The sequence below is a fragment of the Tachysurus fulvidraco genome, chromosome 2 (assembly GCF_022655615.1).
Source record: "Tachysurus fulvidraco isolate hzauxx_2018 chromosome 2, HZAU_PFXX_2.0, whole genome shotgun sequence".
NCBI classification, from domain to species: domain Eukaryota; kingdom Metazoa; phylum Chordata; class Actinopteri; order Siluriformes; family Bagridae; genus Tachysurus; species Tachysurus fulvidraco.
In genome coordinates this window covers 31511618-31780679 of record NC_062519.1, presented here as the reverse complement: position 1 = coordinate 31780679, position 269062 = coordinate 31511618, and the positions used below count along the sequence as shown (strand labels likewise).

Genomic DNA, 269062 nt, shown 5'->3' with positions numbered 1-269062 from the left:
GTAATTCCGGTGCGTCTCAAAGTCATTGAGAAAACGTTCACATGTGTGAAGTCCGTAAAGCTCCGGGCAAAGTGTAGCAGTAGCTTAATTTATTATACGTTATTTATTAGAACAAAAAATATATTTAAATAACAAACAAAGATGGATAGTTTTGGATCAGATTTTTCCGGATCAGGAACTGGGAAGATGGACACAGGCGCCATTATGGAACAAGTGAAGGTGCAGATAGCGGTGGCTAATGCTCAAGAGCTGCTACAGGTCGGTATACCGCCTATCTTAGCTTAGCTTAGCTTAGCTTAGCTGTGCCTAATATGATAGCCTAACGTCCAATGGGGTAACATTAGCTTAGTTTAGCTTAGCTGTGCCTAATATGATAGCCTAACGTCCAATGGGGTAACATTAGCTTAGCTTAGCTTAGCTGTGCCTAATATGATAGCCTAACGTCCAATGGGGTAACATTAGCTTAGCTTAGCTTAGCTGTGCCTAATATGATAGCCTAACGTCCAATGGGGTAATATTAGCTTAGCTTAGCTTAGCTGTGCTAATAAGCTAGCTAAACGTTCTATGGGGTAATATTTACATAAAGAAAATGTTAATCTTGCTCCAAACGTTTTAGCACATGAGTAATGAATAAACTTATATGTTTAACATCCTGAAATAATTTGTCAGGATCATACCGTTAGTACACAAATTATATCTTAATAAAATCATTTTTATCAGATAATTGAAAGTTCTTTTTAAGTGATTCATCCACATTTTGAAGTGTTATTAATGTGTATTAGGCACGTTTCTTTTAACTACATGTAAAAGAAAAAAGTACTTTATAGAAGCTTGTTATATTTGCTACATAATTACATTTGTAATATTACCCCATAATTCCTTCCAGAAAAAATACTGTGTAATTAATCACTGTGATTGTGTTTGTGTTTTTTAAAATATATTTCAGAGAATGACAGATAAATGCTTTAAGAAGTGCATCGGCAAACCAGGCAACACGCTGGACAATTCAGAACTGGTACAGTTTAGTTTAACTTTACATATGAAGCGTAAAACATCTACATTCCCACTTTTACACATGAATGAATGAATGTGGATACATATGTTTAACAACTTATTACATGGTCCAAAATAATTTGAACATCTTCATCTTGGAACTGGAGCAGACATGCTGATCTTTATTGATGTAACGTGTAAGGTAGAAGTATATGAATAGAAAAGCATAAGATGAATGCAACGGTTAATGTCGCATACATGGGATATACAACCAGATATGAATTATTTATATTCATTTATTGGCCTAAATGTGTTCCATATATGGCATTAAGAAAATAATTGGCCTTGCCACTATTTTTGGAGGGCACTGTACAAACAAACACACATACGTATGTTAGAATGTACACCATACATGGGAGAGAGTAGTGATTTGAGCAGACTTTAACGGGCATGTTGGTGAGGGGAACAGAACAAAGCATGTTTTGCCCAACACATTCATGTGATTCTTCCTTCACACTGTGTGTGTGTGTGTGTGTGTGTGTGTGTGTGTGTGTGTGTGTGTGTGTGTTAGTATGGAATTAAAATAATCCATGGTTGTACCTAGACACAAACTAACACATAAGGTGTACATACTAATCATACTGACTTACATTTGCTAAGACAGACTTGTTTGTATGTAGTGATATTAATTTTAGTCTGTATGTATGCATGCTAATAATGACTTCAATTATTCATTTATTTGTTTATTGCAGAAATGCATTGCCATGTGCATGGACCGGTATATGGATGCCTGGAACACGGTTTCTCGTACCTACAACTCGAGACTTCAGAAGGAAAGAGCGCGAATGTGATGCATGAGTTCCAGCTTGTTCTGCCTAACTGTGACTTGGATCCCTGGATAAAGAGGCTTTGGCCTTAAAACACAATGAGCTAAAAGCCATCTGATGATCCAGGAGGTCAAGTTTTACACTCAGAATAATCTTCAGGACATTTTTCTTCATTCTATCAATGATTGGTGGATATTTTGCTTAATTGTATATCATCACTGTTATAAGCTTCAAACCTTAACATGTTGTAGGTTTAGAAATAGAATGAAATGAGTTTGATCAGTGTTTAAAATCCTGTAGTAAGTGTGCGAGCAAGTTTAGATAACACCAGGTTTTGATCAGTCCTGACTGAGCAGATTGTTAGTCAGATCAAGCTTGTGTGCACAGTGGCGCTTCTTTAGTTGGACTTGTCCTCGTGTGGACGTTGCAACCTCCCGCCGGGATCGCCGAGTCGTCTCGTCTTCCCGTCCTCCGCTCCACAAACCTACTTCCTTTCACCGTGGACAATTCAGGACCGTATCTCTTTTCATAACTGTAGCCTCTTTGCGAGGAAGCACCACGCAGCCCTACTTTCTTACCTGCACTGAAACAAAATGCAATTGTCAGGCAGATTCTGGTTTGTCACACAATCTCCTTACTACAAAAGTGGGTTTGTTTAAACACTGATCACTTCACCATGGATCCTGCAATAAAAGCAGCTTACATTGTGTACAAAGCATGTCAGATTTCTGGGAACAGTTTTGTTTTGCCTCATTTAACCTTTCAAATGACAGACATCCTTTGGTAAATTATTAGTCCTTCAACCTTTCAGTGGTTTATACATGTGATTATTGAAGTCATATTTGTTTAACATTATTAGCCCTTTTGTCTTTCATATGGTTTTCATATGCAACAATTCCTGAATAGCAATTTTTTTATTCATTTTTACAGTAGCAGTTCTGCTGCAAAAGTTACAGCAATTTGTAATAGAAACATTAGAACATAAAATTCCCTGTTCATGACTGATTCCTACAGTACATTTATTTTTAAAGTAGACCAAATTTAGTGGTACAGCTGATCGCAAAATTATTGTTTAAAAAAAAGTAAAACATTTGGAGTTGATGTATACTTTTATTTTTTAGATCACAGGTTTTCAACAGGGATGTCACAAAACTGATTTTGTGTCCTGATTACATTGTATTTTAGGGTCATTGTATAGAAGAAAGTTTTGTCCTGGCAGAGGTAAGCAGGATTTGGGCTGAACAGAATTCCAGTTGTGATCCCATTGATTATTGGTGACGTTAAGATGAGAGCTACAGAAAGCACCAAATTAAAGTACCAAGTTAAAATTCAACTCGCCATATGAGGTCAATTGAAAGTTTTCATTTTGGAATAAGAAATAATAAATACACAAAATAAATATGCAACTTTTCAAGTAAGTATGCACAAATAATAGTTCATATGATGACAAGCATTTTTAAAATGGGAGGTATGTTGATATCCATTCCCTGATGGAAGTGACGCGTGTGTAAACACCGGGGAATCTGTTACGAGCGCAGCCTCGACCCCAACTGGTCACACCGGCTATGAACCACCGGCCCCGGGATTCACGGCATGCTAATGGGCCTCCAGAATCTCCCTGCAGAGAAAAGAGCAGACCTGCAGTCATCCATGTGTTTATAAGTATATAATATGCAATTACATCAAAATCCAAACGTTGAGTCTCATAAGTTGAGAATGAGTCTCACCAGACATGTATCAATGCCACCTTCCATGGATCCAGCACACATCATGTTGGCAGTCAGTTTCCTGCCGTAAGACTGCTGACACTCTGATTGGTCTATTATACCAACCTGAGCTTTCTGTAACTGATTAGTTAGCTTTCCTGTGTAAAAAAAAAGTCACATAATGAAGCAACCAGTAGGTTTGTTGAAGGTGCACCTACATCCAAAACTGATTCTCTTGTATTTGACGTTAAATTGTTGCATTACTGAACAGATGATACCGAACTGGATGTATGTCACAATTAATGATGCATATCACAGAAAGCAAACTGCAAACAACTCTGAATATATCAAAAGACCTTGAACATAAAACTCTGCTAGCAGCAAACACTAGCTCGGCAAGAAAAATGTCTAATAGCGATGCTAGGTGAATAAAAGCTGAAAATTGAAACAGTATATTGTTCTTGACAATCAGTCTCTATCCATAACTGAGAACTAGGGATAACACAATTAAGACAATAAAACATGCTTCACTTACCACTGTACAGAAGCACCTTCCTAAATTAATGAGCTAGCAATTAATATTAAATCAGCTTGATAATATTTTATATATTTTATATAAGACTTGAAAATTCTCTGCAGGTATTTTAGTTAGAAGTCGAATAAACATATAAGGCAAGTAGTTAGAAGAGAAAGAGAGATTCTAGAGTGAGTTAGATGAGGTGATAGAGAGTATTCCCAGATGGGAGAGAGTAGTGATTTGAGCAGACTTTAACGGACATGTTGGTGAGGGGAACAGAAGTGATGAGGAGGTGATGGGCAGGTTTGGTGTTAAGGAAAGGAACCTAGAAGGACAGACGGTGGTGGACTTTGCTAAGCGGATGGAAATGGCTGTAGTTAACGCTTATCTCCAGAAGTGAGAGGAACATAGAGTTACATATAAGAGTGGACGTAGGAGTACGCAGATTCTATGTAGGAAAGGCGATCTGAGAGAGATTAGTGACTACAAAGTGGTGGTAGGAGAGAGTGTAGCCAGGCAGGATGATGATGTGAAAAATGTGGAAGATGACCAGATCAAGTGATCAGAGAGACAGGTAGGAGGGTGCTAGGTGTGTCATCAAAAGAAGATAAGGAAACATGGTGATAAAATGCTATGGGAAAGATTAGTGGAAGCTAGGCTACAAAAGAATATGTGGATATTTGTGAGCAGCAGTATGGCTTCATGCCCAGAAAGAGCACTACTGATGCAATTTTTGGTTTGAGAATGTTAATTGAGAAGTACAGAGATGGTCAGAAGGAGCTACACTGTGTTAGAGAAAAGGTATGACAGGGTGCCGAGAGAGGAGCTATGGTACTGTATGATGATGTCAGGAGTCACAGAGAAGTACGTCAGAGTAGTTCAGGATATGTATAAGAGCAGTGATCTGTAGTGTGAATACAGAGCAGGTGGAGGAACACCTGGAAAGGTGGAGGTCTGCTCTGAAAAGAGGAGGAATGAAAGTCGGTCGTAGTTAGACAGCATACGTGTGTATGAACGAGAGGGAGGGAAGTGGAACAGTGATGTTACAGGGGGCAGAGGTCAAGACGGTACAGGCGGATTGGCCTGGGTGCAGAAAAGTGTCAGGAGTGTTGTGTGACAGAAGAGTGTCAGCCAATATAAAAGGAAAGGTGTACAAGACAGTAGTGAAACCAGCTACGCAGTGAGGAAAAGACATGAGGCAGAGATGGAGCTAGCAGAGATGAGGATGTTGAGGTTAAGGAATGATGAGGATGGACAGGATTAGGAACGAGAACATCAGTGGGTCAGCTCAGGTTGGCTGCTTTGGGCACAAGGTCAGAGAGGCTAGATTGAGATGGTTTGAACATATACAGAGGAGGGAGGTGGTAATATTGGTAGAAGGATGTTGGCCAGGTAAGAGGTCAAGAGGAAGGCCAAAGTGGATATGGATGTGTTAAAAGAGGGCATGAAGTTAATTGGTGTGAGAGTAGAGGATGCAGAAGATTCGCTGTGGTGACCCCTAACGGGAAAAGCCAACAGTAGAAGAAGTTGTTGTGAGTTAAGGTAACTGGATACAGTTACCTCAGTAGAATAGATGAAGAACCTAAGATGAGAGGGGTTAATCTTCCTGATTATAATACAAGTCTACTAAAATGACTTAGATGATATTTTTTGTAAAGTAAAAAGTCTGGTTCTGAGTTACATTTGCTGAATTATGAAGCTGATTGCCCTGTAACAGCAGCACTGGCTTTAGTAAAGTTACAAATCACAGGCTTATATTAAGGTAATCAGTTTAATACATCCTCATTTTTGTGGTAACAGATCATTCACAGGGACTTCTAAGGTGGTCACTGCATATAATCTAAAGCCAATAATAGACAAATTTGAACCTTTAAGAAGACGTTTATTTCTAGAAGGACTCTCAGGTGTTCTAGAAGGACTCTCAGGCACAGATAAGGCATCAGGACTTCGCAGCTTCTGGGTAATATGCATTTTTGACTAAATTTTTTAGTCTTATGAATTAGAACCTGATAACAGGAGCTAACTTGTTATAAACTGTTAAAAGTTTGTCTAATACATTAATTAAAATAATATTTTGATGAGTTGCATGACACGTGTTTTGTTCTAGAAACAAATGATGTATTATCTTAGATTCTTCATCGGTTTTACAAAGTAGTACATTTACATTTACATTTACAGCATTTGGCAGACGCCCTTATCCAGAGCGACGTACATAAGTGCTTAAATCTCTAACATTGAATACATTAATGCTGGTTCACTAGGTTACATACTTAAGATACCATGAGTTTAAAACATTTGTTCAAAGTTACAATGAAAGGGTTTTTTTTGTTTTGTTTTTTTTTTTAAATGCAAAAGATAAGGAAAGAAGTGCTAGTTGAAGTGTTTCCTGAATAAGTAGGTCTTCAACCGCCGCTTGAAAATAGCCAGTGACTCAGCTGTCCGGACCTCTAGGGGAAGTTCATTCCACCACCTTGGTGCAAGAACAGAGAAGAGTCTACCCTGAGAGATGGTGGAAAGAGTCGAGCAGTGCTGGTAGATCGGAGGTTGCGGGGTGCAGTGCGAGGAATAATGAGGGCTTTGAGGTAAGAGGGATCTGGTCCATTCTTGGCTTTGTAGGCCAGCATCAGTGTTTTGAATCAGATGCGTGCAGCTACCGGAAGCCAGTGGAGGGATCGCAGCAACGGGGTGGTATGCGAGAACTTTGGCAGGTTGAAAACAAGCCGGGCAGCTGCATTTTGGATCATTTGCAGAGGACGGATTGCGTTCATAGGTAGACCTGCCAGCAGTGCATTGCAGTAATCCAGTCTAGAAATGACAAGAGACTGAACAATTACCCGAGCAGTCTGTGTGGACAAAAATGGCCGAATTCTTCTAATGTTGTAGAGAAGAAACCGACATGAGCGAGTCACATTAGCAACATGAGAGGAAAAAGACAGTTGATTGTCCATGGTTACCCCTAGGTTGTGAGCTGTGGCTGAAGGGGAGATCAGATCTTTGTGCAAGGATATAGCAAGATCGTGAACTGGGGATGAATCACCTGGGATGAACAGCAGTTCAGTTTTGCTAGGATTAAGCTTTAACTGATGAGCAGTCATCCATGATGAAATTTCTGCCAGACATGCTGAGATCCGGTCAGAAGCTGTGGCATCTTAGGGTGGGAAAGAGAAGATAAGTTGTGTATCATCAGCATAGCAGTGGTAAGAGAACCCATGTGATGAAATAACTTCACCAAGAGAGTGAGTATACAGGGAGAAAAGAAGAGGACCAAGTACTGAGCCCTGTGGGACGCCAGTGGAGAGTCTGCGTGGAGCAGATGTCAGTCCCCTCCATGTTACCTGATATGAGCGTCCTTCCAGGTAGGAAGCAAACCATTCCCAAGCTGATCCGCAAATCCCAAGACTTTTGAGGGTGGATAAGAGAGTCTTGTGGTTGACCATATCAAACGCTGCTGAAAGTCAAGGAGGATAAGGACGGATGACAGTTTGGCTGATCTAGCAGCATGTAGTTTCTCAGAGACATCCAAAAGGGCTGTCTCTGTAGAGTGAGCTGCTTTAAAGCCAGACTGGTTGGGATCTTGGAGGTTGTTCTGTGAGAGATAGACAGACAGTTGTTTATAGACAATGCGTTCAAGAATTTTTGAAAGAAATGAGAGAAGTGATACCGGTCTGTAGTTACTGATGTCTGATGGATCCAGAGCAGGTTTCTTTAGGATGGGAATAACCCTTGCTCTCTTGAAAGTAGTTGGTACCTGACCAGATGCTATGGATCTATTGACGATAGTGGAAATGAAGGGCAAAAGGTCTTGCAAGATGGTCTGGAGCATAGTGGTAGGGAGCGGATCTAATGGGCAGGTGGTAGGATTGCAGGACTGGATGAGTTGTAAAATCTCTTCTGCGGCCACAGTTGAGAAATGTGACAATGAAGGTGTAGGGGAATCCATACTTTGAGAAGTAAGTGCAGTCAGGGCTGAAGTGAAGGTCCGGCAGATTTCCTCAATCTTCTCCTGCTAGAAAGAAGCAAAGTCTTCTGCAGTCAGGGAGGATGAAGGAGGAGGAGCCGGGGGGTTGAGCAGAGAAGAGATGATGTTGTGGAATTTCCGAGGGTCATGTGAGGAAGCTTCAAGCTTTTCCTTGTAGAAGGAAGTCTTGGCAGAAGTCACATCTGAGGAGAACTTGACAAGAAGTGTTCGGTAAAAATCAAGATCTGCATCAAGTTGTGATTTCTTCCACTTTCTCTCTGATGATCTTAGCTCTCTTCGATTGTTGCGCAGCACATCTGAAAGCCAAGGAGCAGAACAAGAAGTTTTCTTGGGTTTAGTGAACATAAGGCAGAGGAAGTCCATAGTTGAGGAAAGAGATGAGAGGAAGGTATCTGTGGCTGAGTCCAAGGGTAGTGAGGAAAAAGATTCAGTATCAGGAAGGGAAGAAAGAGTGCCAGAAGCTACAGATGAAGGGGAGACAGAGTGAAGGTTGCGGCGGGTAAGAGCAAGGGGGTGAGAGGTAGTTCTAGGTAAGATAGGTAGAGTGATGGTGAAGGATACCAGGTGATGATCAGAGACGTGTAGAGGGGTAGCAGTCACGTCTGTAGCTGGAGAAGGACGGGTGAAAACCAGGTCCAGGACATTTCCTCCTTTATGTGGGGATGTAGCTGTTGAGTGTGAGGGTAAATGAGTCAAGAAGAGACAGGAGGGAAGAAGAATGTAGCTTGTCAGAGGGGAGGTTGAAGTCACCAAGCACTGTCAGGGGGAAGTTATCGGAAGGGAAAGCACTAAGCAGTGAGTCCATTTCTTCCAGGAAGTCTCCTAGGGGACCAGGAGGGCGGTAGACAACAATGATAACAAGGTTGATAGGAGAGGTAACTGAAATGGCATGGAATTCAAAAGAAGAGATGGTTAAATGAGAGAAGAGGAGAGGTGTAAAGCACCATTTCTTTGACAACAATAAACCTGTACCACCACCCCTGCCTGTACAGTGTTCATAAATATAAATTCATTAAGCCACTGAGGACACCTGAAAGCCATTTCAATATGGTGCAGAGCTGATGATAACAGTCCAGTCATATTCAGTAAAACTGCAGAAAATACTTTCTCACCATCCTCCCTCATTGAGCCCCACCCAGTGATGTAACACTCAGTGCCCTTGAAGAAGCTGTGTGTCGGAGAGGGCAAACACAGCGTCTGGATGGTGTAGGAGCTCGGGGCAGGAATCGAGAGCTGCACTAGCGCCACATCAAAGTCCATATTGCTGCTGTTGAAGGCAGGATGCTGGATTATCCTCTGCACTGGGATGACCAAAGCTCCTAGTCCAGACCTGAGCACCGAGCCTAAACTCACCGTCCAGCCATGTGGGTTTGATTCCTTTCTGGTAAACAATACAGTGTGTTTAAAAAACAGCAAGAATAATATAGAGAAAACAAAAATCAACCAACAATGTAACCCTGAGAAACACTGAATTAAGCACATGGATCAACTTAAACCCGACAAGCTGTTTTGGTATTTAGACTCCACATGAACCATAATGTATTTTAGTATCTGAAGCATGACTGACAATGGAATGAATGGGAATGAACAATTATGACAATGTATATAAATTTAGAATTTAATAAATTAAAGACAAATCTAAACAAAACAAACTTTGGACTAAGATCTGATTCCTGAAGACACCACAGTTCCTAATTATATATATATAATTATTCTGACCCTGGGATTTCCAACCTGGGTCTAATGAACCTTTTTCTTTCATGGTGGGGTTGGAGATGATCATAAAAATGCAAAATTACAAATGAAATTATATATATTTAAAAAATACAAACAGTAACCTAAGTTGAGGATCAGTCCAGGGACCCTGGAGCTTTCAGTTCTCAAACAAACAAACAAACAAATAAACAACTAAATAAACAAATAGACCTTTGTTCCCTTTCAGGCTTTCTTTATTCTCTAACTCTTAAAATTAATAAGATGAAAAATGTAGCTTCTCGTGTTAAAAAGATTCTGAGAGACTGTTACAAAGTGCTGAAACCAAAGACTCTAGAATCCAAAATTCACCAGCGATGTGGTGTCTTTTAAGCTTATGGTTTCAAAACCCAAGAAATAATTTTTATCTCTGCTGAGCCTATTAATACAAAACACATATATGAGAAATGACAGCTTTTTAATGGAAAAATAAAGCAATTCATTTTCTAAAAAAAAAAAAAATTGACCATCTGTTACAAATATAACCTTAAACTTTAAGCTTTTTTTTGGTATCTATTATATGTAATTCATATGAAATGAGTGTTGTATAAAGTATTTATTTCTTTTTAAAATGCTTGATGCATACCTGCTGAAGCAGTGAGCAGCTGTAATGAGCCATTTACAGTGTATAAGCGTGGCACCACAGCGATGTAAACGCTGGAACTGCAGACTTGCCACCCACGGCCACTCCCCTCGACGAGCGCTCACACCTCCTACAATCCTCTGGTGGCTGAATTCAGGTCGCTGGCCACAGTCTGGAGAGAGGAATCTCTTGGTTATGCATTGTTTATTCTCCAGTTTTGAACAACTGATTTTAATAGGAAAAATACATACAGTTGACTACTTTCTTATATAAATTAAATAAAAAGAAGTGCTTTTCTAATCTATATTCTAAAACTTACCGCAGTTTTTCTCGTCAGCTTCATTAGAGCAGTCAGCAACCCGGTCACACTCAGGGTTTATTTTGCTGATACACACTCCTGCGCCACAGTTAAAGTTTCCGCTACAGTTTACAGCTCCTAAAAATATTTATTTAAATTTACTTATTCACTTTCAGTTTATCTGTTTCAGATAACCATAATTCCATACACACACAAAGGATTAAGGTTATCTAGGTTATCTTAGTCAATACACCAATTGGCATGTTTTTAGTGGTGGAAGGAAAATTGAGAACATTGTCTGCACAGACAGTAACCCAGGATGGAGCCAGTTGTACAACCTCACAACCATCGCCACTGCCACACCAAACTACAGTTACCTCTGAATGTTAAAAAGCGCTGACACTGGAGACTCCTTCAATTCATGTTAACTAATTGTCTTTTCACACTTAAATAAATGTCTCCAAAAGACTTCACTCGATACCAATGATAATACACAAGTCCCTTGATACTATAAGGTGCGACTGTAGAAACTATAGATAATGTTTCATATAACAATGCAAAAAAAAGAATCGACACTTTCTGACCAATCAGAATACAGAATTTAACAGCGCTGTGTTGTGTTGTCAATGCTATATATAGTATAGTATAATGATGTAACTAGTTTAATATCACGTCTAAGAGTATTTGTTTTCCTACCAGTCACCACTGGAGTTGATGTGGCGGCCTTAGCGCGAACGATTACAGTATTTGTTGAGCTGTAATCCGTGGGTGTGTCCTGAGTGCCACTGGGCTCGGCATGGCTCATGATCCAGTTACGGAGCACAGTGACCTGGGAGTACACTCCAGGCTTATTGATTTGTGCACAGCCCATTCCCCAGCTCACTATACCGGCCAGAAAGAAGTGATCAGGGCTGCTTTCACACACCAGAGGACCTCCTGAATCTCCCTATGGGGACAATTTGATGCTGTTTCAAACAAAACAGTGCTAACATGACTTCAGAAGGGCAGAAAACTTGTAGTGTTAAATTGTTAAATTTAGAAAAATGAACAAATAAATTTAAATAGTCAATAGCAGAGGTCATTAACAAGTGGACCAAATCAAGAACTTGCAAAAAAAATTAATAAACAAATAAATAATAATAATGTTCCAAAGTAGCTGCTAAACATAGGGGAGAGATACATACATTTTTACATGAACCAACATAAGTTTTGTAGCACATCCTCTATTAAAACCAATCACATACATTTCTGTTAATTATTTAGCTGAATAGCTGTAAGGTTAGAGATACTGCAGAAAGTGCACAGATTTCACAGACAAAAAAATGATGATACGAGAAAGAGCATCAGGCAGCGGTATGTGTTTATACACCAAACTGACGTGTCTCATCTTTTCAGAGATTATGCCACTATAGTCAAACATGCTAGCCATAACCTGATCACTAATTACAGTCAATGAAGCTGCTTACCTAGACATTTTTAATCCAAAAATATGGAGCTTTACAAATTTTCTATTCCTGACAGAGCTAAATATGGACATTAATGAACAGAAACCTGGCAGGAGTCGACTTTTCCCTGCAGAAAGCCTGCGCACATCATGTTATTGGTGATGGCTCCTTTGTATGCAGTTGAACTGTTACACACTTTCGAATCAATGATCTTCACCGAGGCTTTTTGGAGTGTAGGAGGCGCCTTGCCAGCTCACAAACACACAGAGCCACAATGAAGGTTAAAAATACAGATGACTATGACAGAACTTAAAAACAAATTTCAGTGCAATGTTATCTATTAGCTAACATCAATTTTACATCACAAGTAATATGATTAAAGAGCTACCTAGTTGAGCTGAGAGAAGAGTTTGAGTTATGTTTAAGCTGAGAAGAAATTTTATTCATCACTAGAAATGTCCAAAATGCTGCAGAGTTAAAGTTTACGGATTAGTGCCAGCTAAAGGTGGAGCTTTGGTTAAATTGAATTAGCCAGCAGCTAACCTGAATCTGTGGCTTCACCACAATTGTTTAGGTAACACAAGCTAGCTTGTAAAATTGATGACACAAATGGCATAATTAATGTATTGTTAGTTAAAGATTACAGATCTTTCTAGCAAACTCTGGGCTGTGTATGCTCATAGTTAGCCTAACATTAAATTATTTGCTACTGAACAGCTAACGTGGGTAGGTCTTTACCTAGTTATCTGTAAGGCAAAATTGATGTCAGCTAAACTAATTAGTTTGCTAGCTATATCAGTTATGTTCCTATGCAGTACACTGAATTTAAAGAAAGGCTACATATTGATCATTAAATTTGGCAGAGTATTCTTTCGTTATGTTTGGGGTCTTTAGAAGGAAGCCCACTGTTTGCAGGTTTATACCATAAGATTTATACCAAAAGACAGCCTGTAGAATAATCGGAAATAATAATTAAATTAATTTATATATGATATATATGATACATTTTGCACATGGTTGCATCCAGGATTATATATTACCCCTCAGCTCCACTCACTGCTGTCCTGTTTTGTGGCTCCCCAGCCAGAGATGATGCAGTCTTGTCCAGGACTGAAGATGTGAGATGAAGATGGGATGCAGACTGGCTGGATGTATGGAGTAAAAGTCAGTGGCTTCTCCAGCTCCAGCACAGTCACATCGCTGTCTGAGTTTACAGGGTTATAATATGGAGAGACGATCAGAGACTTGATGTTCACTGTGACTGCTCCTTTCTCTACACCACTCAGTAAACTCGCACCGACCAGCGCTGTCCAGTCCTTTGGGTTTTTACTGCTGCATAGAATAGGAGAGACTCATTTAATATTTCTTTATTAGAATACAAAAAAAAGAAAAAGAAATGTGTAGTGTAGTGGTTAAGAGTTTCAGGTTGATTAACTGGATTATCAAAACATCAAACGCCTACAACAAACCTAGAACAAGTCTATTAGATTTTACTGATTAAATGTGGTTTGTTGTGTTTACATAGTTACAATAAATAATGTATGTATATTCATCTCATTCCAGGCTTTTGTAATTGAGAGGCTCAGTGCTTTAGTGCTTAAGGAGTTAAAGTTTAGTGTCATAGTAGTTAATGTTTCAATAGTTTAACAGTTCACTTGTTGACAGATTTAATTGTTGAGGGAAAAGTGTGGTTTAGTAGTTCGCTGATTTAGGTTGAGGGGTAAGACATTTAATGGCACATTGTCTTAGTGGACAAGTGGTTTAGTGGGTTTATGGTTTATTGGTTGAGGTGGGTTAGTAGTTTGGTGGTTTAATAAGGCTGCATGGTTGAAGGGTTTAGTAGTTGAGTGGTTTATAGTTTAGTTCTTCACTGGTTTAGCCTTTGAGTGTAGGGTATTGTAGAGTAGTTGATATGTTCAGTGTTGTTTGAGTAGTTTAGTGGTTTAGTGTTTCAGTCATTTAGTAGTTTAGTGGTTGAATAGTTAATTGGTTAAGGGTTTAAATGCTTAAGGGTTTCTTTAGTTGATGGAACAAATAATTTACCTGTTAAGAAGTTTAGCTTTTGATAAGTTAAATACTCACCTCTCAAAGCAGTGTGCAGCACTGACAAGCCAGCGGCGGTTGATGATGGAGCCACCGCATGTGTGACGGCTGTAGAGTCTCAGACTCACCTGCCAGGGCAAATCACCAAGATGGGCATTTTCACCCCCAACAATGCGACTGTCCACCACCAACTTCCTGCCACATGCTATTCATAATAGATGACATGGATTTGGAAAAAATAATATTTAGGACTGATTAAATATTTCAGATACAGTCACGAATAAAAACATTTTTCTTTGATAACGTTTTTGAATAACCTGGATTTATTTATATTTGTAAAAATGAAATGTTAGTAAATTCTGCAACAAGATAACACAAAAATCATGCAAAATCTAAATAAATATACAGTAATTTTTGCTATCATCCTCTCTGTCCTTAGACCTACAGTAATTTGTACATTTTACACCTGAGCGGATCGTGAAACCGTTCAGATGATATGAAGGCAAATGATGGGTCTACAATTTATAAGAAATAACTATTATGCTATACAAACTATAACAATACTATGATATTGAGTTCATAACACACAAATCTGAGTTAAACATCAGTAAAACTTAAACGTCTCTGAAATGGGGCATAGTAAAAGTCTGTTGCAATAAATCAAAGCTCCTGACAACCTTCATTCTGTACATTTGGTATGAAGACATTTGTTCACTGTGACAATTGTTGACTGTAAAAATCCTAATTGTTGAATTATAATTAATCTAATAGGATTTTCTGTCACTAACAGAAGCCTTTTTTTATTTTTCTTTGTACTGATGTGGAAATGCACTTCACATGAAGCAGTAATTGATGACCTGACCTAACCTGACCTGATAACGGGATATGTCAGTGTTATATAAGCAGAAAACACTCACAGCAGTATGCCTCATCTGATCCATCAGCACAATCTGACACAGAGTCACACTCAGGATTAGGTTTAGTCACACACTCCCCGCTGGCACAGGTGAACTGTCCATCAGGACATCTACCTAGTATTAAGAAAATAGGCATGCTGTACATATCAGTCTTATAAAACATGGTATAACATTACGACTTTACAGTGACACCTTCGTGATTAACCTTAAAGGAGAAGTTTGCAATTCTTAGCACCCTCTGCTGTATGCGAGATGAATTCCAGTTTAAACACTGACTAGACTTTAAAAACAAGCTCCACCTTCTCTGTTTAAAGTATGAATGATGTAAGATTAGCTTTTAGGGTCGCTCAGTTATAGCTGGGGTGGAGCTAATAAGAAGAAATTATCCAGAGAGCAAATAATTGGTATTAAGGTATGACCTTAAAAATCAAGCAAATAAGAACCATTATTTATTTATTTATTTATTATTATTTTTTTTACGAGTTATTGTATTACAGTTATGAGGTGACAAGACATTAAGGAATGTGAAGGAAGTGGAGCAGCTGATATATGAATACTTTGAGCAGAGTTTAATGTAATGCAAATTAGAAGGAAAGTAATTTGGCTAAAAGGTGTAAGAAAAAGGGAAAGACTTCGATTTGTGTTCCTCATGTGAAACAATATATAAAGTTCCAGATAGTTCTTACATGCAGTTAATGACCCTAAAGTTTAACACATAAAAAATGTACAAACTGCACCTTTAATAGAATGCTGAGGAAGAGTATAATGAAATCCATTCTTACTTGTATTAGAGTTGATTACATGGAATGACTTTTCGCTAGTACCTGAGAATAAAAAACACAATATAATAAAATAAAAGAAATAAAGACCGTATATATGGTCTCATCTTCTGTATGCATACAGTATGAGTCTCCAGTAAAAGAGGTGGCTGAGTCCTTATTTATACCACTGTTCAATTCTCAAATCTGCTAGGAAAATGTTGATTAATTGATTAGATTTTTTGTAATAGCAGTAATAGTAATAGTGTAATAGATTTCACTATGACAAGATTCAGGATAATATTAATGTTCTCATCTTAATGGTTTGTTTGGTGAATGCTCCACATAAAAATCTCCATTCTCTGTGTTTTATAATTGTCAGAAGTTAAGCCGTAACTTAATTTTCTAACCTAGGCGTTTTCTTTTAAAAGAGAATTAAAGAGAGGCTGGTGAGGAAACAGAGCTGTGTATAGCTGCTATAACATAAGTGTAAAAAAGAGCTATCTTGTTTACAAGAAATGTAACTATGAATGCATAAAATGTAGTTTCTTTTTAATAAATAGCCCTAATGGACATTTGCAAATTGTAGTGGTACAGTATGAGAGAACCGAAACACTTCAGAAATAAATGTATAAAATGAATTGCCCCAGATGTTGCTTTTACCCAGAAAGATGATGCTCTGAATTTCCCCAAACTCAGGAATGGTTAGTGGCTTTGGACTGACTAAATCCCTAAAGCCGTACTGAATCTGCTCCTGGAGGAAGCGGTCTGTGTACTTTGTAAATTGTATTTGAAATTTGGTCACTCTGAAGACCAAACGAAGTGTCGCCATCACATTATTACTGATGTTCCTGAAACACACAGCAGCGTGCAGGCTGAAATAAAAGACGCTTTCCATACGTCAGTTATAGTAATTTCAGGATATATTTATGTATCACACTTACCCGTATGCAATAATATGGCATGAGACAAAACGGGGTGCAATTGATGATGCAAGGAAAATATTACGTATCTGTAGGAAAAGGGGTAAAGGATTCAGGTAGAAATTTGAACATGCATATTGAATAATAAAACTAGGTTACGCTTTGAGGTTTCTCAGTATTGTGACAAGCTGCATTTTACATTGTCTCATTACTGTATATTCAACAGAAAGAAAAGAGAGACTGGTTATATTGTGAACTTGTTTGTTTCACTGATGTTCCTCAACATTAAATGCAATATAGATGTAAACAGATAAAAAGTATTATCTTTCAATCTTTAATAAATTAAAAAGTGCTTAGTGTCTGTATTTTGCTGTGGCATAAAATGAATAAAACACTCCCAGAGATTTTGCAGAACAACTTTAAGATTAAGTCAAGATGACCAGACATTCTGCTATAAGCCGTTAAAAATAACAAGATTAAATAAGATCCTTTACATTCTCAGCCTTTGTCCTGCTCCTACCTTTGTTTCCAAAGTGGCTGTCAGGATTAAAAAAAATGCAGAGGTTTTATCCTTGAGGTCAGCTTTGTACTGCAGGCCTCTTAACTCCACAGTGTCCATGAAGTAATGCTCTTCCTGCACTGTATACGCTTAATGGGATAAACAGAAAATGAATCTACATCTACATTACTCATAACTTAAAGGAATAAACCAGCCAAAAATGAAATGTGTTCTCCTTGTTAAAACCAAATATTTTGCATTGGGGCTAAAAGGGTAATAGTGCTAATGATCTAATGATTAATAGAAGATTATAACAATGAATGTAGCACTGTGCACTAACTGTGTGTATAAATCTTCCCACAGTTATGTGAAAAAAAAATGAAGAAAAGGAGGTCAAAGAAATATAAACAATAGCATAAGGCTAATTTACATATTTACTGAATCGTTGTGAGATTTGTGATCAGTCATTGCTTGTAAATGGTTGATGGAAAATCAACTTACACATCTCAGTTGTTCTATCACTGTATATAAAACACATCTGTAATGTGAGATGGAGCACCATGCCATTGTGCATGACAATAGCTAGCATCTGCTCAAAAAAATTGCTGGATTTGTGACTAGGACTTTCTTTATTTTTGAGTCAATAAGGAGGTATAAAAAGTTACCAAATGCAGTGCAATATGTTAGGATAGCTAGACTTAAGGTTGAGCAGTAAATGTAATTTAGATAATGTTGAGGTTCTGATTTCAATATGGAATTTTTCAATATGGAATTTTCATATTTAAGTTAATGTACATTCTGTACATTTCATTGTGAGCTAAACTGTTCATTGGAGATACCTAAAAAAAACAGTGAAATTATTTCCGGATCATCTACCAACTGGTCCATAGTAATCTTTTATGCATGGCATCACTCACCTATCACAATGCCCGCTAAAGCGCAGGTGATGAGGATTGCCAAGATGGTGCAGAGTGTAATGTATCTGCACACAGAGGACGATGGAGCGGGTGGAGGATCAGCCTCAGGCCACTTACTCTGTTGCTGCTTCATTTCTTTTTTACTCTATAGAAATCTCAAGACTGAGACCTGCAACACAAATAAGTTTCAGGGGGCTACAGTTTCATTCTAATCTTTACTCCATTGTTATGCTGCCTGCTCACACACCCTATAAATTACTGACACTCTTTCAGCTCCATTTCTCTGTTCTTTAGTCAGTTAGGGAAGACCTTGCTTAGTAAAGAATGAAACACAACAACAAGGCTTGATGAAGCTGAAATTATTGTTAATTTTTTAGTTATTTAAGAGTGAAACATCTGTCATTCTCTCACCAGCCTCCTTTTTTAATCTCTTATGAAGTTCAGGAGACAAAAATATGTGCAGCTTGCCATATTACAGAGAAACCACAAAGTGTAAACTTCTCTCTGGTGAAAATATCAAGATTCAGCTGGAGATCTGTTCCAAAAATGTTAAACACACATATTTCGCATCACAGAAAACTTCACTATATCAATGTTGAAACAGATTTTTTTTTAGGTTTGTGCTCATTTATGTGGAGCAACTGCTGTACAAGTCCCTGTGAATGAGCTGTTACTGTAGAAACAATAAAGTATTAGGCCTGTTATATATAAAAAATAATAATTAATAATTAATCAGCCTCTTATTTTCCAAAATCTTTTCCATAATTACATAACCCAACATTTTATATAAAAAGTTCTTCAAAATAAAAATATCATGAAATGAAAATTAAAAATAATTATTAGTGATGAACATTTTTGATGTTTCATCTGCATCATTTCTAACTTTAAGCTACAGTTGCACTTTCAGTCTTGTTCAGCTAACACATCTCCTTTCACTAACATTTGATGAAGCAGAGAAACATACAAGTCTGAAGGATCTGGGGGATCATGTCTTACATAATCTAACACAGGACTGTAAATATTTTATTTTAGATTCACATTTTTGGAATAAACTGGAATTTTGGGCAAGTTTTTCTATAAATGCCATATGTATAATGACCTATGAATACATTCATAACTCCCTTTAATGTATTATATATTATTTGATTTCATGATATCATGTTTACATCCAGTAATGCAGAGTAAAGATAAATGCATGACTTATGACTGCACTATAACTTGATATGAATGTGTTTGTTACTCATTATAACTATGAGCTTCACAGTAAGTGTGAAAAAATATTGTGTATTTTTTGTCTTCATTGTTAGATGTTAAAGGTTATCTCACCACACATAATTGAAATGTATTGACTCGAGGCATTAAAAACAGCTTATTAAAAATAGCTTATTATTCAGGTATTCCTCTTAAAGCATACTATTTCTTAACTACAGTGAGACATGAAACAGTGTCCCTTGTCCTAAGGCGATACGAGATATCTGTGTCATCAAATGAGCAGGATAAAGCATTTTGAAGAAATGAGTACACTGTAACAATGCCATCTGAGCAAGTGAAAAGATATTTCTACTTGTCACGTAATGATATTGACTAGACGAATACCAGATAAATGAATTGCATATTCGCTTTAATATTCTACAGTGTGAAAAAAACGATGGCATGAGCAGAGAAATGTTTCGAAAAGATAAACAGCAATAGATTCAATTTCAATAGATTGAACATGACAAAATATGTTTACAAAGGTCTAAAAGGAAACACTTGAAGTTTAGGTTAGGTTTAGGTTAAAGTTACAAGTGAAGATTTGTAAATACTTCAAATAGACTCATGAAGGTGAAATTTGTTTTTCTTTCTTTTTTTTTTAATTTGAGAGCTTTGAGAGAAATTTGGGAGAAATTGTCACTACTCACCATTGGTTCCTGCTCGACAGTGAAGTCGACACCTCTTGTTAACGAAGTGGTGAAACTCTAAAACCACTTCTTTAAGTTCAGTCCCTCTTTTGGGTGTGTAACTGAGTGGGACAATCAAAACTATCAGATATCTGGCATCCTCCTCCCTACAGCCCAAGCTTTTACAGCCACCTGTTCAGCTCAGCCAAAGCTCAACTAAACCACTAAACTAGACACACCCAGTATCTTTGTGAGGACCTTCTATTAACATCATGATAGCTGCAGCTCAATAATGCTTCCCCTGACCCTTAATTACTGTCACCAAAAGAATTATTTCAGCTTGTTTTCTTTTTCAAATAACTATTTCCATTCATTTTGTGGGGCCAAGAGAGAGTTTTTGGGAGGTGAGTGGAAACTCAACGAAAACTGACAAATCCTATACAGTCTCAGGCAAAAACTGTTAAACTCTACACTGTAAAACAGGACATTGATGTGAACTTGTTTCTTCTCTTTAACTCCTTTTCTAACGACAAAAATGAAACTTAAGCTAATCCATTGTATTAATCACTTGGGAAATGAGACAAAGGTTATCTTCAAGTTGAGGTAATCGTTTTTGTTTTCATTTTTAACCGTTTTGAGTAAGCTGAGCTCAAGTCCAGCTAAACTATCTATCAGCATCTAATTATTGCTTCACAAATCTATACTCAGATTTACACTGTATATCATTGTCCTCAGAAGTTGGAAAATCCACATGGAAGAAAAAGCAGAACAATCTGTTCAGCTTGGAATTACAAGTCAGGAGCTTTTGTAACTGCCAGTGTGTGGGGATTTTCTGGCAAAAACACCTCGTGTTACAGCAAGATGGCAGTTCACATTTTACAGCAAAGAGAATTCCCTTTTTGACTTCCTGACTTTTCATATTCAGTGTTTGGGTTTTAAAAAACAAGTTTTGAAAACTTTTCTAAATTCAGATTTGTAATGTAATTCCACTGATTTCAGTGGTATGTAATAAATCCAAAGATGAACAAAATTCCTTAAACTGTCTTTAAATGTTTTTTTTTCTGATCACCAGCAATGCAGAAACAAATCATGTAAATCTTGTAAATAAATTTAAAATATGTGGTGATGGAATGCACTTAGATCAGAACCAGGAAAAATAGACTTGAAACATTGAGTAAAATAAGTCTCAGTATTAATCCCATTAAAATGGGCATGGTTTACAACTTGCTGTTTTTTTACAACTGTTTTTTTCATTTACATGATTGACTATCCAGTGTCATCTAAATGAGGATGAGCTTTCTTCCGAGTCTGGTTTCTCTCAAGGTTTCTTCCTCATACCATCTCAGGAGGTTCTACCCTTGTCACCATCGCCTCAGGCTGATCGTTAGGGATAGATGTTATGAGCAAATATTAATTTAATTTTAAACTTTATCATTTCTGTTTCTATATTTGTATAAAGCTATTTTAAGACAATTTCCATTGTTAAAAGTGCTATACAAATACATTGACTGAATTGAAAGAAAGAGTCCATTAAACAAACAGACTTATTTTAACATTATTCCAATATAATATACTGACATTCTGTTACATCCGTAATGAGGACCAAGTGATTGTGAGGACATTTATAAGGAATTTTATGAAACGATAAATAAGCACATAAACACACAAAGGTGGAGTGGATTTAAACACATGATTAAAAAGCTTACTTTATTAATACCTCAGTTCTTTTAATGCCTCTATTTGTTTTAAAGCTTTTAAGAGCTTAACACTGTCTTAACGCATCTAATTATCAGGCTGCATCCACATTACTTATCCACTCAAGTGCTGCCATCCTGACCATCATAAAAGCAGTAGGATTTTATTCTCCAAATATCTGCCACACATTTCCTCTTTATTCGTCACATCCTGTCTACCCCTTATGGAAAATCACACATATTTCATGTTGGAGATTGTGGCAGTGTGTCATGATTCCACCGTGTTATGTCCTGTTAAAGCACTTTATAGTGGTTTTCTATAAACTGCCAAAAAAAATGGTGACCAAAATAAGAAAGCAGTAAACCCAGAAATCTTATGAATGTCCGATTTAATTATAATATTAAAATAAGTAAAAATAAAGTTAGCACTAAAGTGCCATCATACATAATGAGATCACTCGACTTACAGCTTAATTCAAAACCATATTTAGAAAACAAACGAAAAGATCTCCTGAGTGAAGTTACAACCAGGAAAAAAACAAAAAAACAAAACACTTACACATGATGACAAACGACATCCACAAATTTGGATGCAACACAAATGTTTGCCCAACTGAATCTCCTTGTAGAAAACAGACACAATCCCTGTGTGTGCATGCTAGCCATCCTGCTGCTGTATGAAGGGGTTGGGGATGGCCTCCATGCCGTCTTGAGGACAGATGAGGACAACAGCCGTCCCTCGACACACGACGAGGCCAAGCTGCCTGGTGTCCTCCGTCAGTTTATACTGATCGTCTGGGTCTACACACACACAAAATATTGAGCCCTAATAATGCTCAGATTTTTTTTAAATAATATTTTTAAAACACTCCTTAAATTCTTCTTAATTATTTTATAAATGCAGCACAAATGTCACACCTAAACACCCTACAACTACTACTATGTTTTTTCTGTGCCAGAAATGAGCATGTGCTGTTTAATAAGGAGCACTCTGTCTGTTAAAAGCATTCTTACAGGTCACAGTATTTTTCAATTTAGAAAAATAAAATAAACAAAAAGCATTTCTGGTTTTGTTTAACGTGAGGTATCTGTTTTTATTCATCTGAAAACCAGGATGTTTGTAAGTACTCACCACGCATGTACTCAATTGTGCCGTCTAACACCAGGTTCAGCAGAGGATCAAACCCTTTCAGGACGCCGCTCGCTGTGCAACAAATACATTTGTTATAAAGCAGCAAATAAACTGTAAATAAACACTTGTCACAATGTTGTGGTCCCTTTAAGACAATTAAGTTTTAGAAAGAGTAAATGTAACAAAAGAAATGCTGATGATAAATAAATAAAAAATTGGATTTGTCATCCACATAAGAAATTCCAATCCGTGAAAAAAAAAAAAGAAAAAAAAGAAATGCCTGTTATATGCTAACATTCATCACATACCTTCACGTCCACCCTGGAATTTTACTCTAATGGTTTTGTCGATGTACTTTGTCAAGTCAAATATACTCTCCTTCTTCTTCTTCTCTTTATCCTGTAACAGCACCAGAGCAGAATTCTCAGTGATACAACAGTTCTACCTCAGTCCCTCTTACATCCTCACACATTTAAAGCATGGACACTGACATACAAGACTACATATTAGGGTTCCCTTCACACTACTGAACTGACAAAACAAAATGACTCTCCTATGGAAATTAGTGACTGCAGTGTGCAAACTGAACTGAACTGAACTGAGAGAATATCAGCAGACTATCACTCAGTTTAAATGGCTTCATGGGCACAGAAAATGAAATTGCCGCTGTGTGACACATGACAGCTGTTATTGATGAACTGCATGAATTTACAGTCTGTGTTAGAAAGAAATCATCGCCAAACAGGCTTTATATAAATGTAAAAAAATAAAAAATAAAAAAAGTCCTTTATACATTTATACCACGAGCCCATGTTCATCTAAAACATCTGAAATAAAAAAAAATAAATAAAATTATAATAAAAATCCACACTCGTGAATCATCCGTGTTTTTTTAGACACTGTTTAAAAAATAGAAGCGTTTAAAGATCAAAACAATTAGATAATTTAGGATCGTTCAGGTTAAAAAGTATAAAAATAAAAGATAAATAACGGCCGTTTACACACAACACACTGTTAGCTTGCTTGCTAACACATAATCCTTTAACGTCGTAAAATAACGAAACGGTCGGCATACTGCTAGCTTTAAAAGTTGTTACAAGCAAAAATATATATATTTAACAACAATCTTTAACATACACATATTTCACAGGTTGAAACGGAACAGAAAAAGAACATGTTACTCACCGCCATGTTCAAACTTCTTCCTGTACCGCGTCTATGTGCTTCACCTTTGACCCCTGACGTTCCACCAATGCAAATTTGGTTTGCTTAACTCTCTATTTCTAAAATTTTCTATTTTTCTTTTAGAATTTTTTATGATATAATTAAAAAACTATAAAACTTTTAGCACCCATATGTGTAGATAAACAGATAAAGATATTTAAATATATATATAATTCTCTAGCTCTTATAGACTCGTACACAAAGCTGCAGTGTTCCAATAACACTGGACTTCTGTTCACCTTTAACTTGTTAGTTACTAGTCACAATGACCTGGTTAATAAAGCTCATTTAAAAAGATTACTTTTCCACCACGTAACAATATTCATCCGACACGTTTCCCCACAAATAACCAGCGTTTCTCATCACTAGTCCGAATATGTGGAACAAATCGCGAATGTGTTATTGTACGCGTTAAGAGCGAAGTGCCCTAGGTAGGAGACACAGCAGATTGGAACAGCGCCACGTTTTGGTGACGTCATCGTCACTTCCGGCTTTAGCGGCCATTAGCGGGATGCGAAGCGCCAAACTCGAAATCTGCCGTTGACACGTAAAATCGGTTGCCTTAAAGTTGACCCAGAAATACTACCGTATATAAATTATTGTTTGGGTTAGTTTGATGCAAAGCAGAAATGACAGAATTGCTTTTTAACGAGACGCTGCAGGTGCACGTGAAGTGTAAAGACTGCGATGACAGGTAAACAAATCGTTTATCTACCGTGTTGATGCTAATGCTAACGCTAATGCTAATGCTAACTGTCGCTAAACAACCAACTGAACAATTAGCGCGGCTGCTCGAGGAGTTTAGTTGGTTAAATTAGTCAAGATACCAAGGGGATAAAATAAATACTTTTTGTTGTATTTTTTTAATTCCCCGTTTAAAACTATGATTTTTTGTAACATAATTGTTAAAAAAATTTTAAAATGTTACATATGCAAATAAAGCATTTAACTACATAAATATTTATTTAAAATGTTTAGTGTTTAGTTAAAATTTGATGCTTGTTATATTTAATAGTTTTATTTCACACAAAGTCTATTACATTAGTTTTATACTTTCACATTTCACAGTACACACACACACACACACACACACACACACACACACACATATATCTCTGGGTTGTTGACTGGAGGATCGGGGTTCAAGCCCCAGCACAGCCAAGCTGCCACTGCTGGGCCCTTGAGCAAGGCCCTCAACCCTCTCTGCTCCAGGGGCGCTGTATCATAGCTGCTCCTGCACTCTGACCCCAATCTCCTCAGTTGGGGTATGTGAAGAAAAGAATTCCACTGTGCTGTAATGTATATGTGGTGATAATAAAGGCTTTTATCCCCCTTTCATCATCATATAAATGTATGTCATGGATATGTTAAACCATATGGTTTCAGAAATAAGATTAAAAGTTGCTATATTATTTTGTATAGAGAAATATTGTATTTAATGCATTAAAGTAAATTAGTTGCATACATGTATATTAAAAAAAACAAGTAAGAAATTACTGATGCAATGGATTTTAAATGTATGTATGTTGTAAAAATGTGTGAAGGTCTGAATGGACAGTGTCTGAAAAAAAAATCTGAATTTCGACAGTTTATTTATAATTTTCAGCTAATTGTAGTGTTCGTGTTTTTGTTTCTTGTAGGCGAGCAGTTATCAGAGTCAGTATTGAACTGCAGCTTATTTCAAACCCCATCCACAGACGGGTAAGTGTTTCTAAAAGAAATGACAAGTTTTATGCAAGGAATGAACGGCTCACTGTTCTGTTAAAGCACAGCGGTGTGATGGAGTTAATGTTATCACATTTAAGTTGATGATTTTCTTGTAGCATTACAAGTGAAGTAGTTTAATCTTCTGATGCTATTACAAAGAATGTATTTTAATCTGTTCTTTGTTGCATTTAATAATGTAGAACATCCATGAAACTGAGTTAGTTCCTGTTTTCACTTATAACAGCTACAAACAGTTGTTCCCTCACTAGCCTCTTATTTCCTTCATCTCTCTCTCTCTCTCTCTCTCTCTCTCTCTCTCTCTCTCTCTCTCTCTCTCTCTCTTTTAAAATTGTTGTAAAGGATTTGGTTGTGAGACTAACTGACGATGCTGACCTCTACTTCCTGTATAACCTTCTCATATCAGAGGAAGATTTTCAAAGGTACAGTAATATGTCCAGTAAATGTTTTCATATGGTTTTGGCTTCAACTCTGAGCAAATTAAATTCATTTATAGTTGAATTAGTAGTTAAATAATAATGAGTTAATTGGTTAAAAATGCAGTTTGCTTGTGTATTGTCTCAGTGTGATGAGAATTTCACAAATAAACCTCTCTTTTCTATATTCAACAGCCTAAAAGTCCAACAGGGTCTCCTGATAGATTTCACCGCTTTCCCTCAGAAGTTCATAGACCTGTTAGAAAAGTGCATCTCTGAGCAGAGCAAAGAATATCCAAGGTAAACAGTTTCTCAAAATGATCTGTCAGTGTAAGTGGCGTTAATGCAGCATGCAGGCCTGTCGACCCTTGTGTGTTTTTTGTATAGTACCTCTATATTTTACTATGCTGTGACCTATTTAACATGGATTTGTACTCGAAGTGCCTGGTTGTTTACTAAAAAACCCTGTATATACACAAAATACAAAATAGACAAAAGATTTGTAATAACTGTCTTTTTCTGTAGGTTCTTGCTGCAGCTTTCCTCTCCATCATCTGCTTTAAACCAAGGCTCTGCTAATCTGAACATTGTGGAGACCAACGCCTTCAAGCACCTCACACATCTGTCTCTCAAACTGCTCCCTGGCTCAGATGTGGAAATAAAGAAATATCTGGCTACATGCTTGGCCAGCATGAAGGTACAGGAGATGCTGATGTGATGCTATAAAGTTAATATCTTTTTTTTTTGTCCTGAACTGTTTTCCTAATGTTTTCCAAATATTCATTTATAATTCTTTTAACAGTGTGTGTAAAATGTATAACCATACATCATAAAAAACAAGGGAACATCAGAAGTGTGTTGGCAGTTTGAAGTGAGAGTCTAAGTTGTGGTTCAAGTGTAATAATGTTATTAAACTAGTGATATGTAAAAGTTGGTAAATATGTTTGTAAATATGTAAAAACATTGCCCTATATTGTCATTTGATATGGTGATGGATATATATTGTATCTTTCTTCATAGTCGTAAATTCCATAATCTTGGCATCTGCAGATCAGTGTTGAGCTAGGTTACTGCATACTCTGTGGAACTGAAAGATTAACAAGTAAATGTTGTTCTCAGGAGGAAAAGGAGCAACTCCAGCAAAAACTACAGAAGACCGAAGAGGATCTGTCTAGGCAATTAAACTATGCACAGCAGGTACAGCTAGCTATATATAGCTAGTAATTAAAAAAAAAAAAGGAAGAAATATCATTAATCTTGAACTTTCTAAACAAAAGGTTTTTTTTTTGGGTTTTTTTTAAGACGTTGTCTGAGAAGAGCCGGGAGCTGGAGAAACTGCGCTCTGAATGGACTTCACAAACAACAACTTTGTCGAGCAGACATACACAAGACCTCACAACAGAACGTGAAAAAGCTATGGAGGTACAAATCCTAAAACCAAGCTTTAATGTTACACTGTGATTGAGGAAGTGTTTATAGTATCATGGTATTATTCGATTAAACTGTTTAAACAAATTAAACTCGGACAAAGGGTTTAGTGCACTCGTGTCACTGCACAGAAATATAGAGGTCATCTGTTTTCAGATCATTAGTGAGACAAAATCGCTAATATATGGATTAGGGGGAAAAACACCTATAACCTCCATGTATTTGTACATGTTCAGATCCAGACGAGGCTGCAGCAGCAGAATGACCAGCTGAGACGTGAGCTAGAGGCGACTCATCAGCGCAGCACACAACAGCTTCAAACGCGACTCTCTGAACTGGAGACTTCCAACAGAGAGCTCACAGAGAAAAAGTACAAAAGCGACTCCACCATCCGAGACCTGAAAGCCAAACTGCTCGGCCTAGAGGAGGTGAGATTCACTGAATCAACACAAAGTGCTGTTTTCTGGAACAAGACCTTTTGGATCTTTTGTGTAGCTGAAAATGTATCCTAATGCTCCATTTCTCATTCTTTATTGTGTCTCTAGTAACAGCTCATTCATACAATTATTGATTGAATGGTTCACTCATTCATTGATTTGGTGAAGATTTATGTAAGGAGAAATGTGCTTATTTAACATATATGGAAGGAGTCTCCAGGAATGAGCTGGACGGTCGTTGGTAAATCTTGTCTGAGACAGAAAGGAGTTTACACTTCGTGGTTTCTCAGTAAAATTAAAATAAACCTTTTTGTATTACCTCGTGATAGGTTGTGCTAACTGCTATACTGTATATGAGAACAGGTTTTAATTTGTTTGTGCATGATCCACAATATTAATTAAATTATTAAAGGTATGTTGTTGTTTTTTTTTAAAATACAAATGATTGTAGTAACTGGCAAATTGCTTTGGTACAATTTAAAAAAAACAAAACACTTCAGAATGTAATGTTCTAGGAAATCGATCAACTGCAGGGTGATAACATTCAGCCCACTTTATCACACATCCCTGCTAGTCCTTTATCCCTTGCTGGAGTGCTGCAGCCGCTCTGCTCTGTACTGTCTAAATGATTTATGTAACATTTTCTCTCTAGGAGTCTCAAAGGATGAAGCAGCAGGTGACGTCTCTCCGGAGAGAAAACAGCACCCTCGATACAGAATGTCATGAAAAAGAGCGACTAATGAATCAGCTGCAGACTCGAGTAGCCGTGCTTGAGCAGGAGATGAAAGACAAAGATCAGCTCATACTCCGAACCAAAGAGGTGCTTGAAGCCACACAGCAGCAAAAGGTAACATCTAATAATGTTATTTCATTTATTTCATTAGATTTTTTTTTTTTTTTAATAGATGGATATCAAACCCTCAAATATTTTGCCACCTTTTTATATTAATGACCAATAATGATTGTGCATGAAGGAATATGTTGATTATTTCATGGTCACTTGTACTTCCTTCACGTAATCTTGGGATTTTATTCTGCATAAAGTGCTATATAAAAGATTAAATACATCATAATGTTTTAGCAAAATGATCATTTTTCAGTAATTGTTATATTAAAATGATAAACAGTGCACTCTTGATGAAGCAGGATGAGTTGTTACAACCGTGAAGCTTTAGAAAGTCTCTAAAATAAGATCTCGCTTAAATTGTAAAGCTGTAAACCTCTTTCCTGACTGTATATAGAAACACATTTTCCATACAAAAAATATATAGTGTTGCACTATAATATTCATTTATTACTTTTTTTTTTAAATCCTGGCTCAGACCTCTGCTGAAGAAACTGCTGAGAGTAAACAGCTGCAAGTCGGCAAGTTGGAGTCAACAGTGAAGTCCTTATCTGAGGAGCTCATCAAGGTTTGTCAGAGATTTCATACAGTGATATGATGTCTTATTTTCAGCAGGATTTTACTGAACAGTAGGTGATTGTGTCGCAGTTTGCTAAAGGTAGTTACATATAACTTTAGTAGCATGGTCATCTGGGGACACAACTACAGAGAAATTGTATATTTGTGTGTTTATTCTTTGACATTCTAATACATACATTTTATGGGTCTGAGCAATGATATACATTTTGATGATATACAATGATGTACATTTTGTGTATCAGGTTTAGACTGACTGATAAATACGTGTTATTCCAGCTACTTTAAAAACCTTCTATGAAACCCACCTAGATCAGCAGTTAGTAGCTGTCTTTTTTTTTTTTTAAGAAAACTCTTTGCACCCTCTCCAGGTTTCTAGAGTTAGACTATTTGGAGTGATCTGTATGATAATAAATTTGCTTTGTCATTTTATCTCAGAATTCTGTGACGGATTATGTGGATTGCTCAATAAGATGTTCAATCTGCTGTTAATATTAACAGAAATACTCAAATGCTGGAACTATTGACTTGAGCCTCTGTGTCCATCAGGCAAACGGCATCATTAAAAAGCTGCAAGGTGATCTGAAGGCTCTGGTGGGGAAGATTAAGGTGAAGAACACGGTGACTGTCTCTCAGGAAAAAGTGCTACAGGAGACAACAGAAAGACTGCAAAAGGAGCAGAGGGAGCTGCAGGACACACAGCACAGATTGAGGCTCAAAGAGGAGGAGGTACACAAATTTGGTTAACCATCTGAATTTGTTCTCTAGGGAAAACTTTGCATTTTGTGCAGGAGGCCTGCATTTGGAACTTGCCTGTGTTGACTGACCCTGTGGAAGCCCCTCCACGTCTTCATCATATAAATAAAGTTTAATTCTTTTGTCTTTGTTTCCGAGGCTGTGACACTTACTGTTTTATTTCAGTAATCAGTCATTCACATTCGCTAGAAACTTTGAGCTTCAAATGTTTTCCTAGTGGTGTCAGGTTTAAATAATTCTAGATCATTTCTTCTGAGTAAGAATCATAGCGTTTTGTGCTATAATAACATTAAGTTTTATAGTAATGATAACTCTAGAGACGATTTGGCAATACGTTGTAGTGCATTATGGGATTTCATTAGTGCATTTGATTTCGCAGATTATTTCTGTGTTATTTTTATGTGATAACTGATTATTTTTATGTGTCTCTGGTCTCATAGGTATTGAAGTTACAGGAGCGGTTGGAGGCCACTGTTAAAAATTTGGACGAGAGCAAAGAAGTGATGAAAACTAACGAAAACGGTGTGTGTGTGTGTGTTTGACTCTTAACTTCATTAACAAAACTCTGTTAGCTTAATTACTCTTAATACTTTATTGCAAACTGGTCACGACAACAACACCACATCAAATGCTTAAATCCCCAACTGACACAAGGTCATGGTATTCTACACCTCTAATTCATTCTAGTCATGTTCAAAATAAGGGGCAGCATGTTGATAAATGAAACACTCGGATTCTAAATTCGTTGCAGCGTCTGTACGATGTAAATAGGATTCGGCATGTATTTGTCAACAAATTTTAGTCTTTTGTGCCTAATGGTCTTTTTGGGATTGACTCCCAGCATGAGAAGTGTTAGTGTTTATTGTCCTTTATTTTTATACAAAAATGGAATGAAACAAATCAGTTACTTAAGATGCAAATATGTTCATAACATTAGACCTGTTAAACTGAATAAAAAACGTCATGTAATTTTCTGTTGACATTCAGTGATCACGTGGCTCAATAAGCAGCTGAATGAAAACCAGCTGTCCAGGAAGCAGGACACTGTTGGTGTATTTGAGACACCACAGCCTGGGGCTGGACTGAGACATGCACCTGCTTCTCACAACATGGTAACACCCACACAATCTCTCTCTCTCTCACACACTGATTTCTGATCTCCTTAATCAGTTTACAATGAATCACATGTGACTGTCTGTGACTTATTAGATTTGTACGTGTGTGGCTGCTATCTGATTATAACCTTTTCTTCTTTCTGTAGCTTGATAGTAAGACTTTCTCCTCCCTGGGCCAGCCATATCCTGTCACCTCCACTTTAAACTCCAAGCACTCGTTCCCTCTGTCGTGTGTGAGTGCCGGGCCACGTTCTATCCTCACTTTACACAATCCCAACTCGGGACCAAAGGCAGGCTCCTTTTTACTTTTCTAGGCTTCTTGTATACTTTTCCCAAACTTTCTTTCATCTGCCAATGATTGGCATTCACTTACTTTGCAGTTTGTATGCACCAGAGTCCGTAGTAAACATCGTCACGGGCTGCATTGACAACATACTGAAGTGTTTATCCCACTTAGACCACATTATTATATAAATGATTCCAGTGTTCATACTCTTTTGCTGTGGAGCATCTGTGAGCCATATTAGATCCTGTCTAGAGTAAAACAAGAGGCTGGAGAAGGAATATCTAATTATACCTGCTATAAAGTTATGTTCCAGAGAATCCACAAAGTCTCCTTCACACTTCACCAAATCAATGATTACACTTTTTTTTTTACTCCCTTTGTGCTGCATCTGCTTCACAAGTCCCTATAAAGTGAGCTGTATAGAAAAGAAAATGAGAACAAACAAAAATTTGGAAAAAATGCATTAATGTAAACCTGTAATTTAGTAGCTGCTCTACTGTCAGAGCGCTGAGGTATAAACTGATTTATTTTTGTGTTGGGGTCTCTGACAGGTCCAGTTTAACCCCATGAGTGCCAAAGCCATCACGTCTCCAGTGGAAGGGAGTGGAAACCCAACAGCACTACAGTCATCCTCTAATAAGGAGAAGTATGTCCCTGTATTTTGTTCATCGCTTGTGTAGTTGAACACAATTAATTGATTCAAAATAATCCTGTTTTTGGTCCGTATGGCATAGCTGCTGTCGGAAATTTAAACCTGCACTTTATCGGTTATAACAAACATAAACCTGATTCCATTTATTCTGTAAATATCTTGATTGATCTATTGATCTACCAATGTCAACACCAAATAATCCTCCTAATGTTCTGACCAAAAAACTAGCATTTGTGTTCGATGAAACCTGAGCAGACTTTAGTGTAAGCAGACTGCACATGCATTAACGCTGTTTTTCCCTGTCTGATAGCGGGGAGCCACTCGGGTTGGACTCAAAATACTTTGAGAGGCGAGATGAGAGCATCCCTCTGCGTGGCCTGGTACCCAGCATGCACTTGAACAAAGGTGAGGAAAATATCAGACATATACTTAACACAGCTTTTTAAGTGAATAAGCAAACTAACACTTAACCTATTGTTATCTGTTTACAGAAATCTCTAAGCCCTCCTTGAACATGGTCACTGCAAAACCTGTAGCTCCGTCAGCATATTTCCCTGGATGACAAACTTTATTCTTTTTCCAGCTGTGAAAGGAGCATCAACATTCAGGACCTTCTACACACCTCCATGTCATGTTACGTCTATTATGCTTGTCATATAATTTATTAAACACTGTTTTAACCGCTTATTTGTTTGCAGTTGAGTGGTTGTGTACAGTTTTAAATGAAACATTTTTATAGGTGTTAAATTATCTATGGTGCTAAATCTGTGTGATTACATAAAGATAACTGACATTCTGTGAGTGCATGAAGACATGAAACTTCTCAGAATGTGGGTGCTATAATGCATTTGCAGTAGGCATGTGCCGTTCATCTTTAGTTAGTGTTATTGTCAACACTTCAGATTTTTACTCATCTACTCAGGCTGTCTAGAATTCTTTTTTATCTTTTAAAGGAACATCTTATGTCATATAGTGCTACTGATTTGAGGAAACATGGTAAAAAAAAAACAGCATTATTAAAAATTTATTAGCACGTTTGTAATTTCCACTATAAGGTTTACCATCAGCGTGAGTATGCTGTTGTGATTGTATATAAATTGTATATAAAGCCTCATCAGTTTGTATATACACAATATGACCGTGTTGTACTGTACTTGGATAACTGATTTAATAAATAATTTTAAACCACCTTAACAACTGCCTGAGGAATCTGTTATTTATAGGAAGCAATTTAAAGTGGCCGGTAATTTAACACTGTCTCAGATAGAACTGTACTGCCACACCTCTTACTGATGTCATGCCTTCTTTACTGAGGTTAAAGCAAAGGCCACACCTCCTTCAAGTGCAGTCTTTTAACTCAGTGTTGTCTTCACCAGTTTGAGTAAAAGACCTTTCTTCAGTAGGCGTGTCCGTAAGAAGTCAGGCCTCCTTTACTGGAGTTGACTTGGGCCATAATTTCTTCACATGCAGTGACACACACAGGGCCACATGCTCACTGGGGACTGGCTTGAACACAGGCCACACATCCTTCAGTGTGACCGACACATAGGCTACCTTCATTAGGAGCCGGTAATCACACCATGTTCATTAGGCGTCTCGGTCAGATGCTTATCCTGATTTTCAGGGACTGATGCACAGACAACACCTCTCACTGGTACTGACATAGGCCACACCTCCTTCACTAGTACTGATACACAGACCTTGCCTCCTTCACTCTAGCTAACAGACACCTCATTTACTGTGACTCAAACAGATGACACACCATTACAAGTGAAAGCCAGAAGCCATGATTCCATCACTGTGACTGACTGAGACCACCCCTTTTTCACTAGACCTGACAGAGACCACATCTCCTTCTCTGGACCTGACAGAGACCACATCTCCTTCGCTGGACCTGACAGAGACCACACCTTTTTCACTAGACCTGACAGAGACCACACCTTTTTCACTAGACCTGACAGAGACCACATTTCCTTCGCTGGACCTGACAGAGGCCACACCTCTTTTATTAGGGTTGAAAGCCAGAAACCATGATTTGATCACTGGGACACACCTGCTTCATTAGGACTAACCGCCAGAAGCAATGTCTCTTTTACTTGGAAATTACACATAGGCCACACTTCCTTCACTGGGATTGGGAGGCAAAAATAAACAGAAAAAAACCATACGCGATCCTGCTTTGAATGTCAAAAATACTTTTATTTAAATGTTTTAAGATACGTCATGTCATATTTACACGCTTAGCTGATTACAGTTTTACTGTATGTTAAAATCAATAATGAAATAAAAGGCAGCAAAACATGACGAGAAAACATAGAAAAGCAAGCAAAAATTATAAATAACCAGAAAACAGCTAATTCACACCTGCCATCATTCAATAAAAACTTCTATTTTATTTGGTCAAAATGTTTTTGTCTAAAAAAACAACTGAAAATTATACAAGGCCACTGAAATTCCTCTCCACATTGAGTTCCCGCACCTCCTAAATGTGAACACTTCCTACATACAGACTCCAGTCCATTCCACAACATACCTAAAGCTCTGCATGTTAGTGTTTCTTTCTCAAATACTCTGAATTGTTATAATCATCAAATATGGCCAATCAAGCGTATTACAGGAGGAGAAGAAACACAAAACACGTAGTGCCTAGAACCGAAGAACAAAAAAAAAAGAAAGAAAAAAAGAATAGTGAGTGAAGGCACCAAAAACTCTGAAGTGGTACAAATAATACACAGATCAATTGGATAAAGGAGCTATAAAATGAAACTGTGAGCATGTAGAAGCTTTTCTTTAGCGCTGAAGCTGTGATGAAAAAGCTGTACAAGGAAGTGTTTAGGCATCAAAACGGCTGATCTGTTTACAAATCTTTAAAAGAAAGATTTGTCAAAAAAAAACAACAAACAAACAGAAATCAAATGTACACAATGTCTCTAACACCTAATGTAGTCGATCAGATAAGACATGTTTGTTGCTGGATTTTTAAAAGGCAATGATGGATTTTTGATGGATTTTATCATTTGTAAGTGAGATAGACGTCCATTACATTAGCCTTCACACGTCTCACACTGATCGCCAACATCACAGGTTTAACATGCTTTCACATATGCAGTGTTTATGCTGTTTTTCAATGGAACCCTGGTGTATTTTGCCCACCATCTTTACTCTGTCAGTGTCTGAGCCCTGGTGTCTCAGTCTGCTTCCACCTGAACTCTAGTGAGAGAGATAGAAAGAGTATCAATTCTTAATGGACTTGACTACAGGAGTTAAACTAAACGTGCTGCATGTTTGGGTTGCAGATATGTTTTTTCTTTTTTTATATATAACTGTGAACAGCTAAACTGAGTCAAGGGTTAAGGACAGAGCTGTAAGAATTAAAAAGAGAAATATATTAATCTGATTATTTATACCCTGTACTTATCTAATAATTTATTCTGAACTGGCTCCATATTCTCCATGCTTAATTTCTGCATGGATTTTTGGGATTTTAATGAAAGTTTCCTGAAATTAGATGTTTTCAGCCATACTTTCACTTTGCTGTTTAGTTCGTTTTTATTATGTGCAAACACAAACCAAATAGCAAATAAATAAAATGAATGAATTATACTCTGATTCCAACTAAGTAAACAGACTAATAGTTGTGAAAGCACACTGAGAGAAACACTGGGTACATGTGACTATTTTTCACTGAACTATTCAATTAATGTGAGATGTATCTGGGTTAGCATGCTGTGTTCAGAAACGCTTCTGACTGAGCTTCATGTCCCTGAGAGAGCCCTGTCCAAAATGGGAATGCAACTTTAAAATGGAAAAAAAAATAAAAAGACCAGCAAATGATAAAGAACTATAAAACGAATAAATACAAGCCAATGCAATGGTGCCACTGGACAGAACCGTCATTAAATATATGTTCCTCTATATACATGGGCTTTTCTGTATTTTTTTTTTTAAAGCTCTGGGTTTGATATAGATTGGCATTTCTCATGTCTCTGGTTCAGTTTTCTTTCACACGTTTGTGTCCTGCAGCAGGGGCTCCTTGGCTTCTGGAGGCTGAGCGCTGTGCTGATGCCCGTGGCCGGAGGTGTGTTTCTTCCAGCTTCCTGATCGGCTACCCAGTGGTGTGTGTTCAGGGATGAACAGAGCCACGAGTAGCGCCAGCAGCACTGAGCATGCTCCAAAAAGAAATGGAGGCCCAGGAATTATAGCACTCTGGAAGGAGACAGGAGTGAGAAATTCAGTATACTGATATAGAGTATACTGGTGTAGGTTTCCTGACATGGAATTTATTTGCTTATTTCTTGGCTCAGTTAGTATTTTTAAGTTCTTAAAATGACTCCAGATTCGGAATAGTTGCTTTGTGGTAAATGGGATGGTTCTAGTCATTTGTTTGCAGTTTCAATAGTAATTTAGTAAACGTGAAGGACGGTGTAACGTGTGTGCTGTAGCTGACCTGCTGATGGAGCTGAGTTTGATGCTGGACATCTTCACCTCCATCAGGAACCTCATCCAGCTCCACGTGAAAGATGTAAAAGATGAAGCCGTAGAGAGCTGGGCCCAGTCCGTTACACAGACCACGGATCCCTGTTATCATTCCCTGACCCACTCCTGAACGAACGAACGCGCGCGCACACACACAGGATTCTTATTAGGGATTGATTAATTTTCTTTAACAGTACATGTGACATCATGTTGATTATATATATATATATATATATATATATATATATATATATATATATATATATATATATATATATATATATATATATATATACACACACACACACACACACACACACACACACACACACACACACACACACACACACACACACAAAAAGGAGATAATGGAAGTCGCTCTAGATAAAGGCGTCTGCCAAATGCTGAAAATATAAATATATCCTACATAACTGTGTTGTCATTTTGACATACTAATAAATCTAAGGGCAAGAGTCTCACCTTGCTGGTCTGGGTCTGCAGTACGGGACACTAGTGCACTAACAGCGGGGAAAGTGATGCTGGACATGGCCGCCACAGCGCCTGCAGCCCACATCATCCTAACGACAAGAACAACATCGTTAAAAAGCTCAAAATCAGGTCTGTAAAGTTACATGACAATGACCTCTGTCCTCACACTCACCATGGCTCCGAACCGAACCCGTACCATGCTAGCTGAAGGATCTGAAAGCCCAAACCCAGCAAGATTGTGTTCTTGTTCCCAATGGAACGCATGAGTAAACTTAACACTACAGTCTGAAGGGGAGAAAATACAAAACACACACAAAAAGCCTTAATAAATAGGAATCTTCCAAAATGGTGCAGAGTAAAAAATTTGAATAATTAAAACATAAGCAAACCTGTGCGACAATTGAAAGTAATCCTAGTACAGCTATGAAAGCAGCAACACTTTCTGATGAAAAGCCCATTATCTGTACAAAAATACAAACAATTGATTCATCATTCACACATGAACATTTAGAAGACATTAGGACTATTTTAGGTGTGTATTACAAGAGGTATAATAAAAACACAATGATAATCAACCTCATAGTTTTAACACTAACTCAGTTACTGTCTGTCATTAATTATCATCCTGTAACAGCATGGCATGAAGTGTTTTATTCCTTACTTATATAACATGCCTACAGCAATAATAATTCTATAATCAGACCTGTCGAAGGTAGAGGAAGAAGCTGGAGTACTGGCCAGCCTCTGGGAGGTATGACAGGAATACTGTAATACAGATGAGGAGCACCGTTGAGTCCTGACCCACCTTCTTAAGGGACTGGAGAGTTGAGAGAGAGAGAGAGAGAGAGAGAGAGAGAGAGAGAGAGAGAGAGAGAGAGAGAGAGAGAGAGGGTGATGTACTCAACAATCTGGTGGTTTCTTTTGCACTGAACCAGTGTGCAGTACCTCTGTCTTGTCTATACCTTACTGAACACTTTTCAATCTTCTTCGCTCAATGTTTTTGAGATTCTAAAAGTTCTCATGCAGGATAGAGAGTGTTACAGACATATTTCTAAAACATCAGCTCGCAGCTACAAAGCACAGGTATATATTAGTAAATATGTTAGCGTTTCTATCATATCAGTAACATTAGTGTGGTAAAAGTTACTCCGCTTTACTAAATCTCTACAGAAACACATTCATACTTACATATTACATTTTACTAGGTTTTGTAAATCTCTAGTCCACACAGGAGTGGTAGCTTTACTAAAATCCTGTGGGAGATCAGTGTGTGAGTTGAGTCCTGACCAACTCCTGTTCACATGACGCTCTGTGCTGATCTGTCTTTATAAAGCAAACAATAATAGTACAACAGCCACTGTGCTGAACATGCTCTGCTCTCACAGAGAGGTGAAACCTGCTGATTGTGACTCACTGAGAACAGATGGATGTTCAGTGTGCATGTGGTATTTTAGGATCTAGAATACTGAATACTTCACTGTTCCCGTTATCCAGCATTAGAGACATTTCAGAACGTGTGTAGTTCAACACTGTCAACACTACTACACACTCAATTTATCACTTATGTTAGCAGACTATATATATATATATATATATATATATATATATACCCATACATACATACATACATACATACATACATACACATATACATACACACACACACACACACACACATACATACACACACACACACACACACACACACACACACATATATCCACCATTTTGTTCGTCTCTCTGACCAAAGACAGACACAATCTACCCAGAATTCTTTCATTCTTATTCTTCATTCTTACATCTGCCTATTTGACCGACGTTCTATCCATCATCGGTCCACCAGTAAATCAAATTTTTCCTAATTTTTCTTACACCACAAGTCACCTAAACTACAACACAACAAGCACACTCACGGCAAAAGGGTCAGCCTGTTCCCAGGAGATCGGCGCTCCCCACGACGCCGGCCTCATTTTCTCTGGTAGTGATTCAGGAACAGCCACCAGTATGAAGCAGATGTCCAGCATGGCGATCGCTGATGCTAAAACCACTACTAGACTGTCTCCATATGCTCGGCTGAGGTAGGCACCGATGGCGGGGCTGGTCACTAGGCTTGCTGCAAACGTAGCTGAAACCTAACAAGAGCCATTAAAATAACAACATGTGAAAATACATATACTGTATATAACTATATAACATAAGAACACAAACAAACTGATTAGTATGTTACATTATAGGCAGATATATGGGTTATATACACTTAATATGGCATAGACTGGAAGTGGAATACTAATGAAATGCTAATAAAAAAGTAAAACATTCCTGTATACACGGCTCATTAAAGACAGTTTTTTAAAGATGAACATAGCATGAGTATTCAGTCTCACACAACAAACAAAAATAACGACATTCAGAACAAACTTCTATCATTGCCATTGAATATATAACGAGAAAATTTGTAATAACGGTACACACCAGGCCGTATGCCATGCTGCGTTCATGCTCCTGCGTGATGTCGGCCACATAGGCAAAAACCACAGAGAATGTCACAGCGAACACTCCAGATACAGAAATGACCGCAAAATACCACCTGAAACCGAAGCAGTGCTCAGAATCACAGTATAGCCAACCATGTCTAATTAAATGCAAAAGTTTCCAATAAAATGACTTAGTCGCAAAGAAATTATTTCCAGTACTGTTTGAGTGTGCTGCTCACTGATATCAAATATATCTCATGATACAATACATAAAGTAATCTTTATAATAGAAAAATACATCATGAGACATTAAAAAACACTGACTTTGTGTTCAGTTAAGAAAAAGAGGGAAAATGAAATAAGTGATACAAAAAATGTTAACATCTCATCAGTTACAGTGATAAGAACACCTTAGATCTCATTAGATGACCAACAGAAGTGTAGCAGATATTGGAAAATAATCAAATGTTATTTAAAACGAAACCCGGCAACTAAAAATATAGTTGCAACTTGCACACAAATGTTGATCTCTTGTGTTTTTTTCCCTGTTTTCTATGAACACAACTATTCTTGATCTTTGCTATACAGATCCAGTTCCCGTATCCTCCACATATAAAGTCTGTTGACTTGTTTGAACTTAAAGACACAAGACATCTTGTAAACATCTCGGATATAACATACCTGGGTGGTGCCTGATCATAATATTCACTCTGTGCTGAGTCAGACATTATTAACAGCTCTGGCTAGGTAGCTAATAATTTGCAAATATTATGCCTGAATAACAATAATTATAAACTTGTACAAGCTAAAATTATTACAATAATTACCAGTTGGAGACAGCTAAATATTTTTTGGAAGCTCAAACCACAAGTGTGAGATGTCATGATGTAAACAAAGGATGTTAGGACAGTAACAACATGGTTAAGCCACTCAAAGAACTTTAGCTAATTGCTACTTATCTTAAGAGACAACTGATTTTCCAGTTTGAAGAGCTAAACAGCACTGAGGTGAATGTCCAATCAGTCATCTGATAATTACTGTAATTCATGACTACAATCTAATTCGTTGAACATGTTTGCATTTATAATCCTCTTCATCAGCGTCTTTTTCAACTAAACGAAGTCTTGATGTTTATGCTGTTGTTGAGTAAATGGAAAGGGTCACTGGACCAGTGCTAGAACGTGTGTGTAAATAGTAGTGAACGCCGGTGACATACCATGGGCTAATCTTCATCAGAGGGATGGGAGCACACGTGAAGAAAACAGTGAGGAGGAGAAACGACTTCCTGCCCCAGACATCAGACAAAGCGCCAATCAGTGGGGCGCTCAGGAACGACAGCAAACCCTGTGACCAACAAGAACTACGTGTTTACTACTCCTGCCATGTTTTACTGGAAATCAACCAATCACACAACAGATTCAATACTGCACCTTTACTCCCTGTATGAGGCCATTCATTAAAAACGTGTGCTTCGGAAATGTTTCATGAAGGACCTGGATAAGCAAGAACAATAATAAAGATAATTAGTGTATTAGAATTCAGCACAGTATCGGGTTTAATAAGAAAAGAGTTAGGTAGAATAACCAAATCTAAAACCAAGAAGTGATTGTATTTCAAAAGAGAAGTTCAACATCTGTTAGGCCTGAATCACAACTGAAACAAAATCTTTTCATTTGTTTGCTGTTTAGTTCTTTTTACTTATTAGTGGCATCAGCTTCATTTTCTGGAATCAAACTTTAGAACTGTGAATCATGGGTGAAATGACCAATTATCTTTCATTTATTATTTTAAAAAAATTACTCTGTAGAAGTTTCTGATGTTAATCTTCAAAAATGGAATACACAAATACGCAATAAAAACGATTTTTGTATAAATTATAGAAATCAAACTGTTTAAAATTAAAGAAATAATTATTTTTTAATTATTATTCTCTTAATTAGCAGGTTTTGGCTGATTAAGGCACTTCCAGAAGACATTATATACATTTTACAAAACCTTAATATCTAAAAAGATTTTTGCCAAATACTCATTAAATAAATCTGAACACCGAATTCACTGAAATGTTTGAATAGTTAAGACAATTCTGCAGAATATTTATTTTCTCAGATTATGGAATTTCAGGATTTTTTGCCATCACTACGATAAAAAGCATAAGTAACATATCCTTGACCTACCACCAGTGTTGGTGCAGTCAACAATCCCCAAGCAAAGAACTCCAAAAATATGACGATGACAGCATGGTAAACACTGGGGGACCCGAAACCCTGCGGCTGTGAGGAGACACATATACAACTGTTAAAAACCTGCTAGTAAAAAATAAAATATTGCAGGTTGTGATGTAGAAAAAGTGACAACAACTGGGTTACCACCACACATTTGCTTCATTTCAGATATCAGCAGGATCTGATGTGCTTTATTCCTCTTATGAGAGAACAATTTGTCAATGATTACATTTTTATTGATTAGAGAATGTCATATTATTTATCCATATATAGTTGCATGTCAATGTTGTGAAACGTCCCAGAAACAAGTTCCAGTTCTCAGTTATAGCTAATAAAGTCACTCCCTCACCAGCCTCTTTTACTTTTACTTAAACTCCTTTGTCCTGAAGATAGCCGACAAAGTTACCGTTTTTCTTCTTACACTTGAAACATATTCTATAAATGTTACATGAACATCTTACAAAATGAAGTCGCTATATCAATGATTACACACAGTTTTAAATCCATGTTTTGTGTTCTTCATACAAGTCTGTCACTGAATCGTTAACATACAAACAATAACATATTAACGTGAGCACTTTAATATTAAACTGTATTTTAAACAGTAATTAAACACCTTCCAACCAATCAGAATCAAAAATTCAGCACTGCTTGTGATGGTGTACAAACATTCAACATAGAAATTTATATTTCTAGGTTGAAAATTAGCCATTGAACTCAATGTGAAGAGCCACTCAAATTTTATGGTTTGTGTGTGTGTGTGTGTGTGTGTGTGTGTGTGTGTGTGTGTGTGTGTGTGTGTGTGTGTGTGTGCACGCGCGCACGCGTGTGCGTGTGCGTGCGCACATATCAGATCTGAGCTTCATCACACACAATCAGCTGTATTGTTTGGATTGTAAAAACCCTGACAGTTTTAACAGAAATGAACATAATCACCACAGAATCTATGTAAAATGAAACAAATTCAAGTTTTGTAACAAGTCTGCTGTGTCTTCATTTCTGTCAGGCTGTAAACTAATGGTCTAACAGCTGTAATGGCAATGTGCACTTACTACAGTCATACACAGTTTCTCAGCACCCAAACCAGTGTGTCTAGGTTTAATCTGTTTCTGCTGTAAAGATGTGACACTATTTCCTTTGCCTTCACTCCTACCTAACTACAATCTGTCATGTCCCCAAATTTATCTTATATGATATCTTATATCAAACACACTCAAGAACACAAAGTTGCTGACCACAACTAAAACAAACACCGGTCTAGTTCTGGCTAAGCAGCTCTGCACACTGCTACACTACTGACACTTAATAATAAACGGTTCCTTTTAATTAAATCAGTGGCTTGTACGTTTTTAAATAGTCAATTAATACCATTCCAAACACTAAACCCTCTAATCATCAGTCCTAACTGCAGTAAGTAAATGTAAATATATAAGGGTGTGCAATATTATATTATTATAGCTAAAAAGACATTTCTGTGAAGAAATCTGTAGCTAAATAATTTTAAAAAAAGTTTAAAAAGAGACTCAGTTGTAAAGTCGCAAAACTACATATATCAGCTCTTTGACACAATTTTTATGCTCTGACAAAAAGAAGGAAGGATAACTAATTTAAAAACTCAGGGGGAAATTCAAGGCTAGTGAATTAATATTGCTACAAGAATCAGTATGTTTCTATGAAAGAACAAACCAGAAGCTGAGTTACATCATGTACACTGAGAAATGTACATATATATCTGACACAAAACAACTATTTCATAAGACGTCAAAATCCTCCGGTCATGACACAGTCATAAAAAAAACAGGTGTGAAAGAAGAGTGGATATTTTTTACTCTTCTACTCTAAGAAAATACTTTATTTTCTGTTATGGGACGCAGGGGCATGTTTAATCACTGAGCATAGGATAACTGGTTGTCTTTCTGTAATATTAAACAAAGTGTGAACACAGTAACAGCTGGAGTTCTTAAGGAACACAACACCAAATATGGTCAAAGATGGATATGGATCCACAGATATATCCTAAAACCAGGAACCAAAATGCTACACCAGAGCGTGTAAGTGTGTAAATATGTATGCCTGAAATAAATCATCTCTGACACAAACTACCGCTGACATGCCATTGTGAAACATTCCCCAGGCCGTATAACACTGCATGGATTAACCAGTGGCTGATCCCACAATTCAGTAACTGATGTCCCTTGGGTGCAAAATGTGTTTAGCATTGAATAACAATGTTATAGTGACTAAGAATTACGTTTTCAAAAGATTCTAAACAGTCATGCATAAAAACTTAAACTAGAGTGATCCACATTTGATAACCATTAAAGTCAATTAAGCAATACTGGAGTTTTTCCCCGAAAATGTTTGTGAATGTGAGAGAGAAAGAGAAAGACAGAGAGAGAGAGAGAGAGAGAGAGAGAGAGAGAGAGAGAGAGAGAGAGAGAGAGAGAGAGAGAGAATGAATGAAGGAAAGAGAATGAGAGAGAGATAAAGAAAGACAGAAAGAAAGAAAGAGAGACAAAGAGAGAGTGACAGAGAGAGAAAGAGAGAGAGAGAGAGAGGGAGTGTGCAAGAGAGAGAGAGAGAGAGAGAGAGAGAGAGAGAGAGAGAGAGAGAGAGAGAGAGAGAGAGAAAGCGAGAGAGGTTGAAGCATATAGCTGCTATAACGTAGGAGCTAACAGTAACTGGCAAGTTTGTTATGGTATAAGAGAAACCATGATGTGAATGCAGGAGATAAATCAACGTACTGTGGTAACAGGAACACCACTTCATCACTCAACCTGCTTTTACATCATTTTTGCTGTATGATTTTGTGATCAAATCTATGCCTTACTTTGACAGTTAGCCTAGTATGCAATCACTTTGTTTATTTCATGAGCACACCATCTTTATCATTTTCATTTCCCTTACAATACTCAAGTGAAAAGTAGTTCTTTCCATTTCTTTAAATGTGCCTATACCAAATATAATAATAATAATAATAATAATAATAATAATAATAATAATAATAATAATATATATTATTAGTAGTAGTAGTAGTTGTAGTAGTATTTATTTGTGCTTGTTAAAATGGGCAATATGACTATAGAATGATGGTAAGTCATATTATATTACATTATATTACATTATATTATGTTACATTATAATATATTACATTATTTTATATTACTTCTACATATGTGATAATGACACACAGTATTATTATATTATGATATTATGATGACACCTACAGTATTACTATTATATTATATTACATTATATTATGTTACATTACATTATATTACTTCTACCTGTGTGATAATGACACATACAGTATTACTCATGTTACCCAGTGCCTGTGATGACACTAACGATGACACTAATAATGAGTGTTTACACAGTAAAAACTGGTCGGTTTTAGAGAGGATCGTTAATAAATTTCAGTACAGGTGAAAGCTGATGTTTGTCAGAGGAAAACAGAGGAAGTTGTCATGCTGCACTTCTCTATGGGACTGTATGTAGTGTTTATCTGATGTTTAAGCACAGAATGAATAAGTAACCGACAGGACAGAGTGCTGTAGGAGGTGAATGTTGTGTTATTTAGTGAACTCACCGTGCCGCCATCCTTGATGATGATCTTTTTGGCCAGCAGGAGACTGCGATTCACCCGCTTCTTCTTTTTGCTCTGTGTCATGATATAACCATCCTAGTTGATTTCAATGTTTTTAGCGAGTCTCGAATTGTGAATTTATCGTAAAGCGGGATCCCGTAAAAGTACTGGAAACATTTTTTTTTACAGTTCTACACTTCGCGTCGCCCATTCACTTCTATACTCCGCCGCCATCTTAACTAAAAAACTCAAACACATGAGCGGTACGACGTGACGTCATTACGTCACGCCAGACCGTTCGTGGAGGATGTACGTGATGACGCGGACATCATTCGATTTACAGGGGGCGCGTCTGCGTTTGTTATGTTTCTGGACGTTACTTGTACGTTTCTCTGGTAAACGTGGTATAGCAAGCCAGATGAAAGGCAAAAACAAAACTGACATCCAACAGTCATGTCGTCCTTTTGTATGATCTGTACAGAGATGAACAAATGAAGCAGAGCTTCGACCTCACAGTGTGTTTGAGGCTTTAGTTACTGATGTGGATGAGTTCACTGACTCGGTGACATCAGGTTCTGTGAGGACGTGTGTGTTCCCTAAGGGACTTACTTAACATTCAACAACGATAAACCATTGGTTCAGCACAAAACTCAAACAGCTTCGCTAGGCCGAAGTGGACGCCTGCAGAAGGGGACAAAGCCATGTACAAACAGGTCAAATACACACAAAATAAAGCGATAAGAGTGGCAAAGCAAAACTACTCAGAAAAGCTAAAATAATAATAATAATAATAATAATAATAATAATAATAATAATAATAATAATTTTAACAAAAACTTTCAATAATGACTCAATAAAGGCCTGAAAGCCATCACAAGTTACAAGTCCCCATCCCCGGCACTGAGGCCAATCAACAAATGGCTGAAGAACTGAACAGTTATACTGCAGGGTTGAAAAACAAAAGCCTGGTCTGACACCTCACACCTTTTGTGAAGATGATGTCAGAATCAGAATCAGAATCCGGTTTATTGGCCAAGTTTGTTGACACACAAGGAATTTGGTTCCAGCTGTTTGTGACACTCAAAAGTACAGACATAACTTTGACATAACCGGATTATTTTGCTCCATTCCAGATATTTGGTTTGCCAGGTTTTGCAGTGCATCACTCATGTTGGGATGTAAACTCCAGTCAGAATGAATGAGGAGAATTCCCGCGGTGAATAAAAGGGTTTACAGTTTATGAACAGTGATTCCAGATGTACGCAGATGAAGTCTTCAGAAAAAAAGACAAGAAAAAGCCAAAGGCCCAGACGGTGTCTCTCCAGCATGCCTCAAAGCCTACGCTGTCCAGCTATCACCCATCTTCACATTGATCTTCAACAGATCAATGAAGCTGTGTGAAGTCCCTTCCTGCTTCAAACTTTCCATTATCATCCCTGTACCAAGAAACCAAAAATCACAGGACTAAACGACTACAGACCTGTTGCTTTAACGTCTGTGGTCATTTGAGAGGCTGGTGTTGGCCTACTTGAAGGACATCAATGAACCCTTGCTGGACCCTCTGCAGTTTGCTTACCAAGCAAACAGGTATGTGGATAATGCAGTCAACATGGAACTACCCTACATCCTCCAACATCTGGACAAACCAGGGACTTATGCAAGGATCCTGTTTGTGGACTTCAACTCCGCCTTCAACACCATCATTCCAAGTACCATCCTGAATAAACTGACACAGCTCTCTGTACCCACCTCCATCTGCCAGCTTCCTGACAGACGGGCAGCTGCGAATGAGGCTGGGAAAACTCACATCCAACACCCACACCATCAGCAATGGAGCTCCTCATGGCTGCGTTCTTTCTCCACTGCTTTTCTCTCTCTACACAAATGACTGCACCTCTAAACACCCTTGACATTTGCATATGACACTACAATCATCTGTCTCATCCAGGACGGAGACGGGTCTACATAGAGACAAGAGATTTAGCAGCTAGTTGGCTGTCTGGTGCAGTTGCCAGTTGGCTGTCTGGAGCTGAACATTCTCAAAACTGTGGAGATGCTAGTAAACTTCAGGAGATACGGCTGCAGTGGAGTCATTAAATGTATGTATGTATATACAGGGCTCTCAAGTTTTGAAGACAGGCAAGCCTAAGCAAACATTACAAATGAAAAAGGACAACAAACACTTACAACAAACAACACCAGTCTCTCTCTCTCTCTCTCTCTCTCTCTCTCTCTCTCTCTCTCACACACACACACACACACACACACACACACACACAAAATTAATACATGGAAATTAAACAAATACTTTGTATTTGGTTAAATTGCGGTCAGTGATCCTTACCAAACTACAACTCCCCCATTATTTTTATTATTTTTTTGGTGGAGATGTCACGCTTGCCTGTCTTCAAAACTTGAGAGCCCTGTGTATGTATGTACGAAGAGTACCTTTCAAAGTATGTGTAAGTAATGTTTCGTGTCTTTCAGATATTACAATTAAATTCCAATGAAATTTTCTTTCCTTACCATGCTAAAGACAAAACAATGTTACAGATGACAGATGCACTTTATGTGGCTAAGACTTACTTACTATTTATATGGCACCAGGGTCCTGGAGGAATGGTATCTCGTGAGCGTTGGTGGTATAGTGGTTAGCATAGCTGCCTTCCAAGCAGTTGACCCGGGTTCGATTCCCGGCCAACGCATATTTAATCTTTTCCTGAGTATTTATTTAAAAAAGGTTATTTTCTAGCAGTAAATCGGAGTATCAGCATGGGAAATCACTTCACGTGGCCGCATTTTTTATTTATTTTTTTTCTTTTTACCATTTTCTATTATGTAGTTCCTTAAGTTTTTAGCACTTTAAGGAAAGAGAGAAAACTTGACTTTAATATCTGAAAGTCTGATAAAAAATTTTTATCAGATCACTAAAAACAAAGCATTTCAATATAAAAATAATGCATTTCAATGGTTTGTTTCTTTATCTGTCTGTTTATACACTGGACATGAGGCAGGAACATATCTTAGTTGGCACATCTAATACTGTAACACACACTGTTACACTCTCATTCCCACCTAAATACACTGAAATACACACAATTAATTAATGTGCAGGACAGCCTCAAACTTAACATTAGCTATTAGTTAACTAGATAGCATTATCTACTTTATCTAAAAATTAAAACCCAGATAACTGACAATAAGAAATGTGCAGTGTATTATTGCAATTCTAGATAGAAGTTTTGTAATCCACAGCATTTTCCTGGAAGTACAGATCAGTGTATTGAAGGATGTGGTCAACGGCATTGAGCAATAAGATATCCATGTTGTCATTGAGCTCCAGCTGGGAGGAGTAGTTTCTCACAGGTAAGATGTAGGACGTGGCCATTCCGAGTAGTGCTCCAGCCTTCACAATCTGCACATTACAGCAAAGAACAGGGAAAATGAAACACACAATGTGAAATACACACACACACACACACACACACACACACACACACACACACACACACACACACACACACACACACACACACACACACACACACACTATAGCACTATTCGGACGGGACTAGTTTTCCAAACAACGTTTGAGTTAGATTTTTTTTTTTCAGCCGAAGTCTGTCATTTCATGTATGGATTCGGACGGGACTAACATCTCTGTGTTTATTACGGAGGTAGGAGTGTCTGTGTTTTACATGTGGGCGTTGCACAAAACCACATGTCCAGGATGCGTGCATTGCGTATGGTCATATTTGATAAAATATGATAAAATGTATTTTGAAATGAAGTAAATTTTTAAGCACTTTAAAATGTAAACATCCTAACTTGTTAAGTGTTTAAAAGTGTTATACACGTTATAATAATATTAAAAATAATTAAAAAAAAAAACAAATGTAAAAAATGTTTAACATCATATGGTTTTATATAGAACTTCTTATAAACCCACTGGAATAAATACGTTTTTATATAACTTTCACGTTATGTAATTGACTATAGAAATGAAAAACTGATACCTAAAACTGATATTACAGTAGCCAGTCTTGACCATTTACGTGATTTGGCTCTTCTTGTTAATTTCATTTTTTTTAATTTATCGCAGGGTAACAAACACATTTACATCCATTATTGGTGAGCAGAAAGCAGAAACTTGAATACCGGTTAATACGGGTTAATACGCTAGTTCACGTTGACCAAAACAGACATGAAAACGCGTTTTGGAAAAAAAAAAACATTAAAAAACACCCTGCAGTATAACTGTTCAGTTCTTCAGGAGCGCCGATTTTGCTGAAAAACAATAGGTAATTTGCTCTGGAATTTTTACACAGGTCGTGTGAGAAAATACAGACATGGCAGATTCGGACGGGATTAAAATCATAAAGTACGTCTGTGAAACTGAAATTTCTCTAACGACCCCCAGTAAAACTAGTCCCGTCCGAATAGGACTTATGATTGTACACATACCAGCTGCTGAACTTGGCGGCTTCTGTACACCTGGCTGGTGTCTTGAGATGTGACTGTGCACACTTCATCCACGTGAGTCAGCAGTGCCACCTGGTGCACACCTGTAATATAGACAGAGTTATAGTTTCATTTTTACAGTATGTACTCATGGTGGTTTATGTTTTTAGCAATGGTTTAAATACTTTATTACAGAAGGAGCTGGTAACTATTATGGAGTGTCTGGGCTAGGCACCTGCTTATCAAAACAAAAGATAAAGCATGTCTATGCCAAAATAAAGGATATCACAGTCACAGAAGTGTTATTATTAGATATAAATAGTTCACAATCTGTATGTATTTATCCCCCTATGAGCAAGTCTGAGTTGACTCAGGCAGCAGTGGCAAGGAAAAACTCCCTTAAATTGGTAAAGGAAGAAACCTTGAGAGGAACCAGACTCAAGGGGGACCCATCCTCATATGGGTGACACTGGGGGTGTGATTGTAATATACAGTCAGATAAATGTTGTATTGGTGTAAGGATCAGTCTCAGGACTCTAACAAAGTGCTAAATCTTGGGACTTAATTGTAATTGCTACATCTCCTAAACTTTCATAAATATCTCTTTTCAGATGATATCACCACATCCATATCAACTGTTACATTCATTCATTCATTTTCTACCGCTTATCCGAACTACCTCGGGTCACGGGGAGCCTGTGCCTATCTCAGGCGTCATCGGGCATCAAGGCAGGATACACCCTGGACGGAGTGCCAACCCATCACAGGGCACACACACACTCTCATTCACTCACACACACACACACTACGGACAATTTTCCAGAGATGCCGATCAACCTACCATGCATGTCTTTGGACCGGGGGAGGAAACCGGAGTACACGGAGGAAACCCCGGGGCACGGGGAGAACATGCAAACTCCAAACACACAAGGCAGAGGCGGGAGGTGTGAGGCGAACGTGCTACCCACTAAGAAACCGTGCCCCTGTTACATAATTTTTTTAATCCATTCATTGGTAGTGTCTGCCACACATTCCTCTGTGAATGATATACATACCATATAATAATGGATCGACTAATGTCCAGATTATTCCAACATGCCTGTCTATTTGAAATTTATGAAAAACATTGTAGTGCTTTCATCTGCTTTCTGATGTAGGTGATAAAAGCCTCACCCAGGCTGCTGATGTTTTCTCTGAGCTGATGGAATGTGGTGCTGAGTCCTTTGGTGTAGGTGTTGATTTTTGACGCATCCACCACAAATACCACGCAGTGAATCTTGTCTTTGAGGGTCAGTTTCTTTATGGAATCATATTTGACCGGATTTTCTGTACTGAACTGTGAGGAAAGAAAAAAACTATAAAGACTAGTACTGGATTTACCTTGAAGGTGGAATTGGTTCAGGAATATAGGTTTTCTGTAATAACACAGTTACTGTGCAGTTACTGAACCGTCAATATGTATATAAAAGCAAGATATTAGGAAATACAGAGTTGGTAGTCCACAAAGTTCATTTATTAATAGACATTTACTTTAGTTATTTTTTGTTAAACAGCAGTTGTTGATTCATTAGCAAGCACCACAGCCTTCACTGAAAATGACAGGCATAAAATCCACACCTCTTTAACAGGGACTAAGAAAAACAGAAAACTCTCCATTAATGAAACTGAAAGACACACTTTTTTTTTTTACCAGAAATGAAAACTACGGAGGCTATGACTTCTTCAGTGGAACTGACACTCAGAGGTTATGCTTCCTTCTCTAGGACTGATACACACAAAGGCCACAACACCTTCAGTAGAACACATACAGTCTTTTATGTATTGTCTTTTGTGTAATGTCTTGTAATGTTTATCTTTTGTCCTACACTGTCTTTTTGTCTTGTAAGAAAGCTTCTTCTTGATTTCTTCTTGACCATCAAGTATTGTATACCAGTGTGCAGTTATTCTACACAGGATAAAATATCATACCTGATGTCCGTCATTCACATGTCCTTTAATCACACACAGTGCATCATACAGGCTCAATCCCGTCCAGTCTCCATCTCCAAGGCCCATAATATCACACAGGACCAGAGAAGTGGAAGCAGAGCCTGATATCTCTCTACTCCGTCTGATGGGGAATGACTGGAGCTGTGAGAGAGGGCATTTTATTTTATCACATTATCTCAACAAACAAACAAATAAACCAATAAATAAATATGCATAATTCTGAATTCTGATCGGTCAGGAGGTGTTAATTAATTTTCTACAACAGCAGGTCTGACAGTAGTGTAGCTGTACATCACAGCTTTATATTAATTCAGTCATTCTAAACCATTGTTGTTTGTGCAGCTCATTCATAAACTTTAAGAGAAAAAAGAGGATAATGAGGCAAAGACTGTTTATAGCTGATATAATGTAAATTGTTGTAGTAAATTTCTTCAGTAAAGTTCTTAAGTTATCTCTTTTAAATGCACTTCCATGAAACAGTTTCTTTTTTTGTCATCTTTACCCTTTTTGTGAAGCTTGCAGAAGCAGATGAGCCCACCATGGCCCGGTTAAGGACACGTCCAGAAAAAACTGACTGCACAGAGCTAATGAAACTGGATTTTCCGGCACCAACAGGACCCAGAAGTAGGACTTTGGCCTCAGAAACAGCACCGCAGGCCGGTTTGTATGACTCGACTTTCTCCATCAGTTCCTCCCTGGATCTTTGTGCACAATGTACAACACGACTTAAACACTGTGTACATACACATTGTACATACTGTACGTATGTAGAAAACCTGCTGGAATACTAACTCTGAGGTCCAGTTCACTGATCTCCATGGAGTGTCGAGTAGCTGTATAACTGGACACAAATTTCCACAGTGCATTAGTAGTGCAACATGGAAGGTACAACAACTACAGGACATAGGTATATAGGCGATATAGGAAAATAATCAACCACAGTGTAATTTGATAAAGTAAAAGTACTGTTATGTTGAAGAGTTTTCTGTAACAGTAAGTGTTTTATTTTTCTTATACCACCAGTAATATGCCACCAATTACAATGATTTATTAAAAAACAACTTTTTATCTTCTACATTACATGTAAATATATGAACATAGGCAGAACTGGCTAAGTGATTAAGGCTCTGGGCTGATGATAATAAGGTACATTTGCAAGTTCCTTACAACAAGTTAATTTATGTTTTCCCTTATAGTAGCTATAAACAGTTGTTCCATCACTAGCCTTTCTTTTCTTAAAGTTAATACGACTACAAGATGTCTATAGTCATAGAAATTTATAGAGAATGTCCACATAACATCACCAAAGTCTGTTAATAAACACATTTTATTATTATTTATTTATTTTTTAATACTTATGGAAGGAGTCTACAGTGTGAATACGTTATAACAGACATAGATAAAGTTGTAATTTAAGTTAAATTTATGGACGAGGTCAGGGTCAGCACAGGTATTCAAATTCAAGAGAGAGGAAAAAGAAAGGCCAGTAAGGGAAATGATCCATTATAACTACAAAAACCTAAGTGAGAACAGAACTAACAGGAACTTGTTTCATGTACGTTCCAGAACAATAAATTTAATTATAACTGATAAAACAAAGTATGATGTACCACTGTAATCTTTGTCACTGTAATCTTTGTCACTGTAAACTTTGCTGTGGTATAAGAGGAACAACACACTATGGGAAGTGCAGTTATAGGAAAATAATTAACTCTGGGATGGTATCAATAACTCTGTTTCATTTATTTATAAATAATAATAATAATAATAATAATAATAATAATAATAATAATAATAATAATAATAATAATAATAATAAATGTTTAAACGTCTAGATTTTGTAAAAATAAATAAATAAATAAATGAAATGAAGATAGTCATGTGTAAATTCCCCTTTTTCCTTTTCATCTTTACTGACAAACTTTCAGTAGTTTCAGAAGTTATATTCATGAAACATCCACTCAGAATGTTGTTTACTGTGGTACTGTGTTTCAGATTGTAAGCTAAATTTATAGTTTAAAATGGCTGTTAGGTAACAACAGGAACCAACTATTTTCTTTGACATTCCAGAAAATGAAATGTAAATATAAATAAAATAAAGTTTCGGTTTTTGCAGTTATAATGTATCATTTGTCTTCAACAGATGTCAACTATGCTTCTTTTCATCGTTTTGGAAAAAGTTTAAATGTTGACAATTTCCTGTGGTAAAAAATTAATAAATCACTTCCAGATGTGTTGTTTGTAGTAAAATAGTCAGCTTGGGTTGGTTAAAATGTATGTTTCTGACCTATACCTTTGGAGGAGTCGAAAACGACGGTCATCTTGTTGTCCTTCTTACTTGTTGAAACTACCACATTGTTGATAAGAAAGAGCATACACACAAAACAGGTCAAAAGATTAACATGGCATCAAAGATTTCACACTGGGGTGGATAAACAAATTCAAATATAAATCAGAATTCTAAAATTAAATCTAAATATTTAGACACAAAGAAAGTGGAGGCTGCCTACAAATGTTCCAAGTGCAATGCATTTAAACATTTTAAATAATTTAAAATCATTCACGGGTACAGCAGACACTTCACATAAATGGGTTAAACAAAGACAACTGTAAGAAGAGTTTATTTAAAATTTATGGACGAGGTCAGGGTCTGCACAGGTATTCAAATTCAAGAGAGAGGAAAAAGAAAGGCCAGTAAGGGAAATGATCCATTATAACTGCAAAAACCTAAGTGAGAACAGAACTAACAGGAACTTGTTTCGTGAACGTTCCAGAATAATAAATTTAATTATAACTGATAAAACAAAGTATGATGTACCACTGTAATCTTTGTCACTGTAATCTTTGTCACTGTAATCTTTGCTGTGGTATAAGAGGAACAACACACTATGGGAAGTGCGGTTATAGGAAAATAATTAACTCTGGGATGGTATCAATAACTCTGTTTCATTGATTTATAAATAATAATAACAACAACAACAACAATAATAATAATAATAATAATGTACATGTTTAAACTTTTAAATTTTGTAAAAATGAATAAATTAAAAAAATTAAGATAGTCATGTGTATGTGTAAATTTGGTTACATTCCCTTTTTCCTTTTCATCTTTACTGACAAACTTTCAGTAGTTTCAGAAGTTATATTCATGAAACATCCACCCAGGATGTTGTTTACTGTGGTACTGTGTTTCAGATTGTAAGCTAAATTTATAGTTTAACAAAACATCCTATATGAGAAAATGTTCAATATAATTGTAGGTGGCGATTATGTCCGGATCTATAATATATTCTCTTTAAATCACAAATACAATCAAAAAACATAAAAAGTTGAATATATAAAAATAATGTACAACAAATAAAAACCTTACGTCCAAAATTGAAGGTAGGGGTTGGCATCTCGTTTGCTTCTTTTGCTTTATTTATTAATCCTGCTATATTGAGTGAATCCTTTTCCATGATGCACAGATATTTACACCAACCCTTGCAGTAATAGTGAGTAAATCTAAAAATAAGTAATGTATAATATCCAGTGACACACGTCAGCTTCAGAAAAATGAAACTTAGACCCAAAACTGAAGTCTCAAAGCCCGAGTAAAGAAACGAAACTGAAACTTTCTGTTTGATATTCAGGGCAGTGTCCCCACTTTAAGAGACTAAACCACGCCCACATTCAGGTAAATGCGTGTGATTGGCCACAGATCCTCTCTGTCTTTTAAGTAAAATACAGATTACTGTAAGGATGAAATGGTGAAACGCCTCCAATACTAGCGCTCTCTCTCTCTCTCTCTCTCTCTCTCTCTCTCTCTCTCTCTCTCTCTCTCTCTCTCTCTCTTTCTCTTTGTCCCCCCTTTCTCTCACTCACTCTCTCTTTCTCTCTCACTCGCCCCCCCCCCAATGTATAGAGAAAAGCAAAAGCAACCAGCAGAGGACGCTTAATGAACTTCATTGAAAATTACTCAATCACCCAAATAAAACCATTTTGTATCACACAGCATTGTCAAATTATGATCTGAAACATAAATCACAGGAGTTAATTAAACGCACTCCTTTTATCATGATTTCTCTAGTACTAAATATTTTACAGGAACTTGTACAGCAAATGCTACAATCCAAGGATATAAAAGAGAAAGAATGACGAAAGGAACAAATTAAAAGACATACGAGCATTCATATGATCATTCTTTTTTATTTTTACATACTTTTTATTATTGTGATATTGACTGATGACATCACTTTGAATATGTCATCATGCTAAAAAGCCTCTTAGCAAGCTTACATAATCTATTTATCTATCTATCTATCTATCTATCTATCTATCTATCTATCTATCTATCTATCTATCTATCTATCTATCCGTCTGTCTGTCTATCTATCTATCTATCTATCTATCTATCTATCTATCTATCTATCTATCTATCTATCTATCTATCTATCAATCAATCAATCATATCTCTCTCCCTATATAAGGGGGGGGGGCACGGTGGCTAGCACGTTTGCCTCACACCTCCAGGGTTGGGGGTTCGATTCCCACCTCCGCCTGTGTATGTGGAGTTTGTATGTTCTCCCCGTGCCTCGGGGGTTTCCTCCCCCGGTCCAAAGACATACATGGTAGGTTGATTGGAATCTCTGGAAAATTGTCCGTAGCGTATGAGAGTATGTGTGTGCCCTGCATGGGTTGGCACTCCGTCCAGGTTGTATCCTGCCTTGATGCCCGATGACGCCTGAGATAGGCACAGGCTCCCCGTAACCCGAGTAGTTCGGATAAGCGGTAGGAAATGAATGAACACACACGCTCATTCACTCACACACTATGGACAATTTTCTGCATTAATGTAATCAACATGCATTTTATTACACACCTCCTACCATATCGTTCACCTTATGAGTGTTCAATTAGCATCATTTACCATGTGTTTAACATCTAACCTTCATCATAGTGAGTTTCAAGAAAAAACATTTTGGGATTGTTACTGTGCTTTTACAGCTGTAGGACACATGTCTGGTCTTCTGACATCTGAAATGCCTTTGTACTTGGATGTGTCTTGATCTTGGCCACTGCTCTCGATAAATATGGTCTTTGGTCTCAGCTTCCCCTAAAACTCACTCTGACTTGATCTTGGCTAGTCCTGGTTTTGGACTGGTCATGGACATTTGGCATTTGAACTGTATGTGTAGTGAAATGCATTGACCACATGCCAACTGGATGAAGCCAACTAGTCGACATAAAAAGGATTTGATGGTTTTTGGCCTAATTCTGACTCACTGACTGATTCCCAGTTAATCCTGGCTTTGGAGTTGACAATAAGTCTGGAGAACAACCCATACATATACCTCTATATTGTAACACATGTAAAGTTTAATTCTCTTGATTTAAAAAAAATTGGCTTTAATAGTCAGATACAAATGATTAAATCTAATATCTAGATTATAATGAAGAAATGACAAATAAAGAAACAAGAAAAGGTTTAAATAGTGCAGACTGCTTTTAATGCAAATGGATTTTCACTCACACATGGCCCAGTTTGCAAATATGCAAATCATGAATTTGAAGCATTTGATTTGTCCAGCCAACTTAAATGTGATAGTGTTTAAGGCTTGTGGACTTGATTTAGCGGCTTGTAAATTAACATCAGACAAACTTAAAAAAACAAAAAAACAAGCTGTCGTATTTGAAAACGTCTCCTAAAGAAGTGCACTATGTTGGCTGCTCAATGTACCCACATTGGCACTCTATAGTCCTACAGTACATTAGCCATCACAAAAAAACAAACACTTAAAAATAATTAATCCCAGATTTTTAACACTACAAAATCTCAGTATTGTAACTATTACATGGCATTTGATGATGTTTAATTCTTACTGAATTAAAGATCAGTCTACCCTGAATGACATTAAAATAAATCTTTATAATTAACACCAAATAAATCTTGATGATACAAATGATTTATTTTTTATATAAATTATGTTTGGGTCTAAGCGTCACTCAATGAAATGTTGGTATTTTCCCCCTGTATTTCAGCTGCTGATTAGACCTCTCATTATCTTTACCTGGAAAAATGTATGCAATAGCAACAGCACTTTAGTCTCTCTAGTTCTCTTAACTCTTTATCTGTAAACTCTGCTCCACCATCAATGTCATCACTCTCATCAAGTCTTAGACCACTAACTAACCAAGCAGAGTCTTTACCATAAATCAGCAACATTATCTGCATTGGAAATTTGTCTTTCACCATTAGCTTTGAATGTCCAATGCAACAGTAAATCACATCTCAGGTGGCTGAATATAAATGGGGTAAAACCGGTCACTTTGTATGTTTTATTTTTGTAATAAAGAAATCTTTTAAAATGCTGAAAAAGCTCCAAGGAACTTCATTATACTATATCCTGAAGTAAAATATGAAATTTTTAATCCAGGAAACAGTATTTCACAGATTATTTGAGTTAGTGTCTCCTTACCATGCATTAAACTGCAACATTTCTGAATAGTTACAAAACAAATAAACAACAACAACAACAAAAAGAATATACAAAGCATTGGCTCACAGTGTACCGTCACTGCATAAACTTAGTCCTAGACTACACTTATGCTGCATTCAACTTTGAAATGCGTACCTCGGAATTGCGTAATGTTTAAACTTGGTTTGTTCAACCTACACAGTGGGGAAAAAACCATGGGTACGTGTTTTTTGTTAGCAACAATCTACCCAGCTAACAGAAATTAATTATGCATTTATGATTGTGCATTTAGTTCCTCAAAACAGCAAACAGTATAGTCTGTCTTACAGATTTGATTGTCTCTTTTGATAAGTTTATAGTAGTATACAATTTTTTTAAAGAAGTATTATGCTAATTTCTGTAGAAATAACGCTATAAGGCAGGCTGACACCTTCCGAATAGGAATTCCAAGTAATTAGGTGTTTTCTTTGGTTTTTCCTGGTTTGATGCTGCAAATTCCAAGTTACAAGCTTTAGTTGAACGCAGTATAAATAAACAATTGCAGTAAACAATAAGTTACTAAACACTGGTGCTTGTGTGTTGTGCATAATTACTATCAACAACAGATGTGAAAATTAAACAAAAACTGACATCAAACTGTTCAAACATGCAATTGTGATATCATCTTTACAGAGGAAACATGAAGAAAATATGGACTGGATTATAACAAATGTCCAAAAAAAAAAACCCTGTGGGACCAGCATGATGACCTAGTCATCTACTCTACTCCTGTCAATCACAAAGTCCACTGGTGTTTTGTGTTTCCCCGTTTGTGCTGAAAATCCAAACTGTGCAACCATGCTAAACAACAGACTGTAGTAATGAGGCAAATAAGAAACATGATCTTACCATGATCTATAAAGTATATACAGCTTGAGACTGTAAAAACAATCAATATTTCACAAGAAAACAAACAACCCCCAAAAACAACAAAAAAAAAAATCTTTTGCTTATTCCTTTTGTTCAAACAAAATCTATAGCATACTAACAATATGATCTGTAAATCTTCAATAATGGAGATTCTGCTTTTTTTTTTAACATATGCTAATGAATGCACATCTGAGCTGTTACATATATGCCATTAAGCCTTAAACAAAAAATGCTATCAATGTTACATCTGAATTGGCCTAAATGTTTTACATAGGAGTGATTTCCTTGCAGGTTTTTTCCCCCCACTTCCTATTTAAAACTCCACTTTACAGGCAGGAAATGTTTCATCCTGCATGGCCACAGTACTGTTGCTTCCCAACATGGTTATCCCTAGCTCTTTTTGTCTTTCATGTGTCTCTTGGTACCAGTCGTGCATCGTCAATGAATCAAATGTGGGGATCAGAGTGACCTGAAAGAGAAGAGTAGATACAATGAAATTCAATAAATTGTCCAAAATTTGTTTCAATAATTCACTTTTATACATAATGCAAAAGAACACCTTTATTTCTTTGTTACTGGATACAATAACTCAAGATTACAGAAGGAAAAATAGTATTAAGCTCTATGCACAACATGCTAATGGGTTGAACCATAACAGACCTGTGTTTCTGGCCAAGCCACCTTTCCTTCCAACAGAGATTCAAGGATGGGTCTCATGACCGAGTCCTTGTACGATTCTTCCCCACTTATTATATAGCAGGAGGAGCGCAAGCGACGGAAAAATTCCACGTCAACTGTAGACGCTGCAAAGCCAGAGGGCAGGTATGCAAAGTCTAGATAAACTGATGCAGCATTTGACTTGTTACCCACTGGACCTGTAAAGACAGAAGATGCTAATGATGGTTTGAGATTGACAAGGTCTTTTTTTTATTTTTTTTTATTTACTATTTATTTATTTATTTATTTTCTTACTTTACTGTACATCTACTTCCTTACAGAGTTTTTCAAGTATTCAAACAAGGAGTTTCACCCCTTGTTTGAATAATATATTGGTTAATATTTCATCCAAATATGATTCAAATTACATTTGGGACAAGATACACCTTGAGGTTAAGGGATTTACTCAAGGACCCAACATTGGCAGCTTAGTAGTGCTGAGATTTGAACTCACAATCCTATGATCATTAAATTGAAGTGTCTAGAGCCAACAATGCATAAAGAATCAGAAGTAGGGAATGATTAAAACTCTGCAGGGAAGATGGAGAACATCAAGAACTGCTCTGTTTGATCAGAATTCCAAAACCTGACCCATACTATAAAACAGTAGTGGTACACACCTGATTGTGGTTTTGCACTTCCTGACATTGGTCTCGCGTTTCCCATGATACTACGTGATGCTGACTTTGTATCCAAGCTTGATGAAGACCGACCTGAACTGCTGGCTGTTGCCTGAGAACCCGCTTTTGTCCTGCTACTTTGTGCTGAAGGATTTGCAGCTGCCATCTTTTGTGTGCCAGAAGTTGCTGTTTTTTTAGCCTTCAGAACTACATTCTTTAAAGGCTTGGCATGGGAATCAGCTTCAGGGTCTAACATGCAGGCACCAGGCTGAGGTGGGAGGGGGGGCAAGTCCTTCATTGGTGCTGGTGGGGGATCTGGAGAGGAATGTGCAGTGTCCATGTGAAATGAGTGACTGCTGGGATGATCATGTGGGTGATGGGGTGGAAAAAAGTCAGCAAACTCCTCCTCAGAATCCAAGTCTTCTGTAATTGAAGGACACTCTCCTGTAGCGGGCGGGACATCAGAGTCTGAGACTGTAGGAAGGGAGTCGCTGACAGAGGTTGGCGTTGTCTCTTGACCTTGTGAAGAGTAACAAACACTGTTGTTACACTGTGAAGGTGATTTAGCAAGCTCTTGAGACTCAGGAGAGTAGTTGTGAGCATTTGGGCTAGATAACCCCGTTTGGCTGTCTGGAGATTTGTGATGCTCAAATTCACAAGGAGACACCAAGCAAAGGTCAACATCATGAGGTGGAAGATCAGGGCAAATAGCCTGTGGGCCAGAGAGATGCTTCTCAGACCCATTAAAGTTCTGGTCACCATTACACAATGTCCTTAAAGGTATTGACATATGTGCTTTTGATTCGTGTCCACTGGTGTACTCACTGTCTTCTGTATGACTAACAGGGGGGATGACTTGCTCAAACGATACTGATAAAGAATTATCAACTTCAGTTGAGTGCGGAGAGCCTTCCTCAGCAGGCAGGGACGTGAATGTGGACGATGCGTCTGGGAGTATATCCTTTAAAGATGTGGAACTGGCAGTCACATGACTTTTTAAGCTAACCGCCTCTTGAATATCTTCATGGCCACTGCCTAGATGATCATTTTCAAGAGAAAGACAGAAAGATGCCCGTCCTGCACTGTTTTCAGGAGAGACCGTTTCAAGGACTACATCCATTAACCCACGGTCCAATGGTGTGAGATCAAAATTGACACTCTTCTCACTTTTTGGAGTCTTTGCTAATGGTGAAGGAGACCCTAGAGTAGTATGTGGGACAGATAGTGTCTCTGTACAACGAAATCTCTCCGGGGTTTTAGACAAGTCTGTTCCACTTTGTGCTCCATTCAACTGATGTTGATCTTTCTCAGCTTGCTCAGTGCATTTAGCGGCAGAATCTAAACAATTCCCTTCTTCATCCAATACTCTATTTTCCAATGTTAATTTCTCAAAGTCTGCAGCAATTTCCTCGGACAACTTGTGATCAGAATTTAGTTTCAGACTGGGCTCTTCATTATTCTCTAGTTTAGACTTTATTCCTTTATTTAAACTGTCCTTTTTAATAATAGTTGAGTCTTTCTTTAATGACCCATTTTTGCCTGTTGATTTCCTTGCTTCAGAAGAAGCACTTCCAGATGCTTTCTTTGGGTCCTTAACAACTGGCTTAGTTGTCGTTTTTTTCTCTTCTTGTTTAACTTCCTTCTTAATCTCCTTCTTTATGTCAAGTTTCAAATCTTTCTTAGGTTTCGTTCCGAAGTCTTTTTTCATCGGTTCCTTCTTTTTCTCAACATTGTCATCTTTCTTAGAAAGACTTGTTGAGGGTCGTTCCTCTTTCTTTCTCACTTCTTTTTTCTCCTCTTTAACAGGCTCTTTTTTAACCAATTGCTTTTCAGGCTTAGAGAGTCTCTGTTTCAAGTCATCTTTTTGCTTTGTCTTTTCTTCCCCTTCTTTACCCTCTTTTTGGCTGGTTTCACTTATAGATTTGGCTTTCACTTTAGTGTCTTGCTTCTTTATGTCAACTTTACTTACCTTGTCTTTGACAAGCAAGGCACTCCCAGGTCTTGAGTCTTTGGTGAGAGACTTAAGGCTCTCTTTGCTCTCTGTACGCTTTGGTTGCTTATCAGGTTTAGCTGATTCAAGATCTTGTAAACTCACCACTGGATGCTTGAGAAAGTCTAGATGTTTCAACCTCTCCAACCCATCAAATATCTTTGCCTGTGGTGTGCAACCAGGAAAGAGAGCACGAACAATTTTTTCCTGAGAGCTAGCAGGATGCCAAACCAACAGTGCACATATTGAAATCAGGCAGGTTAAAGGAATCTCTGAAGCCTTCAGACCAGAGGTACTACCGGGCCACTTCTGCATAAAGGTTTCGAGTTCTTTACTACCTTTGATTGGATTAAGAACATACAGTTCCAAACAGCCGACGCCCATCTTCTGAAAGAGGACTAATGGTTCAATGATTGGACTGTTAGAACGACTGAGGGGTTCTGGAGAGATAGATAACTTTTCTAGATGCTGTAGTGTAAGTGAAACCTGATCACAGCCACGCAAGACCTTAGGATCACCGTGAAGTGTCTTAAGTCTTTCAGGAGCATTAAGGAACACAACCCCGATTTCTGGAGATATTAAGTTCCTTTGCCAATCTTCATTGCTCTGGGAGCCAGATGAATCCTCTTCTTCCTGCTCTGCTGTTTTTCTCCAGAGGAAGCTGTTCATACCTGGCAAGTTATCCGCACCAATGTGTGTCATCAAAATGGAGTCCACTCTGTCCAAATGTCTCACCAGTTTCCAAAAACAAGAGCGTGGATTTGACCCACCGTTGACCAAGACATTAAATCCATTCACAGCAAAGAAGGCAGAGTCCCCTCTACCACCAGGAAAGACGTAGCAGCAAGGACGGGACAGTTTTAAAAAGCCAACTGTGCTAGGAGGCTCAAGGAGCTCAAAAGCCAACCGAGGTTCGAGAGACTCAGAAAGATACTCTGTAAACTCCTGCAAACCTTCCATCTCCGGCAACACTGACGGGGGGTTGATTTTGATTTCAATAAAGTCTTGCAAATTGTGCTTCTCCAACATAGAGCTCTTCCATGCTCCAGATATTGGGCAACTCAGCGTGAGGCTTGCTTTGTGTGAAGGGTCTGCTGAGCTCAACATCTCACCAATCTACATTGTAAATATTAAAGTAAAGTTATACTGTGTGGCAATTTTCAAACTGAAAGAAGTGAGGTATTATGATATGAACATCATTCACAGTTCCTCACCTCTTCATGAGCAAATATCTGGATGAAGTCATTAAGTGAAAAGTAACCAGTTTGTAATACAAGGTCACCAGAGTCTTCCACACACTGTCCAGCCAGAATCAGCAGCTTGTGACGAGACACGTCGGTAATAAGCCGTCGGACCTTTGAAATGAAAAATTAAAAGAGGAAACACAAACTGAGGATAACGTACCATACAAACAATTAAATGATTATTTTTTTATGAAAAACGTTAGGTTTTCTAATATATACGGCCCTGGAAAAAAAATCATGTTTGTTTAAACTCAACCAGAAAATGTTCTGTCTTAAAAATGATGTTAACATGCGGAATCAGATTAAAACAGAGTTTCATCACAGAATGTGATCTCAGCTGGCAGATGCCAAGGCAAAGTATAAAAGTAAATAAAATGTTTTGGTGAAACCGTTGGAAGAAGATGGATCAGTAAAGTTCATTCACAGCAAAACAATTTATTTAAACAATTAATTAAAAATTTATTTTTGTATTTTTTTTTTCAGAAGTCACTCACAGCAACATCTGTTTTCCTAGACCTACAGAAAATGTGTAAACTGACAGCAGGATGTGGAAAAATTATGTTTACACTTCAATTAGCTGAACTCTATGCAAGCAAACAGAATTCTCAGATAGTTAAAGCAGATAATAAAAAATTATTACCATTATTACATACATTTCCATATGGCATTAATATAGTGATCAATCTTAACCATTTCACACAAAGCAGCTTGTTAATGAAGAAATGCTCTTAATATTCCAACACAACACACACAAAGGTTTGCTGATGTCTGACCTCTAAGCACACCAAACTGTGGGATGGGTTTACGACCACCTGCGTCTCCAGAACATCTCCATTGTGCTGCAGTGTCCTCTGGCCTGAAAGGAGATAGCAGGGAGAGAATGGGGAGATTCAGTGAGCAATATATTATCAAACCAATTGTAAGTTGAAGCCTTAATTAAATCTAACAACCATCCCTGAAATTAGTACAAAGAAAAAAACCTTCAGTGAGAGCGAATATGCGTTCACAATAGAACACAAGTAATACACTGATTTCATTACTAACTGGAAAAACTATCCCAGTATAGAGAAGGAACATCACTGATAGATAGATCGATAGATAGATAGGGAAGCATTTCCCTCATTTGCGATCATTCCTCATGATAGAGAATGTTTTTTTCCATTATTTAATCATCCTCTCTCTTAATGATGTCTTTGCAACTGAAAGGCAAAATTTATGAAAAGGAGAATAAAAATAGCAGCCATGTTCTGCCTTAAAACATCAGAAAAAACTTAAATACTCTCCTCTATTGCATAACATTTTATACCACAGCTCTATCGAATTTTTTAGAACAGCAGCTCTGACTGTAATGTGACTACAAATAACAGGTCTATATATAAAGGCACTGGTTTTAATGTTATAGTTTCTATTGTAACAGCTCATTCACAGCCCTCTGTACATCAGACACTCGACATTTTATTATAGACGTATATACATTTAAGAGTTTCATATTTTAACCCAGGTGTCTAGGGAACTAAAACTAAATTTCTTTATGCCTGTGATCTTTCCTCCCACATAACTACGTACTGTAATACGTTTATTCTGAATTTTCAATTCGCCTGTAGCCAAAGTCCCGTCCTTGAAAATAAATAGTCACTTATCACATTGTTGTTTGCCAGTGTGAACAAGAAGCGACCTTGAACTGCTGAACTGTTAAACGTAAATATGAACATGACAGCACAAGACTGGATGGAAATTCTTCCTTCCTGTACATGTACACATTGCTGTTCCAATATCTGTGTGAATCAGAAATGTGTCGGCTATTTAAGCCTGGAATGAGATTTCTAACAAACCAGTTTATTTTTCAGAAGTTTGGATTAAAACTGTGACTGAGATTTGATCTCGATTTTTGTACTAAACCTTTAAAACGTAACTATTGCTGCTAATGCTGTGAGCAACCATGTTAATGTCACTAGTCACCTTGTCATATGCGGCTTTATTTTATTAAAATGAACTAAAAAAATAGATATGATCTTGAATAGAATGTTTAAAATGGTAAAATGTAAAAAAAAAAAACATTACAATTTTGCATTGAAATTTCAAAAATGTTTTACGATAGTTATCCTTTTTTAATTTATTTAACATGTTTAATTATTTATTTTGCACACAGTGAATAAAAGAATGAGCAAACTTGGAAACTGGTAAAACTGTCTTTTGTAAATGTGATGGTACACATTCTGTAGAAATGTTCACTAATTGCAATAAGACAGTGAAGCGTAAACAATCTGCTACTAAGGATAAGTCTGTGTGCACGCATGCATGCGAGTGTGGCATTAATATTCTGACATTCAGTTTTTTCCTTTGTAATACAGTACAACCTGAGTCAGCTTTATTACGGTGTCGGATCAAATGAACCCACATTTGTAGGACTTTATATGCAGGCCTAGCAAATTCTCACACTGTTTTGCTGCACAATGCAACTTCTGCCTGCTGATGCTCCAGCAAACATCACAGAGTTTACCGACTGTCTGTGAAAACAAAGGCAGCATTATTTTTTATTACTATTCTGTTCGTTATTTCTGTTATAATATTCCAGCTTACAGATTTTAATACCAAACAAACATCATAGATAAAATCTTTGTTTATTTGTTAAGTACAAAATTAGGATTATGACTAAAAGGCTTTTTATATTAAACAGAAATATTGTATTGTATATATTGTAATTCTGGATTCTGATTGGTCAGAAGGTTTTAATTCATTTTATAAATTGGTGAAATTTTCTATTTCAGTATCCAATAATTTTTCTTTAACTACAAGAGTGACATTCCCAGGTCATGACCTTGCTATATCCCTAGATCTGATCTCCCCTTCAGCCACAGCTCACAACTTTGGGGTAGCCATGGACAATCAACTGTCCTTTCCCTCTCATATTGCTAATGTGACTCGCTCATGTCGGTTTCTTCTCTACAACATTAAACGGAAAGAAAAAAAAAAAAAAACTCTCTCATTGTAACTTTGAACAATGTTTTAAACTCATGGTATCATATATGTAACCTAGTAACCCAGCATTAATGTATCCAATGCTAGAGATTTAAGCACTTATGTACATCGCTCTGGATAAGGGCGTCTGCCAAATGCTGTAAATGTAAATGTAAATGTAAGAGAGATCCTGTTTTGCAGATGTTCCACATCAGTAAATGCAACTCTTAATGAACAAAAATAATAAAGTGCTATACTTTAATTATGTTGTATATATATTTTTTTTATATAAATCTGCTTCATAACACCGGCCGGTCAATTTTTCTAGGACAGCCAGATACAGCACGATGCACACACAAACGTGCACGCACACACACACACACACACACACCACGTGCACGCACACACACACACGCACACAAAGAGAAACATATCTAAGTACTGCCAAAAATAGTGTTCAACATCAGGAGTGAGTTAAGTGCAAAATAATAAACTGAACAAACAAGTGAATGAATGAATGAATAAACAATTAAATGCCCATATTATGGCCTTGTGATTAGCTGTATGTAATGCATTAGAGTGTACAGGCTACTTACTGACACACAGACTCCGGACTAAGCTCTGAATGAGCAATTACTCTGCTTAAAATTTCAGTCAATGTTTAGTTTCCTAATGTTTGATGGGTTTTAACAGTACACTGCAAAATGGGGTCTGTAAAAGAATGAAAACCTCTGAGACAAGTTCACTTCATAAAACAAAGATTTGGGAGAGGGAAATAGAAGGGGGAGACTCGTTCTTCTGTTTGTATACCGATGTCTGTCCTTTCACTACAGTCATCCGTACACACGTCCCTAACCGCAAAAAACTTTGTATTCTTTGCCATCATCTTAAAACAGAAAGAGTACTGTATGTCATAGATGTGTTTGCACTTACTCATTGCTTGACATAGCCTGTTTGCTTTAATACTGATTATTTGCTTAAAAAAAAGAAACAATTCTCCATTGTTTGAAATTGGCCAATTCATACAACGGCTCACATGCAGGGCAGGGGAAGGTTAACATGTGCTTCCTCTGAGAACCGTGGACACAGCCACACGCATGTTTATGTGGCCGATGCTGCATGACAGGACAGCAGAACACACTTAGCATTAAAGCATTAAAATGATGACTAAGTAAATCAGATGTATATAAGCTTTGATGTACTTGTACTTGGTTTAATAAGACCAGACAATTAAATATAGAACAAAGATAACGCAGGTTCATGAAAGAGAGTGTAAAGGAAAGACAAAGACAGATGGTGTGTGTGTGTGTGCTGAGAGAGAGAGAGAGAGAGAGAGAGACTCTGACGTTATGCATTCCTTAGCAGTTGCCTGTCTGTTACTTAGCCTCCTGCCTGGAAATAACAAGGAGACACACACACACACACACACACACACACACACACACACACACACACACACACACACACACACACACACACACACACACACACAGACACACACAGACACACACAGACACACAGACACACACAGACACACAGACACACAGACACACAGACACACAGACACACAGACACACAGACACACACACACACACAGGCTGTCTGTTTGAGAAGTTACAGTCTAAAGCTCTAGTGAGACTGGTCTACTAGTTTGGTGCCACTTTTGGTAACAGACATTTAATAATGTCAAAAAAAAGAGAAATCTGCAATCTTTAATTTTATGTACATAATTGAAGCTAAACTCTACAGTTTCTCGTGGTGCTCCATTGGTGCAGATTATAGTATAAAGAAGTTTGTCTTTGAATTAAATAATTGTACTATTCTACTACCTACTTATTTTACCCTAATGCTTTTTTTATTTTTATACAAAAACTGTACAGAACATAAGGCCATTGAATTACTGAGTAAGAATTAACAGTGCTAGATTAAACAGCTAACAAAGTTAAACTAGACAACTAGCTCAATAGCAGAGAAACCATGCACACTTCTACCATTTGATCTAGCTTGTGATGTAACCAGCAAAATAGTTAGTGTGCTAGCTAGAAACTGGACAACTAACTTTGTTTCTGCCCAGAAATCTAACTACATATGAGAAATATGCTATAATCTAACTGCAACCAATTTAAAGCGGACACTCAGTTTTAAAATGTAGATTACACGGTTAAATCTAGGTTACATATGTTAGCTCTAACTTTTCAGCCTGACCAGTAAAGTATTAGCTGTTATTAATTGAATGAATTTATCCTTTGTCCACTCCTGATGATGCCAAATGTGAGACACAGATGGGAATCTTATCAGCTGATCTTATTATTAATAAAAAGGCCAACAGCATTTAGCTAAAACAACAATGTTCTTGGTTTGAAATGTGAAATCATATGACTCATATCCCTAAAAGACAGAGAGAGAGAAAGAGAGAGAGAGAATTAAATTTCCTCACAGTATCTGTGTAGTTATCTGTGTGATAAAGCATTGCTATATTTCACAATAAAGTGAGAGCAGCATTTGCCTGCAGCTTGGTAAATTATGCAAATTTTACAATTTCTTCATTTCTCCAGCAATGGTGATAAACCAGTTAGCTCACATGATTTATGGCATGTCATCTTTTTAGGACTGTGAGCTATTCCTTCAAATTTGCTCTGTTTTTTTTCTTCCCTTTTTTTTTTATACCACAGTGCTTTTGAATCCTGCTGTTTGTTTGTTCAGGAAGTGTTGGTTGATTTTAAAGCAAGTATTCTAATGTGTTTTTATACTAACTGCTTGTTCACATGGACTTGAGTGTATGGGAAAAGATCCACATAAAGTGAATAAAACAATGTGTGTAAATGTTAATATGGTGAGATTTATGGAAGGAGCCTGAGCCCTTTGTAACAGCCAGAGTTAAAGGAAAATTTCTAAGACTTTGTGAAAGCTGTCTTTATTCTTTCTCCGTCTCTATCTCCATTTTTGGGGGCAACATGAGTATGCAAACTTACTCCTTGTGGACATCATAGGTATGTCAGGCTGTTCTTCAACATGTACACACATTCACTTTTGTTTTCTTCAAGTGACTGTGATAAATAATTTCAATGAATTATTATCCCCAGAGTATTCCTAAAAAGGAAATGTGATGTGTACAACTCTATTAGATCTAACATCCATTTCACACCTGACAGAAGGTGACGTAAAGGATGTGAGCAGTTCGTCCTCTATGAAAGAAGGACGTGAAGTCATTCCATGAAGTGATAGTTTTTATGGTGGGGGATTTTTTGTACATATACGTTATTCCTGGCTGATCTGATCTTAAGTGAAAAGCACTAAGTTCAGGTGTGAACGAGATGCAACATTTCTCATAAATGTGTAGTGGTCCGGTCACTCAAACCACCTTCTGGGGTGTATGGGATGCATTCGACCACACAGAGTGAACACAAAAGCGCCTCAGTGCGTCCTGGAAGAGAAGGAAGGAGGACCTAATCAAGTAAATCATTACTGTAATGTATCTGAAATCATTGTGCAACTATTTGAAAATCCCACTGAATGATGGATAAAGATGATACTATAGCAGCTTATTTATAAGCTTATAAAATAATTTATAAGGAAATGTTTGAAATGGCCAGTAAAGGTACGTGAGTTAGGACTGACAGACCATTTCTGTCTGAAAACAAAAGAAAGCAAAAAAGACTCCCACAGGAACGATGTATGCATTTTGCTCGTGCACTTATGATCAGATCAGATCGAATGTTTCGCCCTTTCTTGCATTTCATGTAGCATTAAGAATCTAATTGCATTTATTCTTAGCATCCTTTGTCCTTTAGAAGCTGTAGTAGCCGATAATCTCTGTCATCACGGTGGAGAATCTGAGTCGTGTGCCACGTGTTCACAATCCAGCATTAGATAGTGATTTAAAGGTGGGGAAGGACAGCTGCTCCATCAGCTGCTCATATCTTCACTTCCGTTCTCTTCTCCAATTCCATCCCAGGCTTCCAAAACATGTCTCATAGTTCTCAACCATACCGTTCAACTACACTTCAGTAGGACAATAAATATATACAATATAAATACTGCAAAAGAGGGTGTTACAGTATACATTTAAGATATCAGAGTAAAAAATAAAAAATGAAGAAAAATATATTATGTAATACTTTTCTGATTTGAAGCAGTTGGTTGCTGTTAGAATTTTGTAATAATTGCAAAACTAACAGTTTGTACAAATTTTCCTTTCTTTCTGTAATTCTATTTTTGGAGCATTTTTTTTAATTGTTTAAAACAGACTTTACAATCATTTAATAATAATTATTATTATTTAGCCAACATTCTTGTTTTGCTCTTAGAAAACTATATATCATGATATACTGTGCATCAACTATCCTTATTGTGATATACTGTATATTTAATGCATCAACCCTCCCCATTTCACACAAAATGGGCAAAACAGGAATAAACCATGATAAATCCTTATATTCTGAAATGTTCTGGTCGTCGTCGTCTTCACAGTTTTCAGTTGCATTAATGAACCAGCAAAATTTTAAGAAGCAGCTCACATTTCCTGCTGCCTAAAAATCTAACCATTACATCAGCAGCAGCGAGTGACTAAAGCACAGTGTAAAAATAACACCCCATGGAAGGCTGTGCAAATGTTCCTTCTGGCTTTGAGAACATTCAACATCGAATGTCAAATTTTCTCAAAACAAAAATCCAGTTGTGAAATCAAGATATTCACAAGATATTCAAAATTTCATGTTGATTTTTGAAGTTCATTTGCACACACACACACACACACAGATTGTGTTCATCACTATCACACCTGCCAAAAGACTACTGTATAGTCTCCTCAAACAAGAGTCGAACCTATTTTTTTTTTGGTGGATTCCTTTCCCAAAGCACTTGTCAAGTTAGAAACTGGAGTGTTAATGTTAACTACCTGGCTTTTCAGGTAGAAGCTGCCACTGGTCTGTTTTAGTTATGATGCGAGTTAGTTTAGTTACACACATCAGAAAGGCTTACATGCACATTTTCATCCTCCTACTCCACAATAAAAATGCTGCATATGGAAGTCATTAAGAAAGCGTGAATGCAAACTTTTCTAGAATTTACACCATAAATAAAACAGTCAAGCAGCTGCTTTTCCCCCCACAAATGCTTTGTGGTTACTGTAAACCCCCTGCATGTATAAAGAAACACTCTGCTTCTTCTGTGCTATCTACACTATCTGGAGCAGGAAATCAAGATCATTAGCGTTAAAATATTTTTTTTTTAAGTGTTAGAATTGGCATATCTGCCCCTTCTGCTTTTTTCTCTCATGTGACATGTTTGACAATTTTTTCCAGCAGAATTTCTAAAAATAAATAAATAAATCTATCTAAGTGACGTTAACCACATTCTGGTCTAACGTACATTGAAAGATTTGATATTACATCAAAGTGAAACCCAAGACATTTTACATGTACTGCAACAGAAAGCAAAGGAAGCTGCGCCAATACATCCTGCAAGAAAATTGAGTCGTGACAGGACAAGATCACCAGGCAAAAAAAACCTTACTAATGTAAAATTGATAGAAGTTGGCAGGACTTCCAGGATGCCAGAGAATAATATAGAAGAATTCAAAACACACACACGATGGTCACTTCTTTCAATTTTATATTATGATTGGATCATATGATTCTTGATTGCGACTTTTTGCGTATTTTTAAGTGAGAACTCATAGCAGTGTAGATGGAAATAACTAGGCTGTCACACACACGCTTCGTACCTTTGAGCTCCTCAGAGAAGAAAGCCGAGTGTCTGGAGACGAAGAGTTTGAGCTGCTCGTCCAAATTACAGGAGGAAAGGTTCACATCCCAGGAGCGAATACCTACAGCAAGAACAGAGAAACAGAGACAGGTCTGTTAGGGCACATTAAGCATGCGGGGGTCAATTATTCATGCTCAGAGTTCACTTTCCCACAGACACAGCAGCCTTTACATGAAGAAGCAGCAAGTATAGAGCTGAATGTGTCCCACACAGAGCAGAAGAACTGCTACAAACGTCATCTATCTTATATAAAGGAATTGCAGTGGGGAACAGATCTTCCCAGCTACTAATATATAATGTTATTTTCATCCAGGTCTGCAGTGTTTTTGTGAACAAATTCCCAAAATACCTCAGGTGCTCATTATTTATTTTTTTTTAGACAAACTCGAGGGCGGGATGATTATTTCAGTCCTGTCCAAGCAAACATCTCTAATTTTCAGCAAATGTTTGGCTCTTGCGTTGGCTAAGGCAGTCTCCCAGCACTGATTTTTACCTGGACATCTAGAGACATGGTGTGCAGGTGACACTTACTGTAATAGCAACTAAAAAATGAGTTATAATTTTGAAAAGCTTCACTAGAATGCACAACAAGGAAAACGAACTTTAGTTTAACATGGAATTTGTGTGTTGTGGTTCCCAGTAACATTGAAAAAGAAAGAAAAAGACACAAGACATCAATTGCTTTTAGCTGCTGTAACAAGTGAGAACACAAATGAGTTTGTATGTCATTTGTAAGTTATTTTTTTTTTTTTTTTTTATAAAAGCAATAAATCACTTCATGCTGTTATGGGAAAAGATCTCTGGAATGGTAACAATAAATTTGCCAATCACTGATGGGTTTTCTAGAACAAGAAACCGGGTGTTTTATTCTTTATTTAGTACATCATCACTCAGATACACGATATACTTAGGTTATTTAAGGAACATTTTGTCAGTGATTCAGTGGACCTCTTAGAGCACACGATTCAAGGAAGAAACCCGAAAGAAAATCAGAGAGAATAAAAGTCTGTCGATTCCATTGAAGAACGTGCTGAGATTAAAAAAAGATATAAAAAATAATCTATCAATATTAAAGATCTTCTACTCATTGTTGGTGGGGTTTTTTTCCATCTCAGAAGAGGAAAGGTACAATTTGCTCATCTCTAGTCTGTGTAAATTTAGCTCCAGAATGCTGTGGACATTTCTATATCCTGCCAGACCGTGGCCTTTGGCACTCAGCATGCAGTAATGAAATGTAATTGTCAAAGTGACCTCAGAGCACAAAGTAATTACACTGACAGCACTGCGGGTGGAGCACACGGCCGTATCACGGAGCTTTTACCCTCCACAGCAAACATCTCTCCTCTGAACAAAGCAGAAGCTGTATAAATGAGTTAACCAGAGCTCTCAAAGCACAAAGACTGCCATTATAAGCACTGATTTGCTCTTTAAACACTGTGCATGGCTGGGAAACTATGATGACTGCGAGGGGAAAAAGACTAATATTTAACCCCAAATATTTATTTTTAAACATGTTTACCTCAGAAAAACAAATCACACATTTAATCACAGTAGAGCATAGAAAAGCTAACTGAACCAACGATATCCTCAAAGAAAACCTTATCAGCATTATATGGTATATATTATAGCAACGCATCCGTAAAATCTCAGTTTATAATTCACTTATTAACTCTCAGACATTATTAAATAAACATCAGCTGATAAGCCTGAATAAAAAAATACTATATGAGTCAAATATCAGTTATTTTAAACTGCAAAGCAAAAAAATATTCATTTACTAGTAAAAAACACATTGCAACACATGTGATATCTCAGGAGGAATGTATCATGATTTCAGTATTAATACTGTCATATTGACCAGCACTAGTTTGTCTAGACCTAATCAAAAGTCCTGGAAGTTTAAGGGGTAAAGAATTTAATCACATTTAAAGGTCCAAAAAAATTATTGTACAAATTTTGATTCTAGTATTTTTTTATTGTAATAGTTTATTTTTATTACATCAGACTGATAGAAAGGTAGATAAAAGGAAGAATAAAACACTCTGCTATAAGAAAATAATTAAATGACGAGGAGGTGTGATGAAGCTCTACAAAGATGCATTTCCTAAGACACAAAATCTCAAGTGTGTTGTTCGACCCTGGAGACTCCTTTCATAAAGGTTTCATAAGCATCTCCTAACAAGAAACTTCACCAAATAAGTGAGAATGCACATTTTTTAATAGATGTAGGTGGGAGGTTCACCCTACAAGTCCCTGCCAATGAGCTGCTACTATAGAAATGTTATCATGTTGCTACAAGTACATTAGCAGCTGCTTAGTCATCACAGCGTTTTACAAAATTAGTCAAGACGTCCAAAACTGATTTGCTATAAAAATATACTACACTAAGTTACCAGGAGTGTGTTAAATCCCCAGATACAGAAAGCATACGCACACACACACTATCTGACATTTAAATCCATTTCCAGTACTGTTTGTATAAAATCTTTGAACAACAAATTTCCAAATATGTGAACATGGAAGCAAAAAAATGGCCTCCTGTTTTAAAAAAAATAAATAAATAAAAAAGCCACATACGAAAAAAAAAGGACATGAATGACGGTGTAAGAGTCACCCATGGTCGACTGAAAGTATTCAGCAAGGACGTGTTTGGCAAACACTCTCTGAGACAGTGACACTTTTTTCTATTTATTCACTTCCTGATGAGGTCACATGCTGAATCAGAGGTGAAACGCAACAGCAAAGTTCTCGGTTGATTTCCACCTACAGCAATGCACAGTTATGTTAGCCTTAAAAATGTACCAGTCTGTCTGCCTCCTGGACAAGCAGCAATTCAGAGCGACTCTGAATAAAAGCAAACCTGCAGAATACTGAGATCATGTAGAATACATCTAGATGTAATTTTCTCTAGTAATTAATCTAATATTTAGCTGTTTAGAGCTTTTTTTATTAATTCTCTGAATGTACGACGGTTTCATTTTATTATAGTGCAGTCAGTTAAGACTCCTCCATCACTGGGTCTGACAGCTACAGAGAACATTGATCCTTCATGAAGACTGATATTCACAGAGGCCACACATTCTTTTATAAATATTAACAAGCAGAGAGGCTATACAGTGTTATTAAGGGACTGAAGCATTCAGACCACTCCTCCTTTACTGAGAAGGAAAGAAGATACACGCCTCTTTCAATTAGAGGATAACAAGGTCTCCTTCATTACGACTGCCAGGAACAAATGCCAGGCATCTTTCACTCTGGCAAGCACAACTGCCATACCTTCTTACATTACAATGTGTCTCCTTCATTAGAAAGCCCAGCTGTACAGGACGTCTTCTCACCCAGAGTTGAACATCACACTGCCTACTTCACTAGAAATTACACAGTGGCCATGCCACCATCTCTAAGCATGAGAAAAAAATTAAGAAACCACACCGACCTCACAGAAGCCGAAGCACAAAGCCCACAACCACCTCACAGAAGCCGAAGCACAGAGCCCACAACCACCTCACAGGAACTAAAGCACAGAGGCCACACCCACCTCACAGAAGCCAAAGCACAGAGGCCACACCCACCTCACAGAAGCCAAAGCACAGAGGCCACACCCACCTCACAGAAGCCAAAGCACAGAGGCCACACCCACCTCACAGGAACTAAAGCACAGAGGCCACACCCACCTCACAGGAACTAAAGCACAGAGCCCACACCCACCTCACAGGAACTAAAGCACAGAGCCCACACCCACCTCACAGGAACTAAAGCACAGTGGCCACACCCACCTCACAGGAACTAAAGCACAGAGCCCACACCCACCTCACAGGAACTAAAGCACAGTGGCCACACCCACCTCACAGAAACCGAAAGAGAGGCCACACCCACCTCACAGAAACCGAAAGAGAGGCCACACCCACCTCACAGGAACTAAAGCACAGTGGACACACCCACCTCACAGGAACTAAAGCACAGAGGCCACACCCACCTCACCGAAGCGGAAACACAGAGGCCACACCCACCTCACAGAAGCCGAAACACAGAGGCCACACCCAACTCACCGAAGCCGAAACAGAGGCCACACCCAACTCACCGAAGCCGAAACAGAGGCCACACCCACGTCACAGAAGCAAAACACAGAGGCCACACCCACCTCACAGGAACTGAAGCTCAGAGGCCACACCCACCTCACAGGAGCCGAAGCAGCTGAAGCCATGCCTCCTTTACTTTTGTGCTCAAAAGAACATAAAGCAAATAGAAACTCAAACCCAACCCAAACAGAAAACAAGAAAAAAGGAGAAAAATTAACACGATCATTAAAAAGGAAAAAACCCCAGAACATTCCGAAACGGATGAAGACAGAAAAGCAAAAAGGATAAAATTAAACACAAACTGCAACCAGAAACCAGAGAAAGAATTTTAACTTGGGTGCAGACATTCATGCACAAATGAGATGCCACTGCACATTAGCATCCGTTTTCACAATGCAAACGCACAGCTGAGCAAACCGAGCAAGCAGGCCAGCCCTCTGTTCTGTTCACTTTCATCATTATTTCTCAAGCACACTGCTGAAAACCTCAGACATGCTTTTAAAAAGGCAGCCATGCTGAAAGCAGTCTTCCTATAATTTTCTTTCAGGAAAGTATTTTTAAAAATCTTGTAGTCCTGCTCTGCACTTGCTGTCACATGCGAGCGATGTGATCCGTGCAGCATAGTCATCTGGCTAGGAAAAGGAGGAAATGGTGGTCAAGTGTGTTAGAAAAAACAAACAAACAAAGAGGATATGTCTCTTCTGTCAGTCACACAAATCTTAGTTAGGAGATAAAGACTGAGAATCAAAGGATGGAGGTAGGAATCAAAACCACAGAGACGACGTAAAGAAATCTTCAGACGTGACAGAGCTTCAATACACACCATTACTAACACACTCTTGCCTCTTCCTCTTTACATACTGCTGGACTTTGTGCTGATATAAAAAAAAGAACAATGAGGAAGTTGAATCCCCTGCTTGCTAAATCCTTCTGATCTCAGCATGCTTCATACAGAGATGACGTTTGCTTGGTTTCCACCAAAACACAAGGCAATTACAGAAAAAAAAGTGATATTACGATGTAAACAATAAGATGTAATAGTGATGGCTACATGACAACTGCATAAAAACGTGATAGAATTGTAAAAACTTGTGATGCAACTGGGTAAACTCTTACTTAAAATAAATTATTGTGTGAAAATATGATGTTTGTAAGCAATACTATGGAACATGTGGAAAATGCGATGTAACGGTTCCTTTTCATGTACATACATTATGTGGAGATTTGTGAATGAACACACTATACAGCTAAGCCTGTGACGGGCCGGTACAAACGAGGCATGGTCCAGCATTTCAAACATTTCAACAGTGCACTCTGCAGTATCGGAGTCCACTTCTCCTAATGAAAAAATCAGTAGCAAACCAGCTCCTCATCGCTAGCTAAGAGAGGAGTCTCAGTTTAGAATTCAACACGCCTGAATGTGCTACTGGCCTTTGGTGCAGGGTGTAGTCGAGCAGGCGGAGCTTCACTAAAAATGGAGGACAAAGTTGTGTTGTCTCACTCGCATCAGCCAGAATGACGTAAAGCTCAGCACTATTTATAGCAACAGCTTTAATCTCACATCTCTCTCCTCCAAACATCTCTCTCCCTCTCCTTACCTGTCACTTCTTCTCTTCCATTTCTCTCCACTCTGTCTTTCTTGTTCCTTTTCTTCAGCATCTTTTCCTCCATCCCTCTCTATCACTTTCCACCCATATATTTGCTTAACACCATCTCTTTTACTCCATCTCTGCTCCTCACTCCATCTTCTTTCACTCCTCCCTGATCCTCTCTTTATTCTCACCTATTTTTCCATTCATCTTTTCATCTCACCTTTATTTCTCCTTTATATCTCCTATTCTGTCCACCTTTCCTCCGTAGTAGACATCTCTTCTTCCCTTCCATCCCCAGGTCTCTCATCATCATTTTTTCCTTTACCCCTCTCTGTCTCCCTCTCTTCCTCCATCCCCCTCTCTCTTCATAAATATAACATGAGAGTAGAATAATCACTCCTGCTTATGTGCTAAAAATCCTATTTTTGTTTAACCGCTGTAAATTACACTATTCCACGTCTTTTTGCTAGTTTCATGTGTCATGTCATATGTATTCTTTATTCTGTTAACTAGCTAACTACCTCACCATATGCTATTATATTAAATACTATGTAAGTATGTGCTTTCAGCAACAGTGACGGTAATAAATAGCAGCATTCCGAAGCTAGATGATGTTTAAAGCAATAAATATAATCAATCAGCTCGAATGATTCCTCAAGTCAATCCTATGGAGCATGGGATCTGACGTTTCTTCACTTCCCCAGTCATGTATGCAATAATTTCTTCACAAATAATGACATTAAACATTTGCACGTGAAAAATTCCCTAGTAAAAGCAGTACACGTTAATAAACGAAACAATCAACATTATGTTTGCAGAAACAACCAGAAAGACTTCATTAGGTGGTGTGTGCTGTATTATGCAATTAGCTGCATAGTTTACAGCCATGCAAACATGTTCCTATAGCATTTCATTTTTTTCTTAGAAAAGTAGGGACTAGATCTGAAATGTGCATTCCATAACGCAGAAGTCATAAAAAAAACATTTAAGACAAAATCTGTATTTAAAAAAACTTGAGGATGCCTAAGACTTGTGTTTCACTAGAGCTAAAAAAAACCCATTTTCATCATCTTCATCCTGATCAAAGTGGCTGTAGTTTAAATGATTGCTTTTCAACCAATTTCATTAGAAACTAACAAAAACAACAGAAATCCTACAACTACATTTGAAAATTGTTCTATAATTATTTTCGAGGGGCCAGCTTCAGCGTTTCTGCTGTTCATTATAAGAACCGTTCTGTCATGGGGAAGACATGTCGACACAGCAGTTTCCTGTCAGGACCAAGAGTGTAAATTGATTCACTGCATTTATAACCAATGTACATGTACGAGCTAATATATACATTTTCCGGCATCCACAAAATGAAAGGTGACTGAAGACAAATTTTCAGTCATGAGGTTTACATCATGCTTGATAGAACAAGACTGGAAGGCAAAAGAGTCCTGAAACTTTATCAATACTTATAAATAGAAAGTGGTTTGAGAGCCGTGGTTTGATGAGTTTCCCGTCGACACAGAAAACCAGAGTGAACAGCCAGTAGCATCCATATCCCACTAAATTTACCCAAAGCTTAGTGAACTTGCTAAACATGTAGAACTGCAACGGGTTTACAAAATCTTGTTTTCAGCTGTGAAGGATCTCTCACTGTTACCTTCACCCAGCCTGTCCACATGAACCAGGATGATATACCAAACCAAAAGATGTGCTTTTGGCAATATGCTAAACGTTTTTGAGTTAATGTCAAGCTTCAGCAGTGGCAACAGAGTGACCAAGACCCATGAGGTCATCACCAAATGACAAGGTGGCATGTCTAATTGGTAGATAAAGAGATATTACCTATTCGTACTGATAGAAAAGTTCTGTCAGCAGGTAACGACAGAACTATCCACCAGTCTGACGTGACATCATTACAGCACTCAAATTCCCAACGTTAGTAAAACACACCTCTGAAGAAAAGTAACATAAACTCCACCCTCTTTCAAACAAATAGACTCCAACTGATTATTCTCCGCTAAGTGACGGCTGGAAACAAGAACAGCGTGAAAGAAGACACAGCCAGAAAAACAACAACAAACCATGTTTATTGGTGGGAGAAGCTGTAGAGGAAGATACGGCTTTCCAATCTATTTTTTGAATTTAATTGGATCAGCACAATACTAGTACCAAATAACGATAAAAAATAATAATAATAAAAAAATTAAAAAGTGTTTAATTGCCTTCCAGATTAAACAAGAACAAAAAAGTTGAGAATAGCCAAAAACTTTCTAAATAATCTTCTTGGTGCCGTAACATGAAGGAACCTGCAACACCAACTTTGATTTCAAGGACAATATAAAACCTTTACAGCCTTTTCCTAATATTGAATCTATTATGCATTTACAAATATTACTTCATTCATCTTATGTCATTTTTCATTCATTTTCATTTCTGAAATGGTGAAATCCAGCCACTGCATTTTATTGCTTATCTTGGGCTGAATCCCAAAATCTCAGACACCAAGTGAACCATCATGTAAAAAGCAGTGTTTTCTGTAGTAGACTAAAGACATCATGTCTACAGCTCCACACTTGCTAGGGCTCAGGGAATGTGCAGTAAGTGCACTTCATAGTGTGCCATAAAACTGCTCTAGTCTTCAATTAAGGGGCATGAAAGATTCAGACATCAATCTCAGAACTCTTGTTATTGTTAAATGTTTGTGGACAGCTACAAAGTGAAAAACGAAGCCGATTTGGTTTTAAAGTCAGCTTAAAATCCTCACTACACATCACCTGTAAATCGGATAAGCCCCAAAAGACGAAGGAAGCTCTTCTTGCCTCCTGATTTACTGCAACGACTTATCAGGGGGAAAAAACACAACATTTACCTCGCTCAATCTCCGAAACTAGATACTCCACAGACCCGGCAGCGGTGTGTTCCCCGATTACGACCAGTAAAGAATATTTATCGCTGCTAAAACATAAATGGGATGAAGCTGGACTCGTGTTTTCCATCGTTTTCACTCCGTCGATGCGCTGCGACGCCATGTTGAGAAGTTTCAGCAGAATGAAGCACCGCAACCACACCCCTTATTTAAATAGGAGGCGTGTACAAAATGATTGGCAGTCCACTTCAGCCAATTGAATCTCACAGATGCGACGCCCGGATTCTACAGAGAAATTGTCGATAATTTCGACTTTTACACGATCAAATGTGGCATCAAAGTAGAACTATATTATCTTTATATATATAATACAAAAATATAAAATTGTAAAAATTATAAAAATATAAAAATGTATATATATATATATATATATATTTGAGCTAATACGCATAATTAATTTGTCTCACTGAGCATTTAATTTGTCTCACAGAGCATTTAATGTAATATCAAAGATTTATTTAAAATAGTTTAAAAAATTAGGCATAAAACAATACAGTGATACTGTTTCAACACATTACCTTGTTCGATATTTTCCTATAAAAGCAGGAGACTGAGTTTTTTATTCCTTGCAAAATTAGAGGTTATTTATTTATAGTGGTAGACTAGTCAGTGGTTGTCTACAGTCATGTTATATTATGAGAAGCTGTGGCCTTTGGAATTGAGACATTTGGAATTTATCTACATATTTTTTAAGAAATTGTAAAAACTATAGTGCAATATAAAGGGCTTAATAATAATAATAATAATAATAATAATAATAATAATAATAATTCTATAGTCTACGTAGTATACTATATGTCTAATAAGTCTAATATGTCTAATAAGAATTCAACTGTACTCTCAGTTACTTAAACGAGAGTGCTACACAGGATTTGTAATAATGGTATACAATCAGCACACTACTGTATATATTCTATATATTGCCAGTAGCCATCTGGTATTTAGCTCCATTAGTAGATATACAGTAATGAGGGAGAGTACACCTATATAGTGTGACAAATAAGTTTTGGGCCATCACAAATGACTATGATAGTCTCTAAACTGTAGTAAAATTGTAAAAAGCATTCTTTCAAAAGATAATCCCTCAGTTGGTGTATTGATGAAGGTGATTTATAGCACTTTTCAACTAGAATGAGAAGTTTGAGGTGACTGTGAAAGCCATTGCATCATTGATCATGGTTTGCATAATTTTCATCTTCTTCAGACCTTCCTGTGAACCCCCATGGATGAGGTGATGCCCTGTGGATGAGGTGGGGTCATCTAAGAAGAGACCACACCCATCAAGAAACAGAAGTGTTTCATCATAGGTGATCAATCAAGCACTTTGTATGGATGTGCAGTGATTCTACACTCTAAAGTAGATATGCCAAACTCAGTTCAGGAAACAAACCACATTACTTACACTGCTAAAGGACTTACTTAGACTTTCTGAAACCTATTCATCAACTTTTATGTGGAACACGTGAGAGGGTCAAATTAGCCCTAAAAACATAGACAGACAGACATAGATGCACTTTATGGCTAAATGTACAGTATGTAGACAACTAACCCTCACACAAATGCATAGACCTTCCACAAACCATTGCCACAAAGGTGGATCCCAACAATTGTCTACAATGTCTTTACATGCTGTATCATTATTTACCTTCACTGGAACTAAGAGACCCAAACCGGTTTCATTATGACAATGTCACTGTGCAGAGATTCATGAACACCTGGTTTGCCAATGCTGGAGCTAAAGAACTCGAGTGTCTTGTACAGAGTCCTGACCTTTACCCCAATGACCACCCTTGGCATGAACTGGAATACTGATTATGCCCCAGACCTCTTCACCTAACATCACTGCTTGATCTCACTAATACTCTTGTTACTGAATGGGCAATTACCTATAGCCACACTCCAGAGACTAGCAGATTGCTTTCCCAGAAGATTGAAAGCTGTTATAACAGCAAAGAGGGGAATAAATCTGCTATGAAATGTTCAACATGCACATGGGTGTGATGGTCAGTTATCTGTAGCTTTAAGGGATGAAGAACTAAACTATTCAAAAACTCAAAAACTATTCATTTTGCACCATCTAGTGGTCTCTGAGTACAGAATCCGAAACACTACATTACATTTCAGGACTTCAGCATCAGTGTTCCTGGAATATACCTCTTTGAGGTCTAAACACATTCATAATGTAGGATCTAGTAGGATCTTTAATTCACTAAATTGTCAAATTATGGTGGAACAAACACGTACGTCGCTCTGGTCATTAGCACAGTTTGACTGGTAGTCAGTTTAACTCCCAAGCCTAATAGAGAGCTAAAACAAGGTACTAAAACAAGGTCCTTTACATTCAGATTTATGCAATTTGATTGCTTCCTGCTTCACAAATAAGAAATTGCAACACAAATGAATAAATCATATTAACGGGTTTACTCCAATATTCAGATCTCTTGACACACCATCGGAACACCATTAAAAAGGTGATATTTATAAAATGCATTTATTAGATTTATGCATGTCACTATTTACAGTTGAGAGATGTAGTGAAGAAAAAAAAAACACATCATCTCACAAACATTTAAGGATGGAGAAGCTGCACATGGTTCCACCAGGACAGGTACACACCTTCCCAAAACGAGCACCTTTACGGATGGCACACTGCTCACCTGCATCACACTGAAACATCAATCACAGTGAGGGTTAAACAGTTAATATTCATAAATTACACATGTTTAAAAATATGCTCAGTGTGCCTGTGTAATATAGAAACAGCTCTAAATCTGTGTATATTAAAATAGCTGGCTGCTTGAAATGTTTAATACATCATAGGAGCAGTAAAAACTTAACGTGTAAAAATGCATTAAAATATAAACAAAATATACTGTGATAGTGTGCATGAGTATGTACAGAGATATACAGTATAGGATGAACAAACTAGCATGTGCAGCAACATTTGTTTATATCGGAATGTAAAGCTATGTGTATATATGTGTATATGTGTATATATGTGTACTCATTTACAATGAGTAATTGTACTTAAGTATTATTTTGTAGTATTTGTGCTTTAATTGAGTATTACTGAATTTATACTTCTAAGAAAGCCTATATATTTTTGTTTTTAAGTAGCCTAGATCTTCAAAATACTCATTAAACATCTCAAAGCTCTCTTCTTTTCTGATCCAGTAAACAAGTGAACACTATATATCAGTAGAACAGGCTCAGTTTAGCATCCAATTATTTCAATGTAGCCTCTATTGATTTTATTACTAGATAAAAAGATCAAGAGTCATGACAGTTTGTCAAATTTGGCCTTACAGAGAATTAGCACTACAGAGAACTTTGTGTGTTTGAACATAACGATAATTCACTGGTCTGCAGTGTGGAACATGATGAGTATAGCTCAGTCAAATGTCTCAATATGTTAGTATAAAATAAGGTGTTGCATTTGTCTCACTTGATGGAAAAAACTCCATCTAATCTGGAAAAGGTGAGAAAATTAGACACATTTAGTAACAAAACTAATTTAGCCTGTACTAATTAATGTTACAGCTAATGGTAAATATTGTTGTAATATTTGTGATATTTTGCTTAATTAATTTAATAACAATCAATGTAGTTGCTTTTAAAGGAAAATGATCTTTTTTGATTGGCTCACACACACACAGACACACAAACACACACACACACACACACACACACACACACACACACACACACACACACACACACACACACACACACACACGCACACACACACACACGTATACAGTACTTTGTCTAAAATGTGCGCTCAGGTGAAGCTCCGAGTAATCAGTTCACTCACCGCAGGAACCCAGCCTAACCTCTTCTCAGCGGATGGACTTTGTTTATTCCTCAGTTTTTCAAGGACCTCCTGAAGAGCTTCAATCTATAAGAACACAGAATCCTTCTTTATAAAGCCGACACTTTCTGAAACACCTCAGCCTTGTTGTGAAAAGGATTAGATATGATCGTAGTCTTTAATCAAACCTTAAAAACTTACTAGCTCTTTTTCCTCCTGTGCCTTAATGTCATCTTCAATCGAACGGATCTCAACTAAATCATCACAGTTTCCGATCCAGACAAAGACATAGCAGGTGAGTGTGAGAATCAGGAGACGAGCGTTGATCATGATGTCGTTGATCACTGTGTCTGGATTTAGTCTGAGAATAACTGAAGCTTTGTGACGACTCAAATTCTCGTTTCTTACTTTTATATCTCCGCAATCACATCAGGTCAATTAAAAATTAATAATAGGGAACAGAAAGGGGTCAGACACAAAAAGGTGAGGTCATGAACTTATCTACACACCTCTGACACATCCTAATGGAGCAAACACCAAACCGGGGTTATTTTAAGTCCTTTGTGTAATTTAGTTTGGGATATGAGGACGACTCTGGACGTCACACACTCCTCTCTGACCTCAAGTGTCAAATACGACAGTTCAATTACAAAATCCACTTCTGCACATCTCTGCTCCATGACCCTGCCAATTTCTGAATGAAACATACATATGACAAATAAATGCTGAATTAAGTATTTTAAAACCACTGAATTTAGGCAATAATTAATTACTTCAAATAAAAACAGCACCTTAGTTTAAAAAATAGGTTAATTAAATAATTTAAGGCTTTAGTGTTTATTTTTTGCTGAATAGAACAGGCTTCTTATACATTAATACTTAATGGCAATATTCTTAAAACATGCAACAGTGATGAATGTCCATTGCCTTATGGTCCTTTTATGTTCCTATGGTTTTTCGGTGTGATATTGCAGTGAGATTTATTTTGATGATTTAATTTGCTAAATATTTGGTAAATTTGGTAAATATTTTGATAGCTTTATTTGAATGCATTTTAGCAGTGTTCCCAGGATAGACTCCGGTTTCCGAAGATGAATGAATGAATGAAGTTTTTTCATATGATATTTTTAATTTTTATTTTTCACTTCTGTGACCTTAGTAACATATCTGCTTGGGTCTGTTCAGAGTTTTATTCAGCAGATGAGCAAAATCCAGCTATACAAATTTATGATGTACACAAAGCAACAGCAAATGATAATATACAGAATTCTAGAATCAAATAAACAGGAGTAGGTTATATTAAACTTTAAACTGTCTGTGTGTTGATGAAATGCAGTAAGCACCTCAAATTGTCCACCACAAGCTCACCAACCTTAAACTAACTAAGCTAACATAAACATAATCTGCTTATGGTGAGGTAATGTTTCACATTATTAGGTTTTCATGAGTCGGATTCTCTCTCTCTCTCTCTCTCTCTCTCTCTCTCTCTCTCTCTCTCTCTCTCTCTCTCTCACACACACACACACACACACACACAGCGTAAATCACTACAAATCACTACAAATCACTACAAGACAATTTAAACAGTTACTTCCTTGTCGTTACTGAGAACAAACATTCCAATCTGAAGAAGAATGTAAATCTCCGTTAAATATTATTTTAAAATACTCAGTACATTAGTGAAAAAGTAAAGCATAAAAAAAGATTTAAAATAAATAATGTTTAGTACATAATTAAAAACTAGTAGTGTTCCTGTGTTCTGATTCGTTAGAAAAGGGGATGATAGTCATACAAATGCATTTAATTAAAAAAAGGTCACCTCTGTTAACCACTGATAATTTCAATCCTCAATCCTCATAAATATTCACATGATTGACTTTACATTACTGAATGACTCCACCTTTATAATTTGATATGCATGAAGAATTAAATAGGAACGGTTTCCTTTAAAAAAAACTTTTTAAGTTTATCCCACAAATATCCCCACATGGACCAGTTAGCTTGAAGATCTTATTCAGTAAATATCAGGCACTTGGGAATAATCTCGGTTCCAGTAAGCCGTGGAGAAGAGCCAGTCTTGAGAGTTGGTATGAGGGTTTGGACCCTGATGAAACCACCTACTCGAAAAAACAAGAGAGAACAGACAAGTGTCACAATTTGTACACACACTCCATAGTTTATAAATCTTTAGAATAAAGTAAATGGAGTGTAAATGGTTTTGTAAACCTGAACAAAAAATCCAACAAGATTTAACACATGCATGTAAGTAAATGTTAATCACATATACAGTGCAAAGACTTAATCAGCAAAGAAGTAATCAGTGATATAAGTGGAATAACACACTGCCATGGATAATTTTTATATAACATCGGTTATAAAGTGTGTTTATTCAGAAATGCTGTGATGTGGTAATCCATCAACAAGCAAAAGCTAAAGAAAAATAAGCATGCAGTACGCAGGGCAAACCTGGGGCCAGAGATTCTAATCAGCACAGTCGAGCCACAGAACAGATAGAGGCAGGTAAAAATAAAAGCAGACAAGTGTTATACAGTACAGTTAATGCGGAAATAAAGAAGCATCTAGTTAATAAGACGAAGCTGTATAACACAAAGAACTCATATAAATGTTTTGCTTAATTAAAGTGCTTTTTTTTTTCAAAATTTTTCTATATAATAAATACAATGATCAAACTGCAGCTTCAGATTTCAACTCGAAAAGTATAGTCGAATTCTGTAATCTGATTGGTCAGAAGGTGCGCTGACTGTTGTGCACCTGAAAATCAATGATAATATGTTCTCATTTCTATAATAACAGCTCATTCATACAATGTAAATAAACTAAGACTGATAATAAGCAGATGTTTTAAAAAATGCATTGATTTTAAAAAGATAAGTTTCTCTCAGGATTACAATAAATTAACATTTATTAGTTTCATACAAAATTAGTGAAAATTTTGCAATATATGAAAAAATAAACAATTACAAATTCTGACTTCTCAGTTTTCTTATGTTAGTTACAGGACTGTAGTGACTAAAGTGTGTGATACTGCACTGGGCTAATATTTAGTGCATAGTGCATCAGTGTGACACGTGTTGTCTGTGTATTCACAGTTGTACTGGAAGAAAGCAAGTGAAGGAAAATCTCACACACCTTGTCTTCCAGTCCTCATCTGACTTGGACCGGTTCTTGCGTGCTGCTCTCTGTTTTTCCTCCAGCCTCTTTTTCTCTTCACTAGCCAAGTCTAAGAGCATGAGACAGAAGGTCAATGGTAAAAATTAAGCTCCTGAACAAAAGTATAGGATCTATTTTTAGATTTATTTTTTTTTTAAATCAGGTGACATGAACTGCTAATTACAGAATAATATAAAATATAATGTACTATAAAATATAATCAAAGTTTATATATATATATATATATAAAATACATTGTATAAATATAATACTAATAGTAATGATTATTCTATGAATAATCTAATATATAATAAAAATGGTTATGATCATGTCATTGTTTTCTAGATGATAAACTATATAACAAACATTATTCAATTATATTTTATTAGCATTATATGATATATTATAAAATTATACCATATTATAATAATGAAATAGAGTAAAGGCAAAAGAAAAGAAATAAAAAGAAAGGGTTAATGATGGCATTCTGAATTTCAAGCAAACATACACGGGAAGCCAAACATTACCAATGTCTCCATTTTCCATGGCGCGGATGTCGGGTCTCAGTCTGCAGTCAGTTTTGGGAATTACAGCTTCAATCTCTTCATGTAGCTCATTTAGCTGCATGGCAAAGGACGTGAAGTTGTACATCTACAGCAGAAGTAAGAAAGAAACACACATGTTTTTGTCAGATTAAGTGAGTATCCAGACTGTAAGAACCCGATGAAGTATGGAAGTGTTTGTGTATGTGTACTGTATGTGTGTGCGTGTGTGAGAGTGAGTGAGTGAGTGAGTGAGAGAGAGACCTGGGCAGAGTTTGCTGGTCGTGGTGTGATTTTCCAGAGTAACTGGCTGCCTGGAATCTCCTCCAGAGAGTCGCTGCCTGGTTGCTGTCTTTCTTCAGATTCAGCACTGGACCCCTGAGTAACACAGCAAGACAGAGACATTAATTTGGCCATTTGGACCTATTTTCCTGAATATCAACTCTAATTCAGCTCACTCCATTTCAATTCAGAAGGCAGCTTTCTGAGGCTTCAGGTCTATGGTCTATGGTTTTTAATAAAGTGAGTAGTCTTGGAGAAGGCACGGCTAATTTAATGAATGACTGTGCACCTGTTTGTGATTAATGCTTTGTATATGCTGGTTTCAGTGAGATGATAAAAAGCTGAATTCCAGAAAGAAAGCTGTGCAGAGAGTGTAATCATTTAAACTTTTGCTCCTTTTGTTTTCTGGGTTTGAAAGACCCATGCTGAAACGCATGACAGGAAAGACAAAGCTTTCAAGTCAGTGTTATTTGAGGAATACTGACACTACATGTAGGGAAACGGTGGCTTAGTGGTTAGCACGTTCACCTCACACCTCCAGGGTTGGGGGTTCGATAACCGCCTCCGCCTTGTGTGTGTGGAGTTTGCATGTTCTCCCTCGGGGGTTTCCTCCAGGTACTCCAGTTTCCTCCCCCGGTCCAAAGACATGCATGGTAGGTTGATTGGCATCTCAGGAAAATTGTCCATAGTGTGTGATTGCATGAGTGAATGAGAGTGTGTGTGCCCTGCGATGGGTTGGCACTCCGTCCAGCGTGTATCCTGCATTGATGCCCTATGACGCCTGAGATAGGCACAGGCTCTTCGTGACCCGAGGTAGTTCGGATAAACGGTAGAAAATGAATGAATGAATGAATGAATGAATGAATGAATGAATGAATGAATGACACTCCATGTACCTCCTGAAGTGTTTTATACATCTTAAATCACAATTTGACAACAACAGAAAGTTCCATTTTATTAATGAGCAACACATTGTGCTTTTTTGCAATATATATAAGTAAAGTTTTTGAACGTCCTTGAAACAAGTTACGTCTTGTCTCTCTTACATTATAGCAGCTATAAAAAAAAATCATTCCTTTAACAGCTTCTCTTTTTTTCCTCCCTCAATTTGAACACTGTGAAAGTTGTTACTATATAAAATAATGCTAAGGAAAAAACACAGAACACAAGACACATTTGTCTTGACTACTTGAGAAAAACAGCCAAGTAAGAAGAAGAAAAGAAGAGCACACCTCTTTACTGCTTTTCTTCTCTGTGACCTTATCGCTCTTCTTGTGAGCCTCAAACTTTGCTGGATCCACTGCGTACATGCACTCCGTCCACTTCCCATATAAAACGCACACTTTCTTTTTGCTGCAAATGAATAACATTCCATAACACGTGGTCCATATCATGTTCATAACATATGGCATGTTATGAAATTAGTAAAGTCTTTAAGGAAAATTCTAAAAAACCTTTTGTCAAGAATGTAGCCCTCGACTTTGTGCAGCTCTTTTCCAAAAAGACCACAAGGTTTGAAGCTTAGACAGCACTTCTCTCCAGTTCTGGTAGAAAAACAGAGCAGAGGATTTGGAGCATGCACTTTACTGTTCTGTCAGTATCACTGTAATAAATATATCCTGTGAATGACACCACAGGCATCTTAAACCCTAAATATGGCAAGAAAGATTATGTCATAATTTAAGTCATAATTTAGGAGCTATTTGGCATAGAAACGTATTTTCTATTGTTAATCACAAAATAAATCACAATAAATAACAGGACTTTGTTATTATTCTGTGCAGATTATATATTTGGTATTTTTACTAATTCACTATTAAGTTCTCAGGCAGTTAATTTGGATGATCAACATCAGAACTTGTTTTGCATTGTTAATAATTGAACTCAATACTGCACTAGTCACATTACCAACTTATTAGTGTGAAAATCAGCGATTGAGAAGGATATATGAAAAGAGCTTACAATTAAACCTAGAGTATCAAACTATTCTACAAAAGGCTTTTAAGACTTCTAAAGGCTACAGCTGTCTTTACTTGTTATGTAGCCTTCTTTATTTTTAAAAAAGAACTATGAAGGGGATTTGACACTCTAATCTATCATCTCATTTAATTACACAGGCAATGACAATTTCACATTATTACAAAAAAAATGAAGGTTAGGTTTGGATAAAGAACCTGGTAAAAGTTGTAGAACAGAGTACACCACTTTGAAAAAACGGTCACGTGCAGTAATCCATAACGAATCAAGTAAATACGCTCTTAGCACTTAGAGAGCCAGGCAAGGCCATGCTTTGCATAAACTGTTTTTATAAAAATGTATGTGACTTCCAGGCAGCTAATAAACAATGCTAACACTGCTCTGGAAGACACAGAGCTCACAATGAACTCTACAAATCACTGTACATCTTCAAGGTAGAGCTATGTGTACTTGGAGAATAATTACACTACACCTACTTAACTGCTAAAGACCTAATCTTGACTAATTTTGGGCTTCTCTTGCCTAATGAACCCATAAAGGTTCCTTTGTGTGAATAAATGAATAATGTCCTCAAGTGATTGGCCGGGTGATTCCATGGTCACTTACCTGTGGTTGATCACCTCCACATTACCGTACTGTTCAATCCACAGCTGCCCCACAATGATGTTGTGAACGCAGCATGTCGGGTTTGTCCACGTGTACGCCTCATTATATCTGAAAACAGTAAATTCATCATCAGGCTTACTTTAACACATTTTTACAGAACTCAAATAAACATGTTTTTTTTTTTTTTTTAATCTCTGTCACGTTTCACATTTGTTCAACATCTATATGTTCCAAATCTTTGAATGCTCTTGTTTCTCGATACGTTATTTTCTTATTTCCCAAGTGTAATCTTTGTTCTATGGTAACTCACACAATTCATTCATTCACTAAATCCTTTGCCCATTTCTATCATGTGTTTATGGCAGGAACCGATGTCTCCTACGGAGCAGAATCAGACCCAAATGCAGGGATAACAAAAGGGAGTTTATTAAAAAAAATAACAAAAACTACCAATACAAGCCAAAAGAAATAACAGAACACGAAACAGAAACCAGGAGACAGGACAACACACAAAAACAAGGACTCGGCAAACAACACACACAAGACAACCAGAATAAGTAGGGGGAACACTCAGTGAGACACAACAAAGATTTGTGCAGAGATGGGAATGGATTAAGGATTGTGCGGGGCAAACACATGTGTGCACAAAACAAAAACACAGACACATGATTCAAGACATAAACAAAGCCTGCCTGAAGTCCACAACGTTCATGATGGTTTGTTACAGTCATCAAATTTGGTTTGTATTCACACTGTTTTTGAGGGGTGTCAGTCATTTTGCCTCATAGGTTTCTGAGAGAAACAATTATTTTAAAAAAAATTCCTCTAGAAAAATTCCTTACTCTGGAAAGTAAGTCAAGGTATGTCATTTGTAATAATGTGAAACAACTATATGATAATTTCATGTGGTTTTTATACATTCTGTTGATGAGTGCTAACATTTTTAGCATTGGCCATACAAACAGAACCATATGTTTTAAACATTTACAGAAGCAGCCTGCAGTGTTTTTGTCACAGTCAGAGTAAAGCTGTAACTTCTTAGTTTTCAACAACTTCAGGACAGAAGAGTTACACTTTGCGGTCTCACAATAACATGAGAAGAAGCTGCATTTGTTTTTGTCTATGAATGAAAAAGAAATAGAATTATAAAACTAACTACAAATAGATAAAAAGTATGGGGTGTTGTTGCTTCATAAATTAAAAAAACATGTAATCATCAGAAATTGCTGGAAGACAGTAATCAGCTAGGGTCAAGAGGGACGCCTTACGATATTGTAGTGTATTATTCTCTTATTAAAGGGCAGCTCATTATGTTTTTACAGCAGTAACTGTGTATGTAAGATGTACAACGTATGATGCTGACGACGTGTGTGTAGTCTTACTTGGGTAGCTCCAGAGTCATGATGCCTTTTGGTTCAGCCTCTACACTTTTACCCCAGAACTTCAGCTTGGGGTAGATGGACCCATGGAAAACAAAATCCGTCTGCAGGCCCTCAGCATGGAAAGCACTTACTGGAGGATGGTGACTCACCTGCTCCGAGATCACCCGGAAACCCAGATCCTCTCTGAGGAAAAAAAAGTGGGACTTTCTAATTGGCAATTGTTCCTGAGGCTAGTAACCGTTAATTATAAACGACAATGGCTTTGGAAAATATTCAGACCCCTTTAGTATGTGCACACTGATCCATATTATAGATTTTATTATAAAATTAATTAAATTAACCAGAAACAATGAAACAATACTGTGTTTAATGATGTCATGGCTTGAATATGGCCATTGCTGGTGTCTTTTCCATATACCTGACGAGCTCATAGGTTTCCCCGAGCAGGGGGTTAAAGGGTTTCCCTGTCCTCTCCCACTGAGATGCCACTGCAGACACTGTGAATGCTGCTACACACTGACACACACATACACACACCTTCCTGTATAAAGCACAATGCATGTTATTTTACTGTATAGTTAGTACATTAACCATTATTTAGTCAATAAGTATAGAAATTAAACATTCATACTTTTCATGATGGATGAAAATACATAATAAAACTAAAATGAAAGAAACTCACATCACATTTGTGTTAGTCATTCATTTAAAAAAATTATTTTGTACAATTTTGTATATCTCTAACTATGGCTACTGCTTTTGTGTGCAATTATATAAAATGTTCATGCTGTTTTAGTGATTTCTACGGTGGCCGAGAAGTGCAAAACACATTAACAAATCTGAAAACACAACAACAATTCAGACAACCCGAAAGAGGTTGGTATAGTTTGTGATTGGAACACGTACCGATCATTGGACAAGACACCTGTCACTCAAGGTATACATGAAGTTCAACAGTCTGCCACAGGGAAAAGTTGGAATGGATGAATGGAATGGATTACTGTGGATTAATTCTGTTATTTTCTTATATTTAAACGGAGAACTTTACACATTACACATAAGATTCCATACATGTATATCTTGAGTGACAGGTGTCTCGTCCGATGATCGGTAAATTTCCATTCACAAACGATACCTACCGTTTCCTGGTTGTCTGAATTGTCGTTGTGTTTTCAGACTTGTTAATGTGTTTTCAGATTTGTTAATGTGATTTGTACTTCTCGGCCACCGTAGATTTCCCTATCATGTACTTGCATAAGAATTCATGAACAGAAATTGTCAATGGACAACAATGATCTACCTCTAATAAAAAACACCCATTACACTATAATAACTGGATTTTACCGTTTATACTTGTGTGTTTACCTTCATTCTCTCGATGGAGTCAGTGGAGTCGTTAGCCTGCTGAATGAGATAAGTGTGCTCCATGTACTCTGTGAGTCTCTGTAAGAAGCTGAGCGGCTCGTTGAAAATGACTGGCATGGTTATTTTAGACAGCTCCTAAAGAGGCAGAGACAATGTTAAGGTTTGTGTTGAGATTATGGCATGATTACCAAACAAGACTTAAATCCCTTTAACATCTTTGAACAAGTCCTTTAGAAATTACTTTGCTGGAAACCATTACAGGTTTTATTAATGGGAGCATTTTGTTCTTCTTCTTCTTGTTGTTGTTGTTAGCAAGGCAAAAAGAAAAAAATTTCAACCTGAACTTAGTGCTTAATAAGGACCTGAAATGTGCAAAAAAAGAGAAGGAAAAAACTGGAACAGTGGTGAAAACTAAAACCAAAAAAAGTCCAACTGTTAATGAAAATATGGTAAACAACAATATTTAGAAAATGGTCTGAAATCGAAAGGATTCCTATTTGTTTCTTCAGTTGTCTGGACTATAATAAATGAATCTGATGTGACTGGAAAGGGACAAAATTTTCGGCGAAAATGTGTCAAAAGTCATTCGAAACACTTCAAATACATCTAATAACCAAACTCGCCCTGTAACTGTCCTGCCAGGGTTTGTTGTATTTAAAATTATGGATGATAAAACGAGATTTTTACCATTCCAATGCATTTTCTCAGTATGCTCCAAATGCTGCAGTTGTTTCTGGAAAACATGGGAGCTGGCAAACTTGTCCTAAAAAAACATACATGTAATTGGATGTTATTATCGATATTTGACTCTGTGCTAATAAAATTCATTAAAAGGGACGTGTCTGGATATATATTTGGTTTTAGAAAATAATATAAAATAATATAAAAGGTAACTGATCACTGGCGTGAAAAACAAGTATGTATAAAAAATAACTATTAATAACAAAATGGCTATTAGAATGATATACTGTATATTTCTAAATGAATTTAGGTAGAAGAAATATTCTTTTCATATAACACAGCCAAAGACATCTTGTCCTTGTATCAAGTAGTCTGTTCATGTCTAAATCTGTTTTCACAGAATAACTGAGAAGTTCAAATTACTAGCCGTTACGTTTGGCCACTTCATCAATCTTTAACAGTTTCAATGTGAGCTCCTCCTCCGACGCACACCATTTAAATTATTTATTTCAACACATGACCAAAACAAACACAGTACAGGGGACATGATGATAAAAAGTTCCAGTTAAACAAAATTTTATTTTAAATATTCCATTAGCATAGGAATGGTAATAGTATAATAGTTATTAGTGAGGAATTTGGGGCTCATACCTGGAGTTTTCTTTTTCTGCCATTTTTCCTCATTGCTCACCTGTGTTTTCTGCCTTTATTGGATTTGGCTTCTTCATCCTCCTCCTCTTCATCTCCATGCCAATCCTCTTGGGACATCCTCCCTCCAGTAAGACAACCGGCCACACTAGAATAGAGCTCTGACCTTTCCTCGTCCCCTTCCACGAACGAGCAACTCAACTCTAGACAGCTATGCGAATGCTCCGAGTCAGACTCTACAGAACACACACACACACACACACACACACACACACACACACACACACACACACACACACACACACACACACACACACACACACACACACACACACACACACACACACACACACACACACACAGGACATGCTAAGAAGCTACAGTACCTGATGAAACCAGAGTAGGGGATCGGGTGGCTTTTAAAGGAGCAGAAACGTTTAGAAGAACTAAACTGCATGCAAAACACATACAACTACAGATAATATTTATTCATTCACTGAAAAAAGTTGTTTCAAACATATTGCTTTAAGTGCTTATTGGTTTAGTGAAGCCACACATGTACTTCCGAAAATCTGAAAAAGCAGTCGAGTGTCCTACTGCACTGCATCATTAATGAAAGCAGAAACAGGAAATGGTTGCTGTTCCCAAAGTTCTGGTGCAGTATTCAGAGCATGCAGTGAACTCTAATTATTGGGGCCCCCTCAAAAAAAAAAGAGCACAATTACATGTATAACATGTACCTGTGTTGCTGATATTATGACCTTAAACATACAGTCAAATCTCCTAGAAATGTGTGAAACACAGCGATGCAATGTCACTAACAAGCGGTACTTTACACCAATACAACATTTGTTTGACTGTATATTTGTAATCACACCCCCAGTGTCACCCATATGAGGATGGGTTCCCCTTTGAGTCCGGTTCCTCTCAAGGTTTTTCCTTTACCAATTTATGGGAGTTTTTCCTTGCCACTGCTGCCTGAGTCACCTCAGACTTGCTCATAGGGGATGGATGGATGGATGGATGGATGGATGGATGGATGGATGGATACATACATACATACATACATACATACATAAATACATACATACTGAACTATAAACTGTATATCTTGAATTTTTACATATTAATTCTCTATATTTCTCTTTATGTTTACCTTCTGTTCTATGTTTATGTTCTGTAAAGCTGCTTTGAGACAAAGCCCATTGTAAAAAGCGCTGTACAAATAAACTTGAATTGAATTGAATAGAATATTTAAAAATTTTCTTAATTCTCTGCAAATCTATGACACTAAAGCCACAAATACAAATGATAGGCATAAGTGATAACCGGGACCAATCCTGTGGCATGTGTGAGCTCAGCTTTCTTAAGTTTCATACTCACAGCTTTATCTCCTACTAGTCCGATTAGCTCCCATAAAATTGAGAAATCCTGTCATATAAAACATAAACTGGCAGAAGCAAAATAAATAATTTATGCTAATTATCCAGGGACTTAGAGGATTTACAAGAGCTACCTTTTCTCTCCATACTACGCCTAACTTAACAAGTTTAAAGTTGTAAAATTAAAAAATAAAAGTATGTTTCCTTATGATGATGAATGCTAAAGGGATTGTACATGTATGCAACCCTATATTTGTATTCCACAGACTTTGTTGAAGAATATCAAACAAGCCTCTGGACTCATGCCTCTGTATAAGCCTCGTCTCCACCTCTTCCCTGCACTGGCTGAAGATGGATTTTTTTAATTATTCTCTTGAAGGATGCAAGTACTTTTGGATATAACACTATAAAACTTATAAGAAAATGACAGCTTTAAAAATAATGAAGGAGCACTAACGGGAAAGCGCATCATAGAAGTCGTCCTCGCTGAGAACGGCACTGCGGGGAGACGAGCCTCCAACCACAGACTGCTCTAGCTCATGATGCTCTGTAGCCAAAGTCTGCAGAGCCTCCGAGAGGATCTTGTTCTTCTCCACTTCCTGCTCCAGTTTCAAGCTGCGTGCCTACACACACAAGCACACACACATATGTATATTAGGGAGGGAGGGAGGGAGGGAGAGAGAGAGAGCTCTTAAAATTCTATTATATAATGTTTTTGTTTTTTGGACTTTTTTGAGAAGTGTGTTGATTTCCCTGTTCATAGTAATCACACCTGCTATAAAATAATGAAATTTAGAAATTTTTTACTCCCTATAATACTTTCTGCATTCCTGAACTGAAATGTATTTTATGCAGGTTTCACCCCTAAGGTCTAGATTTCTCAAATTTAAAGCATTTGAAGATTTTCCACTAACGTATAACACGTCAAGCTATCTAAATCTATAGCTTAGCCTGCAAGTGAAAATAGTTTATAACATGGAATGCTGTTCTCACTATTTACCAGCATCATCTACAAACACTCCTAAATAAAAAAACATTTGTTGCTTTTAAACGTGAACTACATCGCCATCACTTCTCTGATCTCACTGATCGGTGTTCACACTAACAACTGCACTGAAATAATCACTGATTTATTCACAAACTTCTTCTTTCTTAAACTTTTGTGCGTTGTCTGTACAGAGTGTGTAAGCAAGGTTCTCTAGTTTTTTTGTGATGACTTGATGGAGTGAAAACATCCCTGATATAATGGATGGATCACAAATTCTAAACTGAACTGATTAAGCCTGATTACTACAGATTATTCCCTCACAGTTGTAGGTTTTCTACAACTTTTTGCAGACTGACTCTTTCTATCACCGTGTTTGTTAGTCATGACCTTCGCCCATAGACACCAATGGAGTTTAGCAAGGAACCAACATAAAAATATATATAGTTATGTTTGTCATTTTGGCTTTCCAGGATTTAGCCTCAGCAAAATCGGACGTTTTTCCGGCTGAATGACACTAGAGTAAAAATCTAAGCATTCTAAGTCTAATAAAACTGGCTCTATGACTATAATAATATTTTGGGTAAATATTAAGAGAACATTTTTAATACAGTCTAGAAATAAGACAAGCAATGATTAAGTTCCTGAATGATCTGATAGAACAAAAGCGGATTCTCACGTTCAAGTATGCTCAATTGGAAACACGATCCTTTGGGTATCATGTAACTGGTGGCCCTTTGCAAAACATGCACTGACAGACCTGATAGACTTCTGGTGTCTCTTACACACAGGGTAATACAAGGACAAGGTCGCAAACATCAGTCACCTCCAGCACACATGTAAGATAATTGTTTTCCTTTAAGAGCCATATCTCACCGAACAACCTTATATTTAATGAGATACTGTTTGAGTTGCCACTTTTTCTAATACACCTGCAACATGTCCAAAAAAACAATAGCTCACAATTTAATATTTACATTAAATAATTTGTAATAAATGCTACATTTTAATTTCATTTTATTTATTTAACTATTTTTTTATTTTTTTATTTATTTATTTATTTATCTATCATTAGATTATACTATTAGATTATATTTAAAATATATGCATGTATATTATGAACAAAATATTTAACATTTAAATGCTGAAAATTACAATAACATCTAAACAATATATTGTAAATGAAATAATTAAGGTAATAAAATATATAAATATATAATAATATTATAGAAATGTTTGATTAACAATTAGTCATCTCTTCAGGGATGATCCTACTGCAGTTCCCAGGAGACAAGCCAAAAAGTGTAAAAAGAATAAAGAAATAAATGAATGGAAAGGTATGTTATTGGTATCAATAAAAAGACACATTTATAATGATGGGTGAGGCACCATTCTCACTGCTATATCATATTTTGCAGAAAGGGTATGAAGCATAAGCTCACACCTACACTCTCCTTCTGATTTGCTATTATTTTTATGTCGTTTTGACCTGAAGCTGTATCATGAAACCTGGAGCCAATTAACACCCAGAACAAAATTTTCCTTTGTTAGTGACCCAATTGTGGTCAAATTGAGCTACATTCATTTCCGAGCCTTTCTTCTTGTGGATGAGTGTGATTGATAGATAGATAGATAGATAGATAGATAGATAGATAGATAGATAGATAGATAGATAGATAGATAGATAGATAGATAGATAGATAGATAGATAGATAGATAGATAGATAGATAGATAGATAGATAGATAGATAGATAGATAGATAGATAGATAGATAGATAGATAGATAGATAGATAGATAGATAGATAATGATTTCCCCCCACTTAAGATTTGTGACTTCCCAGTTAAATCCCTTTCACTTTCAGTATGTATAAAAATTCAAGGCAAATGAATATTTATGCAAAGCATTTTTTACTTTCAACAGTGGAAAGAACCTTGGGAGCAAAGTGTCCATCAATTGTTCCTTTCAAACTCAACTGCCTTGAAGTTTTGATCACTTCTATTTGGAGCAGCCCTGATAATGGGATCTTTGCCATTGCTGAAGTTTGTTATACTAAATTCCTTAGGTGCGCAGTTAAAACAGGTATGATTATTACTGATTCATTTTCATCACTTAAATACATTATGTTGCTCCATACCCCCTCCTGTTTGGAGAACAAGTCCAGACACTGACGGAGACTCGAACAGGTCTCACTAGACGCCTCACACACCTCTCTGAGCTTCTGTAGCATTGCCACTGGGAAGCCTGCACAAATACAACACACACAATAATAATCAAAAACTTTACGCTGTCGTAAGAATATTTATTATAACCCGAAAGGAAATACCTTTGTGGTAGGAGATATAATAAGTATAATAATGATTATTATTAGGATCTGTCTTATTAAGAGCTGTCTCTACAACCTTTTAGTTAATATTTAAAAGATATATGAATGCAGCTGTTCTTACCTTCACTGAGTGCATCCTCTTTCACCATAGAGAGGAGGGACAACACCTCAGACTCCAACTTCCCATGACACGCCTCAGCCAACTGTAAACAGCAGTGACAGAAAATGAAACCAGAGATTTTGGTAAAGAATTTGAAGACAGTGTCAGATACAATAACAACCATGTTACCATAACAAAATGAGGCAGGTCCAAGGTTTTGGACTACTCTGAACTATCTACTGATTATGTTCTGATAGATATTCTTTATTTATGATATGTGATGAGTTTATGAGATTAGTGATCACTACTCGTGGGAACGTGGATAAAAGCAGTGAATATTTATCAGTATAGCTTTCAGCAGTGTTTTTTTTTATATATATTTCAAGCCAAGACATAAACTTCTGTCAGACACTTGGCACTTAACAATAATTCCTGAAAATTATTAATGGATTAATTAATTTCATTTCCAAATTTTTTGTAACTGAGATTAAAATTTGTTTGCTGAAAAAGAAAAAATCTGTGCTAATATGATGTTTATGTCCTATAATATGTTCATAATATTTACATCAATTAATGCTGCATGGATTGTGTTTTTTTTATGCATTAGTTTTATGTGGTTAATGCTGTTTTGTGGATTTTTTCCCCCTCCTGTCTATATAAAACAATAAACAGCTCCTTTCTCACCTGGAGAGACTCGGTCAACTCGCCCATTAATATCACCTCATCCTCATCTTCATCACTGCCTTGATCCTGTGAGCAGTAATGAGTACTGAACGCCGAGTGTGCCTCAATAGCCTCCAACCATTTCTGTAAAACACACCTCAGTATTTAGACCGTGGTCTTTCTGGGTCTCTAATTAATAAATCTGTTCTTACTTTTCTGCATTCTTCTGGGTTGTCTTTTGGTGAGACTTTAAAATAATGGACACTGTCATCAAAGCACTTGAGTGTAAAGTAGCAGCTGTCCTTAGTCTGTTAGAATAAAGCAACATATTACGCAGTGAATATATTAAAAATAAGAATATATGAATCAAATAATACACACTTTTTTATTACTAATAATTGATCTTACACTACATTGGGCTTGGGTCAGTGTTTTGCAGCCTTTACTCTGACTGTTGGATGTAGCATCAGACCTCAAATGAGAAAAAAATATGAATTAGAATTTAAAATTATTAATAATAATATATTAAACACTGAAGTCTGGTTAAAGTGTATTTGACTGGTATATATGAGCTTTAATGAAATATACTCTCTAGCTGTTATTCATCTCATTGCTTAGTATCTAATATTGGAGACATGCTCACTTTCCTGTTTATGGTAGTCATTAGTGTCCCACTAAAACATGCACTCAAGGGCATCATTAAAATAACAGTTTCTGCCTTATAGCTGGATATATATTTAGCTCTAAACTAAGACAATGTATTTTTATTCAGCATTTGTGACTGTAAAGAGACAAACATTTAAAAGCACTCACTGTTTTGAGTACCATGACAAAACTCCATCTTGCAGAACAACCCAGCAGGAACGCCAGCCAAAAAACCTGGTGCTCTGGAGCAATAAATAACATTCACAACATTGTTTACAGAGCAACATCTGTGAATTCCTGTTCTACTGTCCACAGCCCCAGGTTCAGCATATAATGTTATAACAACTGCTCAAGTCAGTAATAAATAAAGCATTAACTTTCTACTTTTAAATAAGATTATAGTGGGAATGTATTAGATCAGTTAATATACAGACATATTAAGTGGTTAAATGGGTAAATACTCAAACACACACACACACACACACACACACACACACACACACACACACACACACACACACTATACAGTGGTGTGAAAAAGTGTTTGCTGCTTCCTGATTTTTTTTATTGTTTTGCACGTTTTTCACACGTTTCAGATCATCAAACAAATGTAAATAACTTGGGTTCTGCAGAAGGACAATAATCCAATACACACTAGCAAGTCCACCTCTGAATGGCTAAAGAAAAACAAAATGAAGACTATGGAGTGGCCTAGTCAAAGTTCTGACCTGAATCCTATTGAGATGATGTGGCATGACCTTAAAAGACCCAACCAGTTATTAGGTTTAGGGGCAAACGCTTTTTCACACAGGGCCATGTGGGTTGGGATTTTATTTCCCCTTAATAATAAAAACCTTCATTTAAAAACTGCATGTTGTGTTTGTGTTATGTTTGACTAATATTTAAATTTGTTTGATTAGAAACATTAAAGAGTGACAAACATGAAAAAAACATAAAAACATCAGGAAGGAGGCCAACACTTTTCACACACACCACTGTGTGTACAGTATATACATATATGTGGGTGTTGTATTCTTCTTATACATAATGAATCATTATATACAATGCTCTGAGAACCAAGATTTAACAAAATATTGACATTTTAAAAGACAAAGAGAAGCAACTTAGTCCAATTAGGACTTAACTCTCAATATGAAACACACAGAAATACCTTCCAAAGAGGACCTTCAAACATCTGAACGTAACGCCTCCGTCCCTGAAAAGGAAAAAGCATTGCTAGGTCTCACTGTAACAATCACAGCTGTTATGGGAAGATAATTCATGATGGAGTGTTGTGTTGAAAACATAGTAACTGTTACCACCCTGAAGCGAGACATGTTTCATTCTTCTTATAGCACAGCAAGATTTCAACATTTCCAATTTTTAGTTATTACATACAACACATATTGTCCATTTATAGATACATTTATTTATTGTTATTGTTATGGAAGTCAGTTCTTGGCTCTCTCAAATTACAGCCGCTATAAAAAAAAATTATTGCCTCACTTATAAACTGTCACCTGAAATAAATGATATATATATATAAATACAGAACTTCTCTGTCCCGAATCTTTAGCATGCAAAAGCTTTACTTCTGGCTGTTTTAAAAGACAGAGAACTGCTCCATATGGAAAACCTTTCCATACCAACAATTGTCTTTAATCTGTTTATATGGACTGTACAAGTCCATGTTGGATATAAATGCTAACAATTTAGTGTAGTGTGTCTGTGTGCACTAACTTTCATCAGACTGCCCTCCAGTATCTGCCTCATGTCTGTGTCCTTCGCAAGATCAAACACAGTCTGACCTGAAAACACACCATGGAGAAAACTTAACAATGCATTAAATCATAACTAAAATCTCTATATTTATTTCAGAATCATTTTCCCAGTAAGAGAGTTAAACCAGTTAACTCGACAATAGTCTGTAGAATAGCTCATTTGTACTTCCAGCTCTGTTTATCCTAAAATGTACTGAGTCAATATTTATTTTTAAATAAAATCTGATGAAAAAAATGATTAATTTCATAATTCAGTGATTCGTTTCCTAATTTAGCATTAAGCAAAAATAAAGCTAAAATAAAATAAAATGCTGCCTTGTCCGCATTTTCATGTAGAATTGAAAAATTTATACAAGTGCCATTTTCAGGTTTTTTTTTTTTTTTTGTGAGATGATCTCTTTCTGTACCGTTCTTGTTCTTGATGTTGGGGCTTGCTCCTTTCTGCAACAGTTTGACTGCACACTGTTTCTGGCCTCTGTATGCAGCACAGTGTAGTGGTGTGTTACCCAGCAGGTCTGTGCAGTCGATGTTTGGAGGTTTCTCCATGGCCAGCTATGTCAAAATGTTAGAGAAACAACATATAAAGCACTTCTGGACATGCTGTTATAGGTCAATAAATACATTTGGAGTGAGCATATAGACTTTTGTGGCTTAAAAACTACAAGTAAAATGTAGATGTTTTACTAACAGGAAACAAGGGCACACAAAATGTGAGAAAGCATTGTAAACTTATCAAGCGAGAATATACGATGAAGAAGGGGAAGGAGATTAACCCCTTGGGTTAAGAACAAAGAAGCCATAAACAGTTTATAGTGAAGCTGGGAACATAACCCTTTCTCTGAATTTCTAAACCTCTTTAAGCAGATGCTAAATTGGGCAAAATGTTGCTCAACATGTTTATAATGCTGGCTGTTTCACATGATCATGTTGCACATGATAAGCTGTGGTGTTAGTACCAGTTTTAACAGGGTAGTTGTGGCTCCTTCTCGAGCTGCTTCTAACACCTGCTCTTCCAACTTCCTCTCCTCAGTTCGCTCAGCCGCTGGTAAAGAAAAAAATCATCATATAAGAAAAGCCAGGATGCAAAACCATGTTGCTTACAGTGGAAAATACAATTCATACGTTTCCTGTCATGCAATAAATCTATGTGAGGAAAAATTAAAGCAGTTGTGTTAGTTATGAACAAACAAACAACCAAAAAAATACAGTTTACTCTAATAATATAAGGCTGCTTTCACATAACGCATTTTCCCCAATCACCAGCAAATGATTTACCACTTTATGTATGTATGTATGTATGTATGTATGTATGTACGTATGTATGTATGTATGTTTTACCAAGTCTCAACAACATTTCAATCAAAAACCTCACAAAAAGACCTAGCACCCTAATTAAGGTTATGTGTAGAATTCTATGAGTACGCATACCCTCCAGCATGCTCCTGATCTCCTCATCGTGTGTGATGTCTTTGGGAATCTGAGCTGAGCCATTGATGACAGAAGGACAGGCATTGTACTGAAGCAACAACTTCACCACCTCCTACACAGAGACACAGAACCAATACAAGTAAAATCCACATAAATTAATCACCCAGATCATTTTCAATCCTCAACTGTGAAGACAGGACAAACCTTTACCCAGAATGTGGTGCAGATGTAATGCACCTATACCCACAGCATGGATTGTGACAAAGTGGTTTGATGAACAGGAAAGTGAAAGAAGATCATCTAACATGATAAAATCGTGGTGTTATGGACTTTCGAGTCCAAACACTTTCCTCCACCAGTATCATACAGTGACCTGGCCATTGGTCTGCAAGAGGAATGGCTCAAAATCTTTTAGTTGTCATTTCCAAGATGAACTACTATTGCAATGGCCACAAAAAAAGACCCTACACCATACAAATAAACTAATGTGGTCCAAAACCAGGTGTTTCGGTTTTGTTGTCCAACCCCTGTATTTAGCCCTTTTGACTTGTATGGACTTTATGTATCTTATGGAGGACAATTTAAGGCTGTTAAAAACTAATAACAATATGAAACCCATAAAAAGTTTCGGTCCAAATATGATGAAAATAATGTTACATTAATTTAATGTACCTGTCGTCCTGTGAATGCTGCTTTATGAAGAGGTGTGTCTCCTACATTGTTTGTCAGATCAGCATCTGCTCCAGCCTGAACAAGGGATTCAGTGACATTTTCAGCCACTTTATTGTTTAATTATTCATCAATGAAAAAAGTTTATTTAAAGAACATTCACCTTTAGCAATTCCTCTACAACATCCTTGTGTCCAAAGTAACAGGACAGATGAAGAGGAGTCCATCCAAAATTTGACCTACTCTTGCCTGAAAGCAAGAAACAATGTTACAGTCAGCATTAAATACATAAGAAATAAAAACAACAATAGAAATTCGCCGTCCCTAGTGCCTCCGTGATCAAAATAATGCTGTGAATTTGCCCACGCAGGCACCCGTATGGTAAGTAAGTGATCTCTAGGGGGTCTCTATGGTAGATAAAATGTGATTAATTGCTCTGCAAATGCAAAAAAAACAAAAAACAAGATGAAATGCCCTCTACAGTATATATATATATATATATATATATATATATATATATATATATATATATATATATATATATATATATATATATTCCATTAGAACTCTATAAAACCAAGTCTAATGCTATAAATCATATACACATGCTATAAATGCAGACAAAGCTATAAATATGTGATGAACAAACACCATACCTTTACAGTTGATGTCAAATTTTGCTTCCTCTTTTATTTTAGACATCAAAAGCCTTTGAATTCCTGGCAGGTTCCCATTTCTGGCATCCTGAAGAAACTGCTCCTCTGGATCCAGCTCCTCCATGACTTAGGGAAAAAAATAAATAAAAATGAGCAGCCCGAGTGCTAAACCCTGAAGAACACCACAAATACTTTTTATTCAGAACTGCAGGCCATCCATGTTTTACCAAATGTGGTGTTAAACTAACTCCACTTCTAACTGGATTCTAACTCTGACTAACATATTTATTGAGCATAAAGCGCAGAGTACAAACTGAGATAATTAACATCGCAGTGTCAACTTTCCTTACAAGTCATACAATATAATACAGGATTATTATTGAGATTAAGATTTAGATTATTTAACATAATTTACACTAACCTAGATTATAAACAATATAACGTTCCCGAAAGCAAATGAAGCTCCATGAAGACAGAGATTCAATGGAAGAACTTGAGTGATTTAAGCTCTGACCTCAACCCCACTCAACAACTTTGGGATGAACTGAAACTGACTGCACATCTGATATCAGCCTGATCTCTTTTTTTCTTTGCAGTTGCTGTTATTTGATTTACAATGTAATTATATCCTGTAATGTTTCTTACAGAAACACTTTCTGAAAAAGATGACATGATGCCACACTTCCTTTTATGATGTCTTCAATTCAATTCAATTCAATTCAATTCAATTCAATTCAAGTTTATTTGTATAGCGCTTTTTACAATAGACATTGTCTCAAAGCAGCTTTACAGAACATAAACATAGAGCAGAAGGTAGACATAATTAATGATAAAGGAAATAACGAATAATAAAAGAAATCAGAATTTACAGAATAAAAATTCTAGGTTGAGTATCAGCTGATCCTGATCTCCACATGATAACCATAATCCATGGAAACCATGGTTCTCTTGAAAAATAACTAAGATCATTATTACTATTATTATTATCATTATTACTATTATTATTATTATTATTATTATTATTATTATATGAAGCATTTCACAGTTGTATGTATGTGTGCGCGTGTCTGTGTGTTTATTTCCTCATACATTTCCTTTACAGATAGTGATGATACACTCACAAAAAATGTGGAGAAACCACAGTCTTGTGACTTCCTCACCCTGACCAGGAAATAAAAAAAGCTGCCATGAGGCAGTCAGCACATGACGCATGTTTGCTTTACATGCGTTTTCACAACAATGAGTTATTTTATTAAGAATTAGCTTTGTACTGAGACATAACTTTGCATGTAATTATTATTCATTGCAAATAGCAGTGGAATCAGCATTCACATTTGGGTTACACAAATAAAACAAACACTCAGTACAGAGCATCATGGTGTGATATATTATTATTACAACTATTAATAACATTATGTCCTAAAGTGTTTTACACTGCTGATACATTTACAATGTGTAATGTATTTATGACCATCATACCTTCTTTTTCTGAACCTCCCTGTATCACATCTGACTATTACACAAATTAAAAAAAGAAAAAAAAAAAAAAAGAAAGAAAAAAACATTTGCAATGAATTTCATAAATTCTCCAAGCAGGCTTTTTTTTTTTTTTAATTTGAGAGATGATGGTGAAGGACAATATATCTGTTTGTACCTGAATCTCACCTTTGCATAATGACTATTTATTAAAAAAAGAGAGACTATTTATAGAAAAGAAATAAAGAAGATTTTTAAATAAAGAATATATAAAGAAACAAGTTAACATTTACGATATAGCAGCTACAAACAAACTCTTATTCACTCTCTTGAAGTTAATAAACTAAAAATTTGCAGCATATGTTACTGAGACACCGCAAATTGCATAATTCTGTATCTTTATAATGAATGAATGAATGAATGAATGAGCATTAATGACTATTACTCACAAAGCATTTTAAACCTCAACAGATCTTTTGAGAGCTTATAAATCTCAACAGACCCATCTCTGATGTGGACATGGCTCAGTTTCTAATATGCTGTCATGTGTGAAAATTCACAGAGATCAGCAATTTCTGAAATACTCAAATCTGTCATCTCTCAGCAACAACTATACCATGATCAATGTCACAGTGATCACAGTTTCTCTACAAGCAAATTTTTGATGTGAGAATTAACTGTATCTCAGGATGATTTACGCATTGTGCTGCTAAAGAAAAATAAGATAAAGAAAAATAATTAAATCCAAAGTTCTACTTGTCTTCTGTGAATGTGGGTTATTTAATAACAAGCAGATTTCCATTAGAAGTAAAAGTGTTCTGGAGAATTAAAATATCACTTTCATGCTTTGATCCAAATATCTACTAGATCTTTATTTATTAGAACTAAAAACACACAAAAAAATTAAGTAAAATAATTTAATTATTTTTTACATTTAATTTCCTCTTAATTTATACAATTTCTACTGCAAGCAATAAAGCATAGGGAATAAACCCTTGATACTGTTCTATATACAATAATATAAGTAAAAATATTCATCCTTAATATCTATTAAATGTGATCAACTTATATTAAGAAAAAAATACGGTTAGGGTTAGAAAAAAAAATAGATTAGAAAAAAATTCTGTTTTGAAAATTTCTGCTAGAGACTTTTATTGTGATATCTATTTATTTATTTATTTATCTATTTATTTGTTTATTTATTTTTACTTTGATATTATTGCTAGGGATGAATCCCACTAAACATTTATTATATATACTTGAACTTTACTTACCAGATTCTGTGGTTTAACACATGGTTTTGTTTCTGACCCAAGTAATGTATAATGCAAAAAATAATAAAAAAATAAAATAAGAAAACCTAGTAAAATAAGTTTCTATATTTCCACACACAGATAAGCTACTCATAGATAAGAACTCCGTTTTACATCCCTTTTTTATAGTCACTGCATTTCTAATGAACAATTTCCCCCAACAGCCTGCAAACAGAATCAAAACACAGAATTCACAAGCACTCTTACTGCTGACCACGGGATAAATACCAAATCACGTTATACTGTATACAAAGTGTGCTAGATAGGGTGCATACAATATTATCTTCTTCCCTAGTTAGTGCATATAAATAGAAAGTAAAAGTGTCATTTTGTACGCGGCTTGTCAGAAACTTAATAAGCACTTCCGAGTATTAAAAAAAAAAAAAAGAAATTCTAGTCAAAATAAAAGTAAGACTTAATGAAATGTCACAAGTTCATTTTATCCCTCTTTTATAAAACGAAGAAAAACACAAAACACAAAAACAAAATAATAATAAATAAAATATAAAATAATAATGATGATGATGATGATGATAATGATAATAATAATATTATTAAGAAGAAGAAGAAGAATTTAAAACAAAAAATAATAATAAAAAAAATGTCAAAATAAACTTATTTTACGTGTTATTTTTAAGATCTAATCAACAGACTCATAAGCCCCAAATTAAGCTTTATAATTAAAATAATTGTAGAAACACTACAAAAAAAATCATTAATTAACTGATATCTCAATGTTTTCCAATCAGTTTCTCGTTAAAAGCTAAGCTTATTTTTATTTCGTAATATTTTATAATCATGTATTTGTTTTCATGTTTTAGTTTATTTTGACAATGTTCGTCTGCCTGTACTGAAGCGGTTCAGCCCAATTCACCCGATACAAAACATTTAATCCACTATGTAGTGTGTAAACTCTTTCTAGGGCGCTTCAATATGGTGTTGAGCTGCATTTGGGATTGGGCCAAAATGGCGGCTGCCACTTCAGACGGAGTTTCAGCTCCTTTACCTGGAAGATGCGGTTTTTACGTGGTGAAAAAGAAACGTTATTGCAAAATGGTAGTTGGAAAAGGGAAAACGTTTTGCGGTGAACACGGAAATGCGGTGTGTTTATTCAACACTTACCTTGTAACGTGTTTTCTGTCCAAATTTCCATGTTTCTGGTTAGCATGTAAGCTAAATGCGCGTGATACCTGACACAATCTTGTCACGTGCGACTTGTTTGTTTGTTTTTATTATTATTTAGGATTCAGAGAGCGAGAGAAAACGGATCCCCTGCCCTCTGGACCCAAAGCAGTAAGTTAAGTTAAAGCACTTGTTAGGAAAACAAAAAGCTGATGTTGTCACCCTGCACACATTCCTCACTAATCTACAGCTCAATAAAGGTTACAATCAGTGCTGAGATTTTGTAAAACTGATATATATTTCTACTGACAGCACTGTGTTTGAGGACAGTTTGGCAAAACACCTAAAAAAGTGTAATTCGAAGGAAAAGCCCAAACCTGTGAGTATTTTATTTTATTTTATTTTGATATATATTGATACCTACATACACTGAATGTGTTGCTTTTATGTGAATGTGCTTTTATGCTGAATGTGTTAACTTTTTAATTCCGTTCATTGATATGGTTCTCTATTAGTTCTACTGTGATTAATAAAAATCCGTCATTACCCACGATACTGTTTGCCCTGCTGCTGATAGGCCAGTGGGACTAAACCTCCACCCCATGTGGCAAGAGAGAGATGCAGCAGCGCTTTATTCTTTTAGTCTGTCCAGCTCTCTAACCTACTTATCTTTACAATTTGCTTCAACAGATTTTGCATTAGAAGTTTCAGCTTTCACGCTCCTGTATAACTGTTAAAGACAACACACTTGTCATCACTTGGAAATTAATTGTCTGCATTGTATTTTGTGACCTTAAGGGTAGTTCGCGCACCATGTCTCCACTACTAATCTGGATAACTCACAAATTAGTGGAAAATGGTGAGAGGAAGTTGTTGCTCTTTTGTTTTCAGGAGCTGACAGCAAAACGTGTCCCTTAAATTTGTGATCAGTGAAATGTAACCACACTAGCTATGACATCAGCACACAACCGCTCACTTCTCACTGGAATAATGAAATGATGGCACCAACCAACAGATCATCACCAGACTCATTGAACAAATGTTTTAATACAAACATACTTAATGTGTTTCGAGATTCAGATTTACCTTCATTTCAGAGTAATCAGAATCAAAATCAGAATCAGGTTTATTGGCCATGTGTGATGACACACACAAGGAATTTGGTTCCAGCTGTTTGTGACTTTCAAAAGTACAGACATAAATAACACTACTATACAAGACAAGACAAAAAAAGACAATGTGAGACAATTTAGACAGTATGAGTATTAAATATGAATACAGGATATATGACAGATCAGTAATGTACATAACGTGAAACTGCATGGTAGTGCAAATAACAGTATTGTGCAAAATTATGCTTTTGTACAAAATACAGCAGCAGTAGTGTGTGTAATATATACAGATCATGTGAATACTGACGGTTCTGTATTCTGTATGGTCATCTTGTCTGATTTGCTTTTAAGGTCTATTATGTGAAAGACATCAATGCTGGGTCTGTAACCGAAGAGGAAATTGCCATAGATGAGGTAAAAAACAGTTTGTACTCATTTATTAGCAAAAATCAGATGGTAGTATGAGACATACTTATGTTGTGCCTCGTGTTTTGAATTATTTTCTTGATGAATAGATTTAGAATAAGTTATTGTAATAAAAACAAGTTTAGAATTATATAATAGTTACACATTTTTTAATCACCCCTAAACTATGCAGCGGTACACAAACTTTTGCATTCAATTGTGTGAGATTTAAAATGTATTTTATTCCTTCTAAAATGCTTGTATTTGTTTAAGGTGTCCATTGCTGAGCGATCTAAAGAGGAGCTTTATCATCTTATACAGAAATTGAAGACTGCAGTGAAAGGTATGTGTAAGTTTAGAAAGCCTGTTTAAAAAAAAAAAGCTCAATTAGGACCCCCCCCCCCCCCGATTACACCTACAGTGGGTGTAAAGATGTGTATTTACATTTGATATTTCACTGGTGTGAGGAATAGAGTTAAAAGCAGGGCATTGTGAAGCTTTCTTTCACCCTTTACTGCTTTAGCATCCCATTTCTTCTCTTTCTCAGGATTAAACACGGAGCCTGACACTAGCCTTCTCTCTCATCCGGCTTTAAACGAAGCTCTTAATGATCCCAAGAATGGGAACTTTGCTTTTAAACACCTTAAGCAGCAGGTAATTTTCAACAAAAACTTTGCTAAAAAATATGTAAATCTGAAATGTACACGAACGCGTGTTGTGTGTTTAACAGGCCTCGATCTTGGGGAATATGGAGGCCCTGGAGCTGCTTGGGCCAGAGAGGTGTTATGTGGAGTTTGGTGCTGGAAAAGGTAAACTTTCCCACTGGATTCATGTTGCCCTTCAGGAAGCAGAAAATGTCCACTTCCTGTTAGTGGAGAGATCCAGTACTCGCTTTAAGGTATGCATTTTCATAATAAAAAAGTCCAGTCTCAGAGGTTACATCTCCTTCACTACAACACAATTACAGAAACCACACCTTCTCTAGTAAACCTGCTCAGAAGCTACATGTTTACTAAAAAACAGTCACTGAGATTTTGTTTTCTTCTCTGAAACCCAGTGTACACTTTTGTACACTGTTGTACAAAAATAATACAGCACATTGTGGGGTTATGTTATAGGAAGATAATCAGCTTTGTAGTGGTAACAGTATCTGTTATATCACATCAACCTGTTGTTCAGGACTTTCCTAAAATAGCACAAAATGTGGAGTTAAAAGAATTTCACACCATGTAAAAAATCACTTGTATTGCTGTTTTTACTTTTAGGTTGCCATTTTTTGTCTGTTCTACTTTCCTAAAATGCATTTTTCTCATTTGTTAAGGTAGATGGCAAACACAAAAGCACAGACTCAACCTTCGACAGGCTGCAGGTTGACATTCAGCACCTTGACTTAAGTGAGTGAGTGATTTTCACCTAAAATAGGAAATTGAGATATACAGTAAACATGGTGTGATCTTTTCGCTTGCTTCGATGTTCTATAGGCAGAGTTCCGTTTTTACAAGAAAAGCAACTTCCTGTAATTGCAGTGGGCAAACACCTATGTGGCGCAGCAACAGGTGGGTTCATTCTGCTAACTTTTTCTATTATGTGTACCTGCTGTCTGTTTTCTTATAGAGTATAACCAGGCGTTTTTGGCTTTACAGATTTGGCTCTGCGGTGTTTATTTGAGCGCAGTACAAAAGACAAAGACATTGAACCTCCCACTAAACGTATAAAACTTCAGGAAGGAGGTGAGGACGTGATGCAGGGTTCTGAAGGCAGTGAGGAGGTTGTAGTATCGGGGCTCACTATTGCACTCTGCTGCCATCATCGCTGTGAATGGAGGCATTATGTTGGAAAGGACTTTTTCAGAGAACGAGGTCTTGGAGCCACAGAGTTTTCTGCTTTCCAGCGCATGTCCAGCTGGGCTACATGTGGCATGAGCAGAGTCAAATCCTCCTTAAATCCTGAGAAATCCTCACAAGAGATCAAGGATGAAGAAGAAGAAGGAGAAGAGGTTGAACATGAAGGGAGTTCTGAAAGCTTTCCTGATCATCTCAACAAGTAAGGGTTTAGAGATTAGTTAAAGAGATAAAGCTGTGAGAAAGAGAGGGACAGACATGTGGAGATTTGAAGATGGAGAGAGCGAGAAGGAGAGAGAAAAATGCACAGGGGGAGACAGGAAGATGGCAAGACCGAGAGACACAGAGTGTAAGAAGGACAGGGATAGTAAAAACTGGGAAGAAAAAATGGAAGAAACAAGTAGAAGAGGTAGGAGAGAGGAAGACTGAAAGATAGAGAGCGAGACGCACACAAAGAGCAGAGGCTGATCATGAGATTGTCAGAGAAATCAACACATATTTTTGGGCCAAAAGCTCTAGAGGGTTTAATTCCTTTTCTCGTAATTAATCTTGTAATGTTTTATGTAGGCTGGTCCAGCACCTTTGTGCCGTTAAAAATGGGAAACATTTTAAAACATTTTATACAACTGACGATAGGTTTGAGGATGGTCTCTGATGAATTTACACAGCACTTATTAGTTGATGAAAGCCCTGGGTTCATTGTGTTCTTAGTATAAACCATGTGTGTTCTCTCTGTTGCCTGTAGTGCCATTTCAGCAGAGGAGCGTGAACGTATCGGACGCCTGTGCAAGATGCTGATCGACCACGGCAGGCTGCATTACCTCCAGCAGCGAGGCTTCAAACCCAGCCTCAGGTTTTACACCAGTTTGGACGTGTCTTTAGAGAATGTGCTTCTGACTGCACTTCCCAGCTAAACACACAAACTGCTCAGACAGAGACACACAACAAAATATAGTAAAGGGCTCTCTTTTAGTTTTCTCTTTTTGGTTCCTTGATCTTTTGGACACAGTGGCAGCAACAGATAGCAAAACAGTCCTCAGTCCTTAACTAAAGAAACGTGACATATCTTTACATGACGTGCAGGACAGATTGGACAGGACAGGACAGATTTGTCAGGACAGGAGGCAACAGGACCAGAAGAAGCCAGCATGCAGGACTGCATCATGCCACTTCCTCTATCAAACCCTCCAGCTTCACATTTAGCACTGATGTATAAGTCTGGGATCCTGAAACATAAAATGCAGGATTTTCTTTGACTTATTTTATTAAAAAAAAAAAAACCCACTATACTAGCATTTGTGAGCACAGTGTATATTGAGTATGGTGTAACCTCTTCTGCGGGCTTCATGGATGTAATGGTGCATGAATTCTTTGCCGAACATCTCTCGGTCATTCTCCTCCTCTGCTACCTCCTCTTTTACGTCAGGTAGAGTCACGTCATACGTCAGAGGGTTGTCTCTGAAATTTACAAACCTGCCAGAAACAATATATTATTTTCCAGATTCCAAATCAAGTCAAGAAATCAATCAGTAAAACAAGACAATCTCTCAAGAAAAAAAAAGCAAGTGAAAGTAACTACGAAATAAAGCAGAAATAAATGTTCGGCTTTTAAAAAAAGCTTTGTTTCCAGATGTTCATCATCAATTATCAATGCAATGAGTATACCTTACAAGTTAGCACCTCAGCAGTTGTATATTTACAATTGACTTTTTCTGTTTTCTACCATCATTAAATAACTTTGTGTACCTAAGGTTTGTCATGCCCTCCATCAGTGAAGGAATGTCTCTCAGCTTGTTCTTGCTGAGCACCAGCGTGTCCAGATTGTGCATACGGCTGATGTTGTCCGGCAGATACTCCAGATAATTTCTCTGGAGCCACAGTGTGTGCAACTTCTCCATTCTGATTCAAACAGTAAATAGAATTATTATTTTGTAATTCAATTCAGCAATGGTAAGAATACTAGCCAGATCAAGTCAAGACTGTGTTGTTTAGAGACCTCAGTTCTCTGATGATGGGTTAATTGATTGATAGTGTGTATACCTGTGGATGTTATCTGGTAGGCTCTCCAAACTGTTCCCACCCATGTCCAACCACTCGAGAGCAGGAAGATTCACTACACACTCAGGGATTGTGCTGAATTGATTCATTGAGAGGTCCAAGTGGTGGAGTTTCTTCAGATTGCTGAGCTGAGGAATTTACACAATTAACAGAATTGTGAAGATGTCCATGTTCAAGAAAACAAAACAGTCCAAGAGGACCTGAGTGAGGCCACATTTCAAGACAATTCTAAGTACTGTAATATGAAATTGTAAACGTTCTAAAGATTTGGTTAAACAAGGAGAGAAAATAAGTGCATGATGTAACGCATAAAATGCTTTAAACCAGTTATTTATATATAGTTAGTTATAGAATTCTCATGATTTATTCCAGCTCTGGGTTGTCTGTGTGTGTTTTTTATTATTTTTTGTTTGTTAGATCGTTTGTGATTTCTATGCCTAATACCATCGTAAGAGAATGTGTTCCTGCTATAACGGCACCTCACTGTATATCACCTAGATTATAGATGATGAAACTAAGGCCAGCTTCATGCTGTATGATTTTTGTCCCAATTTTGTTGTTGCAGACACAAGTATATAATTCTCTAGACGTGTGTTGAGTAAGTCTCATTAACAGAATACAAAACCGTGACCGCTCATACTTTAGACCTTTTGGGACCAAAGACAATCAACGATGTTTTCTGTTAGTAAGCTATTTTAGTTTTTCTTACAATTGTAAGCTGCATCAATGCTTGTATAAAAGATCTACTACCTGTTGTGGAAGCTCATCCAGATCCCGGTTCATTGCCAGTTCTAGTCGCTCCAAACATTCACAGCTGCATAACTCCTCGGGTATACAGTTCAGTCTGTTGTAACTCACAAGCAGCTCTCGTAACCGTGTTAACTTACCTGGTGAGAAGATCATTACGCATGTTATGGAAGCATTTAAAGACACAATGCTATCCTATCCTAGAATTGCTCAATGTTAGCTTAAAGGAAAAGTAACAAAACAATCAGAGCAGGTTACTCCAGAACCAGTAGCCTGTACTGACCAATTTCTTTAGGAATTTCTGCGATTGCGTTGCGGGACAGGTCGAGAACGATAAGGCTCTGAAAGCTAGAGATGAAGCGTGGGATCTTCTGAAGCCCTGTTCGGTGAAGCTGCCATTCCTGAATCTGAGAGAGCTGGACCAGCGCTGCAGGAAGAGTCTGCAAATTCACATCTGTGAAAAACTTTTACTGCAGTAAAAGAGAACAAATGAAATTCAGAGGTTCTGGAGGTACCTTCCACTCTTCATTTTCAATGCGTAGAATGATCCTCCCATCCTCAGTCACAGTTTTTTCCTTTAATTTGGCCAAGGTGATCCGATCCTCCCATGTCCCTGTCAACCTGAGTAACGGAAAGTAAAAAACACAAACATCTCTTTGGATTTCTTTGAATTTTTTAAATATTTTTTATGTTTCCAAATCCATCGTTGTGTTGTAATTTGAAAGACACTTTTATCCAAACTCAGCACAAATTTTATAAGACTGTCTCACTGGTGCTAGGTTTCCATGTAACCATCATACAAACTTCACTTACTGCAAAGGCACCACTGATTTATATTGATTCTGAAATTATACAAGGCATCAGTAGCAACCATGCAGTGATTTTTTTTTTGTCATCAGATACCAATAGTTGCCAAAAGTCCAAATTCTTTATCACCATCATATTCTAATACAGGAGAGTAAAATTGACAACATTTTACAAGATGTTATGAGTAACTTTTGAGTTATCTGAGTTACTCTTAAAGCATTGGCTACAAGAACTGTTGTACTACAATAAAGCAGTATTTTTCACATTCATAACCAGTGTTTTCTAAAAAATAAAGTACAGATTATTAACAGATTATTTAATAATCATACTAGAAACCCGCTACCAAAATTCTTGCCCCAGAGATGATTTTCATTCACCTTCCGACAGCCACTCTCTCCCTCTGCTCTTTATCTTTCTTCAGCTCCTCCTTGTTCTTCTTTATCCTGGTTTCCCATAAAGCTTTGATCGAGTTCACCGCCCCAAAACACACAGTCACGCCTGTCATGATGACCCTCCGCACGCTCGGCCTCTCTTTTAACCTGTATGTCCCAGTGACTTTGGTGGAGGAAAAAACACTGTGCTTCGGGTCAACAAATGAAAAAGGACAAAAAATAAAATATAGGACAGGAATTTATAACCAATTCTAAACAAATGTATTCTATTCACTGAAAAAGAAATACTGAGCTACAACTACTATATAACTCTCCGTAAGTGGAATATCACAATATATTTAGAAACCCATGAAAATAGACTGCACTTACCGCTCTCATCCATTCAAATGGTTACCTTCTACTGTGACCCTTGACATATTTTTAAATTTCTTCTCACTTGTGTATTTAGATGCTCACCAATTCCAATATGTGCACAACGTTGAAAGAATTCCCATTTGCTTAAAGACTCATTATCCTTATTATATTTGTCACTGGCTTTCCGTCATGAAGTGTATGTCTGGGAAAGATCTAATATTAGACATGGAGCTGAGAACCAGAATGTCACATGGCAGAGCTAGTACAAGAGCAGCTGCCATCTGACACTCACACCTGACACGTAGACTCTGCTATCTACAAAGAATAGCACAAATATCCACATCAACAATGAGCTTTTAAAGCAAACGTTATTTCATGAATACACTCTGTAGTTTAATTAGTCTGTAAACCTTTAAATAGCTAATTTAATGATGTCTTTCATATGATGCATCTTTATTTGAACCCAAGGACATAAAACTGAAGAGAGACTGTATTTTTGAGGTTTCTACTAGTGCTGCAAATCCCCTCTGGAGTTGGAAGCTGCAAAAAAAAAAGAAATCTTAATAACTTTACATTTAGTGAATAAAGTCATTACTGCATAAACGACCATACAGCTGAACATATGCTTGTTACAGCAGTAGATATTTTTCAATATTTTTTTCAAGAAGCCTTTTCATAAACTTTGTGCTATCACATCTCCAAATACTTGAGGACTTGCTTTGTTAATATAGCCTGTCACCTTAGACCTTCGTTTCTCCCATTAACAAGTCTCATTTACTGCTGCTCTCTGGTTGCTAGGGCTGAAACGATTCCTCGAGTAACACGAGTAGCTCGAATACAAAAAATCATCAAGGTCAATAATTTGCCTTGAAGCTTTGTTTAGTCCATTTACTGTAACTACACATGGAGCACTGTGTTTCCCTGCTTACCATTACTTTGGAAAAACAGAGGAATGGGGGGAAAGCAGCGAGGGGTAAGGAGAAGATTCAGGCAAAAGAAAATCGCAGAAAGTTTCCAACATTTGTGATCATTTCAAACTAAAACTCTATACAGTATATTTTCTGTAAGATTGTACTGTTGTAACACAACAGTACAAGTTCCATACTTCAACATTCATTCATTCATTTTCTACCGCTTATCCGGACTTCTCGGGTCACGAGGAGCCTGTGCCTATCTCAGGCGTCTTTGGGCATCAAGACAGGATACACCCTGGACGGAGTGCCAACCCATCGCAGGGCACAGCCTGACCATGACGCACCTTGAAGAGAGACAGACAGCTTCAGTTAATGCTCATCCGATTAAAAGAAACCCTTTGTCTTACTTTAAAAATTCCATGTGACTACCATGTGATGAACATTAAAACATTTTCATTTGAGAACTAAATAGGAACCGATCACTTTGTTTTGCAGTGTGAATGCAGTACTTAACCTCTATGTACTGACTCAACTCGAGGAATATTTATGCCCCTGTTGTGTGGTGTCTGAGGAACATAAATAATGGCCCCCCGTGTTAGGAGGTGGACTTTACAACACTGCTTAATAACACAGCTTTCACCTCCGAGAAGAACATGATGGTAGGATTCTCTTATTTATTATATATATATATCTGTGTGTGTGTGTGTGTTTTATGTAAAAGGAAATATGATGCATGTATATTATACACTGTCTTATAATGTTGTGTGGGAATGCAGTCTAATGGTTTCTAATGGAGAGACCTTTAAGCCTGCTGCATCTAAAAAAAAAGGGGGGGGATCTCCAAACAAACAGCGAAGAAAGAGACACCAAGCCTCAGCACAAGACCTCAACAGGCAGAGGTATTAGAAGAGGCTACAAATATATGTATACAATATATAAAATGCATGTGTATTGAAAAAGAATGTGGTATTATGTCTGGAAGAGATGATTACATATAATAATAATATTGATAATGTAATCTAACAATCATGATAAATTATGTTCTCAATCAATTAAAAAAGATTATTGTTGGAAAATTGCTGTGGTATCAGAGGATTAACACAGTTCAGGAAGATGTTCTATAGGGAATGAAACCACTTCAGGCTGGGAAAAGTAACTCATAACAGCACAGCCTGAAGTGTCTCATACCTTACTTATTATACCTATAGTTTAATTTACTGTCATTTTGAAGGCCTTTTTTTGCAGTAAATATTTAAATCCTTTGAGGTTTGTTTTGCAATGGCTGTTTATGTGTGTTTTTATAGCTCTTTAATGCTGTAACTTGTTAGTTAAAATAAAACTGAATTGAAATAAGTAGATGTTAAATGCAAAGAGTTGCTTGGTGAAAAGTGTGATAATTTTTTAGGATGTTGTGAAGGAGCACCTCATGCTCCACCAGCCTGTCTTAGATCAACGCTTCCCCAGCAGTCTGGTGCACTTGCTGATGAAGCACCTGGTGGATGAAAGGCTCACTGCCATGGAGTACAGCCCGGCATGCTCAGCTGTAGCCACCAAGCTGTCCACTTCCATTAAGGATGCGGCTAAAAGCCTTTCCAGTGGACGCTATAAACTCATTTCCCATGTGGCCATTGGGCAGCTGTGTAACTCTGCCATTTCCTGCTCAAGCCACAGCATCTGGAGTGCAGACACAGACACCTTCACAGAGTACCTGTTCAAAAACCAGCATCTATTCGCACTGTGTGTTCTCTTTGTCGTGTACCAAGAGTAGGCAATGTCTTTTTCTGAATTATTGGTACCTTTCAAGATAACATAGGCATAATATGCAAATTATGCTTTTAGGACAGTAATTAATAAATTAAAAAACATTAGAGATTGTATTTCTCTCAAAAACTAGATTAAAATATTTATCTCCAGACCTCTTTTCCTCTACCAAAACCTCAGAAGAGGAGTGTGTCCCAAAGAGTGTGTCCCAATTCACCTACTTATACTAAGGACTAAAAACATGCACTCTTTTTTGCAAAAAAAAAAAACTGAATAAAAGACCTGTAAGTACTGTAAACACATAATGCATTTCATCATACATAATTCCTTATATAATTTAAATTATATTTAATTTCATTTACCACTTTCTTTATTTACATGTGACTAAAATGCAATGAAACAAATAGTCCTTAGTTATGGGCAATGTTAGATGAAAAAGTGTGCATGGATCCAGAGTTTGAAAATCTACCTGAGCAAATGGACCATTCAGTTAGTCAATAACACATATAACTATTAACACATATAACTCATCAAATCTATGCAATTTGCCACAAGTAGGCTCCAGACAGGTTCTAGAGACATCTTAAAAGAAATAACAGCAAATAGGTCGCATCTGAACTTTTTATCTGAATGATTTATATCATTCACTTTGTCATAGTATAATAGTTAAAAAAAAAAAAAAGGCCATAAAACTAAACATGAAGCATGCAAAAACTGAAGAGGTCTGAATAGTCTCTGAACCTACTATATTGTGTTATTGTATTAATCTACAGTATTATAATAGTAATAAGAAGTAGAAGAAATATCACTACATATTTTTTATATTAAATATTCTGTCTGCTATCTCATGATGACATCATTTATTACAATTTTTCTCTCCTCAAAATCCACACAAAACAACAACAAAAATAATGGACAAACTGTGCATGTAACAATCTACCCCTTGGAAGCAGTTCTAAAACTACATATACCATTCAGAAACCGAGTTATCCTTAAATACAGTAAAATCCCACACAGTAGCGATTACATGATTTTCTTCACCGCCAAACGTCCCATAATCACAGCCAGGATGTGTATATACTGTCAAAAGCTATTTGTGCAATAATGCATTTATAGGGAGGTAAAAATTATCTGCATTTACAAGTTCAAGGAAATGTTCGTAGTGTTCATGACGATCAAAATAGAATCAAACAATCCCATTTCTATTTTTTACCCAGGTAGCAAGAGGAGGACACACACGAACCGAAACAGCACATAACATAACAGTCTGTAGGTTGTGCCTTGGTTGTGTGTATTTACAGAAAAAAAGGCAGGTGACCTACACAAGACTAGTAACTGTACATTCAAGTCACATTCAAGAAATGTGTTAATGTTCTTAATATGTACACACTGTCCATGGCATGTGAGAAGAGAAGAATCATGGAAATGGGAAGGAAAAAGGAACACACAGAAAAAAAGTATCTTAATTCTGTAACTTAATCACAACAATAATGTTCCATCACTAATCCTTGTCCAGATGTTTTCTAAAGGCAGGATGATCTACTTCAGGTCCAGCACCATAGAGGCTGGGTTCTCCAGATAAGACCTCCACAGGTTGGAGAAACGACACATTGTGGCTCCGTCAATGATTCTGTGATCTGCAGACCAGCTCACATACATGATGTGTGCTTTCACAACCTCGTCCTTGGAGTTAAAGCGGGGTAAAATCTGCATGGAGCAGAGAGAGAAAAATAACTATATATAATGTATATATATATATATATATATATATATATATATATATATATATATATATATATATATATATATAAAACTATATAACTGTATATATATAAATAACAGTAGTTTTCCATCTATATATGAAGCTAAAAAAAACTGATCTCAAATAAGAAAAACGGCAAAAACCTGAATTTTCCCAAGAGCACCGATCGCAACCTCAGGTGGCAGAATCACTGGCTTTGCATAAGTACCCCCAATCTGCAACATGAACAGAGGGTTTAAGCATTACAGTGTGTACAGTTCAGGTAGTAGTTATAGTGAGCACATATAGACTGAAAAATAATAAAGAGCTGCAGTTTAATAGTCAGAAATGAGAATTTATCAGCACTATGGTATATTATTGTTAATTTATCAGCACACTTTATCAGTATTACACTTACTGAGCCAATGTTGGAGAGAGTAAATGTTCCCCCGGTGAGGTCAGTTGTGCCAAGCTGCCCGGTTACACCTAAAGCCTGCAGTCGATTGAGCTCTGTGGCAATTTCAAACAGACTAAGCATCTGTACATTCTTTATGTTGGGCACCAGCAGACCCTGTGGTGTATCCATGGCCAGACCAATGTTGTGTGCAGCCTGAGCAAGAATTCAAGGCAACATAAACAAATGCTATTTTTTCCTGTCACATCATGATCAATGAGCAACCGATTTAAAATAAATAAATGAATAAAATCTGACCTTGTAAGTGATATTCTGGCATGCTTCATCCACAGAGGCATTCAGGATTGGGAAATGGTGAAGAGCAAGTGATGCTGCCTAGAAATAAAGGATATTAAAACAATTCTCACTCAATAAGCATTTCACCTGCTCATATTATTGCTGCTCAGGGAAATGTTGGTGTTACCTTGATGAAGAATGGCATGTAGCTAAGCTTCACCCCGCGGGGCTCCACCACGTCCTTCAGCTCAGAGCGAAGACGCACCAGCCGGCTGATGTCCACTTCATCCTTATAGCCGAAGTGCGGGATCTTAAGAGCTGCCGTCATTGTCTTCACCATGGCCTTGTGAAAACCTAATTTAAAAAGTCAGGACAGGCATAAACAGGCTTCCCAACAGCAATAATAATGATGACTATTATTATTAATAATAATAACAATGAGAAGAAATATAGTTATGTACTTGTCATTAAGATTTCGATTATATTTTGTAAGAAGACAGGGATTATTTTCTATAACAGCACAGTTCGGACCATAGTGACAGCTGCGGAGTAAAAACAGGCCCAAATTGGTGAAAAACATCCTACCTTTAAGTGGTTCAGTGCGGTCTTTGCCTGTAAACACCGGCCTCGGGATGACAGGTGTAGGGATGCTCAGCGGTTTCTTCTCTTTGAGCTTGGCAGATGGAGGAGGTGTGGGAGGAGGAGGCTGGATCTCCTGGAAGGGGCTAGGGGGTAGGATGGCTCCGGTCTGCTTGGATATGAAGTTCAAAATGTCTTCTTTGAGAATCCGTCCGTCCTTTCCGGTCCCAACAACTTCACTCAGCTTGATCTAAGAGAAACACGAGATTGAATAAAAAACAAGACATATAATTATATATAATTTAGTCTGATCCTTATATGATTTATTTATCAGATGCCTCAGTTCCCTCACCCACCACAGCTACAACCACTGGTAACCACGGATACAACCCCACTCCAGTGAATTATGCAAGGCTGTCAGGTTGTAAGGGACTTTTTTTTTATTCTCATTTGGCTCAAGAATGACAGAAACCCCCCACAAAGCAAGCACTGTGGCTAACAGTCATCAATCATGCTCTTGTTTTACTGTCGTTTATTGCAGCTGTTCAGTCCACCAGCTTCTGGACTGGGAGCACAGACAGCATGTATGTTTACACAATTCTCTCTATGCTACACTACTGAGTTTTGCTGAAGCTGGCATTACTTTTGCTGGAATAAAAGAGATCATTTTAATACCTTAAAAAACAAAGGATTCATTTTGAATCCTTTTTCTAAATAGAGGAGTGTTAAACTAAGGCACACTAACTATGAGCTATAGAGAGATCTGGTCACTGTGAGGGTTTTACAATAACCAATCTAATCTGAGTGGGAGAAAAAAAGGAAAAAACTCCACAGCTCCCCGTTTAAATGACAGTATCCAAAAAAAATAGTATCCAGATTCAGTATATCTGGCCTGAAGAGTGAACAGCTAAGTTCATTGGACAAAGCTGGTAAGGAAAGGAGGAGAAAAAATAAAAAATAAAAACAAACAAACAAATAAATAAAAGGGCCGATCAGAAAATTTGCCATGATATTAATCAAAAGGCGTCATCCACTACCACTTCTAACAGGATGATGAGAACTCAAAAGCATTCTGCATGTTACTAACCGGACTATCAAACACACCACAGTGAGAAGCACTGCACTTCAAAACTACACATTACACAAATCACTTTACACTTTATACTACTTGTCACTTTAACATGACCTCCTCTACAGCTGTTTCTAATTGCTACTGTGTTTTGTTTCTTATTACCCTTTCTGTGTATTGTCTTAGTGTGTAACCTTCATATTTATTGTTGTTGTATTCCGCTGTATCATATTGGATCTTATCTTCTACTACTTTGTTGTTGTATTATGTTTACTGTGCCCTACTACCTCATACAGACAACAGAAAGATCACGAATTAACACACACACGTTATGAAACAGAGCCTATATCTGACTCGTTCAAGCTTGGCCACTAAACCCATCTCATTAACACTCTAGAAAAGAGTGAAATAATGTAGATTGTTATGCATCTTATCTTTATTTTCAATTCATTAGACTTTTTATATGACTTTACTGATTATTCCCTTGTATAACCATTATATAACTATATTATTCATTCCATAGGTATGTGTATAGGTATTAGCTATAATTACCATGCTCTTTAAAAATTGTTTAATAATTCACCATGCATATGTGGTGCAGGGGGAAAAAAAGCAATCTTGATCAATATAATTTCTCACCTTGATCCCAAGTGTCACTAATATGTATGCCAGGTTTTTGTATGTCAAGCTTTCATTTCACGTTGATTTATTAATAGAGAATATAGATAGATAGAACTTCAGAGATACAAGTGTCTTTTTCACTTTTGCAAAAACAAATACCGAAAATCAATAATGCATATTATACTTATGCATACTGCATAATTTGGTTCTGCAGTAGGGTTCTGCAGTAGGGTTCAAATACCTTTTTTTTTTTTTTTGCTCTAAATAGAAATAATATCACACAATACTACATTGAAAATATACTTATATTCACAACTTACATTGTTTTCCATGGCTATGCGTCGCACTGCAGGTGTGGCCTGTGTCTTGTGGCCTTTAATTTCCTGGTGAGTGTGTTCTTCCTGCGATAGAGCTGGTGTTTCCATTACATCCTCCTCTGGGGCAACAGCTACATGAGAGAAATATATGAAATTGACAAGAAATGAGGTGAAATCTCAACACACTTAAATTATTATAATCAGATTTAATCTTTCTGTGAGTTTTGAATCAGTTTCACAATATCTATCTATCTATCTATCTATCTATCTATCTATCTATCTATCTATCTATAATTTTCTGTTGTAATCTTACCGTGTCCTCCATTAGTTTCGATATCAATTAAAGGCTTGCCCACTAACGCAATAGAATCAACATCGTAATAGAGTTTGCGGATGACTCCATCGTAGCGACTGGTGATTGTAACAGATGCTTTGTCACTTTGTACTTCACAAATGCTGTCAAACTGGGACACACGGTCACCTTCCTTTACATACCTGGTAAAAGAAAGAAAAAAAATGCACACTTTTAACTAAGAAAATTACATTTTCCCATGAGAAAAATGGGAAAAAAATAAAATAAAATAAAACATGCAAACCTTACCATTCTTTTACAGTCACCTCCATAATTCCCTCCCCAATATCTGACAGCTTGAACTGCAATATTTGTCCTGCTGCAGCTAAATGTGACACATGAAAGAATACAAAAATTTAATAATATAAGAATTTGTAAATTATATCCTGAACTTGTAATGATTTCCCTGCTTGAGGTAGTGAATCTTGCACCCATTCCAACAGGAATTTTAGGTACAAGGCTTTGGGAGTAATTACGCTTCATAATCAAATGGTCAAACATACCATAGCCAGTGCGAAACAACCTTCTGTGCTGAAACAAAGCGTTTCTAGAGTAAACATGGTGTGTGTGTGGTACAGAAAGTGTCTGAAGTTTGGAGTAACAACACTTGTGCAGTTGCTGAACAGAAACCTGAAACAGAAGAACAAGAGAAATAAACAATACCACCTCTGTAGTGTTTCTGTGTATATATTTTACACACGTCTCGCACTATGTGCATTTGCAATGTCTGTAATCCTGTATCTTGCATTCTGCTGCTGTATTGTTATAAGCTCCAATGAACACAAGTTACACAGAGGAATGACAATTGTATATAGCATCTAATTACTCACCGTTCAAACGTTATTTAATTAACTTTATCAACTCACTTCAGATTCGACGTACGAATAAAACGCATATCAATTGTTAGCATTAACTGTCACAACATATTATTTTAGATATCTTCCCAGCCAGCTAAGCTAAGCTAAGCTAGGCTAACTGAGCCTCTTGCAAACCCACTTCCATAGTAACCGGCTAGTCAGTACTCGACTTGCCCATTAGCTTAGCTAGCATTTGGTCCTTGACTTTTTTTTTGAGTATGTGTTTAACTTCCTGTCCCATCACAACTCGCCTTAGCAATTCATATTCGTGTTTTGCTTTTGTTTTTTGATAAGTGTGCACGTATTGCAAAATGATTTGTATAAATCACCCACCAAGCGTCTCATAAAAGCGAATGAACCCCTCACAGTAATGAGCGCCGCCATTTCTCTCAAACATAGAAAAGTGCATCTCCGGATGTGACGTATGCAAACGCCCAATTACTGACCAGTCAGAACGGTTTTGAGGAGGCTATTGATATTGTGTAATTTGATGTATGTAAGGTGAAATATGAAATATTCAGGGCTCTCAGGTTTTGAAGGCAGGCAAGAGTAACATCTCCACCCCCCCATTAATTTGTGTGTGTGTGTGTGTGTGTGTGTGTGTGTGTGTGTGTGTGTGTGTGTGTGTGTGTGTGTGTGTGTGTGTGTGTGTGTGTGAGAGAGAGAGTTAGTTTATGACTGGTGTTGTTTATAGTAAGTGTTTGTTGCCTTTTTGGACTCCTTTATCATTTGTAATGTTGGCTCCCATTTAACAGTTCGGCTCAATCCCAGCCATTTATATGGTCATGATTGAGGACAATGTCCCGTCCAGAGACAAGCTGTTTCGTGTTGAGGTTTTGTTCAAACCGACCATTGAAAATACCCTCTGGGCATCAGTATTAGAATGTGGAAGCACTAAAACCAAGGCTACTTGGTCCGAGCAGGTGTTGTCAGTGAACCAGGGCCCCTGGCACCATCTCAGGGCCCCCAGTTTGAGAACCACTGGCCTAGACTACTTGTTCTGAGAAGGTGTTGTCAGTGAACCGGGGCCCCCGACACCAGGGAACTCCAGGGGAGACACGCTTGATTCCTGCCTGGTTCTATAGAGACAGCCGTGTGGACAGATACATTTTACTTATTAAATATATGAAAAAGTTTTTCTGCGTGAGAAATACAATGTGTGTCGGGAGAGTGTGACAAATATACATGCCTTACTTTAACTTTAAATGTATTTATATTACAAATACAATAACTTTTAACAACCAAAGATTATTATTGTTATGTGCAGAGAAAATACGCTGAACACAACATAATGTGGACACAGTCACAGCCCAAACATAACACGTTTAACGTCATCACATTTTTCTGACTCTACATCTGATATATATTGTAAAACTGGTCTTTTAACTGTTCCCTCAACTTGTTTACGATTGATGGGAGATAGGGCTTCCTCTTCACTAGCTCCAAAACTTTGGAATCCTTTACCAACGGAGATAAGGCAAACAAAATCTCGGCATTTTTAAATCTCAGCTTAAAACTCATTTGTTAGGGTAGCTTTTAATTGACTAATTGTAATTTTACATTGTGTTCATGTTATAGTCTATTTTAGTTGCTTTAACTTTAATCTTTATTTTATGTGTTGTATTTTTGTTGTTTTATTTGCTTTTTTTTTGTAAAAAAAAAAAAAAAAAAAAAAAAAAGATAGCATGGGAATGTGCAGTGGATTTAAAAGCACATTGTACAATATTTAAATGTCCAGTAGTGTATTACAGAATAGAATAGCAATATAAGCAATGTTTTTACATGTTGAGCCCCCTGAAGGCTTGGGGATAGACATTTTCGGACTCTCTCCACACCAGTGTTTGTTTACACCTTATTTTTGTTTACGCGCAATAGCTTTCCAACTGTTTGCGTGAACCTGGCAGTTATACGCATGCGTACTAGCGTTCTCGCGGTTTGAGCTTGCCAGTTACGCGCATGCGTAGTTGCTTCCTAGCAGTTTGTGGCTGGAGATACTAGTTGCAGGCGGTTAGCTGGTCATCTTGTCTACATCCGTATAAGTAAAAATTTAGGAACGTTTTTATTCCAGTTAAGATTATTTTCGTTTACTTTAAAGTAGGAGTTAGCAGAGTTTTACTCACTGCTGCTTTGTTGTGGGTGCTGTTTTGCTTGGCGCAGTGAATGTCGGGAAGTTTGGCGGTTTTATCCTCCGCATTGTTTGGGAACCGGTATAATATTAGCTTGTGGCTAAGCTAACTTTAGCCGTTGACTGAGTTGAGCGAAGCTCGGTTTCTAGCGCATCCTCTGTGTTATCAGGGATTGTTGAATGTTACACACTCAAGTCGGAGAAAGAAAATATTCGTAGTATTCGGTGGATTTCTTCAAAAATGGCCGCAACGGCGTTCGAGATGGACGGAAGTGTAATGGAAGGGGTGAGCAACCGTGACACCGTCTTTTTATTTTTATCCTTATTCAGACACATTCGACGCGGATCAAACGTTTACTACATATTATTTTAAACACGTAATGTTATTAAATTTTGTAGCGTCTGGAAAGTAAAATAGTGTAATTTTGTTTTTGTCTTTTTTCCCCCAGGGAGGACAAATCCTGAGGATTTCAGCTGCACTGAGTTGTATCCAGGGAACCTCTCTGAAACTGAACAAAATCCGAGCAGGACGAAGCACCCCAGGGTTAAGGTGATATATCCTAATGAAGATGATTACTGTTCTGATTTTGATTATCGTACTTAATCGCTACGGTATGTATTATCAGACATTAGGCTGTGAAGCCTTCACCCCCCCCCCCTTAAACTCCTGAAACAAAGCCAAGTTTGCTTGTTGGAGTCTGACCTCCATCCAGAAGCCTAAGTATCTTCTCAGTGATATATTTAGGTGACCTTTTTATAAATTGACCAGTGTATACGTTCTCTGAACACTTTGTGATGCAGTAATATGTCCGTAATAAGCTCTGGGTTGTAGTGCTGAATGGAGGCCTTTGTTAGTTCCACACACTAGCACATGGCCACATGAGCTCAACGTCTCTGGACTTCTCACATCATCAGAATTAAAATACCACTAAGGACTTAGACAGATGCTGCTTTAAAAACTGTTTGCGTATCAGCAGAGTGTACTATGATCATTTTAGATTATGACACATTGCTTTGTTTTGTTTGCACGTACTTGTAATTATTGTGCAAAACTGATCATCTTCCAAAAAGCTTTGTAATGTTTAGATCTTTAAGGTGCAAGTATGTTGTGTTTTTTAAATAAAAATCATTAGACTAAGTATTTTATCTTACTGGATCACTTATGTTTAATTATTGTACTGATTTTCACTTGTCCACTGATCGTATATACTAGTGTTGACACTTCCTAACTTTTATTTCTTTAGCATCTCAGACAATGCTATTTACTGCTATTACTTTAATAGTACATGTACATAGTGTATATTTAGACTGACACTAAAACTCAGAACTAGGGTTCTACATAGAGATGGGTAATATGATCAAAATGCTGTATGCAATGTATAAACATATGCAGTGTATATCACATGTAAACAACTGTGAATAATACTGCAACCTTTTAAGTTGTACAGAGTTTGTACAACTAATCAGCTGATTATTGTTATTCTACATGCTTCCTTTGAAGGTATCCATCAAAATCCTTGCAGGCCACCTGCCTGTGATTTCTCCTTTACAGAAAAACATCATTATTCGCAATGTTATATGTTTGTCATTTTAAAAAACAAATGACCAATTTGCACCATTTTGGTTTAATGACTTGAAATATTCCTTATTTTATTTTGGAAAACTACTACAGAATTGTAGCAATACTTACAAATAGTCTGTTATTGTAATAAAAAGTCTCAGAAATATATCTACATAATTAATCACAATTTCAGTGTTTCAACATCATTACAGAAGGCTCATTTCTCATCACTAGCAGAACTCAATACTTATTACACAAATATTTACTGTAGGTTTTGTATATACTTAAATGATTACAATTAAAGACAGACAGCAGCAGGGAATTTGAGAAGGCGTTGCTATTGTTCACCGTGTGTCTCCCCCGCGCCCCTCACTAGGCCTCAGCATCTGTCAGGCTTGGAGCTGCTGAGGGACATGTGTGATGGGAACCTGGAGGGTGCCACTGTGGGATCCTCAGAGATCGCACTGACTCCCAGGAAGATCAAGTGTGGGAATTACATTGCTGATACACAGACAGCTGGGTAAGAACAGCTTTTTCCACAGCATCTAAAATAAATTGTGATTGTAATCTATGTTTACTGGATTAACTGATCCTAGTGAACTTGGATGCTTGAAGGTTTTCTGTCAGTGTGTCTTCCCTGAATTACAGCCAAGAGTTCCACAATTTTCTGACCACTGTAAATTTAAGATATTGTATCTATAAATACAAAATACCAAGTAAGTTTTATAAAAATTGAGTTCTATTTGTGGAAAGTTGCTGAAAAATAGGAGGTTTTGGTTGTGATTATGCATAAATAAATAAAAAAAATTAAAATAGTTTTGATTGTTTTGTCTTTCTTATAATTTCAATAAATAAAAATGTATAAGAACTCAAAACATTTTTTTCTATGCATTTTGTTTATTTTAAATTTTAATCAGTAACATTCTTCTGTGTCAATTTCTTTATTGTACTTTCCCTTGTTGGCCTTAAATCCTTTTTTCCCCTTTCTTCAGCTTTCTCCTCTCTTGCACACGCACACAGTCTTGTCAGAGAATGTGCTGATTAATCTATGGCTGTAGCTGAAGTTATAAACTGTTGGCATAAAGTCGGGTGCTATGTATTTGTAGGAGTGTGGGGCTTCTGCTGCAGATCTCGCTGCCCTGTGCATTGTTTGCTGAGGGACCTTCAGAGCTCTGTTTGAAAGGAGGAACCAATGCTGAGATGGCTCCACAGATTGATTACACACTTAAGGTATTAGATTTTACAAATTTTGTCACCTTGTTTCCTACATCTACAACCATGTCTAATTAACTACATTATTATTATTTATTGTACCTCTTTTTTGTCTGCTAACACTTGTACTTTTTCTACTTATTTTTTTTTGTCTAGTACTTCATCATCTTCATCTACTACTTTGCCTTCATCAGCTTCTTTATCTTCTGCTTTGTCTAACACATAACCTTGTTGTTTTTTGTCTTCATTTATTTGTCATCCTTGTCATCTTTTCCACAACTTTTTTCCTTAGCCTTTCTTTCAGATTTTTTTTCTATAAGAATTTATTTTATTTAGTGGGTTATTTAGCTTTCTTCAAAATGTTTTTTTGCAAAGCTGTATTTCCTGATAAAATATTTGTTCTTTCATCCAGCCTTGTTTGTGTGGTAGAAAAGTGTTTATAGATAACATGCTACAAATATCATGTATTCATTATTGGCATTTCTGTGAAAAAAAATTGCACAGGTGTTCAAACCCATCGTCGAAAGATTTGGCGTGCAATTTGACTGTGATTTAAGGATGAGGTAAGGGTTTTTTGTTTTTTTTTGTCTTTTCTTATTAATATGATTGCTTTTCAATATATTATGCCAGACTGTGGCTTATTGAATATAATTAAACACCTTTGAATATAATCATCAGCTAAATGCATTTTCCCATAGTTTATTGGTTATGGCATTGTAACAGTTTACCATTTATATTTCTATATGTACCTTCCATCCCATTTCTATGTATTTCTATTAATATTTTGTTGTTTACTCAATTTTGGACCACATATATGCTTTAATATATATTTGCAGAGGCTATTACCCTAAGGGTGGTGGAGAAGTGGTGGTAAAGGTGAACCCTGTAAAAGAGCTGAGTCCAATCAGCATGACAGAGAGAGGAACCATCACAAAGATCTATGGCCGTGCCTTTGTGGCTGGTGTGTTGCCTTTTAAGGTTTGTATTTATTGTCTCTTATCACATGTTAAATAATCTTTGTCAGTTATTGTTGATGTTCTTAGAGTTTTTAATTTATAATTGATGCTGAAAGTACATTTGCACATGCAAATGAGGCTCTGTGTAATTAAATATACATAGATTTGAAAAACAAATTTGCTCTTTGTGTTGTTGGAATTTGAAATACTTATTCGCTAGGAAAGCTTTGTCGGAAAATCATGATTTAATTTCTTTCTCTTTTTTTTTAAGCTATTTTTGACTTTTAGTTTGTTTGACCGTGTAACGTTTTATCTGTTCAGCACTATCGAGTTTTAACTTCGTGGTTTATGCCGATAGCGACACCTGGTGTTCAAACAGTGCAATTGCATTAGATGCGTCATTTATAGAACGCTGATTTCCAGTATGTGAGTCTGTGTGTGTGTGTGTGTGCCTTTCCATTTTGTTTAATTACATACAGTCATACATTTTTTTGATTGGTAGGTTTTCATTTTATACATGAAATTTATCCAAATAATCTAATAAATGAGATTATTTCTACCCGTAGTGTCTTGCCTTTGTTGTGTGAGGTATCTTAGTTCATGTCTTGGCATGGTTTTGATGTTTAAATGGTTGTTCTTTTTAGTTGGCGAAGGACATGTCTGCTGCAGCCGTGCGGACTATCCGAAAAGAGATAAAAGACCTTTACGTCAACATACAGTCTCTGCAAGAGAAGGACAAGGCCTGTGGAAATGGGAATGGCATCATGTAAGTTTAACGAAAATGTCTAATAATTACGGCTGACAGTTTTTAAGGTTATGGATTATGATTGAGTCTCTTCTCTGCAGAATCATTGCAGAGTCATCTACAGGCTGTATTTTTGCTGGGTCATCTCTTGGAAAAAAAGGTAAGTACTTTTTGTGATTTAGCTCAATTCCTCTGTTACTTCGTTTTTGCCACCGCAAGACTTTTACTTTGGGGAAAAAAAGAATGCAAAATTAGTATTAATTTTTTAAACCGTAGGTGAATCTGTGATGTTTGTTTTTGTTGTCTGTCATCCCTCAGGTATTTATGCAGATAAAGTTGGCATTGAGGCAGCTGAGATGCTCCTGAGGAACATCAGGCACAACGGCTGTGTGGACGAGTTCTTGCAAGACCAGGTCTGAAATATTCACACCCCATCAATACAAAACAGAAAAATATTGATATAAATGTATCATTCTTATCTTTCCTACTTTTGCTAGGTAAATTACTGTTCCTTTTCTGTGCTATTTTTAAATAATGCGATTAGAGATGCATCAACACTGATGCTGTTCTCATTTACTTGTACTCATTACTGTGTGTGAGAGAAGCCTAATGGCACAGACAATACAAACGGCCCACAATCACGTGCTTCATGATTCCAATCTAAATAATGTATTAGTACTCCTACAAAAATATGGTATTGAAACTACAATGATGCAAATTACAGTTTCATATATTCACCTCTTTTCTTGACTGTTTTTTAGCTGATTATCTTCATGGCCTTGGCTAAGGGCACGTCCCGGATGCGCATTGGACCAATCACTCTACACACACAGACGGCCATCCATGTGGCCGAGCAGCTCACTAAGGTAACACACTTAAAATAAAATTCACACTTCAAAGGAAAAGTTTCTGCTCATCTGTTCGAATAAAGAAATGTTTACGCACACCTTCATGTAATAGGAAAATCAGTATGAACGTGTGCATTCTAAAAAGAATGCACAAACACCTGGTTCACACAGAGAAATACACGCTGGTATTTGCTTTAAAATTGGGAAAGGTCAACAGTGGATCTGCACATTGTTCCTCTTCTTGGTTAGGATGGTTAACAGGATTTATAACTTCAGAATGCAGATTTCAGCTTCTGCTTTCTTTCCAGGCCAAGTTTGCAATACACAAAGCTGATGACGAACATGCCAACACTGACACCTACATCATCGAGTGCCAGGGTGTGGGTGCCACCAACTCCCACCTGTGAGCTTGCTTTCAGAGTGCTGACAGGGGCAGCTGGAGGTCATGTAGCAGAAACACACTACTGTAACCAACAAGACAGTGTGAAGACGTTGTCGTTTCTGCGTTTCTCTTCACGCTTCCACATGGAACATTCGCTTCATTAGTCTTTGAGCTGACCCTGAGTTGGCCAGCTTTGTCCACGCTTTTTATAATAATCCCATTTCTCAAATGACTTTTGTTACTCAGGGTATTGCCTTACACTGTTACCGATCGTCGTCTGTCCTAGGAGCTGTTTTTTTTTTTATTATTATTTTGCCTTAATGATTAGTTGATTTAGAATTTTCAGTAGTTAACCAGATGATTTTTCTTTCTTTAATCCGCTTTACACTTTTGTGTGCTGAACACAAGCCTTAAAGAAAACAGTTTCACAATCAGAACACGGTTTAAATCCGGATCATGTGCATGGAACTAGGAATATGTATGTCACCAGTAATTATAGTGCACTGTGTGTACATGGAGCTAAACAAAATGGTCTGCTGTCCCTGAGCAAAAAACCGAGTATGTAGCTTCTTTGTCTTTTTTTTTTTTTTTTTTTTTTTTTTTTAAATTATTTAAGTTGATTAATGGATGATATCCATGTATTTTTGTTGTTGTTTGTTTCTCTCCTTTTCCTTGACATTTTTATCTGAAGCTCAATGTTTAGCTTTAGGTTTGTGAGGTGGTGGGTTTGTGGAATAATGGTCAGCGTTTTCACTTGTAGTGGTTACATCATTATTTATGAGAAGGGATATGTGGTGATCATGATTTTTTTTTCTTTGTCTCCTTTTTTTATTTTATTATTTTTACTTTTTTGCTTCACTGTAGCTGACAATATGACCTCTGTTTACTTTAAGATATTTTTGAAAGAGAGAAAATCACAATAAAATTGTTAAGAATATAGTTGTTTAAATCCAAGGTTGTTTTGTGTGTATTTTTAGAAGTCTTTTTTTTTTTTCTTTTCTTTTCAGGAAAAGCAACGATGGGTTGGTGTGATTAAATTAATTTACTGTTACTATAAACAAAACGTTGTAACATCTATGACCGTTTTTATTTAGAGTGACATTTTACTTTTTCCATCCATTTGTAGTATGGTTGTTATGGAAGTCTCAAACAAATTAGTTCCTGTTCTCACTTGTTATAGCTATAAATGCTTATTCCTGGCCAGCCGCTCTCCTAGTCCCCTCTCTGTTGAAGTTAATCTGACCAAAAAAAAAACAAAACAGTTTTTATATTGCTAATAAACTGCAAAGTATATGCTCTGATCTGTACTAAAGGCAGTCTCCTATAAATGCCGAGTAAACATTTGTTTATGGAAAATACCCACTGTACAAGTTTCTGTGAATTTGCTGTTACAGTAATGGTGATGTTTTAAGGCAAGAGCATGAACTTAAACCTGATTTCCTGTTGCACTACCGTCAGAGCTGCTCTCCTAGAAATCTGACCAATCAGAATCCAGGGATTGATAGTGCTGTTCTAACTAGTTTTATGCATCAAGTAATGAAAGCTGTTGCTCAAACCACAGGCTTCTTTGTTTTGGAGGGCTTGACGGTTCAGTTACCCCCAGCAGATGGGAGGACAATAGTGTGAACAGAAAAAGGAATGAATTTGCATGGAGCCTTCGGGTCTGGGAAGGTCGCATCAGTGATTGTCTGGGTGAGAGGATGTTCAGTGGGGGTGGGCAAAAGAGAGAGGGTGGCCTCTACACCATATTCACCCTCCTGTTGCAGCAAATCTGTAGTCTGTCTGAAGAAAGGTCACAGCATTGGGTTCAAAATAATAAAACGTCAGATTATAGCACAATTTAAAAATGTCTGAATGCAATCCTGGGAAAGAATCTGAACACCATTTTAAACACTTTCACTCATGATTTTGTGTGTAAAATGTACTTCTTTTTACACATGTAATGATGTTTCACCCATTTTTTTTTTATTTGATTCATCTAGTTTTTATGGGATTGTTACACATAAATGTTTGACAGTTGATTTTAAATTTTATGACTTTTTTTTTGCATGATTAATTTACTGTGTTAATTTTACACAATTTATAAGATTTGTATAATTTTAAACTTATGTTTCATGATTCATTTTATTGTACACATTTTTTCAAATGTGTGATCATGTATTTAGATGATGTCATACAGGTTTACTTAGCATGTGCAATTTATTCAAAGGCAAAGGCATATTGCATGGTGAAATGTACCTTCAGATGTTTTGCATGTGATCACATCTTAGTCACATGAGTGCCCAAGAAACGTATGTGATCGCTCTGTAAAGTTGACCACAAAAACTGGCTAAACTATCCAGGGCCTTGCCTTGATCTGCAGTTGTAGGGTTCCACATGAAACTAGAGAGACAACTGAAGGACAGCTGGGGTCTTAAATTCTTTAACAATAAATTTTGAAAAAGCAGCGGTTTCCTATCTTTTGATAAAACTTCTTGCATGTTGTAACCATTATCCATGGTTATCCATATATATGAGATTCATATTAATTTGTTTGATGATCAATAAATAACCTAATCATGAATTAAAGCACAATTATTTCTAAATTGATTTGATTTGAAAATTTGATTAATTATGATTGGGGGGGAATCATATACTTTATAAATAAGTGAGAAAAGTGAGTGTTTACGTTTTACTTGAGAGCAAATGTATTTATTTATTTTCTTAACATTTTAGTTCTGTAGGTTATACATATTGTACACTTTTCACACTGTGGGTAACCCTTGGTTATTGTTCTAAACCCTATTTTAACCCTGTTAGAGGAAAGGGTTAAGCAAAATATATACGAAAGGCCTTAATGTGTACATGAATGGTGAGATAAAAGAAAGGTTCCGGTATATTTCTGACAGTCTAGTTGACTGATAGTATAATTGTTCACTAGATGAAGTGAATGTCTCCCACTAAGCAGCACACACTTTGGCTTGTCTGTGGGTTTTCCGTGATGTCAGAGCTGTACAGTATCAAATCATCTCAGAACCACACAAGCAAGCATTGACAAAAAGAGCTTCATATGACTTTAAATGTTCTCGGAAACCCAGTACCCGAGCAAAACTACATGGCGTGCAGGTGAACACAACAGCATTAAATGTTGCTTTTATTTTGAGTCTGCACCTGAAGACAGATCGATCGGTCCAGACATGAGACAATGCCTGAAAGTCACACCTTGCCACCTCAAGGTTTGTAACCTGAACCTCATGTGAGGAAACCTGAGCGGCTCACGTGACACAAATCACCCCTGTTCTGTTCCATTGGGGCACAGCATGTCCCCACAGACCCAGTGTAGAACCGTCTATTGTGTCTCAACCCATCCAGAGTTCCAGGAGCTGAAAGTCCCAAGTCCCACAATCCTCTTTGTTTTTGATGACCTTCAATGAAGGCATGTCAGACGCTGCATCCTGGAAATCCCAGGAGAACAGTGAGTGGAATCATGCAGCGTCTGTTGTGCACAAACTCTGGATTTCCTTAATCTCAGGTAAGACTGAAACTGTCTTTAATTTATGTTTAATACTGTGTATAGTGAATGTTGTCTAATGCCTTGGGGTGATTGTGCTCAATTCTCTTTACAGACACTTCAGTTAAATCTAAAGTTGGTGTGATTCACCAAATATACCTTTATTTGTTTTAGAGAAGTGTCTTGCTCCTGCTTGATAAGTAAAAACTCTGAACTGGTATCTATATATTCATACAAACAAACAAACCTAATTTTGTGCTAAATGTAATAGATACAGTCTGTTTCGCAGTTATTAGCATCATACAGTCCAGTGCAACAAAGATTTATTTATTTATTTTTGGTCAATTTCGCTGGTTTTTAAGTTTTTTTATTTCAAAAATAAAATGATGCATCTTTCCAATTTACCAAATGTCACTGTTGTAACTTTCTGTCCATGCAACATATTAAGCTTTAAATATCTGCACGTTAAAGGTGGAGGGTATAATATTCACATGTCAATAACCTAGTGTACCAAGAGTATATTAATATAAATCTAATAAAAATATAATGAGTTTGTAATGTTTTCTGTGTTTACATTGGTCAGCTGAGTGAGCCCTGCGCTGTGATTGGTCAGAAAGTAAACACGTGACGCACCTTTAACGGCGGCGCAAAGATTTTTTTTTCCATCCTAGTCGAGAAGGAGGGAGAGAGAGAGAGAGAGAGAGAGAGAGAGAGAGAGAGAGAGAGAGAGAGAGAGAGATATGAGCTCGGCTTAGTTTGGACTACAGAAGAAACACGGGATTTATATCAGGGACCGAATTAATCGAAGTTATTAGGAACTGTTTTTTTCCCCCTCTTCATCCAGGATTATGGGATTTAAAGGGGACGTCGCGCGCGCGCTCCATTCATTACCGTTCACTCTCGGACAGATTTAGCATGTTAGCATTACAACACAATTTATTTATAGGTGTACACAAAATAGCATGTAACAGAAAAAAGTGTTTGGTATTAGATTTGTTTTAAGTTCGGCTTTTGTTTACCGAGCTGAAAATGACGTGTATCGTGAAGTAAGGTTGAAAAAAGGCAATAAGTTTGCGTGTGCGAGGCAAAAACGGCTCTCGCCGCCGCAGGAGCTCGAGACGCTTCAGTTTGCTTTGTAACTTTTTAAACAGTTTCACACCCATGAGTTTAGAGCACCGTCAACATCCCGCCGTACTTTCGCCTTCCTTTAAAATGGATGACGATAACGACTTAATAGGGGCTTCGGAGTTTATAAAAGGTAAGTTGTGAGTTTTTACTGAGGTAACTTGGAGAGGAAACCAGTGCAAACATCAGCAGCGGAAACGGACGGTTTCTGTGTTTCCACTCTGTGATGCAACATAAACTACACAATAATGTCAACTGTTTCTGCTCAACTACTGACAGTGTGGTTTTATATAGAGATGGTTATGTGTAACAGACCTATCTATCTGAATATATATCCATATATCACACACACACACACACACACACACACACACACACACACACACACAGATATATATATATATATATATATATATATATATATATATATATATATATATAACACACACTGATTTTTACTTGCTGTTTTGTCATTTTCTTTCACCAGATCGTTTGTATTTCGCCACACTGAGAAGCAAACCTAAGAGCACAGCAAACACACACTATTTCTGCACAGACGATGAGTTTGTGTATGAAAAGTAAGTGCCAGCCATCATACAAACCTCCCACTATGTGACTTTCCTCGATGAGTGTAACACTGATGCCTGTGATTACTTACGAGCCTGTGTACATTGGAAATATGTCAAACAACGAAAGGCCAAGTTGCACAATTAACACAAGGCTGTAAATACTAAGTGTTTATCGGTAAGAGCTTTATCCTAGAGAGACAGACATATTAATCATTTGTTTATGTTAAATGAAACAGTGGGAATTAACATTGCTTGTCATGTGGAAGTGAGCAGGACTCGTTGAGCATTCTGTAAGTGTGTGAGATTGGTTGAATTTGCTGTAGTTGGAAGGATTGTTCAAACTTTGAGAGCGAGTGTTATTGGTCATATTTTTGACCAAAATTGGGTTTGTACAAAGTTTCTTCCTTAGTTGGGAGTGTATAAGTCAAAGAATAGGATTTGATTAAACTCTATGCTGTAATGGTTTAAAATGTATTGTGGGATTAGTCAGACTTTCTTTGGGATTGGTTAAACATACTTCTGTTTTTGACAGTATTTGTTAGATTATCCTTCAGTAATAGTATAGGGAATATGTTAAGCATTCTGCAGTAGCAGGCAAATGCTGACAGTATCATGGATTTCAAGTAACACTATTATTTCCCAGAACCTGAGATAGGCACAGGCTCCCTGTGACCTGAGGTAGTTTGGATAAGTGGAAGAAAATGAACAAATGAATGGTTACCTCCGTCAAGTGGTTACAATAACACTCCAAACATATGTGTTTAAAAAATGGACAACACTTACAGTGTATTACTCACATATACATATATTGATACTTTTAGTTGTTTTTTAAAATATTATTGCACTTTTTTATTAATTGTATTTGAACATTGTTATAGTGCATTGTTCAGCAGCAGCAGCAGAAAAAAAGCTTTTGTTTATTTCAATATTTCAAATTAGGCATTTTATTAAAGTCTTCTAATTGAGGCATAGTTTTCACATAACGGGAAAAGCTAATCTCATGCTATGTTTGTAATATTTGTATTTTTTTTTTACAGCTTTTATGCAGATTTTGGACCTCTCAACCTTGCCATGCTGTATAGGTACTGCTGTAAACTTAACAAAAAGTTAAAGGTGAGAGATTTGCATGGTTAATTAATTTTACTTTCTCACAAACCTCCTTCTAGAAGAATGTGCAGTATGCACTAGTGACAATAAAAACACTGTGGCCTTCCCACTCACACCCATTGTGACATTGTTGGCATGCATGTGTTATTGTGGTGAAGGAAGAGTAGGTCAGCACAAGGTGTAATATGTTATTTATCCTGAGATCCCGTTTCAGAAGCTAAATCAGGTTAAACAACTGATTCTGAGAGACGGCTTTAGAATAAATTTATTCTGAGGAAAAGAATAGGCCAACACGGTTTCTGTTTTTAGCCTCTGACTCACCTGCTTTAAAGCTGCGCTGGCTTTTTTTTTTTTTTTTGGACAGAACCCCTGTCCCCTGGGAATGTGGACATGCTTGCCCAAAGATCTCTGTTTTGCTCAGCACTTTATGTAGCCTCATGTTGAGCACAAAATTTGCACAAAAACAGAGAATCTGCAGTCTCAACATCTCAGCTCAGAGTTATGATTTAATGTATGATCACTATGAAGTCTTTGAAACTACAGTGAGGTCAAAAAGTCTAAGGGCACTAGTAAAATATACAATATATCTAGAACGTTCAACATACTGAATATTTCCTTTTTTTTCTAAACTTTCAATGTAGTTAGTTTTAATAAAATGGCCTTTGGACCCCACTGATTTATATTTTGAAACCTGATATCAGGTGGATATTCTGAACAGCCAAACAAAAACTTATTCAAGTTAAATTAATAGCTTGAGCAGAAGTGAAATTTGTATCCGTATTAATTATGGTAAAATTAGAAAAGATTTAAAGCTTGTTTGCCATGTCCCATGGCCTACCAGGTATAGGGTGGCACATTGCAGTTGGTTGATCTTAAGATATTCCTTTATTCGTCCTACAATGGGGAAATATCTCCGTTACAGCAGCAAAAATATATAAAAAAGAATAAAGACATAATATAATATAAATAAATTTATAAAATGTATAAAAAGAGTAGTGGTTACACTGAAGACATATTGCACATAGGTAATATTGCACATTTTTCAAAATTTTTGTTATTGCACATGTTTAAAATGCTTTGTTATTGTTTATTATTGCTGTTAAACAGTAATAACAGTGTGTATTATGGTGACTGGTTCACTGAGAGCAGCTCTGATTGTGAAGTCTAATAGCAGCAGGGAGAAAAGACCGTCTGTATCGCTCCTTCAGACACTTAGGATTTAAAAGTCTGTCACTGAAGGAGCTGCTTAGAGCTGAAATCTTGTTCCTGTTTCTGTGTAGGTTTTCTCTATATTCTGTGGTTTCCTTCCAAAACATGCTATGTTTAATTGACTCTAGGCATGAATGAGTATGTGTATGTGTGTGGCACACTTTGACACAACCAGATTGTATTCCCACTTCATGGCCAGTTTTCCCAGGTTTGACATTGGACTCACAGATAAAATGCTTCATGAAGATCATTTAACAAATAAAAAAAAAAGGTGGTGCAAATCTGACCTAGATTTGTTGATTTAGTTTATGAGCATGTCATGCTTTTAGACAAAGTTTTCAGTGCAAATAAATGACACAATATAAATTATTTTAAATCATGTACTAACAGGAAGGACCGATGTTATTGTGATAACTGTAATATTTATAATATGTACCTTTGCTTGCTAACAAGGTGACAGTTAGTGAATCATTTAACAAAGCCTATCATTTTTTTTGCCACCACAAACAAAAGTCTCTCTGACTATTCTATAATCATTGTTATTTAAACTTCAGGACTCAGTTTGAGTTTTTTTATTTGTCAATTTCCTTTTACGTTTTCATGAATGAAGTCTACAAGGAGAAGCAGATGTGAGCCAGGGGTGGAAAATACTTGAGTAACAGTAGTTTGCTGAACTTACTTCATACTAAGGCACTATTTTGGAATCATGTATTTGTATTTCTAATTTATAGAGAGTATTAAGTATTATATATAATATAATTATTATATATTAAGGAATGCATATTAAACACATATTGGTGTGTGTTTTTTAAATTTATTTATTTATTTTTTCAACTTCAAATGAAACTGATTTCTAGTAGCTCTTGGATCTTATTATTTACCAACTATGTCATGATATAATCTGTGTTGGTAATTTTCATACATTTTCCATGATCAAATATATTCAAATGTTTCATTTCACTCTTTAAATGTTGACATATTTGACTTTTATATAGAATTGTAAGAAGATATTTGGCTCCAAATTGTAACTTTTTAACTGAGTAAGATTTTGACTGCCATAGATTTATTTAAGTACAGTGCTTTCTAATCCTCTGAGATAAGCTCCAAATCTGCCAAACGCCTGGTCTCTGTCATCCTCCATATGGTAAAAAGCAGGGCTTAAAATAATAATATTCATGTTGTGTTTGTCTTTTGTTCTGTTTCTGAAGCTGGCCAGGTGTAGTTACCTCATGTGTTCATGTTTTGGATTGTTGAAGGTAAAGTGCTCTGGTAGGCGCATGAAGCTTCTTTTATCATTCTTTTATCATTTGGAATAATTCTCTCACACCGAACCCCACCCAACTGACAAGTGTGTTAGTCCCTGCCTCATGTTTGTAGCATTTACTGTGTGTCACTATGGGGACAGAATTCTTTGTGAATGCTTGCTGGTTTTTGGCCTGCATGTGAAATGAAAACAGAAAGACAAGGAATGGAAGTGGAAGAAAGAAAGACTGTAGTGTACTGTGAGGAAAAGTACACTCAGTGGAATTTTTATTAGGTCCACATACCAAATAGGTCATTTTGTAGGTGTACAATTCTATTGCTATGCACCCGAGCAGACGTTTTTCTTTTCTTTTCTTTTCTCCTCCACCGATGTGTTTTAAATGTTTATCCACAAATCACTGTATATGGTATGTGTACCTGCTAAAATAGCCTGGGTGTGTAAGAAAGGGACGACACCTATCATTTTCCTGATATAAAAAAATTGTTTCGTTTACAAGTCTCCATGGTTGCTGTGGTCTTCATTCTGTGTAACTAAAATGAATAGTTCTTTTCTAACTTTAATGTTAATGTCTAAAATAAAAGTCAAGATTAATCAATAAGTAATGAAACAAAAAAATATTTAAACATCAGTAAACCCAATGCGTGATATGTACACATTAAAACAATAATCACCAGTGTAGTGGTATAAACAAGCATTTACTGTTATCACCCTAAGGTTCATTATGTTCCTACAACAGCACTTCTGGTTCATTCACCTGTACCACAGCAATTTTCCAACACGGACCTTTTTTTTTTTATTAATTAAAGAGCAGCACGCTATGATGTCTGTTGATTTATAGTTATAATGTGGAAACAAGTTAGTTCTTGAGGACAGAGGGAAAAAAGGTGGGGCAGAACCTGCTATAATTTAACTGAGAACAGGAAATAACTTTAATGTGGTGAAATGTGGTGTTCTTTAACAAATAATATTTTTAGCACACTCCTGTAGTATAAGAGAAATAAAACACTAGGATGTGCTGCTAAAAAAAATAGGTTCCAGTAGTTCTATAGTAACTCCACTTCAGCACACCATTATTTTGTATATTCTTTTCTAACAGCACAGCGCTGCATGTTTTATTAATTAATTACTTATGTTGTCACAAATAAATAGAACGTCATGTAAAACATTTTTTAAAAGAATACAGTTCATGCCATATTGAAGTTTGAGGCAAATAAAATCACTACCGATCTCAGCATTTAATATTTATTTAGCCTGCCTCAGCTTTTTTTCCATTTGAATCTTGCATATTCGTCTGCCACATATGCTGCAGTGCTGGAACAGATGCTTTGAGGGCGTTTGAGTTTGAACCTTTTACAGATTATTCCAGTCCTTTTGCCCCAGCCTGTTTGGTCCTTGCATGATCTGACTCCCCTCTGGCATCAAAATGCAAATTGTGTGTCTGGCTCTTGCTCACCTGCAGCTCATCTGAGCAGCCTGCATTCCCCCGACCTTGTTTTACACCCCAGGCAAGAGGTTGACAACAGCCGCAGCAGCAGGGGCAGGTGCTTGAGCATCTGTCTGATTTTCATGCATTTGCCACAGGCTATATAGATTCTCATTTAGTCTACAATGTGTGCGATTTTCAGAGCAGTAATATGTGACAGTAAGTAAATAAATGAATAAATGTCAGCATTATGAAACATTTATTTATATTATATTTACATTTACAGTATTTGGCAGATGCCTTGTGCAGCTTACATTTTATTTAATTTATGGAACTGAGCACCTGAGAGTTAAGGGCCTTTCTCAAGGGGCCCAAAACTGGCAGCTTGGCAGTGCTTGGATTTGAACTCATGACCTTTCCCAGTCAGTAGTCCAAGCTCTTAACTATTGAGCTACCACTGCCTATATTTATATTATTATGGATGGTCTTATTAATTATGATTAGTCCAATCAGGAAGAATGTGAGCCAAAGATTTAAAGTGATGATACTCTCAGATATATTAAAAACACAAAATAGTATTATTGGAAAATATACCTAGGCATTATTTACATGTGTCTATATTTTCATATTCTAAATAGAAATGCAGGGTATAGAAATTAAAAATTGACCTCTATTATATTGAGATTATGAAGTAAGTCTCTAGAGATTTCCATGCTTGCTATATTTTAAGTTATTAAATATTTTGCATAATCTTCCATTTTGCTTAACGTCATGCTAAGTCCCAATAATAATAATAACTCTCGTTTGCAGTGAGATTAATAATTATTCTAATATTAACCCTTGCGTTTAACCAAATCTGAACTTGTTTTTGTTTTCAAAACTTGTTTTTGTTTTCAAGTTTTGTTTAATTGCATTTTTTGCTCCGCCATACTGTGATGATTTAATTTATATAACTTTATTTCTTTATTCTTAACTGTATTCTTTATTCATCTTGCTGCCCTCTAGTCTTTTACACTGACCAGAAAGAGGATTGTGCACTACACCAGTTTCGACCAGCGCAAGAGGGCGAATGCTGCTGTTCTCATTGGTGCCTATTCTGTGAGTATACGCTGCCTCTCCATCCTGCACGTACTTGATCTGTTTCTCTCTCTTCTCTTACCCTTCTTTGTTTTGATTTTTCTTGCTTCTACTTACCTTTTCACTAGAAGGAAAATTGCACGTAAAGTAGTCTTGTCCTTCAAATGAGATTTTTTTGCTGAACCATTTCTCTGGTCTCACTACAGTGAAACACAAGATCAGCCAACTTTAACAGCACATAAGAGCTGTCAGAGCAGCTATTCATTGAATAACAGTGAATGTGTATCCTCATTATGCTGTTCGCATCCTTTTGTAATGCAATGATTGTGTCATTACTAGCACAGCAGCTAATCCCAGTCCCTCGCGGTGAGACACTCAAACAGTGGAGGATTTAAATGGCTTTCTGCTGAAGAGGCTCCATTGACGGATGCTTGTGTGTGACTGGTACTTGACAAGCAGGGGGGCCTTTATGGATGCCGTGCAAAGGGACACGCTGGTGTGCCAACACTTTCGAGGCCACGGTTATTGTATTTGCACAATGCAGGGGACTATCTGCCCGTTAGTGACCGGCTTTCATCAGTCTGAGAGAAACAGGGCAAGCGTGTGGGTGGAAGTTGGAACACAGCTGAGACAGTGTCTCACACACTGATGTGTCTAACAGATGTTAAAGAACAGTAAAAAGGGCTGTAAAGCCATGCACAGCAGTAACGTGTTATGAATCCAGTTGCATGCTTAGCTGAAATACTTTTGAAGTTCTGAGAAAAGGTGCTTTTTGTGTTTATTTTTTAAAAGAAATAATTTGTTTCAAATCACTGACTGCAGTTAAGTAAGATTGTAACTGTGAATGTGTATAAAAAATGTACATTAGAGTTGTTGAATTCAAATTTGCTTCTTTGAGTCTTTGAGCATGAAGCCAATGGCATGGTATATTTGAGTTTTTCTGCAGCTGTGGTCTGTATGCATCGATGGCTAATGTAGTTTCAATGAATAGATTACTCTTGCTACTTAATAACTGCTGTGTGTAGCAGTGGGAAGTGCTGAAATGTAAATATAAAGACAACAGAGAGACACAGACCGGCCGCACAATGTCCGTGACCTTTTGGTCTAGTGTCTGCCAGTGTAACAAAGCTACAGTGTGTTTGCCTGCACAGACAGTATGTGTTCTCTGACTACTTTCTGATTCCTCAGCTGTAAATAACAGATTTATAACAGGTTTATATGTAATAATTTCACTTTTTCTAATGTGTTATTGTTACTATAGAAACCTATGTGTGATGGATGTGCTGTTATTTAACAAAAAAAAGTGTTCTGTAGCTTTCTGTGAGGAGAAGATTATTTAACATGTATAGAAGGAGTCTCTAGCGTCATCACTTTGTTATAGTCAGAGGTGAAGCTATAAATGGAGGTTTCTAACACCTTCTGGACAGACGAGTTTATACTTTCCCTGTAAGATGACAGACTGTGTTTTCTTGCTTATTAACTTTAAGAAAAAGAAAGAAGAGCCTGGCAATGGAAAAACCTCATAGCTGCTATTACAAGTTATAAGCTTAAATATAACTTGATTATAACTTGTAAATTTTAATTATTAGCAAATTGCTTTCATTTTAGAATAAACAAAACACTTTATGCTGTTAGAGGGAAATATCCAGCTTAGATGGTATAACAGTAACTCCCTATAACATCATGTCTCCAAGTATTTTATTTCTTACATAATGCTCTTATGCAATCCTTCAATCCCTCATCTCCGTGGCCTCGTAGTGCATGAGCTAATTTTTTTCTCATTGTTGCTTATGTCACTCACAAGTTTGAACTCTTCATGCACTGGAAATATCATGTACAGATGGAAAGCAGCCTAGCACAGGTGTTCACATGAAGAAGTGAGGTGTGACTGTATGTGTCTAAGTGTCTAAACTGATTATCTGTCATAGAGTGTCACATTAATGTCGCTCTCTCAGGGATATGCACACACTGCCTGTCAGGCTAAATGTAGCCTGAGCTCTGAACCTGAGCTTAAATTAGCTTTTTTGACAATTTTCACCCAGAAAAGAGGCATAGTGTTTTTACACAGATCTGCTGTGTTTGTCTTTTGTTACCAGTTTCCTGTGACCTTAATTTATGTGAGGAGATTACTGGAGTTTGTGGACAGCTGGTTATGGAAGATCCCTGAGTTATTTAGTTGTATTTCTCTTCTAATAGGAAGAGTTTGGTCTCTTATGAAAAAACAAACGTAGCCTCAATTATAACCACAGAAGTGTCCCCAGGTTCTAGGTCTTTTGTACGTTCTAAGCTGCGTTTCTACTTACTGTAATCGCAAATGGTTATTTTAGTTTCTCTAACCTTGCTGTAAGCTTGAACCAGACTGGCAGTTCTCCTCTGGACTCTCACCGACGACTCATTTCCACGGCATTCTGTACAAAGTAGTTGCAGTCTGTAGATGTGCGACTGTTGCATATTTTATGAACTCAAGCAGGAATAACAAAGCAGAGGCCAGTCTACCCACTCACACACACACACACACACACTCACTCTGGTCAGTGAGTGCACCACCTCATACGCGCATGGTCTCTGAGGATCTGTTGCATGTAATGAACCTGACAGTGAAGTGTTGGAATCATCTGGAAACTTCACAACAGTTGCATTATTATGCTGTTTGCTTGCTGAACCTGATGAAACCTGACTGTGAGATGACCTCTCATAATATCTAGACATTATGAAGACTTGTCGAGAGGAAATCATGCAGATTTGTCAAGAATTGTATTTGAAAAATGTAAATTATTCTAACAAGAGAGACAGTAAGATACATCACGTCTGATTTCAGTGGTACCTTGCTGAGCTCCTTAACAGAAATCTCATTATGGTCTTATCTCTCTTTCTCCCTGTCTCTTTTTCTTTCTTTTTATATCTTTCTGCATCTCTTGTCTTTGTCTTTCTCTGTACTGTGAATTCTCTTTTTCTCTCTTACTCCCCATGTATCTCTGTTTGTCTCTCTGTCTCTCTCTTTCACCATTACAGTACTTTCAGTCTTTCTCTGTCTGTTTCTTTCTCTCTGTCTTTCTGGCTTACTTTGGTTAGAGGCACTTTTTTGCCAGGTTTGAGAAGATCCCCTCTCTGTGCTCAGTCACAGGTCTTTGACACATTTCTCCTCATAGCATCTTTCCTTTAATTAGTGTAGCAGTGAGAGAGTTTACTGTGATTGCGTAATAATCCTGTATGTACATGCACTAAATCATATAGGGCCAGATGATGAACCAGATTCATTATTTCATTCTATCTCTTTTTTTTTTCCTTCTCGATTGCGTACTTGCTTGATTGCTGTTGAATTGTCGTTATACAGAGTTTGCTCTCAAACTATCTGTGCCCTGGATGAGTACCTCTAGTCTACAGTAGATTCCTTTGAGGTGTCAGGGAGTTGGAGTTGTTTATAAGTTATGTGTTTATTATGCGTTATAAATATGCAAGTTCATATGCACACAACCATTATGCTTATGATTTTCAGGAATGTGTATGCTAATATTTGATGTGTATGCTAATAGCATCCTTCTTTCAGGTGATTTACCTGAAGAAAACTCCAGAAGAAGCTTACAGAGCTTTGATCTCTGGATCTAATGCCTCTTACCTGCCATTCAGGTGAGAAACTTCCGACTTGTCTCTCGCATGCTATAACCAGTGAGGCACTGTTAGTCGCTTTCAATCTTTTCATTTCATTTACATTTACATTTCTGGCATTTAGCAGACACCCTTATCCAGAGTGACTTACAATTTATTTCAATTTATACAACTGAGCAATTGAGGGTTAAGGGCCTTGCTCAGGGGCCCTGCAGTGGCAGCTTGACCGATCAGTATTCCAATACCTTAAGCACTATGCTACCACATCCCTTTTTTTCATTACACTTCCATAGCCATCCGATTCTAAGCTATTATAGAAATGAGTAAAAGTTTTTCTACTCTGAGTAATATCAGCAGGAGGCCGATTTACTGCTGTTTGACCTGCACTTTGTTGTCTTTATAAAAGTTCTTCCAATCAGTGATGTATTTTATTTGAATGACTCTTGACCTCTAGCCTTACAGTCTTGGATAGAGCTCTAGCTGTTCAGTCTGTATGAGTGTATTTCTAATTAACATGTCTGGCGCTTCCTTTTGCGTGGTGTGGGTGTTTTTTCTTCTCATGCCCTTGGCAATCTTTATTTCTCTGCATGGAGATTAGCTTCAGATTTCAATTGTGTTTTAGTTACAGTATTGAATTTTGATCATATTCAATCCTCTAGGCTTGTCTGAGCTTGCAAGGCAGCAAGTAATTATCTTGTGTCCAGGTTTGCTCACGGACGTACTAGTCAGCCCTGCAATCTCATTATGTTTTATTTGTGAGCTTCTTGCTATAAAACTCTGAGCTTTTTTATGGTTATTATGGCAAGTGTTACATCACTGCCACATGTTTTATTGTACCATACATGTTTTATTGTACCTTAATAATCCTGATTTGTTTAAGCTTAATGATCAGAACTCTTTCTGTCAGTGTAAATGAAATAAAGTCCCTAACTGCGTGTTTACATTACAGATTTGTTTTCCCTGTTTTGACGGACACTTCACTTGTTCAGTTTTTGTTCTATCGTCCATTCTTCCATTCTTTGCTCTTGATTGGCCCCTTGTCTAATCACAAAGACATGTTTGTTACAGACTGTATGGCTGTTCTGGTGATGAAAAGAGCTTTGTCAGAGCATTTGCTGGTAGCCATGACACTTCCTGTGAAATCCATTTGTATTGTTGTGTATCAGCTCATACAGGAAATAAATACGCTGCTGTTTCTAATTTCTATTGCTAAATTGTCCAACAATTTAAATCAGTTTTTTAATTAGCAAGCACTAAGTGGAAAAAGTCAGATACAAGACTTACATGCTAATGTGATTTAGTTGAATGAAGCCATACAAAGAACTAAAATGAGCTCAATGTTGAACTCAAAGGAGAAATCACTTTTTTCTAGTAAGTATTGTCTTTAGCCTCCTTTTAAGCTTGAACACACTGGTTACAGTTTAAAAAGCACAGACCCCACCTTGGCCAAAGGGTCACCATTTAAAATGCATCAGTTCATAAAATGTTACACAGTTTTAACACTATAACCATCTGAGGTTTTATATGGCCATTTTGATCACTATTGTTGGTATGTGACTTTGTGTTTGTATGGATCTAAGATGTTGAAGACATTTGTACCCATTTAAGCAATGAAGCAAGGTGAACACAAAGGGAGTGACCCATTAGACTTGTCTTTTTATGAGTTTATTTTTAGATTAGCAGTATAAGTTTTAGTTGTAAATATTGTATTATTTTTAATCATGTTAAACTTCAAAGTTCTGGTTTCTTGTGAGAGACCGCTCTTTTCAACTCTTTTCCATGAGTTGGAGAGACACTGAAGTACCTGTATGGTTTGTTCTTGTTGTTCAGTGAGGCAACAACTTTGGAGGTCTTGGCAAAATGCAGATATAATTGAGATTAGAGCAACTGGCTCTCAGGCATGTTTTAACAGAGAAAGTGGTGTAGCTGTAAATGTTGAACTAACATGCACAAGATGTGTTTTTACAGAGATATCAGAGATTTTTTATTCCAAGCCCAAAGATTTATTACAGTATGTTCCATGCTAATCAGACCTGATTTTCTGATGTTGACCTCACCCAGTTTCTAAGAAGCAAGGCGTGTACGAGTTCAAATGTTGCTCCTTTCCGGTTTCATTTCTGCTTGAAGATAAAACTTGGTTGCTGAATACAGCTCATCAGATAATGCAGCATTTCCTGAAAAAATATTAACCCACCCCCATTTTTTTTTTTGATGCATGTCCTCTTGTATACAAAAATTCTTTAGCCATGCACAGGCTTTTCTTTTGCAAGAACGCGTACCACAAAGGTGAAAATTACAGGCTGCAAGTGCATATTTACTGTTTATTAATGTACATCTAATACACATGGCTATATAGAAAAACACATGAAACAAACATGCAAGCATGGGAATTTGTAATAGTATGACAGTCTAATTTTATATAACAACATGAAACAGTAAGGAATGTGACAAGTTGAGCCAATCACATTACCTGGGATGTGGTGCTGAGAACAGATACCTTACACATCATAGTTCAATGGACTCAAACCCCAGACCATTTTTCAAGAGACTCAGAATTTGGTGCTTCTTCATGAAATGTTCTGACCTTTTAAGGATAAGGAACTATTTGTTCAGATATATGGAATGAGTTTGTAAATCTGTGTATTTGCAGCATTTACACCAACTGTAGACTTGTATCTGTCTAAGCATGAACAAATCCTCTGTATTGTGCTGGTTTAATACTTGTTTATCTGTAGAGACTTGCAGCTTCAGGTTTGGCAGATCAATGCCTGATGCTTTTCAGCTGAGCTTGTGTTTTACACACCTTGTGGTTTATACCCTGACACGGCATAATCTGTCAGACAAGCATTTGATTTAATCAGATTTTGTAGATACTTGACATGCTATATAAGACATGCTGCTATACAAGATCATTTTCACTGGATGTTTATTAACCTCTGGTGGAGTGGATTCTTTAATGACTCTTTTCAAAAGAGTTCAACGTGTACAAAATATAGATTTAAAAGATTGTTATTTATATTAAAAGCAATTGTGAAAATGAATTGAAAATGGGGATATGGTCCCTTAAAAAATCGAGGGATCAGTGACCAGTTCAACTTTAGTTTCTGTAAATGTAATTACAATTTCGGTAATAAAAACTTCATATACACAGTATATACAGTTATAACTATTATATTGGGAAATATTGTTTGTCATTTGTGTCTGTAGTGTCATGTGTCTGTTGACAGAGTATGCCTCTCTGTTGTTTTTACTGTCATTATAAGCTTTTGTTATTCTGCACTTTTACACATAGTGGTTGATCATTAGTAGGTCACATGCCATATAACACATGTGGGCTGTATGCTTACTTTGGTTTCAGCAGGAGATAACAGGACTAGATAAGTGCTTCGCAGAGTGTCTTTATACAGAAGAAAAAGCACAAAACCTCTTTAACGGAACACTTAACAACATGTCAGTCCAGACGTCTTATATATTCTTTAGGGTTTTTTCTTTTGGCTGTTTTTCCAGTAGGTAAAATATGGTTTAATTTTTCCAGATGTGTGCACACAGTTAAAATGACATGACTGATTCAGGTGGGAATAAAATCCCTGTAATGTGGTTCTAATCACATAGCCTCATTTGTCCTTGTAAAACATATTCAACCCAAAATGGGCTAACAACAAAGCTGATGATGACCACTTTTGATTTGATATCATGTATAATTGTAGTCTGTAAAGCTTGATGCTCAGTTTATCAATGTGTCTTGAATGAGGTTTACATGATAGAAAACATGTAGAACTTTAGCCAACATCAAGATGCCACTTAAGGAATAAAATCCTCAAAAATCAGTCTGTATGAATGTGTTTCATTTTAATTTTAAATGAAAGATTTTCATTAGCTGCTTTTATAATGACATTTCTTAAAGCATTTTCACAAATGCCTTTTGGCATTCAAAGTGTGCAGTTTAGCAGGAGGTGTGTGGGCGAGAGCAGGGATCCCAGCAGAACCCTGAGCCAACCTACGCATTACAAAGGAACTAAAACATTATCACACACACTGTTAAAACACCCTGAAGCTTTACTAATGCAGACATCTATTAATGATTTCTGTCTTGGGCCTTTTGTTGACATATGTGGAGTGCTCATCGTTCTTCCTCTCTAATACCAGCACCTCTTTTTTCCTCAAAATGCATTCTTCTAGTTCTTTTATTTGCAGTATTTGTCCTGTGATGAGTATTAACACCTGAAAATACCGCACCCAGGGACCTGAGAGTCACTTGCTCCCATATCTGTTGTACTTTGACAGTGCTGCTTTGCTTTCATTAAAGAAATGTGCCGTTCTACCTTCTGGGCCAGGTGTTTAAACCCCTACTAAGTACTAATCTGTTTTTATTTCACTCAGTTCACATGAGGCCAAGATTACGGTTTTGCTTTGAGTCTTGGGCCAAGAGGACTTTAGACATGAGACAAAGTGCATATGGTGTCGGACACATTAGTGCCTTCTGTATTTCACATGTTCATGGCATTAGAACGGTTTCACTGTTTTAATTGATCATTTAAAAGCATGCTGTGAAAAAGACATTAAATATGTAATGACAATGTATTAAAGCACACTCATTCTGTTACTGGTGCCACTTCACAGTTGATTGTGTGTGTGTGTGTGTGTGTGTGTGTGTGTGTGTGTGTGTGTGTGTGTGTGTGTGTGTGTGTGTGTGAGTCCTGTGGATTATAGAAAATTATCTGATATGGAAAATCAATCCAAGCCTGTCTTGAATTCTTTTATTTTTATTTATGGATATAACCATCAAGCTAATGTATTATATGATCATTATTTATGGAATTATTCAAATGTGCACAGTAATAAACAGGAATTCATTTTAACCTGTAATGGATTTTGAAACTTTTGACACTTTCTGATTTAAAAAATTTTTTTTTAGGGATGCATCGTTTGGAAATTGCACATACAGCCTGACTGTTCTTGACTGTTTGCATGGAATCAGTAAGGTAAGAAGGATGAGGAGAAATTTGAATATTAATGTAATCATGAGCTACATAGAGACACAAAGTAAACACAGTAGACACAGCGTTGGGTCATGGCAACAGTGAAAGACAGGGATTTTGCCCAGAGGTGTGTATGTCTTATGAGTGTATTTTTGTAAATGTCATGTCTGCTGTATGAATGATGTTGACTGAGTTCAGGAGTCAAGGTTTGATCAAAAATGTGGGCATGGTGCATTTTTAAAGAACCACACCCAAAGGATTTGAACAAGCAGCAATGTATACAGACTGGTTTTCTGTAAAAGTATGCAGTATGTTTGTGTGGGGGAGTGAGTGAAATGCTCCGTAAAGTAGCCTCTATGCTGTTCATTTTTCTTACATGATCAGCATTAACATCAAGTTGTAAAGGATTTTGCTTCTCTTGATGTGGCTTATGAAAATTTGCTTTCATATAAAATAGAGCAATGTAGCAAAAGAGAGTTATAGAGATAAAGTGAGAGATAAAGAATGAGACATTTGGATGAAAGATATAACTAGAGACCTATGGAGATGGAATAATGGAGATTAAGCCATTGATAGAGAAGGCATGATGGAGAGAGATGGAACGAGGTATGTCATAAGGGCAAGAGTGAAATTAACTTTTGCCCTTAAATAAAAACAACCCTCTTTCTCTTCTCCTGTGCCCAATATTTTCTTTCTCCAGTGTGGCTTTATTAAAACATTCCACACTTAATAACCTCAGAGGATGTGCCCGATGAGGAGCTTGCTGCTAATGTGGCTTAGATGATTGTGACAGAGCCGTGTTTGTGTTTGGATGTAATGAACAGGCAGTTAATCAGCCCGCTGTTTTTAGTGAGTTGTGTGTAATGGCACATTAAAGCATCATCTAAATCTACCTGCAATTTTTCACATAATTAAGCAATGCCACTAATTCACAGCTAATTCATTAACAGGAGAAATAATAATAGCACACTTTGATTTGGTAGCTTTTCTTTCAGTTTTACCCTGATATTTACTGAGCGAGATTACCATCATTCTATGCTAATCAGTATAAGCCCTATCATTAGCTCATTGTGTGTGTGTGTGTGTGTGTGTGTGTGTGTGTGTTAATCTTTGTCTGCTATGAACACACTAATCAATGCCATTAGCTTAAGAGCCTTTTTAAACTATGACTCATCCCCTCAGCAGAGCAAAAAGGGATTGTCAGTAGCTCCACAGCTTAATACCTTCCCTAGATTCTCATGCGATTTAAATGAATTCTTGCATCAGATTAGTCAGAAAATTGGCTCAAATATTTAGTGTATTTGGTCTGCTTCTTTAAAGGACCCGTGATAAGACATGCAAATTGTCTCAAAATTGTTTGTATTTAATATGAAATTAACAATGTCAAATGCTTTTTTCTATTTGTGTGCATTTTTAAGGCCCTGCAGCACGGCTTCTTGAACTTTGAGACATTTGACGTGACTGAGTATGAGCACTATGAGGTAACTGGAAAGTTTAATGAAATTACAGGGTTCCATACATGTATTTTGTGCTTTGTACCAGCTTTAATCATAAGCCATCTATGAACTTTCAGCCTATTTGTACTGCCATAACCCCTTGCATTCCTCTCTTTCTCTTGCTTTTATCATTAGCGTGTAGAGAATGGAGACTTCAACTGGATAATCTCCGGCAAATTTCTGGCCTTTAGTGGGCCTCACCCAAAGAGTAAAGTAGAAAACGGTGAGCTGTGGATTTTTCACCTCTTGTGTTCCCTGCCCAAAAATATCTAAGAGAAATTATGCATTTTGTGTGTTGTTTTGGTGATGCAAACACACCAGCGATATTTCCTTGTTACTTATTGTTGCCAATATGCAGTTATTCAATATGAGGGACTATAATGGCATTTTTACATTTTACCAACATTCTCATTGGTGTAATAAATAATTACCAATATTAGTCCTTTTCAAACAAATTCATACCTTTACTATTACATGTAAATTAGTTAATATTTGACAGATTTCTGCCAGTGTAATGTTCTATTATTTTCTGTACATGACTTTTAACTTTTGCTAGAAGAAACAATTTCTCTCTCTTAAAAATGTGTATGTTTAATCTTTTTGTTTTAATCTAGGCTATCCTCTCCATGCCCCTGAGGCCTACTTCCCATACTTCCGCAGGCACAACGTTACCACCATCGTCCGCCTCAACAAGAAGATCTATGATGCTAAGCGGTTCACAGATGCTGGCTTCGACCACTATGACCTGTTCTTTGTGGATGGCAGCACACCAAGCGACGTCATCATGCGCCGCTTCCTGCATATTTGCGAGAGCACAGATGGCGCTGTGGCTGTCCACTGCAAGGGTAAGCAGAAGCTTAAAGGCCTCTCACATTAGCATGCCCTGTTCTTTGTTTGGTGACATGACACAGCCTTATGGTGGCGCTGTTGTATCAAAACCGTGAGAAGCTGATCAAGTGATGGTGCACCAAGCTTGTTTAAGAAATATTTGATGACACTGATTGTGAACTTGTGTGATGTAGCTAAGGTTGGGGCATTGTACAAAGTAAGGTGTGGTAAAAAACAGTTCTGTTATATTTTGTGGATGTTTAAAAAGGAAAAAAGGCTCCTTTTTCTGACAGCATTGAGGTTTTTTTCCACAGTGTACCCAGAAGCAGAGTGATAGCGTTCATAGTTTAAAGAAAGAAAACCTTTGTGCTTATTCCATACAGATCTATGGTTCATTGTAATAAACATATACTTTACATATATGAGGTTATTTGAATATTATTTATATTTTAATTGGACAAACATTGTGTGTGTATGTATGTATGTATGTACGTATGTATGTATATGTGTGTGTGTGTGTGTGTGTGTGTGTGTGTGTGTGTGTGTGTGTGTGTGTGTGTGTGTGTGTATGTATGTGTGTGTGTGTGTGTGTGTGTGTGTATGTATGTGTATATATATATATATATATATATATATATATATATATATATATATATATATATATATATATATATATATATATATATATATATATAATACACACATTCATTTACATTTACAGCATTTGGCAGATGCCCTTAACCAAAGCGACGTACATAAGTGCTTAAATCTCTAGCATGGTAGATCGGAGGGTGCGGCGTGCAGTGCGAGGAGAGATGAGGGCTTTTAGGTAAGAGGGAGCTAGGCCATTTTTGGCTTTGTAGGCCAGCATCAGTATTTTGAATCTGATGTGTTCAGCTACCGGTAGCCAGTGGAGGGATTGCAGCAGTGGGGTGGTATGCGAGAACTTTGGCAGGTTGAAAACCGAGCAGCTGTATTTTGGATCATTTGCAGAGGACAAATTGTGTTCATAGGTAGACCTGCTAGCAGTGCGTTGCGGTAATCCAGTCTAGAAATGACAAGAGACTGAACAAGTACCTGAGCAGCCTGTGTGGACAAAAATGGCCGAATCCTTCTAATGTTGTAGAGAAGAAACCGACATGAGCGAGTCACATTAGCAACATGAGAGGAAAAGGACAGTTGATTGTCCATGGTTACCCCAAGGTTGCGAGCTGTGGCTGAAGGGGAGATCAGATCGTTGTGCAAGGATATAGCAAGATCATGACCTGGGGATGAATCACCCGGGATGAACAGCAGTTCAGTTTTGCTAGGATTGAGCTTTAACTGATGAGCAGTCATCCATGATGAAATTTCTGCCAGACCTGCTGAGATCCAATCAGAAGCTGTGGTATCTGAGGGTGGGAAAGGGAAGATAAGTTGTGTATCATCAGCATAGCAGTGGTAAGAGAACCCATGTGAGGAAATAACTTCACCAAGAGAGTGAGTATAGAGGGAGAAAAGAAGAGGACCAAGTACTGAGCCCTGAGGGACACCAGTGGAGAGTCTGCGTGGAGCAGATGTCACTCCTCTCCATGTTACCTGATATGAGCGTCCTTTCGGGTAGGAAGTGAACCATTCCCAAGCTGATCTACAAATCCCAAGACTTCTGAGGGTGGATAAGAGAGTCTTGTGGTTGACCATATCAAACGCTGCTGAAAGGTCAAGGAGGATAAGGACGAATGACAGTTTGACTGATCTAGCAGCATGTAGTTTCTCAGAGACATCCAAAAGGGCTGTCTCTGTGGAATGAGCTGCTTTAAAGCCAGACTGGTTGGGATCTTGGAGGTTGTTCTGTGAGAGTTAGACAGACAGTTGATTATAGACAATGCGTTCAAGAATTTTTGAAAGAAACCAGGGAAGTGATACCGGTCTGTAGTTACTGATGTCTGATGGATCCAGAGCAGGTTTCTTTAGGATGGGAATTACCCTTGCTCTCTTAAGTTGTTGGTACCTGACCAGATGCTATGGATCTATTGATGATAGTGGTAATGAAGGGCAGAAGGTCTTGCGAGATGGCCTGGAGCATAGTGGAAGGGAGTGGATCCAATGGGCAGGTGGTAGGATTGCAGGTCTGGATGAGTTGTAAAATCTCTTTTGCTGCTACAGTTGAGAAATGTGACAATGAAGGTGTAGGGGAATCCATACTTTGAGAAGTAAGTGCAGTCAGGGCTGAAGTGAATGTCCGGCAGATTTCTTCCATCTTCTCCTTGGAGAAATAAGCAAAGTCTTCTGCAGTCAGGGAGGATGAAGGAGGAGGAGCCGGGGGGTTGAGCAGATAAGAGATGATGTGGAATTTCCGAGGGTCATATGAGGAAGCTTCAAGCTTTTCCTTGTAGTCTTGGCAGAAGTCACATCTGAGGAGAACTTGGCAAGGAGTGTTCGGTAAGAATCAAGATCTGCATCAAGTTGTGATTTCTTTCACTTTCTCTCAGATGATCTTGGCTCTCTTATGAAAGCCAAGGAGCAGAACAAGAAGTTTTCTTGGGTTTAGTGAACATAAGGCAGAGGAAGTCCATAGTTGAGAAAAGAGATGAAAGGAAAGTATCTGTGGCTGAGTCCAAGGGTAGTGAAGAAAAAGACTCAGTATCAGGAAGGGAAGAAAGAGTGGCAGAAGCTACAGAAGAAGGGGAGACAGAGTGAAGGTTGCGGCGGGTAAGAGCAAGGGGGTGAGAGGTAGTTTTAGGTAGGGTAGGGAGCGTGATGGTGAAGGATACCAGGTGATGATCGGAGACGTGTAGTGGGGTAGCAGTCACGTCTGTACCTGGAGAAGGACGGGTGAAAACCAGGTTCAGGACATTGCCTCCTTTGTGTGTGGGGATATAGCTGTTGAGTGTCAGGGCGAAGGAGTTGAGAAGAGTCAGGAGGGAAGAAGATTGAAGCTTGTCAGACTGGAGGTTGAAGTCACCAAGCACCATCAGAGGGGAGCTATCGGAAGGGAGAACACTAAGTAGTCTGTCCATTTGTTCCAGGAAGTCACCTAGGGGACCAGGAGGGCGGTAGACAACAATGATAACAAGGTTGATTGGAGAGGTAACTGAAATGGCATGGAATTCAAAAGAGGAGATGGTTAAATGAGACCAGAGGAGAGGTGTAAAGCACAATTTATTTGACAACAATAAACCTGTACCACCACCCCTGCCTGTTTATCGTGGTGAGTGAGAGAAAGCATAGGCAGAGGATAAAGCAGCGGGTGTAGTAGTGTTCTGTGGGGATATCCAGAATTCTGTTAGCGCAAGAAAATGAAAGGAGTAATGGGAAGTTAAAGCAGAGATAAAATCAGCTTTCTTTACAGCAGACTGGCAATTCCAGAACCCACCTACCACCACTGTTTGAGACTTACACAACAGAGGAGGGTAGATGAGGTTACTGGGATCAGTACCTCTGCTCTGTAGACAAAAGCGTCTGCGACAGTAGGAAGTGAGTGCAAATATGTGCTTCAAACCCATCTCTGTAGTCAACCAAAAGTGAGAATTAAGGTATGGTGTAATATATCAAAACAGCACTAGACACTTATGTTACAATGTGAGAGAGAGATACTTACAAACCTTCAATTTGAAAGGGTAAGCCCTGCCCACAATTCACACCTTAAGGGAGACTGAAACTACTCCTGATTAATCAGCTGAGAGAACAACAAAGACCAACACTATAAAAATCAACAATGGTATAGATTAGAATAACAAAATTCAAATCACACTACTCTAGAACAAAGTGAGTTAAGCAGATAGTATACAAAAGTTAGGAACCTACTTTACCAGAAGACAATATATTCAATATATTCAAATGTAGAGAGTTAAAAACACACACACACACACACACACACACACACACACACACACACACACACACACACACACACACACACACACACACACAATGTATACCCACAGTATTACTACAGTTATTATCTTAATCAGACATCATACATTGCAACAGATGTGCCAATACACACACACACACACACACACACACACACACACACACACACACACACACACGTATGTATATGTGTGTGTATGTATGTATGTATGTATATGTGTATGTATTGGCACATCTGTTGCAATGTATGATGTCTGATTAAGATAATAACTGTAGTAATACTGTGGGTTTTTTCTTGCCCGTTGTTTATGCTCTAATGTTTGAAAGAATCTGATCTATTAAAATAAATTTTTACAGGCAGCATTTAGTATCAAACAGTTATTTTTGTTCCTGTTGCTTAGTGACTTTTAATTTTTAACAGTTACAGCGTTCACACACTTATTTATAGTTTCCAAAGCCTTCCTTACAACCGCCAATGATTTTCATAACTTTTCACAAACAAGGCAGAGAACAACTGACTATTAGTGCATTTAGTGTATATCTGCAAGCAGCTGGCATATCATGGCCAATCAACATTACATGGTGGTTGCTTAGGCTGTGTTACCTTCTACACTTTAAAATCTAATGGAATGTGTATCAAAACTCCTGAAACATCATGTCACTCTTTGACACATTACTCACAAATCCAGACTGTAACTTTCTTGTGAATACATTTGCTCAGGTATCACATTGCACAGCTTTTGACATTTTGTTTGTTTCCCAGCTGGTTTGGGAAGGACAGGCACGCTGATCGGCTGCTACCTGATGAAACACTACAGATTCACTGCAGCTGAAACCATCGCTTGGATCCGTATCTGCAGACCCGGCTCCATTATCGGACCCCAGCAACACTTCCTGGAGGAGTAAGTAGGATGGAAGGATTAAGATTCTGAGAATTATGATTGTATAGTATTATATTATTGTTGTACTCCTTATCTGTCCAGAACAATAAATATAGTGTGCTATGTACACTAGTGTGTTTAAGTTGCACACACTTTGTTCTGGAGCTATACTGCCCCCAACTGTCTATGTTGGTATTGCGCCAAGCAGACATGTACTGGTTATTTTGGAGGATGGTGAAGCAATGCTCCAAATGGCTGCATAATACATCCTGTAGCATGGAAATCCTGCCTTATTGCATTCCAGAGCTTTTCCCCAGATATTATATTGCATGGTAACACCCTATAAAACTTTCATCTCTATCTCAGTAGCTGATAATGTAGCACAATTTCCTTTCTTCCAATTTTAAATCAGAGAGAGAAAGAGAGACAGCCTGAAGGTTGCTACTTTGGTAAAAGAGCACTTTGGTACTTCTGGTCTCTAAATTATCATAGCATAATAAATAATAATTTAATAAGCTGTTATTAAAAACTATCCAGCTAACTGTAATGAACAATGAACCAAAAACAAAAACACAGCGCTCAGTGTAGATTTAACAAGCCTAACAAAAGCAGTTAGTTGTATATACATCATAACTCATTTAGAGGCAAGAAGTGCTATCTTATTTACTGTTAATGCTGTAAGTGTCCGTGTTGGTTTGAAATAACTTGAAGTCAGGGGATGGAAGCCCAAATAGGAATTCCAAATGGATTGTTCATACTTTTTGTTTTTCCTAGTTTAAGGATTGGCCATTGTGAATGTTGTGCCTTGTGAATTTATGCAAGAAATGTTGTATTATTAATTGAAATCCATTTCATCTATTCCACCAGTCTTCTAGTTAGTTGGGATAAATGCTTGTATCTTAAATATAAGGACACTCAATAATGTAAACCCTGAATTGTTATATTAGTGGTAGCTGATGCAATAGAGAGTCTGGGTTGCATTACTGGAAGATCACATGCACAACACTTGCACAAAAAAAAAAAGGCAGTCTTACTGATTTGTTATGCTCATGAACATGAATGATGTTTTGTAAATCTGTTTTATTTATTACAAGATTAATAAAGGAAGCTTATCATCACCTAGCACCTCTACAATAGTCCAGATGTACTCTATACATGGTCAGATTATCCTAAAGCCAGTTTGAACCTTTAACTTTTAATATTTAAGGTTTTATTTAAACTTTTAATATTTAAGGCCAACGCTGCAGCAGAAAGTGAGTCTGTGCATAAAGCTCCAAATATAAGTGGAATGTACACAGCATGTTCTGCAGAAGCATAGGAAGGGTTTATCTTTATAGAAAGCAGCACTCCTGTTTTGCATCATGTGTTCTCATGAACTAGTGTCCTTCTTATTAGAACAGAGGTCTGCCCCTTGGCTTTGGTTCTGCTGCTGCCAGGAAAGGCTCTTGAGCAAGTGTCTAGGAAAACTAACTCCCCTATGAACAAGAGGAAGAAGCAACATAGATATAACATGCATGCTGTGGGTGAGATGAAACACTCAGTGAGAATGTGTGATTAATCAACAGTTCACTGTACATGCTGGGGCCTGGATCCAACCAAAACTAAAAAGGGCAAAGTGATGCGCATAATAATGTCAGGTTTTGGATCTGTTGGTGCCGGTTAGAGTTAAAGCATACCGCCTTCTCTGAAGTCACGATTTAACCAGTGCTGTTAGAATGTAGTGTTCTTTTAGTACTGGAGATAAACATTTTCTGCTTCATACTAAGGCCACTGTGTAGCATGTGAGATTGGTCAAAAGGTGTTTATTGTAATGTGCTTCTTCTAATTACAGTTAAAGCTCCTATAATATAGTTCATTCAGAATAAGGTGGAGACTTAACATAAATGGCATAAAAAATAAAATGTAGTTTTTCATACTGCAATGCTTATTTTACATTTATGGAAGGATTCACTAGGGTGAAAGCTGTAGAACAGTGAGAGGCAAAGCTCAGGAACACTGAGCTGTGAGTTATTAACTTCAAAAAAAGCAAACAAAGGCTGGTGAGAGAACAATCGTTTATAGTCTCTATAATGCATGTGATGCAGCGTTAACTATAATTATAAAAGTATGGATAAAAAGTTGTTTTGAACAGTAAATATGACCATATTTTAGAAAAATGGCATTTTAATAAAAATATAAATAAGTTTAATAAAATATGATCATTGCAGTGGTAAAGAATGAATGTGCTGTTATAGAAAAATAATCAACTTCAGTAACTCTGCTGAATTACATAATTGATGATTACATTGTAACAGCAAAGCACTGTTTTATACGCGTTTTTTTAATACAAAAATTTTCTCTGTTCTTATTCTATCTTTTTCTCTCGATGTATTGTTGTTCTGCTGTTGTGTAGGAAGCAGACATACCTCTGGGCTCAGGGAGACGTGCTTCGTTCGAAGCAGCAGAAGTCGCAGGTGTATGAGCAAAGTAATGTTCCTCGCCTCATCTCAAGCATGGATGACCTGACCATCAGCAGCAGCTTCCTCAGATCTGGCAGCATGGAAGAGGTGAGAAGAAGTAGTAGAGACATTCCCACTTTCTCTTAGATGATTTTTGCTTTGCACTTATTATAAGCTCGAAGTAAATGGGACTATTTTCAATAACATAATGTTTAATATGTAATGGTGTTAATTCTTGCATTCCAACAACAATCAGACAACACCAGTAGAGAGTTTCTATTTTTTCTCCTATAAACCTGGACGTTTGTATCACATCATGCATGTAGGTAAACAGGAACTAAAGAAACTAAACCATTTTGATGGTAGGGTAGGGAATGTAAAATGTGGAGATTCATTTACAATCACTGTTGACTGGAGTTGACAGCTGTAAACAGATTTGTATATTATGTGAATATGTAGTAAACAATATTTTTAGTTTCTTTTTCCACTACATTACACCTAGACTACAGATAAAAAGCAGATTAAAAGGTCTGTAACATTATGCTACAGATTGATTAATATGGTGACTAACACATTTTCTCTATCCTGCCTTAATACTCCAATCAAATAGAGGAAACTATTAATTTGTGTTTTTGTAATTGAGTGCATAAAGTTGAGTCATGTCTGAAGATGGTAGAGACCTTTCACGCTACTAGTTTTTTGTACACTGTTCCTGCAATCTGCAAATGTTCAGCTAATAATTGGGGTCACCTGAGAGCTTGGTGTAGTAAAAGTAGTATTTTAGGTCAAGGTGCTTCACATGACCATGACTATACAGGATATGTCTCATTTTACAGAATGGTGAATACAGTGAAAACGGTCTCAGTATGACTCAAGGAGATAAACTACGTGCCTTAAAGGGCCGGAGGCAGCCAAGGTTATCCACCTCCACAACTCTGAGGTAAGATCAGTCTCTAATTCAAAGAGATCCTGAATGCTGTGATGCAATACCAATATCTGTTAAAAAGATCAATTACAACATATATACATAAAATCAGAAGTTTCTGTCTAGCTTGTAATTATCCTTTAAAAATGTAATAAATAAATAAATAAACAAAACATATAATTGAACACAATGCAATACATATTGATACAATTTTATTGTATTGTCTGACACCATCTGAGTCATTTTTACAGCTCAATCATTTTAGACTAATGGTTCATGTTCCTTTGCCTCTGAAACAAAAGATGTGGAGCTAAAGTAATTACGTTGGAGCCGGGTGCCGAGTGTGTGGTTGCTATAGTAACATGCAGTGTCACTTTCTCTCTTAGATGTTGTCTTTGTTCCTTAACATCATTCCATTTAATGATGTTCTGTCTTTATGAGCTGTTAGTGTTTTATCTGTTTGATAAAAGCACTAAGAAGTGCCGATCCCTTTTTTCTATTTTTGATTGAATAGTAAGAACACTGCTGATTTATTGCTGTTTAAAGGTTCATATGAAAGTGCCTCCTGTTTAGTTATTGACGAATTTTAGATGTAGATAATGTTGCTGAAAAACAATTAATCCACCCTACATTTTCTTACATCTTTGTAATTGATATGTGATTTTCAGTAACATTTATTTATTTTTTTTTGTAATGATATTATGGTAGACTTTTTAGTTAAATTTATTTATTGACTTGTTCTATATCTATTTTCACTTTTATAACGTACCCACAATGCTGTTGGACTACCTGTTGTAGTCCAACAGTGCAGTGGGATTTACCCTAACTTCATCTCTATATATTGAGAGTGATGAAGCAGCACTTAGTTTTTAACACTGTTTAAGTATCTCACCTCCTCATATGTCCATTCTGTTCAGACAGCTAATATGGCCTTCAAATCCATTGCACTCATCAGTCATAGATCGCTGTCTAGACGGGCTTAGTCTCTAATCATCATTATCATCATCATCTAACCAGTAACTTAGCTTTGTATAGCTGCATTGCATACTGGAACCTTGAATCCAGAATTTGAACCATTTTATTTTTTTTATTAATATCACAAATGTTACTAGAAAATGCTAAGAGGTTAAATAAGTGTATGCTCTTTTGTTCTTAATTTTTGCTTTTGAAATTTACACTAAAAAGAACAAACAAAATGAAAGCATACTTGTTCCAAACCGAATTAGAAACGTTTTTTTTTTTTGTTTGTTTTTTTTTTTTTGCCTCAGCAAAATTTCCATAACCCAATATTTACCACACAACTATTAACAGCACTTATGAGCATTATATCTCCTCCACCATTAAACACGCATTATGCAGAACAGGGCACTTATTGCCCTTCTCAAGACCCAGTGACATGCAGACAACCTCAATCACATGCAGATATCAGTGATGCTCGTGACGATGCTTATGATGATGTGCATGGCCCGCTTTTTAGCACTTTGTGCGAAATTAATTAAGGGCCGTACACTTGTTCAAAAGGAGGTTGTTGAATTTACATCAATGTCACAAGAGTGGTGAGAGAAGAGGCCACTCACACCAGAATGGTCCTCCTACTCATTTTACTGCGCTAAGCAAGAGAGACAAAGTTATACAGAAAGAGACAGATGGATTAATGAAAGACGTACACAGATGGCCTGTTTGCTCAAAAAGGCACAACAAAAAGTTTGAATGAAAGCGATGGATGAAGACAGAATGAGAGCGCATTGCAGATGCCTTTTATAAGCTCCATTCATGTTTTTTTTTTTTTCTTCTCCAAGTGAGAGAGTGGGAACTCTTTATGATGAAGACCTGCTGAAGAATGAGCAGTAGCAGAACACTGTGCTTTCACACTCCTTCCTGCACCTTCACCCTGTTCTTCCTCTTTATTGTTCTACTCGAGCTATTTCTGGCTTTGTCTTTCATAGCTTCTTTCTGAGCCCAGGCAAAGCCTTGAGGAATCAATTTTCTTTGAGTAATTAATATTAAAAAGATGTGCAGTGTCAAATTCACTGTAAATGTTTGAGTTTGCTTATAGATAGTTTGTCTATCTGTTAAAAAGAAATATTCAGTGTTTTAAAGTTTGTGTGCCGATTATTTTGTGTGCCAAGTTTTTAAGAATGTTTGGAATTTCCCCTGATTGATATCTGGAAAGTGGTGCTGCATTTATACACCATACTAGTGAAATTTCAAGAAAGTACTTCACTTTGAATGCTGATTATATAATGTTTTTTATTGGATATAATGTTTTGTATTGATTCTGGTATTTTGTAATAGGAAACAGTATTTATATCTTCCATCATTGTACTGCAATGAGTATTATGACCCAAAATAACTTGTACATTACTGGTATGATCATCAAAATCGCCACAAACTCTATGAAGATTGTCAGAATGCCTAAAAACAGCTTTTAGCTAATAAAGTCACAAAAATCGGTTATGGTTCTGTTCACAATGAATAAATATTCATGCAAGCTTGAGGGTAGTACATACAGCATGTTTACAAAGATATCTTTATCATCTTTTTAATACAAGAGGCAAAAATATAATTCCGAGATTGTTAATATTTTTAGTATGCTAATTACTAAAACTCCCTTAAGATATATTAGGTACAGTGTGTATTAAGTATTTCAATAACATTGACTCAAATAATAATAGTTAATAGTTAATAGTTCAATAAAAATGGTTTTGTTATATAATACAATACCAGAAAATGATTTGTGCATGAAAAAATGACTCCTATTGTTTTCTGTTTCTCAAAATGCGTACGTTTCACAGTAGTAGACTGACTGGCTCCAGTACTCAAGGACAAGGTTCCCCCCTCAAACCCTCCAAACTGGCGCCCTCTTCTTCCACTTCCACTTCCTCCTCTACCTCCGCCTCTGCCAAGAGGATCAGCCGAATCTCTCCATCCTCAACCAACTTGAAGAGGTGAGTTGCATAGTCCTTTTATATAGATCCATTCCTGCTCTGACCTTCATTCTCACATTGTGTAGTCACTTTCCCCAACGTGGCTACTTCTGTTGGTTAACCAATGGCATGCTTTTCTACTCTGTGCTTGTCTGATATATGAATCCCCCTTTCACCTATCTTCCTCTTTCTCTTTTTCCTCCTTGTCTTGTATTTCCCCCCCTTAGTCCCCTTGTAGTGGTTTTCCCTCTCTATACTCTATATGCTGATGTGGAGAAATAGCCGGGTCACTTAAAGGAGTGGCCAATTCTCTTTTACATTCTCATTATAGGGACGTAGGGCATTCTATTGTTTTTTTTTTTGTTTGTAAACAAAAATAGATGCCAGATCATTATGGCCTCTGTGGCAGTTTGGTGCATTTTTGGACATTTTCAGTATTTTATCAGCTACTGCACTGTATTTTGTGCTTAAAAAACAAAAAAGAAAGAATGAGCTATTTCTTTTGCCCATTCTGTATCTTCTGCCTGTCATAATGATGTGCAGAAAGTGTTGAGCGTATTGCAGTGATGAGTCCACCATCCCGTCCCCAATGTATGTTCATTTTCCTTCCCTCATCACCCCCATCTCCCCACCCCCACAGCTCCAGTCTAAACTCCAGATTAGCCACCTCATTGGGCAACCTGTACGTCATCACTGGAGACTCACGGAATCACCATCAACACTTGTTTGCATCGTCATCTCCTTCCTCGTCTCCATCTTTCCCTGTCCCCCGAGCCACATTTGCCAGCATCTCGGCTCTGGCTGCAAACACTTTTCACTATGAAGTCAACAACAACAGTGATCAATATAGTGCCTCAAATGGCAATCCCAAGATCTCGGCATTCAGCAACCACAACCACAACCACAGCAGTCTTGGTGGAGCCTCCAACACTGGGAGGTTTGGCTTGGCGGAGCAAGGTCAGAACCCTTTGACGGCAGGTCTGAGTCGGCCCTCAGCCCGCTATCTCAGCCGCTCCATTCCTGTAAGTGAGCTTGTACACCTCTTTGCACATCCCTGCATATGCAACAGCAGCATTTCTTCTCACAGTTCCTTTCTCACATTCCTTTGTTCTCTGTCATTCCTTTTGTTCAGATGTTATCCTTCTAGTCCTTCTAATCCTACTCATGCCTTTATTAATACTAGTATTAAAGGGATGGTTCTGAGAAAGTTTCCCCTTATACTTCCTTAGTTTGGATTAAAGCTCTAAATCTGAGGGAATGTTAGTCTATGTAACCTAAAAATCTTGCCTATGAAGTCTGATTCCTCAGCTTCTTCAGTAGGATAGCAGATTGTGCCTTCATGACATTACACTTGGTGACCTAGAGCATTTGGTATAAATATATTGTTATATAATCGGTCTTTGCTGAGAAGTGGCAAATGTAAAATTTTCTCTGAACCATTTTTGCAGTCTAACATGGCACTTAAAGCAGTAACTTATTAATAAAGGAATGTTAAAAAAATTAGATCACACCTTTTAAAAACATTGTTTTATATTGTCCCCCCCCCCTCTCTGTGAGTGTGTGAGTGAGAGTGCGTAAGAGAGAGAACCATACACTTGCATATTGCTTTTTGCACACATGATCTAATCGTCTAAGCTTCTTTACAAATGCTTTTAATTATCTTCAGAGTGTTTTACTCAATGCATTTGCCTTCCACATTCTCTAATTAAACTCTTATTAAGGCCTTTAAATATACCCCAGTTGCCGTTGTGTAGTGGGCTTGATTGAGGTTCTGAAACTAATTTTCCATCAGCACTCAAATATGTGGTACATTTTAACTCCTCTGCTTCATTTCGAGTGTATCCCATGCTTACTTCTTAAACCATTAAAAAACCTCTAAATATCGATTATAGCTAACGTTGGTATCCATCTGTTACAGTAGTTCTGGCTGCTTTGTACACTTATTTGGCTCTACTCTAATTCTGCCTCCAGCACTAACACAAAAACTTGTGCCTCAATCCATGCTGCTGTTTGATACACTGGGATTGTTATAGTCTGCACAAAGTGCTCATTGAGGCACCAAGACCACAGTCCTACCCTGCTCCATCTTTGCCAAAACAATTTCCTTGAACAGACATGAGACTTGTATCATGCCCATTATGTCATTTTATCTCAGTTTTTTTCCAGGAAACAAAAATTCTGCCTTGCATATAATACCTTCTGTAAAAACTAGTTGTTAAGATAGAAGACAGACTTCTGGTTACAGAGTCATTGCCTGTAGTTCCAACTGCAAAATACAGGTTTATTTGTGCTCTCATTGTAAGACATTATGGTTTCTATAGCAACTGCTCATTCACAGGGACTTGTACAGCAGACACATCACATAATCTAATACTAATAATAAACTGTTTAAAAAACATGTTTTAATGAATAAATAAATGCATCTAATTGTTAATATGGAGAAGCTTTCCATGAATAGATGTTTATTTACCATTAAAGAAGAACTTGCTATTGTCAGTGCAATAGTTAGATTTAAAGCTGTAACTAAGTTTTCCAACATCTTCAGGGCAGAAGAGTTTACAATAAAAGAGAAGCCGGAGAGGAAATGACTGTTTACAACTGCTAAATTTGTAAATGTGAATAGAACATGTCTTGCAGATGTTGCAGGACATTAAATGTAACCATAACATTTACAATGTGTTATACGGCAAGCCTTTATTTTTATATTATTCTGGTATAGCAGCATGATTTGCTAGTGATTACAATGTTTAATTTATTAATGACACATCACACGTTTTAATGATTTATATTTCATTTGAAGTTGTGGAACATCTGAGAGAAAAGTATGTCCTGTTGACACCTACATTATAGTTGCTATGGACAGTCATTCTTCAATGGCCTCTCTCTCTCTCTCTCTCTCTCTCTCTCTCTCTCTCTCTCTCTCTCTCTCTCTCTCTCTCTCTCTCATGTGCGCGCTCTCACTCTCTCTCACTCTGCCACCCCCTCGCTTTCTCTTTCACTCCTGGTAAAATGGCCTACCATTTTACCAGGAAAACAGAGAAAAAGGATCAAGACCCATTCCATAAATGTTAAATAAACATCAGCACATTAGTTATAAGACTTCCTTATTAAACATCCCACTTTTAAATCTGTTTATTAATAATCTTAGATTATGTGGCATGTTCGCTGTACAAATCTCAAATTCTCAAAACTGAGAGTTCAACAGTGCTGAGTACATGTTGATGTCATTAAGAGCGACTACGCTGCTCAAAATGAATGTCCTTCTGCTCAATCTTCTGTCAACTCAAATAAACAAACAATTTCAAAGGTTTGATTGAAAGGTCAGAAGTGAATTTCCTCATATTGATGTGTCTGCATTTCCCATGATTGTTCTTTGGTGTAACCACCCCCTGCTTAATTGTGTTTTCTTTATAGAAGCCAACATTCTGATTTCCTATTTAAGCTTAGACAAAAATTTATAAATAGTAACTCCTCCTAGGGCTTTCGTGCCACATGCACCAAATTCGGATATGTTGTAGACCCCGGTCTGGAGTTTGTTGCTAAGTGGCCTTTTTTCCCATAGACTCCCATTATAAACTTTGGAGGTTTATAACTCTGCAAGCTTTCAAACTACCTACACCAAACTCGGCCAGCTCCTTTAGGGTGATACTCTGAACAAAGATTTAAATTGGTGTACCGACTGGCCTTTCGGTTGTGCCGCAGCCCCGCCCCCAATATATGCAAAATCAAAAAACTTTTTACAACATGGACATGTGACATATCAAAGCACTCAGAACAATGAGGGGAACTTCCATCACATTCTCCATTCTCCAAATGTTTTGGCACCCTAGCTTTCTGTCCACTTGCCTCCAAAAGTAACACTAACCGTTAATTCCACTCACCTCCAAAAAGCACCGCCTTTGCAAATACTTGCAACGTCGAAGCCAACATCAAAGTTTGTTACGACAAACTTTACAAATCTAGTTAAATCTCTTTTTGTGACTGCAACAGCAGGATGCAGGATAACTCTACTCCTGCTTTTGAACAGATGGTTTTAGAGCCAATTCATGCCTACATGCTCACAGCTTGAACATGCATCTTATGGTACCATACAGAATTCCTGAACGCTTTTGATTTGGCATTGTAGATGTATCCTCACAGTCAGGGGTGTAGATTCCACTGGGGCAATTCTTTCCTCACAGAACTATTTTTTTGTTCCTTGCCATCGGCTATACATAATGACCTGGACCAGGTGACTATAATTGTGAGAGGAGCAGCAAGAAGATGCTCGGTCATTCCCCCAACATTCACTGACAGTTCTCCTCTGTTTATAATGATTGATTTAAAGCCAGTTCACACCCACGCTTGCCTGTATGAAGTATCCTATCTATCCTGAGGTACAAGTACATAGCTACTGCAATCTTGGTTTGCTATAGTGGAAATATTCCAACAGCTAAACATCACGGAAGACATCAGATAGCCCTTAGGAGTGTGAGCACTGTTGCTGTGAGAACGAGATCAAAACACCCACATGCTTCAGAGTTGAAAAAAAAAAACACAGCATTTTGTTTGGCTTGTCTGTGTTCTGTTGCTTTTTATCCATTCAGTTAGCATCCTTCATCTGATTTTTTAGAGCCTAATTCAATTTAAATAATTCTTCTGTACTCACTGAAATATTTTTTTGCACAGGAAAACAAGCAATGGAATAAGACTGGGAATTATGAAGATATAATATCAGTATTGTGGTGAATGATGTCAAATATCTTTGAGATGTGTGTAATTTGTTACCCTCTTCTATCGTTTGTATGTTTATTAACTAAAAATTGCAAACTCTGAAAGGAATCAACTCATTTTTGTTACATATCATGATATTAATGCATCAAAACTTATTTTTAAGACCCAGAACTAAATGTTCTTAGTTTTATTTGAACAAACCTATATATTATGATGCACATTGTATACCATAGAAATATCTTGCATCCTGACATGGTATTTATCATATTGACCACCAGTGGAAAGATCCACTGGTCACAGTTTCAGTACCAATGTGATTCATTTTGGCACAGGCTAGCAGCACTGTTCACTCTGAATCCTCACAATCAAAAGCACACGGGTGCTGACTTTTCAGTTCAGGTTTTTTGAATCTTATGATGCAAAACCTAGCCTAAGATTCTGATTGAATGTGTGCTTTTGGACCAGCGTAATATTTAATAAACCGAAATGGCACAAACAAAACTTTTACCAGCACAAACGAAGCACAAACGAACAAGACTATATTGGGTAAATTTGGAGCATGTGGGGGGGGGCTGATGATGTCATCGGCCAATAATTCAGTGTTTAATATTATTAAAAAAAATGGCACAAACAAAACTTTTAGCAGCGCAAATCAGCACAAACATATGAGACGATTTCGGTTAAATTTGGAGCAGGTGGGGGGGCTGAGTGACCTAGATTTAACTATAATTATTCTTTTAATATCTAAAAAAACAAAAAAAAAAGCAGTGCACATGAAAATTTTTGCAGCACAAACGGAGCCAACTTCATGCTGGTTGCTTTTGGATATTTGTGCAACAGCCCCAGATACAAGAAGTGAGGCCGGCTTGATTTCTTTCTGGCCCAGACTGTATACTCATGCATTAATGACAGTTGTGTCAGGAGACACATTTGCTAGAGCTCCATTTGCTGTTCTGACAAATCAGTAATACATCATCAGTGTTGATTTGGAAGTGCGTGTAAAAAAAAAAAAAAAACAGACTAAGTGTAATCATCTGTTGCATATATCCTTGTGTTGTTGATAAAACCACATGAAACTATTGATAAATGTTTGATCTTAGCCTCACATCTAAGCAGTTACTGCTATTATCTTCTCTTCTTCCATTGTGGTTAAACTTAACCCCAGTGTCCAGGCAGTTTTACAGAAAATTAATTAAAAATAGAAACCAAAATTGTTTTAAGTCTAATTTCTGCTGGTTTATTTTTTTTATTTTATTAGTAGAAAGGTCTGTTTTTTTCTGTATCCCTGTTTGCTTGTCCCCGTTTGCTCAAACCTCAAAAACATTATCTCCACTAATGTGTTAAGATATTTTTTTATTATTCCTGATGTACGTGTGCTGCTTTTCTTTTAGGCAATATGCACAAATTGGCACTCGATCATGCATTTGGAACATCTATATTAAGCAACTTTTTTCTATTACCTAGTCCAAATGTTGTTTCCTGTCTATTAGAGAGGACGGCGAGTGTAATTTTCACATATTTAATGCAAATAATTTCCCTGTCCACATCAAGATGACTCCTCCTCATTTATCTCATCTGTCTGTTTTATAATAATAAGCCTCAAAGCTCAGCTGTATAGTTTATCCATGCTGTTGAGTCATTTTCTGTTGTTATATTCAGCTTGGTAATGACTTTGTTTCTTCTTATTCTCCTCCCTCTTTTCCAGTCCCTTCAGTCGGAGTATGTTCGGTATTAAAGCAGCAACTCTGCACTGATCCTGAACCTGTCCTTCTGGCCTTTCTCCACTGACATCCATCCTGCTAAGTGAGCACAAAAGGAACTTAATAAAGCCAGGTTCTGAAACCGGGTCTATAGATCCAGTGTTAAAATGCTTGTTTTGAAATACACGTCTCTGACGCTTTCTCTCTCTCTCTCTCTCCCTTCTTTATGTACTGTATATTTGTGTGTGTGTGTATATATCTATATATATATATATATATATATATATATATATATATATATATATATATATGTATATATATATATATATATATATATATAATGTGTGTATATATATGTATATATATATAATGTGTATATATATGTATATATATGTGTGTGTGTGTGTATATATACATATATACATATATGTATATATATATATACATATATGTATATATGTGTATGTATATATATATATATATATTATACAGTATATATATATTTGATATACGGTAGAAAAAAATATAAAAAATGCACAGATATACTAAGGAAAGACATTATTTTTAGAAAAGAAATTATTTTTTCTATTTCTCTATACTTTTATGATAATATCTTGGGCTTGTTACATATTATATTTATAAGTAAATTTTTGGTTGAAGGGAATGTGTTCAAATGTATTTTGTTATGATCTTCAAAGTATAAATCTATAATGACATATCAGACCTACAGTACTAAACTGATGGATCAAAATGTATTAATCAAGCTAACCTTTAACAGATTCATGTGTACAGTACAAGGAAAGAAATAGTGGCACAAATCAGGGACAAAGTTCACATGGGGGAGCGTCACCTTGGAGGGGGAGAGAGTGGTGCTGTGAGTCCGTATTGGTCCCACTATGCTCTGCAGCTTTACAGCGTGATTGTGTCTTTTTTTTATTATTATTATTATTTTTTTTTATCAGCTCCAAATGCTGACTTTATTTGAACTCTTACTCCGATGCAGATGAACATAAGCAATCTGAATACTTTTTTAATGCACACAGAAAATATACGTTGCTTTTCATAAGAATTTGTGCACCCTTTTCTACATTTTGTTGTGCTAAAAGCTGGAACTGAAATGAACTTACTTGTAAAAAGTAAAAAAAAAAAAATCTAAATAGTTTGTGATATTATTTATAAATAAAAATTGTAAAAGTATTCACCCCTATGTTAGATTTAAGAATCTCCTAAGTTAGACCTAATCTTTAAACACACCCCCCCCCCTTAATTGTATCATATTCTTTCCATTTTAAATAATGTATTTAATGTTGCTATGCTGGACTTTTTAAGTTTGCCATTTTTTTTATTAAAATGGATTATTAATTTAGAAGGTTAAGAGCAAGGGACTGTGAATACCTGTATACAATCACAACTTTTGCACTTTTATTTCTAAATCATTGTTACTGTCATTTGTACTAAGTCATCCGTTTCCCCCTTGTTTCAGTATTATGGGATATTTTGTGTATAGACTTTTAATTTAGTCTTAATTTCAGTCTATTTCAGTTCCAGGTTGTAATACTCCAAAATGTGGAACTTACAAGGGAGTGATTACTTGTACATGTCACTGTAGCAAAAGGGACTGTTAATGCATCATATTATGTGTGACATATGATACATTTGACATGTTGATGCTGATGGTAAATTAGGTTTTATAATTTGAATTTATAGGAAGATTTATAGATGATCTGATCTTTTTGTGTGTTTGACACAAAACAAACACACAATATTTTAACTACAATATTAATGATCTTTAGTGTTGCTGAAGAGTGTCACTTATCTACTGACGATTAAACCCATATGGGGTTTAAAATTGCTTTTGGATTTCCACTGATTTAATGTTAAAAAAAAAAAAAGGTAGTAGGGTTTATCCAATTGTTTGCTGATGTGTGTATAAGCCTGATTACTATTACTGTTTTGCCTCATTGGCCCTGTAGCAGCACTCTACATTCCAGATGACGATGTGCTTATCTATGTTTATACAATTTTTTTTTTTTGTCGTTTTAAGTATTCTACCTCTGATAAACAGATTATAAATATACAGGCTATATACAGGCTGTATAATATTGTCCTGCATATACAGGAGATGCATCGAAATGCAAAACACTGTACTACTTCTTTAAAAAAAAAAAAATAAATAAATAATGAAATACTGATGGTTTTGGGCATTTGATGCAAAATGGTGTTATGTTTTCTCTGTGTGTAGACATTCACACTCCAGTACACTCAAAAATGAAAAAAGATTTATGGTATTAATATCATACAAAAGCTTCCATCTTTTGCATAATTGCAAAAACAATTAAAAAATAGAAATTTAATGAGGAGACATTCTTCATGACATGCAGCAGTGCATAATAATGGCTGTAATTTATTGGAGCAGAGGTTTGAGCTTTGTCAATTTGAGCTCTTTTCACAGCAAGCATAGAATAGTGGGTGGCTCACGATGCAAGCGTTTCCATGGCTTGTGTTTTTTGAGGTGCTAATTGTGTTCACTCGTAACTGAATGTGTTATAGGATGCACTTTATTGTAGTTTTCTTGAGGATAATTGATCCCTCTACTTTACCCCATTCCTTCATTTCCTTTCCATGTGAAGTGAACTACGATTTCAAACTGAAGACAACACTGAGCTCTAATTATTGATGTGCAAACACAGATGTGTGAATACATTTTATAGGCAAAGTGTGGGATTTAACAATGTGTTGCCTCTCTAAAAGAGCCAACTCAAAGAGCTGAATCGCTTGTAAACTAAATCCAGTGTTAAGGGTTCCCACACAAGCCAACTATTTTAGGCGAACTTTGAAATCGACTTGCATAGATATTGTATGCAAGTTTGAAATGAAGAAACTTAAAGTAAGCTTAAGAAAAATAACATTAATGTAATGTATACAGTGGTGTGAAAAAGTGTTAGCCCCCTTTCTGATTTTTTTTTTTTTTTTGCATGTTTGTCTTACTTGAATGTTTCAGATCATCAAACAAATTTAAATATTAGTCAAAGATGACACAAGTAAACACAACATAAATAAAGGTTTTTATTATTAAGGGAAGACAAAATCCAAACCCACATGTCAACCCCCCCCCCCCCCCCAAAAACATGACTTAACTGTGGTTTATCACACCTGAGTTCAATTTCTCTAGCCTCACCCAGGCCTGATTACTGCCACACCTGTTCACAATCAAAAAATCACTTAAATAAGACCTGACTGACAAAGTGATGTAGACCAAAAGATCCTCAAAAGCTACACATCATGCCGAGAGCCAAAGATATCCAGGAACAAATGAGAAAAATAATTAAGATCTATCAGTCTGGAAAAGGTTATAAAGCCATTTCTAAAGCTTTAGGACTCCAGCGAACAACAGTGAGAGCCATTATCCACAAATGGTGAAAATATGGAACAGTGGTGAACCTTCCCAGGAGTGACCGGCTGACCAAAATTACCCCGAGAGCGCATCGACAACTCATCCAAGATGTCACAAAAGACCCCACAACAACATCCAAAGAAATGCAAGTCTCACTTGCCACAGTTAAGGTCAGTGTTCATGACTCCACCATAAGAAAGAGACTGGACAAAAATGGCCTGCATGGCAGAGTTCCAAGACAAAAACTGCTGCTGAGCAAAAAGAACATAAAGGCTCTTCTAAGTTTTGCCAGATAACATCTTGATGAATCCCAAGAACTTTGGGAAAATACTCATCATAAAAAAAGAACATCATACCAACAATAAAATACGGTGGTGGTATTGTGATGGTCTGGGGCTGTTTTGCTGCTTCTGGTCCTGGAAAACTTGCTGTGATAAATGGAACCATGAATTCTGCTGTCTACCAAAAATTCCTGAAGGACAATGTGCGGCCATCTGTTCGTGACCTCAATTCAATTCAATTTCAATTCAAGTTTATTTGTATAGCACTTTTTACAATTGACATTGTCTCAAAGCAGCTTTACAGAACATAAACATAGAACAAAGGGTTATTATAAGAATAATATAAAGATTAATAAAATACAAAATTCAAGATTAATATTAGATAGATTTAGTTCACAATATGTATGTATTTATCCCCAATGAGCAAGTCTGAGGTGACTCAGGCAGCAGTGGCAAGGAAAAACTCCCTTAGATGGTAAGGAAGGGTGACACTGGAGGGTGTGATTATAAATATACAGTCAAACAAATGTTGTATAGATGCAAAAGATCACATGGAGTTCACATCTTTTTAGTATAACAGAATCTAAGTGTAGCTGGTAGATAATCTCAAGCTGAAGCGAACTTTGGTTCTGCAGAAGGACAATGATCCAAAACACACCAGAAAGTCCACCTCTGAATGGCTGAAGGAAAAGCAAAATGAAGACTTTGGAGTGGCCTAGCCAAAGTCCTTACCTGAATCCTATTGAGATGATGTGGCATGACTTTAAAAAGGCGGTTCATGCTCAAAAACCCTCCAATGTGGCTGAATTACAACAATTCTGCAAAGTTGAGTGGACAAATTCCTCCACAGTGCTGTAACAGACTCATTGCAAGTTATCACAAACACTTAAGGCTGACCCAACCAGTTATTAGGTTTAGGGGCAAACACTTTCACACAGGGCCATGTGGGTTTGGATTTTGTGTTCTCTTAATAATAATAATAATAAAAACTTAATTTAAAAACTAAATGTTGTTTACTTGTTATATTTGACTAATATTTAAATTTGTTTTATCTGAAACATTGAAGTGTGATGTGCAAAAAAATCAGGTAGGGGGCCAACACTTTTTCACACCACTGTAGTCAAGTTATATTTGAGCAATATTGAATACAGAAACTTAGTAATTATGGCATATGCAAAAATGTTTGAAAACAGTTTTAGTTGGTCCAGTCTCTGAACTTTGAGTCTCTTACATTAACTGGTTAGGTTAAGAATGGTTATTAGGAATAAAATAAAAAAGTCAGAGTATTTTATATTCTGGGACTTTTCGATACATTGTCCTCACACTCCCCAACCGTGGGCTTCTCAAAGCAGCTGCCTGAGGATCTGAAAATGAAACTAATTCATACATACAATGCAGAGGAAGGCTGTAAAAGGATATAAATGCTTCTGGTTTACCAATTTCAGGGTCTAAAATGATAAGAAATGGTATTCAATTCAAGTTTATTTGTATAGCGCATTTTACAATGGACATTGTCTCAAAGCAGCTTTACAGAACATAAACACAGAACAGAAGGTAAAGATAAGGAGTAATATAAAGAATTAATATAATAAAAATTCAAGAGTGACGTGACATACAGCTAAGTACGGTGACCCATATTCAGAATTCGTTCTCTGCATTTGACACATCCAAAGTGCACACACACACCGTGAACACACACCCGGAGCATTGGGCAGCCATTAATGCTGCGGCGCCCGGGGAGAAGTTGGGGGGTTCGGTGCCTTGCTCAAGGGCACCTCAGTCGTGGTCGGCCCGAGACGCGAACCCACAACCTTAGGATTACGAGTCAGACTCTCTAACCATTAGGCCACGACTTGCCCCAGTGTGTGTGTATGTATGTATGTATATGTATTTATCCCCAATGAGCAAGTCTGAGGTGGCTCAGGCAGCAGTTGCAAGGAAAAACTCCCTTAAATTGGTAAGGAAAAACCTTGAGAGGAACCAGACTCAAAGGGGAACCCATCCTCATATGGGTGACACTAGAGGGTGTGATTATAAATACTGTATACAGTCAAACAAATGTTGTATTGGTGTAAGGATCACATGGTATGTTAGGTGAGCTGTAGATGTCAATGCAAGATCTGGAAGACCAATACAACTCTTAGGTAGAACTGGCCATTTACAAGGCAAAGCAAAATCCCCAAATCACAGCAAAGTCCTGTAGAAAGGTTTAGCTGGCACAGGAGTGGTAGTGCACCATTATGATAAGCAGTACATTATGCTCAATAGAATTGATGTAGAAATGTGTTCTACCTGGATGAGTTTTAAAAGGAACCTTCACCTTCATCCTTGTGTATCTAATGAACATGGAAAAGGCAGGTGAATTTTTGGAAACAAGTGTGTAGTCAAATATTTAACCACAATAAAAAAGATTTTGGCTGAAACATTAGCATGATTTACTGAAATTTGATGCTTTGTAGTTATGTAGCAGCCACTGGCACTAAAACACTGGGAAATGGATTTCATTAAATGTAAGTAAATTTTGAAAGAAAAATTAGTCAGTCAAGTAACTAAAGCTGAAAAGAGAATGGTCCAAAATACGTATACACAAAATGCCACCATGAACTACTTCATGAAAAGCAAACTGTAGCTTTTAGAATCCCTTGACTTAAATGCTGAAAATATGCACATAGATTTGTACACAGTTTGTACAGTTTCGAGGCGCATGTGTCCATGATCGCCCTCAACTCCTGTACTTAGCTGACAGGAGTGCATTCGAAAGTGGCCTTCTGCTTTTGTAGCCCGTTAACCTCAAGGTTTGATGTTTTGTTCATGCTGAGCTGAGTTTCTGTTCACCAAAGTAATAAAGACTGGTGGAGTCACTCTCTTTCCTGGTAGCTCAAACCATTCTGGCTCTTGTCCTATGACCTCTCTTATAAACAAGCTTTTTCCATCCACCAAGCTTGCTCACATGGTATTTCTTAGTAGTTTTTTTTTTTTTTTTTTTTTTTGCACCATCCATCATCAGTTTCCAAAATACTCAATCCAATGATAAAAATAAATTGAAATACTCAATCCAACCCATCTGGTACTAACATTCATGTCACATTTTTTTTATTCAGATGTTTTTAAAATGAATATGAAAATAAAATGATTGACTATCTGCATAATTGTATGCATTGTGGTGCTGCCACGTGATTGTCTGATTAGAGAACTGCATAAAGGAGCTGGTACACAGGTGTTCATCATAAAGTGACTGTATGTCTTGTGTAATCATGGCTCATATATAGAATTATTGTTGTTGTCGGTGTTAATAATAACATTGACAACAACAACAACAACAATAAGAAGAATCAGTACAATATCACATCTCGCTACTCTATGTGATGTTCATCTGAATGTTCATTTCTTTCGGCATCAGTAGAATTAAAAGCCACTGTTGTTAAAATCACTGTTATTCTCACACTCGGTCGCGTGCGCTAAAGAAGAGAGAACATAGGAAGGATGAAGAGAGGAAGAGAGGAAGAGCGCCCCCACAACACACACACACTCACACTCACACACACACACACACACACACACACACACACACACACACACACACAGAGAGAGAGAGAGAGAGAGAGAGAGAGAGAGAGAGAGAGAGAGAGAGAGAGAGAGAGAGAGAGATACGTACAAAACCGTGGCTGCAGCATCAGCATCAGGGAAGACGGATGGAGCGATGGAGCGGTACTGTGACACTCCCTTCGCTCGGACAGTGAGCTGTGATGTGATGTGATGTGATGTGAACGAGAGGCTCGTGAGCGGTCATGCAGAACACCACGGCTGTACGGTGTGATACCGGAGCCGCGGAGCGCATCTCCATCGCCGCTCTGTTCTCCTTCATGTGCGCTCTCGGCACCGTCCTCAACCTGTTGGTCATCGGTCTAGTGTTAAGCTTCAAGAAGCTGCGCACAGCGAGCAACGCATTCATCGTTAACGGCTGCGCGGCCGACTTGCTCGTGTGCGCTGTGTGGATGCCACACGAGGCAGTCGTGGCGGCGTCAGTATCATCCCCGCTGTACGGAGCTGCTCCACCGGACGCGCTGCTGTTCCTTGGCGCCACCGTGTCGCTCCTATCGCACTCGCTGATCGCCGTCAACCGCTACGTGTTGATCACAAAGCCACCCGCCGCCTACCACGCGCTTTACCAGCGGAGACGCGCACAGGCCATGATTGCCGGGTCGTGGATCGTCGCAATCGCGTGCCTGCTTCCTCCGTGGCTCGCGGTGGCTCGTCGCCCGGCGTTCGCTTGCGGACTGATGCTGCTGATGCTGCTTTCCGAACCCTGGGCCGCTGCTACCCTCGCGCTCACGATTCTCGGCCAGACCGCGGTTGTAACGTACTGCTACTTCAAGATCTTCCGGCGCGTGCAGATCAGTGCTAAGCGCGTGAGCGTTCTACACTTCCAACTCGTCAACAACCTACCGTACTCGTTCCCAAGAAAGGACAAACGGCTTGGCGTGCACGTACTGGCCGTGTGCCTGGTGTTCGTGTTGACCACCGAGCCCGTGCTGTGGACTCTGACCGCAGGCCTGTTCGCTCCTGTACCGGCGGCGCTTCGCACGTGCGCCTGGCTCCTGTTCTGCTCCGTCTTCGTGTCTGATCCGTTTCTGTACACGTGGAAGAACGAGGAGTTCAGAAAAGCGTTCAGATCCGTCCTGAGAGGTGACTTCTGGCGAGGCTCCACCGTGGCCGCTGAGCCCGTTACCGTCAGCACCGTCGCTCACGTTTTCCCCCGACAGAACAGTCGCAGGGCGTTTTTAGCAGAGATGAGTTAAGAGTTATAGTTAACAGTAATCATGCACTTTTTAACGTGCCCCTGATGACTTTATCTTACTTTACAACATTTCCAGGCCGGATCGCTTGGTCACTATGGTGGTACCATCAAATGCGCATCTTTTCTAGTTCACAACATGATTTAAGGTGCATAAATGGATTAGCTTTCAACTTATAACTACACAACAAACCCCTTTCTACTACAACAAATGTGTAGCTTTGCAGTACCATTCAGTGACAGGGAAAAACACAAGCTCCATCTCTGATTTACTGTTTACATTCAGGGTTTAGAGTTTTACAAAATGGAAGCAACTCTAGCAATTTATCACCTGATGTTACTTAGAAACCAGATGATCTGTATCAGATTTTAACACCACATACACATGCCGTGCCTCATATATACACAATACCTTTCCTTGTGACTGGATTGATACCATCATCTTTTGTAGCCAGAATGTCAATATAGAATCTAAATGATTTAAGGTCCAAAAATGGAATAATTAGTTAATTAGTTTTTTGGTAAAAGGTACTAAAGATACAAAACTTGAAGGTACCACCACGGTGACATCACAGTGACAAATAAAAGTATAGTTCGGTTTAATTAAGTTAGTTTTTTCCCCATAGAATGACAAATAAAAGTGGAACAAACTTGAAATAAGACTTCAGATACAGTATATTGCTGCTGTTGTTACGTAGCCTCAGAGTATCATTCATACATTTAACTGTAGATTTCAAGAGTCACAGTTACCCAGGTGTTGCAACTTGCAAAATATTTTAGAAAAAAAAGTCAGACAAACTTTTTTCTTTTTTTATGGCTTTTCATCTACAGACTATAAAAGTGACAAAAAAAACATAATTTAGCATGCTACTCAGCAACGCTAACTGAAGTTAATTTAACTCAAATTGGTCAACTAGTTTTGCACATACAGTAGTATTCAAATGAGCAAGAAAACCCACTGCTACACACTGCTTCACACTCTCATCCTTGTGCTGCAAGTGGCCATTAGTGTGATACACTTCCGCTGGACAATTTCTTCTTTTTTCCCCTATTCTTACAAGTCTGATCCATCTCCCTGGCATATTACAAAGCCTTACATGCTCCTTGTGAGAGAAAGGCAATGAGACATGCTAATAGGGTAGAAACACAGCTATGGAGTTAAGGGTCTGCAGAGCTTATTTTTCTACCTCATTACTGCAACGCAGGAAAGTGTTTTTGTTTTTTGTTTTATTTTTTAATTTTGGACAGTGATTTACAGTGATTAAAATGATTTGTGGGCAAAATGTGATGCTTTTGAAGTAATAGACAGCTCATAAAACCACCATAGATATGAAACAAGGCAGCAACACTGATTTTGAAGAAATCTTTGAATATCCTGTTTATGCTGATCTTTCAATACCGAGGTATGTTTAAGTCTGATCTTCATGAAACCACAAATCAAATCAAAGAATCAATGTGCATGGGGGATTGCAAAAGCAAAACACTAATTTTATGCTATCAGTGTGAATTCTGTGAATTGTTTAGTTTTTCGTAATTTGCACATAAATCACAGGACCAAGAATGTCATGAATTTTTATGGTGAACCTGAATCTTTATAGTTCCTCAAAAGGTTCATGGTTTATAATCTTTCTAAAACTGTTGATAGGTTTCTAAATGTAACTTTCTTATCAGTGTGTGGGAGGTTTTCATTAAGAAAATGTTTAAACAAAAAATATTTTAAACAAGCAACGTAAATGTAAGAAAATCACTTCTTCATATTCTTTACCAACCTGATTGGATGGCTAATTGAATTGCAAAGGTGCATTTGGTGTCTTATAAGATGGGGCATCTTTCAATTCTGCAGGAATACAGTGTTTGTGCCAAACGCATGCCTTTTGTTGATGTGTCTAGAACGAGGCAGTGTTTTTCATATCGTTTTTGTAAGCTCAGTGTTGACTTGTGAGAGTTTTTTGCTAAACAGTTTACAGACTGATGCTGCTTTTTTTCAGTAAAACTGCATTTGTATGAGAATGTTGAACTAAACGGTAATAAACGATTCACTGCTTTCTTTGGGGTGTATATTTATCACTCCACCATTCATATCCTGCGGAGTTGCCATGGAAACATCTGGTATATATGAAATATGTAATGTTATAAGCTACAGTAATAGAACACGATAGAAAGTTTGAGCAGAAGCCTGGAAATCGGATTGGTGTGTGACAGCTAAATAATACACATCATATCTAACTCTGCTTTAATTCCTTCAACTTCTCCATGTATTACATTACACACATATACTTCATGCTAATACTGTATGCTGAAACGATTATAAAAAAGGTAGACTAGAGAAGAGATTCATTACAGAAACAAAACACATGAAACAAAATGAAGCTGAGAGGCTATCACACTGGATATATGCTATAAACTGCTAGTGAGTTTTTAGAGTATGACAGTTGATAACCAGGAGCATGCAGTCATCCAGCATACAGTCTAGCCTTTTAGGTGGAATGCTGATCAACTGTGTTTGAGATAATGTTATAAACAGGATTTGCAAAGATTCCAACATTTAAAAGAACATTCAAAAGTCATGACACTGCTCCGGGTGTGTGTTCACGGTGTGTGTGTGTGTGTAAGATTCCTCCTCGCACTTGTCCGCGTCTCTTTACCTCTGCAAACAATAGGAGCGCTCCGGAGCACTGAGAGAACAAACCACACGAGTGAAATCAGATCTGGTTTATTCCAAACAGCTGCTCAAAGAACTGAGCTACAGAACAGAATATATACGCAATGAAATACAGTAAGCTATTGTGTATGAGATAAGGCGGGGGCTGTTTTTCAACATAGATAGGGATATGCCAGAATGCTGCTTCCTCACAACTCTCATCCAAGCATTGAAGGTCAGAAAGCCTGTACATGAGCAAAGAGAAACTGAGTGTCATTGAGCCGTTTCGCTCAATGATGTCAGCCTTTTGCAGAGAGATGTGTGTCGTCACCTGGAGCTCACCGACGGCCCCCTCTTTGTAGGTCAGCCGATCCTTTTATTAAATGCTGGGAAGAGGGGACCCCTGAAAAGGTCATCAGCTGTTGCCTCAGATTTCTGAAACACAAACACTGTTTAGACAGACTTTTTACTTATGATTCTTCTTTCCAACCCAGTTTTAGATGGGAGGCGTGGATCCACTGTGGAAAAAGATCAGTTAACACAGCAGTGCGAGTCACAGCGACTATTTCTGCAGGTCCACTATACGGGGTCTCACTCAAAGGCATGCCTAATTTCCCCAAATTTCTAACCAAGACATGATCTCCCACCTTAAAAGGGTGAGTATTGCCAATTGGAATTTGAGGTTATTTTGAATTTACCCGCGCCCAATACTCGTTGAGCTTCTGAATTAACCCTGCAGAGTACTCGCTGAGGTGTACATCAAGGTCCCCCGTTCCCAATGCCTGTTTGCCTCTTCGCCAAGGTTGGGGAAATGGTCTCCCCATTACGAGCTCATAGGTAATCCAGGTAATCCAAAGCCACTTGTGCGGTCATTCTCATATCTGCTAGCACAAGGGGTAATGCATGAACCCAATTTTTGGAACCAGACGTGTGCATTGCTTTACGAATTTTGTCTTTTATTGTGCGATTGGCTCGCTCCACCATACCTGATGACTGTGGATGGTAAGGAATGTGGAAATGCCAATTGACCTTTAACTCTTTACACAGAAGCTGAGTGACTGTAGATGTAAATGGAGTTCCGTTGTCAGAATCAATTCCTACAGGGATGCCATATCTAGGAATTATTTCAGTAGTTAGCTTCTGTACCACAACTCTAGCATTTTCCTTACTACATGGGAAGGCTTCTACCCATCTGGAGAACTTATCAACCATTATCAAAAGATATCTGAAAGGACCCTGTCTAGGCATGTGTGTGAAATCGATCTGCCATTTTTGAAAGGGAGTGTCAGGCGTGTTGAAATGTTGTTCTTTGCGCATATTAAACATCCGTCTAATATTGTATTCATGTCTGAGTGTAAGCGGAAAATACAAAAAAACCTCAGATAAGTCCTGTAACACCCCTCTTCGTCCGCGATGAGTGGGGCCATGAAACTCGCGGACGAGAAAAGGAGTACAATGTCGCGGTAGACGGACATGGCCCTTGTTATCTAGAATAACATCGGAATCAGTCGCACCCTGACTAGTCCAAAATTCGCGGTCAGCAGGCGAAGCTGAAGCCTGCAGCGAAGGGAGATCCAGGTCAGGTAGAACAGCACTGATCATGGTGTTAACAGAGACCATGGCTGGAGATAGATTTGGGGGAAGTGGGCGTGAGGCCGCAGCCTGTTTAGCCATTCGGTCAGCGAAACTGTTCCCTCTCACTTCATCGGTGTCACCAGAGGAATGCGCCCTAGTTTTAACAATGGCCACAGAAAGAGGCAGATGACAGGCAGTGATTAAATCCTGCACTAACGAGGCATGGGAGATAGGCTTGCCGTCAGCTGCAGTGAAGCCACGAGATTGCCAGATGCGGCCAAAATCATGAGCGACTCCGAAGGTATAGCGATAGTCAGTGTAAATAGTGACATCAGCGTCCTCAGCGAGAACACAGGCACGAGTGAGAGCGAAGAGTTCAGCTGCCTGCGCAGAGGAGAAAGGGAGAGAAAAAGATTCAAGGACAGTGTTAGGTAACCGACAAACAGCATAGCCACAAAGATAAACACCATCACTAGGTTTGGAGCAAGAGCCATCTACAAAGAGGACATCACCTGTCTGTAGGGGAACGGAGGAGAGGTCAGGGCGAATGCTAGTGGCATTGACTATTTCAGTAAGGCAATCATGATCAGAGTCACCCATACAATCATCCTGTGCATTAAGAAGGCGCTGTAGGGCATGTGCTACATGTCGAGAGAGGACGTACAGTTGGACGTGATGATGGACGTTAAATGCTCAGTGGCCAATAACACGGTCTCATATCCTGAACGACGCTGGGGTGACATGTGCTGTGTGTTTATATTGCGTAAAATTTGCGTTACCTGATGTGAGGTGCGTAAGATCAAAGGATGAGATAAAACCATCTTTTCAGCATCAGTTACCATCAGAGCACAGGCGGCAACAGCACGTAGACAGGCAGGCAAACCCTGAGCCACAGAGTCGAGGGATTTAGAAAGAAACGCACAAGGTCACATGCCCCCCCATGTTCCTGGGCCAGCACCCCAGAGGCTGTTCCTGGCTGAGTCGCAACATACAGGTGAAAAGGGAGGCTGTAGTTGGGGAGTCCCAGAGTAGGAGCTGTACACAGGGCCCGTTTCAAGGCCTCAAAAGCAACCTGCATTTCTGGAGTCCATGAGAGAGGTGCGGATGAAGGATCAGAATGCTTCACCGCAGCACGCAGACATTTGTCATACAGAGAGCAGTCTGGGATCCACTGGCGGCAGTAGTTGATGAGGCCGAGGAAGGCCTCTAAAGCCTGTTTAGTGGCAGGCCGCTGAGTGTCCATGATAACTTGTATTCGTTCAGCAGTTAACGTCCTTGAGCCCTGAGAGAGTTCATAGCCCAGGTAGCGGACAGTGTTCTGGCAGAACTGGAGTTTTGACTTGGACACCTTAAAACCTTTCTCAGCCAGGTGTGTGAGTAGAGCCAGGGTCGCTGCTTGGCAGGTGTCATAATCGGCCGCAGCCATCAGGAGGTCATCTGCATATTGTAAGACCACTGAGTCTGGGGGAAGGCAGAGGCTTGACAGGGCGTTCTTGACCGTGGTCACGAAGACCGCGGGGGAATCGATGTAACCCTGTGGCAACCTGGTCCACGTATACTGCTGTCCCCTGTGTGTGAAGGCAAAGAGTGGCTGTGTGTCCTTCCCTACAGGAACACTAAAGAAAGCAGAACAAAGGTCAATCACAGAAAAGACTCTATGTGTACATGTAATAGAGGCTATAATTGAGGATACATCAGGGACAATTGGAGCAACAGGAATAACAAGTTTGTTTATTTTACTCAGATCTTGGGTGAATCTCCAAGAGCCATCTGGTTTTGGAACAGGATTGACAGGAGTATTGTATGGGCTAACACATGGCATCACCACCCCTGCTGTAAAAGAGAATGAAGAATAACGTCAATTCCAGCGGCTTTCTCATGAGACAGAGGATACTGTTTAATATACACAGGTGTAAGGTGTTTAATTCTGGCCTCATAAGGAGGACAGGAAACGCAGCCCATGTCATCCTTGTGTTCCGCCCACAAAGAAGAAGGAACAGACTCTAGAGCAGGAGAGAGAGCAGGGAGAGAACAGACAGCGTTAACTGCAGCAGCGTTATGTGGAAGTACACAGTCAGAGAGAGTGAGAATATCTGGAACAGAGGTATCGAGAGTTTGTACAGTCATGTGGGAACCTCTAAAAGCTATAAAGAGTCCCAGGAGACTCATAAGATCACGGCCAAGGAGGTTAAAGATCGAGCTCCATTCCTCCTAAATGTCGCCACACCTGGCACAAATCGAGTCCAAAACACAGAGGTGGACTCTCCCTTTTCCTGCTTACAGTTAGTAACCTGAAAGAGATCACGATTAGCATGTCTAATATTAAGCAGATATTTAGTGAGCTGCAGACGCAATTGGTCTAAAGCATCTTTATGACCCTTCCACAAATACGTGGAAACAACTTGAGTTTGAGTTCTTTTTCTTCCTCCTTTTTGTTATATTTACTGCTTCATCATTCTGAGGTTTTAACACAGGGACTTGTTCAATTAGTTTTTCTCATCATACTGGTCTCCTAATTTATTCTGAAGAATAAATCGATAATCTGCTCCTGTAAGCTGACAGTTACGAGAACTCTTAATTAGCATATCAACAAAATGTAAGGGTTATCTGGCGAGGTAGGTCGATTAGAGGCCAACGGGACCTTTTTTTTTTCTATTCGAATATGGGGGTGGGTTAGTAGATGAGGTTGGGGAGACCCAGAATCAGAGCAACTTGACGCCTTTTTAGGTTTGGGAACTGACTTTAAAACTTTCTTGTGCGTATAAATTTTTTCAATTCATCCCACACCTTTTTCATATCATACCAACGACCATATGACTCTTGCATATAATTATAATCCCACTGTGGATCTCCTATACCAGGGGTCGGCAACCAGCGGCTCCGGAGCTGCAAGTGGCTCTTTCATCCCTCTGCTGCGGCTCTAGATTTGGAAAATAAATATTTAATTAAAATTTATTTTATTTTGTTAGTTTAAAAAAATGTAATTCTAAATTCTATGATTATGATGCTCTTGTAACATTAAAATAAACCGTGTTCAATTATTTTTGTCACTCAAATTATGCGTCATAACCGCCGACTTGCGAAATCCGACACACAGAAGCAGACGCATTTTTGGTTTGCTGCAGCCGGCAAGTTAAAATTTTGATGTCATGCAGGGCTGTCAAGTGTCAAGTGAGATTTTGGTCTTTTCTCCCGCCACACATTGTATTTCCTTTTGACTAATTATCATATAGTTAATAAGCCGCAGCGCACAAAATGTATCAGTCCACAACCCCTGTCTCTATGGAACCATGCAGGAATCAAGCGTGTCTCAGTTCTTAGTGAGCCTGACACTTATCAGCCAATCAAAAAAAGAGGCTACACAATAGCCAATCAGAAAATAGCACTATCTGGGACAGATTTAACACAACAACCAATGAAAAAATTGGGGTTTGGAGATGTCACGCTTGCCTGTCTGCAAAACTTGAGAGCCCTGGCCATGAATACGAAGAGGACTCAATTAGACATTGAACATTTTATTTGAAAGTAACCTTCAACCCAGCGTCTTTTTTCTTAGGGTTAGTTCAAAGTGTTCAAAATATTTTTGTTTGCCTACAGAAATAAAATTTTGTTTACTCGGTAGCAGTTCATTGATTTCATAAATGCAACACACTACAGTTTTTTCTACACTTGCGGTGTTATCTTCATTTTAGATGTCAAAAGGGTTTTGTGGCTCCCTGTGTTTTTTTTTTCTGTGGGAAACAGGTCCACGTGGCTCTTTGAGTGTTTAAGGTTGCCGACCCCTGTCCTATACCCTCAAAAATCATGCGGTATGCGGAGGCTAAATAACCAGGATCAAAAGTACCATCACGTGGGTATGGTGGAATCTGAGGATTGGCCTCAGTCCAGCCAGCCAAATTCTCAACAAATGGTTGGGCATAATATCCTAAACCACATCATATCATCCAATCATATGGTGTTTCACCAGGCATAGGCTTGGGATATGAGTTCCCCATTATGAACAAACAAAATATTACAACAGGCAAAGAGGTGCGGAGAAGTCAAGAGAGGATATATATATAAAGCCAAGGATAAATATCCCGTCAAAATGGGATAACTTCTTCCTAGTAATACTGCCGACCAGGTAGTCAATCAGACATGTCTTACCTGATCGAGAGTATCACGTCGGGGTCACCAAACTGTAAGAAAGATTCCCCCTCGCACTTGTCCGCGTCTCTTTACCGCAAACAATAGGAGCGCTCCGGAGCACTGAGAGAACAAACCACACGCAATGAAATACAGTAAGCTATGGTGTATGAGATAAGGCGGGGGCTAAGTTTTTCAACATAGATAGGGATATGCCAGAATGCTGCTTCCTCACAACTCTCATCCAAGCATTGAAGGTCAGAAAGCCTGTACATGAGCAAAGAGAAACTGAGTGTCCTGCGAGTAATCTCACAAGCAGGTCAACCTATCTTGTCTTCTTCATCCTGTCAAGACCACTAAAAGAACAGGATAGACTCAAATCAGGAACATTAAATCAGAAGAGGTGAAGATGACATATAACATATAACACAGAAATACATTTTTACATGACAGAAATTTCCTCGTTTTCTATTCCCTTAAGATTATGGTTACGTTATCAGCAAGCCTTACCATCCTGCTTATGTTTGCAGAAACACAGGGTACAAAAACAAGAAAACAAGAACACACTTCTCACAGGTCAGCATGACGGGGGGGGGGGGGGGATTCCTTTCGACAGAGAAAGTGAAATGTGGAAAGAAAATGAAATAAGCACAAAAATTAATTACCATAAAGAAAATTCATTTCACCAGTGTGTGTTCACTGCTGTGTGTGTGCACTTTGGATGGGTTAAATGCAGAGAACAAATTCTGAGTGTGGGTCACCATACTTAGCCGTATGTCACGTCACTTGACAAAAAGATATGCATAAAAGGAGAAAGAGAGAAACATTTTTCTTCTCTTCCTCGGTCTTTTCAGTCTTTGCAGAACATCACACACACATTTCTGATATACAGGCATTATTCACATCAGAATCCCCCCTGTCCCTCTCCTTAACATCTTACAATAGAAAGTTGTGTACATCATTCTGTACTTATACTTTGACTTATGGTAGCTGTAGAGTATTTTTTAATCTGGTACAATTTGATGTGAATATGGTGACCTTTATAACCCTGTCATTAACTTTCATCTCTGCTGCTCCTCTCAGTTTATCCAAGGCAAGGGATTAAAAAAGTGCAAAGTGATATTAGTTTGTTAATTAGAATTTAGATTACGACTTTATGAGAAGTCAGGTTCAACACAAGGATTAGCCAAAAATAAGAATGAGTCAGGATGAGATCATGAGTAAAGACACTTTACTGTGTTAATGAGAATTCTTGTTAGCAAATGATGCAATCTTTCTGTGGTTACAATATTTTCTTGATAGTGAACAACCTCACTAATACTCCTATGGCACCTCCCGTTGCTCGTAAAACAGCCTTAGTTCTTTGTGGCATGGATTTCACAAGATGTTGGATATATTCCTTTAACATTCTGGTTCATGTTTATATGATTGCATCACACAATTTCTGACAATTTTTTAGTTGTGTTCTGTTGAATTCAGATCTGGTGACTGGGAAGGACACTGAACAAAAGTATTCTCATTGTCATGTTCATGAAACCAGTTTAAGACATTTACTAAAACACTTATGTTGTGTTTCATGTGGGAAGCAGCCATTAAAGGTTGCTAAATTGTGGCCATGTAGGGAAGCACACGATCAGCAAAAATACGCAAATAGACTGTGGCATTCAAGTAATGATTTGTATAAGCAGGCTCAAAGACTCAAACAATCCCCACACCATTAAACCACCTCCACCAGCCTGGACTGTTGACACAAAGCAGGTTAATCCATGGATCCATGCTCTGGGTGCCAAATTCTGACCCTACCATCGGTGTGCTTCAGCATAATGTGAGATTAATCAAACCTATCTACCTTTTTTCGGGCTAGTTTTGGTGAGTCTATGGCCAATGCAGTCCAAGATTTTTGTTGCTGACTGACAGAATTAGAACCCAAGGTGGCCTTCTGCTAAAATATTGCATGATATTATATACAAGCAGTTATATACTGTGTCACATATCGATGTCTCAACTACACTGAAAAAAATAATACCTAAAACAGTTGTGCTTTAGTTGCCTGGAACACAATTTACTTTTAGTATAATCCATGGTAGTGTAGAAAAAACATGACAACCTGGACAACCTGGACTTACACAAAGACAACCAACTTATTATGTCTTTGTGTAAGTACTTTTTTAGAAGGGGATAATTTAGCTTTTTGTATATATTTCTATATTTTTCTTTATAATTTTTAATGATCAGCCCCTGTGTGAGTGACATCTCTGCCATAAGCCAGCTGGTGCTGAAGGGCATGCTGGAGCCCCAGGGAATGTGGGTTCAAGTCCTATTTGGGATTTGGGCAGAGTAGTGCAGGGCCAAGAGGCCAAAAAGTCTTTAGCATTGTAACAATTCATAAAGTATGTTGTTGTAAATGAGGACTTTATGAAGATTTCCATTTGTTGAATGGCTGATACCAACAGCAGTGCTCTGCATTTTGTGTTAACAAAAAAATAAGAATTTTGCATTAACATGTACACCATAACAGTCTATATGATCACTATATGATTGCAGACAGATTAAGAAACAATAATAAAAATAAAATTAAAACAAATACAGCCACAATCAGCAAACAATGACAATGGGGCTAGGCAATCAAACACAATACAAAGGCATAATAACATCAGGACAGTGTGTAACTGAGCATATACCTGATGGAAAAGAAATTCCTTTTAAACTGCGACTGTGAGTGCAGGGTGAGCGAAAACAGGTGTGTGTAGGAGTAAGACACTGAATGTGAATGAGGAAATGCATGTGTGTGTTCTGGGTGTTGAAGTCTGGTGCCACCATGTTTGTAGACTTTGGGGGATGTTGGCGATTGGAGTTTACTAAATCTGCACATCTGACACATATAAAAAAAGATCCAAATGTACTTTACACTTCCATATTTGAAAGGAAAAAGCATTGTCAACAAAAAATAAGGCAATATATTCCATTAGGCTTTTTGAGTTATTCCAAATTCTAGTAGAGTTATTAATGAAAAAAATGACATCTTAATATCTTAAACAAAGAGAGCCTTATTAGCAAGATCTGTGTTATTCCCTCAGAATATTTATATCATCAATCTTCATATTTATCAATATGAAGTCCCATGAGGTTACTGCCAGCGAAGCAAGCAATCATCATCACAGCATTAAATATAAAAAAATTTTGAGCAAAATCATTAGGTTTGACTAGATCAACTATTTGGTATATTCTCAAATACTAAAATAAATCATTGGTGATTTCAGGAACAACAAAACAACCAGATGAACAACAAAACGCCCTCAAAATTGAATCCATGCCAAATATAATATAAATATAACTCTGACATTCGACTAAATATTTCACTTTTAACTTATGTACTACATGTATACATATACAGTATCTCACAAAATTGAGAACATCCATCACATTGCAGCAACAATTTCAAGAAAAAACCATCATCAGACTTTCACACAAGTCCCAAAAGCAGACAAAGTGGACAAAAGCAAACAAATCAGACAAATATATTATACCTTATAATTGTTTTATTCAGGAAAATATTATATATCTGTGAGAGGCAAAAGTATGTGAAACTACAGGATTACTATTTAGTTTCAAGGTCAAATTATAGTTCATCGGATTTCAGCCAATGAAAAATGTAGATTTAAAAAAGTCTGATATATTAAAGTCTGATGTTCATGACTTGTGTTTGTGGAAGAGGACTATGGCAAGGATCATGAGGACTTCATAAAAAGAGATTTACAAGAGATTACCCAAGTCTGAGTACCAAAGAATGATTAAAGATGAAGAAAGATAATGTTTTGGAAAGTTCAGAAAAGTTGTGGAAGGACCTGATGGAAGCAGTTCTTTTGAGGACCCTCACCAAAATCCCTGTGCTGAAGCTGTTGAGGAATGGGATACAATTCTTCTAAGCCATTGTCAAGGACTGATCAGAAGTTACCAGAAACCTTATGTTTCTTATGGTCTGTAAAGCTGCTTTGAGACAATGTCCATTGTTAAAAGTGGCATACAAATAAAGTTGAATTGAATTGAAACTTTTTGGCTTGTTTGTTTGATTGCATTCACTTTGCTTACTTTTAGGAATTTTGTTGAGGTTTTGGGTCATATTTTATGCAGAAATATAGGAATTTCTAAAGGTGACACTCTATAAAGAATAGTTATTTATTTATTTATTCATATTTATATATATTTATGCAAAAGAAATATGAACAAAACTTTTTGGGCTTTTCATGCTTTCATGTGTAAAATCCCTAAAATCCTGTATGTTTTGTTCATTGCCCTAATAACAGCTTCCTGTCTATTGTAATACTCTATTGCTTTTGGCTCTCATTCCATCTACTGAACATTTGCTTTCTCTTTGTCCATGGAAATTCCACAGTCTGTAACCAACCAGTAGCTTTTTACACACATTACCTGATAATAATCAGAGCTCTTATGTAATAAGTTAGACTGTGGGCTTTTTCCACAGAGGTTTCTTCTAAACATTTGGTTTCTTTTCAACTCTGGATTTCTGGGAAATTTCTAACCTTGTATTCAACCAGTAGATTACCAAACACATCACAAGATAATTATCAGAACACATAATAGGATTAATCAGCAACTGTGGATTATAGATAAGTATATAAAAATAGTAAATTCTACCTAAAAATAGCTAAAAACAGCAGAAAAACAAAAGCTTTAGCGAACCAGAGTGGTAATTTCATGCCAGGGGTTATTTTTTACCACATTAATCAAATGATTGCAAACATTTGAATAGAACATCCAATATTATATTATCATTATTATATTACATCAATATGTAAGCATGTGATCATTTCAAGTTCAAGAACTTTTTTCTTACACAGCTTCCTTTTTAATAATGAATAACATATTTAATTAAATATTATTTATTTAATTTATTCATATTTATTAAATATAAATTGGGGGCAGTGGTGGCTCAACTGGTTAAGGCTCTGGGTTGTTGATCGGAGGATGGGGGTTCAAGGCCCAGCACAGCCAAGCTGTCACTGCTGGGCCCTTGAGCAAGGCCCTCAACCCTCTCTGCTCCAGGGGCGCTGTATCATAGCCGCCCCTGCACTCTGACCCCAACCTCCTTAGTTGGGGTATGTGAAGAAAAAAATTCCACTGTGCTGTAATGTATATGTGGCGATAATAAAGGCTTCAATGCCCCGTTCTATTCTATTCTATTCTATTCTATTCTATTCTATTCTATTCTATAAAGTAAATAATACACGTTTTAAGCAGCAGTAGAAAATAAATGATAAATAACAAACAATAGCAATGTTTAAAGACAACTTGTCATGGATGTATTTTGCATAACCATCACAGAATTTATATAGACTTGTGTAACCTGTGTGATATTTTGCAAGTTGTTGTGTAGCACTGAAACAATAACAATATGAAATGAAAATAGGAACTTTTATCTCAAATTTTGTAATACAAATTACTGCCAAGACAGAATTGCTTCCCATATCATGCATTGTGATATTTCCGGTAATATCCATTATGAGCTCAACATCTCTCTGTTCTGGTCCCAAACCGGGATAAAATGGGAAGGATGGGTCAGGAAGAGTCAAATCTAATATGCGTACCAGAGGATCCACTTTAGTGACCCCGAACAGGGAGCAGCTGAATGAACAACAACAACAACAACAACAAGAACAACAACAACAACAGTATTCAATATGAGCTCAACCTCTTCATACTCACTAGGTGGCAGCAGCAGAGACGGTAGCATGTAGTGCATGAAGTTTTGATGTGTCAAATTCATGGCTGGTGGCACAAATCCAATCTGCCAAAATATTGAAAAAGTATAGATGTATATTTTATATACTATATAAACGAATCACTATCGCTCTTCTCATTTCTGTAAATAAATTGTTAAATGTGACACCCTTGATCTTTTAATATGGACGTCAGACAGCAATTTCTTATTTAAATCACTTAAGGCATATCTGTCATAAGGCATTCCATATTAATAACTTTGTCATGAAATACATTTATGACAATGAAAAAAGAATAATATTACAATTGTTGTTGCTCATATGCATGACTGACACTACACTAGTTTGCTAATTAAGAAAATTCAAGAAAAAAAGTTAATTATCATGTAAATACACAATATTACCATTAGCTGGAATTGAACTTCTTGCCTAGCTGTTTTTTTAGCTACTGGAAACACTGCTAGCCTGACATGAGTGTGTCAGTGTGAACAGGCAAACATTTACATTTACATTTACATTTACAGCATTTGGCAGATGCCCTTATACATAGTGACATACATAAGTGCTTAAATCTCTAACATTGAATACATTATGCTGGCTCACTAGGTTACATACTTAAGATACTATGAGAAAATTTGTTCAAAGTTACAATGAAAAAGTGTCAAAGGTTTTTTTTTTTTTTTTTTTTTTTAATAATGCAAAAGATAGGAAGATAGGAAAGAAGTGCTAGTTGAAGTGTTTCCTGAATAAGTAGGTATTCAACCGCCGCTTGAAAATAGCCAGTGACTCAGCTGTCCGGACCTCGAGGGGAAGTTCATTCCAACCACCTTGGTGCCAGAACAGAGAAGAGTCTTGTAGTATACTTGCCTCTTACCCTGAGAGATGGTGGAACCAGTCGAGCAGTGCTGGTAGATCGGAGGGTGCGGGGTGCAGTGCAAGGAATGATGAGGGCTTTGAGGTAAGAGGGAGCTGAGCCATTTTTGGCTTTGTAGGCCAGCATCAGTGTCTTGAATCGGATGCGTGCAGCTACTGGTAGCCAGTGGAGGGATCGCAGCAGCGGGGTGGTATGCGAGAACTTTGGCAGGTTGAAAACAAGCCGGGCAGCTGCATTTTGGATCGTTTGCAGAGGACGGATTGCGTTCATAGGTAGACCTGCCAGCAGTGCATTGCAGTAATCTAGTCTAGAAATGACAAGAGACTGAACAAGTACCTGAGCAGCCTGTGTGGACAAACATAATACAATAGAACCAGTTAGATTATAAAATTAGTAAAAAAGTACCTCAACATTATCAATTTTTACAATTAACCGCATTGGTAAAGTCCCTTAGGGAATATTAAGGTTAGTTATATCACTTAAGATAACTAACGATAGGGTTGAGAAAACAGGACTTCTCGTCCTGAATGAAAATTAATGAGGAGAGTTTCACAGACATCCGCCTCCTCCACTAGGGGAATTTTAAGCAGGGCTTTTTTGGTGTTTGAAGTGTGTGTGTGTGTGTGTGTGTGTGTGTGTGTGTGTGTGTGTGTGTGTGTGTGTGTGTGTGTGTGTGTGTGTGTGTGTGTGTGTGTGTGTGTGTGTGTGTGTGTTACTGCTCCAGCCTTCCTTCTCTGACCTAAATACCACCCCCCGATCCTGACTATAAAGCTGCTCACAGTGAATTGACTCCGTAGTACTTTGTAGGTCTGCAAAGATTCATTAATTTAATACTCAGTATTTGCAGTGTTCCCGAACTCAGTGTTCATGTTAGTGGATTTAAAGAATTTCAACATGGCTTCAGTTCTATGTGCTCTCCTGCAGTTCCTCCTCTGCTATACAGCAGGTACGTAATTTGTTTAATTCCTGCAATGAATGTACAATGAATGTTTTTGTGGTTGTTGTTTTTTCAGTGCATTTGTTTTTTTTTTGTTTCTAGTTGCAGGTATTTGTTTTTTGATTTTGATCAAGCTAAAAAATATTTTGCAACATATATATTTTTTTAATTGAGAGGAACCTGCAACAAGTATATGCAACTTGTCCAATATTTGAATTTAGGTTATTTTTTTCTGTGTAAGAAATGAGTGTTTTGTTTTTTCTTGTTCTAAAATACATTTTCAGCTTTTTGAACCAAAATGGGAACAATGAGTATTTATTAAAAGAGCTCACATGTTTTCTGATAACATTTGAAAGTAATCTCATAAGTGGTCTCAGTGTGATTCTAAATATAATTATGATTCTGAATCAGTTTATTTCTGATTATAAATTATACTATAAATGCAAATCTACAAAATAATTGCAATTTCTTTCCAAAGTTTCCTCTCTATCAGTGAAGATCAGTCCATTGAAGCCACTGTTTCAAGTGGGACACAGAGAGAAGATCACGTGTCAAGCGGATCAATGCAATGGCAAAATGACATTCTCCTGGCAAAATTTAGAGGACATGCCCTTGAATGCTGAAATCCAGACGTCTTCGAATAAATCAACTTTGCTCTACAAAAGTGTTCAAGAACATCATGAATATTCAATTGTGTGCAAGCTAACCTGCCAGGGCAATCCCAAGGAGGGAAGCATGAAAATCAAAGTGTACTGTAAGTTAATTTATTAATCAGTAATGTACTTTAATCTACCCTGAGACAAGAGCATGGTTAAATTTAACTGCTTGCTTTATTAAATTTCAGCTTTTCCAAATGATCCAGTTGTCTCTGGACATGACAATTTGGTGCTAGGGAAGGAGAACACCATGACCTGCAAGGTTTCAGACGTTTATCCAGCAGAACACATGACAGTGGAATGGCTGAGAGGAGGAAACGTGGTCCACACACAGGAAGGAGAATATGGAATTAAATCCATTCAATCCAAGTACACCTTTAAACCAAAGCTCAATGACACAGGAGAGTTAATAACTTGTCGGGTCACACTCAGTCTTGATAACCTGCCACCAGAGAGGAGAACCAGACATACCACTGTGTCCATGGCTGTCTTTTGTAAGTTTTATTACCCTGCTATGTATTTTTCTCTGTGTTTCTGTCACAGCATGTAAAGATTCTTATTCCCTGCTGTTTGTCTGCAGCTGGGCCACACAGTATAAGTGTATATTATACAAGTTATTTTTTCTGTGCAACTCAGTAAGCTGGGAAAGCAGGATTTGTTGCCCTTGAACTGACAATCCTTGACATAAAGGTGTAGTTTGTAATATTTAAAAGTGATTCAAGACCTGTAACGATCTTGGAATCCTAAAGATATGGTAGATAATTTAGAAACAACTTGTCATTATCTTGCCATGCATCAACTATGGGTACGTTTATTGTTTCAGGTTTAAATTTTTTCTTTTTTTTGCACAGTAAAAGACTCTTCTTGTAGACAGTCCTTATTTTCATTCAACTCAGATTCATAGGCCTTATGAATAAAGGGATGGAGCATTCAGTTGGGGGAAACAGCGGAGTTATTAATGTATTGCAATTTACCTCTTGGGCTGCAGATGAATCTAAATATTACAAACTGCTCCTTTCAGATATTATTGACATACAAAAGTAAATTAAAAAATATGTTTGCTTTCTGAACTGATGTTAGCACATTATAGATGTATAATATCAAGCTCTTTGACACCAAATATGGCTTGTTAATTAAAAGTCTGAAAATAATGACATCAGCTAACGTCTTAAGCATGCTGTATAAAATTGTATGTGATTAAAATTTGCAAAACATCTGGGAACCATTGTGAGCTATGAGCTCTAATACTGAAACTCCCTGTAGAGAAAAAACAGACCATATACATAATTCCAGCAATTTCTCATTATTAGCATGAAGAGCCATTAATGAAAAGACAATGTTTGTTTTTTTTACATGCTCCAGTTTGACCATTTGACCCTCACTGCCAACTTTTCTCTCTCAGCCCCTCCTCTGCTGGTGTCCCTGCAGCCAAATTCGAGCTTCATCCGAGTAGAGCGAGGTTCCTCTATGACACTGTTCTGCAATAGCTCAGGCTGTCCTCACTCTCATATCACCTGGAAGAATGAAAGACATCAACCACGTCTGAGCAGTACTGCTGACAGCGAGGCATTCGTATCCCAGTTAGGCCCATGGACTGTTGGTCTGGAGGATAACCGAACATTCATTTGTGAAGCTCAATGTGGCTCTGTTGTGAAGTCCAAGCACACAGAGATTATGGTTTACTGTAAGTATCATTCAAGCTTTACTTAGCAATTATATACTTGTGCTGATTTTAATCATTCATTCTAAAATGATGCAAAATGATCTGCAAGTTGGATAAGAAATGTTAAAGTTTTAAATCGGTAGAAATAGATTCAATAATCTTGTTTGTTTTATTGTAGTCTAATAACAGGCAATACTAGATACATTTGTCTATATTCAAGATACTGATGTCTTTGTGTGCACTCTTTCATGGAGGAATCCATTATTTCACTATCTATAAAAGAAATTATATACAATACAATAATTAATAAATTCAAATGAAAAAAGGTCAAATTTAATGATCTTACTAATAAACACCCACATCCTACTAATAAACTTAAACATTTTTAAATATATCAGATTTTATAACAGAAAAATAGCAGTTTCTCATTATTAGCATGATTATTAGCATTATTAGCATTATTAGATGATTAGCATCATTATTATTTTAGAAAAGTGTATTGTGACATAAGGCATCATGATATTGATTTTATATCATTAGCTTTCCCAGGCCTCTGAAATACTATACAAAAATACTAAAAACAGTTATCTCTCCAAAACCCAACTAAAAATCCTCAGATTTTGAAAGGAATGTTAGTGAATTTGTTTGTATCATTTGATTTGTTTTTTGATTAATAACGGCCAGATTACAGGTATGGAACAGAGGAATGGCATGTTTATGGGGTGATTTGGGCTTTTGGGATAGTGTCCCTTGCAAAGCAGGTTAAATTACACTCTGGTAATCAATAACTTAATACCAAACCAAGCATTGTACTTGAGTGCTGTGTAGCCTTTGACTAAGACAGTACAGCATCTGATTAATTCCAAAAGCATTTTATGTCAGCTCTGATAAGAAGCAGCCACTGATTCAGTGGTTTGGGAGGATAAGGAGGAGCAGGCATGATAAAGCAGCTCTAAGTTTATGAAAATGGGAGTACAGTATCTTTGAGCTCTACCTTGAAGCCTTTTCAATGCTGATGTCATTCCACAAAATGTTCTTGCTCAGATCCTTTCAGGAAGCTATGCTCCTTTTTTTATAAGCCCTTAACATGGTTTCTTTTTTCTATACAAGCCTTTCCCTCAGATCCTGCCATTGAAATTTCTGGATCCTTTATGGAAGGGAAAGTGACCAACCTGACCTGTACAGTTCATGACATCTTCCCAGTCGACTGTTTTCATATGCAATGGATGTACGGAGAGCTTGAGCTGCAGTCAGTCCGTGGAAATTTCTCAGACAAGCTTCAAAACCTTAGCTTAACTATCCCCATCAAGCCTAAGGACAGTGACCAAAATAAGATGTTTACCTGCAAGGTATCACTAAAGATCGGAAAACAAGATTGGAAGTTACAGAAGACAGCAAATACCACACTGGCAGTACAATGTGAGTGAAACTGCTTGTTTGGGTGAAGCTTTTGTTTTGGGTGTATTGTCTCCAATAAATAGGTCTTATTTCCAAATCAAATGTTCTAAGGTGTTTCATGCATTCCAAGGTTATTACTTGTTACCGTCAATCTTGACAGTATTGTTGTGGTTTTACAGATTCACCCAAGAATACCACCATTGACGTGAGACCCCAGAAGCAACTGAATGAAGGGGAGACTGTGACTATCTCCTGCCAGACTGCCAGTTATCCAGAGGGACATGTGACTTTAAGTAGGGTGTGGAATGGAGAAGAGACTAAATTAGTTTCCAGTAATGGGACCCAAACCTCTTTTAGCATATCCTATACTAATGTATCACACTCTGGCATCTACGTGTGTGAAGCTGTTAACAGATATGGCCATCAGAGAGAGATGGTCCAGATAACTGTACAAGGTAAGAATGAGGTCTCCCTTCAACTGTCATCCTGACCTATGTATATAAGTGTTGTTTTCCTACTTAGTGACTATTTAGATAGTTCTGCAATCCAGGACATTTTGGTTTGGTTACAGACTCTAACCAAGACTGTTTAAGATTGAGTAGTTCTATATTAGACATGACCAGCCTTTTGATAAATATTGCCAACCAAGATTCCATAATTTTCTCAAACTTAGACGGGTCAGAGTCCAGCATAGTTTGATGGTTTGCATCCTCACTCCCATCAGTTAAAACTGGAAATTATCTGCTAAGCTCAATTAGGTGTCTTTGACAATGTTAAAAAAAAATACACTGGACTCTAGTTTGCCAGGACCATAAACCTTATAAAGCTTTGGAAAAGCTTATTCTACACAGGTGGCATAGCTTCATGGCTTTTTGCTGGAATCTAGAATCTGGGTTGATGCAGTCTGTAATTTATTACTATGTCATAATCTGTTTTATCATTTAAAGCAAAATGAATGAATCATTCTAAGCTTCTTTTGTCATTTCGTCTTGTTTTCCAACAATAGCACCTCCAAGGAATATCACAGTGACAGTATACCCTTCAAACATGGTTCATGAGGGTGAAACAGTCACAGTTGGCTGCCAGTATGTGAGCTTTCCACCATCTGAAATTACCTTAAGGAAACTGGACAACGGAAGTGACATTTACTCTTCCAATGGGACCTTCTTGCTGGTTAACCTCACTGCCAACAGCTCAGGACTGTACCAGGTCACTGCTACCAATGCCCTGGGTTCTGAGATTAAGATTTTCACACTAAATGTAACAAGTAATAAAATAGAATCACCTCTGTTAAAAAGAATTCATTCAATTGATTTTATAATTCCAGTCATTGGTCTGGGAGTTCTGGCTACAGTACTCAGTACCCTAGACTGTATAAGAAGAGTAAAAAGGAATGGCTTGTATGAGATGACTGAAGGCATACCATAAACTGTTTAGACTGCTTGAACAAAAACACAAGCTTAGTCTCCTTTATTAAACTGAAGCAGAATCTACTGAACCTAATCAGGCACACATACTGCTTGAACTGAATCACATACCGTGGTGATTCAGAGTTGAAACAGTCTCTGCTAAACTCAGTTACTGACTGGGAACCTCATTCATATTCTGAATGAATGAATCAGACTGTAAATGAATCGCACTGCTTGAACTGATTCACGCTTCACTAAACAAACTCTGGTAAACCAAATTGTACTTCACTGAACTGAATTTTTCTTCAGTGAACCGAAACACACTCTGCTAAATTAAATCTCACACTGGTGAACTGAATCGCTCACCACTAAACCGAGTTACACTGCTGGACAGACAACACTGATCTGAATTAGACTGAGTCAACTAAACCGCCCTGTCGGGACCTACTTTACCTCTTTTGGGGTATTACTCTCAGATATCTGTAACATTTGTGTGAATGTGTGTGTGTGTGTGTGTGTGTGTGTGTGTGTGTGTGTGTGTGTGTGTGTGTGTGTGTGTGTGTGTGTGTGTGTGTGTGTGTGTGTGAAAAAGAGATATGGTCAGAGAAACTGATGTATTTGTATATTTTGCAAAAATGTTTTTTTAAGCAACTTTTTCATGTGTAATACAGCTAGTCAATATTTTATCTGGTAAAATAGTTGCTGAGTGAACTGAGAGGCTTTCTTATCTCTCTAATATCTAATATGACATCAGAATTGATGTGTGACATTTAGAATTGCCATTATGACTAGTTAGTGATTGTATAAAATCTTTGTCCCTCTGATATAAAAACATGTGAGGTGGAACCTTCCCTGACCTACTTTCAGTTATACTAATTTTATGGCAATGTGGTGTATAAAGATTAGGAAATTGTCTAGGGATTTATTCAGCCATTGTTTTGCTTTTCTTCACTATGAGAGAAAGAATTCAGGAACTGTTTATACAGATGAATGGCTCAATCATGATGAAAACAATGAAACATTTCATAAAAAATACAACATAATAATTATTAGAATTCCAACTTCCTGACCTGCTTCTTTTGTTTTTCACCTCTATGTAAGTTTTTTATGTTCATGCAGAAAAAATGTAATGCATATTTAAATTGTATATAATGTAACATTTAATATTTGAATATATGAATGTTTGAATGTTTTATTTTAATGTAATCTTATTCATTTTTTGCAATTGACTGACAAGACAAGCAGTCAAACAGTGCCATGTAATTATTATTATTAATTATTAAGCCAATAAATGAAACATTTTCTTCCAGATAATGGTAAAATTCTGAGTGTTTTTTTATTCTAGAGTGTTTTTTTATTCTCTGGGGCACCAAAGATATTGGATAAAGTTTTAAAAACCAAAAGTTTCAGCCTGTCCATTATAGAAAAAAACCCCACTGTTGTACTTCTGTGAAATGAATCCATGATGGTGCGAGTAATTTGGGAACAAATGTAATTTTATTTATTTACAAACTCCACATTTATCTATCTATTTATTTATAGTTACATTTACACTTATCAGAATCTAAAGTGTCTTATGAACATCTCTAGGTAAATATGTAAAATCAGCAGGACAGAGAGCCACAGAGCAGAGAACATTATGCTGCTTTGTGCCAGAGTAATTACTTGATTATGTTCTAGGCTCTGTTCCAGTTTCCATAATAGGTTTTTCAAGATGATCCAGGATGTAACCATGATCTAATGTCCCTTCCTCAAAAAAAAAAATCTTAAAAACAAAGAGCAGCTTCATTCATCATGATATCTGGGCTTTTCCATATTCAGTGACTACATCCTGCATTGGAGACAGGACACAATAAGAACTCTGGGTGTTTTCTTATTGTCACCTCCTGAAGCTGTGACATGGCTCACATGCAGACATTGTGTTTATCATTAACACACACACACATCACACTTCATCTTTATTTAAAAATGACAAGACAAAGTGTTCTAACGGGCCTGGGTTGAGTTCACTCCTTTTTTGAAGCATCTATTGATTATCGTCTCTTGCTGATGGAGCTATAAGAGGCAGTTGTCATGGAGACAGGCTCGATCCCTTGTGCTCCCCCAGAGAGAAAAGATGAGACAGATCAACAGAGGTGCAAATCACAACCTATTCTACTAAGGAAGATGGAATAAGATAGAAGAAGCTGGTCTTTTTATCAGAAGGGAAATCTGCTGTTTGTAAAGATGATCTTATGCAACTGAATAATCTTTTCTACATATCTAGTCCTAATTCACTGTGATTCAGTCATATATACATATATGGAATGCTTAGAGCTTTTTCTAACTCTCTGACAAAAAAAAGATCTTTATATAATAATCTAAAGTGTAAAACCCATGTACATACTTTTAATAGAAATGCTAACATACAATGTGTTTTATACTAGATGGCTAACTGTATGATAACAAACCCATATCCTTATATCAGGATATCTGCTAGAACTTACAGTACAACATCAACAACATTAAAATGTAAAATCACACTGCAGTAGCAATGGTAAATGATTTGGTTCATGAATCAACCAAAACATTAAGAGGATCTCAGCTTTTACTCACATTAAGAGGAGCTCAGTGTAAACATATAGAATCTATCTAGAATGTTTATTTTTAAAATCCGACTCCCACAGACACCCATGACCAATCCATTCTGCTCTCTCACTTATTAATCTGCCTACAATATTTTCTTTCACACTTATTCTTTTATTTAGTGCCCAGACTATAAAAATAAATTGTCCTTTAATTCACAGCAAAGCATTTATTAAAGAAATCCGCATGGCTATGTTTTATTCCTTTAATGAGAACATTTGTGACAGCAATTTGCCAATGATTAGGATTTTTATTCTTTAATTAATGACACATTTTACTTTTGATCTATTTATTCTTACCTTTAATGCTATGAAATGTTCACAAAACAGAGATTTCCTCACCAGCTTGTTGTGTTACTGAGACCCCACAACTCCTGTATGGAGAATATAATATAATATTACCTCATAGCACTGATACTGGAGACCCCTTCCATAAATGTTAAATTAACATCTTCGTACAGAACACGACATCATATAATCACTGATTACTTGACAAATATTTAATCTCTTTATTATAAGAAGTCTTTGTTTATGTTCAGCATCCCAAAAGCAAGTCCCTGTGAATAAACTGTTACTATAGAAACAATAACATATATATAAAACTATATCTATCTATAGAAGTGCATTAATGTAAACCTGCGATTTGCAGCTGCAATACTATCTGATCACCTCGTATAGAAAATTAATCAACAACTTTATACTAATCAGAGTTGAGAATCCAACAGCAGTTTTTATATATTAGATTATATTAAATTATATTAATCACCTCTCTAGTTCCAAGCTGCTCTGCAGTGGCTTTGCAGTTATGCAACACTTTGGGAATGAACTTATGCACCATGGCCCACTCTCAAGTCTAAATATAGCAAAGAGTTTATGGTGGATTGCATGAGGGTCAGAGCGCTTCAGTACCAGAACACAGATAGAAAAAACATGTTTGTCATTCTAAATTATCAGAGAGAACGAGGGCCCTTAGTGGCTACATGACAATGATTTATACTTTATACTAGCAAGACCTTCCTGACCACTGACCTCTGATCTCTGAGCAAGTTCCCTGCTTATAGAAGTGCTGAGAAGAGAATGTTTAGAAGTAAAGGAACATGTCCTACTCATACCAATGATTTGTGCACAAACTTGCCACTTTTAATTGCAAGCAGCTGCTGGTATTTCCTGGTTCGTGGTGGCTTCGGAGACACTGTCCTCTCCTCCGAAGGAGTCTGGGTCATGTGGCTGCCTCCTCTGAGTGTGGATGTTTGATTGCTGGCTGAACAATGGCAGAATATTTATGGAGGAGGAGAAGCCTGAGGTTCAGCAGATGGAGTTTGACCCAAGGACAATGCACTCACACTGTGTCCTCTGCTATAGTGCAGTGACTGCCTCAACATGCTATGTGCAGTCCTCAGCAGCTTTGTGTTCAATCTCTACTCTAAATTTTTCATGGTAATTCATTGGTTATGTTATGAGCATGAACTGTTGCATAAGATGTTTCAACATCCGAGTTGGGAAGTTGATATACCCCTGACCAGGATGTTTGTCCTTCCTGTAGTTCATCATCAGATTCCTTGCACAGTTAATATGATCCCTGTTGGAGCTTTGCTTGGCTGAAAGATCTTGTGTATAAAGTTTGCTCATCTTGAGTGTAATACTAGAATCTCTGACGCAAAGCACTTTCACTTGTATTTTCACTTTTTGTGAAGATCATCACACCAGATGCAGCAATCGAAGCCTCAGCCTTGGCCTCACTGCATTGCACTTTAGACACCTAAACAAACAAGACACCTGTGGCATCTACTCTCATCTGTGACTTTAACCCTGTTATTCAGCCCTTTCACCCCAACTTCTGTCTGGTGTTAGGAAAATATATAAGATATTTTTTAAATTTAATTACCTCCAAATCACTTGAGAAAATTATTGTAATTTAACATGATTCATTATCCTGATTAGTCACATTTTTTAATAAAATGTTTTGGTCACATGTTTTAGTCACATGTTTTAATAAAAGCCAAGGTGTTTTTTTCTGCAAAAATGTGACTAGTAAATCAGGATTATGAATCATAATAAACTGTGGGTTTTGTTAATATTTACCCAGCTCTTGTCTTGAAGAACCCCCTGTATTGGATATTTTAGAGTTGCTACCTCTCTAACATACATTTCTACTCAGTGCTGACGTGTGTAAATTACAGCAGTGTTAATCTCTGACGTGAAAACGTGAAATGGATTATTAATTCAGAACAGATTTCCCTAACTTATTTGAATTGTAGCTTTTGTGGTTGTGGTTTAGTGTTGTGGTTGTAAAAGATGTCTCTTGTGTTGATTTCAGCTCTAATGTGATACGTTGATACGTTGTTTTATAATTTTTTGAGCAATAAAGAATAATCCAGCTGAGCTATCTTATCTTTTTTATATGTTTATAAACTTCATAGACTATCCTAAATAAGCCTGAGCTCTAAGTATCCATGTTTTTCTGAGCTAAAACGCTGTGTTTAATTTAAAAACCTTTGAAAAATGACTTAGCACTTCATGGGTTTAAGGAACTAAATTAGATTGCACCATAATGCATTAACAACAGCTCCAGGACTCATTTGGATGAAACCTGACAGAAAACAAGGAAGGCATGATTTAAAGATTCCATTGGCTTCTGTTTGGGTGTCGTGTTGATCTGAATATCCTGTAAAAAAAACCACATGATTTCTGGATTCCATGCATGCACAGGATATGTAAGGTCACATGCTATGTTAGCAGATTGGATATTAGTGCAGTTTGACCTTTAATTCGACTGCTTTGCCCTCATTGTGCATTTTTTAAAAACATGCAGAGAACGCTTCAGCACATGCTGCTGTCCTCAGCAGAACTCTGTACTGTACAAAAAGTTTATTATGATTCAGAATATAGTTTTAGAAGTCATGGCCCCCCTCGTGTTGCTTCCCACACATTTTCTCATATAAACATGTATTTCTTTAGCAGAACTAGTTCCAACACTCTATGTATCTACAGAAAGTGTTCCTTAGATAGATTCTCTATGACAGAAGAAATAAAACATGTTTTTACTGGAAAAGATCTGGTACTTTGATGATGCCAAATTAATGTTACCACCATGAAGTTGAGTATTTTCCAGAAATGTCCTGGAGATTTATTCTTCTTACCCCACAGTGATTTGCCAGTCATTACAAGTCTTCTTTTATTACAATACATCATACTTTTTAACCTTTTATAGATACATGTAATGTTGTGGAGCATCTCCAGAAACAAGGTAATGTTCTCTCAGTTATAAACAGTCATTCCCTCACAGACTCTCTTTTTTCTCTCTTTCTTCCACACTTATTTTCACATGATTTACTTACACAAATCATTTATATACAGTATATACATTTTCGAATCTAATTAACTTAAAGAGTTAAAGGAAACCAGCCTGTTTCTTTTTACTTTCAGGAACAAGTGCATGGGAACCAGAAATTTTATCTGATGTGATAAAACCCTGTAAGAAAATTAGCTGTTTTTCTTTGGTTTGTTATCATATGTGCTCATGTTTTCACACAGAAAAACAAGGACTGGATAGTGTTGTTGCTAATGTTTTTGTCTGTGAAAATTAAAATATCCTGGAAAGTACAGAGGCAGCATGCAGTCAACAGAATCCCAGTGAATGCTGTAGCTGGGCCAGAACAAACAGAACTGGACTAGCTAAGGAATCTGTAAGGGATCACATGTCACTGCACAATTTTGTTTGCAACTTTGGAAATACAAGCAGTCCAGTCACATGAGTGAGAGTGAGATGTTCTGCAATGCTGATATTAACTTTAAAATGGAAAATATGGTTCAAAAGTGTATTATTCTTTTAATTCCTATTGCCTATGGCTGTTTCTATGTGATTTTATTACAGCAAATATGAACAGTTTAAAAAGACCATAAAATTTCATTCTTAGTGTTGGAAGATTTCTGCGGTATAAAAGGAATAAAACACTTTAGGACATGATGTTATAGGAAAAGTATGTTCAGGATGCACACCACAATTTTTTTATTCCTTACTTAATGAGGTTAGAATTCACAAAACCACAAATGAATGTCTATATATACATAGGCATAAATCCATATCCCATGTCTTCATAAATCTTTAGAAAATGTACACCTTTATGCTTTAGTTGTGTTCACTTTATCATGTCCCATTTTGGAAGCATTGAACGCTGATATGTTCTGCTGTACCTTCACAGATATATTACTTACCTTAAATAGTGTTCTCTTGTTCCTATAGAATGATCCTATAGCCTAGTATGTTATCTGGAATAGTGAGAGCAAAGGCAGCTCTTATGAGAAGTTATTTATAGAGCTGGCCATGTGTTCAAGTGATATTTCAAGCCTTGCAAAAAGCAATTTTATTGGCACATGCATATGATTACTGATTGAAGAGACTCCTTTAAACGTCTTGTTCATTTAAAGAGGCTGCCTGTTATCACTGTACAAATGACCTGGAATATTAATGTGAATACTGTGATTATTACAGTGATGCAGAATTTCACAGTATAGTATATGTTTTATTTGTTTGTTTGCCAAGTTTGTTTGTATGTTTGCACATTAATTGTTACATATTGCATTTATAACAACAAAATGTTGTAATAAGGTTGAACATCTTGAAAGAGATCTTGAAGGAAACAGAATATGTGTATTAACATATGATGCAGTCTGGTAGAATGTTATGCAGTAAAATGCAATAAAAGAATGTTATAATAACATTATAATAACAATGTTCTAAGTATTTATCATAAGAGTGGCTCGAGATATTTTACAAATGTTCATTCATTACAGGGGGGGAAGATGCAATGCTTCACCAACATAATTTCAATTAGTGCACACATGTACTTCATTTTATCAATTACATTTTTACTTAACTTGATAAATATATCAGTAGCTGTCTGTGTGTCTCTCTCTCATAGTTTCACACGTATTGTTCTTTGATCTGACCCACACTAAGTTCTAGATGGTTAACTGACTCTGTTCTCCTGTCACCAAAACAGTTTCCATGGTAACTACTTAGATCAGACTGTGAATTATTTGTTCTTTTCCACTTTAAAGTGTTTTAAATGCAGCTCGTGCACTGTTTGTTTAACTACTTAAAGCTTAGGCAGCTCATTATACCAGAAGGTGGTTCATTATTTTTCTTTCTTGTTTCTGTCCTGCTGTCTTTCTTGCCTTTTTCTATCTCTTTATTTTGCCCCCCCCCCCTTTATTCATGGTGCAGAAACATGTAATGTTGAGAGGTAAAACAAATGTACTTTTTTTTATCTTCAAAATGTAAAGTTGTTGCTAGGTTTGACTCCAACACTTTTGTATAATAAAACAATGGGAAAGAAAATTTATCAAACATTTTATGACTCGGAAAGCGATATAATGCAAGGCTGACATCTGCTGGAAAAAACGTGCTATGCATCATTCATTCCTAATTCATTTATAATTTCATTCATTTATTCGTTTGTTTGTTTATTTATTTGTGACTTTCTTTCTTACTTATCCGAGAGATCCTGATCTAATGAAGGCCTAAAAATATAAATGCATTGCTTGTTTCCTATGTTATTATTATTATTATTATTATTATTATTATTATTATTATTATTATTATTATTATTATTAAAGAAATACAAAATATGTTGGATAAAGTTTGTTAGATAATAGTTTTGTGATATAATTATATTAAATAGGATGTAGTATGAAAGGCTGTATTAAAGTTGTATGTAGATTGGCAGTATCTACTGTGGTAGAATATTTTACTTGAAGTAGATTAATTAATTTTACTCTCGAATATATTATTAAATGTAGTACAGTAGAATATATTAATGGTAGTACGGTCTAAAATATGTAACAAGGCAATATTTACAATGCGATGTATGTACGGATATATGGTATGTTGTAAACAGGCTGATGAAGGGAGTATTTAGTATTGGCAGAATGTCTTACTGGAACGTGTAGTAAAAAAAAGGATGTGCTTACTACAGTATAATGCATTAGAGTAGAATGTATAATACTATGCTATACGACAGTATTTATTTACTATAGCATTGAATGCTGTAGTGTAGTAGGATGATGTGTAGTAGTTTTAGTGCAGCAGGATGACATGATTTACTTTGGTAGGAAACAGTAGACATATAAGTTGTAGAAAATATGTAGAAATATCAGTTGTAAAGATGATATTTGATTATGATTATGATATTACAACTGATGTTTCTACTGATGTAGAAATATCAGTTGTAAAGCAGCACCTAAAGTGGAATGTGGTATTATATTAAAATGTACATTAGTTGAAAGTAACATGGTAATAGTTAGTACTGTATTATTATAATAGCACGATGTATTGTAGAATGCATTGTGGAAGAATGTAGCAAGGTGGTGCTCACTATTGTGGAAGGTAGTGGTGTGGATTATAGTGCAGTGGGATGTACAGTGTAGTGTTTACATTGGCAAAATGTACTACAGGCAGTTTCACATGCGGACGCCGACGTAATGACGTCACGCCTACACATCTCCCCCCCTCCCCACCACTCATCTCCTGTAACAACAGCAGAAGGAACGCGAGGCTGCAGGTGAAGGTGCTGGTTAAAATAAGATGTTACCCTTATCTATTAAAGATGATGAATACAAACCTGCGAAGTTCAATCTGGTCCTCAAACTCTCCGGATGGTTCAGGTAATATCTGCCTTTTTCTAAATAGCACCCAGAAGCTAAGTGGCTAAACTGTTAGCACGCTAATTCATCCTGATGATAAACTGCAGTCTTTTTTAATCCTGTGCCAAGGAATAATAATAATATAAAAAACATTTGTCTAACCTTAACACTGTTTGACAAAGAGAAATGTAACCAGTGGGACTGTCTATGTAGTTCTTAGTTGAAACAGCTGAGTTAGAAAGCGCTCTAACTTTGATAGGGTTCATGCTAGCTTTACTGACTAGCCATGTAAACACCTGTCTATTACATAGATGAATAAATCAGAGCGGCGTTCTGCTTTTTATATTGTTTATGCAGATTAAAAAGTACCACTGTTGTGTTTGTCTAGTTTAACTGGTGTAAAGTTAGCAGGCTTCTTGTTTAAATGAATTGATGCGGCTAAGCTAACGAGACTGTGTCCATTTGTCGGCTTTTTAGATCAATTCTGGCTGACAAGACATCACGGAATTTATTTTTCTTCCTGTGCCTGAATTTGTCCTTTGCGTTTGTGGAGTTACTGTACGGCATATGGAGTAACAGGTAAGTGTATTGGTGTGAGACTTTAACTAAAGGCTAACAGCTAGAAGCTTAGCTGAGTGAGTGGGAACCAAACAAACGTCACTGTGAGCTCAGATGTGCCACGTATGTCTAAAGACTGAAGCAGTCCGTGTTTCCTGCTCACAGCTTCTTTTACTGACCGTGTTAACAGGTCTTAATAAACATATCCGCTGTAAATAAATCCTGGCTGTATTGTCTGCTAGTTTTAAGTCTCTTAAATGTTTAGAAACAACTCTGACAATGATAAGGCAGCAGCCTTTGTAATACTTTCACGTTTCCGAACTTTGATAAGATTGCAGCAAAACAACGTGTTCCCTCAAAACATTACTGTTTCCGGCTCTTATCATGAGATAATAGATTATGTATGTTCGAAAACTTCCCAGAAGCTGCTGAACGAGGGCATGAACTAATCTTCATATTTACTGAATCGTCATGATTTTGTGCAGGTATATATGTTAGGTAAAGAAAGGTGTTTTTTTTTTCTTTGGCCATGGCATCAAAAATGAGCTGTTTTACATATTTAAAAAGTGTATAATTTCTTTTAATATCACAGCCAGAATGAAGCAGTAGTATTGAAGAGTCAGAAAAGAAACATAGAGGCAAGAGTTATTTGAATATATTTGTTATATTTGGGTAATGAACAGCAATTGGGTGTGTGTGTGTGTGGGGGGGGGGGTTATCAGTTATGAGTGAATCATTGTTTGGAACAATAGTGATTAATGAAAGCAATAGTTATTTAGTGACTAGACTGTGTGAATGGTAGTGGTTAGTGATTGGTCATTAGGAACTACCGTAGAGAGTTAAGTGAACCGGTTCAACTTGTCTGACCAGCAGCTGTGAAGTGCAAGACACAAAAAGTAAAATTCTTGCATTGTTCATGTTGACTGCTCATGGCTTCACGGCTCTAGCTATCTAGCTAAGCTGCTTATTAAAACAGATCCACCTCAACTATATTTCAGTGTGTTTGGGCTACTAATGTTGTTATGTAGTCTTTTTTGTGTGCATTGTGTTGTACGTCTGATTTTACAGCAAATGTAACCAACACAATTTACACAGAAATTAAATCTGGGCCCCACTGATTGACTTTTTTTAAGAGTTGCTATTAAAATATTTGTTTAGTTTTAAAAATATGTCTATGACTACGAGGATTATTTTGCTTATATATTATTATACAGATGTTGTAAATATTCATCAGTGTTGTGTTTTTCTCTGTCTCTCTTCCATACCAGTTTAGGGCTGATATCAGATTCCTTTCACATGTTTTTTGACTGCACAGCCCTTCTGGCAGGTCTTGCAGCATCAGTGATTTCACGGTGGAGGTCCAATGACTCCTTCTCATACGGGTAAGCACTCAGACTCTGATGAAACATGTGGTTGGCTTTGTTTTGTTGAAAGTATTTCCGTTCTATGATATTTGTATGATTGGCTTTGATATGTATCTGTAATATTACGGTAAATAATATTAAATATTCTTGATATTTTTGTTTGTAGCAATCAGCTGTCTTTTTCACATTGTGCGATTGCTTCATGAGTATTACTTGTCACACTGACTGCACCGAATTTTGACCACATTCTATAGCAAGCTGTTTGATAACGTAATGTCTCTATCTCAGATCATATACTGAAGATCCTCTAAAGCTAGAGATGTGATTAAAGAAAATGACTACATTCTGCTCATGACATGAATCTATAAATTAGTTTGTATAGAAAACTGGCATGTGTAGGTAGAATCATGTTCTCTGTTTAAAAGTGGCAATGTTTTGCTTAGAGAAGACACATTAAAATGAACAGGAAATTTTGTTGTTGTTTGTGGTTGAAGAAAAGAGGAGAACAAAGAAATCTGTTCTTCAAGGTCAGGTAATTCAGATGAGGATTTTTCTGTCCATTAGCATGTGTGGTAGCTTTATATCTATGTGTGGTCAATCATGTAGGCTATTGGTGTTGGATTCATTAATTTCAGCAAGTCAGTGTTTTGAATGATCGCTAGCTCCAACATTTCAGATGTGGTGGTATTGGTGTTTTTAAGATGAGAGTCAAAATAGCAGCCTCACACAGAGAGAGTAAACATTTATTTTACACACCTCCAGAAACTTATTGTTAGTAAGCTTTGGTCACAGTGGCACAAAATTGACTGACAACTTAAGTATCCGAGTACTGCTGATCTCAGCTCATAGCAAAAGAATTAGCTTATGATGTGCAATATTTTAGGCAAAAGCAAATATTGATGATAAACTCCTACAGTATAACCCCAGCTTAAGGAACACCTGAGATGGAACTGGGTGATATCATGGCATGATATTAATATTATTATAAATTTTGGCACAATACACTTTTCTGTTTATTTTACAAATATCATTTACAAACTGATTTGATGGCAGCATTTTGTACTGAATTGTAAAAATTTGAATCAACATTTTTTTAGATTGTTCTTTTATAATGCTTATTAACTTAAAATAAAAATATAAATTTTCAGCTTAATAAATGTTTACATTGTGGACATAAGTAATTCATAAAACAATGAATCACTACTGTCTTGCAGGATTTATCAGACTATACCTTATGATGTGTATCATTCAAATGTCTTCAAGTATTGTGAAATGATGGTTTTTGTCAAATCACACCTTTCCAACTTAATTTAAACTGTTCCAATAAACCATTTTCTTGTCTTTCTCATGACCTGCATGTGCACAAACGCAGTTTTGTATAAAGACATCATTGTTAATTGGTGTAATTTAGTAAAATTCCACTGATCACATGCTTCTGCTTTGCAGTTATGTGAGAGCAGAAGTACTGGCAGGTTTCGTCAATGGCCTCTTCCTTATTTTCACTGCGTTTTTTATCTTCTCAGAAGGAGTGGAGGTGAGAGCAGGACTTGTTTTAATAACTCTCACTCGATGGGTTGGCGTGTTACTGATGCCTTATTAAAATGTATTTCTGTCTCTCAAACCTAAGAGAGCGTTAGAGCCTCCAGATGTGCATCATGAGCGCTTGCTCCCGGTGTCCATCGCAGGGCTCCTCGTCAACCTTGTCGGCATCTTTGTGTTCCAGCACGGAGGACACGGACACTCTCATGGTGGAGAAGGTACTGTTTTTGTTTTTTGTTTTTTTTTTTTTTAAATAACACTGTAAATGAAAGTTTCTGAAAAGGTTTCATGGTTACATGACAGGCTGTGTTTTGTTGTTATATTAACTTTGAGAGAGAAATGAGAGCTGATGAGATCAGCGGTTCATGGCAGATACAACATAAGGCTCTAACTGGTTTCACAGATGTTCTTCAATGTACAATGTCACTATTAACAGGCAACTAGTGTGTAATATAGTTCTGAAATAAGGAAATGTAAATGCTGTAAAATTGCTATGGCATAAGAGGAGTCGTCCTGATCATTTTATTTTTATGCAAATTTTTATAGAAGCTTGATTTTATCTGATGTTGCAGTAATATAGAACGCAGTAACATGGTTGGATTTATCTCTCTGTAGATCATGGGCACAGCCACTCTCTTTTTAATGGCAGTGTGGGCCACGGGGGACATGGGCACAGCCACGGGGGACATGGGCACAGCCACGGGGGACATGGGCACAGCCACGATTCTAAACATGGGCCCGGTCACGGACATGATCACAGTCATGCTCACGGGCATGATCATGGACATGGTCATTCACATGAATCTCACTGCAACGGTAAGTCCTGGAGCTGGTTTTTAATGTATTGTTTTTGGTTTTGAGGTTTAATTTGTTTTTATTTCAATCATTTTTATGTATGTATTTTCAGTAAAGCTCATAACCAGATCAGTCATGATTACATCATGATTTAGTACGCTTGTTCTGACAGTGTGGTCTAAATAGAGGCTCACTATTCGAAATCATTTTGTTTTAAGAAAGCTTGCCGAAAAGGTTCACAGAGTGTGGTTGGGACTAAAGATGACGAGTACTTTTTGTCCGATACTGATTCTTAAATTTTCAGATCCCAACATCCAAACTACATATTAGTTAAAAGTGTTCATAATGTGTGTGGTTTTTTTTTTTTTTTTGTGGGCTAAAATAACTTCCCAGTTAATCGCTTTGCCACAAAATCTTCACTTGACAGTTAAACTGATTTATAAAGATAAAACCAATATTGTATGTAATACAAATATAATAAAATCAATCCTAACAAAAGTAAGTTCTGTCAAGTCTTTTTAGATGTAAAAGATTGGTGCCATTTGTAGGTGTGCATTGGGACACAACCCGAAAGTAGCACAATCAGAGATTTACACTTTCACATGGCCGCAGATGGTCATGCATGAAGCCTGCTCAACAAATACTGCATTTAACTTACTTTGAAAGTTGAAGCGTGTAAAATTTCATTTCTGAGAAAAAAAGTAAGTTACAAAAAATGCCTTTATGTTCCTTTTTTATCACCAAACTACCTGTCTGTGATGAGTGACCTGTATTTACCTCCTCAAAACATGTTCAATTCAATTCAAGTTTATTTGTATAGCGCTTTTTACAATAGACATTGTCACAAAGCTGCTTTACAGAACATAAACACAGAGCAGAAGGTAAACATAATTAATGATAAAGGAAATAATGAATAATAAAAGAAATAAGAATTAACAGAATAAAAATTCTAGATTATTATTAGTTGTATATAGTTCACAGTGTGTATGTATTTATTCCCCTATGAGCAAGTCTGAGGTGACTCAGGCAGCAGTGGCAAGGAAAAACTCCCTTAAATTGGTAAAGGAAGAAACCTTGAGAGGAACCGGACTCAAGGGGGAACCCATCCTCATATGGGTGACACTGGGGGTGTGATTGTAATATACAGTCAGTTAAATGTTGTATTGGTGTAAGGTTCAGGGACTTTTGATCTCCTGAGTACCACAGAGTCTAACTGGAGATATGTATATTCAGTGTTAGATTTAACAAAAAAAAAGTCTGACACAAGCATATACAGTATAAGGTGTGTAAAGCATAAGAAACTGCCTGGATTATAGGTGATGCAGTGACTGTACGTGATGATTTAACACTTCATTCTGAACTTGGGGGTTAAGACTTCCTGAACTGAAACTCCTAGTTGAGGAAGCATTTTGTGGTTAAAATCTAGAAATGCTAAGTTAAAACTTAAAAAAAAAAATTCACATGCTTTCACACACAAGGCTACAGGTTTGTTTATATTTCGAGAAAACAAATTGACATGAAATACACCCAGAAAACTGTTGCTTCAATTTGAATCAGTCATCATGCTCCTTCTGTTTCCTTTTGTTCAATTTGATATCCTTATATAAAACCACAGTATGTTTTTATATATATTGCACAATCCAGCTCTCTTTTTCTTTAATGGAACTTGTGTAATTCATGTATGTTTTTTTTTTTTGTGTGTAGATGACCACTTGCACATTCCAGAGAGAGGTTCCAGCAAACAGATCTTACAAGGTAAAATTAGCTTTCAGTCTTCTGACCACCAGATGGTGTGAGAGTCCTATATGTAACGTGTTACTGTACTGTTCTGTGGCACCTTATTTTAAAGAAAACATTTGCGTTTTAACGGTCATGTCTAGGACACTGGCATTGATTGTTTTGTTAATGCATGGGGGGAAAACAGGGCTGCAAGAAAAGTAATGCCTAGCCATGTGACATGTTCATTATCACCAGACCTGATTAGTTGATGGAGTTTTATTTGTGGCAAGGTGATGGGTCAGTCCAGCCCATAGACTGACCTTTAACCCTCAGGACTAACCGGGTTAACACTGACATCTGAGAGAGAGCAGGATTGCTGTTGCTTTAAAGCTCTTTGTGTGAGCCTGTGTGGGAAAAATGAGCAAAGAAGGGAAAGTGAGCGTGTCCCCTTTACCCTGGCACGCATGCACACACACACACGCACACACACACACAGAGAATGGGTCCTGTGGGAGGCCTGCTCAGGGGAAATACGGAGAGGGAGGAGGTGACAGTGCAAAAGGTTGCCCTGTTTTTGGGCCCTGAGACCTTTTCACCTTTTCACATCTCTGTTCCTGTGATGAATCGACTCTCTGCAATTCTTTGTGGGTGTCACTGCTTTTTAAGGGCTTCAGCATTCCTGTTTTTCCTTCAGTTGTGCTCTTACTGCACTTGGATGAGATTTCCACTTAATTTCGGGTTATGTGGTTGCGCATTCTGGGAACCTGAAAGCGGCCTCAGTCTTGACGTGTTCAGCTCAGGGAAACTTTTTAAAAGAGAGGTTATTGTACCATCACAACTAGCTCGTTCTTTCACCACACACTTCTACCGTTTATTTGGCGTGTGTGCTAGAGCACGTGGCCCTCTTCCTGCCTGCAAGGTGTCTGAATGTCTGCCATTTTTGGTAGTTCTGATGCAAAGCCTTCACTTGACATTGTCTGACTTGGTCTATTTCTAGAAATTAAAATCCTGACCTTCGGCTTTCATTCTGCGTCACAGTTCTCTAAACAAACATCCACACGACTGCAGCCGCAGCCAAAAATAACTTGCATTTTGTGTGAGAACTGGTTTGAATTTAACACTGTCTTTAGGAGTACTGTGTGCGTGTGTGAGAGAGAGAGTCGTTAATCAGCCGTGTTTAACGTCCCACAGGAGTTTTTCTCCACATTGTCGCTGATACATTGGGAAGCATCGGTGTCATCATCTCAGCCTTATTGATGCAGAAGTATGACCTGATGATTGCTGATCCGATCTGTTCCATGCTCATCTCCATTCTCATAGGCGTCAGGTGGGAAGAAACACACACACACACACACATATATGCATAGGCACACAGATACTCGCTCACATGCTAACAGATTCATCGACAAAAATACTGACATATAGACACACAAAGAAATAGGCAGACGGATACAAAAAAAATGACACACACCAAATATGTGTATACACACACGCACAACAATATGGGTTTTTAAGAACAAAATGAGTTCATGTGTACCACCTCCACATAGAACATTGCCCAGAAACTAATATTTTCCTATAACAAAAGCTAATGTTAAAAGATTCACACGACATAGTTAATATATAAAATAGTTAACAGAATAGTTGTGATAAATTATGTTGATTTTATGGCAGTAAAATGATTGCAAGTAAAACTTATTTATTAAAAATTATAAACTTTCATTTTCAGGAAATAAAATAATTCAAAATTTTGTATGTTTAATTATGTTAATTGTTATTTATATATAAAGGTTTAAAAAAACATCATAATTAAAGCACAACAAGGGCTACTTTTCACTTCCATACATTTGTCTGCATGTTCAGTGCTCAGATCTTCAGACTGCTGTCTTGTACACAGGGTGGAGACCAGAGTTTCCCGCATGTGGTTAAGCCAACAGCTGTCTAGTGTACTATTCTTTTAGTTACAACTGCTGACAGAAACCAAGTATCTGCTAAACTTCTGACGCCATAAAGTTTCACAGTATCACACATTTAAGTTGCATCATATCTTTGTTTACTACTTTGTCTTATTCTAATAGAAGAAGAAATTGAGAATTGTGCTTTGTGACAGGTTTTAGGTTAAAGCACGTGAAGCTATTAGGAATTAACATTGCTGAATTGGTAATACTCTACTTCAGATGGACAGAAAAGTTTAGGAGTTGAATACAATTTAATTGATAATTACTGTATATAATATTTTCTGAATTATGTCATTTTTCATCAGAGTTTTTTTTCTAGATGCATTATTTAACTTAATTTTACTGGATTAGGTACCAGACACTTTTTTTGTATCAAATCCAAACACCGATACAGATATTTGGAGCAGAACACAGATACAGGTTGTGGAATTATTTGAGAATATATTATTAATTCAATTGTAAGGAGGAGGGGGGAATGGCCTCAAATGACAGACGCACAATTTGCAGAAATGCCCTATTGCATCTTTATCCCTATTGCAACTCAACTGCGTTCACATGTTTGAGGCTTTTCTTCTCCTCTCTCTGGAATGCAGCCGTGATCTGTGACTGTTACTTTAAAAATGTGAGAACAAAGACATCTTTTTAAGATGGATTTTCCCTCCTTGGACCTCGATCTCAAAAGAGATGGGGGTCTGTGTCATTGAGACTCTGCTTCATTTTTTTCTTTCTTTCTGAAGTTCCTCTCTCTTCAGTCACAATGTTGAATGTGGCTGCAAATGAAATGAACAGATCTTGTAGCTTGACAATACAGACAAAGCCTTCAGCTTGTCCTGCCGTTCCTCTTTAAAACATGAACATTGGGCTGTTAATGAGAGGGAGACATTTCAATACCGGTGCAGTGTAAAGAGAGCTATTACACAACCTGAGCTGGCAATTAAATCTTCGCTATTTAATAAGATTCTGTAGATTTGTCTGTAGACTCAGTGCTTAGTAATTCTCAACCTCATAGCTGTGTGTGTTGGGTGTGTGTGTTGGGTGTGTGTGTGTGTGTGTGTGTGGCCTGTGCAAGTGGAAAAGGGCATCTACTAAATGCTGTAAATGTACAAAGTGACTGACAGCTTATCTCATTTTTTACAACTGAGCAATTGCTCAAGGGCCCAGAGGTGGCAGCTTGGTGGACCTGGGGTTCAAACTCCCAATGTTCTGATTGGTAGTTGGACACCTAAACATTAGGTTACCACATCCCTGTGTGTGTACATGAAGTTGGTTGCAGTGAAGTGCCTTTAGTCTGCTGTTTTATTTTCTCTCTCTCTTTCTCTCACACACACACACACATTTATATATATACACACACATATATACACACACACACTCACTCCAATCACACATTGACATACATGTTTTATATATATATATCTCCACACAAAGCCGAATGAGTATTGCACACACAGGGTGGAGACCAGAGTTTCCCACAGTGGTAAAACCACCAGATGTCGTCTACTATCCTTTTAGCTAAAACTGCTGACAGAAACAAAGTATCTGCTGGACTTCTGACGCCATAAAGTTTCACATTATCACACATATAAGTAGCACCATTAATTGTAATAGTGTTATACTGTTACATCTTTAGTTAAAGCATGTGAACCTGTTGGAAAGTAACGAATTAGACTGAAGTAGTAAAACTCTGCTTTCCAACTACACATGCTTTATATTTCTTACCAAAAATGTTTACAAAGCTATTACACAACCTGAGCTGGCAATTAAAAATCAGAAACAGGTGCATGGGGTCTTAATGAGACCTGAGACCTGCTTGTTAAATAAATGTTTTACATAACTAGGCACTGAAACCTTCCATAAAAAAAATCTTGTTCGGGTTTTAAGAGTTAATATGTATTGCGATCATCTTTGTAAACATTTATATAGTAACTACAGCCTAATGTAATATTTTCCAGACTCTCTATTATCCTCAAGCCCATGAGATCTTAAATGAACAATAAATAAATAAATAAATAAGCTCGTGTAGCTAGTTCCCAACTAATAGTCATTGTGCTAATCCTTATACAGTCATTATATATAACCTATAAATAAGCTTTTGTTTGTCAGATGACTGATGGTGTTTTTGTTAGATGCACGACTACAAGATTTAAAATGTCTAATAAATCTGAATCTTCTAACATTATAGACTGTAACTGCTGCATTCTATCTGAATTGTCTTTAAAACAGCTAAGGATGTTGTTTTAAAATATAAGCACTTCATCCAGTCAGGCCTAAGAACACGTTACCTGTGATAAATCACTGGAATTTATGTTCTACATTGCTTTTATTGATCAGCAACAAAAACTATAATTAAAATCCACCATTCAGTCACAAACACATTGCAGCATCTTCACTTAACAATACGCTGTAGAAAAGGAAAACTATAGTAGAAAGCTCGGCTCGTTGTTTTACTAGTAATATTTTCTGTCATTCTCTAATAATTTAAATATTAGATGTCATTGAGCTCCTTTGTGACTCTCAGTAAATCAGTTTTACACAGAAGCACTGACATTTAAAACACAGCTGTCTAAATAAAGTCTGCATGCAGGACGATGACTGTTCTCAATAATCTGAAATGTTTGAAAGTCCAGGAAAAAATTTAGGAATAATCCAACTTTGTGTCCTTCTGCATCTCGTCACATTTGCTTGTCTTGTGTTTGGCTGATTGTTCCTCTGGCATCATCTGTCGTTTTTGTTCAGGGAGGTCATGCACTATAATGGCTCAGCGGGAATGCCTGTGGTTTCTGTAGTTGGACTGTAAGATGGACATTCTGGTGATTGAAGAGCTGAGAACATCAGCTGCCATGAAAGGCTTAATTTTTTTTGGACCTTTTTTAGACCCTTTTTTTAAGGATTTAACCATGATCAGCTCGTGAGTCTCACATTAAAACCCAGATTGAAACGGTCTTGATTGAGACTTTAGGATGTGTGTGTATAGAAGCAGCTTTGCTTGTGCATGTATCTGTGTTAGCTGGACACATGCAGAAAGCTCCTGCTGTTATGACCCTGATCTTTCCAAAATGAGGCTTAATTATTTTAAGCCCTGGCTCTGGGTGACTAATATTAACATAAATGAACATTTATTTAAGCCAAACTCATAAGGACAGAATCATTCAGCTGTGATCAGAGGTGAGGTATTTAGCACTGGCTCGGTGAAGTTAGTGTGTCAGCGTGTAAAACATTTCATTTTTTTCCCCCCTAAATGCCTAACAAACCTTGCTTTGAGAGGTGGAAAAGGCTTGAATGAATATATTTAGCTCACAAATTTGAGAACCTAACTCAAAGAATACCTCTCTTTCAGCTGAGATTTACACACAGACATGATGGATGTTTACAGCAGGCTTTTTGCAAGAGCTTTGGGAGGGTCTGGACTTGATGTTATGGGGAGTGTTCATGGTCGGACGAGATAGGCACATGCCACACGCCGCTCAGTGCCAGCAGTAGCTCCGGTTTCTCTAATGACAGGCTCCCCAGCTGGATCTTTTGAAATGGTTCAGTTTCCAGCTAAGTCGGCTTTAGCTAATGACCATGTTCAAGGCTGTACTTGTAATCTCCAGCGGAAAAAAAAAACAAGGCAAGACCTCCGTTTCAGAGGTTTCACAGAAGGGGCCTTTATTTTTAGTCGCTCAATATGTTGGGCATTTTTAAAGAGTCAACTACAAATCTGAGAGCACAGTTTGAGAGCAGCAAACACTCAGCTTTGATTTCTATCACTCTGTGTGAGTAAAGAGTCTTTCATACAAACAATAATAATGGCACCCAAATAGCTAAATGTTACATCCAGCATTTCTATTATATTTGAAGTACAAAGCTGCATCTATGCAGCAAACAGTGTTCTCTTGGCTGTTTCTTATCCCTTAAGTTGCGTTCATGGTTTACATTGACTTTGAGTAGCTGAGAATAGCAACTAGATAGTGCGTAAATATAGTGCATCAGATTTAATCAGAAAATATATACATATTGTTATAAAATAAAACACGTCAGTGTACTGAGAATTAAATAATTCAACAATAGTAAACCAGTAAAAATATTTTTAAGAATCAGTAAAGAATATTAAAAAAAGAAAAGAAAAAAAGGAAGACAAACATCAGAGTTGAGCTGCCACTTTAGTCTCTCATGGAGAGATGTGCTACATCATAATGAAAGTTTAATGTAGCAACAGAACTGTCAGCAGACCCAGGCGCAATTCTCCATTGTGTGTTTGTACATTAGTCTGTCTGAGTAAGCTCTTCAGGGAGTAACATGCCTTGAACGTATGATGCTTGACAGTGACTCATCTATAAGCACAGGAAGTCTGGAACAATACTTTGATGTCAGAAGTCTGAGGTCCCCTCATGTAGCGCTTTCCTGTTTTCATTCTTAAAGCCAAAACACGAGACGTTTGGAGCTCTTGTAATGTGCTGAATATAAAGAATTCAGTCCTGGGTAATTGTGCTATAGGTAAGGAATAAATCACTCTGTGTCATGCTGTAATAGGGAAATAATCAGCGACGGGTAGGTGTGGAGTTATGGAAATACTGTGTCCACCAATAACAGATTTTCCTGTAGAGTTTTGTCTCAGTAGTTTGTCAGCAATTATTATTTTTTTTATTTAAATTCTTGAATACTTAAATCTTTTTTTTAGTTACATGTAATGTACATATGGAAACGTTAGTGTATTATAACTTGTGTATATGATTGGCAGCTGCACTACTGCTGTTATAGAGGATTAATCAACACTTTCTTCCCAATTATGGAAACAGAAAATATATACTATACCTCTACAAAAGTCCATAATGAGCATGCAATAATGTTTTAAACTCTAAACATACATTACTTTCAAACCAATATATCAGTATTGCGATATATTAACATCATGGTGGACTCTTATTAATATCAAATAACTGAACAGTAAAGTTTCTTCCCTATTTTTTTATTTATGTTTTAAATATTTTATTATTTAGCTCCACATTTTTCTTACAAAATATTGTAAAACATATTGTGTAAAATCTTTAAAGTCTTTTTTTTTTTTTTTTGCCTAAACGCCCACCCTTGTTTAACCCTGATAAGGAGGTGTAAAGAGGATGCTTACATGTGCACAAATTCTAACACATCACTAATGTGAATACCACTACAGAGCGGTTACTTGGAAGAACTGCTGAGCTCACGAATTCTTATAGATTACATAAGAAGTTGCGTGACTGCTAATGCTCACAGAGCTGGTTTGATCTGGGAGCCATTAGCTGCAGTCATTCAATGGGCATTTGGTATGTGTGGCATATTACAGGAAGCTCTCAGCTCTGTGGGATATTGAGTGGCTGCAGATAATAAACTCATGGATTAATGAGAGATACATATTTTTGTTTCCTACAGATTTGTCCTAAGACATAAAGATGATGATGCTCATTATCGAGTAGATCTGGGTCAATAGGTCACTGCTTAGCCTAAAAGCAAAAAGCAAGCCTGTGTCAAGGATGAAGCTCTGAATGGGGTTTAAGAAAGGGGTAAAACAGAATAGATGAGGGGAGTAAAACGTAGGCCAAGCCCTGAAACCCTCTAATAGCTCCCATATGCATCCGTGGTTGAGGGTTGAGGGTTTGGGAAGGGGAGAGCAATGATCATGCTGCAGTAGATGATCTCCACAGAGCTCGGTGATGGAAGCAGGGCCATGTGTGGTTAGTATAATGCTGCCATGCCAGCTGTGAGGTCACACGCTAGCTATGTTAGCCACATCATGAGCAGCAGCATGGTCTGTGATTGGTATCAGGCAGTGGGCAGTCTTGCAAATGATTGCCTTGTACCAACACTTTGACTGCTTGCTAGTTTTGGCCTGACCTGGCATTCCTGAGACTAAAAACATTAGAGAAAGTGAGTCTCACTGGCTTTTTCCCCTGTCCTGAATTTATTTTGCAAATGAAAAGTGGTCAGGTATGGTCTCCATGTTTAAAGTTAAAACTGTGATTGAAAGTGTTCTTACACTAAAGCATGGTGAGAAGTGATCTGCCACAGTGATTTGGCAACGATTAGAGATATTTAAGTCAAGAACAGCAAATCATCATTTTTATTCGTTTATAGTTGCACTGAATATTGTGAAACATCATCAGAACAGGCTAATTCCTGTTGCTACTCAAGTTATAGCAACTAGCAACAGTCGTTCCTTTACCAAGAAACACATCTTGTCAGGTTACAGAGGACCCACATAGTGTACAACATTCCTCTGTCCTGAGAATGTCAGAATACTGTTTGTAGAGTATTTACCCTGAGGACTCTTCCAGAAATGTTCAAATAAACTTCTCCTTACAGAACATTTCACCATACCAACAGTTCTTAAGTATGTTTGTGTAGCACGTCAGCCACATATCTGTCCATCAGCTGTTATAGAAATCATAAAATATTTAAAAAAAGTCAGTTAAATGAAACCTGCACTGTTGTCAGAGCTACTGTTCTTAAACATGAATCAACATCTTCAGGCCAATCAGAATTCAACAGCACTGTGGTACAAGTAATGTGCTGTCAGTATTCCAAATAAAAGAAGTTTATGGACACCTCACCATCTCACTTATTGAACATCCCATTCTAGATTTAATCTTTCCTACCCTTTCCTATCATTCTCCTGCGAAGGCACTCGCACTCTTACACTCCAGTTTTGGCACAACATGTCTTCATGGAGCTCACTTTAAACACTGGGCCATTGTCATGCAGGAACATGTTTCAGCCCCTCATCGAGTAAAGAGAAATATTAAAGCTACTTCATACAAAGATTTTTGATCCAATTAAGTGCTCTTAACTTGATCCACACATTACAATCACACCCCCAGTGTCACCCATATGAGGATGGGTTCCCCCTTGAGTCTGGTTCCTCTCAAGGTTTCTTCCTTTACTAATTTAAGGGAGTTTTTCCTTGCCACTGCTGCCTGAGTCACCTCAGACTTGCTCATAGGGGGATAAATACATACAGATTGTGAACTATATACATCTAATAATAATCTAGAATTTTTATTCTGTTAATTCTTATTTCTTTTATTATTCGTTATTTCCTTTATCATTAATTATGTTTACCATCTGCTCTATGTTTGTTCTGTAAAGCTGCTTTGAGACAATGTCTATTGTAAGAAGCGCTATACAAATAAACTTGGATTGAATTGAACACATAGGGGTCACAGTCAGGCTTCCAAATATTTTTGGTCATATAGTGTTTTGTGGTAGAATATGAAATCCTTTTGCTCGATGTTTTTAACTCCTTTTTCGAACCGGTTCAACATGGTATCAATGGATAGTGGATGGCAATTCCAAGTTTTCTCTAAATACAGCTTATTTTTGAATATAGAATAAAATCTTAGACACTTGCTTCTATCCACAATTGGGACTGATAGGAACATGGCAAAAGAGATTAGGCTAACATTATCTGTGTACTTTTAAGAAGAAAGACTTTTGTAGTCATGACTATGCTTCGGACATAGTACTGTATAATGAGCATGTGAAGTAAGAATGCAAAGTGCATAGAAACTTGTATCTCTGATGTTCTTATTTTCTGGTGTATTTGTTCCACATTATGTGTTTACTTTTTTGAAATACTTTGTAGGCTTTTTTAACCAGTTTTGGATTAAATCTCTTGCCTAACATCAACTTCCAACAAGAAGGAAAATGAAATATCATGATGTGTGCCTGCATCTTGAAACACCATAGTACAGATAAAATAACCGGGAATCTTTACGTCCACAGCGTGGTTCCTCTGCTGAGGGAGTCCATTGGGATCCTGATGCAGCGAACTCCACCTGCTCTTGACCAAACTCTTCCTGAGTGCTACCAGAGAGTGAGTGCTGCTTCTTTTCACTTCTTAAAAAAAGCAGGCCTTAAATCTCACCATGACCAAAACAGCTGCATGCTTCTATTTCACTGCTGCCCTTTCTGGTTCCACACAATCGTTAGCTGTGGGTTCTTGTGGTTCTCTCTGCAGGTGCAGCAGCTGCAGGGTGTGTATAACTTGCAGGAAACACACTTCTGGACACTGTGCACTGACGTCTACATCGGCACGCTGAAACTCCTCGTGGCTCCAGATGCTGATTCCCGATGGATCCTCAGTCAGACGCACAACATTTTCACACAGGTGATGGGGAAAAAAAAACAATTCACCTGATCCAACAGCAGTACTGTAGTAAAATTGTACTAATATATATTGTATAATAGTGTGTATGTATGTATGTACCTCAGTATCTCAGCACTGGAATAACATGGAATAAGGATTTCAGTGAAGTTGTGTGCTGTGCTGAGAAACAGAAATGCTGTAGTGTGATTTATTATTAGTTCAGTGGGATAGACATAAAAGTGATAAGCACTTAATTTTATAGGCAGTAACAGACAAATAGTCTAATTGATATTTTGAATGACAGCAGTAAGGTCCAATTATTCTCTATAAGTAACTCTAACCTGGATGCATATGATTTTAAAAATATATTGTACTATAAAATATAACCAAGTACACAGTTTTTGACACCATGTTTGTGTCTCCAGGCAGGAGTAAGGCAGTTGTACGTTCAGATAGATGTGGCGGCCATGTAGGAGATACCCTGATTCAGGAGTCCTGGGACCAAAGCCCTCTGTGCTGCTACACGAAGCTCATCACCAAACCCAGCCCCATTTTGCCCGTTCTCTTAATTTCACTGGGTTTCCCGACATCGTCATCACCCAGTCGGCCCAATCTGGAGCGGCCGCCGTACAGTACAATACACTGACTCCAGGTTTATTCAGAGTTTGTTTTTTCCAGGAAAACCGAGAAAAGTGAAGACTACATTTGGGCCTTTTTTTTTTATATATATATATATCCCTTAAAGACTTTAGTCTGTATTCAGTGTCCTCTCCTTGTCAGAATGAGGTTTTAATTTTGTTTGTTTAAGAAGGAAAAGTCTAACAGTATGTGAAGTGAATCATCACTAGTATTTTCTTAGTGGTCTGGTGTCTTCGCAGCAGCGGATGTCGATCACTCGTATTGTTCCGCACTTCAGTTCAGCATCATGTTTTGATCTCTTAAGTGCCTTTCCCTCCCTGTGGATCTCTCGGACAATCTCACAAACATCTCCTTCATCAGTCATCTGGAAAATCATGGGTTATTCCAGCTTTGACGTTCCCTCTGTTTTTTGTTTTTTACTGCATGTTGTTCACTGATTATTTCTCAAATCTCTGCTCATGTAAAACTGGATGAAACACCAGCTTTATTCAGCCATATATGGATCTGAGGAGCCACTTAAATGTGAGAAGTCCATAATTTAACTGCCCATATGGATTTTTTTTTTAAAAAAAAACACAAAAAAAACCACATCTGTGCCACAGGCCAGTACATTTGTGCAATTCAATAAATTATATTGTCATCCGATTTGTCTTTTTTTTTTGCATTTGCTGGAATATTCATATAGTGATATGCTTTACTAAGTTTAGAATAGATCTAACTCCATCTTTCTTCTCTTAAGAAGCGTGTTGAAATTTTGAGTAAGCAGCTCACTTGTTTAAAGCTGAAGTAATGAACACTGTACATCCTTTAGTTTGTCCCGATCAATAATTCTCTCTGGATCAGGTTAAACTGGGCTTAAAACCCAGATCATGCCTCTTAATTATGTCCTCTGAAGGTAAAGTGCTACAAGAAAATGCAGTCACTGTCTGTTTATAGCAAAATGAAGGAGAGGTATGTGCTTTTTTGTCCTTAATTCATATCATTTGTCACACAAAAAGGGCCTGTTTCTGCAACTTTTTGTTGGATTACTATGTTGTATAAAATACATTTAAACAACATGTTTTGAAAATCAAATTTAATTAAAAATTTTGGTAGAGAGAAAGACATTAAGCGTGAGGCTCACATCCAGAAACCGGAGCAAAGTGTGTTTGATCGAGACTTCTGAAAACCCAGTGTCATTAAAATTCCCATTATACAGTCACATCACAAGCCCAAAGTTACAGTTGAATCACAGAAGCATTTCACAAATTGAGGCATTCATTTGTCCCAGATGAAACTTTTTTCTTTTCTCTGTGACCTTTTTACAATTTTCTCCTCTGTAATTCACTCGAAGGCTGCACAGGAAAACTTAATTAACCCAAAAGCACCATTCTGTAATGCAGCTTGCATGGTTATTTTTTGAGCTATACCAAATAAATACATAATTCATGTGGTTTCCTTGAAGCTCCAGACGTGAGACAGCAGGAGGGTTAAAAGTTCTGCACAGCTTCTCAGGAGATGTAGGTGGAGCTGTCAGTCATCTTTAGGCTGCTGAGACCCTCTGGGCTGCTGAAGAGCCTCAGCATGTCCACCTCGAGCGGGTGCAGGTGGCCCGTGATGATCATGGAGTGCAGCGGTGCTCCCAAATCACACACTGCCATCTCACGCAGAGATCCAGCTCGAACTGCCTGGTCGTCGGCCCCCACTCGCGCCAGTCCCACACACACTGTGTCCTCGGTGATGGCTGCAGCGACACACAAACCCAATAATCTCATCAAACACTTTCAATCAAACCTAATCCAGTTTTCATGCAACTCTGGACAGATCATTCAGTGTGACAGATGGTCCAGACGTGAGTCTTGGATAAAGAGCATCAGATGAAGGGAAATGCAAGAAAAACTATACAATCTATGCAGAAATATAGAGCTGAAGAGGACTCAGGATACAAGCCCCAAGGATCATTAAGCACATTCCTTAAATATATCATTCAAATGATTTATACCATGATACAGCTAAACTCCTGAAATCTGACTGAATACACAGTGTTTAATTTTCAGAGACAGAACTCTCTATAGCTGCTATAACGGAGGTGACAACAGGAATTAACTTGACTCTGAGATCTTGAAATTTGCTGTGGAATGAAAAACGTGATATCGGCTCACCCCGTCCCTGGGATCTGTTGTTCTACTGCAGCAGTTTGCTAAATACAATTTGCAATAGGAATTTCAGGACACTATAGGGTTCTGCTTGGAACGTGGTTAATGTTGTGGAAGGCCTGTGAGACAAGTTACTGTAGTTCCTGATCTCACTTGTTATATCAGCGATAATCATTCCATCATCTCACCTATCTTTCTCTCAGGAGTTCAGAGACTCCTTCCATAAATGTTAGACATCTCTTTACAGAAAATGTCACCATCTCAACAATTATATGCTCTTAAAATCTGTTATGAGCAGATGCTGTTAAAGTTAATGTACAAACTTGTGAAATGAACCGAACAGAATCCAGCACCGAACAGTGAAGCAGTACAAGTGGAGGCTTGAAGTGCAAACTCTAGCTGTGCTGAGAAACAAACAAACATTCTCTCACCTGGTTCCTCTGCATGTTCTCGGCGGTTCTGAACCACCTCCAAAAGCTGCTTGGCCGCCTGAGCCACCGTCATGTACCTTGGTGGCTCAAAGACCTTGCGACCCCTTTTAAAAAAAAAAGAGATACAGAAGAGAGTGAGAGTGTAGAGCAAGAGAGAGGAAAAGAACTCTAATGGACTTGTAGTACTTATGGCACTTGTTCTTAACAGAGACGTATAGACTGTAAGGACTGAGAGCTGTTTAGACGGTACTAACGCTCATCTTAATGCATCACTTCATATTAACTTAATACAGGACACAAACGCTAAATGTATTTTCCTTCCTTTCGGTAGAATGAAGCCCAGAAACCTCATACGACAAGCATGCATGCTCTGACCAGAAACCCAGAGAGCATGTGTTTATTCCATTTCCGAGTAACGATCCAACTAAACCAGTCAATCTGGGAGAAATTAGGGTCTTTTCCTTTTTCCACTCAGCTTGAGGAACAGCGGTCTCTGGAACGTTGCTCTTTCCAGTGCATGCAGTGGAACGTGCGAGTCCACCTGGGGTCATGTGAAACGCGAGATGAAATTATAGTGTGCACTAAAGCGTGGAAGACACGAAGGTCGCTCACACGTGCGTTAGGAAAGAGCTGGCCGTAAATCGGAATTTTTCAAGTGCTTAAAAAAAAGGTAATGAGGGTTTCTTTTTTTTTTTTGGTGGCTGATAATGATATATCAAGAATCCAAGTCAAATAAAAACGGCTATGATTTTCCTTCTGTCAGCTCTCTGGGTCACGTCCAGCTGCGGATATAAACGCATGTTAAGCGAACTTCGGTAATAACCACGACTCCTCTGACAAAGAGCTACAGAGCAGACAGAAATCAGAGCAAACCCAACACGAGAAGTGCTTACCTCATGAGGTTCTCCATGGACTGCTCCTTCACTTTGATATCTGTGTAACAGAGACAGTATGAAATGCACAGTCTGAGCACACGCTGAACCCCCTGCACTAGAACTGTCCTTAAAACAATTTTTTGACATGGTATTTCTTGTATCTGATGAAAAACAATCAATGTCGATACCTTCATATTTTCTACCAGAAACTTTAACAGTGTATAAAGACTAAGTGAGGCGTTCTCATACCAGGGACTGACTGGAACATTGTTTGTCATCAACATTTTCCACATTCTTTTACAGCATGGAAAATCTGACATTACAATTTTTTCTTTATGTCCAGCATGAATATATTTTGTGATGAACTCTGAAGAGAGATGAAGATATCCAGTTAGCCTGATTGCTAGTCACTTAACATTTCACACAAATCTTCACAGAACCAATAAGACTTCAGCCAGAGATGTTTAATTATCAGAGCTTTGTAACAGTCAGACGTTTTCTGATATCTTCAGGACAGAGAGGTTTACACTGTGATTCCTCAGGAACATCACAAGCAGTAATTATTTGGGTTTAACTTAAAGCGAGAGAAAACTGGAGACTACAGAATAAATGACTGTTTTAGCTGCTGTACTGCAAGTGATAACAGGAACGTAGAACATTCCCAAATGTTCCACACATGTATAAGGGATTCAGAATTATTAAAAAAAGTACTTTAATAAAGATTAAATAAATAATTGCTGGTGGTTCGCTGAGGTATATGACAACAAAACACTTAAGGACAGAAGCCACTCTGGGCTTATAACTGCACCTCATCCATCCATTCTGTTACTGATTCTTTTCTATAAATTTAAAAAAAGGAGTGTATTATTCCTTATTTATGTTATTATTAAGTAATCCATGATACAATAAGAACTGATATTTACATTGTTACACTAAACCTGTCTAAGTAAAACAAACAAAAAGAAATGTTTCTTGATGAGTATTTTGAGGCCCCTCACCTACAAAGAGGAGACTGTTCTCACACACACACACACACACACACACACTCACACACACACACACACACACACACACACACACACACACACACACACACACACACACACACACACACACACACACACACACACACACACACACACACACACACACGCAGGCACGTCGATACAATTATTTTGCCTCAATGTTTATAATCAGATTGTTTATGCTAATGTAGAGTAATCTGTGTCGGGTTGATAAATAATATACGGCTTGTTAGTAAATGTAATGACGGCTAGACTAAACAGTGTGTGGTGTCTGGTGTGTGAGAGAGAGAGAGAGAGATTGTGTTGGAGGTGGAAGGTGAAATGAATAATACCAGTCTTTTTTGTCTGTTGTTGAATAATGAGGTTAATAACACAGATCACATTCACTCTCCCATCCTGCTGATCGGATCCACACCTGAGCCCTCGACCCCCCAGCACTCACAGAGGGCGGAGCCACCAGTCACTGAGACTCCGCCTCCTCTGTGGATTTGCTCCCTTAAGGGTTTGGAGTTAAACCTCCAATGCATGTTGATAAACCTAAATAATGATTTCCCCAAAAAGACCATCTGCTGTGTGTATATACTACACACACACACACACACACACACACACACACACACACACACCACGTTCAGATACATTCGCCTCTTTTGTGTGTGTGTATTAAGCTGATTTAACACGCACACCAGGGAGAATATATAAAGGCACTGTGTGTTGCGGGGGAAGGGGGCGGAGTCAGGTCCCTCTGGGATGTGTCTGGCCTTGACATTTTCATTGCTTCTTCTTTTGTCGGTCATGTTCATGTGTTCATACTGCCAGTGATTTCATGCCTTACTGTCTTTAGTTTCCATTGGTTGCCATGGTTTCACTGGTTGACCCTGCGTAATTCAATATGGCTACACAATCAGCAATGCTGGCTACACAACCAAGTGGATGTCTTCTGGTTAAAAACAGAAACTTAGAGCAGAAAACGCACAGGTGAATACTGTGAGCCAAAAACAACATACTCTGCAATTTGTAGCAAAAACACAGGAGATGTTGTGTTTGGGTTTGACCTTTTATCCCGTCATATACAACCTCTCATTATATGTGTACAGAGACGTTAAGAAGAGAAATAAAGAGAAGGAAGGAAGTAGTGTACACAGTGTAGGTAGCTAGTACAGTCAGCTTGTTTTGCTAATCCAGCCTGAGCAAAATGTGTTAATAGAGCTTTAGAAGCTAGATTATTCCTACTGTTTCTCATGGGAAATGTCCTGCTTGTTTCTTGCTAGTGTGAAGCTAGGGTTAGCATTTTATATGCAGACCTTACCCAGAAGGCAGAGCGTGTGCATGCCCATGTCTCTGTTCCTCTTGATCTTATCGTAGAAGCTCTCCGGTTTCCAGCTGTCTGTCCAGAACACGATAGACACCGTCTCACCAAAACTGTACAACTAGCAACAGACAGACAGACGAATGAAATTTATATAATCAAAAAATTATATAATATAATAAAAATATAAAAAATAAATGACTTCCGAATTCTTTTGTAAATAATCCCTTTCTGACCCGTCTAACAAACTTAACACTGTAGCACTCAGGATAAAGCTGATACTTTTTCTTCAGTTAAAAAATGTTTTGATCCTTAAAAGTTTTGATCAGCTGCTACGAGAGTCACATAATGTGAAATGTGTGTTTGAGTTACTGATTTCTGCATTCCAGGACCGGGCAAGGTGTTTCCTGTTACTCAGTGTGTATCACATCACAGCCAGCCTGAATCGAGCCTGTGTGTGTGTGTGTGTGTGTGTGTGTGTGGAGTTGTTGGTGCACCTCCATACAGCTGACAACAAAAACACACACTGCTGCTGATCGTATTGATCTGTTCAGTCCTGTGCTGGTTCACACGGGATTATGTAACAAAAGTTTATGTTCCTCGATTGACGTACCATTTCTTCTCAGTTAATGTCGAATGGGTAGGTGGAATGGATAAACAGAAACACGCTTTTAATTCATCTCAGGTTACAAGCAATTTGAAAAGCAAACAAATGTTTTTGTGTTTTGTTTTTTTCGACACATGCTTTTGTTATCGCTGCTCATCTCTAAGCAAGTAGAAGAGTGTAAAAGCTCAGTGCTGATCCAGGATGAGTTTATGCTGCTAAAAGTCTTCTGTATGGTGGTACTGATAAATCACAGGACTGGCCCCAGATCAGCAGTGTGAGAGAACAGCCGGGGTCTCAGGGAGCACAGCTCTATAAACACCCCCGTAATATTGATGGCTTCAGCCCGAGTGCCAGGACGCTACACTCACAAAACTAACACTGTCCATATGATTTTTATTCAGTAACATAAACCTACATGAAATCTGAAATGAATTTCCTGAAGAACTCATAAAAACAGAAGTTCTACCTGCAGCCCACAGCAGCCCACTGCGTTCAGGATCGAGGCATTATGGATGACTCTGTAGTCTATCCCAGCATTCACTGCTCTCAGGACCAGATCACTGTGGGTTGTGGCTCTGAAAAGAACCAAAAGGTATTCTAATGGATTACTGACTGAGAAGCACACAGAATAAGACAAAAAGGAAAAAGGGTTATGGCACACGAGCACAAACCAACACTTTCCTGCTTATGAGTGCACTCTTTACAGATCAGCATCAGCCCAAGAAATGTCAAGCGTCTGCTTTAGAAATATGTCATTAAACATTATTAAATACAAATATTCTCCAGAAACGGAAAATAAACAGCGAGGCTCCCTGCTTCAGGCCTCGAGTGGTTTCCAGGCAGGAGAATAAATGCCTAGAGAAACACAGTGCACGTCTCCAAAAAAACCTCATATCACAACTCCTTCACCACATATTACTATGTGGCCAGTAAAAGAATGCGCAAAACGAACATTGACCAATCAGAGCTCCTGAGAGGAGTAAATCTGTATGTAGCACTTTCCTCTGAGGACGTCACGCTGCTCTGTGTCTAACACCAGAGTAACACTGTTACACTGGACTACAGGACCTTCACTGCATCATACTCTTTAGTGTGTCGTCTGTAATCATGACTGTACTGTGCAAAAACATGCGTAGTTTTATTTTTAAATTGCTGCTGAAAGCCTTTCTGATTCAAATGACAGCTTGCTGGGAGCAGAGCTTAGAACTGAAAAAGCAACAGCACTGAGGTAAAAATGTGATTTACATTTACAAACCAACTTTATTAGTCCCCAAGTGGAAACCGTCACAAGAGCAACAGGACACACAATATGTGCACAATAAGTTCACAAAATAAAAAATGAGTCTGAGGTTTTGACACAGATCTGTAATTGTACGAACTGAATGTGAGATGTGTTATGAGCAGCTGTGTAGAGTAGGCATGATACAACAGACATGCACATTATCACCAGTGTCTACTGTTTCCCAGCCTCATGGTTGTGTCACAGAAATACCAACATGCAAGTGTTCTCACTTCTTGTTGCAGTGAGGATACAATTGTCTACTGAAGACCAGAAAGCAGTTGCTACAATGTGATTTCTAAATTTATATTAATAATGTAAAAAGTGTGTGATAAAAGTAAGAGTTACCGCTAGTAAATGCATGGTTCAGAAAAAGATGTAAAGTTTGTGGTTAGACAGGTAAAGCATGCAATGCACTGCAGGTCTGTATGTTGTTGGTGGTTTTTATTTACCCAAACGGATCTCCAACCACCAGAAAGGCTACATCACTGACATCAGCACCTTTAAGCATCTCATCTGCCTCCTGTTCCACCATGTCTCTGTCTGCTAAAATCAGCTCTCGCCCATAATACTCCTCCTGCACACATGCACACATGTACACACATGCACACACACACAGAGAGAGAGAGAGAGAGATAGAGAGAGGGGGGAGGGGGAGAGAGAAATAATGAATTTGTCAGCTGAACAATTTGTCAGTTTTCACCTGAAAATGTGAAATGTAGTGTGCATTCAAAAATCTATACAATCCATACACCTTTCAAAGTAAAAAAAAACAAAAAAAACAACAACAAAGGGTAACAAAGAATACGACAGTTTATTTATTTATAGAATGTTTTTTTGCCTGACTGAAATATGATAATTAGCATCACTGTCAGAGTTAAAGTGCGTGTGAGGTACAGGATGTACTTCAGGACAAGGAGGGACATCCTTTAACAACGTATTGTATACAATTGTGCTGGAAGAATATCTGACTTCTTGTTTTAGAGAGATTTTATGGGGAAAACTTAAAGGGCTGCAAAAAGTATGCAAAATTCTGTACACGTCACAGTTATCCAATTTTATTTTATAATAAAAAAAGTATAGATTTTTTTTTATTATTGAATTAACAACAGACATCCATTAACAAACTTGACAATAACAATACAGATACAAAGTATGCTAGGGGGAATTTACAATAAAATATTAAATATAGTTCAGATTTTCAAAGTTTTCAGTGCCTTTCACTTTAAAGACAGTCTTATAGAATCAATATAAAGTTCCATTTCTTTTTTTAAATATGAAACAGGGTTTTCTTCCAGAAAATTTACATTTGGGAATGTGAAATTTTGCTAACAAAAGGATCAGATTTATTATGTAAATACTACTGGTAGTATGGTAGACTCTTTGATTCTTCAAAACACCAAATAGCACATTTTTCCAAAATAAAGCAAAATAAACATCAATATTCTTAACAATAAAATCACAAACATTTTCCCAAAAGTGGGCAGTACCAATATAAGTGAGCCACAGTTTCTAAGCTGTTATTATAAAATGTACAATTTATGTCTATCGCTTTTAAATTTCACAAGAAAATGTTTTGTTGGGTAGATCCTATGACTAAGTTTAAATGAGATTACTTATTTGTAATTAAATACTGATTTGGAAGTAGCCAAACCTTTTCCCAAACAATATCATCTGTAAACCGGTTCCAGAAAGAATGAACATAAGGCAAAGATACAATATTTCTTCGAAATAAAGTTCTTATACATCTATTGTGGGAGTTAAAGGACAAACATATCCTACCTTCATAGGTATTAACAATATTAGGTAGGGACCACAGTTGAGTATTTATAATAAAAGTATAGATCGTTATACGATACTATGAAGATTAAACCTACGAAACAAACAATAAAGTCATGATTTCTGCATGTTTTCCTCCCCAGTTCCGTACCAGTGCTTCTTTCCCCACAGTCAGTATGGACGTGTAGGCTTCTAGATAAACACGACTACATCTCTGGATTATTTCTAACCCTTTTACAGTGATGTCTTTAGCGTCGCCGAGTCCAAGACCGATGAAATAGAACATTGCTGAAATGTTTATCAGGTTTATACTGAAATCCTGACAGCTGCTCAAACTAAACGCTCTCTATATCAGATCGCTAACTGCTCAACATCACGTATTAATACGCCTACATTAAATACGCCTACATCTACTTTTAATCCGCGTAGTTTACATATAAGAAAACTAACAGATACAACGCGAGAACATTTTAAAGATAAACAGGTTTAAATGGTAACCGCTAGACTTTGGCACATGTTCCTCTACCGGAGCTGACATCCGGCTTTCCGTAAAGCAGCACTCTTTTTTTTTTTTTTTTTACGACAATGTCGTAAATCGTGTACAGAAAGTTTCAGTAGTTCATATTGAAATCATTTGATTAGTATGTCCACTGAACATACGTCATTTAAAAAGTGTATACATTTTTAAATTCGTCTGGCTAATCCAAATGATTATTTGACAACTGCAGTGTTTCATTAAACTAGATTTCTAAGCAAAGCTGTTCATATTAAAGCTGGAGTCCAAACCCAAAATATTGGACAGGAAAAATGGCCATTGAATCAATATCATAAAGTCATCTGAGAAATTTTGCCACAAGAAATACCAGCCTCAGCAGAGCCCTAAATGAACACGTTTCTCACACGTGTTAATCCAAACTGTGTTGTTGTTTTTTTTTGCATTTGCCTTAAAGTTTACTAAGACAAATGTTAGAAGTTTTCTATCAATGGAACTCATTACACACATGTGACTGTAATCAATTTATTAATGATCTGTGTCGAAAATGTATTAAACATATCCACTCGATGGCCACTTTACTACACAAACCTTGCCTATACCTACAGGAATGGATGGCTTTACACATTAAAAACAGCTTACAAATACAATAAGCTAAAAACAGTATATGCTCAAGTGACAGTCACTGAAAACTTGATAACTTCACTGAATTTAACAGAAATAGTAATGAATTCATAAATACATTCGATGCTCCATTCCTTTTCAACACATTACTGCTTCTATAGTATACAGCCGGCGTATATATCTGGTGTCATTCAGATGAAGATGAGGTCCCATTTGAATTTGATTCCTCTCATGGTTTCTTTTGGATTAAGTTGAGATTGATATCCGGATTTCATTCTCAGTTTCATGCTAAAAATAAACACCTTCTAGTTTTTGTGACATTTAATAGCAGTGAAACTCAGACTTCTGATTGATGTCACATGAGAAATCAAATTAAAGTATCCAAAAAAAAAGAGAGACAGAAAGATTTGCTTACATGAAAGAAATACATACCTCACCCAGAGGCAGAACGTTATGTGTAAATGAGTTTCTGGTTACCTGAAGTAGGTTCGTGGGTTTCGGGAAAGAAGGGTGAAGATATTGCCGTTGACTGGAATTTTTTCTGGATCTGATCCCTTCATTCATTGTGATTGGTGCAAGTTGTATTAAGTGGTAACATTTAGGAAAATAACACTTATGGAACAATATTAAAAGAGGAAACCAGTGTCAAAAGGCAGAGTTGAAGTGATTAATAAAACTAGAACACAGTTTTTTCATTCATCTTCAGTAACTGCTTTATCCCAGTCAAGTTTGGGTCTGTATTCTATCCTGGGAACACTGGCATAATGAAACAGGAGAAACCCTCAAGCCGAGCATGTGAAACTCCACATATATGAAACTCCACACAGACAATAACACAAGCTCAAACATTACCTGCTGCACCATTTCGCAGATTTAATCAGCTCTAATGCTGAAAATGCTGACCTTTATTGTAATGCAGCTGATACCTGCAAAGCACATATATTAGAGTCAAAGGTCTTTAATCTGAATAAAGCACCATTTAACCCTAAGGGCAAAACTACCATCTGGTCTCTACCCTATCACAAGCCACATCCCTTCAATGAGATCAGGGGATGACAAACTGAACAAATTTAATCTTCATAATGAGTTCATTTTAAAATGTTCATATGTGTATATGTCACAATGGATTTTTTTCTAATTCAAATTCAAATGGATTTTTTTTGGACAATTTTGTTTAGACAGTTTTTTAATTAAATGTGGAATAAAAATTTCTTTTTTCTCCGGCACTCATGTAACTAAATTGAAAATAGAGATGGGGAAAAATAGGATAAAATCTTAATAGTGGTAGATTAAAGACCTTTTATAAAGTAATCCAGTTTAATTGTCCACACTCTGGCCATGGATATGCACTAACAAGTAAACTATTCTGTATTTATTATTAACTATTCAGATTGTCTTTAAAGGGATAAACATCGGTTCATCGAAAGCTGATGCAACTCAATGTCATGTTAAAATGTGTCATTATTTTTTTTTACATCAACATTAATATAGATTTTATCCAAATCAGATAGATCAAGTGTTCTGCACTTGTGTGTGTGTGTATGTGTGTGTGTGTGTGTGTGTGTGTGTGTGTGTGTGTGTGTGTGTGTGTGTGTGTGTGTTTGTGTGTGTGTGTGTGTGTGTGTGTGTGTGTGTGTGTGTGTGTGTTTGTGTGTGTGTGTGTGTGTGTGTGTGTGTGTGTATGTGTGTGTGTGTGTGTGTGTGTGTGTGTGTGTGTGTGTGTGTGTGTGTGTGTGTGTGTGTGTGTGTGTGTGAGTGTGTGTGTGTGTGTGTGTTTGTGTGTGTGTGTGTGTGTGTGTGTGTGTGTGTATGTGTGTGTGTGTGTGTGTGTGTGTGTGTGTGTGTGTGTGTGTGTGTGTGTGTGTGTGTGAGTGTGTGTGAGAGAGAGAGAGTGGTCAGAGGGCCTCTCCAGTGGTGCTTCCTCGTCGTTTGTTAAGCTCTGAAAGGCCTCCGTCAGTGTGCATTATGCCTGGCAGAATGGGCTCACTGAGGCCTGGCACAGGGTTTTTTTTTCTTCTTCTTTATTTCAGAATGGGACTCCGGATCCAGAGATGCCCGATTCCTCAGCTCTGGGCTGGCTGCCGCCTCACGGCCCATCTCCATGGCAACGCTGCCAGGGTCGGCGTCTGAAAACAATTTGGTACTTAATGAGAATTTACTTTGAGTAAATGGTGGGAAAGTGGGGGTGAGGGAAGGGATGTGGGGGTATGGAGGGAAGAATGAGGCGCATGCTTGTTACGCGCTGCCAGATGAAGGAATGTGATTGTGGTTTGTTGACTAAAAAAACAGTTTAATTTAAATGAGATGAAATTATCTTCAACTGATCAGTCACATTTTTGTGCTCCTGCACAAGTGCAAGTGTTACCTCAATCAACTCGGGTTGTGTGTAAAAGAGAGAAAAAGAGAGAGCGTGATTATGTAATGGCTCACCCATGTCGGGCATATTAGAACCATTCAGGTTCCCTTTTCCCCTGGTTTTGTTTGAGTCCAGTGAGCCAGTGGCAAATTGTCCCAGTAGTCTACGCCAATCAGCTCAACCGAAGCGCGGCAAGAATGAGCTGTTCCTCTCCACACATACATGAGCAAGTGAACAAATATGATGTAACAATCCAAAGAAAAGGTTTTGTTCTAGATTTATTGTTTGTTCATTTCCCTCTCTTGTTATTTGTACTATTTTGTGCCACATCCAACTAAGAGTTTCTATGTATTGTTTCTGGAGTTTTCGTTTGGCTGGGCAACTATTTCTACCCACTTTCAGTGCATGGCAGAGAAATTAGCAGTAATATTACTATTTATAATTATCTATAAAAAAGTTCAAATCATTAACTGTTAAAATACTTTCCAAAACTAACAAACGTCAGGAAGGCTGTCCCTGTTTCCTCGTTCTGCAGTCTGGGCATGAAGCAAAATGTTTTCCCTCGGCAGCCACAGCCTTCTCCCACGGCTCGCAGTGGGAAGTCGCTGCTCCCCCTGGCTCTAGGTTCTCCTGAGAGGCGGAAGTGTTAAGGGAATAGTGAAGAATGCCTTTTTTGGGGGTCTGTTATGTTTACTCTGCCTCCATTGCCCCACCCTTTCCCTGCACAGAATCAGGCTTTAAATAGTCTAAAATAATGTGCTGGCACCAGAAAATACACAAAAACAGAGAGACAGATTTGAGAAAGTGTTTGCTTTTATGATGGACAGTTTCCAGGGTGTGGGCCATAAGTAAGGTATCGCTGGAAATGAAACCAACTTCTAGTAAATTCATTGTATATCGAAGCTGATTTTGGGATGGGAGAAAAAAAAAGTCAAGAAGCTAATAATGATTATGATGTTACATAGTCCAGCAGCAACAGACATAATATATATATATATATATATATATATATACATATATATATATATATATATATATATATATATATATATATATACATATATATATATATATATTTATATATATATATATGTATGTTATATATATATATATATATATATATGTATATATATATATATATATATAAATAAGTTTTTTTTTTCAGGGTGGACAAGCGGAAAATGGACATTACAACCCATGCTTACATTTTCTTTAGAAATTATTCGTACAATAGAGTCAAATTTTCCTTTGCTTCTGTTCAAAATACTATGGGGGTGCGGTTTGCAATGCAGTCTTCTGGAATTAACAGCACTTCCAGTAGATGTCTTCAATTGTACACTCCCTGTCTCCATGTATTTCTGTCAGTAACAATGAGATTTAAAGTGCAGTGGTTTGTAAACTATATGTTGCTTGTTATTATTTAAACATTAAGTCATTAGAGCTATTTTATCAGTGCATCTAGTTATCCTGGTCAGTTATAGTCACACAACTGCTTGTCTCTTTATATAAAATCATACAAAAATACACATGCATTAAAAAACACTTTGCATAAAATCCTTTAGTATTTTCTCCTATGAAGCTCATAATAGGTGGGCTAATCAAGCTGAGGAAAATAAAAAATCATGGAACAACATCTTTCCTTCAGCTCTGTAGGGTAAATCCAGTGCATAAAATCCAGTACATGCACGCTCAGATCAAGACCTGTTTATCCTGTCAATAAAGAGCACTACTGGAAGGCAGAAGAAGGAAGTGATCAGAAATGTTAAATGCATTGGTATGCTGTTTATTTCTAGTTACGGGATATACAAGCACAGATGAGTCATTTCCTAAAAAGCGCAGCTCTTGTCTTACAAGCATGTCTTCCTAATACTACATCACTCCATCCAGACACGCTCAGCTGCGTTTAAAGCAAGAATGGGAGATTGCATAAGATCAAATGTAGTATATGATCATGGATTTATTGTTGTCATTAACAATGATAGAGATTTCCAATTTTAATTTGTTGAAATTTTAGTGCCAAATAAAATAATACATTTGGCTTTTACCTGATGTATCAGAAGTATCAGCTACTGCATATGATTTAGAAATTCCATATAGAACTATGTTTTCAGAAATATATTACATAATGACAGTATAATACACTCACTTTAATAAGGACACCTTTGCATCTGCTCATTTAGTTATCCAGACAAAGAGCCAATCATGTGGCAGCAGCACTATACATAATGTCATGCAGATACAAACCAAGAGCTTTAGTTTGCATTAAACATCAGAATGGCAAAATGCCTGTGACTTTGATCAGTATATGCTTCAGCCAGATAGGCTGGTTTGAGTAAATACTGAGTGAGCTGTGTTGGTGGAAACGCCTTGTTGATAAGAGAAATCAGAGGGAAAATGCTGAGATTGGTTCAAGCTTCCAGGAAGGATATAGTAACTCATAAAATCACTCTTCATAACTTTGGTGAGCAGAAAAACATCTCAGCACACACAAAATATCAAAGCTTGAGGTGGATTAGCTACAACAACAGAAGTCCACAGTGGGTTTTACTCCTGTCAGTCAAGTACAGGAATCTGAGGCTATCAAGGGCATGGGTTCATAGAAACTGAAAGATTAGAAATGAAATCTACTGCTCTTTTTCAAGTCTTCAGCTGTCCAGTTTCTGTGTGTTGCGAGTTCTGAGATGCTTTTCTGCTCACCATGTTTATAACGAGTTATTGCACCATTCTTTGTAAACTCTATTTGTTGAAAATCTCAGATTTCACCCTTCAGGTGCTTACAACCATGCCATAGTTAAAGTCAGAGAGATCATAGTTTTCCCATTCTGATGTTATATATGAACCTTAACTAAAACTCTTGACCTGTCTGATTTTATGCGTTGTGCTGCTGCTATATGATTAGCCAATTGCTGCATGAACTGATTGAATGTGCAGGTGAACAGGTGTTCATAACAAAGTGAATGTTCAGTGTACATAAACCTTCTTTTAAAGGTTTTAGACTGTCAATTAGTGCATGAAATAGCAGCAATTAATAATAATCTAATAGAATATGTAAAATTACTTGAGAGCCTTAAATAAAATTCTGAGAAATACACTAATGACAAGTTTATACATTCATACATCTATATATCTAAATCCAAAGTAAAATCTTAAGATTTTTTTATATTTCATGGCTTGGTGAGTGAATTTAACCAGAGGTATTTCTGGATGCAGAGAGCTCCTTTTAGCATGCAGCTTAGTGCTCATTTCACATGCAAAGGCCCAGTGTTTGAGCCCATGCTTGCTGAATGAGCTCCTTTTGTAGAGTAATTGGAGATCACTCTGTTACTGACAAAGAGGTGTAGGGCCTCTCTTTCCTTTTTCTCTCTCCATTTTTCTCTCATTTCTTGTTACCCCTGCCACCCTCATTACGCCCCTCTCTCTGTTCTCCTGAACATTTTTGTAAGTTGTTGCATAAAAATATACTTGTGTGCAAGTTTCTTGCAAGCCGTTATGTGTCTTCGGGAAAAGTATTTTAGTTCTTTAGATTGTTTGAGTCCATTTAAAAAACACTGCACTCTTTTAGATATTTAAATAGATAACTCCTCTATTTCTGACCATTTTCTTTTATCACATATTTTATGTATTGCTAAAGCTTGCAGATAGCTAACATGAGCTAACCTGATATATTACCTACCTATATATACTTGACAGAATTTATTTCCCCACAGACTGTTACCAACTTCACTAACATAGCTAACATTAGATAACCTGAAAGGTTTTTCAACATAATTTTGGTGCAGATGTTATTATTTACTGATAAAGTTAGCATGAGAGCTAAAATGAGTTAATCTGACAGGATTCCTGAAAGGATTTTAAATATTCATAATCTTTACTGATGAATTTCCTCTTCTAAAGCTACCTGTCTGGCTACATACACATGAGAGGATGTGATTGAGTGCAGTTGCAACTTATTACATCTACTGTATGATTAGGGTGTGTCTTCAAGTACATACAATAACACTACCCAGTGTCACCAAGAAGGCAAGAGGTTCTCAGTTCTCTATTGACTCTCAAGGTTTCTTCCTCATGGGAAGCTTTTCGTTGCCACTGTCACCTCTGGCTTGTTCATTAGGGATAAATTTATATTTCTGTAAATCTGCTTTGTGGCGATGTGGCAATGTTTAAAATGACATATTCGTGAGGACCTTGAATGATTGATGATTGTTATTGAGCTCTTCTGTTACTGTTTCCTCAGCTCTATCTTAGATTATTATAAATCCTTTATATGGAAATCCTTTGTATCCAACTTTCTTTCCACAGTGCCTTAACCACAGCTGAACAAACACAAGGCCAGTCTAAATGTGTGTTTATACTGAAGATCTGGTATGGAGAAGGAACAGAAATCCAGGTGGTGTGGTTACGTTTCTGGAATTATATATCCACAGTTTGGTCAAATTAGCAAGGAAATGGAAATTCCCACATCATCTCTAAGGTAACTCAATAAAAACACTATAACTTAAATAACAGCCCTTTAAATAAATCATGGGTAGCTGGTTTGCCATTGAGAGACCATAAGGTCATTCTGCCTTTTGTTCGACTCAGCTGTTTTACTGAAAAAGAAGAAAAATTAATAATGTGTATTTATGCACACACATAGTGTAAACTTCTGAACGTGAGTATTAAGAAAGGCATTAGCTTTTACTCATGTCTTCAAGATAGCCACTGTAATCATTAAACGCTCAGTCAGAAAGCATCTACTCCATGTTACTACACATTGACTTTTCCATACAAAGTGAATCAGTGCCTTTATTAATAATGAACTTTAAACTTTAAACTAAACCTTGCAGGACCACATCTTAACAGGTTCGGCTAGACCAAAAAGAGTGTTAGATCAAAAAGAGTGTTGAAACGTCACTAAAAATTCTTCAATATTAATGACAAACTTCCTGTCTTTAAAACAAGCCAAAAACTCTACAATCTTATCAAACCTGCCTTTTAGTTGGTCTTGTAATCATCACTGCTCTCTGAGATGCAGGTTTTCCTGTGAAAATAGAGATATCAGCCAAACTGACAAACCCAAATTGTCAACATGGATTTCCTGTTGGTGTAATTGTGTAGAAATGGTTGATTGCTCACTTTGCTATTCTGCATACACATTTCATCATGCTAGTGAAATGCAGCTCTTGTTGTATGATTATTTCTGTCCCACTGTACATCGTCATTAGCCTATATCCCACTGCAATGACATGAATAACTTACAGTGCAGTGCACTGAAAATGTTGTAAAATAAAGACAAGCTAGCCAGACAAGACTAAATATTATTATTATTATTATTATTATTATTATTATTATTATTATTATTATTATTATTATTATTTACTGCTAAAAGTATCCAAATAGCTAACCTGGAATGACTAAAATATCTTAAACGTTATTATCTATTACTAAGCCTAGCCACAAAGCTAACATGAGTTTACCTGAGAGGAATACTGCAAAGATTTTTTATCTTTCTAGCTAATCCTTTACAGCTAAAATAGCCAGAGACAGGGTTCTGATATAATTTGTTTTTGTTTGAGCTTTTGTTTTTTTGTTTATTTTTTTCATGTCCTCATGATGCCATAACCATAAACCTTAGCCATCGACCTCCTCACATGATCTCCAGACAAGCTCCTTTACTCATACAGTCACCTGATTATTAATGATATTATCCTGTTCATAATCACACTACTAACTTTACATAAGTCAGGCTGCCACATTGTGATGCCTCACACATGTGTTGTGTCTGACCTTAGTCTGCTTCCTGATTTAAATTTTCTAATTTATAGGCCTTATTTTGGCAGCTACATTCATTTTGATAGAATTCAAAAGCATGCACTTGCATCCATGACAATTAGCTTAAAATAGAATATTAATAAAAGTCTACCTCCATAGAGCTAGAGATGATATTTCATATACATGTGGACCAACAGCAAAATAATTGTTTAGATTTTACCAGATTAACTGAAGGAAAAATGAGGGCAATCTGCAAAATGAGTCAGTGGAAGGATCTCCTGTCACGTTTAGAAATACAGTTTTGTGCTAATTAAAAAATATAAGAAAGGCATGATCTAAATCTAGACACACATATATATATATATATATATATATATATATATATATATATATATATATATATATATATATATATATATATAAATATTTAATATTTAATTAATATTTATTTATATTACTTTTTTTTATATTGAAAATGAACATATATAAGACAGGAAATGGAAATGACCATTTTCTATGTTTAAAAACATATCAATGGGCAAAACCACTCATGAGGGTTCTTGTAAGGGTTAATGATGATAATAGCTAACCAATGTTCTCATGGTGCCTCTTATAGCATGTTTTTAAAGTCCAGACCATCCCAGCGGATATGAACTCAACTGAACATGCACAGGATCTGATCATCGGGTTCTGATTTATCAGTGAGACAAAGAATCAGGGAGGACAAGACGCCCCATTAAGCCTGAGGGCATCACTGTGTTTTTATATACAAACATACATTATGATGCTGCTCTTTCTGACCTTGGGTTTATTCTTGTCCGTGGCATATTTGTTGTTTGTTTGTTTGTTTTTGCCACAGATGAGGGTTGAGGAAGAAATGTTTGTTATTACTCCTACATTATTTCCTGCATTTAGACAATCTGTGCCATTACAGGCTTTCCTGTTAGAGCTCTATATTTGCCAATTCTATGAATTTTGGGTCACAGTTAGTATTTTTATGATTCAAAACCAAAGGAATGTACATTTATACAGTACGTCAGTAAAGATATGCATCACAACGTAAACAACAACCTGCATCTCTGAGGGCCAAGTATGGACTAATGTAAGAACAGGAAAGCCGGGTCCAGCTGTTAACCATAGATAAACTTCCTAATATACATCCCCTCGTGTGTGTCTGTGTGTGTGTGTGTTTGTGTGTGTGTGTGTGTGTGTGTGTGTGTGTGTGTGTGTGTGTGTGTGTGTGTGTGTGTGTATGTGTGTGTGTGTGTGTGTGTGTGTGTGTGTGTGTGTGTGTGTGTGTGTGTGTGTATGTGTGTGTATGTGTGTGTGATCTGTTTGCACAACTGTTTTCGTGAAAATACCATTATGCCATTAGTTGGTTCCCTTCTGATCTTTATGTCTGTTTAAACAATGAGCTGCATCACAATAATTATATTAAGTATTTAACACTATGCAGATGCATCAAAATATATTTTAAAACCTAAGCAATAGTTTATCTGCAATTAGCTAAAAACTGGGAAGGGTGAGGGTAAGTACATGCTTCATCTTGGTACATCACGCATACAGCCACAGACTGGATGTATGACTAGATGATTTTCAGGAAGAGTAACGCCATCCCTCTCACTCAGACAGCATAGTCAACTTTGCTCTCTTCAACTCCTGGCCATGCATGTCTGAAGCATCATTAGGTTTAACACTTGCAGTCTCCTGGATATTAGGATAACAGGGCCTGACAGAATAGAAAACATTTCTCTGTTGGCTCACTTGTAACCTAATAAAACTTAAATACATAAATATGTATAAATACATAGTTTCTCTTAAATGGTTCACAGAATCTAGCAAACATTAGATGCATTTCCATTTTCTCCTTACTTTAAAATCCATTAGCATCAAGTAATATTTCAAATATACATATTTCATAATATGTATCCGTGAGTATATGCTAACTGCATGTTAGTCAACGTAAATTATCCTGCTGAGAAAATCTAAAGACGATGCATGTTTAATGTCTGTTTAAAGATGATAAAAGCGTTCCCATGAACATCATAGCTCCTCTGCGTATTCGGATAACATCTCTCTGGAGTCCGGTCCCTTGCAGCAGATAAGAATGTGGTCTAAGAGTGTTGGAAAATCAGTTGGGGGATCTGCTCTGACCTCAGTAAAGTTTATACAATTTCAATGCAGAAAAATGATTTAACTTCAAATTCTGTTTATTTTAGAGCTGTGGCTGAGTTACTGGGCTGCTGATGTAGAGTCCACTCAACATCTAAATAAACTCCCCCTCTTTTTATCCACAGACACAGCTCATCACTACTTCAACTCCCAAGAGATTCCCATGGCATGTATTCTGGTCACAGACAAAGGACAGTCCCACAGACAGTAAGAATAGCCCTGAATTTCACCATTAGGACTAATCTGTCTCCATTGCTGTTCAAGCCTGTAGAGAAATGAAACAGCTGAGACACAAAATGCTTGGCCTTGTGTCTGTTTTTGTTCTTTGAAAAATTTCACCAATTCTTTTTTTACTGTAATAAGAGAATTTATTTCACTGTGGTCACTATAAAAAAAATAGAATAGAAGTCAATTGATGGCGTTCCACAGTCAATGTTGTGGAACCTAAATTTAAAATTAGTTAGTTCCTTAGTTACTTGCCCATCTCAATCACTAACCCATTCATTGCTTTATATATACAGTACGAACAGACATACAGGAGCTATATAGTATGTATGTATATAATGTGAGCCTTAAAACATCCTTAAGGATTATAACAATGTCTCAGGCATGAAGATATTCTGTCTTCTTTTGTGTGATTTTATAGTAGTATAAAAACATTTTCCAGCAATTGACAAGTTTCTACGGATAAGCCTTCTTCTTGTGTTTGTTTTGAACACGCTGACTGTCAGGGCCTCAAAACTGTGTGTAATCCTCACAGCCAACTGCATTCTCTCTGACATGACTGATAAGATAAGCTGTTTACTCCAAACATTCCAGTTTTCTAGACAAATGCAGACATTATTGTGGTATTTAGCATTTAATCTGATTTATGTACTAAATGAAAAACTGACAAAAAAGAATAGTGTTATATTTAACCAAGTCATGATAGGCATTCTAAAGCAAAGACTAACTAGGAACAAAGGGTCTGTATTAACTGTAAGCTTTGAAACATTTAGACAGGTTCAAACCACATGTGAAGACATCTTAGATCAATATCTTCTTGTAAGTGCTTGATAATGCATCAGAATTATTGAGTGTCTACAGTCAGCAAAGTTTCTCAATGACCTTGGTCAGTGATGTCCACCAATCTCGGTTCAATCTGGAATAGCCTGCTGGATCCAGTAAGTCTGGTGGATGGATGTATTATCTGTAGCTTTTGTATAAATTCTGCTGTTGCCCTAATGTCTGCATTACAGAAACTTATTTTATGTGTCACGAAGATTTCTACTACCATCAGAATCTACGTAGAAGGAACCATGTTGTAACAACTGGGTTGGATTGGTCACATGGTCACCTCTTAACAGATGGTGGATACTTGATGATATGCTGCATTTCAGTTCAATTATTTGGCAAAAAATTACCTGTCAATGTAAATTACAATGTAAATCTTAATGCAGGAATAGTTATAGTAATAGTTACAGATATTTCCAATGCTATTGATTGCTGCAGTCTGCAAAAACACTGCTTAATTCACAGAAGTGTGTGAGAGACTTTTTCTCTCATGTATTTTGTCTTTTACTCTAAAATTGGACTTTAACCAGACTCTAAAAACCACACAGAACACTGGACATTACAAACACACACGGATATATATTTCAGTGCACAGATTAAAATACACACATTAAAACACACACATACACACAAACACACACACACACAAACACACACAAACACTCACACACAAACACACACAAACACACACAAACACACACAAACACACACACAAAAACACACAAACACACACAAACACATACACACACAAACACACACACACAAACACACACACACACACACACACACACACACACACACACACACACACAAACACACACACAAACACAAACAAACACACACACACAAACACACACAAAAGCACACACACACACACACACACAAACAAACACACACAAACAGACACACACACAAACACACACACACAAACACACACACACACAAACACACACACAAACACACACACACACACACACACACACACACAAACACACACACACACACACACACACACACAAACACACACACACACACACACACACACACACACACACACACACACACACACACACAAACACACACAAACACACACACACATACACACACACACACACACACACACACACACACACACACACACACACACACACACACACAAACACACACACACTGACGTCATACTCTCCATTTTTCAATCAGGCCAGTGCTCGCTTGGGTCATTAACACATTCTTTTAACTGGGGATTTCACACAGCTTGAAGTTTTTCCTTCCTTTTGCATTCTTTCACATGACTCTCTTTCCCAGCAGAAGCCTGGAAGCCAATGGATGGGGATCCCATGCTGGCCATGAACACTGAGCCTGCTCTGTTCCAGGGTTTCCCCTTTCTCCTCTCTCTCTCTCTCTCTCTCTCTCTCTCTCTCTCTCTCTCTCTCTCTCTCTCTCTCTCTCTCTTTCTCTCTCTCTCTCTCACTCACCTTTTGCACTTTCATCCTTCCCACTCATCCGCTGCATCATCAGAGCAACACATTTTCTTGTAAATCAGTTTTTATTTGTTTACCGTTTTCTTTTGGGGTAATTATGTAATAAACAAAGTGCTCTGTGTCGTGAAGTTTTAGGAAAATGATCAATGACAGAGTGATTTGTTGAAGTTCATTATGTTACAGAAAAATCACAATATGTGATCTGTCTTAAAGTGTAACACTGGAGACTCCTTCCAAAATGTTACATAAACATCTCACTGAAAGCTATGGTTTTGGCTGTAATTCTTGAAGACCATATATTAAAATGTATAGACAATGAGTAACATTTCTGAATTATTAAAATAAAAAATAAACAGTACTGTGGTATGTATTCATTTCTAGTGCTTTAGCAAGAGGTAGAGTCAGATTGCACGTCAGTTTCTTATCACATAATGGTTCCTGTAGAGCTTCTCTGGAGGTTGTGTATGTGTTGAAGTCATTTCCTTCATAGTGCTAGCAACAGTAGTAAAAATGGAAGACAAAAACTTCAAAGACTATAAACCTTTTTGTGTAATCACTGTCCAATATATGTTTAGTCTGATGTCAATAATGTATGTATGTAATGATGTAAATAATTTACCTTGTTTACGTTCATTACACACTGGATTTTACATGCATCTTCTCGGTCACTGCTGCTGTTATGGATGTGTAATAAATCAAAAAAAAAAAATAAAAAATCAGCCTGAATAATAAACAAATCTAGGGGTCAAATTACTCATTGCAACCTCCTACAATCTGGGCTAGAAAGAAATCAGCTTTAAAATAATCTGCCATAAAAATAATAATCCACAATAATCTACCTTAAAAAATGTAATAGCACAAATTCTGACATTGCTGCCAAAAATGAAATCTTATACTGATATCTTTATATTTTTGGAACATGGGAGGGTTTTAGCAAATTTATACCATCCAGCCCTCGTGGCATCTCTTACATTTTAAACATTGGATCTTTGGTTCGGATCTTTAGTCATTAGTAAATATTATGTTTAAAAGGGAACAATATGTAATACCAGGCATTGTAAAAGCAAAATGGAGTCAGGAAGAAAAAGCACAATTCCACAAGGCCCGATGACTAGACTCACATCCCCTGATTGTTTCCCTTTTCTCCAGCTTGCCCTTGTTTGGTTACGTCTAAGCTCAAATGGACCTTGAGTTTTTCTTGTTATTTGATAGCTGATTGCTAATTTGTATTGGACAGTAAAGGTGTTACAAAGACACGTTTGGTTTGCTTCTTAGAGATAAACACTCTACACGGTAGTCATTAAATAAACCGTCTGGATCAATGCCTCTATTGTTCTTAAGATTCCTTCAAAAAAGATTTTCTGAAGAGTGTCATCCTTTTTAAAGGAACAATAGAATCTGTGAGTCATTATTCCTAAATGACATAAGGTCCATGGCTTCTGAAGTGGCCTTTAAGACTTTTCATTGGCTTCTGAAGTGACATCATCAACTGAGGAAGGAGGCATTCATTCAACCAAGGATAAACTCCTCCATATCTCGAACATCTTTCTTTTTTCTCTCTCTGCTTTTCATGGACCCTCCCCTTCTCCTTCCTTGTGAAGCCTCCAGGAAATGGCCATTTGAAGGCGTAATTATACTTCCTTTGAATCCAAGGCCACTGTATGACCTACAGATTACTCACAACACAAGTACACAAGTTCAGATTTAACATTTTATTGCTCAAAAATGCCTCATATAGAGGATATGACAGTGTCAACTCACGTCATTTTGTTAATAAACTACTTCTATCCTAAGTATGGAGCATGACTCTAATGTCATGTGGCCCAATGGAAGAACACTTGGATATGCCTGTATAATTCCTGAGACATTCCCACGGGTTTCCAGCTCATATCCTTACGATGGCTCATTAGCAAATTGCTCGGCACCTCCTGTCGAGCTCTCCTGGCCTGCTCCACTGGCCTGCTGCACTTCACTGAAATTCCCCATTTAAATTTTCTTTGCATGGTCCACTGCCTCTTTCAAAATGCCGCCCAGACCCACACAATCCAGCCCTCTTCTCTTTTTTCCTCTCTCTTACCCTCTTCCCTAACTTGATTAATATTGATGGTCCATATCTCACACATACACACACTCACTCACACACACAAACCATCAAAGCCTCTGCGAATTTCAGGACACACGTGCAAACCCCAACACACTGCATGCCAGAAAACAGAAGGTCCTGATCTTCATTCTGCTTCCCATATCTTCCTTTTCTTTTATTCTTGTTCTTTCCTTCTGGAGAGTGAATATTAATAGATACATTGGTCAGACATCTGTTAAAATACTCAATCAGCATGCTAATACCATGAAGCAGTTATGTTCTACTCAATCTATATTCAGTAATGCTGTTCAAATACTTGAAGGTGAGGTTTATTAAATCGTCCTCAAATGCATTACCAAGGAAATAGTTTCTTTATGTTCAAAAAGAAATGTATCTAATTACCTAACAAGTATTTTGTATAAAATGACTTTTGTAGTTATCATAAAGTCAGGTTTATTTGTAAAGCAGAGATATAAGCACAAAAAGTGTTGACTATTTTCTGTACTGAATTTCTAATTAAATCACTCCAGTTCATTTTTTAACATAATTTTAAAACTTACCAAAAAAAAAAGATTATATACAAAATTGGAAAATATGTATAAAAAAGCATTTTTTTTTTTACAAAAATCATGTAGAAATATACAAGAAAGTATTTTAATGAAGTGTAATTTATAAAATAAAATTTCAACTAAATGTTTCACATTGTTCAAGAAAAAGCTTTTTTTAGCCTTTAAGATTAATTAATATAACTTTAGTACATAGTAATATGGTGTATACAAATTGTTTTTAAAGTTAAGAATATTAAAATAAATAAAGCAAGTCTTAAATTATCTTTAAATATGTGTTTACATTAAAACTAAACCACCACAAGAAGCTGGTGGTAGCTTATAGAAATTCTAGAAATGTTTACAGTTTCACAATTTACACACATGCTTCTGCTTTACGGACACTAAGTTTAAAGCTAAAATTAGGACTGGGTGGAACAGACGATCTCTCTTTGGGTTACTGAGTTTACTGGCCAACTGTAAGCATGAAAAAGACTCTCTCTGTAGACTTGACCCTGTGTATTTCGGACACTTGGGGTCTTTGCATGTTCTGTCTCCTACTAGTGCATTAGAGTAATTGTTGACACTTGTATATTTGATTTATTCACGTTTCACACATCACTTTTTTTCATACACTGATGACATTTTTCACAGCATAGACTGGGATGACTGGAGACACAGAGTATTCATATTTTAATAAGGCTCTCAGAAATATGCAAATAGCTGCATTCATGTATAAGCATTGTGGGGTTTAGGATAAACTCATCTGTTCATCTAATTAAGTAGCATTTATTAAATCATATCAGGGATGTAATTAAGGACCTTGGTGCTCTGTTGTCGTAATAAGGTTTAAATATGGAATTCAAATTGTCTGGGCTTGTTGATATAACCACCCTTTTCTCATATCAACCATCAGTCTGTGATGTGCTGTTGAGAATGAACTCCAGGATTATTTTAAGCAAATATGCACCAGTATTGTGTCCATTTATTTATTTTCCTTTTCATACAAAATGTTCTGTTAGCACATGATAGTACATAACTTCAGCCTAATGTACATTGTCCTGCTAATAAAACAGAGGATGCAAAATGACAGCGTTCCGGACAATTAATGGTAGTTCTGTTGTGATCGCTGGTACATGCCCATTTCTTTGTGTCAACATATACAATATGATTACATGTCAAGGTGCAATTCATGGTGTGTTGTGCTTGCTAATAATATTTTACATGCTCAAGATTGCTGTCTGCTTCACTCCACTGAAATTCCCGTTTGCATTTTAGATAATGTTTAAACACAATAACAGGCTACTAATGTTCCACTTAATGAAAGAAGGGTGATGACAGTATATGTTCTTTTTCTATGATGGAATATTTTTTTAGTATGCAGGCTAAAAAACAACAACAACAACAACAACAACAACAACAACAACAACTGCAACAGCAATATATGGTTGAAATGACAATAAAAGCTTCTTGACTTGACTTAAAAGTATCAGAGTGAAGAAAAAGAAAAATTGATGAAAAAAGCAGAACATGGCAGCAAAGTTAATTAAAATGTTTCCTGGTGCCTTTTTAGAACGGAAAAAATGTACTCATAATCAACCTGGGTAAATTGATGCATATAAGTTGCCCTGAGAAACTGGATCAATATTTCCACATACTCCCATTGTGTCAGTCTTTATATCAGCTGCCAACTGTGACATCCCAAAAACTGACACTCTTTCCTGTAAGACACTCTACGTGAGTGAGGAAAGGGTTTTTAATCCCACCTGAGCCAGGATTAAGACAATGCATAAAAAGTGCAGAACATCAATATTACAACACCTTCACAAAATTGTGGTCAACTTGAATTTTGGGAAGAATCTCGGGAAACTGGTCACCACATCCTCAGAGTTTCCATTCCGACTGATTTCAGGGATGTGCCTGGGGCATGAACTCCCTTCCTGCGTACTCGACTCAGAGCGACTGAAGAATAATGCAGCACGAGGTAGATTAATGTAGTGCTGTCTGTCTGGACCACCAAAGAGACCTAGTATAAAAGTGAGGGTTGGAAAATGAGACGCGTTCCTTCCTGCCTTTAGTGCAGTAATGGGAGTTCATGTGTAGACCGCTCCTTGTGCATCACGATGAGGACTGATGCTTAGATTTTATACAATAAAGAAGACATACCTAAAGTGTTTTATGCTGTGTCTTGTTTATTGCAAGATGCCAACTCACAGAACTAACTTTTCTCACACTTGGTCTCAGTCGATTCAGTAGTGGTGTGTTTGCGTTTAAAGTTAACAAGATTTGTTAGGGCTTGGAAAACAGTACAGTGCGTGGCTCAAGCCATTTGAGAACTTTTTCATGCCTTGCTAGAGTGACTTGAGAAATTATCAAGAAATCTGCAGGAGGAAATAAGACAATTGGTTTAGCTCAGCATGTTCAAGCCCCAGCACTGCCACAACATGCTTAACTTTAAAAACACACATTAATGTTCCATTACAGGAATGAAGCTGATGATGGTAGCTTCAAAATAAAAAAAAATCAAAATTATTTTCTATAATGGAATAAGTTCTTTTTTTTAGCATTGTGGGTACAAGTATCAGAGTATAGTAAGCAGACTAAGAACCATATCATACCAGATCATAGATTGTGACCTGATTAGTTAATCATCAGATTTTCTAGATGCATTGAAAACACCATCTTATGAATCAGCAGGACGCTGGTGAGTGCCCAGGTCACTAATAGCGTTCTAGAACTGGAAAATTACCCATAATTCCTTATGTTGGTTTTTTCTTTCACTAAGTGTCATACTTCCTGCCCAGATATCAAGCAGGCCAAGCTAGGGCATGTGGGCAGAGCTAACAATAGTGCAGCTCATTGATTTTTGAAGGATGATCAGACATTGGTCATTGAATGTGTGCTAAGTTTTTCACTCAAATAAAAATATTGGCACACTGTGCTGTGTTTGGAAAATTGGGCAGACATTCAATTTGCTGCTCTATGTTCACTGAAGATTAGAGAGAAACCCAGCAGACATCAAGGTTTCTGAATTTTGAATAATATTCAACGTGTTTCTGTTGTCACCACTTAACAGAAACTTTCCTATTTTCCCAGGTCGAATTTTGTCTCTCACACACACATGTCTGTGCCACATACCACCTGTGTGTGCTGTTGGATGGTTGTGGTTAAGGCCTTGGGTTATTGATCGTGGTTCAAGCCCCAGCACTGCCAAGCTGCCAATGTTGGGCCCTTGAGCAAGGCCCTTAACCCTCACCACCACTGGAGTCTATATCGTGGCTGACCCTGTCCTCTGGCCCCAACCTTCAGAGTTGGGATATGCGAAGAAAGAATTTCACTGTGCTGTAATGTATATGTGACAAAATAAAGGCATTTATTCTATTAACCATAAATTTGAGTTTTTTTCTGAAATTTTTAGGCCAGAGGAGTTTATACTTTACTTTTTTATACTTTTTTCTGTAATATGATAAACTGTCATATTACAATCTTTGTCTTTTAAAAGAGAAAAAAATAGAGGCTGTTGAGGAGAAGGTGGTATAAGTGTGAAAAGGAACTTTCACAGAAACTAAAAACAGAAACAAAATGTGTGTTTATAGGGTTCCCCTGTAGTGTGCAATTTATCAACTGTGAAATCCCAGCACAATGCAGTAGGCTTACTCAGATACAACATACCGCAAATTATTGTTCTAAATTTTCTAAAAATGTATCATTGGCAAGTTGTTGTGGTGTAACATCGCAAAATAATGAACTTCCAGGTGGTAACAAAAAGACTGTTTGATCACAACACTTTATCATGTTTTATTTCTTACATTTATAAAAGAGACTCATACAGACAGGTGCTCAAAAAACGTTGAAGTGTCCAAACAATATGAAGCTCTCTGTATTCAGGCACAAACCACAGCAGAGCACTAAATCATTGGCTGGAGTGACTGGGAGAGAGATTTAGAATGGGAGGAATGAAGAAGAGGGAAAAGAGTGTTGAGAGGGGGGTCGTTTCCTTCAACAAAAGACTCGTTCCACTCTTTCTTTTCAGAAAGCGACATAGTTTTTCACTGCTCCATGGAGACCACTTTTTGGACAGTGTCTCTGAGAACTGTGGCCCTAGAATTGGAAAAAACTTTTCTGCTTAAAGGGAAGCTTTCATTTTTTTTATCCTGATCTCAGAACACAGTACATGAGCTGAAATTTTTCAAGCCTCGTTCATCTCCTCCTGATGAAGGTTCTTTCCGAAACCTCACTGACTCACACATAAATGACCAACAAGCCTTAAATGAAACTGCTGTAGCTCACTTTCTGTCATTTCCATTCATAAACACATTAGCGCACTCTGTTTGCTCTTTGTTATTGTCGAGCACATGGTCCACAGGCACAATGCATCAAGCAAGTCAGCTGTTTCAACATCAATTGTGGGATTTGTTTAGAGAGCTTCCTATTTGATGACTATCGAATCATTCTGTTCTGTTCGTTCTTAATATTAGCACAGCTTAATTCTGGCAGCATGGACTGCAATGATAAGCTGTAAATTTGTCTTGTGTTGTCAAGGTAGAAATCAAGAAAGATCTTTTCAATTTTAGTTCCCATGTGGTGTGTAATGTATCAGCAGTAAAATGAGGAATAATGAACATCTCATCTCAGAGTAGTGTGGTCACTTAGATAGAGACTATCCATCAAAAGACTTTAATTAATTAATATCATGTAAGAAATAACACACTTGGGGAAATGCGGTTATAGAAATACAATCTATATCAGGGTGGTGTGATGAAGGTCATCATGAGTCACAGTTACTGCTGCAATGTAGATTCAATGTTTTTATCCCCTTGCAACAGTTACATTTTTTTATTATTTAAGAATGACACATCATACATTTATGCTTTTGTAATTACAAAAAAAAAAACGTTTGTTTGACTGAGTTATTGTCTTAGATTGCTTCATGTACAGTTCAGTGACAGATCTTAAACCAATAAAAAAAAATAATCCTGTGTTTAAAGACGCACCAAAAAGTACAAACTAGTTTGCCTTGATTACTTCAAAATGTTGCATATTGAGCACAACGTTTGTCAAATCATGAGCTAGAATAATCAAACTTTATGTTCATCCACAGATTATTAGTGGTTTTAAGGTCATTTCAGATAAATATGAACTTTCTCAGAATTTGGAACAAAACAGACTAACAGTCATGTTTTCCACCTTGTCATACGTCTCAGTCTCGGTTTCATTCTGTGTGTGTGTGTGTGTGTGTGTGTGTGTGTGTGTGCTTTTAGCACAAAGTCATCTATTGTTCATAAATCTGCAAAGCCTCTTTATAAACAGGAGGTACGAGAGGGCTCAGAGTGAGCCGAGTCGCAGCGCTGTGGGATTTGTGTGAAACCACAGAGAGCAGCCGAGTGACCGTCTGGCTGAGGGCTCGCTTTGAGTCATTCCACTTCATGCTTCATGTGTCATCATATTAATACCAAAGAGTGACACATGACTGAAGAATTTACTTAATAATAACATTAGTAAACAAAGACGTCAGTCATAATGAACATATCACAAATTCCCCCTTGACCTTGACTTTGAGTGTGTGTGTGTGTGTGTGTGTGTGTGTGTGTGTGTCTGTCTGTCTGTCTGTCTGTCTGACTGTTAAATAATATTATGCTGCATAAAATATTATACATAATATAAGGAATGTATAAATATTATAATGCATTGCTGTACACTTGCTGCACTAATGTGTGCACATTAACACAGCATCTAACACAACACATAAGCTTTTATTATAACAAAAAATGAATTGACAAATAAAATAAATGAAATCTAAATAAATTCTGTACTGTTTTGTACTGTTTCGTTTTTATAGTGTCTTTTAATTTGTATTCTACAGTTTTTATTATTTTAAATATTTTGTTTTGCTATTATGTGTAACAACAACAACAACAACAACAACAACAACAATAATAATAACAATAATAATAATAATAATAATAATAATAATAATAATAATAATAATAATAATAATAATAATATCTCTATATATAATATTCTCAGGGCAAATTATGGTGAATTTTTGCTCCTGTGCCAATCATTCAACATGTTTCACTCAGAGTGTGGACAACATTAATACCTTGTCTTAAGCTGCTGACTATACTGGACATTCTTGTGCCATATTTGCAGTGTAATTATGTGCTAATATGCTCTAACTGAGACGGTTGGTAGTTATTCTCATAAGACTTGGGAAGCTTGTTAAGTGCTTTTGGGAAAACGATGCCTTCTGGCAAAATGTGTCCACAGCTGGTGTTGATTGGAGCAAAGGAATTTCACACAGCAAGTGAAAGCAAGGTCATGTGACCGCTCGGCCTGGACATTTGTGAGAGTGCATGGGATTTGTTACCCAGTGTTTGTAGTTGTAGCCGTTGTTTTTATTAATTTTGATGATTTATTTTGCATAATATGATTTTTATTATTGTATTATTTATTGGAAGAGGTGAAGAATTTATCCACAAATTAATGCCTATATAAAAAACATCTTTTAGAGATAAGGGGAGGAGAGGAGAGGAGGGAGGAGGAGGGGAGAGGAGAGGAGAGGACAGAGGAGGAGAGGAGGGGAGAGGAGAGGGGTGAGGAGAGGAAAGGAGAGGATAGAGGAGGAGAGGAGGGGAGAGGAGAGGAGAGAGGACGTGAGGCGAGGAGAGGAGAGGAGAGAAGAGGAGAGGGGAGGAGGAGAGGGGAGGAGAGGGGGAGAGGGGAGAGGGGAGGAGAGGGGAGAGGAGAGGAGAGGAATGATTGTGATGTGTCCTCTGCTTTTCATCCTCTCCAGAGGACGTGTATTTTGCTGTTAAACACATTAAACCATTACAACATTCCTGATGTGCTCTCAGCACTCATTCACACATTTCCGACACTCACACACATGGACACACATGTCTTTGCACCAGGCCCTCACTCTTTCTCTCTCTCTCTCTCTCTCTCTCTCTCTCTCTCTCTCTCTCTCTCTCTCTCTCTCTCTCTCTCTCTATTTGCTGTTCAGCATTTCACTTTGTCTCCCAGTCAGATTAGTCAGTCCACCTTTAAATGATTTACTTGAAAATCTGTGCTGTGTGAACTTGCTAAATGTGTGTGTGTGTGTGTGTGTGTGTGTGTGTGTGTGTGTGTGTGTGTGTGTGTGTGTGTGTGTGTGTGTGTGTGTGTGTGTGTGTGTGTGTTGGGGGGGTGGAGGATGTTCATTCATTTCTTGTAACTTTCCCAAGTTCATGTTGCTCAGGAATGCTTTACGAGGCCGGTCCATGTTAGCAGGATTTTTACAACCTGTGCCTGAGGAAGTGCTTTCCTTTCTCTCTCTTTCAAACTCTCTCACTCTCTCTCTTTCTTCCCCTCACTCTTTCTTTTTGACCACCAGCTGAGGATCCACAACTGAATTTCAAGTGAGAACTTGATGTGTGAATAGTAAGGTCTTTGTATGTATAAAAGACTCTTTATATTTCTAGCAGAATTTCAGTTTTTTTTTTTTATATCATTAGACAACATTAAACACCAGTTTTAACAGCCTTTCATCCACATTCTTTAGTTTCCTATACAACGTAGGTAGATTTGCTACAATAGATTGGTGTGAACCAGTGTGAGTGTGTGTTTGTGTGTATTTTGCCCTGTGTGAAGTACTGGTGTTTTAACCATGATTTATTCCTACCCAGTATTCCCAGTACCAACTCCAAAAGTGCTTACTGAAAGTGAGTGAGTGACTAACAAAATGCACTGAAAATACTCTAGGAACTGTAACAATAACTGAAACTGAACTTCAGGGCACCAGACAGAAAATGAAACTGAGAAAAAAAAAATTGTTTCCTTTATAAAGAAGCCTTTATTTGTCACATGTATTATAGGTCAGGGAAATGAAATTATTTATTAATTATTTATAGTTTAACATTTGTTATTACAGAAGATTCATTTGTAAATGAGATATTTTGACCGATGTTGCATTTATCAGTATGTGAGCTTTTTTCATGATTCCTATCTCTTCAGATTCCTTTATCTATGTGTCACATACAGGACGTGTGATTTCATGGTAAAACATTTAGAAATGTCTTTCCCATGTAGTTGATATATTACATCAATAAGCACATGAAATAAATGTATATGATTTTTTTTTTAAGGACTATGATGGATACAGTATGATTTGAAAACTTGAAAGTTCTGATTTTAGCTTTGCCTAATTAACATGTGGGTTTTGTATAAATCCTTTTGGCAGCTGAATGCTGTTCATGTGTTTTTCTTAAAATGTTGGATTTAATGTACTCAGGTCGTGTGAGCCTTGTTTAAGAGGGGGAAGCTGACAGGAAACACATGGCATGGTGGAGTAAAAGCTGGGAAGAGGAAAGTGTGTGTGCGTGTTTGTGTGTTTTTGGGGGTCTGTGTGTGTGTGTGTGTGTGTGTGTGTGCGTGCGTGTGTGCTTGTGAGAAAGAGAGAGAGAGGGGACATTCAGTACAAATGTAGAATTAGAAGAAACTTCGTATTTTGTTTTGTTCTGTGCTTGTACTTTCCAGGGATGTGAATGAACACAGGAACATGGAAAGGGCACAAATCATGTTGTCCTCCCCTGTGAGCCGCCTTTTTTGCCTTTCCCTCTGTAACTCTCTAAGACTTCTGACCCAGGCATGTAAGTGCAGCCAGAGGGTCTTTATTTTATATATATATATATATATATATATATATATATATATATATATATATATATATATATATATATATATATATATATATATAGACCCTCTGGCTGCACTTACATGTTAAATTACACTTAAACTACACTTACAAGCAGGAAGGTAAATGGGGTAAACAGGAGTGTTTATATATATATATATATAAATATATAGACCCAGGCATGTAAGTGCAGCCAGAGGTTCTATATATATATATATATATATATATATATATATATATATATATATATATATATATACCCTCTTGCTGCACTTACATGCCTGGGTCTATATATTTATATATATATATATATATATATATATATATATATATATATATATATATATATATATATATATATATATATATATGTATATATATATATATATATATATAAACACTCCTGTTTACCCCATTTACCTTCCTGCTCTGTTCACACTTTGTGCTTTCACACTGTTAAACCAGTCTCTCAGCAGGGGGTAAAGCCTGAGTCCTCAAAAAAATCATTCAGCTGCTTGAGGTCTTACATGGAGCAGTGACCCACGACCTCTGTGACTTTGACCTCGAAACATGGCTTTGGATAAAGGATGATCTCTCAGTGTGCTGATCCTTAAAATATATAATCATAAAATTAAAAAAAAATAGCATTTCTGTTTCAGTAATTGACCCAAAGTGTATTTAATGCAACTTAATTTGATATTCCCTTATGCCTGGTCTAATTAACCTGTGCAAATATGGATGTTTTTTGGTTTTCTTGTTGTACTTAAGATTACTTTAGGGAATTGCAATCTAAATTTAAATTTAAATTTACAACTTTTAGGGACTTTTTTGTTTTTTTGTTTTTTTGTAACTATTTCAAATACAGCTACACACTGAGGTAAATACATTATTATTCAAAACGTACTTTGAATAATGAGGAAAAAAAATTTCTTGAGAAAAACAAGAATACATATTTTGTATAAATTAAGCATGAATATTTGCCAATTTCATGTTTTTCTCACCTCCTTTGTGCTTAGCCTTACTCCAAGCTTTAAAACATTTCCTTCTTTCTTAAAACGTGTGCTTAAAATCCTGCTTTGTTTGCTTTAATCCAATGTGAGATGTTTTTAATGTTAATTACTTGTCAAAATTAGATAATTATTGTGCTCCATGTAAACACACTCAGCTTTAATTTTATTTTCATTTGCATTGCATCTGTCATTGTAGTATACGTATACAGATAGTGACCAAAATTGTGTACATTTTAACCCAGTAGATTCCAGTGTTACATTAGTTACTCCTGTTAGTGTATCTACTACTGAATAATGTGCTTTAAAAGGATAAATGAATAATAAGACAGGAATTTAAGCCCCATGTGTTTTATATATTTCTCCATTGTTCGTTGTTATGAATAGATGGAGAATGAAGAGAGGAAGAAATGTGGCTGAAAAATTCTTCCTAATTAAAGAGGGTTTGAAATAAAAGAGTCATAACAAAAGTACCACTAAGTCGTTAGACCACATGTTTTTTGGTGCTCCTTTAAGGATGCTTGGTGGAGGAAACCCACCAGTTTCTGAGACACAACCACATTTCTAGACCAAATGAAAAGAGAAGAAGACAAAAGCTCCGTCATCATTTATCATCCTGCATTTCTCTCCAGGGGATAGTTTTAAAAATTGATAGTTTGGGGTTCAGATATAATTGGTGGTGGTGAGAAGCACATTTTAGGAACACAAGTTGATCTGTGATGTCTTAAAATTGGAAATCTCCAGACATTGTTTAAATTGAAGTCTCAGCATTTCTCACACTTAAATCATTTACAGTTTTATGTGCACAATCCCAGATATTATAAAGTTTGTTCTCTAGACTTTGTTTCTCTACATGGACATAGTGAAACAAAATGTCGTTAATTTTCTATTATGCTTGTTATGGTTATACATCAATACATACAGTCATGCAAGTAAAGCTTGTTAAATTAGTTTTTTATTGAGTTTGTGTGCACACTTGGACAGCTTGGAAGCTGACAAATGTGTTTGAATATTTTAGTGTATTTTATAAATTTACATTTTTTTGCCAGTGTTTTTTATTTTTGTCATAAACTTTCCAGGTTATGTCTTTTTAGGATTTTAAAAATAATAACAATAATAAAGATATTCAGTAGAAACTGAAAAAATGCTCATTTGTATGTCAATTATGTTTTTTGTTTTTACTCACATTCATATAGTGAAGATAAGTGATGTGAAGTCTAAGAGATAAATCCAGTCTAAACTGGAAAAATTAGATGAACCACAAAGTAAGTTCTATTAAAATAGCTATTAACTGATATGAATTGGAAGCTAGATAACATTACAGTTTTCTTCCAATTTTCTCCTGTACTCAGTTTCCACCCTCTAGCCAGCTGTCCCCTATCATAAAACAGTGACCATTTGGGAAGTGTGAAGGCCACATCCTTTAAAACATCTTCTTATGCTACATCACAGGACAGGAAAGTGCTATTTGGCACATACAAGTGTTCACAGATACCTACAGCTTGCTGGTGTCTCTTTGATTGATAGGAGACAGAGTATAGTATTCAAACTATATGTAAAAGTTCTTTGAAAAGTATTTCAAAGTTCTCTGTATGATTTTTGTTGTGTCACTCAGGAGAAGTGTTTTTAACAGAATTTAACCGAACTGTATTCCTCGCATTGGCCAAAATAACATATAATAATTTTACATTTGGGTCACCAAATACTGTACACAGTGTGATAGGGATGCTGGGATGTGGCAGTGTGATATGGGGCTGGTGATTTGGAAAGGTGTGTTTGGTCATGAGCAGATGGCATGGAAATATGGAAATGACATGTATTACCCCGATTTCGTTATAAACACAGGATTATCTTTAAATGCAAACAAAACCAATCATTATAATCAGTCAAGTCAACCATGAAGATGTGCCTAAGGGTGTTATCTCTAATGAAGCCACCCACCACCACCACACCTCCTGACCCCCCAGTGCACAAATAACTCTCATCTTGCAGGATCCTGTGAGTCACAGTGGTGTGTCTGCATGGAGAGGTACTCAGGATTGCGAGCGCATGTGTGATTAATGTGCAGAAGAAAGTGGGCCAGTGGGTGGGGGTGGTTGGAGGATATATGCTAGACCTCAATCTTACTGAGATTTGGGGTCCCCTCACAGCTGGTGCATTCCCAGAGGAAGGGACAAAAGGATTACAATTAAAGGAAAATTCCAGTGTTTTCCTGAAAGGATTGTTTTCTCAGTGATAAAAAACATCACCCCTGCCCTGTCTCCTTCCAGTAGTTCAAAATCCTTAAAAAATAATTTCCAAATTTATTAACTTTTATTTAACCAGATTTGTCTCATTGAGATATAGAATATTTTTCAAAAGAGACCTGGCCAAAATAGCAGAACAAATTAAATCCCACAATCACAAAACAAACAAAAAGGCAAAAGACGACTCAAGTGCATTTCAATTTAAATAAAAGTGCCATTAATTAAAACATTTGCAAGTGTGAATGGACTCATGTTCTATAGATTTAACATAATGTTTAAAATCATTTGAGGAAATTAGACACTGGAGCTTTAGTGATTTCTGTAGTTCATTCCAAGTTGAAGGTGCAAAAAACATAAAAGCCTTTTTAAACAACTCTGTCCTAGCTTGAGGAACATTTAATGAAATAATTTTCTGGGACCGTAAACCATAAGTACTCTGTACAAAAGAAAAAAAAATCAGATATGTAGCCTGGCAGCCTGCCTATAATACCCTTATACACTATATAAAAATATAAAGGTGAGTAAGCCGGCGATTTGACAGAGAAGGCAAATTCACTTTGGAGTAAGGTGTACAATGATGCGTGAGAGGTCTGCAATTTGAAATAAACCTTAAAGCGCCATGAAGCACAGCATCCAACATCTGAAGACACTTTGATGGGGCATTCATATACAACAGATCACCATAATCAATAATAGAGAGAAATGTGGCATCAACTAGCCTTTCTCTAGCAGAAAAGTAAAACAAGATTTGTTCCTAAAGAAAAAACCTAGCTTCAATTTAAACTTTTTTTTTACTAGATTCTGTACATGAAGCTCAAAAGAAAGGTGCTCATCAATTAAACATCCTAAATATTTATAAGATGAAACGACCTCAATTGTTTTACCCTGATCAATAACAAAATTCAGGTCTAACTCTTTTTTTCCTTGGGTTTGAAAAGACCATTATTTTAGTCTTCTCTGCATTAAGCACAAGCTTTAAATGAAAAAGCTGTGCTTGCACTCTATCAAAAGCAGTTTGCAAGCATTCATACGCCTTCCTAATGGTAGCTGCACAGCAATGAATGACCGTATCATCTGCATAAAAATGGAAAGATGCATATTGAACATTTTCCCCTAGACAGTTTATATAAATAGTGAATAAAAATGGCCCTAAAATGGAGCCTTGCGGGACCCCTTTACAGACTGATAAATATTTTGACGTTAGGCCATCAACTTGCGTAGCTTGAGTCCTATCAGCGAGGTAGTTAATAAACCAGCCCACAGAGTGCTGAGATATACCTATACTGATCAGTCTCTGCACTAATATACTATGGTCAACAGTGTCAAATGCTTTGGACAAATCAATGAACATAGACACACAGTGTTTC

General features: G+C 37.2%; 20 protein-coding genes, 1 long non-coding RNA gene and 1 other non-coding gene across 37 annotated transcripts in view; 10 read left to right on the top strand and 12 right to left on the bottom strand.

Annotated features, from left to right (window-relative positions):
* timm13 (translocase of inner mitochondrial membrane 13 homolog (yeast)) overlaps positions 1–2538 on the top strand; it is a 2541-nt gene extending 3 nt beyond the window's left edge. The window contains exons 1-3 of the mRNA XM_027158830.2: positions 1–258; positions 947–1015; positions 1746–2538. The exon at positions 1–258 is cut by the window's left edge and continues 3 nt beyond it. Coding sequence (XP_027014631.2) covers positions 142–258; positions 947–1015; positions 1746–1844 — 285 coding nt within the window. The 5' untranslated portion in view covers positions 1–141 and the 3' untranslated portion in view covers positions 1845–2538. The remainder of the gene's footprint in view (positions 259–946; positions 1016–1745) is intronic.
* A 624-nt stretch (positions 2539–3162) lies between these two features.
* tmprss9 (transmembrane serine protease 9) lies at positions 3163–21956 on the bottom strand. 2 transcript variants are annotated; one of them, XM_027158506.2, is made up of 16 exons: positions 20059–21956; positions 18158–18326; positions 17262–17389; positions 16763–16830; positions 16482–16669; positions 15843–15884; positions 15061–15174; positions 14183–14348; positions 13158–13432; positions 12207–12352; positions 11352–11601; positions 10677–10793; positions 10361–10529; positions 9135–9403; positions 3548–3684; positions 3163–3438 (listed from the first exon to the last, which is right to left on the bottom strand). In XM_027158506.2, the coding sequence occupies exons 2-16, from the start codon at positions 18288–18290 to the stop codon at positions 3277–3279; spliced, it is 2364 nt and encodes a 787-aa protein (XP_027014307.1). In that variant the 5' UTR covers positions 18291–18326; positions 20059–21956; the 3' UTR covers positions 3163–3276. The 2 variants fall into 2 exon arrangements, with proteins under 2 accessions (XP_027014307.1, XP_027014325.1); XM_027158524.2 differs by having other exon boundaries at positions 10677–10754.
* Positions 21957–22103: 147 nt separating this feature from the next.
* lsm7 (LSM7 homolog, U6 small nuclear RNA and mRNA degradation associated) lies at positions 22104–24385 on the bottom strand. Of its 2 annotated transcripts, none has more exons than XM_027158842.2 (4): positions 24049–24385; positions 23172–23262; positions 22864–22935; positions 22104–22532 (listed from the first exon to the last, which is right to left on the bottom strand). In XM_027158842.2, the coding sequence occupies exons 1-4, from the start codon at positions 24052–24054 to the stop codon at positions 22390–22392; spliced, it is 312 nt and encodes a 103-aa protein (XP_027014643.1). In that variant the 5' UTR covers positions 24055–24385; the 3' UTR covers positions 22104–22389. The 2 variants fall into 2 exon arrangements, with proteins under 2 accessions (XP_027014643.1, XP_047666270.1); XM_047810314.1 differs by lacking the exon at positions 24049–24385 and adding an exon at positions 24001–24045.
* Positions 24383–33009, top strand: sass6 (SAS-6 centriolar assembly protein). Of its 3 annotated transcripts, none has more exons than XM_027158613.2 (17): positions 24383–24781; positions 25728–25788; positions 26155–26234; positions 26424–26528; positions 26754–26925; positions 27348–27425; positions 27531–27650; positions 27893–28084; positions 28746–28940; positions 29416–29505; positions 30063–30242; positions 30710–30791; positions 31257–31381; positions 31531–31617; positions 32222–32316; positions 32633–32727; positions 32814–33009. In XM_027158613.2, exons 1-17 carry the CDS (start codon positions 24717–24719, stop codon positions 32882–32884), a joined length of 1893 nt encoding a protein of 630 aa, XP_027014414.1. In that variant the 5' UTR covers positions 24383–24716; the 3' UTR covers positions 32885–33009. The 3 variants fall into 3 exon arrangements, with proteins under 3 accessions (XP_027014414.1, XP_027014411.1, XP_027014417.1); XM_027158610.2 differs by having other exon boundaries at positions 31531–31674; XM_027158616.2 differs by lacking the exon at positions 31531–31617 and having other exon boundaries at positions 24388–24781.
* A 1491-nt stretch (positions 33010–34500) lies between these two features.
* mfsd14a1 (major facilitator superfamily domain containing 14A 1) lies at positions 34501–46284 on the bottom strand. The gene is made up of 12 exons (XM_027158647.2): positions 45573–46284; positions 41936–42031; positions 41192–41254; positions 40978–41105; positions 39760–39874; positions 39201–39419; positions 37991–38104; positions 37677–37748; positions 37460–37572; positions 37279–37376; positions 36770–36924; positions 34501–36528 (listed from the first exon to the last, which is right to left on the bottom strand). Exons 1-12 carry the CDS (start codon positions 45651–45653, stop codon positions 36325–36327), a joined length of 1458 nt encoding a protein of 485 aa, XP_027014448.1. The 5' UTR covers positions 45654–46284; the 3' UTR covers positions 34501–36324.
* Positions 46285–48202: 1918 nt separating this feature from the next.
* Positions 48203–48274, top strand: trnag-ucc. The gene has a single exon. It is a non-coding gene; the product is annotated as a tRNA-Gly (tRNA).
* A 266-nt stretch (positions 48275–48540) lies between these two features.
* LOC113650371 (interferon-induced protein 44-like) lies at positions 48541–55638 on the bottom strand. Of its 2 annotated transcripts, XM_027158710.2 has the most exons (8): positions 55390–55637; positions 54313–54366; positions 52812–52860; positions 52522–52720; positions 51999–52160; positions 51204–51366; positions 50034–50134; positions 48541–48984 (listed from the first exon to the last, which is right to left on the bottom strand). In XM_027158710.2, exons 1-8 carry the CDS (start codon positions 55475–55477, stop codon positions 48799–48801), a joined length of 1002 nt encoding a protein of 333 aa, XP_027014511.2. In that variant the 5' UTR covers positions 55478–55637; the 3' UTR covers positions 48541–48798. The 2 variants fall into 2 exon arrangements, with proteins under 2 accessions (XP_027014511.2, XP_027014520.2); XM_027158719.2 differs by lacking the exon at positions 54313–54366 and having other exon boundaries at positions 55390–55638.
* A 1847-nt stretch (positions 55639–57485) lies between these two features.
* On the bottom strand, positions 57486–81404 carry map1sa (microtubule-associated protein 1Sa). Its single transcript, XM_027158431.2, has 7 exons — positions 81216–81404; positions 72641–72742; positions 64731–64813; positions 63928–64068; positions 60724–63829; positions 60047–60261; positions 57486–59855 (listed from the first exon to the last, which is right to left on the bottom strand). Exons 1-7 carry the CDS (start codon positions 81373–81375, stop codon positions 59700–59702), a joined length of 3963 nt encoding a protein of 1320 aa, XP_027014232.2. The 5' UTR covers positions 81376–81404; the 3' UTR covers positions 57486–59699.
* Positions 81405–83785: 2381 nt separating this feature from the next.
* On the bottom strand, positions 83786–85782 carry cart1 (cocaine- and amphetamine-regulated transcript 1). Its single transcript, XM_027150940.2, has 3 exons — positions 85285–85782; positions 85087–85170; positions 83786–83939 (listed from the first exon to the last, which is right to left on the bottom strand). Exons 1-3 carry the CDS (start codon positions 85411–85413, stop codon positions 83832–83834), a joined length of 321 nt encoding a protein of 106 aa, XP_027006741.1. The 5' UTR covers positions 85414–85782; the 3' UTR covers positions 83786–83831.
* A 420-nt stretch (positions 85783–86202) lies between these two features.
* osbpl1a (oxysterol binding protein-like 1A) lies at positions 86203–110396 on the bottom strand. Of its 3 annotated transcripts, none has more exons than XM_027158862.2 (29): positions 110284–110396; positions 106373–106498; positions 105880–105965; positions 105720–105794; positions 105048–105159; positions 104576–104661; positions 104027–104171; positions 103579–103646; positions 103010–103054; positions 102007–102080; positions 101602–101665; positions 101406–101501; positions 101215–101337; positions 100552–100633; positions 100242–100348; positions 97577–97742; positions 95781–95973; positions 95096–95171; positions 94409–94543; positions 93462–93559; positions 93044–93226; positions 91662–91769; positions 90533–90622; positions 90311–90431; positions 89061–89174; positions 88782–88905; positions 88234–88324; positions 87550–87564; positions 86203–87200 (listed from the first exon to the last, which is right to left on the bottom strand). In XM_027158862.2, the coding sequence occupies exons 1-29, from the start codon at positions 110327–110329 to the stop codon at positions 87098–87100; spliced, it is 2952 nt and encodes a 983-aa protein (XP_027014663.1). In that variant the 5' UTR covers positions 110330–110396; the 3' UTR covers positions 86203–87097. The 3 variants fall into 3 exon arrangements, with proteins under 3 accessions (XP_027014663.1, XP_027014679.1, XP_027014672.1); XM_027158878.2 differs by lacking the exon at positions 110284–110396 and adding an exon at positions 109123–109398; XM_027158871.2 differs by lacking the exon at positions 87550–87564 and having other exon boundaries at positions 110284–110394.
* On the top strand, positions 110102–115258 carry trmt13 (tRNA methyltransferase 13 homolog). Its single transcript, XM_027158885.2, has 11 exons — positions 110102–110262; positions 110405–110454; positions 110596–110662; positions 111747–111809; positions 112074–112143; positions 112348–112454; positions 112531–112698; positions 113122–113194; positions 113282–113356; positions 113444–113843; positions 114387–115258. Exons 1-11 carry the CDS (start codon positions 110128–110130, stop codon positions 114553–114555), a joined length of 1377 nt encoding a protein of 458 aa, XP_027014686.2. The 5' UTR covers positions 110102–110127; the 3' UTR covers positions 114556–115258.
* On the bottom strand, positions 112208–118237 carry lrrc39 (leucine rich repeat containing 39). Of its 2 annotated transcripts, none has more exons than XM_027158894.2 (9): positions 118015–118237; positions 117631–117833; positions 116962–117067; positions 116730–116886; positions 116450–116586; positions 115682–115827; positions 115388–115540; positions 114972–115114; positions 112208–114867 (listed from the first exon to the last, which is right to left on the bottom strand). In XM_027158894.2, the coding sequence occupies exons 1-9, from the start codon at positions 118021–118023 to the stop codon at positions 114803–114805; spliced, it is 1119 nt and encodes a 372-aa protein (XP_027014695.2). In that variant the 5' UTR covers positions 118024–118237; the 3' UTR covers positions 112208–114802. The 2 variants fall into 2 exon arrangements, with proteins under 2 accessions (XP_027014695.2, XP_047662893.1); XM_047806937.1 differs by having other exon boundaries at positions 117631–117828.
* Positions 118238–119602: 1365 nt separating this feature from the next.
* Positions 119603–120933, top strand: LOC113650759 (dynein light chain Tctex-type protein 2B). Its single transcript, XM_027159268.2, is given in 3 exon segments — positions 119603–119744; positions 119747–119812; positions 120319–120933. Coding segments are annotated over 3 exon segments (534 nt in total). The 5' UTR covers positions 119603–119639; the 3' UTR covers positions 120682–120933.
* Positions 120934–121519: 586 nt separating this feature from the next.
* Positions 121520–127388, bottom strand: dbt (dihydrolipoamide branched chain transacylase E2). 2 transcript variants are annotated; one of them, XM_027159130.2, is made up of 11 exons: positions 127235–127388; positions 126548–126674; positions 126294–126369; positions 126006–126187; positions 125696–125823; positions 123692–123935; positions 123294–123460; positions 123128–123205; positions 122834–123025; positions 122580–122651; positions 121520–122381 (listed from the first exon to the last, which is right to left on the bottom strand). In XM_027159130.2, the coding sequence occupies exons 1-11, from the start codon at positions 127283–127285 to the stop codon at positions 122214–122216; spliced, it is 1485 nt and encodes a 494-aa protein (XP_027014931.2). In that variant the 5' UTR covers positions 127286–127388; the 3' UTR covers positions 121520–122213. The 2 variants fall into 2 exon arrangements, with proteins under 2 accessions (XP_027014931.2, XP_027014941.2); XM_027159140.2 differs by lacking the exon at positions 127235–127388 and adding an exon at positions 126875–126893.
* A 1438-nt stretch (positions 127389–128826) lies between these two features.
* rtca (RNA 3'-terminal phosphate cyclase) lies at positions 128827–135667 on the top strand. Its single transcript, XM_027159205.2, has 11 exons — positions 128827–129312; positions 129476–129576; positions 130964–131107; positions 131694–131817; positions 132304–132362; positions 132636–132777; positions 133400–133521; positions 133602–133660; positions 133819–133913; positions 134262–134366; positions 134657–135667. The coding sequence occupies exons 1-11, from the start codon at positions 129268–129270 to the stop codon at positions 134753–134755; spliced, it is 1095 nt and encodes a 364-aa protein (XP_027015006.1). The 5' UTR covers positions 128827–129267; the 3' UTR covers positions 134756–135667.
* Positions 135668–138899: 3232 nt separating this feature from the next.
* cdc14ab (cell division cycle 14Ab) lies at positions 138900–174610 on the top strand. 5 transcript variants are annotated; one of them, XM_047810024.1, is made up of 16 exons: positions 138900–139478; positions 139833–139923; positions 140952–141027; positions 143439–143486; positions 145923–146015; positions 149542–149621; positions 154516–154582; positions 155998–156060; positions 156211–156298; positions 156690–156920; positions 161522–161660; positions 164032–164185; positions 164914–165017; positions 167801–167950; positions 168570–168951; positions 174348–174610. In XM_047810024.1, the coding sequence occupies exons 1-16, from the start codon at positions 139382–139384 to the stop codon at positions 174375–174377; spliced, it is 1893 nt and encodes a 630-aa protein (XP_047665980.1). In that variant the 5' UTR covers positions 138900–139381; the 3' UTR covers positions 174378–174610. The 5 variants fall into 5 exon arrangements, with proteins under 5 accessions (XP_047665980.1, XP_047665979.1, XP_047665982.1 ...); XM_047810023.1 differs by having other exon boundaries at positions 167798–167950; XM_047810026.1 differs by lacking the exon at positions 168570–168951 and having other exon boundaries at positions 167798–167950.
* A 6798-nt stretch (positions 174611–181408) lies between these two features.
* Positions 181409–184857, top strand: gpr88 (G protein-coupled receptor 88). The gene has a single exon (XM_027159213.2). It carries the CDS (start codon positions 181806–181808, stop codon positions 182814–182816), a length of 1011 nt encoding a protein of 336 aa, XP_027015014.2. The 5' UTR covers positions 181409–181805; the 3' UTR covers positions 182817–184857.
* Positions 184858–185509: 652 nt separating this feature from the next.
* LOC125140777 lies at positions 185510–187674 on the bottom strand. Of its 2 annotated transcripts, none has more exons than XR_007140041.1 (2): positions 185785–187628; positions 185510–185698 (listed from the first exon to the last, which is right to left on the bottom strand). XR_007140041.1 is itself a non-coding variant. In XM_047810577.1 (2 exons), the coding sequence occupies exons 1-2, from the start codon at positions 187586–187588 to the stop codon at positions 186285–186287; spliced, it is 1176 nt and encodes a 391-aa protein (XP_047666533.1). In that variant the 5' UTR covers positions 187589–187674; the 3' UTR covers positions 185510–186284. The 2 variants fall into 2 exon arrangements, 1 of the variants encoding a protein (XP_047666533.1); XM_047810577.1 differs by having other exon boundaries at positions 185510–187412; positions 187541–187674.
* On the bottom strand, positions 185510–197154 carry LOC125140778. Its single transcript, XR_007140042.1, has 2 exons — positions 196878–197154; positions 185510–185888 (listed from the first exon to the last, which is right to left on the bottom strand). It is a non-coding gene; the product is annotated as an uncharacterized LOC125140778 (long non-coding RNA).
* A 1392-nt stretch (positions 197155–198546) lies between these two features.
* On the top strand, positions 198547–204400 carry vcam1b (vascular cell adhesion molecule 1b). The gene is made up of 7 exons (XM_047805534.1): positions 198547–198711; positions 199181–199456; positions 199547–199852; positions 200761–201042; positions 202132–202440; positions 202599–202874; positions 203426–204400. The coding sequence occupies exons 1-7, from the start codon at positions 198633–198635 to the stop codon at positions 203845–203847; spliced, it is 1950 nt and encodes a 649-aa protein (XP_047661490.1). The 5' UTR covers positions 198547–198632; the 3' UTR covers positions 203848–204400.
* Positions 204401–212946: 8546 nt separating this feature from the next.
* Positions 212947–230415, top strand: slc30a7 (solute carrier family 30 member 7). Its single transcript, XM_027159169.2, has 11 exons — positions 212947–213118; positions 213575–213676; positions 214924–215037; positions 216466–216553; positions 216647–216776; positions 217174–217374; positions 219058–219108; positions 220264–220399; positions 228768–228858; positions 229003–229152; positions 229557–230415. The coding sequence occupies exons 1-11, from the start codon at positions 213039–213041 to the stop codon at positions 229602–229604; spliced, it is 1191 nt and encodes a 396-aa protein (XP_027014970.1). The 5' UTR covers positions 212947–213038; the 3' UTR covers positions 229605–230415.
* Positions 230416–230830: 415 nt separating this feature from the next.
* On the bottom strand, positions 230831–239772 carry dph5 (diphthamide biosynthesis 5). 2 transcript variants are annotated; one of them, XM_027159226.2, is made up of 7 exons: positions 239362–239772; positions 237884–238008; positions 236619–236727; positions 235546–235666; positions 233230–233269; positions 232337–232440; positions 230831–231493 (listed from the first exon to the last, which is right to left on the bottom strand). In XM_027159226.2, exons 1-7 carry the CDS (start codon positions 239494–239496, stop codon positions 231261–231263), a joined length of 867 nt encoding a protein of 288 aa, XP_027015027.2. In that variant the 5' UTR covers positions 239497–239772; the 3' UTR covers positions 230831–231260. The 2 variants fall into 2 exon arrangements, with proteins under 2 accessions (XP_027015027.2, XP_027015045.2); XM_027159244.2 differs by lacking the exon at positions 239362–239772 and adding an exon at positions 239214–239346.
* Positions 239773–269062: the final 29290 nt, after the last annotated feature.

Bases quoted from the DNA above. Each gene is read 5' to 3' on its own strand.
- LOC125140777 (XM_047810577.1), bottom strand. From the start codon at position 187,588: ATGCCACTAGCATTCGCCCTGACCTCTCCTCCGTTCCCCTACAGACAG. The intron at 187,413-187,540 runs GTGATGTCCTCT...TCCTCTGCGCAG, and splicing joins CTCCGTTCCCCTACAGACAG to GCAGCTGAACTCTTCGCTCT.
- cdc14ab (XM_047810023.1), top strand. From the start codon at position 139,382: ATGAGTTTAGAGCACCGTCAACATCCCGCCGTACTTTCGCCTTCCTTT. The intron at 139,924-140,951 runs GTAAGTGCCAGC...TTTTTTTTACAG, and splicing joins GATGAGTTTGTGTATGAAAA to CTTTTATGCAGATTTTGGAC. The intron at 164,186-164,913 runs GTGAGAAGAAGT...CTCATTTTACAG, and splicing joins GATCTGGCAGCATGGAAGAG to AATGGTGAATACAGTGAAAA.
- mfsd14a1 (XM_027158647.2), bottom strand. From the start codon at position 45,653: ATGACACAGAGCAAAAAGAAGAAGCGGGTGAATCGCAGTCTCCTGCTG. The intron at 42,032-45,572 runs GTGAGTTCACTA...GTCTCCTCACAG, and splicing joins TCATCAAGGATGGCGGCACG to CCGCAGGGTTTCGGGTCCCC. The intron at 37,377-37,459 runs GTGAGTGTGAGG...TCTTGTCGTTAG, and splicing joins GGGTTCGGTTCGGAGCCATG to GATGATGTGGGCTGCAGGCG.
- dbt (XM_027159130.2), bottom strand. From the start codon at position 127,285: ATGGCGGCGCTCATTACTGTGAGGGGTTCATTCGCTTTTATGAGACGC. The intron at 126,675-127,234 runs GTGGGTGATTTA...CTTCTGTTTCAG, and splicing joins TCGCTTTTATGAGACGCTTG to GTTTCTGTTCAGCAACTGCA. The intron at 122,382-122,579 runs GTTTTTGCCGTT...TGCTCCATGCAG, and splicing joins GTGCTCTTGGGAAAATTCAG to ATTTTACCCCGCTTTAACTC.
- rtca (XM_027159205.2), top strand. From the start codon at position 129,268: ATGGCCGCAACGGCGTTCGAGATGGACGGAAGTGTAATGGAAGGG. The intron at 131,108-131,693 runs GTAAGAACAGCT...ATGTATTTGTAG, and splicing joins GCTGATACACAGACAGCTGG to GAGTGTGGGGCTTCTGCTGC. The intron at 131,818-132,303 runs GTATTAGATTTT...AAAATTGCACAG, and splicing joins AGATTGATTACACACTTAAG to GTGTTCAAACCCATCGTCGA.
- tmprss9 (XM_027158506.2), bottom strand. From the start codon at position 18,290: ATGAAGCAGCAACAGAGTAAGTGGCCTGAGGCTGATCCTCCACCCGCT. The intron at 16,831-17,261 runs GTAGGAGCAGGA...CTTTTCCTACAG, and splicing joins CAGCCACTTTGGAAACAAAG to ATACGTAATATTTTCCTTGC. The intron at 11,602-12,206 runs GTTTCTGTTCAT...TTGTCCCCATAG, and splicing joins GAAAAGTCGACTCCTGCCAG to GGAGATTCAGGAGGTCCTCT.
- sass6 (XM_027158610.2), top strand. From the start codon at position 24,717: ATGACAGAATTGCTTTTTAACGAGACGCTGCAGGTGCACGTGAAGTGT. The intron at 27,426-27,530 runs GTACAGCTAGCT...GTTTTTTTTAAG, and splicing joins AATTAAACTATGCACAGCAG to ACGTTGTCTGAGAAGAGCCG. The intron at 31,382-31,530 runs GTAACACCCACA...TTCTTTCTGTAG, and splicing joins CACCTGCTTCTCACAACATG to CTTGATAGTAAGACTTTCTC.
- trmt13 (XM_027158885.2), top strand. From the start codon at position 110,128: ATGGCGGCTGCCACTTCAGACGGAGTTTCAGCTCCTTTACCTGGAAGA. The intron at 110,663-111,746 runs GTGAGTATTTTA...TTTGCTTTTAAG, and splicing joins CGAAGGAAAAGCCCAAACCT to GTCTATTATGTGAAAGACAT. The intron at 113,844-114,386 runs GTAAGGGTTTAG...TGTTGCCTGTAG, and splicing joins TTTCCTGATCATCTCAACAA to TGCCATTTCAGCAGAGGAGC.
- gpr88 (XM_027159213.2), top strand. From the start codon at position 181,806: ATGCAGAACACCACGGCTGTACGGTGTGATACCGGAGCCGCGGAGCGC.
- LOC113650371 (XM_027158710.2), bottom strand. From the start codon at position 55,477: ATGGAAAAGGATTCACTCAATATAGCAGGATTAATAAATAAAGCAAAA. The intron at 52,161-52,521 runs GTAAAGATGACA...CCTCTCTCACAG, and splicing joins CTGCAAGCTTCACAAAAAGG to CTCCAGTCATTCCCCATCAG. The intron at 48,985-50,033 runs GTATGTGTACAA...TGTAATGTGCAG, and splicing joins GCCGCCAAGTTCAGCAGCTG to ATTGTGAAGGCTGGAGCACT.
- cart1 (XM_027150940.2), bottom strand. From the start codon at position 85,413: ATGATCAACGCTCGTCTCCTGATTCTCACACTCACCTGCTATGTCTTT. The intron at 85,171-85,284 runs GTAAGTTTTTAA...GTGTTCTTATAG, and splicing joins CACAGGAGGAAAAAGAGCTA to ATTGAAGCTCTTCAGGAGGT. The intron at 83,940-85,086 runs GTGAGTGAACTG...TTGATGTTTCAG, and splicing joins GGTTAGGCTGGGTTCCTGCG to TGTGATGCAGGTGAGCAGTG.
- dph5 (XM_027159226.2), bottom strand. From the start codon at position 239,496: ATGTTCTATTTCATCGGTCTTGGACTCGGCGACGCTAAAGACATCACT. The intron at 238,009-239,361 runs GTACGGAACTGG...GCATGTGTGCAG, and splicing joins CTGTGGGGAAAGAAGCACTG to GAGGAGTATTATGGGCGAGA. The intron at 233,270-235,545 runs GTAAGGTCTGCA...TCTGTTACACAG, and splicing joins GCACACGCTCTGCCTTCTGG to ATATCAAAGTGAAGGAGCAG.
- map1sa (XM_027158431.2), bottom strand. From the start codon at position 81,375: ATGGCGTCGCAGCGCATCGACGGAGTGAAAACGATGGAAAACACGAGT. The intron at 64,814-72,640 runs GTACGAAGCGTG...ATCTCCTTTCAG, and splicing joins CTTCTCTGAGGAGCTCAAAG to GCCAGAGGACACTGCAGCAC. The intron at 59,856-60,046 runs GTCTGTTATGGT...CTTCTCTTTCAG, and splicing joins TGGCTTGGCCAGAAACACAG to GTCACTCTGATCCCCACATT.
- vcam1b (XM_047805534.1), top strand. From the start codon at position 198,633: ATGTTAGTGGATTTAAAGAATTTCAACATGGCTTCAGTTCTATGTGCT. The intron at 198,712-199,180 runs GTACGTAATTTG...TTCTTTCCAAAG, and splicing joins CCTCCTCTGCTATACAGCAG to TTTCCTCTCTATCAGTGAAG. The intron at 202,441-202,598 runs GTGAGTGAAACT...GTGGTTTTACAG, and splicing joins TACCACACTGGCAGTACAAT to ATTCACCCAAGAATACCACC.
- osbpl1a (XM_027158862.2), bottom strand. From the start codon at position 110,329: ATGCTAACCAGAAACATGGAAATTTGGACAGAAAACACGTTACAAG. The intron at 104,662-105,047 runs GTATGCGTACTC...TTTCTTTACCAG, and splicing joins GATCAGGAGCATGCTGGAGG to CGGCTGAGCGAACTGAGGAG. The intron at 95,172-95,780 runs GTGAGCAATGAG...ATGTTTTTTTAG, and splicing joins AATAAAGGCAGAAAACACAG to GACAAGTTTGCCAGCTCCCA.
- lrrc39 (XM_027158894.2), bottom strand. The intron at 116,887-116,961 runs GTACCTCCAGAA...GTGAATTTGCAG, and splicing joins TTGAAAATGAAGAGTGGAAG to ACTCTTCCTGCAGCGCTGGT. The intron at 115,828-116,449 runs GTAGTAGATCTT...TAAATTCCTCAG, and splicing joins TGGATGAGCTTCCACAACAG to CTCAGCAATCTGAAGAAACT.
- lsm7 (XM_047810314.1), bottom strand. From the start codon at position 24,039: ATGTTCTTTTTCTGTTCCGTTTCAACCTGTGAAATATGT. The intron at 23,263-24,000 runs GTATGTTAAAGA...GTGCTGTTACAG, and splicing joins TTTCAACCTGTGAAATATGT to GATAAAGAGAAGAAGAAGAA. The intron at 22,936-23,171 runs GTATGTGATGAA...TTTGTTGCACAG, and splicing joins ATTCCAGGGTGGACGTGAAG to CGAGCGGCGTCCTGAAAGGG.
- slc30a7 (XM_027159169.2), top strand. From the start codon at position 213,039: ATGTTACCCTTATCTATTAAAGATGATGAATACAAACCTGCGAAGTTC. The intron at 220,400-228,767 runs GTGGGAAGAAAC...TTACGTCCACAG, and splicing joins TCCATTCTCATAGGCGTCAG to CGTGGTTCCTCTGCTGAGGG. The intron at 228,859-229,002 runs GTGAGTGCTGCT...TTCTCTCTGCAG, and splicing joins TTCCTGAGTGCTACCAGAGA to GTGCAGCAGCTGCAGGGTGT.